The sequence below is a fragment of the Vidua chalybeata genome, chromosome 16, assembly GCF_026979565.1.
Source record: "Vidua chalybeata isolate OUT-0048 chromosome 16, bVidCha1 merged haplotype, whole genome shotgun sequence".
NCBI classification, from domain to species: Eukaryota; Metazoa; Chordata; class Aves; order Passeriformes; family Viduidae; genus Vidua; species Vidua chalybeata.
In genome coordinates this window covers 9027518-9311237 of record NC_071545.1, presented here as the reverse complement: position 1 = coordinate 9311237, position 283720 = coordinate 9027518, and the positions used below count along the sequence as shown (strand labels likewise).

General features: G+C 40.8%; 14 protein-coding genes, 1 long non-coding RNA gene and 2 other non-coding genes across 27 annotated transcripts in view; 6 read left to right on the top strand and 11 right to left on the bottom strand.

The window, feature by feature from the left end:
• LOC128796428 (transmembrane protein 180-like) overlaps positions 1-3865 on the bottom strand; it is a 16066-nt gene extending 12201 nt beyond the window's left edge. For 2 of the 3 annotated variants that reach the window (XM_053958021.1, XM_053958023.1), the window contains exons 1-3: positions 3807-3865; positions 1150-1328; positions 1-364 (exon numbers count right to left, since the gene is read on the bottom strand). The exon at positions 1-364 is cut by the window's left edge and continues 371 nt beyond it. In XM_053958021.1, the coding sequence (XP_053813996.1) occupies positions 1-364; positions 1150-1302 (517 nt within the window). In that variant the 5' untranslated portion in view covers positions 1303-1328; positions 3807-3865. Of the gene's footprint in view, positions 365-1149; positions 1388-3806 lie in introns of those variants that run through there. The other variant, XM_053958022.1, reaches the window with a different exon arrangement.
• Positions 3866-4965: 1100 nt separating this feature from the next.
• CDR2 (cerebellar degeneration related protein 2) lies at positions 4966-19059 on the top strand. The gene is made up of 5 exons (XM_053957628.1): positions 4966-5145; positions 10330-10442; positions 15088-15236; positions 15399-15563; positions 16738-19059. The coding sequence occupies exons 1-5, from the start codon at positions 5067-5069 to the stop codon at positions 17603-17605; spliced, it is 1374 nt and encodes a 457-aa protein (XP_053813603.1). The 5' UTR covers positions 4966-5066; the 3' UTR covers positions 17606-19059.
• Positions 19060-20360: 1301 nt separating this feature from the next.
• POLR3E (RNA polymerase III subunit E) lies at positions 20361-49456 on the bottom strand. Of its 2 annotated transcripts, none has more exons than XM_053957626.1 (21): positions 49349-49456; positions 45295-45376; positions 44147-44197; positions 43384-43461; positions 41754-41869; positions 41377-41459; positions 40544-40651; positions 40041-40090; positions 39632-39751; positions 38994-39079; positions 37941-37985; positions 37769-37860; positions 36940-37060; positions 35241-35322; positions 32966-33025; positions 31867-32024; positions 31520-31584; positions 29561-30057; positions 24432-24509; positions 23475-23600; positions 20361-21208 (listed from the first exon to the last, which is right to left on the bottom strand). In XM_053957626.1, exons 2-21 carry the CDS (start codon positions 45328-45330, stop codon positions 21152-21154), a joined length of 2109 nt encoding a protein of 702 aa, XP_053813601.1. In that variant the 5' UTR covers positions 45331-45376; positions 49349-49456; the 3' UTR covers positions 20361-21151. The 2 variants fall into 2 exon arrangements, with proteins under 2 accessions (XP_053813601.1, XP_053813602.1); XM_053957627.1 differs by lacking the exon at positions 49349-49456 and adding an exon at positions 46235-46254.
• A 92-nt stretch (positions 49457-49548) lies between these two features.
• On the bottom strand, positions 49549-49630 carry TRNAL-AAG (transfer RNA leucine (anticodon AAG)). The gene has a single exon. It is a non-coding gene; the product is annotated as a tRNA-Leu (tRNA).
• A 3558-nt stretch (positions 49631-53188) lies between these two features.
• On the bottom strand, positions 53189-80689 carry EEF2K (eukaryotic elongation factor 2 kinase). 4 transcript variants are annotated; one of them, XM_053957385.1, is made up of 19 exons: positions 80069-80689; positions 75464-75789; positions 73632-73682; positions 71827-71927; positions 70215-70275; positions 69360-69397; positions 67022-67193; positions 65754-65903; positions 64090-64222; positions 63285-63412; positions 62666-62867; positions 62331-62383; positions 61512-61589; positions 60647-60709; positions 59223-59357; positions 58073-58261; positions 57583-57707; positions 56831-57009; positions 53189-56181 (listed from the first exon to the last, which is right to left on the bottom strand). In XM_053957385.1, exons 2-19 carry the CDS (start codon positions 75704-75706, stop codon positions 56072-56074), a joined length of 2211 nt encoding a protein of 736 aa, XP_053813360.1. In that variant the 5' UTR covers positions 75707-75789; positions 80069-80689; the 3' UTR covers positions 53189-56071. The 4 variants fall into 4 exon arrangements, with proteins under 4 accessions (XP_053813360.1, XP_053813362.1, XP_053813361.1 ...); XM_053957387.1 differs by lacking the exon at positions 60647-60709; XM_053957386.1 differs by lacking the exon at positions 73632-73682.
• Positions 80690-84330: 3641 nt separating this feature from the next.
• TRNAL-UAG (transfer RNA leucine (anticodon UAG)) lies at positions 84331-84412 on the top strand. Its single transcript has one exon. It is a non-coding gene; the product is annotated as a tRNA-Leu (tRNA).
• A 1009-nt stretch (positions 84413-85421) lies between these two features.
• LOC128796083 (putative short-chain dehydrogenase/reductase family 42E member 2) lies at positions 85422-96623 on the bottom strand. The gene is made up of 12 exons (XM_053957390.1): positions 96530-96623; positions 95634-96025; positions 95029-95124; positions 94017-94074; positions 93293-93411; positions 92130-92205; positions 90604-90686; positions 89239-89376; positions 88180-88245; positions 87473-87536; positions 86733-86806; positions 85422-86176 (listed from the first exon to the last, which is right to left on the bottom strand). The coding sequence occupies exons 2-12, from the start codon at positions 95853-95855 to the stop codon at positions 85928-85930; spliced, it is 1245 nt and encodes a 414-aa protein (XP_053813365.1). The 5' UTR covers positions 95856-96025; positions 96530-96623; the 3' UTR covers positions 85422-85927.
• LOC128796085 (uncharacterized) lies at positions 96624-99302 on the top strand. The gene is made up of 2 exons (XR_008433721.1): positions 96624-97030; positions 99071-99302. It is a non-coding gene; the product is annotated as an uncharacterized LOC128796085 (long non-coding RNA).
• On the bottom strand, positions 98594-109035 carry LOC128796084 (putative short-chain dehydrogenase/reductase family 42E member 2). The gene is made up of 11 exons (XM_053957391.1): positions 108805-109035; positions 106637-106732; positions 105814-105874; positions 103946-104064; positions 103518-103593; positions 103029-103111; positions 102372-102509; positions 101222-101287; positions 100353-100416; positions 99956-100029; positions 98594-99752 (listed from the first exon to the last, which is right to left on the bottom strand). Exons 1-11 carry the CDS (start codon positions 109033-109035, stop codon positions 99549-99551), a joined length of 1212 nt encoding a protein of 403 aa, XP_053813366.1. The 3' UTR covers positions 98594-99548.
• An 8235-nt stretch (positions 109036-117270) lies between these two features.
• On the bottom strand, positions 117271-143020 carry VWA3A (von Willebrand factor A domain containing 3A). The gene is made up of 34 exons (XM_053958013.1): positions 142927-143020; positions 142275-142357; positions 141927-142044; positions 141204-141305; positions 141028-141110; positions 140042-140096; positions 139182-139280; positions 138065-138171; positions 137675-137800; positions 136305-136413; positions 135864-135929; positions 135276-135401; positions 134391-134529; positions 134193-134300; positions 133880-133956; positions 132728-132822; positions 131665-131784; positions 130762-130836; positions 129942-130086; positions 128828-129026; positions 128324-128394; positions 127771-127911; positions 126283-126382; positions 125129-125239; positions 124651-124748; positions 124349-124501; positions 123749-123857; positions 122927-123071; positions 122327-122471; positions 121120-121271; positions 120717-120843; positions 120000-120097; positions 119571-119634; positions 117271-118110 (listed from the first exon to the last, which is right to left on the bottom strand). The coding sequence occupies exons 2-34, from the start codon at positions 142337-142339 to the stop codon at positions 118024-118026; spliced, it is 3615 nt and encodes a 1204-aa protein (XP_053813988.1). The 5' UTR covers positions 142340-142357; positions 142927-143020; the 3' UTR covers positions 117271-118023.
• Positions 143021-143591: 571 nt separating this feature from the next.
• MOSMO (modulator of smoothened) lies at positions 143592-174852 on the bottom strand. 2 transcript variants are annotated; one of them, XM_053957960.1, is made up of 4 exons: positions 169433-169531; positions 167122-167191; positions 154120-154332; positions 143592-147456 (listed from the first exon to the last, which is right to left on the bottom strand). In XM_053957960.1, exons 1-4 carry the CDS (start codon positions 169451-169453, stop codon positions 147272-147274), a joined length of 489 nt encoding a protein of 162 aa, XP_053813935.1. In that variant the 5' UTR covers positions 169454-169531; the 3' UTR covers positions 143592-147271. The 2 variants fall into 2 exon arrangements, with proteins under 2 accessions (XP_053813935.1, XP_053813934.1); XM_053957959.1 differs by lacking the exons at positions 167122-167191; positions 169433-169531 and adding an exon at positions 174666-174852.
• A 3296-nt stretch (positions 174853-178148) lies between these two features.
• LOC128796036 (cytochrome b-c1 complex subunit 2, mitochondrial) lies at positions 178149-192046 on the bottom strand. Of its 2 annotated transcripts, none has more exons than XM_053957278.1 (14): positions 191932-192046; positions 189958-190050; positions 189678-189827; positions 189158-189222; positions 188145-188201; positions 187686-187810; positions 186248-186345; positions 185775-185832; positions 185518-185613; positions 184485-184684; positions 184132-184212; positions 183488-183564; positions 181727-181880; positions 178149-180888 (listed from the first exon to the last, which is right to left on the bottom strand). In XM_053957278.1, exons 1-14 carry the CDS (start codon positions 191965-191967, stop codon positions 180805-180807), a joined length of 1374 nt encoding a protein of 457 aa, XP_053813253.1. In that variant the 5' UTR covers positions 191968-192046; the 3' UTR covers positions 178149-180804. The 2 variants fall into 2 exon arrangements, with proteins under 2 accessions (XP_053813253.1, XP_053813254.1); XM_053957279.1 differs by having other exon boundaries at positions 189958-190047.
• Positions 192047-192636: 590 nt separating this feature from the next.
• On the top strand, positions 192637-202676 carry CRYM (crystallin mu). Its single transcript, XM_053957280.1, has 8 exons — positions 192637-192906; positions 193127-193277; positions 194286-194348; positions 196243-196344; positions 197115-197298; positions 198742-198863; positions 199726-199810; positions 200480-202676. The coding sequence occupies exons 1-8, from the start codon at positions 192734-192736 to the stop codon at positions 200542-200544; spliced, it is 945 nt and encodes a 314-aa protein (XP_053813255.1). The 5' UTR covers positions 192637-192733; the 3' UTR covers positions 200545-202676.
• Positions 202677-204478: 1802 nt separating this feature from the next.
• Positions 204479-209050, bottom strand: ANKS4B (ankyrin repeat and sterile alpha motif domain containing 4B). Its single transcript, XM_053957882.1, has 2 exons — positions 208887-209050; positions 204479-205553 (listed from the first exon to the last, which is right to left on the bottom strand). Exons 1-2 carry the CDS (start codon positions 209048-209050, stop codon positions 204479-204481), a joined length of 1239 nt encoding a protein of 412 aa, XP_053813857.1.
• Positions 209051-212703: 3653 nt separating this feature from the next.
• On the top strand, positions 212704-218542 carry ZP2 (zona pellucida glycoprotein 2). Its single transcript, XM_053957729.1, has 18 exons — positions 212704-212744; positions 212822-212895; positions 213070-213153; positions 213230-213324; positions 214151-214309; positions 214637-214681; positions 214934-215098; positions 215531-215627; positions 215710-215891; positions 216291-216420; positions 216568-216749; positions 216829-216920; positions 217006-217130; positions 217373-217562; positions 217818-217953; positions 218040-218136; positions 218223-218309; positions 218400-218542. Exons 1-18 carry the CDS (start codon positions 212704-212706, stop codon positions 218540-218542), a joined length of 2124 nt encoding a protein of 707 aa, XP_053813704.1.
• A 3702-nt stretch (positions 218543-222244) lies between these two features.
• On the bottom strand, positions 222245-227435 carry LDAF1 (lipid droplet assembly factor 1). 3 transcript variants are annotated; one of them, XM_053957736.1, is made up of 5 exons: positions 227197-227435; positions 225802-225936; positions 224742-224910; positions 224216-224354; positions 222245-223086 (listed from the first exon to the last, which is right to left on the bottom strand). In XM_053957736.1, the coding sequence occupies exons 2-5, from the start codon at positions 225871-225873 to the stop codon at positions 222996-222998; spliced, it is 471 nt and encodes a 156-aa protein (XP_053813711.1). In that variant the 5' UTR covers positions 225874-225936; positions 227197-227435; the 3' UTR covers positions 222245-222995. The 3 variants fall into 3 exon arrangements, with proteins under 3 accessions (XP_053813711.1, XP_053813710.1, XP_053813712.1); XM_053957735.1 differs by lacking the exon at positions 227197-227435 and adding an exon at positions 226925-227029; XM_053957737.1 differs by lacking the exon at positions 227197-227435 and adding an exon at positions 226470-226551.
• On the top strand, positions 226674-283404 carry DNAH3 (dynein axonemal heavy chain 3). Its single transcript, XM_053957730.1, has 62 exons — positions 226674-226798; positions 230080-230186; positions 231723-231842; positions 232642-232846; positions 233216-233249; positions 233749-233929; positions 234444-234633; positions 235116-235311; positions 236227-236352; positions 237070-237265; positions 238539-238718; positions 239096-239232; positions 239390-239495; positions 240058-240236; positions 240525-240709; positions 241884-242007; positions 242562-242718; positions 244470-244614; positions 244895-245106; positions 245367-245458; positions 245886-246000; positions 246497-246613; positions 246790-246969; positions 248072-248208; positions 248860-249061; positions 249651-249743; positions 250063-250173; positions 251807-251921; positions 252317-252515; positions 253507-253615; positions 253950-254063; positions 255167-255343; positions 256349-256440; positions 256859-257078; positions 257915-258049; positions 259252-259363; positions 259872-260113; positions 260703-260803; positions 260882-260987; positions 262040-262169; positions 262638-262874; positions 263245-263348; positions 264324-264618; positions 265081-265260; positions 266275-266398; positions 266490-266646; positions 267093-267236; positions 267846-268512; positions 268623-268788; positions 269119-269335; positions 270259-270441; positions 271324-271522; positions 272442-274583; positions 275565-275790; positions 276178-276422; positions 277773-277889; positions 278679-278833; positions 279577-279744; positions 280557-280699; positions 281253-281457; positions 282687-282824; positions 283008-283404. Exons 3-62 carry the CDS (start codon positions 231747-231749, stop codon positions 283359-283361), a joined length of 12114 nt encoding a protein of 4037 aa, XP_053813705.1. The 5' UTR covers positions 226674-226798; positions 230080-230186; positions 231723-231746; the 3' UTR covers positions 283362-283404.
• The last annotated feature ends 316 nt before the right edge of the window (positions 283405-283720 follow it).

Genomic DNA, 283720 nt, shown 5'->3' with positions numbered 1-283720 from the left:
ATAGGAGCCCACAAAAGAGAACGCTCGTGGAGCCGATCAGCGTTGCCACTTGGTTGTACTTGATGAGCTGGAGCCTGCTCTCGTGCCTGGTGGAGCTCTCGGCGAAGAGCGCGCACTGCGCCAGCAGCACGAAGGTCAGCAGGCCGTCGAAGGCGCAGAGCGCGACGACGAGGTGGAGGCCGCTCACCCAGTCGCCCTCCTCGTAGTGCCTCCAGGGGAACCACGGCAGCAGGAAGGCCAGGCCGTACAAAGGGGCTCCGTATAAAATGGAGAACTGGCGCCTCGCGCAGCACTTCAGCCTGGAGTTGTCTTGAATGTACCCAAAAAGGGGATCGTTGATGGCATTCCAGATCATAAACACAACCTGCCACGGACAAGGGAATTTGTCACTGCTGTCATTTGTCTACAGAGGTTACTCAAACACAGCATATTTATTTAAAATAAATCTCTATTCAGGCAATAAATAAATACATAGAAAAGCTACTCTGAGTAGAACAAGTCTTACTGCAGCTACTTATGTCTTAGTAACAGCTACTTAGAGTCAAAACAGACTCTGAAACAAATTCTTATTGGTATTCATAGGTTTATAGAAATTTTGAAAAAATGAGTAAGTAGGTAGGTGACCAACTACATGTGAAATAAACTGTCTCTAAGACTCCAGTCTTTCAAAACCTTATATATCTGGGCTTTCATCCTGCAAAGCTCAGATATTATTCTCACAGTAAGTTAATTCAAAACATGCGCTGGCCCATTACTTTCAGGAGACCATTTACAACGTGAGTTACTCACATGGATAATAACTTCCAGGATAAATGCAGTATTTAAGTACTTAAACAGTTCATAGGAAAGCACTAATGTCAAACTTATCTATGCAGCTGAGGTGCAAAATCAGTTTAGAAAATTACTTCAAGCTATGAAATGTAAAAATCTTTTCAGCAATTAACTCTGGAGATTTTTACTCTATGGACTGTAAATGATGTGCTTTATGTATAAGTTCCGTTGCTTATGGATTAACTAAAGTCAAAGATAATTTACTGTTAATTAATTGCAATGATTCCAAAATTAATCTGTCATTAAAAGAATCACTTTGTTGTAATAACACTGACGCACAGCACAACATGGTAATCAAAATATTCCACTGTACAGTACCTGTGCTACATGAAATGCTGTTTCTGAAATTTTGTATCGGTTTAGGAAAAGCTTAACGTAGTAGAAATTAAAAATGCTGTTCATCATTCCAGCACCTAAGGTAGTCATAGAATATGCCAGTGCATTAGCATGAATTCCCCACAGAATCTTCATCTTCCAAGAGTACAGCTCTCTTCTTCCTCAAGTTACAAAAGAGAATTACAACAATTAGTAGAATAATTTTCCAAATTAAAATAACATGGGGGATTTGCTTGTTTCAGAGGTGCAGAAATGTACTATTGGAGGAAAATGTTCCCATTCTTCCTTTTTTTTACAATCAGAAACACATTTTACTGAGTTACAAGACACTGAGCCCTAAATAAGTTATTAGGTGGCATTTCTAAGTATAATCAGTACATAAAAGTTAATGGAACAAGTAGACAAAAATTTGAAAGAAACCCTTCCTAACTGATGTATAGACTCCACTTAAAAACTTGCTATTGCGAACACTCATCTTGGTGTAGAGTTCAAAGTAATTGCTTACATTTGAGATCTTTCTTGCTAGCTATATATTCTTAAAATTATGGACTGTGTTGGAATGAAGTGACTCAACTCCTTATGTATTCCAATGCTATGAATGTCAAGTGCAGCATGCACGTAGGTGAATATTTCTTTCAAAACAAATACCAAGTTTTGCCCTTCCATTTTAAAATACTAATTGTTAAGAAGCCATGGAAGCAATATTTTCACCTAATAAACCATAAAACAATTAAAAGAAAACACCTTTAAATTAACATTTTCAGGGTATGGAAGAGTGCATGTAAATAAAATGTAGCAAGTAGCATACACACCATTTTATGTATGCCCAAATAGCAGAGATTCAGCCCAAGAGTACAGATTTCTTTAATCTACCATTCAGATATTCAGCCAACAAATTTTTAAAATGCTGATCTTTTCCATCAATTAGCATGTTTGGTGTAAACTGTGCCATGAAAGGAGCCAGCTCCAGGGAACCTCTACCTTTTAAAACTGTTTAATAGCTACCTAAAAGTAGCCCTTGACCATACTTGATTCTATAAGCCCAATACATAATTACTCCCAGGTATCTGTTTTTTAACTGAGGCTTTATTCATTTTTGCATCTGTTGAAGGAAGTTGTCTGCTATTAATTTTGATACCTCAAGTTCAAATTCCAGCCTTACTATGCAGAGCTTTACAATCTGCTTTATGTCAATAGTTCACACTTTGCTCCTCTGCATATCAACAATTTTACTGTAAATGCAATTTTCACATATCCATCAAAACACCCACTTTGAATATCTGCTTGATCAGCAGCTCTACAAGCAGCTCCCTGAACTCCTCATAAAAATAACCATGGAAGAAACAGGAAATGAAAGCCAAGGCTCTTTCCAGCCTTCCTGTGGTTTACAAGGCGGCTGAAGAGAGGCTGCTGTGCAGGAAGGGAGGAACTTCCGAATCACCGGGCAAGGACCACACCAAAGCCACAAATCAGGCAGGGAAGATGGAACAGGCAGTTTTTCCATCCCCCCACCATGGGAAATGAGCTCTTGAAGAGCAAATAAAGTGTGGATGCACTTTTGCATATATAAGGTGCTGTGATATGAAACATGATGCAAGGAGTAGGTAACTTCATTTTATAGCTAAGAAAAAAGTCAAGCTGACAAAAAACTGGAACCCTAGGATTCATTTTATTAAAGCAAATTTGTTTCTAAGAATATGTCTGATTTTTTTAAAATATTTGAGAATGACCATGATGTACATCTTCAAACTTATTTTTCTACACCTGTAAAGACAATACATTTTCAGGTGACAAAATTTTGCATTTTTGTAGTAAGTTTGGTTTCACTGTCTTTTACTGAGAAACCTAAAATGCAGGAAGAGGTTATTGAAAAGATGTACAATTGAAATGTTTACTTTTAAAAATAAGTTTGATATTCATATGAAAGTAATTACAATGAGTATGTTATTGGCAAGTGTCACATTTGCTTTTTCAAGCCTTCACAAATATATTTAATGAAATTATTTATATAGTGGATATTAGGGCTTTTGGAAAGGTAGTAATTTCACATCTACTTCTACCTGGAGCACCTTGCACAGGTCTTCAAAATGGAGAACTGGGAAACTTTACTTTCCTTCAAATTCCACAAGCACCAAGAATAAAATTGCTTCACACTAACATTACCAGCAGTGATTTCTATATTGTTTGACTCGATTCCTTCTAACCAAATAAAAAATGGTCCCCTCCGTTTCAGAAAAATTGAAAGATACTTGATATTTCTTCAACAAAAAATTTCTTACTATGCACAAACCCTAGTACCATGACTAATTGTAATATGCAGGATCTGACACAACTCTACCCTAATTGGTACATCTGGTCATGCACCTTGTTTATGAAATAGGTTCAATTAGAAGTTGAGGTACCACACTTCCTTTCCCAGATGTTCCCTTTAATAGCACTACAATGAAATCATGCATGAGCATCCCCTCCCTCTTCTTAATAGTCAGCCTTTATATTCAGCAGGTTAAAGCACTGGTGAACATTTTGTGACTCATAGAAGGCAAATCGGTTTCAGAAATTTCTAGTGGTTACAACCGTGTTAATACTCAGAGGCCGAAAGAACAGGCTGTTCAGGCCAGTGAGATGCAGTGTGACATTACCTGCGTTTCTCCCACAGCAGGATGACAACTGCTAAAAGAAATTAGAGCAAGAGTCTAAAGAAGAAAAGTGGATTCCGAGAGATAATAGCAAACGTTGCCTGAGGCGCACTAGCAGCCATCCTGCTCTGCCGCTCTGGGTCCCAAACCGCTGTGCAATGCTCACAGCCCTGACAGACTGGTCGGACACACGGGTCTCCCTCATCCTTCTGACGTGACTGGCACCACATTAAGACGGAAACCAGAATAAACGCGCTGCGTTCCCGAGGGGTAGCACGGAGGGGAGACGCTCAGGAGGTGCCCACAGAGGCAGCCGGGCGGCAGCGGCCGGTGCCCGCTCCGCCGAGCCCGCGCTGCGGGGCTGCGCTCCTGCCAGGCGCGGGGCGCTCGCAGGACTGCACCTTTGGAAGGGCTGGTCTGTTAAAAATAGGGAAGTTACGCTCGTCATTCTCAGCAGGTCCCGGGAGAGGAAACACGGCTCCCTCCGCTTTGTGCGGTAAAGAGGCGAGAACGAGCGGCGGCCGCTCGACGGAGGAGCGGGGATGGAGCCAGCCCTTTTCGGACTGCAGGCTCCCCGTTCTGCCCTTCCCTCCTGCACTCCGGTGGAGAGGCAGCCCGCACCTGGACGCCACACCAGGCCCCTACTCACGGGCTCTTCCCTCAGCGCTCCCAACAAGGAGCAACCACGAGTCCTGGTTTTCCCTACGCCAAGTCGCACTGTCCCACCCCGGCCTGTGTCAGCTCTGCTCCGCCACAAGCCGCAGCCGACATCCCTCAATAGCTGCGCCCCACCATCCACGTCCCTGAGCGCCGCCGACCACCGCCCCTTCCAGAGGGCGACCCACCTCTTCTGACGGGAGGCTGCGTACCGCGGGGCGGGGCGGGGCGCGGCTGCCCCGGGCCCACCCTCTCGTCGCTCTCATTGGTCGTTTGATATGAATTCGCCTTATGATTGGTGTAGCCTCCTTTCGATCTGCGCGGCGCGCGGCTCCCCATTGGCTGCCCGCCGGCGAGGCGAGGCGAGGATGCTGTGTTTGAATCGCGGGAGGCGGGGGGCGGGCGGCGGCAGCAGCTGCCACGTTGCCGCCGGCGCAGCCCGGCCAGAAGGGGGAGAGGTTCGGCAAAGTCCGGAACCACTCGGCAATGGCCGGAGGCGGCTGCTGAGGCGGGGAGCGGCTGCCGGCTCGCTCTGCCCCGCTCGGCGCAAGGGGCATCGTGGGTTGGGCGCCGCCGGCTCAGCCGCCCTTGAGCGAGAGGGGCGCGATGCTGGCCGACAGCCTGGTGGAGGAGTTCGAAATCCGAGAGGATGAGCCCTGGTACGACCAGCAGGACCTGCAGCAAGGTGAGCCGGGGCGGCGGCGGGGGGCGTGTGAGGGAGGGTGTGCGAGGGCAGGGGCCGCGTTGAGCGGGGCGGGTGAGGCAAGGGGCTGTGGGGAACCGCCGGGCGCAGGGTGTGTGAGGGCAGGGGCTGCGGCGTGGGAGGGAAGGGGCCGCGGCGGGCGGCGAGGAGGCAGCGGCACCGCGGCGGTGCGGGGCGCCGAGGGGCGCCGGGCGGGGCGGCGGGAAGGGCGCTCGGGGGCCGGGGGTGGCGGGGCGGCGGCGGGCGCGTCGGTCGTGCCGGGCTCGGAGCGTCGGAGTTCGGGATCCCCGCGCGGCCGCGCTTCCCGCCGCGGAATCGCTGTCACCGGGAACGACTGCGGCCGTCTTTGTCTGAGGAAAGGAGGTGCGGCAGCCGAGCTGAATGGTGCCGGGGTCCCTCTCCGCCCGGAGGGAGGGAAGCGGCTCTCCGAAAAGTTGCACCTTGCACTGAATGTGAAGGTGCCCTGTTCGGAGCTGGTGCTGGAAGCACCGGGGTCGGATGCGCTATTGCGCCCTGTTGAGCTCTTTGTAAGGGCTTCCAGTCGATGAAGTTGTAGTCGTAGCAATGCTCGATTAGTTGCAGGCTCCTTATTAGAAACTCTTTAGGTTTTCTTATTAAAATATCAAATAACTCCGCTGCGCCTCAGGAAGACACATGTATAGCTTCTGTATGTAATTCCACCAGTAGGTCTTAAAACACTACGTGCAAGGGATAAATGCTGTTCATTTCACAAATGGGAAAGGAACCGTAGGAATACAAGTATAATTGCACTAAAAGTCTTTTAACAGGCACGATACAGAAAGAATGTGCAATTTCCTTAAGAGCTTAGTGGCATTTATGACTGGTATTTACTTAAGTCACTTAATTCTACTTTTTGTTCATAATCCCGAGTTTGTTTTGAAAGGCGAGTTCAAAGCTGTGGCTTCCTGGAAACCTGCTCCAGTCTTACACGTTTTGCTTTTGTATTGAAATACATTAATTCTTGGGATGGGTGCTGCTGTACTGTAAACCATAGAGAAAGCTAAGCAGCATTCACACTGAGACCAGGTATCTGACCGCAGAAACTCTTTTTTGAGACGGGGCCAGGTCTCTCTAATTGTATGCTATAAAAAATAGCTAACTGAAAGCTGTATTTAGGTACTCTTCACCCAAAATTGATGTTTTCCTGGCTCTAGGATACAAACAAATCAGTTGAAATAAGATCCTGAAACTACAGTTTGCTGTCAAAGGGGAGAGAGTGAAAAGTTTGAGGACATGATTCTGTAATGTTTTTACTATGTCAGTGTTTATGGAGTTGAAGACCTGCAAAGAAACTTCACAGTGTATAACAACTGACTTCTTGCCTTCTTGATGTTTCTCTCCTTTCATCTTTTAATTAAAATGAATGAAATAATCACCAGTTGACTCTGCTGTCAGCTTTTAAGAAACAGTATTCCATTCTAGAGGTTTAGTGCATTTTGGGGGTTTGGTTAATGTACCCTTAACACATGGACACAATCTTTCTGGGGATTCTTTCTTTTTCCTAAATGGAAGCCACTAATAGCCTTGCCAAAAGGAAAAGGAGGAAAATAAAGTGATGGGCAAGTTGAAATGCAAAGAAGAAATTCCTTACAGGAATGTTTTTAAATGTTGTGCTGTACTTTATTGCTGGACTCTGAAGGATACTACTCCTCCTGCTGCTAAGGCTAAGAGACACGGATGTGTGTAAACAGGGTAGTAAGTGCTTATCAAGGTCTCGTGAAACTCTTCACAACCCAAACAATCAGTGTATGTTTAAAAACTGATGAGTATGGTTATGAGAACCTAGGTTATAAAACATTAGAAAGCACCCTGAAATAAGTTTAAAGTCCTTGTCAGTTGGTCTTTGAAACTTAAAATTAGGGTAGGGGTTTTGGAAAACCTTGATGGTCTTCCTATGTACCAAAGATGTTTGCCTTGACAATGGAGATGGGCTTTTCTGGCATACTGCTCATGCATTAAAGTGCCCATGGAATTCTTGGAAGGATGGGAACAGACATCCTTCTGCAATGTTTTGCTGAAGTATGCTGACCTTTAAAAAAGAATTTTTTTATATGGACTGCTCTTTTTGCATGTTGCTGTTACTCACTTCTGTAGAACAGAGGGTATGCCAAATACAGAACAGGAAATAGGAAACTAAGTAGATTAAAAAAATGCATTTTACAATTAAGTAAATTTACACTAGGCTTACTTTTACATCTTGCACAATTAGTGCCTGTTGCTGTTTAAAAGAATAGGCTAATTTTAGATTGAAAATTGTCTTTATAATATTGTTAGGTGGGTTATGAAAAAGTAGAAGAGAAGGATTTTGGTACTGTTTTTATCTTTTTTTCAATGATGGTTATGCAGTGAGAAGAGATAATGAAGCACTGGTAAGTGAGGGCTGTTCAACATCACAGAAGACATCCTTGAAGTCTTGTCTTGGAGATTTCTGATGGAGCTGTTAAACACCAGTACAACTAATCAGATTTACTAAAACAAAGATCTAAAGATCTGCACATACGCATTTTGCATTATTAAAAACCTCTCTGCTTCCAAGTTTATGGTGAAAAGGAAAAAGGCATGTCTGTCAGAATTTAGCTTTGCTTTGCATAAATTTACAACAGAAAATGCAGTTCTGCTTCTAGTGTTCTACCATAACTCTCTCCAGAGAAATGTAAATTAATACTTCCCATTTTGTATCTGGAAAACATACATGGCACATCTCTCTTGTAAAATTTGCTCTTTATAGGGCTTCCAGGTACTTGACAATGTAGAAAAATGGATGCAAAAAAATCCTGAATTTTAGAAGAGATGAAATTATTTCAGTACTTGCTTTCTCTGGAGTTAGGTTTTATGGTATGTTCCTGTGCACTCTCACCTGTATTTTCCCCCTCAGAAACAAACTACCTTAATTATAAAAGTGTTTCTCCCATAGTAACCCATTTGTGCTTCTGCCAGTCTAGCAAACAGAATGGGTGTGAAGTATGACATGAATTCCATTATTCACCTTGTATTCCAAGTACTGTATGCTATGTGCCATTTGATTAGTAGATGAGGGGGCATTTAAGAATGAAGCTGTAAACTCCTAAATGTACTCAAACATGAAAACAAACTTTCACTTTGGGAAGGGAAATGGTAGTAATTCCATTATGCATTATGTCTTTAACATAATCCTAAATCCTCTCTAAAGCTCTTTTTCTACTCTATTAATATAAAAGAATAGACTATTTAGTCTTTGCCTTGAATGATGCCAGTGTTGTTTTAAAGATGGTGGCTCCTAGTAAAGATCTGTGCAGTACAAGAACTTGTGAAGCAGGACTCCATTTTCTATAGGATAATGAATTCACTGAATTTGAAGACTACAGTATTCTGTAACGAGATAGAACAAACAGCTTGGTGTTTGACTGGGAGTTATTCTGTCCATGGGTAAACAATGTGCAATCTGTTTACCAAATGGGAAAAATTTAAGCAGGATGCCTTAAGGTTTTCTTATCCAAATACTTTAAATCCTGCTTCATAATGAGTGGTGCTTCAGTGAAAAAGCGCTGTGAGGATAAACTCCTAAGTAGAGAGCAATAAGCCTTGTGCCTTCTAATTGTACATCTTTTGAAACTGAAGAACTCCCATGCAGTGGGATTTCTTTTAAATAATTTTTATGGCATTTAAGCTAAGAATCTGACCTTAAGGTAGAAAACAATGCATTGTGACTGTAAAGAATGTGTAAAGAATAGCACAGCTGTTGTTTTGCCAGAATTGGACATCTACAGCTTCGTAGACAAATGTTTGTACTGACTTGTCCTTGTAAGTCTGAATTTGGTCTTTGGTTTATGTATGGAGATGGAGTAATCATTTTGGACAAGCTGCTAAGCTGAAGGTTAGCACAAAACAATCTTGGAGCAGTATTGTCTGTCTTACAGTTCCTAGCTGATAAGATAACTGAGAGGGAGCAGGAAAGAGGTAGCATAACATGTTAAAAAAGGGCATCGCAATCAAATGAAAATGGAATTAATGTGTTTGCTTCTCTGGCTGTAACTACTGATGATGCAATACATGCCTCCTGTTTATTTATATAAGGCTTCTTGATGTGACTCAAAGTTTTTCTTGACTTTTCTTCTCTTTCTGATTAAGGATACAAGTTCTATGTGAGAACTAACTAGGTGGTATTGCATGCATGCAGGTCATGGGTCATGTGATGGGAAGGAGGTAGAAAATAAGATATTTCTAGAAATCTGTTGGATCCTTGACATGTAGTACCCTCCACAGAGTAACCACAATTTTAGCATTAATACCAAGATTTATTACTTTGTCACAATATGTTAGCTTTTAAATGACACTTGTCTTTCAACATAATAATACAGAATATCTAGCATTTCTGATGCTGTTGAGCAAATATCAAGCTTCCCTCTAGAATGGAGCTGAGTGTTCAGATGACTTATTTCTTAATTTGCAACAGCTACAGTCACTGCACCCTGGAGGTGATTGAAGATGACTGAAGTGAAATTGAGATTAAGTGCCTGAGAACAAATGACATTTTAAGTGCTGTTTTGGAGCACATGAAAGAGTTCTTGTCACCTGAGTTTATGATCTTGAAAAGCAGAATAGCTGCAAGTCTCCATTAGTTTTATGTGTTTTGTGTTTTATTATTGTTTCACCATGAAAAGCATCTGAAACCTTCATTTAGCACTTCGATCCTGAGCGACCTGAACTCTGGTAGAGGGGTAATGGGGAGGAACAGTCAAGTCAATAAAGAGTTCATCAGCTTTGGCCTGGGTCTAGACTGATGAGCATTTATAGGATCTGCTGTGTTTATTCTCCTGAGTGCTGTGAAGAGGGTGAAGCCCAAGAGACCTTGGGCAGAGCTGGTGCAGACTGGGCACAGTGTGGGAGGTGAACATGGCTGGGTGTGTCTGAAGGGCCACGGAGGAACTGAGGAAGCTTCATGACATAAGAGTGTCCCTGGGTCTCAGGGCTGACTTAGTCTTGCATTAGTGATGGTAGAGGAATGTTCTACTTAGGTGTAAGCTAACTTCATGTCGGGTACTGGAGATAACTTGAAGCAGTTGTAACAGCAATAAGAAAATACCTCAAATATGTGGTAACAGGCTTTAGAATTAGATTACATCATTGTTTCTCTCACTTATATGCAAACATGATGTCTTTGTTTAGATCTTCACCTTGCTGCTGAGCTTGGGAAGACACTACTGGACCGTAACACTGAACTAGAAGAATCCTTACAGCAAATGTATGCAACAAATCAAGAGCAATTGCAGGAGATAGAGGTAAAATATCTAAAGGATCCCCAAGTGAAAGCATCTAGACCTGCAACATACAGTGTATAAATTAAGATCTGAATTTCTTGAGATCTAATGGAAAATACTGAACAGTCTTTCACCAATTCTGCTATTTTGAGAACCAGTATAGGTGGCTCATACTTAGAACTGCTTCTCTGATTACCAGAAGCTTTGTTGCCCTAAACATTGGATTTGGTTTGTTTAATGACAAATGACTGGTATTTTTTGGTTTTGTACAGAAAAGATACTTCAGTTATTTTTATTGCTAAATTTTCTGATCTCGCCAGGTAAAATAACATTAAATGATATGATGATAAAGACATTAATAATTTAAAATATTACATGACAATTAATGATTGCAGCATTGAAATGTAAATACCAATATGTGCAGAAGTGAGATTTAAGTAAAATCTGAAGATATGTACTTCCAGTAAACTGATCTGTGATAAAGGGAGCAAAAGTCTATTTCAATGTAAAAGAAACCCTGCAATGACCAAAAAAACAAAAAACAAAAAAAACAAAAAAAAACCAAAACAAAAACAAAAAAAAAAAAACAAAACAAAAAAACAACCCCCCCAAAAAACAAACAAGAAAACAACCAAAAAAAAAAAAAAAACCCACAACAAACAAACAACAAAAAAACCCCAGAAAAAAATTCCCATTTGAGTAGTGTTTAATTATAGGATATAGTTGATATATTGTTCCATATTTTCCAGAGGAAAAACCCAACAAACATAACCATCCTTTCAAAACCAGTCATCTTTAGGTAACAGAGTGGAAAAACCTGGCTATTTTTGGCAATTTCTCTTTTTTTAAATATTGCCTGTGTTCTTGCAGACCTAGCACTTGTCAGCATAATGAGATTTTTTTCAGCTATTAGAGGGCAATGCATGGTCTCTAATAATTAAATTATTAAATATTCAGGACTTCGCTGACTGACAACATATTGAAAATGTAGTCAGCATTTCCATTTGGTTCTGGTGTGAATCACAGGGAACAGTCTGTGACTGGTATGTACCAGATTTTTACAAAATCTGAGTTCCTTTGTGCTAGCAGTACTGCAGTTAGAGATGTGCATTTTGTGCAGCTGCAACTTCAGACAAATGCTCACTATTGTAGTGGAAACAGATAACTGAAAGAATCCTAACCTTAATAATTACAAAATTATAGGTGTCTTTAAAGTAGTTGAAACAAATGCAGCATTTTTAGTAAGTGATGAGGAATTTCTGAGTGCAGGTTTGATTTATTTTCTGAGTGCAAGTGTGTTTTTAGAAGTTACTTTTGTTTTGTACCTCATCTACTGGCTCTTTCTTCTATTATGTGCTAACTGTAATCTTTGTTATCCTATTCATTCTGAGATATAGTGCTTGGAATGGCTGATATTTATATTACTGCCACAGTGTTAGAAGATTTATTTACTTCTGTATAGACTGAAAATACCTCATTGCCATGAATAGTTTTTATAAAAAGATCAATTCTTAAGGTGTAGAGAAGACAAACATTTCCAAGGTGCTAAACAAATATGTACACAAGGTACTAGTATGAACAACCGTATTTAAGAAAGTGTTTAGCAGAGTTACAACATACATTTTGAAATAACACACCAGAACTTTGTGATAGGCAACTCACCTGGCTGATGGAGTGTAGCTACTTAATAAGCAGCATCTTCACACTATTTAGAAATGTGGAAAACACATTATTGCTAGGCTACATTGATTTACAAACAGTCTAGTGCAGTTAAGAATGCAATATCCTATTGGTTTAAGCTAGTTTACTTGCTTAAGCTGTTCTGGTGGTTCAGTGTTTATAGAGGACATAAGAGAGCTGCAGCTCTAGGAAGTGTCACCAGTGTCCTTCCAGCAGTGATCTGTAGTTGGTGTGTTGCAGGGTCAAGTACACATGCAGTCAGACAAACTCAGACATGACAGATTCATTTTTTCTCTCAATGTCTTGCTCTACCAAGACTTGGGCAATGCTACTTTGAAGGCTTTATCTGATACCTCTTCAATCTCTTTCCTCCTCTCCCTCAAGGAGAGCAGATGTGCATTAGATTGTCCTATTAGCCCCCTCCAAGAGGAGAGGGAGAGAGTGGGAGAACAGTTTTTGTGATGCTTCTGATGTATAAATAGTGCCTACACCTTTTCTTTATCCAGCTTCTTGAGCCAAAGGCTGTATTTGTATCTGCTGTAGTAACATGCTGTCTTCTCAGTCCTATCTCCTGTCTTAATATTTTCTCTTTCCCCAGTGCATTTTAAAGTGTAATAGCAGCACAAAACTTTTCTTCCTGCAAAGAAGTTTCTCTTGTATTTGGATTTCTGGCAGAAAAGGAAAAAATGAACCCCTTGTTCAAATACCCAGAGAGACCCTCCAATTGAGGACCTGAATATATTAGCTTACTGGCACAAGGAATTGTTACAGGATTTCACTGAAACAAATGGGAATAAAATTTGCATATGCAAGGTATAAAGCAGTTCAGTCTATTATTTTCATATCAGCATTTCTGGCTCTTGTGGGATCACAGGATACCCTGTTGCACAGCATACATGTGCAAATGGCATATTCAGTCTCTGTGCTTGATTTTTCCCAATTTTCAAGTGCTTGTCTCTGTAACCTACATGTGATCTTTCAGCTGTTTGTGTAGCTACTCCACTGAATTTCTGTACTAGATTTTTCAGTGCAGTATATCCATGTAAATCTTTGGGACTTTTTTCCTATTAATTTGGATCTTACGGGTAGCAAAGTCTAGAGCTGGCTGAGAAATCATTCCGAAATAGAGCATTGCCTTGTCTGTACTGCAGGGGAAGGGTCAAAGACTGTGGTGTGCTTAAGATTACATCTCATCTATTAAATACTAACACATTAAGCATTTTACAGCTTTGGATCATTATAGCTGACCTTTGTGCTGACACGTGTGCCAATAACTAATCACTGTAGATGTAATAAAGGCTGCATGGAAACAGCAACTTTATGCCTGCCTCAATCTGTTCTCAGCACTCAGATGTTGGAAATCCCGACTCTCCCCAGTTTTCACATTCTAGAATGCAAGGTGCTGCTTCATGTTAGGTGCTCAGTTGTAGGGGACATAGATGAAACGTGAACTTATAAAGTATTTATTACATCATCTTTGGTGGTCTGGTTATATCAGGCCAACTGGACACCAGCCCTGAAGATACTGGAGATGGAAGGTGGAGGAAGTGGTGCTTCATCCCTTCCATTCATCTCAAAGGTCTGCAAAAGCCCATTGTAGTAAGTGGCAACATCTCTTCAGGCACCAAAGCCTTGGCTCCTGTGCTTAGCCACACTTGTATTACAGAAGTCTGAGGACCTCCAGCTCCTTCCTGCAGCTATAACCAATAGGGAAAGTTAATCTGAAATGGGTCACATTGAGATTCTACTGCTAATCTACGTTCTATTTTTGTATAAATCCTCTGTCATGTGCACACAGGCTACAAAAGGATCTAGCCAACAGCTATCATGTTGATCTTCTAGAAGTCTGTATGGAGCAGTTACTAGTCCTAGATTAACTTATTATCTGTTCTTAAATTGCCTAAAATGTAAACTCACCAATCTTTTAATGAGGTAAAAGGTTAAGTAGAACATTAGAAGTTTTGAGTATGTAACAGGCCTATGTAAAGAGAAGTAATTCTGCCTACGAGTTTGCTGCATGTTCCTATTTGAAGCTTAGTTTTAAGAAAGTAACATGTAGCAATACAGAATATATTGTAAAATACAGATTCTATATAAGAACAAAATATTTCAGATTTAGGGGGTTAGACTCAAACAGAAAAGAACTGTCTCATGTAAATGCTTATGTCCTGGGTGGGAGAATATAAGATACTTTTTAAAAGAGCTTTAGGTGATTGTGAACCGCTTAGACTAAGAATTCCAAGCTTTCTGACGTTATTCAGGAAACTAAACTCTCTGTGTAGTTAATTGTAAAACCCAAGAGGATTAAATTGAGAATACTTCATGTGAGATTTTATTTTTTAAAAAAGATCAGGAAACCTTTGTTTGGGATTACAGTAACTGCCATAATTCCCTGTGAGTAATTAAAGATTTGAATTCAATAATTTATACTTTCTGACACATCATAGCCACATACTGTCCTAAGAGTGACCACAACCTAAATTCTGCCATGCTGAACCTAATGCTGCTTCAGACTGGAAGAACTTGGGTCTGCTGAAAATATGTTGAGCTATAGATGGTGCTACCCAATATTTCAGTTTTAATGTTGAGAAAATTGTTGGGTCAACACAGGTAAGAAATTTCTGTTGGAGCAGACTGCAGCCTTTAGAACACAGTGGACAGGTAAGGGCTGTGTTGGAGCCTGAAGGCTCTATCAGTGCTGACTGCAGCACAGCCCCATACAGAAGGTGCAGGCACAGATAAAGACAGCTGGCACCACCAAACCCATCTCCTGCAGGTAAGGGCTGCTTCATGAGCCTGGGGTGACCTCCCTGACAAAGGCAAGCTGCCTAGTTACTGATAGTGTATCTTCAGCTTAACAAAGCAAACACAGGAATTTACATTTGGAAAACTCAGGAGTTTCTCTCCGAATGTGAGCAAAAATGCAGCATAGGTGCTGTAGCTTGTGTTTCAAGAGTAAACCAGTAACAGCAGAACTGTCTTGCAGTACCTCACAAAGCAAGTGGAGCTCTTGCGGCAGATGAATGACCAGCATGCAAAAGTCTATGAACAGCTGGATGTGACAGCAAGAGAACTGGAAGACACTAATCAAAAACTGGTTGCAGAGAGTAGAGCTTCACAACAGAAGATAATAAGGTAACAAACTTTTAGAGATTCCCTCCCCCCAGCTGTTAATATCAATAAGAGCAGTCCAGGTGTATTTGTGTAGTTACTGGGTGTCTGTCTCTGCCTAGTGGTGCTCTACAATAGTGGCAAATTGAAAGGTTAGTTTTATTTAAAGGTCTTTTTACCTTTTAGCTTGACAGAGACTATTGAAAGTCTACAAACACACATAGATGACCTGCAGCGACAAGTGGAAGAACTGAAAAAGCCTGGACAAGGCCGGATGAGCCAGGAGAGATCTGAGCAGCCAAGATCAATGCACAGTTTCTCATGTTTGAAGGAGCTGTATGACCTCCGCCAGTAAGACTTTTTACCTTACATAGTAAAGGACACTGAAACTATTTTAAGCAAAACTTTAAAACCTAAGACATGAGCACAAATACCAGACAAGCTGGAAAAAAAATTACCTGATGTTCACAACTAGCAAAGTATCTCTGCTGTATGGTACTGTCATTACTTCTGGCCTGCTTCTAGACCATACCAGTATTGGTGCTCCACTTTGTCCCCAGAGCCAGACCATACCAGTATTGGTGCTCCACTTTGTCCCCAGAGCCAGCCATATCAAATGGTAGCCTAGAAAGCTTACAACAATTTGCACCCCAGTGTTTTCAGTCAGATAAAAGCAAGCACACAGATAATCTGAAAAACAAACTCACTAAATGCAAAATATGTCCTGTAACTTACTCTTTCCTTGGATGTCCACAGATATTTCCTTAGCTTTTTCAAGCTTAAGCTGATGAAAATAACACCTAAACTGGGAAGATGGTGCCTGGGCTGCTGGGCTGCCTTTTAAATGTAGAGCCATTTGACCCAGCTGAACTGCATTACTGGGGCCATCGGGACAATCACCTGGTAAAAGCTCAGACTAACTCCAAGCCTAGAGGGCAATTTTGTAAAGAAAGCACCTCCATAGACAGAACAGGCTCTTGTGTCTAAATGGAGGTAATACTCTAGAATAAATTATAAATCCAAAAAGAAGTTTTCTTTTTCTCGACAATTCAAAAGATAACTGGATCCTTCTAGCTGCCAAAGGCTTGTGAAAATACCAGCCTCCAGCATTACTTTGTCAATTATGAAGCTTGTTTCTACATCAATAATGACAAAAGTTACAAGAGCGGAGTGCTGTAGAAAAAAATAGTGTCAGAAAGTACTGCATGGTACAGAGAGGCAATGTGTATTTAAACTTAAATTATAATTTAAACTTACATTATTCAATCAGCTTGCCTGTAACATGAAACTGTTAACAAGCTGCCATTCTGCCTAGGCTGTGAGCATGGTTTGATGGCATGTAAGTCCTTACAAACCCTGTTCTGATTACTAAATCAACGGATTGGTTAGTGCAGTGGCCCCTGTTAGTGCTCTGAAGTGTGTTAGCACACAGTTTAAATATATCATTAGTTACCCAGGACAGGAAAACTTTAGGTGTGGGCAGCTGTACTTCCTACATTTTATAATCCTTATTTTGTTTCTGCAGGTATTTTGTTTATGATCACGTCTTTGCAGAAAAGATTACTTCAATGGATAGTCAGCTAAGTCCTTTAGAAGAAGAAAATGAAAAGTTAAAGAAGGCAGTGACAGTTCTGCAAGCCCAGCTGAATGTAGAGAAAGAGAAGAGAGTAACTATGGAAGAGGAATACAGTCTTATGGTGAAAGAAAACTGTGACCTGGAGCAGAGGCTGGTTGACACAGACTTGTATCGGGCTCGTGCGGAGGAGCTGGAAGCAGAAGTAGCTGAAATGCGACAGATAATTCAGTCTGAAAACACACTCCATAATGCAGAGAAATTGGTGCCAGAGTCCTTTTTCATTTCATTCAGGGAATCTCTAGACAGGGAGCTTGGTCAGAGCCTGGCAGATGATGGACTTCTGACAGTATCGGAGCTTGAGAAGAAGGCACTAAAACGGAGCAGCAGCGAAAGCCTCCTGAGCAGCGCTGCCGGGGCAGACATTCTCAGGGGCCATGAAGAAACATGTATTAGGAGAGCTGAAGCTGTGAAGCAGCGAGGGATCTCTGTACTCAATGAAGTTGATGCTCAGTACAATGCTCTGAAAGTGAAGTATGAGGAACTTTTGAAGAAGTGTCAAATGGATGAAGATTCTTTGAAACACAAGGCTGTACAAACACTGAAGCAGTATTCCAAAGACCTAAATGTGGGGAACACCCAGTATGATCTTTCAGCTAGCACTCAAGAATTCACAATTGCTGAGCTAAGTGACTCTTCCACAAATGCTCCCCCTGAATATAAAGCACTATTCAAGGAGATTTTTAGCTGTATCAGAAAAACAAAAGAAGAAATAGATGAACACAGAGCAAAGTACAAGACTCTCTCCTCTCAGCCATAACCTTATCTGTTAGTCAAGAACACACTTCATATGAATGTCAGAAGACCCCTTAAACTGATGTGTTTCTTGAGCACTCAAAATGAATGTTTTAGATAGGCTGGTAGCCCTGTAGTTATTAAGCTAGTTAGTTATCAGCTAGATTTCCTGTTCCTGTGTAGCAGTAGATTTAATGTTTAGCACTGTCACACAAACCAGTGGTTGTAAAGCAAACAGACATCATAGCTTTATGCTACACTACTACTTCATATTACACTTCATCTCTGGCCAGAGCAGTGACTGACACTTGTTTCCTTAGTCCGCTTCAGAAATAACAGAGCTAAGAACTGTGAATCTCTCACAAGAACCAGACTAAAGCTCTCCTTTGGTTCACAGGGATGATCTAGCCCTTTGACTACACTGATGTAGAAAATGAACAAAAGCAAAGCCCCGACGTGTCCCAGGGGCAGCATCTCCTCAGCTCCAGGAGGGGAGCAGTCCAGCTGATCTTGCTTTGACAGGGTGGTGGAAAGCTGTGCTTGCTTTAAGCCAATACCACGTTTTCACAACCACTAAGCTTTCCCACAGATTAGTGTAAATGTCTTTCTACCAAGAAAGGATTTGATGTAAAGTTTGTGTGGCTTTCTAGATACTGTTTCCTTTGTAGGGCACTTTGTCTTAAGGCAAGATACTGTGAATTGACTCTATGTGTTACTTGGGTCCTACGGTCCTCTGGTGGAATGTCTGCAAAGTACATTTTTATGTGTATTTGGTGAGTTAGAGAGTTGTTATTTAGCTATTTAACTTTAGAAGTAGCATTGACATAGTGGAGTACCTTTTAATGTTGCATACCACAAACTCCAAGTGCTTGAGGAGACAGGCCAGGTGAAACCTTACATTGTTTTGTCTGTTGCTTCCAGTGTTGGCCTCTCTTGACCTATTCCATGCTGCCTGGGAGGTGGGAGGATGGACACAACAGTAGGCCAGCACATACCCTACTGAAAATGGGACCACACTCTTGTTCTCCTCCTCCTTTTCCACTCCCTAATAGTAATTCATACACTACTTAATTTCATTGTTAAAAAAACAATGAACATGGAGAAGGTTTTCCTTTGGAACATAGAGAAATTAGGAGGAAGGAAAAAAGGCACAAGGAAAGGTGACATCCTTCTCCTTGTAAAGGGTCTCATAGCTTAATGTGGCCAGCAGTTCTTGGGAAGCAGCTTCCTGCTGAGTTGCTGCAAGGTACCAAACCCTTGACCCAGAATGTTGACCATTTCTCAGCTTTAGTCCAGCTGCTGCTGCTGCAGCTCTGCTGCCTTATGCTGTTCTCTATTCAGCTCGTCCTTCAGGTGCAGTATTAACACTTCATGTTGTGGGAGTTTCTCTAAAACATGTATTGCAGTCTGAAAATTATTTAAAAATGGGAATCTGAATCTTCTGAATATTTTTCTAAGCAAATAAATAATCCAGTCAAGCTACATGTGTAAGTAGTAATTATATCCATCTGTGCCAATCAGGAAACTGAACTTGGTGCAGCTGGCACCTGCATTATCTTGTCTTGCCATCTTTCCTACAGAGCTCAGATGGAGTTCCCACAAAATTTGTATTTTAGAACAGGCCTGTCTAGGACAGAAACATAGAACAGGCCTGTCTAGGACAGAAATCCAGATGGAAGTAAGTAGTTTCTCCTCATTGCTGTGGTTTTTGTCAGTGCTGTTCAAAAAAAAAGGTGAGGGCAGGGAGAGCAGAAAAGGTGCTCTGCCATGAGGTTACTGACTTGTCGTTGTGTCCCTGCCACCTGCACCCATCTCACCTCAGTTTGGAGGCTGGAAAGCAGTAAACCTGAGAACAGACACAAAGTGGTTCATTACCAGTGTTCCTTACCACTTCAGGGACAGGGGCAAACCACACCTGCTGGGCAGAAGACATGTAAAAGCAATTCCAGATTTTTGGTTGAATAGGTGATCTTCAGCAGTTTATTACTTTTGGCTAATTTAAAGCACTTTGATAGAAACCATTTCTCTGCTTTAAAAATACCAAAAATATTTCCTCAGAACTTCTTGATTCTTCTGTACTGTACTCCCCCCTTGGCTGCCTGTTCCATTGCTGAGCTCTGGCTGTCCTGCAGCACTTACCTGTGCAGGCTGTGCAATAAATCCATCCAGGCTGGGCTCTTAGAGGTTCTCCTGGAGTGTGGCTTTCCCAGAGATCTTTCCAGCCACAGCCACTGGGTCAGTGCTAGTCAGGGCTACCTGAACATAAAACACATCCCAGTTTTACTGATGCAGTTAATAAACTACACTAACCTATTAAATAAGGTAGAGTTTTAGCAGTTCAGAAATAGCCATTTTCCACTGAAATGTGAAATGCTGTAAGTATGGGGACAATATTCTTAGCCAATCTTATCTGGATTAACTACCTTAATCTTCTTATTTTGGTCAACAACTCAACTCAGCCTTTTCTGAGTATAAGTGGATGAAATCAATAGAATCCCCTTTAGCTTCTCATGTGATGGAAGCTGCAGCAGAGAACAGGAGCAGCAGTGACTGTGCTGTGCAGTGCCCACAGCAGACACTCCTGCTGGTACTGCAGGTAAGGCCAGTTCAGGACGAGCCACCAGGGCTGGGTCCCTGTCCCTGCTGCTGGGCAGCCCCAGGGAGCTCTGGGACTGCACTGCACTTTGCTCTCCACCTCTGTCCTTCTTCCCCAAGCCTTCAGGATGTAAAAGAAGCAGGTGCAGCTTCTGTTTCTTGGACAAATACAAGGCAGGGTAGAATTGACCTTTGAGATAAAATTTTATTTAAAAATTACACAAAATAGAGGTTTTACATGGTTGCCGTGTGGTAACTACAGCTGGATGCCTTCCAGAGGGTGCCCTAGATTACTTACCTTGCTCTGTCACATACAGTAATACACAAAGTCCCTCAAACCAACCCCATACCAGTAGAAGAAATCCAGTAGCTGTTCCCCATGTCTCAGATGTAGGTACTTCTCCAAATAACTCATTTCACAGACAACAGGTGAGAACAATGGTTATGTAGTACAGAGTTCACAGACAGTGATTTTGTTCCCCCCTCCCAGGCCTGACATTCCCATGAACATGACTACCTGCTCTCTATGAAGAGGGCTGCAAGGGCTATGACAGTGCTCACACTAAAGTATGAGCATCCAGGGATTTAACAAAAACTGGGATGTTTGTAAACAAATTTAATTTATTGGCATTACTTACAAAATAAAGTTTTAGACCATGATTTTCCATCATGTCTGTGTCACTATATGGTTTTATTTTTTCATAACGAAACAGAAGGAGAATTGCAATACACTAGAAATCCCAGATTAATCAAGCTGCAGAGAGGGTCCCATGGTGCCTTCCCGGCGGCTCCCGCGCCTCGGAGGCCATGCAAACTCTGAGTCTGGGGATGTCAGTGGCTGCCCGCAATGCCCACGGGCCCCAGGGCAGCTCAGATCCTGCCCTGGCTGCCGAGGCCACGGCATTGCTCCAGCTGTGCCACCCGCTGCGGGTTCCTCCTGCGTCCCCGAGATCACCCGACACCTCTGCCACCGCTGTCAGGACTGCACCGTCCCCTTAAGATACCACATTCCACCGTAGCTCACGCAGCAGTCCTGGGGAGACAGGGAAAGGCTCTGTTAGGCTGCTCAGGCCTTGGGAGGGGCTGGAGGCACCATCCCTAGAGGCCTGTAAGGGGTGTCTGCATCTGGTGCTGAGTGATGTTTCCTGGTTACAGTGGGAGTGCTGTGTTGACTGGATGATCTCAAAGGTCTCTTCCAACCTTGATGATTCTATGATTCTAAAGTCCATAAAGTCTTGGGAATGACTGGCTGGCTCTGGGACAATAAACATGATCAGTAACAAGCCCTTCTCCAGTGCAGAGGAGAGGGCATGAACCCAGGGCACAGGGTATCCCCACCCTGAAGGACAGATGGCTTCAATGGAGGGGACACATGACAGGGGGGAAGGCTGAGAGCCACAAAGGGACAAATGATGCCAAGGCAGTGAGGAACAGCAGTGGCTCCTGGGGGAGAACCTGGGGCTCATGCAGAAGCCAGCTGAGGGAGGGAAGGACGTGTGAGGGCTGGAGGAGCAGAGCAATGGAGGGGTAAAGAGGGGCTGAAGCTCAGAGGAAGAGCCTGAGGGGAGCAGCGGGAGAGAACAGGAGAGTGAGGACAGTCACAGGATATGAAGCCTTTTAAGAAACCCTTTCTATGATAATGAAGTGTCAAACCTCAGCCCTGCTGTGACCACACGTGTGCTATGCTTACAGCACCTCAGCAAGGGAGCACAGGAATTGGGTTGTCCTGGGGCTCATGTCCTTGTTTCCATTAGGTGAGCACAAAGTCTCTCGAGTTCTGAGCTAACGGCTTCTCTTTCTTTTGCTCCAACCTCCCTCTTAGGTAATTCAACACAGGCTCAAGTACTACTGCAGAACTGAGGCTGTGGAGCTTAAATGTATCTTTGTTTCTGAAGTCTTGGGGCTTGTCCATAACAAAAAAACCCCAGAGGTTAGAAAGAGGGTTTGCAGACTGATCTATAAATGCAAAAATACAAACCCTGTCAGTCTGTTCCTCTGTGTATAAAAATGAGCACAGGCAGATGGGGAAATAAGAGTCAACAAAACCAATTTCACTCAAAGTGGAATCCAATCTCTTGTGACTTAAAGAAGCCAGAAAATCTTCCCATTTCATTAAATGATACTTCTAAATTTTATTTCAGAAACAAAGGTAATTTCCCCTAGTCCTGTGACAAATGTATTCAAGGCAATAAAGCCTGTCACAACACAAGGCTGGTCACCCAATGACTTACTGATTTACATAAAAACAGTGCCTGATGACTTAGGGGCAAGTATTTTTTCTAGAAATAGGTTATCTATTAAATAGCAACAGCATCATGAAAAACTAATGCCAGTACAGTGTCTAGATGTTCCAGGAGAGCTGATACTTGAGCTCATGTAGTCGCTGACAAATTCCCCGGCACTGGGAGCCAAAGGAAATATTGTCTAGCAGGCAGAAATGTCTGAGCTTATTTTACAGCTAAGACGACCAGGTTCTTTCAAGCAAGACCAGTTTGCTTATTATCACAGCAACAGATCTGTAGTTCTTCAAAGATGCTATTATTCATTTGCAGATCACAATGTAATAAAGTACTTAAGCACTTGTCTTATTGAAGTGGGTGACAGTGAGCAAAGGCCCAGCCACAATGATTAAAGTATTACATTAGTTGGCAACTTTCTGCTTGGCCATCCTGCATCTCTTTTAAAGTCATGGCCTGTGTGGTCTGTACTTTATACCTTAAACTTCTTGAGCAAGTAAATGTTGCATCTTCAAAGAGAGATGAAAGTATTTAAATAAACATTTACAATGAGATGTGTTAACTACTATTCTGCCAGCTGGTTTTGGCCAGGGTTTTGCTCTGTGCAAAGCTGCACATCCTGCTAGAGAATAAAATCCACTTCCTTCTGAACATATGGCACTTGTGCTCTTCAGCACTAACCAGCAGCAGTCAGTTGGTAACTCAAAGCACTGGGCAGAGCCCTCCCACCTCCTTAATGTTTAATTCTGCATTATTTAAAAAGAACTCAAGTATGACATTTACTACACTCTATTCTCTGCTGCTCCAAGATGACAGAGAGATTTGTTGCAATAATACAAAATAATGCGTGAGCCATTGCTCCTTGGACAGAAAGAAGATAGAGTGAGACAAGTGCATTTTTAAGAAAACAAGCTGAAACACAGGCTTTGTCCATATTCCAACAACAACTGTTAAATCATCCTAATCATTTGTCACTTCAAGGTAAAATATAATCCTTTGCTCAAATCAAGCATTAAAACTCATGTATTAATTGGATCAAAACCAAAGTGAACAGAAGCTTACCTTTAACACTCTATCCACCTCCTGCTTGTTGAGATCCTCCCCACACTCCTGACTCAGCTGGTTCTGGATGACATTCCTGCGCACTCGGTAGTTTTTCGAAAAGATTTCAAGCAAAACTTGGCGATGCTTTAAAAGAAAATGTATTTTAAGTACACAGAGAACAATTATTCCTGTCCTTCTATCAAAACTGCACGTGCCTTAGTCTGTACAAAACATTCCCTGAACTACATCAGAGGATTCTTGCTTCATAATACTGAAACCATCCCATATATTCCTGCTCTCTGGCAGTGCCTTATCCTCCAAGGGCTCTACAGGGGTCCCTCCAGACCCTGTGGCCACACCTGCACCTGTTCTGTGACCTGGGGCACCCCAAAGGTACAAAAACACACTGAAGAAGGCATTGCAATGTATTCCTCTCAAATGCTTGCATGGGAGTTCACATCACTCCAGGCAAGAGGTTGGCTAATTCTTGCCTCTTTCCTATAAAAATGTATTCAGTTCATGGAGCTAGGAATTGCACTGCCCATCCACAGGTCATTAGGCACCTGCCCTTTCACCTCATTTACTCTGACAGCAGTTAGAACTCAGCAGATGCTCACAAATGCTGCAATCATTTCCTACTCTTAAGTATAAACAGATACAACAGATACACCTGGTAATCTCTGGTTAATGTTGCATTACCATCAAAAGGAAAAAACCCTTGCACTGGATCCTGGTCTGAAGCTTGCATTGGAGAATCCATTATTCTCACAGGTTCAGAAATAGCCACTGAGATGGTTACTGACATGATTACCAACATGTGATGAGCTTCCTTTCAGCTGGAAACAGGTTGGTGTTAAAAACACCAATAGAGAAAGAGGAAAACTATCTCCTGTACCAGTACCAGAAACACGGATGCAAACAATGCCAAACACTTAATAAAAATATAGTGGGGAATATCACTTATTTTATCTTTACCTGATCATAAGTGTCACCAGCTTCCCAAAGTGCATAGACCTTTAGTTCATCTGGTGAGGCAGCAGTCTGTGGAGGAAACTGAGAACAAGAGGCTGTTAAAAATAACCAGCTATTTAATGAGTTCTGCTTAATGATTCCATGATACTGTATCCCAGGACACCCATTACTGAATCAAAACCCTGGCTGCCATGGAATAATAACTGCTGAAAAAACCCAGTTGCTGTCCCACCCTACACTGGAAGGGGTGCCTTGGCTCTGGCAGCCCTGTGCCTGCTCAGCACCTTCTCACAGCCCCACTGACAGAGCAGAAACGTGGTCTGTGTCACACCTGTGACCCAGGGAATGGGATGAGCACCATGGCACCCTGAGGTTGTCTCGATGTGCTCAGGTTTGACTGATGGCTCTGGTCAGGGTGGGACAACCTGCACGGGGCACTGGTGCCACATCTGTCACACACCAACCACAGCTGGGCTTTCAAGGGAACTGCTGGACATACTGGAATCCCATGAACTGTGCATGGGAACAGTTTCCCAGTGGTGGAGAGTTGACCACCACGTACCAGAACAATCCCAGGGCTTGGACCTTGATGGTACCCATGGCAAGATATCTGTGGATTTTTCCTATCAGCAGTGTTTGCTTCCAGACTATTCAAAACAGCTGAGAGCATCCAAGTGCATTGCAGTGTCCTTCTGGTGGTTTTTACCTTTACAGTGTCAGGTTTTACAGATTCAGACTCCATCCTGCAGTTACCTACTTCACTAACCCCCAGTCAGCATTACTGACAAGCAGGTGCTTCTGCTGTATTGCTATTGTTTTGGGGCAGGCTACAGGACTCAGAAGACTGAACACTGAGGGACAGTGAACCAGACATTTGCTCATTTCAGGCTCCAGAAGTGACAGTGGTTTTGTTTTTCCCCCATATGCCAAGCTAGAGAAACACATTCAGGTTTTCTGAGGCAGAAGCCTCACACCCCTGCAGACAGGAAGGAGCACAACTGCCTCTCCCCCTAAAAAAATAAAATACCATCCATTTGCCTTAACATTTCCCCTTGGAGCAGTGACTAATGAGCACTGCTGGAATATGCCTTCACTCCTGACATGTCTCTTCCTGTCTGTCACTAACAATTTATTCCTTGCTAACCGCCCAGATGACCTAAATCAATCATCTATGAAAAGCTAACAAGCCAGTCCCAATTGTTCCAGCATCCCTCAATCCTGGCTGCTGGTACAAACCAAACCTTTCTTCCCAACCTCCCTCACCAGCCAAAAGACTTGTGCATTGCAGAGTGAAAAGATCAGCATTTCCTTTCATGCTCTGCCTCTGATCTTATTGCAGAGGGGAAGGGTTTTGTCCAGTGGGAGCTGCCTAGTGGGATTAGCAGCTTTGACTTTCAGGTTAGTCCAAATGGCTGGGATATAACAAGGTTTTACACTTGGTTTTGAGCCAGGATTCAGGTTGACTAGGCTCACAGCACCTGACATAATTCTCCTCCCATAAGGACACTTGCTTTTGAGGAATAATCTCTCTTGTAGGTTTTCAGCGGAGATAAAATCAAATACTCCAGGTTCCCTCCATACAACAGCTGCAGCAGGAATGGCAAAGAGCAGCAGGGCACTGGGAGCACCCAGGCACAACCTGCTGGGCTCAACAAGTGAGCCAGCACAGCCCAGAGTGCAAACTCCTCCTGCCTCAGCCACAGGGCTGAAACACAGCTGTGTTTATCCAGCCATTCTGTGAGGAAACAGCTTCCAAACAAACACAGTACTTGGGGAGAAAAATGCACAGAATCTCCTCCTCCCAGCCAGCCTTCCTTGCAAACTGCTGCAAGCCAACAGCTCCCTGCTTGCTTGCTCCTGTCACACAGCCTGGCCTGGGAGTGGGAAATGCCATCAGGGATTCTTCAGAGAGAAACACAGCACAAACAGCTTCACTGCCTTGCCATCTGCTGTCCCTTTGCTGGTTTATGTCACCTTGATCTCCCCAGCCTCGCCTTGATACAGTTCTCTGCTACCTTAAAATCCTTTTTAAAATATTTGCCCTGTGCTCTTTCCTGCTCTAAGCTCCTGGAGCAAGTGCAGGGCTCTTGAGAGATGAACCCCATGCTGCCCCAGGTCCCAGGGCTGCCACGTTCAAAGGGAACCTCTCAGGGAGGAGCCCCGGCCTCTGGGAAGTGCCTCACTCAAGCACTGAGCCACTGCCAGGCGGCCTCACGCTATAGCTACACCAGATGGAAGGGGCTGAGAGTGCCAGAAAAAAACTTATCAGCTGGAGAAATCCTAAAGGTAAACTGCTGATCTCACCTCTCAGGGAGCCTGGCATTGGCACCAGCCTGCAGGGCTCTCTGTGAGTGCAGGGCTGCACTCCCCTCCTGGCAGCACAGCCAGGCAGGACGCACACAACAGTTACATCATTTCCTGAGGCCTCAAAAATATCCTCAAGTTTTGGGCAGAACCTTGCCACTCCAGGGGCCATGGGAAGGGAGCCATGGCAGGAGCCAGCCACCCCCCAGTCTGCAGGAAATGGCTGTAGATCCTCAGGAGCCAGAGTCCTGCACAGACACCTCCCATGGGATGGGAGAGTGGCTCGGCACAGGCACCAAATCCTGCCTGCCCCACATTCCTCTCCTCTCCTCTCCTCTCCTCTCCTCTCCTCTCCTCTCCTCTCCTCTCCTCTCCTCTCCTCTCCTCTCCTCTCCTCTCCTCTCCTCTCCTCTCCTCTCCTCTCCTCTCCTCTCCTCTCCTCTCCTCTCCTCTCCTCTCCTCTCCTCTCCTCTCCTCTCCTCTCCTCTCCTCTCCTCTCCTCTCCTCTCCTCTCCTCTCCTCTCCTCTCCTCTCCTCTCCTCTCCTCTCCTCTCCTCTCCTCTCCTCTCCTCTCCTCTCCTCTCCTCTCCTCTCCTCTCCTCTCCTCTCCTCTCCTCTCCTCTCCTCTCCTCTCCTCTCCTCTCCTCTCCTCTCCTCTCCTCTCCTCTCCTCTCCTCTCCTCTCCTCTCCTCTCCTCTCCTCTCCTCTCCTCTCCTCTCCTCTCCTCTCCTCTCCTCTCCTCTCCTCTCCTCTCCTCTCCTCTCCTCTCCTCTCCTCTCCTCTCCTCTCCTCTCCTCTCCTCTCCTCTCCTCTCCTCTCCTCTCCTCTCCTCTCCTCTCCTCTCCTCTCCTCTCCTCTCCTCTCCTCTCCTCTCCTCTCCTCTCCTCTCCTCTCCTCTCCTCTCCTCTCCTCTCCTCTCCTCTCCTCCTCTATCCCCTCTCCTCACCCTCTCCCATGGCAGCACCAGCTCAGGATTTGCTCTTTCCTGACCTGTGCTTTCCCCTCACACTTGATGAGGGACAGCAAGCACAGCACCCTGCAGGCATCCCCACGGCCTCAGCTGCAGCTGGAGTGGCCTCTCCTGGCTCCCCACAAATACTGTGTATCTCACACCCCGGGTGCTGTTGATCAGCTCTGTAATAGATCCTGCATTCCCCTGGTAAGGTTTCAATTGCCATTTTCAGCCACATGTTTTCTCTAATAGGTAAGCAGTCAAGCCAAAAGTGTCTTCACCCGCCAAAGAACATCATTTTAATTACCTCAGATCATTGATTTTTATCACCAAAGCACTTCAAATTACAGAAAACTAATGAGTAACTATGAAATCCCATGCTGAACAACCCTCCAGGCTTTCCCTGAGCTCAGGCGCCCTTGTTGGGTTCTGACAAAATTGTCCAGGGGAACAATCAAGAAACACCAAAGTGTCTGAGCCCATGCAAAGAGCAAACCCAGCCCCAGCACCTTTGCCATCTGCACAGAGCATCAGGGGAGGCTCAGGGGCAATGATTTACATTGCTGACAGCAGTACAGGCTCATCCACAAGAGCTCACATCTTGCAGTAAATGCTGAGTCAGCAGAACTAAAACGTGAAACAGTCTCTTGAAGAGACATTCCAGGGACCACTTCTGCACCTCTTCAGGTCTCCTGTGACAGGGTTTTCCACACAGAGGAAGTTCCTGGCCGCCTCTCTTCAGCAGGATTTTATTTTGCTTTTTGAAAAGATAAACAACCTCTCTTTCACTTCTTGCGTGGATTTTCAAAATCCCCAAATTTCCAAAGCAAACAAGCCCCAGTCCCAAGCAACAGAGCAGGAATGACCTCAGCTGTTTACCATCAGCATGGCAGAGGCACACATTACACCAGGTGCAGGGGAGAGCCTGGCCAGCACTGAGACAGTTCCAGGCAAGCACCACCCCAGGACTTGGAAACTGCCAGGAGAGGAAGCAGAAAGCACCACAATTGGTGCTCTCCCTAGTGACATTTCCAGGCTGTTACTCGGTTCCCAGGTGCCACAACATGTACTTTGCACACGACTGAACACGTTCCTGCTGCCCCCAGCAGCTCCCATGCTCCAGGCTCTCCCAGCCCTCCTGCTTCCTGCTCTTTTGAGCAGTTCATGTGTTCCTTCTCCTCTCTCCCCAAAGGCAGCTGCTCCCAAGCTCCTTCTGGTTGTAACCCAATCAGCAGTGCCAGATGTCTTGTAAAATTAATTTCCTTTTAGGCTCTTTCCCATGATGCCAGATTCCCTTTGCTCTCCTAAGCAATCCACTGTCTCCCAGCCCTGCTCTGTCTCACGCAATCACACCCGTCCTTTCCATACAGACAAAGAAACAGACACCTCTGCACAGCCTAGGAGGAAACAGAGAGGCCAAGGAAACCTGCTGCAGATGGGCTTTGTCGCTTCCCAGAGGCTCTGCTGGGTGTGCCCTGCTGCTCCCAGGCAGTCAATGTCACCTTTCCTCTCCCAGCTGGGTCCCCGTCCCCAAGGGAAGGAGCTTGTGCAATTCCAGGAGAGCTGATGGGAATCTGGGACTGCCTTAGATCATGTTAACAGGAGCAAGCTGGGACAGCAAATCACTATGGCACACCTTGGATGTGGAAATGGAGCCCCAAGGACAACAGGGCAGAGTGCAGAGCCTGCCAGAAGCAGGACCCCAGACAGAATTCCAGCAGCTTCAATACATCCAATATCGAGACAGGTACTCTGAGCACATCTGTCCTTCTGGTCCATCAGCACAGGACACAAATATTTCACATCTCAGATGTTTAACTGCCCCCCCCAGCCCCCATCCCGCCCCCAAAGCACACCAAGGGAAAACCATACTTACAGGCACCAAAATCTGTTTGCAGCCAGTGTCCAACACCATGTCCTGTAACATTTTGTCTGAAATGCCACTGAACAAGGTATGTCCTGGAGGCAGACTGGCTAAGTGGAGGTTAAATAACCGTTTAAGCTCACTCAGGGTGAGTACAAATTGTTTCTTAAATGTGGACGACACAAAGGCCTTCAGTTCCTGGGCGACCCTGTCGATGCAGCCCCCGGGCAGGTGGCCATTCACGGGGTCTGTGGAGCCCTGGGCTGGGTGCAGGCCGTTGACCAGGCCGTTGTTCAGGCCCTCGTGGGCTGAGGTATCCATGGGCTCCTCCACACTCACAGGCTCCTCTTTAATGCGGATATTGGGAACATCCGTCTTGGCCGAGCTCTCGTTTGATTTCATCTCTGCCTTCTGCTTCTGGAACTCCTTCTCCAGCTGCCCATAGTTCTGCTTGACTTTTGCTTTAGCCATGTTGACCCTTTGCTCCCCAGAAACCAGCAACGGATGAGCTGGTAAGAAACAAAAGGTACCATAAATCTCAGCAGGGCTCATAGTGAAATAAAACCAGGAAACATAATATGCTTATGAAATCTAAGGCATAAACCCAGTCTGTTGATTAGCTTTTACATTGGAGGGTTCTGCTGGTTTTTTGAGGGCAGTGTGTGTTTATTTTTCTAAAGCCAAGTGCTTGGGGAAGGGTGTTCCAGTCAAGGAATCCAAAGCAAAGTGTGTTTGTTCAATCACCAGGACCTTTTCCACATTTCAGGAAACCAGGATATAGTCTGCTTACACATCTCTGCTTGTGACCCAAATACATCTTTGTCCAACAACTCTTCTTTTTGTCTTTTAGATTCTCTAGTGGCTGGTGGGCAGCACCAGGATGTCACCAGGTACAGGGAGGAGTGTGGAAGGTTAACAGTGAACCTGAACAGCCCTGCAGCATGAGGTGCACAGCACAAGAGGCTGAGACCCTCTGCTTAGTGTTATTACCCAGTAATGGGGAGAAAGGGACAGGAAGGAGTTCTTTCCCATGGAATCCTGCACTTCTTCCCCTCTCCACACCCAGCCACCCAAAGGTGAAAGGGAGGGGCATGTTGGCAGCAGAGGAATCCAGTCCTTGCCAAAGCAAGGAGTGCAGTGTTTGAGGCAAAGGCAGGTCCAGCACACATGCTGTTACCTTCTCTGCTGCTAGGCTCACTAATCCTCTCCAAATAACCCAACACCTAATCCTTCTGAGCAGATAAGACACAGGGTATTGAAATGGATTCATATACTCCTTTGTCAGTTCTGCTTACACTCCTCAATTGCTCCAGTGTCTGGCACTGAGCCAAATGTCCAGTTAAAACTCTGGAATCTCAAGTTTTCACAATCTTTTAGGATTTTGGAGCAGCTACTTCAATACTCTCACTGCCAGCCATAGTGGAGAAGGATGTCAAAACCAGACAGCTTCACATCTCCTTACAGCCTCCTGCCATTACATTCTCCAGTAATTGCTTGGCCCTCAAGCACACCAGAGAGCCTAGTGCAAATCAGAGAAATAAAAACTCACCTCATTCACATTAAGTTGCATTAATATTAAATTGAGAGGTGAGAATTATCTGTGCCCTGGCTCTGTCTGTCCTCCCTTCAGGAACTGGTTACACCCCACAAACTGCCTTAAATGAGCAAATGGGTAAGAGAACCAGCTGATTTTACAGTGTCACACAGCGAGTCCCCAGGGCCACAGACTCCTCCTGGCTCTGCTACAGGGATGCCACAGGAGCTGGTGTCACCCCAACTTCAGTGACATTAGTACAGACCAAGACATGTCTTAAATATTCCAGAGGAAACAGTAAGAAAGAAAATACATTAAACAAAACCAGTCTCCACATTCAAAACCAGAGATGAACTCCAAAACATCACTCAGGAATATGGATGGGCAGATGAATACATGCAAGTGCTTCAACATGATCCAAGCACAATTCCATTTACCTGATTGTGCCTCTTGTTTCTTTGGTGTCAAGTGCTCCTTTAAGAGATTATAGACCTTTTCTAATCTGAAAAACAAAGACACAATATTCCAGAACAGTTTCAGTTGTTCTGTCTGCATGCAGCCATGCCAGCTTTAGCCATTAGCTAGAACATTCCATCTCTCCAGGGAGCCAAGAACCAGGAGTGACTTGAGTGATGCAGTAACACCTCCCACCACACCTCTGCCTGGGCACTGTGAGGGAGAAACTTGGAGGCAATACAGATCAGATTATCTCTAAGTGTCTACAGTACCTTTGTACTAAAGAGTTGTTTTTAGCTTATTCCCCAAAATACAGTAAACTATTTACTTGGCCTGAATGCCCATCCACAGCATCTGTTGCCTCTGAACTATATCTGGATGCTTCTTAACAAAATCTTCATCATAAGGGAGCATGAACTCCCAACCTTTGTTTATTCTTGCCACAGACATGTGCTCTAGGAAGTCTTTCACATCTTCTGGGCAAAGCTAAAAGAAAAAGAAAAAAAGCATAAATAACATGGAAGTCAGTTTACACAGGACAGATGCAGCAGTGAGCATTGTGCATGAGACAGGAGAGCTGGGCTGATTTGGTGTGTATGGAGCACCTCTGTGGGCACACACCCAGCTAAGTCAGAAATACTCATCCTGCTCTGCAGCACAACACTTTCACACACTGTTAAAAGCCCAGGACTTGAGAGAGCCGTGGTGATTAATCACCTCAGAGTCAAATAGCTCATGGCATGTTTTGCAAAGAAAAGGGAGTTTCCAAACTGAGATGAAAAGGCTCTATGGAAAAGAGAAGCATATTCTACAATGTTAATCTTATTTTAGAGCTGCAGGCCAGACATGCTGCACTTACACATGCCCAGCTTTTATGTAGCAGTGGTTCTTACATTCCAAAAATAGATGGTCTGTGCATAAACTGACTCGTGTTTTATAATTTTAGTGCATTTAAAGAATTTGGGGTTTGTCCTTTTGACTTAATATTTCTCATTCATTTGCCACTTTTAACAGAATGTTCAGTTGCTTTAAAGGTTTTACTCAATATTGTAGCTGGCAAATGCCAACAGAAGAGTTGCTCTTAAGACACCCAAAGCAGAGCAGCCACTGTGGGCTGTGTAAGCACCTTCAGTCAGCTCAATTCAAACTGGGCCCAGCTTTCCACTGAAACACAGGAGAGGACGTGATGCATTCCAGTGGCTCAGCTACAAGGCCAGTCTTGGAGCTGTGGAAACTTGGGGGAGCTGCTCAGAATGTTTTTCTCTAGAAAGAGTATTAGCTATACCTGTCCCAAATGGAGAGCAAAGCAGGCACTGTGAGAGGAAAGGTGTGCAGCAGCATCCACTATCTACACCCACACAATGCCCAGCAACATTTGGCCAACTTATCAACACCTTTGGATTTAGGAAGAAAAGGAATCCACTCACTTTTGTAACCGCTGCTACTTCCTTTCTCACAACCCAGCGGTCCTGTGTGAACTTCCACATCTAGGAAGGGAACAAAAGAGGAAAATCTAATAACTGCATGTAGCAGTAGCTTTACAGAAGTAGCAATGACCCTGTTTACGATGTTACCACAAAAATAGAACCCCCATTCCTTTCAAGAATATAGAAGTAAGTGATTCTCAGCTAGCTAGAGGAAAAACATCTCCTGGCTCCTTCTGTCCTCAAACGGCCATGAACACAGGCCCAAAAGCTTTGAGAGTCCATGGTGTGCCTTGGCAAACCTATGACTACAAAAGCTATGAGGAATCTCTTGAACTCAAACTCCATTTAGTTTCAAAACTAAAAAAAAACAAAAAAAAACCAAAAAAACAAACAAAAAAAAACCAAAACAAACAAACAAACAAAAAAAACCAACAAAAAAAACCAAACAAACCACTGCTACTTCTCCCATTCCTCATCAACAGCCTAGAGACCTAGAGACACTCTCCATGCACTCTTACACAGGGGCCTGTGGAGGCTGACAACTGCTGCCCTTCAGCAGCACAGAGCCCTACAAAGTGCCTGTTCCCTTCTTCCACCCCCATCACAGGCACTTACAGTTATGCCAAGATGTTCTGTCACTCACACACTTGTCCCCAGGTAGGGGACAGCCAGGTGCTCTGCACAGCAGCTCCTGAGGTCCAAATCCTGAGAGGCAGCTGCTGAGGGCAGGCTGACAGGACTTAGGCAGAACACTGAACATGACCTTTCATTTCTTCCTGTCTCCATTTAAACAAGCTACAGCCTCTTTTACTCTGATGTTGTTAAGAACCCAGAATCTCATTACTGACAATTTCTTCCTGGCCCACAACGTAATCCATGCCTCCTTCTCTCTGCCCACAAGCAAACAAACCCAATCCACTAACTCTAGGGCACAGGGCATTTCTGTTTTAAAGCACAGGAAGTCCATAAATGTTTTTTGAAATTATTAATTACTTTACACAAATATATCCAGGGAAATAAAGTTTACTTTTTAAGCTAGAACACATCTTTTCCACAGATGCCATACACCATTACATACTATTTCTGAGTCTTAAAACCATACATTTCTCTTTGTCTGAAAGCAAGAAATATTGATCCTTTCTATTTTCTAACATTTAAACTTTTTCCTTCTTGTAGTATTAATCAGGAAATTATTTGCCTTTAAGATCAACACTAATCAATTTTTCATGGAAGGTATATTTGACATAATCCAAATAAAAATAATGTATCTTTTCATCCTGAATATTAAAACAGTATCCCTTACTTAACTGAGCACAATAATTCTGGTCCCTGAACTTTACACACGACGTGTCACCTAATCTGCTGTGTCCTAAACACTTGTGTCACTGGGTCACACCTGAATCCAGGTCTCCATATGGCAGTGTCTTGGGCAGACATCAAGAGACAAGGAAAAGTCAGTTTCAATCACCATCAGTTTGATCTTACAGTAGTACTGTAATACCCTTAAAGTCTCTTGCAGAGCATTCTCCTGTTCAGAGCTAAACCTCATGAACAAATTCTGCAAAAACAGTCAGGTCTAACTGAAACAAATGAGAGCTGTGCACTCATCAGATTTGCTCTGGTGGGGTGGAAGTCATAAACTGATTATGAACTTAGGAACCACTTAGGAACTTAATTCTTTCCATGGTTAGTGAAAATAAACACAAAGCAGAGGTTGTTCCTTTTTGCTGTGGTTATGTGTGTGTGTTTAAAACACCCATATTCATTTCAACTTCCATGTGCAGCTACTGCTCACAAAAGGTGCCTGGGAACAAAGTCCTTTCACTGATTAGCAGCCCTAGGGAATAAAGTCCTTTTTAAAGATCAACAGTGCATGCTCAGGGAGCACAGGGCTTACCCACACTGCCCTCCTGAGCCCTCACTCCTGAGCCCATGGAAATAGAGCTGGAGAAACAAGCACTTCATTATCCAGTCCTGGCTGTTCTGCAAGCCCCACATTGTGGGGGCAATGTGATAGTGCTCTACAGCATGTGTTAGAAAGGGATGAATGCTGCTAATGACAGATGATCTGAACCTGCCAGGCAGACACAAAGTGAGCCTACACCAACACTCCCACGGCAGACTTGTAACAACACCTTCAGGATTAAAGCACAAACAACTTCCTTGCAGGAAACACCTCACTGCAGTACAGCAGAAGAGTTTTGCAATGCCGTGGCCTCCCAGGCAAGCTCCACCTGTGTTTTCCTTTAAAAGCAACAAACACTTTTATACTTACAACAAAATCTCTCCCTCTACAGAGCACTTCTGCAGGAACTCCACTATGGGGACTAGAAGTATCTTTCGGGTACAGAACATCACTGTTAATTAAAAAGGAAGAGAAATTAGTTACTAGGTACTCCAGAAAAATGGCATTAGTGAAGATTAACATAACAAACATGCCCTCCCTGTTCTGCAGTTAAATTATACCTTTATCCAAAGCGTGGTTTTCATTAAAGGCATTAACATTGGTGTAATTACACCACTGCAATTACACTAGTGCAGAAAGGCTTAGACCAGCAAAGCACAGCCTTGTGGCAAGCAGGTGTGTGCAACACAGCTACAAGCTCTGCTTTGTTCTTGCAAAGCCTACCCTCCCTTGGATCTATGTAAACAAGACCAGAATGATCCTAAGAAGAGCTTAGGCTAACCTGGTATGCAGCCTTGAAGGCAGCATTTAGCCAAAATGCTGATGTATGGGCAAGACAGTTTTTTATTTCCTTCTCAGCAATCAAGGGTTTAACAGAACAATATTACAAAATGCCATCCTTGAATCAACAGCCCCAAGACCAACATTACTCTGTGTCTGTGTCCTTGTCTGCTTGCAGGGCCAGTTGTGTTACCAGGCTCTCCAAAGCCCCAGAGCAACTCAGGTTCATGATCTTGATCCTACCCAGGCCAAAGAAATGGGTGCCCACTCTGTTCAAAGCTCTGATGTGTGCTGCTCTGTGCCTAAACACCTCATCCACTACAGATCCACACATCCTCCTCAGACTAATAGCAAAGAATCAGTTATAACCTGATTACCTGATTATCAGTTACGACCTAAGAATAATCTGAATGCTAACATACTGTCTTTTAACTTGCTCCCAGCTTCCTCCTGTGACAGCTGGAGGGACAGCAGGGTTGCTGTAAAAGCTGGTCACACTGCTAATACAGGCCTGTACCACAATAGCTGAAACATACTTGGACTGGCAGCTGATGCCATTCATCTTAACACAGCTATTCCAGAGACTGTAAATCTCTGCATGCAGGGCTCCACCCAGGTAAAAAAAAAAAATCATACTGCATTTTAGATTTCAATTCCCAATAGGATGCTCTATCCTAATACACAGGAAGATGATACAGGCTCCAGCTCATGTGGTACACTCAATAACCCCCATGCTTGATTTGTTGAGGGTAGTTTTCAGCTGACAAGAGCAGCACCACTGATGAACAACAACAGGACACCACAGAGATCCTTACATGACTGAATTTTGCTAAGAGATACTATAGCTGACACTGTTTTAATTTTCTGTGTTTCTACTTGATGCTAATCTCTGGAAGAACTCAGAACACCTTTCTCACAAAAGAACATGAGTGCAGACATCAAAAACCTGTCACAACTCAGATGCAAACACAGATTACATCACTGCTCAGCCACAATCCCACCTGGGACCGGTACTAAGGCATTATCCTTTCACAGCAACCCTTTGGATACGGAATAGCTGTCTGCACTGAGACACAGACAGCATGAAACCAAAGGTTCCACCCGCGAGTTGGGAGCGCGGGTGTTTTGGGCCACGAGGGCGGGAACACAAAGCCCGCCCGGAGCGATCCCGGGGCGGTCCAGGGGCAGTGCCGGGCGGTCCCGGGGCGGTCCCGGAGCGGTCCCGGAGCGGTCCCGGGGCAGTCCCGGGCGGTCCCGGGGCGGTGCCGGGGACAAAGCCGGGCCGTACCTCTTCACCACCCAGTTTCCCTGGACCAGCAGCGCCACCTGCTGCACGCAGCGCAGCACGGCCGTGGGGTCGGTGCCCGAGCCCAGCAGACCCAGCAGGTTGGAGAACGGCATCACCTTCACTGCAAGGCAAACACAGAGTCAAACACCGCTCACACACCCAGGAACGGGGATTCAGAGTGTGCACGGGCAAAGATTTGTCTTGGGGAAAGAAATAAAGCCTTAGTTTTAACCCCCTGTGCTGTAGGCATCATGTGTTCTCAAAGTATCTGCTAGTGTTACAGCAGAGTTGACTGGCTTAACTGGTCACAAATTAATGTATTAATAAAATAACATTTTTTTTAAAAAAGATGTCTTTGGCAATATCTATAAGCAGAGATACCTCACAAGGCAGGACGCTCCTAAGGCATAATCCTCAGGATTTGCTCTCATCAGAGAGTAATCCTGAAGAGACAAAATAAAATTCCTAGGTGACACTCATGAAGTGTGTAACATTAAAAACTTCACAGAAAATGCCAAAGTACAGGCTGTACATGCTCAGACCCCAGCATTCCAGGAGATACTTGCTGAATGTGTATCCAGAAAGCTATCATCAAATTAGAAATTTTTCTAAGAGTAAATTGATGGCAAATGTATCAAGAGTCAGATCAGCTGTCACTGCTCTTTTTAGGGAAAGGCTTAGGATTTAGATTCTTCAGACAATCAGAGAGCCAGACAGTCTGTCAGACAGCCAGTGGGGTGACAGAACTGGTAATACAGGGAAAGGCACTTTATCTGAGGCAACCAGAAGTCACAAAGTGAAGTGCAAATGTATTACAAAAGCTACAAACCATTCTTCATCAGGATCTTGATCTGATCAGCAAGGGGTAAAGTTCTCAGCTGGGCCATAGAAAGCACATTGCTTGGAGCCATTGGTTTCTCACTGCAGATAAACAGATTTGCAGACCATGAAAAGGAGAATCCAGCCAACGTGGACTTTGAACATTATGTACAAACACTTACTTCTCTTCCTCTACGCTTGGAGGCATCAGCATCATTAAATATTCACTAGAAGAAAAGAAAACACATTCTTTAAAATGCTTGTCTTGGGACTTGCCAGGTTTAAGTACAGTAATTTCTCACTTAGAGTAAACCTGCTTGTGTGAATCTACAAAACAAACATCTGTCTGAAAAGAGCTCTCCCTTCCACTCCCACCTCCTCAGAACTAGTAAAAGCTACTGACATCTGCTCAAAGTGAGAGTATGAAGTAAATGTGAGTCAGAATCCCAGCTCTTTTGTACAGCAGAGGTGTCCAAACAGAGGAGTTGCACAAGGAAATACATTAAACACAGGTGCTCTGACAGCCATCAACAGGGTCATACGAAACCCCACAGACAGAGCGCATCAGGCCAGCAAAAAGCAAAATTTCTGTCCCATCCAAGCAATTACCAATGTCTGTGAGAAAGAATCAGATCCAAAAGACTCTTCAGAACACCTATCGCTGATTTACTGATTTACAAGAAAAACATGCCAACACCTTTACCAGAGCCAGATTCTGCCACTTCACTATTACATGGGCCATGGGTGTCCCAGGTGACAGGCAAGCACTGACTGCATTATGGAAGGCTCCTGCAGAGCTGCAGTCACCAAGAAACAGACACAAACATCTTTCAAGTAGTTTCAGTTGTCCCCACAAATCACAAAGGGAAGTTTAATAACATTTGCTAACAATAGAAGTTATTGGCTTCAGAGTATTAATTTACATTACCCAGAAAAAGCTTTTGTTTTAATTTTCCTTTGTGGTATTCACAGTCCAAATAATGTAGGGCTGTGATAATGTACAACAAGCTACAACCCTGAGTAAAAACAAGAGGTTTTAATCTCAAGGGTACAGGGAAACAAAGCAACCTCAGTAAGATGAAAGCTAGTTTGTTTCTGTGTTTTTTAAACAATTCAACTTTTGTCATGAACAGGATTTTCAAAGAGCAGATTTTTAAAGAATATACCTGCTTATTACTCTGAAAACAATCCCAACTAATTAATGCCATTTCTGTAGGAAATCACCAAACCATTACCTGGGAGATTTAATTAATTCTGTGTTTTCAGCAAGGCCATGACCTTGACTAAATAAATACTGGCGCTCGTGTTCAGAACGGCTGTCCTGGAAATAGGGAAAAAACAAGAGTCATTATCACATACTGAAAATATACAAAATGCCAGAGAGCTGGATTTCTCATTTCAAACCATGACCACCCTGTCATCATTCCACCACTCAAGTGTTCCACCTCACTACCTGATGTTCTGGTTTCACTTCCTTGTATGATGCTCATGTGATGTGGGAACATTTCCCTTTTTATGCCTTTAAAACCTCCTGACAGACATGGACAAGTCAGCCAAACAGGATTTCTCACACCTGACTGAATGGCTTTCCCAAGTCTTTCACAAAATCCACTTTATAATCCAAGGCCCAAGTGATTCTTACACTCAGAGCCCCCCTTTATATTTGTCCAGCTCTCGGTTTTGAAGTGTGGAGACCCCAAAGCATTATCCAGCAGGAGATCCAGAGCACTTCAGGGTCTGTTCCAGCCTACAGACCTCCTCTTCATTCTTTTGATGACTCCCTGATTCCCATGGGCCCAGATTTAAAAACATTTCTGGACTTGGCTGAGCCTTCAGGCCCAGTCAGCCTCTTCAGGAGCCAGCACACACCTACCTTCAAGCCATAATAATGTAGGGGAACCCAGTGCTCTTCTGCCTGTCTCTTCTGCAGGAACTCATAGGACTGAACACGTCGCTGCCGAGCTTGCTCGGTCTCAGGCCGGGAGAATCGGACCTAGAAGATTTGGGCACCATTCAAAACATCCCTAAACCCTTGGAAAAAACCCATTTGCATTACTGATTTGGTGTATCAGTACCAAACTAGGGACCCTAGCTCCAACAAATCACCCCTTGCTCTCAGTGTCATCTTTATGCCTGGGACTGCACCTGGCCTCCCCCACCCAAGCCCAGGTCAGCAGGACTAGCTGGGGTTTGCTGTCCTTTCATTTCACTCTGAAGTGAAATGTCAGGCTTTCTTGTGAACTGTTGCCTGAACCAGCATAAAAAGGAAAATGTGGACATACAGTAATTTGCTTAACATCATCTTCAGCTTCATCCTGGGATGAATCACCACCTGCCAGAACACACAAAAATAAACATACCACTGTAGTGAAAGAGCCAAAGCCAGTCTGGGGGCCCATGCAGGAAAGCACACTGACAACTCCATATGCAGGGGTTCAACCCCAGTCTGCCAAACTATGCCATGTATGACAGCACCACACTGCTCCTGTGACAGGACATCCTGTTGCCATGACCTTCCCAGTGGCAGTGGAGACACAGTCCCCACCACCACCCTTTGTCACTACTCAGCACCTCCTATCCCTCTGCTAATTCCCCACACTGTGCTCATAAAAGCATTTAGGTAAAAAAAGCCCCACAAATTCAGTGAAACAATCTAAGAAATGGCCTAATAACGACTGAGTTGTTAGAATAAACACCTTCAAAACAGAATTACTCTTATCAGTCACATTATAGAGAGAACTCGTATCTCACCTCCCCTAAGAAAACACAGTTGTGGAGAATTTACCTTCATTAGCAGCTTCTCTTTCTCGGTGTTTTGCATCAGCCTTGTCCAAGTACGTGAAGCTTGGCCTCAGCTGAAGAATTCCATGTAGTGGAGTCAAGTGAAGTTCACCTGAAAAAGAGAATTAATGTTGGTTAAAATTGATTTTTTCCACTGCACAAGGACACAAGTTTTCATTATTTTCCTGCCTCCATAAAGCCACAGCTTCAATTGAGCATAAATATTTAATACAGCAAAACGTAAAAAAGGATTGAAGTGAAAAATTCATCCAGTGCTCAGGATTTCAAGGGAATATGAAAGACCAAGACCTGTTTCTGTTATTTTGCCTTTTGTGTTGAAACCAGATCTTGTAGAGAGCCACATTCTGGCACAGGCCTGACCCATTGTCCAGAAGACCCCTAGTAAAATAGTCATCACTGAAAACAATCTACATATTGCCATCTCAAATGACCACCAGGCCAAAACTCTGTGATGGCCTGTGCAGTCAAGAGAGGGACAAAAAGTGCAGAACAGGAAAATGAGACAGACAAAATTAGATTAAGAAAGCAATATAAATAATAATGATAATTTCATGCTACAAGTGTGTATTATTTCAGGCCACCATGAACTGTTAAGATTATGGAGGCATCTACAAACCCAGGGTGCTCTTAAATGATATTTACAATTTTGCTAGACCTACTCAAGGACTCTTCGGACATTGATAAGAGAAATTTTTTCTTTCTTTAAAGACCCACCAGACAATTAAACTTAGGCCAAAAAAAAGATCAAATAGGTCTTATCTTAACACTGAAATGAGTGTTTTGCCCTGATGGGAGGGTTAAGCAAGAGAAACCTACCTTTTTTATAAACAGCAGCTGCATAGCGGGAAACATTACTGGCAGCTTGGGAAGAGCAGAAAGTTTGCTTGTCCATCAGCTTCCTGCAGACAGAGGGCAGTGAGATGGCATTCCACAGGCAATGTGGCATGCAGGTGCCAGAAGTCTGAAAGCACCAAATCTCAAAATGGACTCTCAACAACTGTACCAGAAAAATATCCATCACTTCTGTCTGCAAATCTGAAGTCATGATCCACCCCAAAAAATGTAGGTTACTCTCAAGAATACTTGCTACAGAACAGTGTCCAAAGCAGCCCCTGTTAATGTACAGCCACTGGTGGACACACAGATATCTGTGCTCACCCCAAAAAGGAAAGGCAGGTAAAGAGGACACCTACGAGGAATAGGTGCTTGTTTCATCTGTACACGTGCCATCCACGTTGAGAGCGATCTGCTCTCCCTTGCTGCGACAATAGTTAGGATTCAAAGTATCAATGGCCATTTCGAGTTCAACCTAAAGAACATCAGGGAAAGACAGCTAATTACCATGGCACAACCCCAAACATATCAATTAAAACCCAACCCCACACTTTCTAACATTTTCACAGGTTTACAGCATATTTAAGTACCTAAGCAGCATCATTCAAATCCACAGGACAAATCTCACACAGAGCTGAACAGCACATGGGTGATGATGGGCTTGGTACAGTGAGGTCATTTAAACAACAACCTGGAGATAAATCAACTCCCATGTACACAAATGGGATCAGAAAAAGCAGAGTTCTTTAGGCAGCCCTGAAATACACACTCACTTTTCTGGATTCCTTCCATGACACTATCAGGCTAATTTACTTATCAGCACAGATCAGGTGCACAAGCAACCTCATTCAAGCCTCCCCATCACCAAGGAACCATTCAGAATCCCTCATAAAATGATTTCCTTCTAGTTTGGCCACCAAGAATACAAAGTAACTCTCTCCTCTTCAGAAGCAAAGGCCTCGATTCTGCTAACTCGAGACTGCAGCACTCAGCACTGACTTCAGTTTCTCCTGACTTTCATTTGTCAGAGCACTGTAACAAACTCCAAATCTTTAATTATAAGAAGAACTATTCCCTCCCACTTCAACTTTAAATTTCAGACCAATGTCCAAAAATAAGCATCCTCCTGCATAATGTTTCTATTTATGTACTATGACAATACAGAGCATAGTCTTCTTCAGGGTGTGTCAAAGCCCTTGTAAATTTGTGTATCACAGTTACCATCTTATTTTTTCTTTCCCTTTATGTTATTCATAAACTGAACTAGTTTCAAGTCCTGGATGAGACAGCATATTTACAAAGGTTTGCACAGGACTTACAGTGCAAATGTTTGCTGAATTTAATAAAAGACTTCATGAACACAACATGCATTCAATCTCCAAAGTTCACCAAAGCACTTCCCTTAACCATTTCCCAGAACGAAATTCTAGTAACACAGACATCTACTGCTGCAGTTTTAAAGTAAGATACTGTAAAATAATAGCCAGAGTTCTGGGATACATTTGCAAGCAAGTGCAATGATTATGGTTTTGGCTATACTTTACCTGTACTGCCCCCATGATTTCAAAAGGACTCCTGATGATTCACTGCCAGGCAAGAGAGAAATCAAGACTTGCACTGACACTGAAACAGAAGATGGCTCCAAGGCTCAATCCTTCTTCAACCCTTCTCTGAATACTGTAAAGACCTTTTCATTCAAGCTCTTTTCACACAAGCATCCACAGACTGAATTGCTATTAGTAACTACGTTTCCCTGAGTGATTCTGTTTTCTGTTAAAATAGTGGCTTTCCCACCATGATTTAAAAACCTTTATTCCAAACTCTACCTTACAGACACAGTAAAAGACTCTTCATACCTTCAAGCACACAGATCTGGTCCTGCAAGTAGCTGCATGGCTAGAACAGCTCAACAGTATAATGTGCTTTTCTTAAGTATATTCTGCACATCATAAAAAAACTTTTACAGACTGGACTCAAATGATGACCAACCTTTTGCTGCTTTGGTTTTATCTTCGCTGACAAATGTGTAACATCATCGTAGGTCATGGAAGCTGGGCGAATGGGATACTGGAAAACAGATCCTTTCATACACCCTCTTCTTTTAAAGATCAAAGAATTTCACAGAAATCAACTCAATTTCCCCTGTCCCCTCACATGCAGATCCACTTGCCAGATCTCAGAGACAAGACACCATGAAAAGACATTAATTGACATATTTGTGAGTCATCAGGGGATTTAGGAGCATGACCTAGAAAGTCTGTTGTTTTCCTCCCAGCCCTCTGCTTTTGTCACTTCACAGCCCCCTTCCTGCCCCTCACACACCACAATAACCTGTAACATATTAGTCCAGCAGGAAAAGAAAACCTTATCCCTCAGCATTAACTCTCAGTAGAGTTATTAGAAGTAAAATATCTGTGGGTATACAAGTAAATGTTACCTTAGAAAGTACAGGTCACATTGCTGATCAGGAGAGCAGACCCAGGTTTAACTACATGGGTCTCTCTTCTAACCTCTGGGAATGCTGAGAGGACAGTGTGGTATCCCAGTGAGATCTCCCAGCCACAGCAGCACCCTGCTAAAGCTGCCAGGATAACACCCACAGACCCCACCACCAACCAGCCTCACTCCTGCCTCCAAACTGAGACCCAAACAGGTTCTCTATATCCCAAACCTTGGCAGACTGAAACATTAAGTTATGCTCTTTGCATTTATTTTAAACAAATTATCACTGCATAAAAGTTAACTGAAATACCTGAAACAGATAGAGCTTCTCCAGTAGACTTCTGGCCAGGAACACGTCAATCTAAAAAGGAAAATAAATAACCTTCATCAGATGCCAACTGTAATAAAAGTATAACCCTTAGAGCTCAAATACTGACAATATTAGCTTTTCATTATGGACTCTAATATAAAATAGATTTGTGACTCTCCTGTCAAAAGTTTCCTCTCTGCTGACTTTGACATGAAATTCTGCAGCTGGCCTTTTTAAAAACCAAACCTAAAAATCCCACTACAAAGAGGCAGCAGAGAATGGCTCTAACTGTGTTTTTCCTCTCTAAGGAAACTTGGCAAACGAATGCGAAAGAGGAATTTTTTTCCTCCAAGGATCTGAAGCAAATCTGTTATCACAATTATAGAAAGAGGAGGAAGTTCTCAGTTTGGCAGCACGACTGAAAGGTAAGTTCCTTACTGGTATTTTGACATCAAAATCTTCCTAAATTAGACAAGAGACACCCACATGCTCAAGCTGGTTCAATACTTGTATTTGGCCATCAGAACGGAAAATGCACAGATGTTTCATCAATAAGACATATGGAAGCTGCCATTTCAGATACACTCCTGACAATTGCCACTCATTTTCTCATGGCTTTTCACCTCTATGGATTTGCCCTTCCTTGTGCTTCTGGTGTGTAAACTCACATATCAAGTGACAAGACACTGTGGCTATTTCTTGGGACACAACAGTCCTTTAAAGAAGTCCCAGACTCAGAACACAACTCCTTACTTCAGCAGAAGGCATGTACACTGTAGATTCATCTTTAACAGATCCTCAAAGCCATTCCAATTTTTTCAGCTCACATGCAATGGAGTTCACTGGAAGGACACAATGGTAGAAGCAAATTCCCCACTTTCTCTTCTGCCATGGACAGATTACAAAGGGTGAAAAACCTGAGCTGCATCTGCCAACATGGACAAGACTATTCTGACAAAACAGATACCATGAGCCATACACTTGGCCCACACGACATAATTCTTTGTACAACCCCAGCCACTGGTTATAAGACAGCCACTGATGTTGATGACACATTGTTTCAGTAATGTAGGAATACTGGGAATAGTAGTAATAAAAATAATAAAAAATTCTCATGTACAATCACTGTTGCCACAATGCACTTTTACCTCTTGTATAATTGGATCATCTTCTTCATTTGCCATGCTAGGATAAAACAAAGCTTTTTCTTGGTTTATTCCTTGGCACAATCTGAAAGAAAACAGGAATGTCATATGAATCATTTCATCTGTGTCACATACCACATGCAGCCTAGAGTATTGTTCAAGTTAACTTGGCTCCTTTCAGTGCTAGTCTGTTTAGTCTGTATTTTGAAGGAATGTGTTTGCATGAACAGGTCCCTGATACTCAACAACCTTGACCAAAGGTGACAAAATTGTAGAGACAGGCAAATGTCTCAAAAACAGGTAAACTGCTATAACTTCTATGAAAGCTACAGTTACTAAGAAAGCCCTGAACTAGTACCCTAAGGAGGGAAAGAGCCTTTTGCACTTGCATAAAGTGTATCTTTTTTACACTGTGTAACAGTACCACACAGCAGCAGTTTTCCAGCCACAACTGGCCCTGCAGGGTCACTGTCTTGGATATTCCAGTCTGGGAATACCATGACTTTGATTTCATGTCCCTGACAAGCTGCAGCCTTGTCTCCTGACCTGCCACTCTTCAGACTGTACTGCTAAATGAGAGCTCCAGAACACACTGCTCAGCCTTTCCTGGAGTCCTCTGAAACCAGCAGAACAGCAGAACAGCAGATTTTTCTTCATAACTACACCAACTCCAATGAAAATAAGACTCTGATATTAACTGAGGACTGGATACTCTGGAACAAAAGGTCATTAAGTTCAATCCAGTGCTGGAGTCAGTGTCGTGCTTGGTTCAGACCTCTGAATAAAAAATGATCTCTCAGCTGAATCAACAATAGTTTTTCCCTGCTGAAATCAAACAAAAGGATTTACAAATTATTCAGGATGCCACTGCAACAATGTTATGTTAATCAGCCAGTACAGGTCATGATAAGCACAAAAAAAATAAGACCTCTCGCAAACTGACCAAGGAAAGTTTTAGCAACAAAGATGATCAGGCAAAGAAACAAGATCTGTGTTCAGGAACTCTCCCTCATTGTCCTTACTCCTTGAGGACACCTTGCTTCTTTGCTGGACCTCCTATGGAGGAAGAGAAGGAGAAACAAGCAGCATCCAAGATCAGCTGGGAACCAGTAGGGAAAGAAGGAACCCAGCATCCATGTTACATCTAGAACAACGGCATTTTTTTCAAATACTCAAGCCACCACACAATTTAGGCAGCTCAGTATATTTCAGTTGACATACAGGCTTCTCAAATATCACACTAATGTACACACAGGTATCTAAGAAACCTTTCAGAGAGGCTAAACATTCTGGATACAAATGTTATTAACATCCATTCAGGCTTATAGTGTTTCTGCCATTCTGCCAAGAAATATAATTCCGTATTTTTCACTTACAGACTCTCTGCTACCAAAAAAGTGCCCCTCCCAATACTGAGCTGGCATTTTCCATTTCTTTATGCACCAGCATGTCCCAGGGTCTTTGTACCATACATATGTATTTAAAAAATTATGTCTCAGTATTTCAGATTCCTATCTGAAGCAATTTTGTAGAAATGCAAAACACCTTCACAGCAAAAAGCCAGTACCTTAACCACAGGCTGGACTGTGAGCAAAACCCTGAGTGTGTGATACCTGACTGAAATCAGTGTTTTCTGTGATCAGGCACCCAGTTCCTCCCAGAAATACACACTAATATGTTTTAAAGAAATAAGGTTTGCCAATTCCATTTTTGCTTTCCCCGCTCACGTCCCCGGGTGGCCCAACACCTGACAGCTCTGCAGACATGGAACAACTGCAGTTTGCTCTCAGCTCAGAGCTGATGGTGGGAGGATGCCCAAGATGTGTGAGGACATGTGGTAACACCCAAAAGGTGGGACACTTGGGTCTAAACCCTCCTTCCTCACACCCCTGAGAGAACTGGGAACCACCCTTCCCTTCCTGACAGCCTGCATGCCAAGCATCTGCTAGGCTTGTTCTCTTCTGAGAAAGTTGTTTCACTTCTGAGAAGAGAAAACCCTCCTGGGCTAAGGAGGGACAGAGAAACTCAGCCTGAAGGACTTGGTCTCTGGCCCCTCACTGAACACTGCCTATGCAATTATACACAAAATCTCCTTGGGAATGCACCTGTCACTACTCAGGGGAAATGCTGTATTACAAAAACTACATTTTTTTCTTAGTCCTGTCAAGACAAAGCATGACTACAGATCCTTTTACTGGAAAGTGAGACTGACACATCTATAAATAGGAAGCAGTGTGTCCCAGTACAACTTATAATACTCATGCAACCAGAAGAAATCCTCTGAATCAGAATGAAGGCATGCAGACACAATCTTATGTCTGATACATACATACGTAGTGTTAATTTCCACACTTCTCATATACATATATTTATGATACCACAAGAGTTACAGAATGGAATCAAACATTAAGAGACAGCAAACATGGTCAGCAGGTTCAAACTTCTTTTGGTAGAACCTTTTTGTTTTAAGGACTTTCCTTTAAGGTGCAAATCAAAGTATAACGTGAGTTATCAGCTAGCAGGAGGGCAAGAGATATAAATCTTCTCATTTCTCCTGCGAAGTGACCAATGCAAGGACCAATCCATGAAATTGCTCTTTAGCTGCCCATAACACCATCAATGTAGAACCAACGAAGAAAAATGTTGTGGTTAAAGAACTGTAAAAATCAGTGATGAAGCAACTGAATCCTGCATCTCCCTCTGAGCTTAGAAGGGCATTTGAGTATTAGAGATTTAATTCTATTTTACTACCAAAGACTTATATGTAACTGCAAGAAGGTAAATTGCAAACCTGTACATCATTTGACAGACTTTTAGTTAGGCCTGCAAGAAATGCTCCAGTATTTCATTTTTACCTAAATTGGTCAGTAATAATGGACCCCCAAAGTGCTAACACTGAAACCTAAAATATTCTTCATATAATCGTGCAGTGCCAAAGAAAGGCCAAGAACTCCTTCTGGATCAGTGCCTGAAAGTATAAATGCTGAAACAGCACCGTGGGAAAAGTGCCATCTCCTGAATCACTACCACAACTACCTCTGGCACCCGGGCTCCTCTAGAAGGGGCTCTGAGCAACCCTCTAGCTCAGGGTGGCCCATGGCACACAGTAAAATGGAATCTGCAAAAAGAAGCTAAAGCACCTTCCATACATTTATCGCAATTACCATTTTGACCCAATTACTTGCTTCATTTTCTCCTCGCCTGCAAGCATCTTTGCACAGTCATCTTCTGGCAGTGAACCCAAGAGGGCTCCTCTGCACCAGGACCTCTCTCTGGAGGTGATGTCACCGAGGCAAACCTTTGGGGTTTAACAGATTATGCATCAAGCATAAACCTTTCTTTACCACCTCACCCCGTGTGTAGCACAGGACGTGCCAGGCCCGTGCTGCCAGGGGCTGTGTGACACTCCCGGGGCAGGTCGCGGTGCCCGTGCCGTGCTCCCCGCGGGCAGCGCTCCCCGCCGGACGCGGCTCCGCGCCCCTGCCGCCCGCTCTCTCCTGACACAGCAGCCAGGCAGGGCAGGGGAGCGGGGAAGGAGGGCCCCGCGGAGAGGCCACAGCGAGCCGCCCGAGCCGAGCCGAGCCGCCCTGACCGCGGGGACGCAGCGAATCCCCCCAGGCGGGACGGCTGGGCTGGGCTGCGGCCCCGCAGAGCCGGTGCCACGCAGGGGCAGCCGCTGCACTTCGGGGCGGGTGCGCCGAGTCCTTCCCGGCGGAAAGCGCGGGGCTGCGGGCCCCGGTAGGACCGGCGGGGCCGCCGCTCACAGCCCCCAGAGGACCGGCCGGCAACCCCCGGTGCTGCTGCGGGAGGCGAGGGGCCGCGGCTGCGGTCGGACCCGGCCCGGCCTCCAAGCGCCCCGGCCCGTGCCGGGTCCTGTCAGGGCGCTACGGCCCCGCGCCCCCGCGGTGCCGAATCCTCGCAGTGTCGGCTTCGCCGTCCTCCCCAGACAGGCAGAGCCCACCCCAGCCCAGGCCGCGCTCCTCCCCCGCCACCACCCGCAGGGTCTCTGGCGCCGGGGCGGCCCCGGGAGGCGCAAAAGCAGCGCGGCCCCGCGTACCTGTGTGCGGGCCGGGCGGCGGCGGCGGCGCCGCTCCCCCGCTCCCCGTGTCGGTGGGGCAGCGGTCAGGCAGCCGCCATGTTGGTGGCCCCCGGGCCGGCACGTGGGGACGCGGCGCCTCCTCCTACCCACAATGCTCTCCCGGCCGCTGCTACCGCCAGAGGGCGATGGCGCCAGCCTGCGGCGCAAAAAAACAATGCTGGCAGCGGTGGGATTCGAACCCACGCCCCCGAAGAGACTGGAGCCTTAATCCAGCGCCTTAGACCGCTCGGCCACGCTACCGCCCTGGTATTTTAGTGTTTTGGCAACGTATTTACTCCGTACCAGCTTTTTCCCCGTCTCTCCCACATTTTTCCATCTCCAGCAACCGCTCTGCCCACACACCCCCTCTACCCGAAAAATAAAATGCGGGAGGGTCCTTTTCAGCCCGTTCCCAAGCAGCGGCACTTGGAGGTGCGCGATGCACCCAGGGACGGACGGACGGACGGACGGACGGGCGGGAGTAGCTGTGCCCGGGCCCTCCGCGCCGCGCCCGCTGCCACGTGGATGCCACGGAGCAGCACAGCCGCCAGCCCCATACGTGTGGCACCGCCCGGGCACCCCCTCTGAAAGCCTAACAAAAGTTCTAGATTCTAATTGTCCGTTGCAAAGCCAGAGCTCCCTGAATTTGCAAAGTCAAAAGTCAGCAGTTTATGGCTGGAGGGTTGTTCTTCTGCGTATAGCACAGGGATCAGCACGGCAGTACACTTGTGCAAACGGGTGGTAGCACACCTCAGCTGCTGGTGCTCCATGAACGTGCCTCTGGAAGTCTCTGGCCGCATTTTGCCTGAAAGTCTGGTGAGTTTTCTTAAAGAATTAATGTTATTTTCACCACTTAATTACAACTGGAGGGTTGTATTTTGAGGAAAAATTCCAGCTTCTCTATGGTAAGGCCACAAAGCCCTAATGCAGCTTGATTTAATTCTGTCCTTGTGGCAACTCATTTAAATAGGATAGAGAAAATAAACCTGCTGGAGCCCTGCTGACAGCATCATTCAACCCTTTCCCCTGGCACCTCCCACAGCCTGTCCCTGCAGCACCCGGTGGTGCCAGCTCTCTTTCCAAGGAGCTGCTGAAATGGAAGCCAAGAATGGTTTGGTTGGGGTTGGAAGTGTCTAAAAAAGGTCTGATATTCCAACCCCCTGCAGTGAACAGGTGTTGGAATATAAAAAGGTAAAAGACTTTAGAAAGTAGACATAAAGCTCAGAAAGGCTGGGAAATTTCAAAACCTTCTCATGGGAAGCTAGGAAGTTAAGAACCAAGTGAATACATTTATATTTATCATAAGGAACAAGAAAGAACAAGAACTTATTGATAGTTCAAGATGTGAAAAGTCCTAGATATATGCTTTGCAAAGATAGAAAAAGTTTCAATCTTAAATAATGAATTATTGTGTATTGCTTGAGGTTCATAGAAGTCCTTTTGTTAATGTTAAACCCACGTGGGTCCTTTTCTTAATGGTTAGAGTATAATGACTTTATACCTTTTCTTTTACACTATTGGTTCAAAGAATATGTAGAAAAAGGCTTTGCATAAGCTGCCATCTTGTCTCTGCTCTGGATTTGCATGGATGTTGTTATTTCCCTGTGTCTCTTGTTTTTTTGCTCGTATGATACGGCCAGATAAGAAATCCTAAGTCTGCAACCAGTCAGGGTCCCATCCTGTTTGTGAGACACGGAGCCATCCGGCAGAAACAGGGACATCTTCAACCAGATCAGGTAGCTCAGAGCCCTGTCCGACCTGACCTTGAATGTTTACAGGAATAAGGCACCCACCACCTCTCAGGGCAACCTGTGCCAGCCTTTCAGCACTCTTATTGTGGGAGGCTGCAGCACTGCACAATCTTGCTAAAAATTTCATTCACTGCCTACAAGTACTGAGGAATAACAGCATACACATGTAAACATGAATAAACTCCTCTAGTGCTGCTCAAGTTTCACACCCTCAGTTCAGTGCCTTTGCAGGATGTGGGGCTTTTTGAGAACAGAGGGAGCTGACTGCAGAGCAGCAGAAGAGGTTCAGGGAGGAGAGAAGGTAGGCAGACCTGAACGGGCTTCACACAGCACATCACCTGTAACCTGCTGAGGCAGAAAAGTTTTGGCAAAGAGTCAGTTTAAACAGTCTCCAAGCCTCTGTGTGTGCGTGTGCAGGAGGCTGCACGGAACACTCATTACAAACTGCTCCTTACTGTGTGGGCTGCTCAGTCCCACAGGCCCTTTTGCCCAGGCAGTGCAAGGTACTAACACCCCTCTGAAAAGTGCATTTCTGCCCTGTCACAGCTGAGCTCAGCCTCTGTCCCTGAAATGTTTCTGTGCCTGGCCACAGAGACATTTCTCCTGAGCACCAAAGGAAGCCTGTGTACCCAAGATTATTCACATCAGCCATGTGTGACACAGACGGGCTGAGCACAGGCTGTCCCTAGGGGGTGGCAGTCGGGTCACCAGTTTTTTTTAATTTCACCTGTGCAACATCACTTATAATGACAAGACCTTTTCCAAATTAAAAACTAATTAACACTGAGGAAAACTCAAACTATAACACAAGCTACCAGCCTCATTACCTTGTTATCCTGGCACAGGAAAGAGCAAGGACCCAACACTTGTATCAAACACTCCCACACTAAGGGCCAGGCCCAATGGTTACAAAGCCCTGAGCTGTCCCCACACAGGAGTTAGGTCCATCAGCAGGAGTAACAGAGATATCCTTGGACTTAAACCTGAAAATACCCTGACTCACCCCTGGCAGCACTGCCTTGCATCCATCCTGAGAGGTTCAAATGAAATTCTGTCTGTCCAAATTCAGATGAGAAGTCGTGACTTGACCCATCGTAACTACACCTGGCTCTGTCAGCACTCGTTCTAATCTGAGTGAAATTTTATCTGTGGGGAAGAGAATGAGATTCTAATAAATCCCACAGACCAGTAATTAAGAAACAGGCTATATAATTATTTATACTTTATAAGCTGTAAGAGTTCACTGTCTCCATGGTTTCTGAAGAATGCTATTCTTACTTTGTTACATTTGCCAAAAACTCCCTCTCTCTCTGTGACAGCAGCTATATCTAAAAACTCCAAAGGCTATAAAGCAAGAGCACTGCCAAATTTCACCATTTTTCATCTTAGTGATTCTACAGTGCAGAGGCCCAGATGGTGCTTTTTTGATAGGAAATTCTGCTATTTCACAGTGCCTTTGCTAGAGGATAATTTCACATTGTTTAAACTACACAGGTATAAGGAGTTCCACCTGTCTAAATAAAATAATAGAAAGGCAACACTAAGAGCTCCCTTTTTAACAGTTTGAAAAAACCTGTATCAAACAGATTATTCTGGCACAAAAAGGGAAATAAATCATAGCAAAATGACAGTGTATCATTAGATGTTGTATCTCACCTCAAATCATAGAGCCCAGGAATTTCCAGTCCATTCTCAGGACTAAACAAAAGCTAAAGGCATAGGGAGGCCTCTGTAGCACCCTGCAAATGAGCCTTCCCTTCCTGTCCTTATATTTTATCCTCCATTGGCTACAGACACTACATGTGTAATCAAATGCAAATCAGAGAGCACATCAACCATTTTGTTTTCTGGAGGACAACAGATTTTGTTGTTACACATCTAATAATTTCCTCCCAGTTAGTTACTTCTGACTGTTGAAAGGGAATGAAATTGGGAGTGGAATAATACAAACAACAGAGGATTTCTGGTAGTTTGCAATAGTAGGATCAAATTTTGGCAATTTATAAAGAAAAAAAAAAAACCAAAAGCAAATACCCACAAGCAATGAGTAACACTCTACTGAGAAAAGTGACAAAAAGAACAATTTTATTTACTAGCCAGAATGAACCCAGACAAAGTAAAGGAGAGGACTAAGTGATGCAGGCAAGCAGTATTTGCTTGTCTGACATACAAACAAAGTCTTCCATCTCACTGTCCTTACCCAAGAAATATTCCCACTGACATCTACTGAACCCACATAAGTTCTGGCAGGCTGAGCCTCAGATTTATTTTCACATTTTTAAAAAATACAGATTTTTATTTATTCATTGTGACTAGATTAAAAATACAGCATAAAGCAATATAATTACAAAATCTTTTAAAATATACAGTTTTTCCCTTCAAAAGAATGTCACAGAGTAAGTTGCGTATATTTCTGTAAACAATTTCCATTTTCATATTATTGACAGTCCTATTCATTGTATGGCTAAATCATCTGATACATCTTAGGACAGAAGGTAGTCTTCATCACCAAAAAGTAGTATTTGCAAATAAAAAATTTAATTAACTTTGCACTGAGTTGTGTGTACATTTACATACCGGATCTACACAGAGCTGTCAGCAACTTTAGCAACTACTAAATTTAGCAAATTAAACTACCCCAAAAAGTGTCAATAATTACACTCTACATCTTTTGCATGCACATTTTGGACACTTTCAATCTCCTCCCTACATGGTTAGTGGTGTTGTAACACATGCTTCCTTCTCAAGGAAAATCTCAAAGATTTGGCATCACCACCTTTTGAGGGAAACACAAACCCTTTTGTCTGATTTATGGTCCCTCCACTGTATAGGTTCTGCACAAAACAGACTATTCAACTGTCTTCAGAGGTGAGGGGCTTCACCTTTCATTGACAGCTGATACTTCAATGCTATGAGAAATAGCAAAAAAGGCCACATCTCAGAGAGGCTTTAGGCATCTAAAGCAGAACTTTGGATAGGCACTGAAAAACATTCATCTGAACTGCAGTCCTCTGGTTCTATTTCAGCATGTACAAAAAAAATTAGGTCCAAAAATCTGGTCATTTTAGTACCTCACTAACTAAGACCAGCTGAGATCTAGAAATGAGACATTCTTCTATTAATGGGTGAAGAGCTTCGCCCTCACTCTCGAAACAAAACAAAAAAGAAAGAGGCCATGGGCACTACTTTCCCACAACCCTTGCAATCTACAGCAAAAAGATGTTGCCATGTGTTCCAAGGCTGCTCACAGCTACAACTGCCTGGTGGTTACAGCACCAGCCAGAAGCACCACATCCAAGGGTAACTTTCCCTTCCCTCCTAGAAAGGATTCAAATTCTCCCTTAACCACCAGGAGTTCAGACAGTGGCAGATGTTACTGACATCTCTCTTTGATAATGTCTAAACAGCAATTCAAGATACACTTGCCATAAAAAAGAGAAACTGGGAGCATAATTTGATTCCAGTGACAGGCACTTGGACAGGAAAGGAAGAACTGATTTCTGTTCCCTGAACAGTTTCTGCAATTTACAAGAAATTAATATTCCTTGGCTATGCATGTGAGAAATCCTGATCAATCCTGCATCATCTCATGGCCTGCTTAGCTTTACACCTGCTTTTAAGAGCTTGACTGAAGTGTTGAGCATTACAGGTCATTCAGCACTTCACACCTTGTGCACATCAATTTACACCTCAGGAGACTGCCAGGCCAAGGAGGCAGAAGCTTCCATCTTAAATCTCCTGCAAAATGACTGTTAACCACAACCAAGGAACTATCCACATAGATGGCACAGCAGCTTTGGAATAAAAGACTGGATTTGAAGAAACTTACCTCTGTGCAATAATTCAACCACCACCATGTATTTGTCCTCCCCTCACTGATTAGGATTAGGCAAAGAGGACACAAATTCAAGTGTTTGGGGGTAATACCGTTTTCCCTTTCTTCTCTAAACAGTATTTGCAGATAAAATACCATTTAAAATATACTTAAACCATGTAAATTGTTTTCTGTACATAGAAAAGGTGAATCAACATCTCCTAACCTCTTCAAACATCCATCTGGAAATGGTGGAAAATGTGTTCTCATCTTAAGTGAGATGATCTAGCTTCACTGAGATTTGAGATGCCACTGTAAAACTAACTTCAAATTACCCATATATTACAAATCTTGCTACTGTACATCATTGGACAAATACAAGATCAGTAGACTTTTATACAAATATAATTTTATATGGTGCAAAATGTGAAAATGAGAGAGGTAGCTGGATGCCTCACCTCATCAAGAACATGAATGATTTTCTAATAGTATAATATGCAATGTTGGTAATGAATAAAACATTCTACCCTGAATATCCTCACTGCCAATCTGAATCATCTTCCCTACCCCTCCCAAACTAAGGATTCCATCTGAAATTCATTTGAGGGTAAGTGTCCAATAGTGTCAGCAAAATAGAATGGGACTACTTATTAACATCAGTAGCTGCATTCATAAACTGAAAATTTACATTCATGTGCAAGTTTGGTGAGATACACCAAAAATGATGAAGAAATGCTGAGAGTTTAGGAAAATGTTTTTCTGTATGTGGGGAGGAGAAGAAAAATGTAAACACACTGATCATTTGCTGTGTAAAAAACAGGACATGTAAAACCTAAACAATAAGGCCTGGTTTTCTTTTGTCAAAAAAACTAGGCCTCTCAGTTCTAACAGTAAAAAAAGTACAAAAAGGTTCAAGTGTGTGTGTATTACAACTTTGAAACACAAACAGAAGTATGCTATGGCACCCTACATAATCCTTACACTGAGATTTCTACCCTCAAAAAAAAAAATTATAAAACTAAAATACAAAGAAAAACCAACCTGTTAACATCACATAAAACTACTTGCTGCAAATGCAAGTAGCAAATGCAGCAAGTCTATAACAAATTTATATACAAGAATTGCTTAATTTCAGTGTCATTCTTCCATCATCGCCCAAGCCTCTTCTGCTTTTTGGTAATACTGATTTGCCAGTCTGCCCTTCATGGCTTCCATGGCTGCTTCTGCTGCTTCTGTGTAAAGCTCACCTAGAGAGGAAACAGCATCAGTTATGTTGACAGAGTAAAGAAAGAATATGGCTTTAGCCTGGAGCAAATAAAGGACAAAGGGAGAAACTGAGGTCAAACTGCAGGGCCGGATGCATGGGTGTGTTTTAACAGTGTCAGAGTTACATCAGCTGGGAACGCAGCCTCTGCTCTTCAAGTTGAAAGTTATACAACTGGCTGCTGATGGCTCCCCAATGTATCTGGAAGGACTGCAAACAGGAACAGCCTGTAGGAGCCCCCCAGGACAGACATCTAGCATGTAGGTTACATAGCAACTAAGAGAATGTTGTGTAGGGCCTCGGGAGTCATGGATGTAGCTCAAACTACAAGCAGCAACCTGCAGCTCAGGGGAACAACCCAGAAGAGCAACCTCAGAGGGAGTGAAGGTTGCCTGGCAGTGACTCAGTGTGCCACAGATTTGACCTGGCACCACCCACTACCCTGTCGCTGCCAAGATCTCTTCTTTCACTGTTACTAGCCTTGTTACACCCAGCATCATTAAATCTGAAGGTACTGACCCTCTCTATGTTTTGTAACAGCTGAAACAAGAAATCTACTTTTGGGGCACATGCTGGGGGAGAAGGGATAGAAAAGCAAGATTATAGATAATGGAAATAAAATGAGGCCTCACCTGATCTCTGTGGATCCTTATCCAGGTTGAACCCTCCCATCATTAACATCTCTGCTTCCCTGGCCAGGAGAAGATACCGGGGCTCATCCTGAGTGCCATCATATTCACCTCCCTCATCACAGTCAGTCCTGTTCAGCGCGGCGTTGTACCAGTGAAGTGCCTCCTTCCAATCCTGGGCTCTGAAGTCAAAAATAATTTCTGAAGATGGTTCCCTTAGGAAAGAAATGTACTTTGCATTGGAGATTCAGCATCCCATTTCATACTGGCTTCTCAGAGCCTTGATGCTCCCCAGGAAAGCAAATGTTCTCATGGAGACTCACTAACTGCACTGCGACATTAGGTCACCACAGCAAAATGAGGCTGGGGTCACTTTATGCAGGAATTACAGGAGAAAGTATCAGACTGAAGTGTTTTGCTGAACTCCAGAGTCTGAGCTTCATTCACAGTTGCAAGGTTTGGGCATTTATATTTGTGAGAGTAACCAATTTAGAAAAAAACCTGAAGTTGCAGAGTCTTGTTTCATAAATACTTTGGAATCAGTTATTTTACACACTGAGAATGCTCAGTGAACTTCAATTTTAAGTTTAATGTTATTTGACAGTGGGAAATTTGAAGAGTATCACTGTTGTGCGAAACAGAAAACTCACATAAATAACAAAGACATGCCTAAAATATAAAAGCAGAAAAATCACTGCCTCAGCCTTGCCTCAGTGAAGTACCACCAAGTTAACTTACTCAGCCATGCACAGTACCTGTCTGCACCAAGATTTACACCTGTATCATATGCTCTTGCTACCAGAATCATGGAAGGCCGGTCTCCAGCTTCTGCTGCTCTCAACAAGTAATTAAATCCTTTATTTCTGTTCTCCTTTGTATCCTAGTGAAGAAAACAAAACCTTTAAAATGCATGCTTCTAAAACCTTTACCATTAAATGCAGTTTCTTAAAGTCAGCAAGTATTTAGTATGCCTGAGAAACTGGCACAGCCACAAGAAACAAAGCGGCTGAACAGTAAAGGTGGCTTCAAAAGCTTCCCAAAGGCATGCAGTAATTTGCTGGCAAAACCAGAAAGAGGCAGCATTTTTTTTGCTGTTTTGTCCAAATCCTTAATTACAAAGTAATCTGTTTTCACTGAAGAGGCTACAGAACACCTAACTACGGTTTTCGTTTAATCTCCACTTCCTGCTATTCTTATGTTATTTTTACAATGGACCACAAATCTGCTTTTTGGCATCTTCCATACCTCGAGAGTGACCTCGGAAAGAATGTGATGTGGCAGCTGAGAGCACATGAGGCCTAACCCAACGATGGCTTCCAGCTCCCCGCAGTCTGCAGCATGCTCCAGGTGGAACAGGGCTGACTCCTGATCCCATTCCTTGTCCTTCTCACAGAAGCGCCCGGCTTCATGATAGCGAACCATGGCCAGGTGAACCTGGACACAATTGCACAGGAGAGACACAGCATGATGTTGGGATCTGATCCTTCAAAAGCCCTCTGCTCATATTTTACCAGGTCTTAGAGCTAAGTCCTGGAGTAAGAGGAGGCTCAGGGGAAACCTTAGCACTGTCTACAATTATCTGAAAGGAAGTTCTAGCAAGATGGGGGTCAGCAACTTCTCCCAAGCAACTGGTGACAGGATGAGAGGACATAGCCTCAACTTGCACCAGGGGAGATTCAAGTTGGACATCAAGAAGAATTTCTTCATGGGAAGGGCTGTTAAACATTGGAATGGACTGCCCAGGGAAGTGGTGGAATCACTGTTCCAGAACGTGTTCAAGAAACAACTTGAACTGGACATGGCACTTAGTGTTACGGTCTGGTTGACAAGGTGGTGATTGGTCAGAGGTCGGACTTGATGACATTAGAGGTCTTTTCCAACCTAAAAGATTCCCTGAAAAATAGGCTTCTTCCCACATCAAAAAGTTTTCCAGGATGTTCAGTAAGATTTACATCATGTTTTAGGAGTGGGCTTAAGGCCATACATAACCCCAAACTTAATTCACATTTGCATTATCTGGAATAGTCTGGAGTAAAAAGGGTCAGTCCATGCTACCAGTTTTCAGGAGCTCAGCTTTGCCTATGTGCAAGGTATGTGGGTCAGGCACAGCACACCCATCCCACTGTATCCTCCCTGTGTGATGCCTCTGGAAATGCAGGTTAACAACAGCAGGGTTCTTCCCAAAGGAGCACAGATGTTGCAAGGCCAAAAGCAGATGGAATTCACGGGTTTCTGAACTCAGATGTCCCTTATACAACACAGGTAGGTGACAGAAAGGTATAGATATGTTATTTTCAACTGCACAAATAAATGCAAGCAGGGCAACACTTCTATGTAAGTAATAAATACAAGACATTTCTTGTTGGATAAAACAGTATCAGCAGACCCATCCCACCTTTCCAAGGACTGACTTCCCAATTTTCTTTTCAAGTTCTAGTGCATTGAGCCTCTGAATTTCTTGGGCAACACAGGACGGTCTATGGATGTGGACTCTGGAAGAGTTGTAAAGATTCCACTTCTCCACGCTGATCTGAAATACAAAATACACTACTATTTATATTCAAAATTAAAATTCTGATCCAGATGGATTACCATCCAGGAATCAAAGCCTCTATTAATATTGTTATGTAGTAGTAAATACTGTATTTTAAAACACAGCTTTCAAAAGTCAAGTTAGTAGCTGAATAATTGGTTATTACTCTTCATTAAAGAAATTGAGTAAATCCTTCTATTTCTAATCCATACATCATCACTTTGAAGAATCATCTCAAAGTTCTGAATCAGAAAAAGTTACTTACACAAATAAGCAACTGAATAGTCACACTGCAAGCACTGAAGTTATCCATGCACAAAACAAAACAACAACAACAACAAAAAAACCAAAAACAAACAAACAAACAAAAGCCCCATACTTTTCTGCCCAGAATTTCAGTTCCCAACACTTTAAGTGCAGCTTGCATTCTGGAACTCTAGAAAAATGATACGTAACCATGCAGAAGATTACAGGCAGATGCATGCATTGGCATTTCTCAGGAGGAACGACCCAAATGAAGAAATTATTGAACATAATGGATCAGTGGGAAACAGTAGCTGAAAATAATCCTATCACAATTAATGCCTTTGCAGATACACAGAGAAAACACAACAGGAAAGGCTACTGGAACAGAACTTCAGTCTGTTAAAGCTGTTTCAATTTTCTGAAACAGGAATATATAATAATTAAAAGGAAATTCTGAAAATTGTATCTAAATAAATTACTAATTGTTGTCAAAGTTCTGTTTTTTTTCTTTCCTTTCACAGTAGTTATTTGTTTAAGCTTATATCCAAGACCAATTATCACATAAGTTATATTTTGTAAAAAGCATACAAGGTCTGGTCTTTCCTAACTCAGGTGACAGGAGCTCTCTTCACTGTGTATCTGTTTCAAACACTGCAAGTTTTTAAGAAATCATACAGCTACAATACAGGATAGAATTCCAAATTTAAAGTGCAAAAAGGAAATATAATTTAGTTAAGCAGAAAATAAATCCACAGAGCTGTAATTTTTTTAAGTGGGAAACCCATGCATAAACACTAATTTATGACAGAGGTCAGCTACGGAGGTGACAATTTGTTTCACAGTACTTTTTTAATGAGGAAACAAAGACAAAACATAAAAGGAAATAACAGAGTGGTAAATTAATAATAATAAACATTTTCTGTAGCTGAAAAGGAAGGGAAACCAACATCTGGTTTAGTGATATGGTTAGGTGGCAGAGGAGTGAACAAAGGACAAGCAGAGCAGCAAACTCAGTCTGTGAACATTTCTGCTTTATTTACCCTTGCAGAGCTTCCCAAACTGTCTTCATCAGACTCCTGCTTCTGGTTGTTGTTTGAATGGCCCTACGTTAATGTAAAGATTTGCATCATTCAATTTGCAGCAACTGATGTGTGCCAGTTATGCCTCTAGACTATTCCTACCCTGCAGAATTAATACTGACAAGGACCAAAACTGTTTCCATTGGATCATTCTCTTTCAGTGATATCACAATAAATTAAGACACACACCAAAATGACAAAGAACTTGGCACACATGGGCTTTAATCCTGTAAGCTGGAGATGCCATGACAAATACCTTGCCAAAGGAGGTGACAAAAGGAGTGGTATCTCTGGAAGCAGTATTCTCTTTCCTGTCTTCTAATTAAGTATCTTGTTAAGATCTTCAGGTCAAAAAGCATTTATTTAAACATTTGTATTTTAGAGGAGTAACCAACTAATTCCCAGGAATTCTAAAGTTTCATATTATTGTTTGACAACATTAAGTTCTGTAATATTTCAAGCCATACAAAGTAGAGAAGGTAAACTAGTCTGAAAGCAGATCATATTCATGGAATTCACATGACATGAAGATGGCTACACATCCTAAATGCAATATGTAATACTTAAAAAACCCACACAACAACATCTAATCAAATATGATATTTGAAATTAAGCTACTCATTACAAATCATCTTTTTCCTGTAAGACTGTCATTCCCAATATGAGTAAGTAACTTTGCAACATGGGGGAATTTCTTTGTTTCCTCTGTTTTCAAAGTCCAAATCAAGATCAGCTCTAGATCAGGAAGGATACATAAGAAGATTCTTCTACAAAAACAGCTTAAATATGAGCAGGCCCAACTCTGCTACACCAGTCAGGTTCTTACCCTCTCTCTATGATCCAGATCTTCTGTCTCACTTCTCTTTTCACTGGGATATCCACTGTCTCCACCATTTTCAAAATCCTACAGAAGTCAAGAACAGAACAGCATTAGCATTATACTTTGTAAGGACCTCAGCTTGATATTTCTCACAGGGCAAACAGTTTGCTCTTTCAGTGAAAAATACTGGATGGTTATATTGGATGAAAATGATCGTGCTACCTCTGTCAAGAGGGAGCAGGACTTAATGATACATAAAGTAGTCTAAGATTGTCTTCTCCCTTACATACATTAAAACAAATCAAGGACTTTCATATTTTATCAAATCAAGAATCCACTAAATATAGTTTTCAGCTTCAGTGATAAACCACTAACTGACAGCCCCTGGCACTAAGGCCCAGCACTGGAAAATGTCCATTGCAAACTTCCTGCACCTCCTCAGGCAAGGTTCTCTAACATTCCATGCTACCAGTATTTGCAGGGACCTAATCCATAGGGATTCTTTAGTTTTAATACCACAGCAGCTGGGACAAGCACCCAAGACACAATATGCAGGCAGAGGAAAGGCACATGCTTTAACTACCTGTTAAAATTCACCAGATGCAAATAAATTTCTGGTGGCAAAATAATGAATACTAAAATATTAAGATAAAATGTTTTTCCTTTACTAGAAACAGCAAATGCAGAGAGGTAACATGATCTGCAACAGAAGAAATAGGCAGAGCACCATTATGTGCTTTTACTGAATGAAACCTCTGGGAAGTTCTATAAAGACACATTTTATTAGGCAACTGCAGCCTCATTTTCTGTTGGAAAGACCCTCACCCTTTTGTTGTCAAGGTGATCCAAGTTATCCACTTCATTGAACACAGGCCAATCTAGGAGAAAAAAATATTTGCTGTTACTATAAGGATAACATGCTTGAGGAAAAAGCTCTAGATATCATTTTATTGCAGTTTTTTTCACAGAAACATCTGTGCATTAATTATCTACACAGAAGTACATTCAGTCTTATTTCTACTCAAAGAAGAGCACTAGAAACAACTGTTCTGGACTAAATCAATGCTGTTCTGCTTAAAAACAAAGTAAGACAAAACCAAAGTAAGACAAGTCCAATGTTCAGGAACCCCCCCCAGAGGTGATGTTTGAGGCTTACTCACTAAGCATGTCCACCTTGTGGCTGTGAGGGGTTGCAGAGGAGGGAGAGCAGGGCAGGGAGTCAAATGCCACATCACTCATGCTCTCATCCCCAGAGTTTTCAGACAGGCGGAAGAGCAGGGGGGGCCGGCTCCCGGACACCGTCCTCACCCGGCTGCTGCCGCATTTCTCCTCTGTGCCACGGAGAATTGTTTGAGCAGATTCCTTGGCAAATCAATGAGAAAATCCTGTCAATAATCCTTCTGTGTATTCTAAGCATTCCATGCAAGCCAATGTGAATGTTTATTAGGAGTCCTCTATAAATGTACACATGTATACAGAAGTATTTGCTTTGAAAAGCTCTACACTGCAACAAAATATCAAGCCCAGACATTTTTACTCTCAGAGAGTTTTTGTTTGGGACTGAGTTTCATTCCAAGTGTTACATCAAGTCCCACTGCCACCAAAATCAGCTGAAACTGAGATCAGTTTGCAACAAGCATCAAATCAGGTTTGTGAGATCCAAAACTTATAAATTATTTCAGCATTCTAAGATCTACTTGGTCCCAAATAAACACTGGTTACAAGGTTCCTTGTTAATTAAAGCTACAGCTTAATTACACTTTTTCATCAAACACTTACAAGCATTTTTTTATTATAATCCAAGGCATCTTTCTCTTTGGATGAGAGATCAAATGGTGCAAGTCCCATGCTTTTGCAGATGTTGTTGCAGAAATGAGAATGAAAGAACAAGGCCATACCTCGAACACCTAAGGCATTAAAAAAAAAGTTAAGAAAGTATTTACTTTCTTAAATTTATATTACAATTTACTTAGTAAAAGCTGAAAGTCCCAAAGCTTTTCCTAAAAAGCCAAGAGAGAAAATGCTTTGTAGCACACAGCCTAACCCACTTCCATTTCAACACCTGTAAGTGCTTTTCACTCTCTCTGCATGAGAGTGAAAGAAGTGAGAAAAATCTTGGAAAGCTATGTATGAACAAGATATAACACAAACCTAATCCAACTGCTTCACTGAGAATTGTGCCTAAATTTGATCCTGCTTATAAAACTTGCAGTGTCCCATGAACAACTTCATATATAGACACTTGGAACTTCAAAAATACATGGTGCCTATCTCTCTGCCTTCAGCTATATCCATTCCTGCAACATGGCAAGGAAATCAAAGGTCATGATTATTGTTCTCACAATGTAGAAACTACTTAATTACACTACTTGTTTAGGAGTAGGCCAGGAGATATAAGCCAGCTCTCATCTTAAAACTGCCCTTATATGATAGATAACCTGTACAGGACTCCTTACAACAGGACTTCCCCAGCTGTTTGCAAGACCCTCAGAAATGTGTCAGCTCACACAGTGCAGTGGCTACTCTGCAGAGCTGGGAAGAAAAGAGAAGCACCCTTTAGTGAAACAGAATAATTTGTTTTTACCTAGGTTGCCATCTCCAAAATCTGTACCACTCTCTGTATGGATCTGAGGGTCTGTGTAAAGATCTCCAACTCCCTGGATATCAACAACAATGAGCTGGTGTCCTGAACGCTCAAAGGTGAAGTGACTGAAAGCCTGGAAAGAACCATAGAAGATGTCTGAGAACACTCTCCATCTACTGAAAACAGCAACACATATTCCCCTGTTATAAACGGGAAAAGAAGTCTGATAACCCTATCAGTGAAATATAACTGGTATAAACATAATGATGAAAGCAGCAAGAGAGACCAAAAGCAGGTTGTATGGTGTCTCTCCAACCTGCTCCAACTCGCAGAGAGGCTAAAAAAGGCAGAGTGAAAAGCAGCAGTGTGCACGGGCAGGGGAAAGGAGATTACTTAATTCCTCATTTTTGTACTAGAGATTATTTTCCACTATAGTCTTCACCTTAGGTAGTGGGGAGCTGGCTGGCAGAAAAGAAAAACAGTGGGCTCTGAAGCCAGTGCTGAATAAATTCTGTATAAACATTCTGGCTGTGCCTGTGAATCTGCAAGCTCTGCATCTCTGGGACACTGCTTCCTTCTGCCAACAAGCATTAGCACTGCCACAGTTTGGAGAAAGAACCCATAAATAAATGTGAGCATCCCGACAAATTCTTCTTCCCCTTTGAGTGATCCCCCTGAGCAACTGCTATGTGTCTACATTTGTGTATCAAATAATTAAATGTGCATTTGTGCTCTTGAAAAAACACATTTCAAGAATCAGGTATAAAAAGCCCTTCTCTTTAGAATAAAGTTGAGATATTAGGAATCTTCTGGGAAGGCCTCCAAAAAAGCATTGCCAGGCCTGGGGGAGGTGACTGGTGGTGATAGACAAACATTTTAACTGCAGCAAATACCAGGGAACATTTTGTTCCCAACCTGTGAAAGCACAGCAGTGATTCAGTGCACAAATGACAGCCCAGAACACAAGTTCTCTGCTTACATTAAGCCTCATGACAAATACTTTAAAAACAGTGGAAAAAAATGTAAAGAACAAAACTCTCAAGGCCCAGTAAAATACCTCTTTGTTACACTGACCACTTTGCATTTTTCAATAGTATTTTAAATTTATTTTACAAGATTCAAGAATCACTTGAAATCTGTCCTTGTATTTCTATATGCAATCTCAGATTCAGCTATTCAGAGGCTGCAGCTGGAAAAATCAACATTTTTATATGCAAATGGACTAGATTTATTTACATGAATTGGATACCAGCCACCTCTTGTGTATTACGGGAGGAACCAAAAGACTATTCAGTACATAGTACATGAGAGATCTCTTCACTGCCTCAATGTGAAGAAAGTTTGAAACATTCTGATGCCTGCAGAAATAATCAGAGTCAAAGGGCTTATGTTTTCCAAAGAGTATTAACCCTGTTCAACTCAACTGTAACCAACTGAAATCCAATAAAGAAGCACTCAGCGCTTGAAAGAGCAGGCCCCAAGTAAGGGGTAGACAAACTGCAAATAGAGAAATTAATCTGGCATTGTACTGCAGAGCCTGCAGTTTCCTTTCTTGGCAGTAATGCAAGACCTCTGGAGAAAGCCCAGGAATTCTATGCAGCAGAGAATTAATGGAAAGCATGGAAAGCATTAAACAAAATGGAAAACACTAAACAAAGCCTCACTTGTGGAGTTAGACGAATGTTGTCGTCTCGGACAAATCCAGAATTTGAGTTGTATTTGATGTATTTGCCCTCAATGTAATGTTCCAGATGAAAGAGAGGCTTTCCAGGCCTGTTCTTCATTTCGATAATACAGGTCTGCACTATATCCACCTGGGGAGGGAAAGAAGATAAACAATGACTAACAGAATACTGCCTTCAGATCAAAGTGTATGTGAATCCTCCAGCTGTGAAAACTTTCCCAATGCAAGAATCTGAACAATTGCAAAGATCCTTCTGTTTAACAAGGGGGTGGGGGAAGAGTCATGTGCTTCTTGAGTTATTGGAAGAATTCCATAAATTTTTAAAAGCAGTCACTTCAGAACAGCTCACTTCTGCAACAAACACCTCTGAAAAAATTCTTAGCAAGTGCTGGCTTTCTATTTTATTTTGTGGGTACCTCTGCAAAGAATCTGCACCCAGAGAACAAAACATACAGTCACTACTGCACAACTTGAAGAAATGCATTTTCAGAGAAGGGCTGAGGCTATCTACTGTTCAGGTATCTCTGTATCCTGCCTCACCTTCTCCCTCTGTCCCATACATATTGCTAAAGCAGAAACGATCACAACTCTCACTCCACTTATAGATTTTCTCCAACATGGCATTTAAAACTTCTAGATTTGTAGATTTCTCTGTGTGTTTCACTGTAGACCTCACCTTGCTACTTTGAGCCAAGGTAGTCATTAACTAACCCTCATAGGGGAGGCAATGCAAATATCCCACATATCAAAACCACTCATTTTGGCCATTAAAATTGCTTCCAGCAGGTTTCCAGCTCTTCTCAAAAATCAATGCTAGTTACATGTTTGGATGGGTGTAGAAGATTTAAGCATCTACCTTCCTGGAGCAATAACAGTTAAGTGCTTGCTGAGACTGCTGCTGGCAATAAATTTTGTGACTTCTCTAGTTATCACAAAAGCAGCTGGGCATACATCAAAGAGAGCAATACAAACATAATTTTATTTTGGTTTTCAGTCAACAGCTAAGGTCAGTCAGACATTTACAAACATACAGCGCCTAGTCCTGGAAATATAAAGCAATTTCTGTATTTACTCCACTCAAAATCAGCTATCATTTAACAAAAAACACAGAAGGGCAAAAGAATCTATCCAAGCATTTAAATGTGATGGAATGTGAACGAATAATTAATTCCCTCTAAATTATGTCTGAAAACTAACCCAACAGAAGAACAGTATTGCATTTTTGCTTAGCAAGGTCTTTGAATGCACCTGTTTTGGTGGCTTGTGCCGGTTGTACTCTTCTCCCCAGAGTTTTGCTTCCATCTGCAGTCGAACATCCTCAAAATAAACATCTCTGCTCACACTCTCTATGTATTGCTTGGCAACATAATTATAGGCACCTTTCCAGTTCTGAGTGTGTAAGAAGTTGGACAGCTTTTTTCTGAAAGATAAATCAATCATTGGTGAAAGGAAACCCAAGGATTTTAATTCAATCTTTCCCATTTCCTTGCCTGCATGGATAGAGCCAGGCTCCAAGATGAGCATTAACCTCAGTCATTACCAGGTATTTTACCTGAAATGTGAAGCACAGGAAAGGGACAAGGGAAAATGAAACATCCCATGAGAATGGCTGAGATGTGCCAAACTGGTTTAGCTGCAGCTACTTGTGCTCTGAACTTTCTCCTTTTCTCAATCCCTTTCCCTTCCTGTTCCTCTCAAATCTGGAGTATGAAGGGTTGGTGCCTTGTCAACAACCCGTTCTAATGTCCACAATTATTTTCTGCAGAAATTAAAAGGGAGCGGCCTTTCAAACATGAACCAAGAAACCTCTCCTGGGATAAAAGCAATCTGCTGCTTCTCAGCATACAGCAGTGACTGCTCAGTAACCCACATACTCCCAGAAGGAAAACTGCACCTGACAGTTCTCATGATGCAGCTTTTCCCTTTAGTTGATGTGCAAATCTTTAATCCACAGATCCCTCCGAAGGCAGGGGGGCTGAGGCAGGGGGGGTGGTAGTGTGTAGCATAGGAAAACTTTGATAAGAAAGGATCTGCTGGCTGCCAACAAATGCATTAAGCAGGTGCTTTAATTAGTAGCAGCACTCAAACTCTCAACCCTTCCCCCTCCTCCTTTTTCCTCTCCCTGCCAAGAACTTGATGCAGACATCTTGGTACAGGGGACACTCTACAGGGAAAGCAACTTCATGCTGCCTGTCCTCCTGCAGGGATGGGCACACAGTCACAGCAACAGAGGCCTTGGAAAGAATGAACAAGGAAATGAGGAAAGAAATTCTAGCCAGATCCCAAACCTTCCTAGTTCTTCAAGGAACACACTCCTCTGCATAAAACAAGCCAGCTCATGTTTTTCTAAAGGCAATATCCTCAACATTGATTCATTGGGCCATGGCGAGCTAATGCTGTCACTGTGTTTACCTTGCAGAGTTACAAAAATCCAGGAGAGAGCTCCAGATGGGAAATATCCCTGTACCACTGACACATATGGGAAACCCAGCAGTATGAAGCTGACGTTCAAGTTATGCTTTTTTAGTACCAGAGGTTAATGCAAAATTGCCAAGAAATTTCTGTTTATGGCATTACTCAAAATATTGTGTAATGGAGAGTTTGGTAAGTAACAAGAACTAAAAGCAATGTCAGCAGGCTGAGATTTGTTACTTCCTAGGCTTCATTCACTACTGTATCCAGCTGGCTTTGCAGGAACAGAGCCACCAGCATGAACTGATACTGAAATGCCAATGCCAGACTGGAGCACTCTGGGGTTACTTTTCTTCCTTTTTGCTCAAGTTCAAAACATCATATTTCCATCTTTTAGGAGTGTCTATCTATCTAGAGCTGAAACCACACATGAAGTGTAATTTCTCTGGATTCCACATATGGGAAGAAGGGGGAATGTTTTTAAACACACACTCTCCAACATTTTCCAGGAAACATTTATCTCCATAGCCTGGAAGGGGTGGGGTAATCTCTTAGCACACACCAATTTATAGCTGGATGCTGATCCCCACAATAACAGTCGATAACACTCTCCAAGGAAGGAAAAGTTCCTCCTCAGTCTTCCCTCATACTTTATCTTTCTGGGAAGCACAACTGTTAGTGTTCAAGTTCTGCCTTACTCAGAACATGATACTGTTATATGTGATCCAAAGCAAACTCTAGGAGGATAACCTTCTTCACCAATGGAGGCTCTTCTAGTTGAGACTGCATCATGCAAATATTCTTTCTTTCTCTTTTCTCTGCCTAACTATAGGCCTCAAGTTGGTCTCCAGGCTGCACACACCTATGACCACATATCAACTTTTAAGATATTTTAGCACACCAGGAATACAGAAATTAAGTGGCTGTTACTATACTTTCATGCATATTTTGCCTCCCAACGACAGCTGAAGTACAACATTCAGCGAACATTCTCCTTTCTGATCCCCGCTCCCTGCAGGTAGAGTCACACAAACTGGGATAAACCCCTCAGCAAAGCCTTTTAGAAAGGAGTCAAGTTTTACACAATTTCAACTACATCTAAGTGAAATTCCAGTCACCACAGAAAAAAAATACTGCAAGGAGGCCAACAAAGATGAAGTGGGCAGATACTCACGTTCTGAAACACTCTCGCATTGCTCCACGGCCGAAAGGCTGGGAAAAAGAAAAAACCAGAAACTCAGCATTACAATTTCCACAAAGTTGATTTCTAACCAGTAAGAAACACAACCATGACTTCCCCTTTATACCATGCAGAAAGCAGTTTTCAAACAGGGTCTATAGAAATATTTCCTCAAGGAAAAGTGAAAACCCCTGGTAACATAAGCAGGTATCTGGGGAAAAGGCATTTGGATAAACTCCCCCTACCAATATCCTATGGAGAAGAAATGGTATGTATTTTAAATAAGCTATTTAAATTCTCTCCCCAGTTGGGAGTCAGCTCTGTCTGTTTTCACAGACTTCATGCTCTCTGCATTTAGGCTTCCACAGAGGATGTGCCAAAGAGAGCATCATCTCCCCAGATGCCAGATACTCGGCCAGCAGCACAGAGCAAGGCAACCCCAACACACAACCAACCCCAGGACTTAACTGGGAAATGACAGTGCCTTCTACCCTCACATACAGAAAATTCAGTTGGTTGTCATTCTAACAACAGAAATTATTTGGGAGGACACAAAATAGTAGGACTACTGCCAGGCAGGGAAATTATGCCAGAAAGAAATGGGAGGGGTGACATGGAAGGGAAATCACTGGGAATGGAACAAATGCCTCATGTTGCTCACAGGGAAGGTCTGACTCCATTTTCTACTCTGTTCTGGAGAGAAGGATACAAAGAAAAAGAGGTAGGTGAAAAGAATTACACTGAGACATCAAAATTTCCGTAAGGAAAACATATTGATGCCACTATTCAGGAACAGAAAGGAAATGACACACTTGCTGTTAGCAAACATGAAGGACAGTGTGATCTTACTTGAGAAGCCATCTTTATAAGGACTTCATCTTCAACCCAGTCCCCAGTAACTGCATTGTACCTGCAAAGTCAGGAGATACGTCTCAGAAAAGAGGGAACCCAAATCCTCCCATTTCCAGCACTTATCCTTCCTTATCTGTAACTGACTCTGGAAAGTGCTGCTGCCACTCCCATACAAAAGCTTCCAGTCTTCCCATTACACTCCGGCCCTCCTCATTTTGGGCAGGCAAGGAGAAACACATTTAGCTCTTTGAAGAGACACTAAACCCTCCAGTCAGTGAGCAGATTCTAAAGCAGAATCTGAACTTCTGTAACACTACAGATGAGACTTTATCTGCTTTGAAGTTAAACCTCCTCTGTGATGCCTGGGCAGCACACTGGAGGCAGAAAGGGCTTCACCAAGCTCTACACACTGAACAGGTTGTCTCCCCCAATCCTGAGCTTGCATAAGCCTGGTTCTGGCTGGGTATTTGCCTTGGGGCTGTGGAGAATGTGAGAAGCACCAGCTGTGAGACACAGTGGGGCCAGGAACTGCCCAACACTGCACTGAGAGAGGAGCGAATCCCTGCACAACCCTGTGATAATACAAAGAGTACGTCTGTGGTTTCTCCCCACCCCTTTAACTCCCAACACAGTGAAAGCCAAATTGGGAACCACAGCAGCTGAGTCATCAACACATGATTGTTTCCAGCCTGGTTCCCCCAACCTGCACAGAGTAATTCATGCACGCAGACACCTCATATTCTCACTTATATATTATGTATCACCCCAGTTTGCAGCAAATAAAGAGGTAAAAACAGCACTATCAGAGCCATCTCTTCTTAACAGGATATTGAGTAGCCCTAAACTAAAATTATCACTTATTTGTATTTTAAAATATGCAAATATTTCAGGACTGTGTGGCTGACCAGAGACAGATGTAGTCTATAGGGAAGAGCAGCACTGCATGACTGGTATGGGATTGGAAGGAAGGGCTCCCCAAACACTGATGCTAAGTGGTGATTAACTGGCCTCTAACCCCTAACCCTTCCTCCCAGAAACCTGTGTCAATAGAGTAAGTATTTTGGCAAAGCTTGTCTTAAAGCACTGAAACCAGTTTCAGGGCCAAACTCCCTTTTAGCACGTAGACCACACTGAGCTATTCTGGGCTTTATAAGGATTTAAATTCCAGCCACATGCAACAATACTGCATGGACTAGCAAAATTGAAACTGCTATTTTGGGAAAGTCGTGGAGGGTTATGTTGCTTTCTTTTCCAAACTATATAAACTTAGTATGCTTCCTCTTAGTTGGGATTAATTCCCTTATTAGATTAGATTTATGGCATTAATAAATCAACTAGAAAATACTTTTCAGCCTTGCTTCTTGTCTACACAGTGAAAGTCCTAGATAGTGCTTAGGTGGGAGAGAAAGTGTGACAATGGTTTGCTGAAAGGTTTATTTTTTGATGATGTGCAGTATTTACATATTCCTGGGAGACTGAGTTAAGAGACACTCACTTTGGGCATTATGAAAGCTCTTCAGCCAGATATTCTGCACTACACAAACTCAGCCCTTGCACAAACCAGCAGTCCTACTGAATATCAGCACCCAAAGCAGGAAGACCCACAGACCTGTAACGAGTGGCATGCTCCGTCTCAATGTCCTCCAAGTGAAATTCTGCCCAGGGATCAGGCATGTGCTTGGCTTTCTCAATAGCATGTCTCCAGGTTTCCTGAAGAAGTTACAAATTGGCACTTTATTTATAATCAGCAGTAGCTCACAAAACCAGCACTTTGTAGAGCACATCAGGATCTCAAAGCTATGGAGATGTGCAAATACACAAGCCTCCAAAGCACTACTCAGAGCAGGGACCAAGTAGTACCAAAGACCACTCTGACCTTTTTTAAATTTCAATTATAATAAAACCCAGCTCAGATATAGATTTCAGTTCAATTTCCACCACTGTAAAGTTACTGAGAACGGAATGTGGCACAGTATATACCAGACACAACTTACAACACCTGTAGTAATTTGCAGATATCTCTAACATGCTCTGCAAATGGCAATAAGGCACACCCAGATGATATTAATTCGCTTTTTCTGTTTTGATTTTTAGCTTTTCATATAAAACCAGCAGCATATGCTGGTTTTGCATGCATAAGTATAAAAATGTCCATTAAAGATACAATTAATATAGATAAAGTAAGAAGTTCTGTGAACCCCAGGGTCCCCGACTGTGCTCAGCATGAGAGAAAAAATTAGAATGTTGTAAAAATTGATTATTATAACAATTTCACACAAGTAGCTATTTCAATGTTCACCAAGTCAAGAGTAAAATATCAAAGCAATTTTCTGGAGTACAAACAGTCTCTCTCTACCAGCCAGTTTGGATGCTTTACTCTTAACATTTTGTTCTCTCTCTCTTACATTGTATATTTCCAAGAAAACTGGAGTTATGATCCTGTGATGTGCCAAATGCCTTCTGCAAAGTGAGCAGGAGAAAAAGCACTCTGCACCCTGCCAATAAAGAAGTATTGAGCTCTGAGATACTATTACTGCCTCTGACTGAACTCCTAGTGTGCAGAAACAGTAACTTTTAAAATTTTGTGATGATTTTGTTTTTTATCTTCAGGAATTAAAGTCAGTCCTTTTTTATGAAAAAAAAATACACTATACATTTGTGTCAGCAATGGCATCAAGGAAGTTTTTGAAGCAGCTAAGCTTTAAATGGTTGTGTTTATTTTGAATTTCAGCTTTAACTATGCAAACAATTTAAATGCTCCTCTATCTGACAATAATACAAAATGAAAACAATACTACATTAAATAAAACTATTTAAAGGGCATGTTGAGAAAGATTTCCTACGTTTCATAAGAAAATGAAGCTGCCTCACGTCATGCAATGACAGGTCATATGGACCTGAAAATTTCCGTACTTACATATCTATGACAGAAATAATGAGAGAGAGCAACAAGAACTGCTTGGTTGATCAGCTGAATCAAATAGTTCTTGAGTAGATTCCCTCTCCAAAAGGTGATTTGTGTTCGTGTTAGATGATAATTTAAATAAGTTAATTACTTGTGCTTGATCTCTTGAGGTGCTTTGTACAAAAGCTGTATCCTAATCTTCAAAAAAACACTAGTTGGATTTAATGGAAATGGTGCTAACAGTGCAATTTTTCTCCTGCTGGAGGCATATGGCTGCCACACAGTGAAATTTCAGGGTAGAGAACACAGGATGGGTATTATTCCATTTAACAGGTACCTCTTTCAGTTTTGACTTGATGACTCTTATGGGCTGAGGCAATCAGTCCTCCCAAACAATAAAATAATGAACACAAAGAATTCCATAAAAGGAAAAAAAACCCAACAAAACCAAACCAAAAAATCAGAATGCATCTATTAGATATGCTGTTGACATTTTCTTTTTAACCTACCCGACCATGGTCAACCACAGAGCCATGCTTAGAACGATGTTGTGTGTCATTCTAAAGGATCCATGAGAGACATGAAAGTAGGAAAATACATGTGATAAGACAAATGATTGTCAAAGAGTCTTGGTTCTCTTTGTTAGTAAAAAAACCCCAAAAAACGTCCAGTTAAAAGCCACTCTTCAATTTATATTCCAAATTTAAGTTCATTCTTAGAACACCTGCAAAGAAACCTATTGAGGTAAGTTGGTAATTTTTTTTTTATTGGCAAGTATTTATTAAAAGGGTTTTGCCTATTAACTAGCTAATTAAACATTGCTGAGTCCTGTTAACTTCTCTGTCTGGCTCTGCCTTTCATTACCAATGGCCCTCACTGCTTTGCTTTAGCTTTGAGGTCTGACAGGCAGACTCTCATAGGCCAGGCTGTGGGGTTTAGGATGTCACCAGCCCTGGCTGTCTGCTTCATTGCTGGAAATCACCATTCCTGCAGCTTAAACAGGAGATGGAGACTGGCTTGCTCCACATCTCAACATAAAGCAATTTATCTGTGATAGGACCTATAATTCCAAACTAGATATTATAGAGACCAAAACATGGGAACAAACATTCTGCAGAAGCAAAATGACAGCTCAGGAAGGAGGAAATAATTGCAATTTCTGAAGTCCTTATCCGTTTTATCTCATACCACATGACTCAGAAATTGCACTGCAGACCCAGAGGCAAGTGTTTAGTACATGTTAAAATGTACACACAAATAAAGACTAAGCTCCCTATCAGGTCTTAACTTGCTTAGTTTAACATACACCAACATCTGTCCCATTTCTATACTAAGCTTTTGCTCCTCACCTTCCTTAGGCATATGTACCTTTTAATGTTTCTATTAACTAGCTTTGGCAAAAATGATCCTGCAGACAAGCCAGCTTCACTTTCAATGTGTTATTCACTATGTTATCTGACTGAAATAAACCCCAGTATTTTTTCACAATTAAAGCATGCATTAGGCATAAACCGAGATTTTAGAGTATCTATTAAATAAATGTTAATATCTATAATAAGAAATGTGTTAATAAAACACATTAAATATAGGAAAATCTAAGAGACATGCCAGTTTAGCATGTAAACACAAATAACGAAACACAAACTGTGTTTATTTAGGATATCTAAGTTACAGAGTGGATGTCACTTGAAGCTCCATTGCCTGGCCTGATCTGTGTGAAGAGAGCTGAGTGAAAAAGGACACACTGCCAAGGAAGCACCAGCTACATCCCCTCTGACCTCCATGCAACGCTGTAGCTGCTGTTCATCCCAAAAAGGTCAGATACTGCTTGTGTACACTGTCAGGAACTACTGCCAGTGTGATGCTTCAGGCCCAAGCATGAAAGTCAACATGTCAAAAGCTCCCTGAGAAGGAACTATAACATAAAAACTTACCCTTACAATTTTATAATTACAATTTTATTTGTCCAATTAAAAATATCACAGACTAGCAAAATTCATAATAGATTATCTTCTGACAGGCCTCAATTTTTCTTACACCAATTGTATTATCTTTTGAATCTCCCAATCAACATACTGCATTGCAAATGGTTTGATACTAATGGCAGTGAATTTTCTCCTGGACTGCATGGAGGAAGATTCCCCCCTGAACTGAAAGGGATAGTAAGCAATTCCATGGCAGTGTCAAACTATTGGCTTAATGGAATTAACTGCAGGTCTGGAAAAAACAGATGTTTATCTTCATTGAAAAGTGTTAGTTACAAGAGATGAAGCAGTTAGAAAATGTCTCATGCCAACTAAATAAAACCAAAACCTTAATGAAGACTGGAGCCAACACTTACCTTAAAGCTAAAGCTTCTGGGAGAAGAGCTTGAACTGTACTGCTCAGTTTTTGCTAAGCTGCTGTAATAATTGTCTACTTTGGTATTGGCAGACTTGTTAGAAACTGGATCATCAGTTATTGGACAGATGAAATAATTGTCTTCATCATCACTATCAGCATCAAGATAATTCCCAGAGTCCAGTGGAGTAGTTCTGGCATTATCAATCCCTTCCATACGAAAAATAAGGTCCTCGTCTGCCATGTTTGCAGGAGGTTGGTTTAACTCCTGCAAGGACTGGAACACCCACTACTCCAATGCACATGCAAACAGGGGGAAGAAGCTGGCTGAGAGAGCAAAAAAGGAAAAGGTTGTTATTAAAAGAACAAATAATGCATGATGTTACCCTGTTTTTTGAAAGTTTTAGAGTTCTTCTAAAAGTTTCTATACCTTCTGATATTTACATATTTCAACTGAGTCTTCTCATGCATGTTCATGTAAATAATAATTGGTTTACAGTCTTCTTTGTGAGTAGAAAGAATTGATAGACTGTTCGTTTAACCAGTGTGGTTGGAGAGGTGGCAGTTTCACCCTCCAATCCACTGTCATTTTTACTATTGTATATACAGTAGAGTCAGAAAATAAAATTAGCTTTTTAAAGTTCTTTTTCTTTCCTTTTACTTCTAACCTACTTCTGTAAGTTATTTCATGTCACAGTGTGACAGCATGACACTGATGTCAGCACACTGGCAGAAAAGAAATATATTTGCATCTGGCTCTGTAAAAGTAATCCTCAAGTACCTACATGTAGTTTTGAACACCTCTGCCACAGCTGCTGAGAAGCAGCATTCTGGTTTTAAACTGCTACAGGACTGAGAAGATAGGAGCTTAGTATCCTTGGTCATCTCCTCTTCCAAATGTCTTTATTCTTCCTTATATGAAATGCTGAGTTTCACAACACTAGTCTTAGAAACTTGAGAGAGTTTTACCTCAACCACCACAGTCACATTTCCAAATTTTTTCAGGACAAGTCTTCTCAAGGATATTCTGTACAAATTATAATACTCTCTAATTCATTTGACTGATAAGAACAACACAGAAAAAAATTTCACCATCCACAAGACTTAAATGGGCTTTTAGCTTACATACAGCCAATGGCCCACAGGTTGCTGAAAGTGTAGCACACTGCAGAAAAATGAGGTGGAGGAATGATTAAAGCCCTTGGAAGAGGTGGAAGTTTACACAGATACTCTGGCAATACTGGCATGTACAAAATAGAGGATCAGTGAGATTATTCAAAATTTGGCCCTGATGCTGGCTGAGCAATGGGATTTAATTTAAAACAGACACTTCTAAGTATCACATTGTTTAGTTCTTCACCCACCCAGCAAAATCAGGGATTTTCACACAGCTAGTCTAATAAAACAACCACACATCAAGGTTTTCAGTTTTGCTTTACAGTTATTTGTCAGCCCTTTGCATTTTTTAGTCTTCTTTCTGCATGAAACAGGAAGATGAATACACTCCTACAGAAGTCTTCATAGCTGCTGACCTCACTCCCCAGTGAGAAAGTGGTCACCACAGAAACAGTGCCTTAACATGAGGCAGCTTTCACCAGCAGCATTATCTTCCTGGTTACTGCTCTTCTGACGGGGGCAGCATTCCCACACTTCAGCCAGCAACACAGCTAACTCCAGCACTCCATCAGGCAGCAGCTGCTCTGGAACACCACTGCTGGAAGAGGTCTCAGCCAGCTCACCTCCCTTTGCACTGGAGCAGCTCTGGAGTGCTCACCTGCTCCTCCAGCAGGAGCTGTCCATTCTGGGAAGGTGTCACTGCACACACACCTGGCTGGGGAAGGTGTCACTGCACACACACCTGGCTGGGGAAGGTGTCCTCAGCTGCCACTGCCATTTTTACCGTGATTGTCTTAGCAGTGTGCACTGAGTGCTGGAGAACCCCTACTGCCTGTCATGCACACAGCCAGCAGCTGTCAAATGATGCTTCGAGGACGTGACTGTGACTAATCCAGGACATACCACAGCACTGGACAGCCCCATTACACCCAAGTGCTGTCCTGCACTCCCTTCTGCTCCTGCTGTCACACACATCAGCAGATCCATGGGGTTCAGGACAGTTTGAGAAGCAGCAGCAATGCAGGAATGCGGGTTTGTGCAGCAGAGACTGCAAACATTCTGATTTCTGTGACTTGTGTAAATGAAATATCACCACACAAATCAGTTTCTATTTAAAGCTAATGGTGTTTATGGAAGTCTCTTGGTTTTTCTTGGAACCATAGTTCTTGTAAAGTACTTGTGATGTTTACTTTGGAAGTGTATGTACCAAGAATCATACTCACATAAAATGCTCTTCAAAACAGAATTCAATAACCACACTTTGAACTACACAAACACTGCTTTAAACCTCACAGTTTGCTTGACAAAAGCCTTCATCCCAAGGGTTATATTCTGTGCTTTTGCATTATAGCACAGAAGTTGTATTATATAGGAATTTCTGTTACTACTGCTGTTGTGTTTTGATCATTTAATCTTTAATATCCATTACAGAAGCGTTCCTAAGGCTAAGCAACAAGGAGAGTGAGACTGCACTAAACCAAGCCTGCCAGCCTGCATTATCACACACAACCTATAATTTTAACTACCCACTCCAACCCACTTTGAAAATTTATTCAATTTTTTTATCAACCTTGTACTATGTGATTCAAAATGCAGATAATTTAAAATACAGTTCTTAATCTGTTCTAGTCTGTATTTATTTTTGTTTTTTCAATGCCTGTTACAAGTATTTTTCCTTCTCTTGCCTTTATATCCAAGAGACACGTGGCCAGGAGGGGCAGGCGAGTCGCAAGGACAACATGCAAATATGTGAATACAGATAAACAGCAGGGAAAATTCACATCACAGGGCTGTTAAAGCATGACTTTTTTCTTGGTGTCTGTTGTTACAAAGCACTGCTGGGTTTAGTGAGACTCTTGGCCAAACTTCTACAGTGGCCTCAGCATCTAAACCTGCCTAAGGGCTGAGTGATAGAAATAGTAAAGTCAACAAAAGAGGGAACAACTGGAGCATCTTCATTTCCTTCTAATTCACTGTTTCAGCTCAGACACAGCCCCCTGCAACTCCTTAACACAGGACAAGGGGGCAGGAACTGTCCTGTAACAGAAGTCCCAGCTTGTCTTGTGGAGAAGCATTAAAGCAAGCATGACCCAGCTTTCCCTGGTATAATACTAAATCCCCTTTTGGTTTAATACCACATCAGTCAAAGCCATTTAACAGGATACGTGCAAGGGTAACAGACAGGTTTTTTTCTTAAAAGATAGAAGTCACCTTTCAGATTAACATTCTTTTAAAGTCCAGATTCAAAATTTAACCTAAGCAACTATACAGACTATGCACCTTAAAAAGTATTATCACCTTCATGAGCTACAGACCCAAAGCTACATAAACTTGTCCAGAACAATCCCACTAGCTATGTTAATGTCCTGTAGCATATTACAGAGCTACTGTGCTCTCCAAACACCCAACTGACTCCTGCAAATAAATGTCTGTTCTCATCTGCACCACACACTGCAAGAAAACAGGTTCAGTGAGTCCAGGTAAGAGCGGTGATAAAAAAGCAAGATAAAAAACCCCAGAGATATCTCAACTCGCTGTCCATCTTTGAAAACCTTGTCTTACCGAAGACAGATTTCTAATGAGAAGCCTTTAACACAGGTCCCTTCCAGTGTATCACTACGGCCAACACCATGGCACAAATCCCATTCAGTTTGCCTGCAAGCATAGCTGGGATAATAATTTTATGAGTCTGAGTGCTAGAGAGCAACAATGCAAAATTCATGAAGCAAAAGGCTGAGTTCAACTGCACCAGATCAGAATACGAAGCATTTGAGACAAAACCCTGCGCAAGGAAACACAGCACGGCTTCAGACACACCAATGGCTTTTAGAGCTGCAGGCACAAGAACAGCCAAGTCCACCCTGCTGCCAAACACGAAATAAACACTATGTTAAGAGGATCCAAAACACGCGGGTCGGAAAGGACAGAAAAGGAACTTCAAAGATAACTTTAAAATATCCTTCCATTGCCATTAATAGACCTGTCATTTCAACTGGCTTTAAATACTCTGCACAATTACCTATCGCTGACTTTTTGTAGGCATTTGCTCAGTACCCCACGCTATTAATTAACTCAATGCGTTTATGCGCATTGAGGTATTTGAACAATTCTCCGAACACGAACCTCCCTGGAGCAGTCCCAAGCTGTCAGAACAGACTCAGCCGCTGTCAGCCCCGCACACAGCAGCTGTTCCACGGTCACAGACAGCACTTGGCACTTTTAAACAGCCTAAGCACCAAATTATGCGCACTGTCGTGGAAACATAAATGGACGAAACGCCAACCTTCAGGTGTGAGCGCAGCACTGCTGCCCAATGCCACAAATCAGGTTATTTCTGGGCCCGCGCAGAAGCTTGCCCGCCGGCCTTTCGCAGGCTCTGATCGTCATTTTCCGCAATTAAAAACGCCCTTCCCGCGCTTCCCGCCGCGGGCGGCGCTGAGGCGGCTTCCCACCGCCGCCGGGCCAGGCCCCGCACCACGACAGCACCTACCGGCTTAGGAGAGCCCAGATCGGCCGCGCAGCCCGGTACGGAGCGATCCCACAACCCCCGCACCCCGCTCCGGCTGCCGCCCTGCTAAGAGAAGGCAGGCGGTGGGAGGAGAAGCCGAGCCGCTGAGGGGAGGGAGGAGGCGGGAGCTGGGCAGCGGGGCCGCCCCTCACCGCCCGCGCCCTGGCAAGGCACCGCCTTCCACTCCTTCAGCGGCCCGGCGAGCGCCTGCCATTCCTCTTCGCACCAGCACCGCGCCGGGACCCCGCCGGATACTTTATTCCAGTGAGAAAACCGAGAAAAATCTGAGCAGAACCCCCTACTAACGCCGTTAGCGATGGGGAATCCCGGGGCGAGTGCGGACAGGAAGGAGAGCGGCTGTGCAGGTCTCACACGATAGGTCTGACGGGTGCCTGCTGCTCACGGGAGGGCCACCCAAATTTGCTTTCATTTCTGTTCCTGTTGGGCACAGAGCTGAAAGGAGGGGGTGTCCTGGGGCAGGTGCTCCCATGGGAAGCACCGGCTGCACGGCAGCCCCCCGAAGATTGCAGCCCCACGAAGATCGCAGCCCCGAGGGAAAGCACAGGGAGCAGACGGGGGCAGCGACCACGGGGCCTGCCTGCGCTTCAGGTTGGTCTTTTCAGCTAAATTAAATTGCGCTACTGCACATTTCCCTATGAGAAATGGCAGTATTATGCACCAGATTTCACGTTCTAAAGACCATGTTTTCTCAAAGCACTCACATTTGCATTTGTTCCCAAACACTGGCTTTCTGGGTTGAAAATGCCCATGTTTAAGCTTTTCCTCAAGCTAGAATTTGTGGAAAATTTAAACAAAACTCCTTATTCTTTCATGAGTTACATGGAAATTAATGTAAATAGGTTCTGGCTTAATTGTATTACTTGGCAGCCTACGAAGAGTCTGCCTTTTTTACTGCTGTTCAATCCCTTACTCATGTAAATAATCCTCATTAGTGCATTTTACCATGAATAGGGGTTACAGAACCGAGACTGGAAGATGTGAGTCCGTCCTTCATTCGCGACAGATGGATGGTCTCTTGCAGCATCACAGACAGAAAAATGCACAATCCCAGTGCTCTCTAAAGAGAGCAGAAAAACACTGCTGCTGAGATAATCTTCAGGAGGAAGATTACCAATATTTAATTAAAAACACACAGAGCAGATGCTCTGACTCTCTGCCAGGAAAACCCACCATTACTTACATAAATTAAACTGTGTCTCAGCATGGGGACTGGAGGGAGCAGCACACATGCAGGAACACCACTTGCAATTTGACTGTACCTGTAATTTTGTCACCAATTTCCAGCACCATGCTGAGGCTGCAAGCCCTGGTTTGAGAATGTCAAGTAGACACTTGACTAAGCCCCTGTTTAATGCTGCTTCCTAAGGGCACATTTTTTCTCAAATTCATGCAGAGTTTAAACAAACACATGTGCAACATTAGTGATTGTGCAGAAAATCTCTTGAGGTCCTAGTCATCTCCCAGCTGCAAACCACTGTGGTAAATATTAGCAGTTATCAATAACTGAGCACTTTTGCCCCATGAGCACAGAACCTGCATTTCTTCATTTTTCACTCTGCTCTCAGTCCAGCTGAGCACCCCAAGGAGAGCAGCACCCGGCAGGGCTGATGTTGGGATGATTCATGGCAGGGCCTGGGAGAACACAGACTCATCAAAAGAATTCTGAAAGCCTAGAAGAAGCCAGATGTCTGGTTCCCACTGTGTGAAATTGTGTTGATAATGATTAAAAAATCACCACCTGCCGTGGTAGGCTACTGATAATGGTGAATACTGTAACTGGTGTGACACATGAGCACAACTGAACACGTCATGAGAGTAGCTTGTTTTAAACTCTGGCAAATCACGGAGTCATTAAGGTTGCAAAAGACCTCCAAGGTCAAGACCAACCTTTTACTGAATCCCACCACAGCCACTAGACTGTATCACAAAGTGCCACGTCGACTTGTTTTTTGAACACTTCCAGGGATGGTGGCTCCACCACTTCCCTAGGCAGCCTGTTCCAATGTTTAACCCACTCTTTCAGTGAAGAAATTTTTCCTAATATCCAAGCTGAACCCCCCCCCCCATACAGCTTGGGGCCATTTCCTTTTGTCTTGTTACTTGGGAGGAGAGACTGGTCCCCATGTTGCCACAACCTCCTTTCAGGGAGTTGCAGAGAGCCTCCTTTTCTCTGAACACCCCCAGCTCCCTCAGTTGCTCCCCATAGGATCTACCCTCTAGACCCTTCACCAGCTCTGTTGCCCTTCTCTGAACACAAAATACTTGGCATTATTTTGGACTAAAAGGAACCCCACGGCTGCCTTCTGCCATAAATCCTCATGGAGAATGTTCTGCTCTATTAGGAACATAGGTTATGCCTTGTCAAGCTACACATCTCTCATGCTTTTAAATAAGCCAGCTCTGCGACCCCGGTGCAAGGGTGTACTTATTCCCAGGTTTAAGCCTGAAGCTTTGCTTCTGTTCTCTGTAACATTTTCTTAAAAGAATAATCAGTGATGATGGAAAAACTAAAGATGCTGAAATCAGGCATTGGCCCAGACATGCTGTATCTTCTAGTTTTAGTTTTCTATTTATACATTATGTGTTACATCCTTTACATTTAAAGAGTTTGATTCACTTTTTTTGTTGTTTGAAAATACTAAAAATTAAATTTCAAATGGCAACCTAGGGAATCAGTGACCTGCCGGTCTAGTATGTTATTCTTCCATTGAGTATGTTCAGCACTGAATGTATTTTTTTTTCCAAGAGCACTATAGCTTGTAAAGTTTCAGTAAGCTCATTTTAAACAAGGTTTCCTTTAGAAATCATTGTTCTAAGAAACTGTGGTTTTTGAAAGGAAAAAGGAAAGGACACCCCATATGATACTAACTTTCAGAGCAATTTTATTCTACATTCGTTTAAATCTGCATATTTTAAAACTGCCTTTAAATCAATTTCCTGACAATTTTTGCCCTCATACTCCTATGGCGATCTGGTTTTACAAGGTAGATCAAGTTGGTCATAAGCCTCACCTCCAGTCATATGGGAGGTGCATGTAACACACGTACCTAAAACTTCCTGGAGCATCAATGCATGACTTTCTATGGGAAGGAGGGCAGTGGTGGACATAATTTCTCCATATTGTTTTAATTGCATGCATTTAGTCTTGATATTTTTAGCTCTGTCCACAAAATAATTATACAAATTTCTCCTGCAGGCCTCCCAGAACATGAGAATTCATCTTTCTAATCACCAGTGACCGAATCTGGCTCTGGTTGCCAAAGCCAGCTCTCTCATTGAGGTGGACAGGGAAAGCACCTGCCCACACCCTGAGCCCAGCTGCAGGTAAGAGAGGCGCCGTCGTGGCAGGACAACGACCTGTGCACGGGCAGCTGCCAGCGAGGTGAAGGCGGTGGGGCCTCCCGTGTTGGGTGGGAATGGTTCAGCTGAGGACACACTGCAATGCCAAGTGAGCAGCTGCCTGGGAAGGTCACTGGCCTCGCAGCGAGCTGGCAGCTCTTGGGCAGCACGTGTGCTCTGGTGGGCCAGAGGCAACTGCAGCGGGCAGAGAAGGCGGTGGGTGCCTGATACGGGGCAGGACGGACCCTCTTCCTGGCCGGGAGCTGCGTGCACACCCGCTATCGCGGCTGCGAAGGCACCAGCCAGGGGCTGCCCTCTACCCTGCGTGGCCACGGCACGGGCAAAGCCCTCCCGAGGACCAGCTGGAGCTGATCCACCACAGCCGCGGCTGCTGTGGGGCTCAGACCGCACGGCAGCGCCATGCCGAGGTGCAGGCCTGGGCCTGCCGCGGACAAAGTGCCCCGAAGCGCAGCCCGATGGCCCCAAAGCCCCTGGGGAGGAAGGGGCCAAGGCTCAAGGTGGGGCCGAGGCTCAAGGTCCCGCCGAGTCCGGCAGAGCGGGCCGGAGCCCCGCTGCGAGCCCTGGCCGCTCGTCCGGCTGAGCGCGGGGCCACGTGCGCAGGAGCGCCGGCCGCGGGGCGGCGGCGCCACCTGCCGGGCGGGGACGGGGACTGCGCCGGGCCGGGCCCGGCGGCGCCGCCGCATGCGCGGGCACGGAGAGTGCGGGGCCGGGGCCGGCGGCAGAAGCGGCGTTCACGGGGCGCGGCGGGCGCTGCAGGCGGTGTGGTGCCGCGATCACAGATGGGCAACGTACACAGGATGGAAGGAAAGAACGGCGGCGCTGCCCCCGTCAAAGAGGCCTGGCGGGCGCTTCAACAGCCAGGTGGTAGCGTGGCCGAGTGGTCTAAGGCGCTGGATTTAGGCTCCAGTCATTTCGATGGCGTGGGTTCGAATCCCACCGCTGCCAAGTTGTTTTGCTCCCTCCGGAGCGGCTCCTTTTCGCCACCCGCACAGCGGGAGCTGCCGGTGGGGGCGGCCCGGGGCCGGCACGGTACGAGCGGCACTGCCCGGGCCGGGCACGGCGCCCCGCGGGGCCGTGGGTGCTCGGGGGTTGTCGGTCATAGTCGTTAAAACCAATATTCTAGAAAGTTGTGATATGAACTAGAGAAAAGGGATTATCCACTGTGTGAGTTTCTTGCTTTAAGAATAAAACTAGAAACACCGTAATTTTCAGGGGTTCTGCCTTTCCACGCTGCTTTTGGGTTACAGCACCCTGACCCATGGGCCTGGCACCTGGGTTTTGTGGCCTGCCCTGGACTCTCCAGTGTTCGCACCCTCTCCAGAATTCTCAAACCCATCCATGATTACTCCCCTCCAGATCATGATTTCTCAAGCTGTCATCCCTAGTCCTTTCCCAAACTCTCTACTGTTCGCATGTTGCTCTTGGTTGTTCTCTCTCCAAGTTACAGGTTGGAAAGATGCAGATGGGAAGGAGATTTCTCTGATAAATTCCCACCGTGAGTGGTGGATGGGAAGGAGCTGGAGCCTCCCTGACCATGCTTTAGGTCAATTTTAGCTGAACAGTAATGTGAAAACCACATTGTTCACTTTAGCTGCTGCAGGGATTTGCTCAGTACAACTGCTGTACTTCAGAAATTTAGTGCCAAAACAGACTTCTGCTTTAAGTTCAACTTAAAGCAACTTAAGGAGCAACTCAACTGTGTTAGTTGTTGCCCTTAACTATAGGAGGTGAAGGAAACTGTACAAAGATCTGTGCAACCCATAGTGTCAGATATCCTCTACTGTGACATAAATACACTTAACTAATGTAACTTACTTAGTAACTTCCAATTTAACTAAAATACCCGGTTTTGACCTGTGAAAAACCCTACCAGCACATACCCACAGCTCTGCACCAGGGGTAGGGCAGGGAGCAGTTCTGGGAAATTGTGCAGAAGCACAGCATGGACTTCAGCAATGTTTCAAGTACACTTTTATTTTCTCTCAGATGTGCTAGAGGTAATTCATGAAATCACACAATATGAAGTCTCTGTAGGCCTGGTGTGTGTTATTTGCAGTAATCTGTCTGTGCCTTTGCTTGTTCCTCTGTTCCCCAAGGCAGTGAGCCATGACAGAAACTGTGGTCTGTCTTCTTATTTCAGCCATTTTTCTTCACTGGTGAAGCACTGCAGGCTATCTGCAGCACTTGTTTTTTCTTCAGGTTCTCATTTACTTCAGCAATCAAATTGGAAAGTTGTTGTTTTGGTTTGAAATAGACGCAACAATCTTGACTCTGGTTGTGTTTCAGTGATTTGGCAATTATTGTTTACTATATTTTAATTTCTCAGGTCCAGCCACTCATCTGCTATGTTTTTGTTTGTAAATTCAAAAGTAGCTGCCTGTTTGTTGCACTGAGCCAGTAACTATTGTAGAAGTTAGAATGATCTGGGTAGCAAGACTGTGACCGTGCAGTTTATGCAGGTCAGTGTCGTCTTCCTTTAAAAAAATGCAAAACTGAAAGGTTATCAAGTTTTAAAGAAAGAAAAACCAAAATTAAAGTAACAATTAAAGTAAGCAAAATATTGAGGAAAAGTTGATAATTTGAGGGTTGTGGCCTGGATTCAATGTAGTGGTCCACAGAGTCAGCAAAGTCAAACTTCCGTGGGCGGTACCCCAGCTGAGCCCGTGCCTTGTCTATTCGAAATGTGTGAGTTACAGAAATGTTCTGTACCTGCAGGGCAAAAGAGTCAACATACAAAGGTGGAACACACTGTCAATAGCAGCAAAGACACAGTTAAAGGAAATGTAGAATACAAAAAACCCCACAACATTATATCAATGTCCTATGAGTATTGCACACATTATTTTTAAAATTGTCCACTAAAAAGGAGATTCATGAAAGCACAAAGAGACATTAAAAGATGCAAAGTAGAATCTGTAAATGTCCACAAAAAATGTTCTGCAAGTGTTCTCTTGCTTAGGTACTGAAATAGTCACATCAAAGCCATCTCATAGGTTCCTAAAGGCCCAGCCAAGTCATACAGGACACCGACCCTTGGAAGAGGGGAGCTGAAGAAGCCTCTCCCAGATTGCAAGCATAAGCTCTTTTCAAAAATCATGGCAACCAAGCACAATATATTACCTAAGCTGTACACAATGCATGTATTTGCCCTGGAGGCTGAAGTAGCACTGGGTGGATTTTACTTTCTACTGACTGAAAGTCTCCCTCAGATTAACATGTGTGGATCCCATGGGAATTAAGGAAAGTTTACAAACACAGACTTTACCTCATTTCTAGTCAGCAGCGGGGGTAGGTCAACAACTGGTCTCAGAATGGCATGAAGGTGTTCCATTAATGTGGCTGCATAACAAAATATTTCGACTTGAGGAAAGAACAGTGAATTGCTTTGCCATTGTGATTGTGACATATCTCACACTGTAAATGCTCACAAAGGATAATCACAGACCTGAGAGCTCAGGGCTCCATTACTAACACCATCTAACTACTTGCTCACAAGGGGCTGGATTTAATCTTAATTATTGTACTTGTGGAAAAAGGATTTGGAAAAGGGAAAAAAAGTTGGGCACAGATCTAGTGAAAAGGTCATGAGGCTTCATACAAAATATGGCAACAGAGAACTCAGTTGGATTCTGTCTGAGCTGCCCTCCAGTGATTCTGGAGAGAGCAAGACATTTCTCTGTGCAGCAAAGCAGATACTCTTCAGCATATTTCATAAAGTCATGGAGTTTTACACTTAACTTTTTGTATCATTAACTCCACAAAGTTGTACCTCTGTTAGGTCCTACATAAAACCTGTTTTAGTGGGACTTGAATAGAGATCATTCTGGTTTCAACATACTGCACAGAGGTGAGTTTTACATTGCTGAACACTAGGTGAGCACACAGCATATTATTTTTATACATGAAAAGGAGCATTGTGGGGAAATAAAATAAAACAATATTATATTACAGTTAGGAATGAGAGTAGCATGAACAGGAAAGAGAAAAGTTGATAAAATATTTTACCTGATGCATAGACTAAGCAAGTAGGAATACGTATCCATGGCTTACTGCAACCTAATCTTTCAAACTGAAAAAGATTTAAAAAACAATGAAAAACCCCAGAAACTTCAAACAAGTTTTAAAATTTCAATATAGAAGATATTTATGGAAATATTTACTGTTAAAACAGAAAAATTCATCCTAGTTCTTAGTATCTACTATTTTTTATTTTTAAGGAGATGCCAGTTAAATGTCACCCACAGACACTATGTCATTTTAATGTCTTAAAAGAAGGAAAGAAATTACAATAATTAATTAAAATGTCATGGTGTGCTGATACCTAATTTAACATCATGACATGTTTATGATTTTGAGCCTATCATGAACAACAACATGGTATTTTGAAAAGAATGAACATTTGTATTTTTTGCCCACCCAAAATGTCCCTTTTTCCCATCTGCATGCCCCATAAATGAAGACAGGTACAGCTCAGGACAGGGTGCTGGTGGTCCTTTGGTCTTAGAGAGGACAGTTGCTTTAATGTAGTGTTTTGGGTGGGCTTTGTTACAGTGCTAATCACACTGAAATTCAAGCAGGAATTAAACCCACATTCAGTTCCACATGGAACTCTCACACGCAAAGCAAACATACAAAATGTAGCTTGCACACAAAAGCTGGAGTTGCATACAGTTAAAGGAATTAATGTACTTGGAGATCAGTATCGCACGTACAAGTGGAGTTAGCCATTCAAAAAGGTTGGATTTTTCGCCATCATGAATGAAATACACCTGGCCACTCTGTTAAAGAGGTAGAGAAGAGACAAGTCAGTAAAAATAATACTGCATATGTATTGACTTCTTTTTCTTTATCTCACCCCTTATGAACAGCTTAAAAATAATACAGCAATATCAAGTATGAGTGGGTGCACACCCAAGTCACAAACCCTCTGCTTGTGTTTCACTCAGGTGCACTGTTGTGTGCAACAGAATTGGTGAACAGGTGGTTTGTGTGGTTAACATGCCTTGGGATAAATGGTGTATTACAGATGTGCCTGTTCAGAGTGGCTGTACTGACTGTGCAGAGACACCACTGGAGCTGGTGCTGGATCTCGCTGGTGCTGCTGGCACGTGTCCATCAAAGGGTGGGACACCTTCTACTCTGGGTCTAATTAAGGCTCACTGGAGTCCTGAAGACTCCTGTGTAGCCATGGTCTGCATTCCTGCTTTCCTTTTGCTTTCAGGGTTTTTTAAAAAATTGTTTAATCTACTTTGAACCCCTTTCTAATATACCCTCAAGACAATGCTTCTAGGTGATTAAAAACCTATACTTACAAGGAGGATAACAGTTGTGACTGTTTTTGAAAGCAATGAACCCAAATGAAATGTGCCTCTGTTAGCACATGGCATGGGAAGAACTGACCATCACAGTTCAGAACATTAAATCTGGACCTGTACAGGGGAACAGGATGAATCTGCCTGAACTTCCACTTTCATTTCCAACATAGCAAACATTCTTTGCTCATCTTCCAGAAATTACAAATATTGCATTTTAAAAATGCAAAGATGGAGACATTCTTACAGAACTGAATGTTCCATCTCTTAACCAACACCAACAGCCAACACTGTGCCACATCCCACATTGCTCACAGCACATTGATCAGGTGAAAACACAGACAGCAACATAAGCTGAAGGACAATAACTCTAATTACTGCAGTGGTTGTTATAGCACAGGATACAGTGGCAGGATCCACTGTCAAATGTGATCTTTGGTGATTTTACTGTGTACTTACAGCTATGTAGCTCTTTTCAAGTGTGAGAGCTTCAGCAGCTAGAATATGAGCTTGTACAAAATTCTCTACATGTATCCAGTTCATTTTAACAGTAGGGTCCCCAAACTTGAAGCTAAGTAGCCTTCTCTCAATAATCTTCTGTAGATATAAACAAACATGAAACCATAACAAAATGGGTTTTAGAATGAGGTAAAGTGTACTTTCTTGTCCAGCTAAATGTAGGTTTAGCTCTACTTTAAAAAAAATGAAATACATGAATAAATTAAAAATATTCAAGGGAACTGCTCCTGAGAAAATGTCAAAAGGTATATTGCAATATGTCCTGAATTTACAAAAAATACAAGTCTATTCTAGGGATAAGTAAAATACTGTATGGAAAGGTAATTTACAGTTCTGAGTGGATCAAAAGTATTCACTAAATTGAATCAAATTTAACAACTAGCTTTGGCTAGGAAAAGCTGGAAGATACACTTTGGCTGGAAGGAAAGTGTCCCAGTTTTCATTGAACAGGTAAATTTTAGAAACTGCAAGACATGACATTTGCGTAATGCCTTAAAATTGGCTCAAAACAATAAAGCTCAAAGTCAAATAGAAATTTTATAATATTATATTTTAAAGGGGCTAAAATATCAGATTTAACTAAAATTATATTTTCCATTCTTAAAATTATTTACAAGATGATAACATATAATTTGGCTGACTGCAATGTAATTTCCTACATCAGCCACGAACCAAAAATATCTGTTATGTGGTCATCTTGAATCTATTATTTCCTGAAAACTGTGTATAACTTTATATTACACTAATTCTTTTAAAATAACTGGCTCACAGAATTCTACAGGGATCACGTTCTAAACGTCATCTGTTGGCCCTGCAGTTTAAAAGCAAGTGAAAAGGAGTAAAATGTGAACACCTCAGCTGCTGCCATTTGATAACCTGTTGTACCAGAGGGTGCTTCCAACTCTGGAACCTGCTTCATTGGACAGAGAAAGCTGTTAATAGTTGAGACTGGAAATAAGATATTTTGCTGTATCTCTTTTCATTAATATTTAAAACCATTTGGTGTAAGTTGCATGTAAACAGACATTTGAAATGTCATGGATTGGCCTGAATCTTACAGCAATCACTAAATTATAAAGCTGGATTTTCATGTGTTTGTATTTAAAAAAAAAAGGTTTTTTAAATCTACACTTTACAGATATAATGCTTGTTAAAAAAGTTATAATATCCTCAACAGACAATTGAATTGTTGAATTGCTACCCAATAAGATCAGTCAATTTATAATACAAAAAAGTGATGCTCTTTCCAGCTTTTTTACCCATATCATAGAAAACCCTGCTGGTTAAAAAATTCAGGTTACATACTGCTAGCCTTGGCAAGTGTCTCTGCTCTTCTGGACCATAGATTCCTGGTGGGCGAAGAACACATGTATGGAGTATTCCACCTCCTAGAACATGGGAGAAGATCATTCTTAAGAGACCTTCACATCACTACACTGGATCTTTGTTTGCATGAACCAAAGGCTGAGGCAGCAGAACTTACTCTAAATTAATTTCGCTACCTTAAAATACAATATATACCAAAAGGTGCTGCATTAGGAGTTAGATAATAAGATGGGAGAATCAGAGCATGCAAAATAGCAAGAAAAGATTCAGAGAAGTCCTGCAAGCATAGTTGTGTTCCTAGAAAATGCCAGATATTTAAAAATCTCTTTCTAATCAGTCCCTTGTCCCTGTGCCAGAGCAAGGTGTTGATTGTGGTGATGAGTTCACTGAAGTGAGCAGGTTGTTCAAAAATACACTGGATAGTGGAATGAAACCAACTAATCCCCCACAAAATTACTGATGGGATGCAGTGACCTGTTAGCAGTACAAGGTAGAGCAGAAAGATTCCCTCAACAGCAGGTGCAGCTCTCACTGGAATGAGGTAGAAGCTCTTGACAATTTCAGTGGGATCATAAAAATCAAATCTTCCCATGTACATCAGTTGGCTATTTCATCGTCTGCTAATAACTGTTCTTAATAGTACTTGTAAACATAGAAAATATTCAGTCCTGCTATGGCACAGAATCAAAATGGGATGTTTGGCTCTATTTCATTGACAAATGCAGAACTGTTTATTGGTCCTGTAATTAGGAGAGGCTTTGATGTGAGGAGCTGCTAAGGAAATAAAGGGGAAAAAAACCCTTTTCTTATTTTCAACAAAATAATTTTGATGGGATGGAGCTCCCATCAAGGACTTTCTATCTGTTATAGCCCTTTGCAAGTATCAAGTGAAGAGTCTTTTCTGTAAGTTGTCCACAGCTAAATTTAGCTCAGTATCACTTGGTCACATAGAATCATGTTGCACTTTACATTAATTTGTTTTGCACTGGCAGTTATAGTATTTCACAGGTGAGCTTAAGTATTCAAGTGTATAACTGGCTTCCTCAACATGGAAAACTTTGGGAAGCACTAATAAATAATTCCAGGCCCTAGGCTCAGGTACCTACTTCAGATTTTAATATATAACTTGAGGGGGTGTGTGGATGTAACAATTTAATCAGCATTTGTGTTTTACTTATGTTGCATGAGACAGTGACATTAAACACTTGTTTTTGTTTCATTTATAGCTGTCTTAATATTTTTCATTGACATACTGAACTTACTGCTACCATGCTAAAACCTTTTACAGACATTGTAGGAACTTAGAACCAATTAAAAATTATTTTTAAATGAAAATACTTTAATTTATGAGAGGGGGTTGGTAACTTAATTTCATAACTGGTGGGCAATCTTGTCCACTAAGGACTGATACAGGACACAGGACTTTGGGGAGGAACAAGAAGAGGAGGAGTAAATTCTGAATTTATGAATTCATAAATTATGAATTTATGCTCAGACAAAAGTACCTTCTAGTGAAGATCCATTAGCTGCTAGTACCATTTGTTCTGCAATCGATTTGGTTCTGGAATAGTGGTCAACGAGCTACAGAGGAAAAGCAAATACATTTGTATCTGTTCCTGAAATGATGGGACAGAGACACATCTCTTCTTCACTAGTTTTCACTTAGCAGATGGCAACAAATACCTCAAAATACAGAAGTTGAGAGGTATTCGGTTTGGAATAAAACACATTAATATTTCTAGGGTAAGGAAGCATTTCTGTATATGCAAATCTGGTTAATTAATTTCAGCACATTTGAGAAGCAATAAATATATGTATGCTTTGAATGCTGCCAGGAATGTAATTGATCACTACTTTGTAATCTGGATTTCTTCTTCAGGTAATGGAAAAGTCAAAAGCCAACTTTTGAAGTCATTACACTTAGTCTGAAGTATCCTGCTCACTTCCATGTGGCACTGTCCCAGAGAAAGTGTTATTTAAAATGTTATTAAAAATATTCATATTTTATCTCCATCTCTATTTCTTGAAAGATTGTGAAGTACTTGATGGAGAGAGGAGGGACACAAAAAACATCTGTGTGTGCAAAGCAGCCAGAAGTACTTTCTTTTTTTTTAATTAAATGCAATAAAACCATATAAAAATAGGCTGCTTTTCCAGATCAGCTCTTGACCTTGAATATATGTCATCCTCTAAGGGAAAACCAGAAAAATCATGTGGATAATAAATAGCTAAAGAGGCACCAAGCCATATAACAGAATCCTCATGTCCAGGTGTAATATCCCTGATGTTAATGCAGCATTGTGGGAGTTATTTTCCAAAATCAAGGCCATAATAGGAAAACAAAGAAATATATACTTTGATGTATATAAAATGATGTGCCAATGTTGTAAATAGCATTTTCAAAGAGTGTAAACAGTTTTCTTTTTTCTTTCATAGAATGACAAAATGGTTTGGGTTGAAGGGGACTTCAGCGATCATCTCATTCCAACCCCCTCTTCCAATGGCAGGGTCACCTCCCACTAGACCAGGTTGCTCAAACTCTCATCCCACCTGGCCTTTCTTGTGCCTGGATGCTTGCATCAGGCTAAACACTGTCATAAAAACTCCAGGCTTTTTCAGAGACATGGAAGTCAACAGAGAAATTCGAGAATACAATACAATGAAATACCTTGTCAATTGGGAAATACGGCAAAGATTCTTCGTCCCCATCTTCAATAGGAAGCCCTCCAAACACCACATTCACTGAGCTGGTGTAGACCAGACGAGGGATGTTTTGTTGTTTGCAGGCTGCAGCAATGAATAATTAATTACTTTAGTGAAAAATTATTTGGGAAAAAAAGTTTGAGAAAGTGTCAAATCTTCAAAGAGAAAATCCTCCCATTCTGTGACTGGGTGCATTGAAATGCAGAGCATATTTAAAGGGAAGATATCAGTGTAGGAGCAAGTGATTTACTCGCTGGCACATCCTAAGCTGGGTGCCAGCACTGTGCCTCAGGAGAGCTCCTCCAGCCTGCTGGGCATCAGGACAGAAGTCTTTCTGCCTACAAGGGCTGCCCACTGCCTGTGCACAAGTTGTTAGCAAGCAGGTTAACTGCTACAAAACACACAGGGAATTGGTTAACTCCGTACATGGATACAGATTCTGACATCAGTCAAACAAGGTGTTGAAAAGCTGAAGTAGTTGAACTACAGTGCTGGCTCTCATATCACACCTTGTAGCAGAATTGAGCATAACCCTCCCTGCCCTGTGACATGTTTGCTCATTTTCTGCCAACAGTGTAAAGTACTTGGTGACAGACAGAGTGTGCCAAAAAGGCCAGCTGGCTTTCTCTAAATGGGATTTGATGTTTGATATGCTGTACTAACACCCGATGGCACAGTTAGATACATACCATTAAGGATGAATCTTGTTCCATTAATGTTGACAGTTTCAATCTCTTTTTTATGCAACTAGGAAAAGAAAAAAAATTGTGCATTTTATAGTAATAATACATATTCAATTCAATAGGGGGATGAATGTCCCCGAATAAACATAATTTAGTGCTTTGATTATTAAAAATGTCATTTAGACTGCTGTTTCAGACTAATCATTATTTTAAAATTATACCTGTATTTTTCATGTATTTTTACAGACTAGTCTGCTTGAAGCAAAGAAAATTGTAGTGCTTCTAAAAATATATGTCCAGTTATTACATACCTTGCAGCAGTATGCTAAATATCTGTGTTTCAGTAGCATTTTAGTGACCAGTTGCCTCTAAACAGAGCAATTCAAATTATGCATTGCTCAGTGGCAAACAACTTCGAGTGAGCTGTTCTATCCAGACAGGGTAATTACTGAAGTTCCTCTTATTAAATAAAGTGAGAAAGAGGTGTGTTTGTGTGTGGATGTGTGTGTGTGTGTGCTTGTAACTCTAATTATAAAATTGTGACTCAGAGTCCTACATCAAGTGCATTTGTACAGCTTTTTACCCAATAGTGAACAATTAAAGACTTCAAATATTGTTATAATTCAGATATATGAAATAATTTATAATTCAGTTAAGGTTTTATTCCTCCTAATGACCTTACACCTAGGAGATCCATGTGAAGGTTTAGGGAAGAATCAGGATTTTGGAGGGAACCAGCCTCCCTTGTCCTTCATTTTGTCTTCACAATATTTCAGAACTTTCCAATGCCATTTCCATCTCAAACACCTTCCCAGGCTGCTGGTGGAACCTCTAATGGAGAGGAGATCACTGCAAGCAGCCTGCTTGCAGGTGGCACTCCAGTTTGCACAGAGCAATTTATCAAAAGACCAGGGCAATATGAAGAGATGAAATCTGTCATGCAGTGTTACAGCATCAAAGTCTCTCACCCTCCGTGTGGGCAGTCACACAGAATAAAACCAAAACTATGTGGACTCACCTGCTCTGTTCCTGACATTCCATATGAAGCTACGTGAAACACACAGTCAGCCCCTTCACAGACTGCCAATATGGCACTGTAATCCCTGATATCTGTCTGTAATACATAAGAAAAAATATTTGGACATGAGAGCAAAGCTAAGTATTTGTCATACCGTGGGTTAGCACAGAGGGAAACCATTTACAGAATGCATATATAGAACTGTACTTGCTGTGCACATATCTTGGGACTCAAAACTGGGTACTCCTCCCTACTTGCTGATAATTATACTTTTCTTCCATAGAACCCAAAGAACTTTAAAGACATTCATTAATAGTCCTGTGTTTATTCTACAGGTGGTTAAACTAAGGCCTAGATGAAGGCAGGAACCTGAGGAGTCAGGGTTGAAACTGTTCCATGTCTTATAGGTTTCGCTGGTTTCCTCATTTCAGATATACTAAAATCCATTCACCAAAACTCATGTGGGATGTTCACACAGTTAAAAAGGTTACTGAAATTTGAAATAATCAGCAATTAGGTATTTGGATTCTGTGAAAACTAGGAAGACATTATGGAAAAGGCAAATGAACTAACTTTGACTGTTGGGAAGATATTATTTATCATACCTGGATCCACACCACTCCATTGGGAATCACCCACAAAGGCTTGTGTATGTCACACAGAACAACAGAAGCTCCTATGTTGGCAAGAGCACATCCCAGCTTGTATCCACAATAGCCACCGCCTCCTGTCACCACGGCTCTCATACTGATTCTATTGAGTGTGCCAGCATGTTTGCTCTCTTTGCAGTCAGAGATTTGGCGATAGGGTGTTGCTACTTCACTCATTTTTGGTTTTGTGTCAATGAAATTCTGCCCAGCACTACCATATACAAGTAAAAATTCCTTCTACATGGTGAAAATTGCTCCATAGCACTCCTGGATGCAGACAATTTCAGGGAGTTTCATGTTGACAAGATCTAGTCACAGCAGCAAAATCTGGCTTTAATGCAGCCTACCTAAGAGAGATAAAGACAAAAGCAAACCAAAATTTACAGTCCCCAGTTTACTGCCAAGACAAACATCTGAGAGAAGTGGTATTTCCAGCTCCTAAGTATCAGCAACTAAACATAAATTAAGAATACACTGAGTTGTTATCATTTGCAGTGCTGGAGTTGAGATAGATGAGGATTTCAGGAGGGAAGAAGGATGCCTGATCCTTATAACTTTAGAAGGTGTATCAGAGAACAAGGCTATCAAATCCCTTGCTTTCAAGGGGAACTCGAATAAAATAGCTGCTATACTATAGAAAGGGTTAATAACTGCATTAAGAAAAAAGTAATAGTGAATCACTTATTTTCTGAACATGGGGGTTCTTGCCCTTCTAGGGGTTCCTAGATGGTCGGCAGTCAGGACATTTCAGCGGCTGTGGCTACCCACTCCCTCCGACACCCAGTCCCTGCCCCGGCCGCAATTAAACATTCAAAGCCACCCGAGCCCCGCCGGGGCTCTCCGCATCTCACTTGCAAATCGGCCGGGCAGCAGCGCAGGGACTCGTGCTCGGGCCGGGCCCCCGCCCGACCCCCGGCCTCGGGCGGCTCCCGCGGGCGGCGCCGTTGGGGCCGTTGGGGCCGGGCGCGGGCGGCGGCCGCGGGAGCGGCTCCGGGCAGGGGCGTCCGGCCGGGTCCCCGCGGGGTCCCGCAGCATCCCCGGCGCCCTTTCATCCCGCAGCATCTCTGACATCCCACCGCATCCCCAGGCTCCCACAGAACCCCGGAGTCCCACTCATCTGGCAGCAGCTTTGGGATTGCACAGCTTTCCTGGGATTCTGCTCGTCACACGGCATCCATGTAGCCCACAGCACCCTGGGGATCCTACAGCATGTCACGGTATTCCTGGGTTGCCAGAACATCCCTGGGATCCCAGAGCATCGTACGGCAGTTCTTACCTCCAAGTGTCTTCACACAGCTGTGACTGCTGCACAAAAGCATCCTGTCAGTAGTGAGGGCTCCGGTCACACTGAGGTACCTGTTGAACAGGTTGTTCAGGAAAAAAACACCACCTCCTGCCTACTGGTTGGACAGTCAGGGGCAGGACATGGCTCATAGAGATGCAGAACTTCTGAGACACCTGCAAAACAGCAGGACTTCCCAAAGAGGCACAAATAAACAAATAGGCACTAAGGTCCCTTTCCACCTGAGCCTCCTTATGGTCATTTGAGCCTGAGAGGGTGTGAAATGGGTCAGGAGCTGCAGAATTTCAGTTACCCATTCCAGGCAAAAGTTAAGCTTTGAACACGTTTACCTCTTTTGTTACAGCTGTGCTATGGCTGAACGTTCATATTAAATTTTAATCATTTAAAGACACATTGCAGTTACATTAGAGTAGGAGTAACTCAAACAAGAGCCAGCTTAAACTGAGACTCAGTAAAGACCCACAGAAATAAGAGAGCTGGCTATTCCCAGCTGGTACTGAGGATTGTTTTAAAATCTCAAATATTGCATTTGTAAGAAAGATAAACAAATGTACTGAAGCCAATTATTGTTAATCAGTGCTGTTATAACAGTGATGTAAAAAGCATTCTACCCAAAATAACCAATCACAGGTTTGGTGTTATAGGACTGAAATGATGGGACTCCATAGGGACTTACAAGCACAAAGCCAGTGAATTCCTTGGTTAGTCCTTACTGAGGAGCATCCAAGCAAGGTCAGAGCCTGCACTCCTGTGAAAAGTGGTGGTGTAATCCAGGATGCATCCTGAGTTATTGGTCCAATAAAAGTGATATGAAAAATTTATAAATAACTAATTTAGAACCAAATTGAATGTTTGCATGCAACTAAAATGCTCTCAGTGGGAAGTAACTTTACACTTGTGGTTTTCTATTTTGCATTTCTAGGGAATAAAGGCTTACATGGTACTGCCTGCCTGCAGCACTTGCTGGCTCAGCTGCAGCTCTGTAGTGATAAATTGTGAATTTAACTGGTTTTAATCAAACCTGGATAAAGATCTCATATAGAGAGAGCTTCTTTAAGCTTCCTGTCAATTGCCAGGAATAGCAGACAGGGCTGAGCAGTGCCCCTGCTAAATGAAGAACAGTGGGAGCTCACTTTGTATGGACAAGGACAATCTCCAAATGCAAATCCATAATCAAGCAGACTCTACTGCTTTCACTGCACACAGAAATATTTTAGTGAAGAGAAAAAAAAAACCAGAGTAAAACCAATCTTTGCTTACACAAGCTGCAGTGATAATTGTGGTTGCTCACGCATTTTCCTCTCACTGTGTATTGTCTTTTACCTGTAACCTTTATTCTTCTAGCATTACTGTTGGCTCTCCTGCATATTCTATAGATTTAGAGTGAGAGAATCTCTATAAACATACTGGTCTTAAAAAAATCCTGTAAAATGCTAAGAAAATGCAAAATGAATACAGAGTGGAGATAATCAGATGGCAGAGCTGTTCCATCGTTGTCTTCCATGATCCACCGTGGCAAATCCAGCTCTCCTGATTCACATGGGGTGCAAGAGAGGGAGCAGCTGCTCCCTGATCAGAGCAAAGCTGCTTCCTAAGGAAAAACTCCTAACATCTTTAAGGTTTATCTGGGCTACACCTGGTGTGTACATGTAGCACAGGTGGCTCACATAGTGCAATTCACCCAAGAAGCAACTGATGTGAGACTTAAGAAAGGGGAAAAGAGAGAGGTTGGATTCTCTCTCCTGTCTTGGTGCTTGGCTTCTCTGCTCACCCCAAAATGCAATTCCCTGAACACACAGTGTGTGCCAGCATTGCTACAGGGTTGTGGAGAATGTGACTCCAGAGAGCAGTAACAGCTGGCTGAATTCCACCTTCCCACAAGCTCCTTAAAAACAGGAGATTCAGTTATTTGGTTCAGTTATTATTTATTATTGCATTGAATGGATATTATTTGGTTTACAAACACACATAATGATATTTATTACATTTTTACAAAGCTTTAGATATTTTACATAAATATGATTTTCATTCCTCCAATCACCTATTATTTATAAATATTTACTTTCCATATTTTTCCACTGTTTCCCAGGTCTCTGTAATTCCTCAGGCTAACTGACAGTTGCTGTAGCCATGGCTTCATCAGAAGAGTTGTTTAGTCACCCTTTTCTTCACTGGAGCTACTGGACTTGTTATAGCACTGTTGTCCTGTGACAGTTCCTCTTCTTCCACCTTCTCACCTTCCTGAATTATCATTTTTAGAAAACGTTTCCCAGCATGAAATATCACTTAATGAAGATCCATTAAAACTATTCCTGCACACATTTGCGGTGACCTCCTTTGCTGTAACACTGTGTTGCTCTTGGGGAACATTTCCTAATACATCCTATGTTTTCACTTTTCTAGTTGTTTTTTCTTTGGTTTTTTTCTTTCTTAATGAGGTCAGAGAGGTGTCATCATAGTAATATGAATAACAAAGTCCAGAGTGGCTGAGGAATGTATTATGACCAGATAATTAATACTCAGAAACATAATGAAGTTTTCTGGAACAGGTGAGTGGTTATTTGATTTTAGAAGAAAGAAAGAATGATCAAGCTTAACAAAATGCCAAAAACAAACACCATTTTAAGGAACGTGTGATCTTCTTGGCAGGTAGGTCTTGTTTTTAGGTAATGATCCACAGAATCAGCGAATGAGAATTTCTTTGGTTTGTAACCAAGTTGATTTCGTGCCTTGTCTATTCGGAAAGTGTGAGTTACTGTGACATTCCACACCTAAAAGCCAAAAGGACAGTTATGGCAGTGACTTTAATATCCAGTTTTCTAGAACTTGGATGAAAATATATCAACAATGATATTACAATGGAAACAGAACAGAAAACAGAGCTGCAATGCAGACAATCCAAAGGGTGTATCACGTCCTTAATGAGAATTTGAGTCAGAAATATATAAACATTATCTTTTTTTTATTTATTTACCTCATTCCTTGTCAAGAAAGGTGTAAAGCTAAAAACTGGCTTTAGTATCAGGTGCAGATATTCCATCACAGTGGCTGTGAAACAGAAATTAGTTAATGAGACATCTGGTTAACAATAAACTGAGACAATGCTGAGATTATACATCCTGTAATTCCTACTGGTAGAAGGCACAGTTTAATTTATAAAGTACGTGATGAGTTTATGAATAGCCTTTAAACTTTATCTGCTACAATTAATACCACATGGCACAAGTGATTATTCTCAATTAAAATAATTTTAATTTAAATAATTCCTGCAGTGTGGGCCCCTGCATTTTATAAAACTACTATGTAGCTTCATAGGAATAAAAAAAATCAAACAACCCACAATAATTAAGAATGTGTTTTATTTTTTTTACCTGCTATATGAACCAGGAGAACAGGAATATGTATCCAAGGTTTCCGGTAGCCTAATTTTTCAAACTAAAAAGGATATAAAAAGAAAGAATAACAGAGAACTTATACCAAATTGAAAGTCTCAATGAGGCATGACAATGGGAAAAAAATTAAAGAATGTTGATAAAACTTGTATGTCTAAACTTTTTTTTCCAGCTAGTCTTCCTGTCAATACAGGTAGTAAAAAATTTAATTGAAACCCACTACTCATTCTTTGGTGCCCACCTCCCACCCTTCATCTGCAATTGGACAGTAAAGGAGAATAAAAGGCCATTTCCAAGGGGGCAGTGACCCAGACTGGAATACTGAACTACAGTCAAATACAGGCCCAATTTTCTGCTGCAGTCATTTTCTGTGATGGCATTGCAGGATCAAAACTTAGGCGTGCTCCTAGATTCCCAACATGATATTTCTGAAAATACAGTGTTGTCTCTTTTTAGCTTCTAAGATAAGATTCTGAATGGGCTTCCCCTCTGTGCTGCAGCTGATGCCAGGACAAAGGGATGAGCAATGGCTGTAAGAGTCCTGCCAGATGCCAGTGGCAGAGCTTGTGGGTTTGCTTCATGAAATGCTCTGTCCTGCAGCAGGTTCTGGACCTCCCAGCTAAATCCTCTCAAAGCAATAAGGCCATACTCCACAGTTACACGTATCCAAAACTTCCCTTAACACCAGTGGAATTTGGGATATGCAGGTAAGACGGGACCGAGTTTAATGTTAAGTAATTCAGTAATTTCTGTGCACTGAACTTCATTTAGTTGGTCTGGTGTGTCAGGCAGTGACAGGGCTCATGCCCACGTGGTGCTGGGAGCTGCAGGGCTGTGCCAGTACCTACCAAAGGCACAATCCACTCAGAGAAGATGACATTTTCACCATCGTGGATGTAGTAAGCCTGGCCACTCTGGTAGAGAAACAGAGAAAAACAGTGACAAAGCTGTGCCCAGGATGGCATTTTCTGTCTCTGTCATACCTACCTACCTGTCATGATTTTGTGAGCATCACAGCAGCATGCACAAGGTGAATGTACACAGAGGAAACTGCCTTCACTGGGCTTCACTGTGGTAACCCCACAGCGGTGGCAGGGCTCATGGTGATTAACCATGGTGTAGGGTAGATCAGAGCTCAGTTTCCTCATGTAGTAGCCCAGCTGTTGGAGCATTATGTTCTTCATGATGTGCTGGGCACAGAATGACCTTTGTGAGTCCAACAGAAGGGGCAGCACTGATGACATTTAACAAACAGAGCTCTGAGGTCGAGTTCCAGCTGTGCTCTGGATGAGGATTCTGCCCAGCTGAGTGCCAGGAACACCTGAGCACCAAGCAAACCTGGGACTCTGGGTTGGCATCAGTCTAAAACAGCTGTGTGGCTTCCAAGTGCTGAACTAACTGAGAACACATGGAGAGGTGTTCACCTGTGTCAGTACCTGTTGTCTGTATGTTCCTACCAATCTAAATGAATCTGGGACCTTCAAGAACTGTGAATGAAGCAGCTGCTGCAACACTGTCAGTTCTGTAATGCTTCACAGTCCTCAGATTGGTGTTGCAATTATGACCAGTAGAACAAGAATAAAATCCTTTAAAAATTGTCCATTAAAAATGGTCCAATCTCTTTCTGGAATTTTCAGCTCTGAAAATTCAACTGGAATGCCTCAGAATGGTTGCTCTAAATTTTGTGCACTTAGGTCAGAACCGATTTTCAAGAGAATAACAGGATCTATAGATTTGTGTGATGGTGAATATATTAAGGTAGTTAAAAATACAGTTTCCTCCAGTATCCCAGGAAATTATGTATTTTCAAACCAAACAAAAACATCATCAAATTATGAATGAAATGTATCTGCATTTACACTGTCTGTGTGCTTGTGGAGCAACACAAAGTTTTAGAGAATTTAGCATATGACTTTTTGGACACTCTTTGATCTCAAAACATCAAAAATTAAACCTGTTTGAAAACTCAAGCTAGTGGTGATTATACTGTTTACTTACAGCTACATAGCTCTTCTCAGGGGTGAGAGCCTCAGCAGCCAGTAAATGAGCTTGCACTAGATTTCCTATGTGAACCCAGTTCATCTGAACTTTGTGATTCCCAAACTTGAAGTTAAAAAGTCTCCGCTGGATATTTATCTAGAAATAGAAAACACAAGATAACTACATAATTCCTTTATTATGCACTATAATATCATTTTCTCTCAACACAAATACTTGGAATGTGCTGTATTTGTGTACAATTACAGCACAAGAAACCTGCCACAAGGAAAAATCCAACTAATGGGTGGTTTTGGAAATCAAAGATGGTTGCACTGACAGGCAGTGGCAAAATACAATGACATTATATTTTTTGGCGGAAATTAAAGTGCACATTTAAAAGACAATTTCCATTAAATGATAAGGATGCAAACCTAGTTCCTTTACCATGGCATTTTAGCATTCCACTTCTCCTTTTCACTGAGAAGCCCAGCTTAGTCCTGGCCCACAGTGCTGGTTTCCTAGTATTTGTTACCCTGCACCCCATCACCTGTCCCCAAGCTTTCACCACATTCCTGCAGGAATGGTTAAGAACTGCAATCAAGGTACTACTACCACTTGTGTTATGCCCTTACAACTACTTGTGGTGTCCTCCAGAGCTGACTACAAAACACATACGGCTACTCGAGGCAGGTGCCGCTGCTCTTCTGGTCCGTAGATGCCCGGCGGGCGAAGCACACACGTGTGGAGCTTGTCCCCTCCTTGGAGAGAGAGCAACAGGTGACTGTCAGACAGCTGTGACAGCAGCAAAGGGCTGACACATATTGTCTGAATTTTACACTGTCAAAATTAAGGCTCATTTTTACTATTCTGAGGGGTTCAGCTTCCTGGGAACTTGATTTCATTTCTGTGTGAAATTGAATTCAATAGCTGTGACAGACCTGAGCTTAGCAGCCTGAAAAACCTTCGTGGGGTTACAAGAAGAACCCATTGGACAGTGTTTGCAAATTGGTATTATCAGAACAGCTAATTATCCACTGAAGAAAGGAATAGAAACAAATAAATCCTTATTTCAGTAAAATATACTATTGATAAATGAGTAACCAAAGAAAGGAATGCCCATTAGCACTCCCAATGATAGAAAAGCCCCAAATGCTTTATATATACCTTTGAGTAAAGTTCCATTAGCAGCAAGAACCATTTGGTCTGCAATTGCCTTGGTTCTGGAATAATGATTAAATTGCTATAAGGAAGCAGAATAAGGTAATTACTCAATCTGTAAAGGCAAACTTATTGTTTATGACTGACAACTTTTCAATCTAGCCAGCTCAGATATCAGCTGAGCAAAACAAAACTAGAAATAGTAAGATTTAGTAAATATATAGTTTGTTTATGACAAAAAACAGACTTACACTTTAGTGGCACAAGTTTAGCTTCAGAGTGAATTTGAGTCCATTCGTATTTACTTAACTCACTTTTTGTGCTGAATGTACTGAGAACATCTACAGTAAAACAACTTCTGCTCTCAGAACAGCCTTCACACAATCTACCCTTTGGAGCACAGTAAATGCCACACCATCCCATGGACAAAGTACCTTTTCCAGTGGAAAATACGGTACAGTTTCTTCATCTCCTTCTTCAATAGGATTCCCTCCAAACACCACATTCACTGTACTGGTATATATCAGTCTAGGGATATTTCTTTGTTTGCAGACTACAGTGATACACAAAATAAATTATTTTAAAACAAAAACAAAGTGGGAGAAATAGCTGAACTGGCAGATTTTATTTTTGGAAACAAACATTACAATTATAGAAAAAAAGGTAATAGTTTAATTTTAATGTTACCTTATCATTTAATATAGTATTGCCTTCCATTCAGTTGGAATTTTTCATTAAATATGCAAATATTACACATTGTGGTCACCAAATGTTTCATGATGAGATACCTGTAACTGTCATATAATGGATTGCAGTCACTGGGGAGAGGAATTATCTTGGTGGGGGGGAAAACTCCTCCTTGAGAAACTTTTCTTAAAATATGTTCATTTTACAAATTGAATACTAGGGAGATGAGTAAGAACATTTGTTGTGGTACAGCCCTTGGGGCAGTGCTGTGGGGAGCAGCCACTCCAAGGCCACTGGGTTATTACCCTTGGTTCCATGAGCTGCCTCTTGCACCCCACTTTGATGGAACATGAAGTCACACAGGAGCACGGGCCAGCTGTGCCCACATGCCACAAAACTGCCTTGGTCTCAGTCTGTTCATCAGTGACAAATCATGTGTTAACAGGAAAACATACTCTGCTAGTGTATAATCAGTCATGCTTTAAATACAAAGGAAATTAATGTTATTTGCAAAACAAAGACTTAATTATGGATTCCAGTCCTGTGTAGCCAAGACACTGTAGCAATCTGTTGCATATCTGTCATTGCAAACTTGAATAATGTAAATTTCCTTTTCATTTAACAATATTCCTAAAGTTGAAGAGAATTCAAATGCAAACTCAGGAATTTTTAGAATTTACAGATCAGTCTGTCCTGCTGGTTCATTGGCTGATTTTGAAAATAGTAAATGTTAATTATTGTAAATGTTTGGGAAAAAATACAATAATAAGGTGTATTATTAAAATGTAGATGAGCAGGTTCATGCTCCTCCCAGTGTCTTGGTTTCCTGGGAGCCTATGGGAATTTGACATGACATGTTTCTCTGGGGTTGGAGGTTGGGGAAGGAAGAAGGCAATATGGGGCAACTCTTCCTTCTAACTCGTTTAGAGTTTTACTTGCCTGCTATTCCATTTCTGCATTTTTTCAGTAATAACACACAGGCCGCATGAAAATTAATCTAAATAAAAACTGATTTTGCTACTTTGCTCCCTTTTTTTCCCCCATCTTGATTTTTGAAGGAAAAACAAAGAGAAGGTAGCTTTGGTATTCACAGTACACTCGGAAAACTTTCTTTCTGGAATTCAATATACTGAAAGAGATCTACTGGCATTGTCCAGAGACAGTAGTTAAGAATTTGTGTATAGTAAAAAGGGGTCACAGTAAGCAGAAAGGATGGAAGGTTTTCTGTATTAATGTGATAAAATAATAGCTAAATATACATTTGTGGTGCCTGTTACCAATTTTTTGTGACACAACAAACAGTACAACAGCTCTCTTGTTATTTCTATGAGGAAAGAGGATAACACTTCTCCATTACATAGAGTAAAGGCAAAAAATAACCAGTACATGGAGGAGAGCTTTAGCTGGACTGCCAAGGAATGAAGTCCAGGTTGAAAACCTATCCCCAGTTCAAACCAGTGGCAAATCTACCAGCTTTAATGGGACCTGCATATTCTGACAGGAGGGAGAGAAGAGCCTCATTTTACTGCCTGATCTCCACAGGAAACACCCAGCTATAAAGTGTTTTAATTCATTATTTGGATCAGATGCAGAGAAAGAAAATCTAGGTACCTACCATCAATTATTATTTTTGTGCCTCCAACATTTATGGATTCAATCTGTTCTTTCTTTTGAAGCTAGAAATAGAATTTGCACAAGATTTAATTAATCAAACACATCACACTTACAATATGATGGTTACAATTGCCAGATCTAGAATAGCTGTGGTCTTTTTGTGATACATGTCACAGTTCTGACATACGTGATTTCTGACAATTCTCATTTTTATTGTCTTATTCAGTGTATGAGCAAAGAAAGTTGAAAAATGAAAGATAAATACATCTAAAAAGAAATAATAATACTTCAGTATTTTGTCACACCCCAGATAATCCATGATATAGAAACAAAAATTATGGGCAGGGGTTATGCTCCCTGAAAGCTTTCACGAGTTCTTGTTCCAGTGGCAATCTGCCCTGTTCCTAGAAATAAATTCGTAGGTTCATGATTATTTTTTTTGATAACACCTTCTGTGACTATCACTGTAATTCAGCATAACATATAGACTGTGGTCTGTTTCCTCATGACTGAGTTCACAAGAAGAAAATGCATCAGTATTAGTTTTAGAGCAATGCTGTCACTCTTCTTCAGAGAAAAAGGCTGCACCTTCTTATCCAAGATCTTAAAACTATGATCTCATTTTTCTAGAATATTTGGTAGTACATTACTTTCACACTTTGACTTTATTATTTAAGGAATACCTCCCTTATTTCCTGTATGGATGACTTGGCCTTTATAACAACTTCTGACATTAATATTGTAAAATTACATTCTTTGTTACATGCACAGTTTTTTTCTTTCTCAAAAGTAACCAAAGAAAACTTTAGGAAAACGGTACTTGCTTGTTCCAATCCTGACATTCCACATGCAGCTACATGGAAAACACAGTCAACCCCTTCACATGCTTTGAACACTGCTTCGTAATCCCTCACATCACCCTGTAAAACGAGAGAAGAATGGATTTTTGATAGGTAGAGCTCCTTACATTCTCTATAGAACTGTATTAACTACGCCTAGTAAGGAAAATCTAAAGGTACTCTGGTCTGTTTTTCACAGTATTTAACAACGATTAAATAAAATATTATGAACGGGCAGAAAAAGCAGTGACTAAGAATTTTGCCAGTATTTTGTTGCAAAACAAAGATGACTCTTGTTGGCTTCAATTATAATGCGTATTTTCACACTTAGTTCTGCAGCCTCCAGGCTGGCAAAACTTGTTTGACTTGAATGGGAGCAGCAAGTGCTCGAGGGCTGGAGAATCCAGCCCCAGGGACAATAAATCACAGCAGGAAGGGTTCAGCTGTCTGCCTTGGAATCACCAAATATTTCAAAATATTAGGTATTATTTCCTGCAATTAAATTGATAGAATAACATAGAATAATTGATAGAATAATATTAAGAGTTAATCTAACCAGTCTTTAACTCTCAACCTTTTTTTCCTAAGGTTGCCAAAGTATTTCACAAATACAGTTGACATACACCTCCCACCCTCAGTGCAATGCTACAGGAGCTAACCAGTATAAACAATATTAGCCATCTCCAAATCACTGCTCAAACCTCTGAAGTCACTTATTAATTCATTTACTAGGACTCCATAGTTCAATTTTCCGGTAACTCTCCTACACCTTGTAATATTTATTCCTTCTAAATTGATTTATAAAAAACCTCTGTTCTAGAAGATAATTTGTGAGACCTCGAGTCCCCTTTAGAAGATGTAAATTGCCACCAGTCCACAAACTTAAATTATGTAGACTTCTAGCATCAACAAATCAAGCTTATGTTGTTTGAATGGTTCTTCAAAAATACTTTATGCCTCTTCCATATTCTGTAAAAGTTGTTTATGAAATTGAACTTAAAAACATCCTGGGTCAGACAAGATCTGCTTGGCTTGGTATTCTGCTCTCCCCAGAATAATTCGTCTCCCTCTGCCTCCCTTCCACCTGCCCCAGAGGGTGATGTAGCCCAAAGGAGAAAACCTGGCATCACAATGACAGCCCGCAGGACCAAAGTCCTGTGATCCTTTCCAGCTTTGCCATAAACTTCCCAGTTCTAGAGGGGGTGGCAAACGCTCTTACAGTAACTGCTCAGAAAAGATCAGCTGAGCAATAGACCTGGGTTTAGCCAGAATTTGTGTGACATGACAGGAGCACCCAGAAAGTGCCCCCAGAGTCCAAACCTGGAGCAGCTGTGAGAGGTACTGGGGAATGTGTTCTCCACACATGGCAGTGAGCTGTCAAATACTGGAGACCTCTTGTGTTCCCCCTTTTTTCAGACACAGTAATTCCTTGAATTGTTCAAAATAAAAAATAATCAGTGCTCATAAATGGGTCCTGCAGGAAGAGTGTGAACAGGGCAAGCAAATGTGGTGCTTTCCCTTGAATGCTCTTCTAGTCTGGAAGCATTTTCATTCAGAAGATTTCTTGAGCATAATTTATTTATCTATTCAGCAGTTTCCAATGGAGGTAAATTTTTCTTGAGGCTTTGTACATGCCTTGTAACCCCTGCATGAAAAGTCACATCATTTTGTTTGTACTGAACTGACTCCTCATTCCTGATGGCCTTTCCTTCTGGTACTGGAAGGACAGTGAACAATGCCACTGGCAGCCTGTAGAGCTCTCCTGCTCCTGAGTCACCTCTTTCCCAGCCTGGAAATCCCAGAAATCCCAGTTTCCTCAATCATTCTCTGCATGGCAGTCGTTTGGCATTTGTGATCCCCGTTATTGCCCTGTCTTGGCTCTCCCCTTTTCACTTGAAATAATTCCTGTGAGCAGGAACCTTTGTCCCTTCGTTGGTCACTGTTTCCCTGGGGCGCTGAATGGCACCTCCCAGCAGAGCATCACTGGTGACACTGGGACCCTGTTTGCCATCCCTTAATCAGGTACTTATGCATGCAAGGACCTTTTACCACGGCCTCTTCTTGTCCTGAAAGGCTTTTCCATAAATGTTTTAATCAAAGGTCCTTAAGAGGATGCCTTGATAATGAGCATTAGACATGTAACTCCAACCAACCTTGAAAAAATCCGCTCCGTTTGGAATTTCCCATTTAGGTTTCCGAACATCAAACAGCACAACAGCAATTCCCGAGTTAACAAGGGCACATCCCAGATTGTATCCCAGGTAGCCTCCACCTCCTGTCACCATTGTCCTGCTGCTGCTGGCAGCCAGCAGCCCAGCAGGCTCCGTCACTTGGCTCTCGCAGGGTGGGCTGCTGTGGAGCTCTTCCGTGGATCCCTCTGGCATCACGACTGCAACAGAGAAGATCTCTTGAAAATTCCTGCATGATGCTTTGAGGTCTGGGTTATTTCAATTACTTTCACATTACAATGCTCCCATACTAGTTTTATTATCTTATTATGCTTAAAATGTATAAATTCATAATTTTGGTGGTGGGTTTTCTATGTATAATGTTTAATGAGTCTGAATACGTTTATATTCCAAGATTTAGTATTTTCCTCATATCCCTAAATTTCATATAATATAGAAATTAAGAGAAATTACAGGATTTTAGAGCCATTATAGTTACCTAACCTTAACAGCTATGATGGCATTTTTAAATACTTGGTTTAATCAAATATTTTATCCTTGAAAACTCATTAACTTCTGAGATATTAATGTCAAATTGATGTTATCCTACTAGTCAGGAAAATAAACCAAGACATTAGATAAGCAATATAAGAAAGGATACATTCTAGTTTTAAAATCAACTTTATTTCACATTTGGGTCTTTAGCAATGATAAAAGTTTGTTGCCATTTTAAGCTTTTCTGGTTATACATTAAATATATTTAGTTTTCTGTCCAGTTCTCACTAACTTTTGACCATATTGTTCTCAGTAGGGCATTCATAGACAGCTAAACCAGCAAGGGGCAGAAGAGATAAGGCATCTGCCCTGTGGGTTCATCCAGCTGGAAAACTAGAATATCATTCTAGGATAACAACTCCATGGGAGTTACCCATATGTACACCTTATTCTGTATTGCAAATTAGTTTATTCAACATTAATCACTTGTCCACAAAATTTAATTTTCCCACACAGAGAGCCCCTGTTGTCCTGATTCCATGCTTGGCCTTTGCACATTGGGATCTAGGCTCTTATACCCCAAACAAAAATCCAGAAGAAATCTGCAATCATTCATGTCACCATGAAGTGGGAGCCCAGCTGGGTGCCTGCAGTCTAGTACAGGAATATGGACCCAATCTCTGCAGATTATTTTGGTTTTCTCATTGTTGGAGACCTTCTCATGTGAGAGGAGCCTCAGAGTTAAGTACAGTTTGCTCTCAGCCACTTACACCAGGCTTCAGCAGAGCTCAGGCAGAAATGGGGCAGAGCTGGGAGCTGGCAGCTCTGTCACTTCCAGGTGACAAAAAAATTCTAGAAAAGTAACACAAAATGCAGCCACAGCACATAAAATTATGGACTGCTTTAGCCATTACTTAGTATTTTATATTTTTGTTTGTGATATTGTTCTCATTTTATATGTTGGGTTCTAGATTTCAGACACAGGAAAGGACTATATTCTCCATGCTGTTACATGGTTTTAACACCAATGTCAGCTCACTCAATTCAGTAAACTGAGTGGCATAACAGTGTAAAACACAAGCTCCTTATGTTGAAAAACATCCTGACATTTCAAAAATGAAAAATAATTCATGTTTCCAAACGAATTTTAAATTACAACTAACGTAATACAACTAAAACACGTGTGCTGTCCTGTTCAAGCAAGGAAACATAAATTTGTATCTCTAGAGTATGCTATGCAGGAGTCTTAAGCCACATAAAATTCTTTTGCCTTCTCTTCTGAGAAAAAGCATCTTTTTATACCCTGTAAGGAGAAGTAAAGTCAAGTTTATCACATGCATTACAAAAAGACATTGGAGAAACTGTATATATTTAAATACTTGTCATTAATATCTCCTTAAGGTTTTAGTAAGCTGGAGGGTGCATAAAAAAGTATAAAGTTTTCTAGAAATCTCTTTCTTAAAAAGCACTAATAGCATTAGTATATTAATCTGCTTCATGGATTTAGAAAATTGTTTTCAAATGTTGAACATAAGCAATTTTCTTTTTGAAAATGCTTCTTTTCTGAATCAGTAACTTTCTATTTTTCTCTGAATTTATAGGAGCTATTCTTATCTATTAAGGTATTCTGCATGATGAGCATAGTCACATCTCATGCAGCACATGTACTGTGAGTTCCTCTTAGCTCCCCTACTGTCACTTCAAATATCAGAAATGTTCTAATTGCTTCCCATAAGAGGTTAAAGTCAAACACATCAGGTTTTTAGAAATAGCTAAAGAAGTAGTAAGTACCCTTGGTAGAATCCTGCTGTCAGCGCTCTCCCAGGCCTTCCTGTCCAGGTAGGAGGGTGAGATGTCTGTGCTGGACAATTCGTGACTCAAGGGCATCAGGTGCTCTCAGGCAGACAGAGAAGTTCACGTGTGCTCAGGCCTTTTGCTGTTCCTGCTCGTTTGTAGCTGGTGGTTGGCTGGGACCCAAAAAAGGGCAGGGCTTAATTTGTACATAATTTATGTTCCTTTTTAGGAAAAAAAATTAAAAATTCTCCACATCAGACCATTCTTAACAGGATGGTAGCTCTCACTTGTCTGATAAAAGTATAAGATACTGCACAACACAAATATACTGTTGGTACCATCATTCTGTAGATAAACTACTAGGAAGGAAGAAAAATCCTGTTTGGCAGTGCTACTCAGCACTTTCATTCTGACTTTTACACCTCCATCGCCAACCCAATTTTGTATTTGCAGAGAGGCTTAACTGTTGGCACATGGGTTGTTCTCTGGCTTCCAAGATGAATATGAAGGTAATAAACTACCTTGTACATAACAGAGCAGGAAAAGGTGATGTGCTGTTAAATAATGCATTTTAAATAATGATGAATTAATGAAATTATTAATAATTATATATGTGCTGTGTCCTCAGATTTTAAAGCACTTTTAAAATATATATGCTTTTGCGAGTTAAACAATGAGAAATCAAAGCCAACATTTTTAAATGGGTGTGTCTAAAATTAAGTCTCAAAACAGTAGTTAAGATGCTAAAGAAACACTCCCACATCTAAATATAAATTACTACAATTTTCAATGTTAGCATGTTAGAAATAGCTCAAGTTCATAGGTAACCAGATGCAATTTAAATATAATTTAATGTTCATATGCTGACAAGAACTCAAACTGACACCTAGGTAAATGTATTTTTCACATGACATGTATGTTCTGAAGTCCCAGAATTTAGAACCAGAATATTGAACCTGTCAAATTAATCTGCACTTCTTGGATTGCTGAGTGAGTGACAAGCTCAGCTCATAGGAAAACCCCCAAGAACACCAAACTGTCTGTTTTGAGCTGTCCACAGCCCTGACAGCTTTTACCATTTACTGCATTAAATAAAGTGCCCATTCTATCCCTGAACTATTCCAAAACTCCTTCAGTCAAAGCAGCTTGTCAGCTTATTCAAAGGATATCAATCCCTCACTCTTCAGTGAAATTTAACAAAGAGCATTTTAAATTGACTTTGGTTTCCACCTTAGCAAGAAGGGGACACCTCAGAGGAATTTTCAGAACTGGTATTTTGTACCTATGCTTATTCTCTTACCTTTAATAAAGAAGGATGGTCATATTTTATTCAATACATCCTGCTAAGTATTTCTGAAAGAAACAGAAGCTGAAGTTACAAGGAGAAAGCTGCTGCATAAAGATTGGAGCTTGCTTTTGGTCTTGAATCACAACTCTGTACTGCCTTTTTCTACTTTTTCTCCTATGACCATTCATAGTTCATGTAGGCACATAGAAACAAACAAAACATCCAGTACTTATAGCAGATGACTGTAAAATACAACAGGAAGGTGTCAGGGAGTTTGTCCATTTATTTACATGGGGGAGGTCCACATTTCTGAAATGTTTGGCTTATCAAAATGTTACTCACATCCAGTCTGTAAAGCAATGTTGAAATGTAATTGCACTGTTTCATAGAGGAACCCAGTAGGCTTACACAAGTTCATTTCAAATCACATGCTGCTGGAGCCAAGCCTGAATTGAGTAAGGAGGATTTGGCATAAGACAGACAAGACAATCTCTGGTCCCTGAGCATACAAAGCCTGGTCCCTGTGCTGGTTCTGAACACTGCTGGGTACTGGACCCCAGAGGTGTTTCAAACCATGGCCCAGAAGGCAGAAGTGTGAGACCAGGTCTATGTCCTGGTCACTAACAGGTCCTGTGACCTTCACAGCTCTGCACTCCCAGGCCACAGAACAGGAGCTGTGCTCCAGCTGTGGGGTAACCTGAAGAATGGTTTTCAAGTGTGAAAGATCTTATGCCGAAAGGAGCCTTTAACAGAATAACCAGAGTGTGAAGAGCTCAGGAGAGGTGTGAGTTAAGATGACAGCCGGATATTTGGTGTGAGTCACAGGCAGGATGGGATGTTCTGGAGTGCCCAAGGGCAGAAGAACAGCAGAAAATCAGAAGAGACTAAGCTCTCTCTTAAACCTACTTAAGGACAGGGTTTTGCTGAAATACCTGCCATACAAAAGATACCCTCTCTTCAGTTGACTTATTAAAAATTTCTGCATCTAAGCCCTAAATTAGTAGAGTTGTTCAAGCTTGCTGTGTTTTTGAGCACCTGCTCGTGCAGTTGTTCAGATGCAGATGCCCCATCAGAGGTACTGACACAGCCTGTGAACTCAGAGTGGTGAGACTCGTTTGGACAGGGCACAGAGTGCTGATTCCCTCTGCAGCCCCCGAGAAGTCTGGGCAGAGCTGTTGTAGGGTGTAAGTACTTTTGACTAAGGGAACTTATCTCTTTGTGACTACAAAAACAACCACCCTCATAACAAGGACGTCTGAAACAGCAGAGAGCTGAGAAAAGGGCAGTGACAACAGTAAGATATTCACCCTTTATGTGAGAGAGGACAGAAAATGTTAAAAAGCATCTACATCAGGTCTTGCAATGTTAATGGAAGAGAAAAATAATAGAGCTCTCCTCTAATTATGTCTCACTGTGCTTAGAATTTTTAGTCAAAAAGATAAATCATAGGACCTGAATTTGGGAAAGGAATCTTCAGAATATTTTTCATATAACCAAATGCTAAACATTGGTACATATCAAACATTTCTAAGGCATGAAGTCACCCTTTAAAAAGTTTACCAACACAATATTGATACAACAACAACAAATGCAATGTAAGACCCAAATTGTTATGATAACACAACATTCTTCACATTCCTTGCTAAGTTAGAAGAGTAAGACACAGAGGCAAAGCAACTTACCCATGTCATGCTCCAAGTCCAGGCCAGAAGGGAAAGGAAGATGCAGATCCTTATTCCTCGCTGCAAAGCTAAGAGATCAGGTTCTTCTTAAATCCCTCCATTCTTCATTAACATACATAAATATTCTCACTCTATCCTTCTTTTTTCCCATTTCTTTGTGTATTTTTGTTACAGTTCTGCATATTTCACTGTTTCCTCATGGAAGGAATAAAGTACACATAAATACAGCCTTGGAATGTGCCCCATAAAATGCTTTTCAAATGACTTTGTTCTCATTTCCTTTGCATTCGTGGTTACTTTGCATGTTACACAGATTGATTTACAGGTCAAATGAAATGATAACTCTGAGCCTGCATTGCCAAGTCAGGATGGAATTACAGGAAGAAACAAAGCAACATCTCACAGCAGCAACGAACATCCCTGTATCAGCCCTTGGGTCTTGTTAAAGAAGAGGACAATTTATGCAATATTTGAAGGGAAGGAATACAAATGCGTCATAAATAAAAATACTGTGTTACATTGTACTGAATAAAGGCACGTTTCTGTACAATTAGCAGGGATCACAGCTTGGCTTGCTGCACACGAGAATCACAGAGACAACAAAAGTGTTGAACAAACGTAACAAATGCATGTTTGAAAGAAATTAGAACAGCAATTCCAACAGGTTTGTTATTTGCTAGATTTTACTCTATTTAGAAAAGCCTTGGTACCACATTACGAGCGGCCATGGTGGCAGAGGCAGCCCATGTCACTCAAAGGAGATAAACTTATGGCTTACAAGGTCTGCCTAAGCTACTTATCAAATTCTGGGTAGAATTTAAGATTCTAACTGATGAACTCTCATGTGATGTAAGTTAGAGATTATCAGACTCCTTATAAATTACTTCTGCCAGCACATTCACTACCTCAAACCTAAATTATCATTATTGTAACAGAGACAGGGAAGAAAAAGGGTATTTTCTGATGCTGGCAAATTTCTGGAATGGCATTTTCCCTTCTTCCCCTCTCTTCCTATTACTTATTTATTTAAACTAATCAGCAAGCAAACATCTCATCTCATCTGTTTGAGATGGTTTCACAAAGGACCAAAGTTCAATGGAACGAAATATACATCTGATTTAGATGCATTAAAGTGATTCCATGAAAATTCCAGGGACTTAGTTGCATTAACACTTTTGGGTGCCTAAAGTCTTGGAAGTTTGTAGTTACAAATCTAGATACATGCTGACAGTAGCAACATGCTTATACGGCACAGAGAAATTCTTGCTGAACACGATTCTAAAGGACACAACACACACTGCCATTACCTTCCTTTGAAGCAGCATGAACTGCTGGACGTGACTCAAATTCAGGCATATTTGGATGGAGGAATTTGTCACTATGCCAAGCTGTCCCACCCTTCTCCTGGAAGCTGTCCCCTGAAGCAGCTATGGCTGAACCATGCACAAAGGAGTTCCTGAACTGCCAGTCCTTGCTAAGGGTTATGAACATCTGCACCAGTGAAACCTAGTTCAGCAGCTGGAAACTGGAAATTATGGCAGCACATGAGCTGCTCCACACAGAAGTTCCCAACTCCTGCTGTGAAAGCAGCACTCTCCTGAAGGGGCTTGCACACACACGTGGAGGTAGCAACTGGTTCAGCCATTTGTCTTTAATTCACTGCTCACAAATCAGCATATTCAGTGAGTCACAGCAATGACACGACTTACAAACAAGCTGGCAGAAAAATATGCATTTGGTCAATTATAAATCTCCTCTTGTATTATGTCTTGAATACAGTGGGTTGCATTCCAGCAAGCACAAACCAGGAAAGCAAATGACACAGAGCTGACAGATCGACACTGAAGTCACTAACCGAGTATTACTCAGGTCAGCCCCACTGAGGCATCTCCTGAAAACGCCTTCCTGGATGAGCAGCCCTCAGCCTGATGGGAGCAGGCAGGATGGGAGTTTCCAGGTAGGTGGTAAGGAGATGGAATCTGTATTCTAGAGGAAGGAGCTGCTCTGAGGAGGCAGCAGGGCAGCCAGCCTGTGAGACCACAAGGCTTCGGCTGCACAGACTGAACACACTTGCAAAAGAACAGACCTTGGATGGGGTCTAATGGCACACTGCTGTCATACCTGGCTATTTTACAGCTTCTGTGCTTACACAGATTCTAACAACAACATTTGCTCCTTACTTTTCATTGCATTTTCTTGAACAGGAGGCTTAGAAGCCCTTAGCTCATACCACCAACAAAGAGAAGGCTCCTGAGTTGCCAACACCTACTTGGAGTGTGAGATCATGCTCAGGAGAACCAGAGAAACGTGCTGTGCTCTGCCCACAGAAACAAACGCCCAGTCCAAGCCAAAACAAACAGCTCAGTGATGAGTATTAATGTAGGCTGCCCCAAATTTGGGTTACAGATCCACTGACAATCAGCCAATGGAGACACTGTGTAAACACAATTGTTTTGATAGAGTAAAACCTCTGAACACCAAATATTGTAGGGGGGAAAGGCTCTAAATGAGAGCTTTGACAATTGCAGTCTGACACAACAGACTGAAATATTCTGACGCTTATCCACATTTGCAAAATCCAACATGCTCATTATGATCTTACTTCGCAAAGAGCCTCTGATACCATTTAGCACATCTGCATGAGTGTGTTTCATTTTAAGTTCTTTTAAAATACTTTTATAGGAATGTAAGAATCTATGCTACAGAACTGTGACATTTCTTAAATCATCCAAGAAACAAATAAGAAACCCTTTTTGGCAATACAGAAAGCTCATCCTTTCTACCTGGATTTACTGGTTTAACATTTCTGTTAGTACAAATCCTCATCTATACCCCAAACAGAAACGTAACCAATCCTATTAATTTACAATTAACATTTTCATAGCAAATAATCTCAGCAGTTACACACAGCCACAAATAAAATCACAGAAAGTGACACATAGCACAAAGTACCAGTTTAACTGCAGCATTCTAGTAAGGCTGGCACTAACATGGAAGGCAGGAGTCACCTGATTCAGAGCATACAACACAAAATAGATACTTTTATGATAGAAGTAATTTTTAACTCTTTATAGAGACAAAAGAGATAAAGGGACAGAAAAGACACAATCCCCCATATCACAGCATATCCAGTGGCACACAAGAGAGGCAAATGGCTCCGGAATAAATGCAGATCAGGTATCTTAATTTTGAAGTATGAATCCACTTTTATTATATTACATATATCAAATACATGAATGAGATGAATTTCTAACCCTCTAAAAGCAGTGAACATCTACAAAATACTAGTGAGCTGTCATTACAGAAATGAGTAAAAAACAAGTATATTTCACAAATCAACTGATTCTGGAAAACATATTTTTAATCTTCCTAGACAGGAAATATGTAAGAACTGCTCAGAAGACAGGCAGTGTCTGGTTATACAAGCACAACCAGGCTACATCAGCAACAGGGTATTACTTTCTTGCATGTCTAATCATTTCTGAATCATCAGCTCTAAATTTTTCTTTCCTGCCAAAAAGCAAAGAGTTGAAATAATTATTAACAAAACTTCTCTGCGTAAAAACATGAATTAGAAACTTTGTTTTCTGCACTAAGGTAATTTCTTGGACTTTCTATGCAAAACTGGCATAAAGAATTCTCTTCCTAACATCACAGCCATATGTCCCATCTGTTAGGGATAATAAGCACCAGTAAAGAATTCTCAAACCAAAAGACAAAAAAGGCAATTTAGACAGACCAGCAACTAATTGAAGGAATTATTAATGCAATGTAGTAAAAGAAACAAAAGTTGTGATCCTGTATCACTACTGATACATACACTTTTAAAATTTGTATTAGCTATATGGAAAACTATCCTCTACTTATATTTAAACTTCATAGAGTTCAGGGCTTGATTTACTTTGAATCTTGCAAAATCTGCAAGTGGAGTCAGTGCAGAACGTATCATCTGCAACTTCTTGTCTTGCCAGCTGTTGTGACAACAAAGAAAAAAATCTTTCTTTCTGCTTGAAGCTGGAAGGTTAGAGCAAACTTTGAAAAGAAGCAGGTGAATGGTATGATTCCAAACCTCTTCAGCATCTTTTCTTCATCTAAAATTTAATCCTACAAGTGAAGCACACGAATACTTTTAAAAATACAACTCAAAATATATAAAATGCATGGGCTCAGTGTCAGTGTTGACAAAATAGTAACAGAAAAACAATATAACTTAAACTGAAAGTAAGCAAGTTTCCTTACTTATATGTTTAATGGGGCTACAGTGCTATGCCCTTTCTGGAGGATTTTAACAGGAATGCCTTCCTATGCACTTCACCAGTGTGGCAAGCACATTTCTCTCTCTCTCAGGATTTTTTATTGAGGTGCACAGAGAGAAATGAAAGAGAAAACAATTTCTATTTTTGCTCTATGTTTTTCTCTTTCATTTCTCTCTGTGCACCTCAATAAAAAATCCTGAGAGAGAGAGAAATGTGCTTGCCACACACCAGCAATACAGTTTTCCTTGGAACGCTGAGATACAGAGATAGCTGTGGAACACAGCCTTTATCTCTGCATGCCTGTAACAACTTCTTTGCTCCTATAGGATGGTTTTATATCTGCTTCCTCTCCAAGCATCTCTCGTGAGTGATCAGCCCTTAAATGCTGAATTCTGCACTCAGACACACTCACACACACTCTTGCACACCAGGCTCCAGATTCCACTCTCCATGAACCAGGTGTTCTTAACCAGCAGGTGAGACTGGATTTTTTTTTTTATTCCTATTGGAATAACTGGGCAATGTTTTTGAACCAAAATACAAAATACAGCTATAGAAACAAGGATTTTTAAAAACCCAGTCTTGCTCTGTATCTGCCTTACCCAATTCCTTGATGAATATCTTGGCAGGCCAATATTCTCTAGTGTAACTCTGCAGTTGTCTGTGACCATTGTTTTCCCTCAAACAGCTCTGTGACAAATGCTTTTGCCTTGTTTAACCCTGAGAAAGTACTTCCACCCCGCAATTTCTCTTTTCCTGTGGTTTTTACTTTGCCAATTTAAAGCAGCAGGTTGGCTCTGTGAGAGGTTCAGTCTGCCCAGCTGCCTCTCCCACCACCCTGTAATGACAGTCCTGTGTTTGCTGAGGATGTCTTTGCTGTTAGTGGGGTCCTTTGTCAGCCAGCCTTGTTCATTTAACAGATAAATCATGCAGCCCATGCAGCAATTACAGTTATTACAGCCATTACATCTGGTTCTAACTCCCTAATGTGCTTAACTGCTTGCTAGACCATTACTAACTACAAATACACATCTGCCTTGCTCTTTTCACCCCAAACAGTTCTCTCTGAACTCTTCTTTGGTTATAAGGGGTTTTACTGTGGACTATCTCAGCTAAGAACTAAAATCACTACAAATGCTTCCAACTTTGGAAAAAGTGACTGCTAGAAATGAATATATTTACTAAAAAATTACCCTTCTACTGAAATACTATGATGTAAATGTGGTGACTGTTTACCTGAACACTTTTTTGAAAGCTAGAGTCATCTTTTTGGTTTGTGTTCCACTTTTCAAGCAATAATCTGTTTGAAAGAAAAACAAACTCCAAAGAATTACAGCAGTTTTTCACAGAGGCACAGAAGACCTTGGAGTCTTTGTTTAGCCCTGTCTTTAGGTGACTTTTCACTGAGGAGGTATAATGCATTTTAAAGTTCTTTGCAGGAACTTTTCCTACTATCCTATTGAATTGGTGCTTTCTGGTTCTGGATTGACAGTTAGGAAGGGTAATAATGAAGAAACATAAGAATCAATACAATCTAATTGTCCTTCATGCCTATTCTAGACAATTCTCCAGGTCTATTTTTTTATATAACAGACATTGGGAGTCAGATATTCTTGTCTTCATTCTATGAAATAATAAATACAAAAATTCTTGATAAATACTCACCTCCAAGATTTTGCCTGCTTTAAGAAATTTCTAGCTTTTGCTACTTCTTCAGTAAGTTTCTTTAGATCATCTCCTTCAAAGTAAGGGAAAACTGGATTCTGAAAACACAGTTAAAATGTTTTAACTTGCACCTATTTATTATTTTCTGTTTCCCCAACTAATTAACTGATCTAGTTATGTTAGATCTAGATAACTGATCTAGTTATCTAGATAAATTTAACTGCTCTAAATTTCCCTACTTGCAGAGAAGGTCTTGGTCTTACAAGGGGAGAGCAGAGCAAGCCTAGGTTGAACCTGGGTCTGTTCAGTAACATTTTTCTGCTGTGGCAATGCCTGAGGTCTCATGCAGGAGGAATTAATATGCTAAGCGCCATAAAAAGATTTTACAATTAAATGAAACACAAGATGGGAAAGATCAGGAGATAGTAAAAGCTGAATTTAGCTTAAAAACCACATGCAGACATGATATATTTTTTACTTCTCTTTCAAAACCTATATTGCACTGTGTATTCTTTTCATGGGCTTGGGCACCTCACCAAGGCAGTCAGCAGAAAGGCAAAAACAGATACTAAGATTTCTCTTTTTGGCTTTAATCTGAAACATCTTAGAAGTTTTGTATTATTTTTTCCTCATTGTTTTTCTTTTTTAAGTAAAGTTTCTCTACTGATGAAGAACTAAGCTGCAAAGAAACAAAACAAACCGATTTATTTAACATACATCTTCATCATCCAGCCCCTCTGTCAATATTCTGTGTGCTGCTAATTGTCCATCTTCACCTCCAGAACTGCAGTGGAAGCGCCCTCCTGTTTGGGCAGCAAGCTTCTTCAGGAATTCAACAGCTCCTCTGTTAGCACAAAGTAGAAAGCTACTTATGAGAATTATTTTCTGAAAGCAACAACAGAAGATTTTCTAAGAACTCCTTAAAAAATATGACATCAAAACAAATAGACAGGAGGACATGACTATAAATTCCTGTATGAAATGTAGGCCATGTGGCAAGTACCACATTGCTTGTCAGAACAACCTTCCCCATTACCATCTTGGTTGCACAGACTTCTGACAATAAATAAAGTAGTCATTTCAAGAGATTTTTGTTTTCTTCTTGCAAAGTATCACATACCTGTCTGCACAGCTAAAACAAATGGTGTGGATTTTAATATCTTGTTTCTTTATCAATCTTTCAATTTCTTTCAAAACCAGACTGCAACTGGTGTCTGGTTTTCCATCAGTTAATAGATACAGTGCCTCTACACCTTGGAAACTGAAAGCTTTCTGAAAAGCAGAAATAAGCTTAAATAATTTGTACATTTACATGAAATGCTATACTTCAGAACAAAAACACCATTCCAATGATTTAAGATAGTTTCTATTTGCCAATATATTTATATTTGATCATTAATCAACTTAGTTATGTCTTTTCATTTTCACTTCTTAGGGAGGGAGATCAAGGATATAAATTTGAAAATTTAAGTTGATAATTTGTAGCATAAGACAAAATATTTGTAAGCAGGGCTTTGCCAAAAACTGACTCATTGAAATAAGAAAATTAACTGGTTTTGGAGAACTACAGACAAAAGATTTTTACATCAAATTTTATGGGAGTTAAAGTTGTTTAATGTCTGAAAATCAGGCTCATTAGGACTTGAATTAATATTATGAAAATTTTCTACAGTAATTGACTCAGTGGACATCATTGTAATACACACATCTTGCAGCTCTACTGGACTTCATTCATGATGAATACCATAACATTTATTTAGAGATTGTGCAAGGATGTCTGGAAGAAGAATCATTCATTAAAGGCAACTTTTTTTTTTTATTCCAATTTAAAATCTCATGAAATTGCAAGTTCAGTTTTAAGTTATTATTACTAGTTGATTTCTACACTGAGAATTTTAACATGAGAAAAGCTTCTCCACCTGTTATAAAAGTTCAAGAATTGTACTCAAAACCCATGAGATTCCAACAAACACTGCTTATTTAAAGCCCTGTTTGGGTCAGACCAACATATCACAGCCACAGTTGTACATAAACATCAGTTTGAGCAACTGGCTATTTTCCCTCTCCAGTATTCTTTGAGCATAAATATTAATAAAACTATTGATATTTGACTCTTTTTTTTTTTTTAACTTAGTATGAGCAATTACTTTGAGTATCTATGAGCCCTGGGGCCAGAAACAGTGACTTGGTTTCTAAACTGTTCAGTGATTTGCATATGAAGATGTTGTACACTTTGACATCATAATTTTCCTAGAATGTCACCAGTCAGGTGGAAGTGTTTTGCCAGCACAGGACAGGATGTGTTCTCCAAGCTGTGGCACACCGACCTGTAAAGCTGCAAGGATGCAGGAGTTCCCATGAGCATGGCACGTGGAAGCCCACTGCACAGCATCATGGCAGCTTTCATCAGTTGCCTCTACAAGATTCTCTTTCCAACTCTCTGTACTTTCTGCAAATCTCAGCAGGTTAAACCTGAGGAGAAAGATGACCCACAACATTTAACCCTAACCAATACAATGAGTCACTTTGGATAAGACAGTTTTGAAATAAGTAAATACGTAAAATTAAAAAAAAAGAAAACCAAACCCAACCAAGCCCCCTATCAAAGAGTCTAGTGTTGGATTAGATCCTCAGCCTTGGAAGAGTCAAAAAGCATATCTTACTTTGCATGAACAGAAAATCTATGGGAATGCTGAGCCTAAAAGGGTAAACAGCATCAGCCTACAGCAGAGGCTCAGATTTTAGAAAGTTTAGAACTTAAAACTGGTAAAAGCAACAGAAAAAGCAGTTCTTGTCACATGCACATTATAATTAACATACAATAACTAATTGAATTGTGTTTCAGTGCTGTATTACTGTAATTATTAAGCAATCTGATTGCATAACAATGAGTGCAGATTTCAGTCTTTATCAGTAATTCACCATACCTGACTTCATTTTTTCTCAGCTGTTCCCAGATAAGGGAGGTAAGTTCTTTTGTGACAGGTGACAAATACGGGCCCATGGAACCAGATGTATCAATCAAAACACAGACATTTGCTTCTAAAATGGTACCAAACAATCTTCGGCTTCCTGGGCCAGAACATTAATTAAGAGTTATTATACAGGCTTATTTTATTGAGCATAATGTAAATCTTCATTCTTTAGGGGTAATTCTGGGTACATTTCTACATAATTAAGTCAAATCTATGTGGCAATTAGGTAGTTAAAAGGTTAACAATATAAAAGTGTTTGGCCATTTCAAAACTAACACTATCAAGCATTAATTACTAGCTAGTTGTAGCAACTTGCATTAAATAATTTGTCCTTTACAATCCAGCAAAAAATTAAACTATTTCCCAACAAAGATCTTTATGAGCAACAGAGAAATAAAAACAGTCTTCACCAGTAGTGATGCTGAACTTCTAAGGAGGACACATTCTAAGCAAAACATGCAGAAAAGCTAATTTTGCTTGTGTATGTTACTGTATATGTTCTGTTGATAGAAAGCTTCTACTCTGTATTCACAAACACACAAAGACCAAAACCTAATTATTTGTCAGCAAGCAAGATGTTTGTCAGCTGCACAGATGCTGCATTCTCTTGTATTCACAAAAATAAGTTTTAAACTTTCAATGAAATGCAAGACAGAGAACCTTTATTCACATTGGAGGTTCAGAGTTACATTCAGATCCATTCTACCAGAAAGAGCAGACAAGAAGGTTTTGTACATACTTGAGCTTTACAGAAAACCAGAGGCACACCAATACCTGAGAGAAGCCACTGCACTCTCTGGATATAGCGCTGCAGCACCTTCTCCAGCTGCTCTGTGTAGGTTTCCAGTTCTTTAGGCTGAAACTGCAGATGTTTCACAACCCCCTGGAAAAATTCAGTTTGTACAAGAGCATCTTACTTCAGGAAATCTGAGCTGACCTGCTATATATGCATTGGACATCAGGCTTTTTATCTACAAAGTATGATAAGAAAAATTCTGTGACTCTGTTGCTTGCACTTAACTTTCTGGGCTTCTCTCCAGTCATTACACAATCTGAAACAATCAAGATCCAACATTTTCCCAGTTTCAACTCACACATGATTTTGAAAAGTTTTACTTAAATTTTAAAAATTATTTTTCATACTGTATGAATGGAGGAGATGCTACACATTCTAAAGAACATGCAATTTGGACTTCAAATATGCTAAATGGTTTCTTGTGGTGAATAAAAGACCTTCTCTAGCTTGCTAATGGAAGTATGATTTAGAAAGAACAGGGAAGAGTGGAGAGAAAAACCAGAGCCATCAGTCAACATTCACTAAACATATACAAAGCCTTTCAATGATGTGGGTATCCAACATCTGCAAAAACCTACATTGATTTCTGCACTGGGGAAGATAGAACAGTATTTTGCTGATACTTTCTTGTGCAGAGACTCCACCGTTGTCTTCTGGTGGGTACAGCTTGGACCAAACATCAGTCTGGGCAATTCCAGTTTAAGCTTTTTAATACTGTACTTGGTCAGCCACTAGTAAGACAAACAAATAGAGCAATTGATTGTTGGCAAATATTAGAACAGTTGAAGTAATAACACATTGTATAGAATCACAATTAACATTTACATTCATTCAGATGGATAGTTCCAAAATGGCAATTTATTAGCAAGGAGAAAAATACCTCTTTGCTTGAACAAATTTCCTCTTCCTCTGGCAATTTGACAGAGCAAACAGATTTTCTTACACATATTGCCTTTGGATACTTCCGATATATTATACCTATTTAAGAAATGAACAAAGTACCAAAAACAAATCACTTATTTTAAAAAATTGTCACCTACAAAAAATTCCAAACCAAATCTTCTGTAATCAACTAAACCATATTCACAGCACTTTTCCTCGGAGCACCTCTGACCAAAAAATCTCAAGGGACTTAACAAAAGAAAAACCCAATTAAAAAAAATCAGTGGCAACAGTGGCAAAAAGTGCCACCCACCTGCATCCAAACTAAAAATCCTTACTACTATTTGGTAAGTGAAACTCTCTCCCACTCACTGTTCAAAGCACCCTGGTTATCAGTGACTTACCATCCTGCCAGTTTTATAATGGAAGTGCTGATAAGAAAAGGGCTTCACCCATCCCATTCTGATAACACATACCCACATTTCTTCCTTCTTCAGTGTAAAATACAGACACAGAAAGCTCTGGCTGCTTCCTGGGTTTGTGCTTTCCTTTATTCTCAGTCTGAGGCCATTCTTTAATTGTTTGTGCTACAAGCAATAAGAGATAAAAAATCCCATTAATTTAGCTCAGCTGGATAAAACTCTTACATGAGGAGAACTCAACCCTGTTCTTCTCTTCATATATTCCTATTACCACAATTATAAATGCTTCATTTTCTTTGATACTGATTAAGAAAAATCTTACTACAGCACTACTTCAGCAGCTTTCATAGAAATTAAACTTTAACAAATAAGAAATTACCATCAGGAAGAATGTCACAGGAGTTAGTTTGAAAAAAATTAGAGGTTTGAACAAGCATATTTGTTGGAGAGACCAGTTAACTTAGTACAGAGCACCTCAGATGCAAGTATGAATCTAGATTTGTAAACACTGCTACATATCAACATCAGGAGATTTGAAGATTAATGTAAAGAAAAATAAATTGCAAATGTTAGTGATGACAAAGAAAAACCACAAGAAAATGAAAAAATAAAAAGAAATGGAGGAGAAATGAATTGGGCTTTAAGGTACCAGCAGTAACTGGAATCAGTTTAAGAGCTTTTCAATATACCAGGAGCAGCTGGAAGAGTTAGCACTTCAGGCAACCTGACATTGGTGTTGTACTTTTCCTTCATAACTAGATCATAAATAAATCAAGTGGAACAGCATATTAATTAAAATGGGATCTAACAGATTTAGTGGCAATGTATACATTGAACCAGTAACATAATAAATGTCTGAACTGCTGAGCCTTATGGCTTCAGGTATGTGACACAGTGGGGTTCTACTGACCATCAGACACATCTGACATTTTCTGATAAGGGTCAGGTATTCAATCCTAGGACCTGGAAATCATTGCACAGCTGTGCAGAGCTCCTTCCTTGCACAGTGTAGAAGCAAATTAGGTAAATTATAGCTAAAACTCATCCCAAAGGAATCCCAAAACAAGCATGATCATTCCTATAAATCTGATTAAAGATCACAATTTCAGGAGTTTCTAAAATCTCAATTTAAATCTCTAATTTAAATACTGTCTTTTAAGCAAAACCCAAAGGAAACTGAAGACAAAAAGGCCCTAATCCATACAGACCTGGTGGAATTCCTGCTTTGGCACTAGGAGGACGCCATGCCAGTACTCTTACAGGAGTTTTTCTCTCTGCACCATGGCTGTCTTTAACATCCTTAAGCACCTTTAATAACAACAACAAAAGAAGTAAAAAGTGTTCCAGATCGATCGTAACTGCATTATTCTAACCTGGAACTATGCTTCTTTATTATGTAATTCCTGCTTTACTCTGGCTTTGACAAATCCACAGAATGCCATGACAACACATCAATTTGCAGTTTCTTGCTGGGTTAAGTAATTCTAATTGCTCTGTTTTAATTATCTTGCCAATATAATCTGCTACCATAAACCTAAAGACTAACATCTACAGGGAGAGGAGTTTGGACTATTTTTGCCACCTGAAGGAGCAGTCTAGTTTGGTAATGGCCTTGCTTTATAGAATACAGTATTTAATATCTTCCTCAGCATTTTAGTGACTATTGAAAATCTAGCTGACACCAGTAATTTCTCCTTTGGGTTTGGCTTATCCCTCTGAGGTCGAGCAGTCTGCTAAACAGCACAAGCACTTGTTGTAACCCTACTGTAGTATAAGACTTGCTGTGACACTGAGCCTTCAAGCAACTGACATCTACATTAATATACAGCTCTACTATAAATATCACCAAACGTCTAGGGACACCCTGTACTCATTTTCTACAAGTTTAACCCCTGCAAAACTATGCCCTATTGTCATTTCTGAGTAATTAGTTTCTCCTGCATTTGTGAAGAGGTGTTGAGAATATGTCACTTTTGATAAAACAGCCTGGAAGACCTACAAAGCCTTTGCAACATTCCCACACCTACATTCCCATTTCCTACATTCCCACACCTACAATGTCATTCCCGTTCCAAAGATGAGAACTGAAAGCTCCAGCAGACACTGGCCCTTTATGCATATTACAGATGTGCACACCTACTCAAAACACAGTTAAAATTAACAAACACTAGCAAAATCCCAGGGGATTCAGCAGTGCAGCTCCATGGAAATAAGCACAGCAGGCAGGAAAAAAATCCTGAATCCTGTTCTTGTTATATGCTGGCTCTCTGTGAGGCCAAAGGCATGCTACTGAGCTGCAGCTGTCTCATCTGTAAATGAGCAGAACATCATAATATTCAGTACCTTCTAGAAGGACTTGCAAAATAGATGTAATTTGGTAAAGCACATTTCTGCTTTGCCTTTGTTTGCATTAAACATTATTTTTAAGGTCAGAGGAAGGATTATTTAGACACCTTTTGACACTACAGTGTGGTTCCATGATAATTAATTACTTAGTATGATGCAGTGTTTGGTATAGGTAGCATTTTGAATGCAAACAAATTCAAAGTACTATCACAATGCTGCTCTTATTTCTTCAAATTTTCAGCTGAGCACTTCTCTGACCAAGAGGAGCATCTAATAGCTGGGTAGGATCTTTAATTAACACAGAGCATATTAAAAATGGGATCATTTCAAACCATTCCAGCCAGACTCACAGCTGTGGGTTTAGGAGATGGCACCTTCTGTGATTTTTTTTTCTCATTCCTCATAAGCACATTTGAGTGTCCTTCTGGTGTGAGGGATTTCACAGACTGATTTACTGAGCGTTGCTTTAAGGACTCCACTAGGAATGCACACTGAAATGGAAATCCACATTGTTTAGTACTTCAGATACATGGAATTTAAGGAAATGACACTTCAAAGTCAGGTATTGTGTATTTACTACTACCATAATAAATAAAATTATAATGAAGATTTACTTAAAAAGAATTCATCACAGGATTGGCTACAAAAAAGAGAATCACTTGACCTGTAAACTTGTATTTGGTATGGAATTATTGGTATGGTACTCCAACACCAGTCACTGCAGTGCTATTGTGCCTTCTAGTCCATATTTAGTCTGTGGGCACTATTCCCACACTCTAGAACGTTCCTGCTCATCATAAAAGGGTTTTGTCCAATTTCTCCTGAATTGTCAGCTGAACAAACACTGTTGATTTTTTTTTTAGGAAGAAACATGTAATTTACAAAGTTCTACGTAATTCATACCTTTTGGGAATAGTTCTTTGCTTTTTCCATTTCAGATATAATACTGGTAATATCATCACTTTCAAAAATACCTAATAATCAAATAAATGCTAATTAGCATGGGTTTCTTAAAGTGTACAAAACAAGCATTTTTTAAAATGCACAGCTATTTGTACCACATGTTAAATACCAATGCAGAGAATCAAAAAAACTTTGTTTCCTGCAAGCCTGATCCTCTGGACTTATAATATCAGTAACTCTATTTTAAAGCATCTTTAAAAAGGCTAACAGAATATGGTGAATTCAAGTAGAAAAAAAACCCAAATGAATTCCTTCATTAAGGCTGCATTATAATATTCTGCAATATGATTGAAAGTCTCAATAAAACTATGACCTATGTTTATGTCTCAGTGCTCTCAGCATATCTTAAAAAAAGTAAACTACTTGATTAGGAAGTTAAAAAGCAATAATAAATATTATTTCATTAATGAAAAAGAAGTATATGCTGACTTTCCTTTGTCATACCTGCTTCTCCAAACCAGTGAAACCTCCCATTGGCTGCCTGCACAATTTCTTTAAAAGCACTGGCAGTTTCCCTTGGGCTGGCATAGCGGGCTGGAATAATCCCACTGGAGTCAGTGCCCTGTGTTACACTGAACAGACAGACATGGAGCTGTAAATCCAAACCTTTGAAAGCCTCAGCCACGTAAGCACTGATTGTGTGCTGTAAGACAAAGGAGAAAGAAACATCAGGGGTGAGCCTCTACCTCAGACAAGCTTCCATCTACTCCACTGGTTCCTGACTGATGTGCAAATGCTCCCAGTTGGAGCAGCTCAGAACAGGAATGTTCCCTGAGCAGTGCAATGCCTCCTCAGTCCATGCAGATACACAATTGTCATTATTGCTGGTTACAGTGGCAACAGCTCTACTGCAGGCAAGAGGTGAGCTGGGGTTCGTTTGGGAACCAAAGACAGAGATTGCGGACATCAAGTTAGCTGTGCACTGAAGCAAAGTTGGGTTGAAACTGTCCATTTGCCCCTCATTTTCTTGTCAACCATATGGGCTTTAATGATTTCTTAAGTCTGCCCAGAATTTCCAGAGGTTTGGTAACAAAAGCAGGAGACACCTCACTGCACACATGTAGAAACTCATGGCTGTGCACAGGGCTTAATGGCCACGGAGCACATTCACTACAAACATGGATCCTAGCAAGGGATTACTGGGATAAAAACAGGAGTTGTCTCTACAGAGCGTGCTATGGAGTTCCACTGGAAAATTATTTGTTCCATGAGTTGTACAGAAATGATAAATTACAAAAAATCAGCTTGCTCCAATTCAGAAATCTGAAGCAAAATGATGCCCAGAGCTGAGTGGGCACGTCTTGAAGCATATCTTGAATTTTCTGTAAGTTACATATAATTAAAAATTGCTACCTCCTACACATGACTAACAATTGCAGAAATGGAGGTTTGGGATCCTGACAGATGTGCTTCCTTACATATGTAAAGAAGGAGTATTCTGCCAATGAACTGTGATGACTGGCTATAAGGGAAAAAGGGATGGGGAAAAAAGAGAAAAACAAAGTTGATATTTGTTTTGATAGGAACTTAAAGAAAAGTTGCCTATGATGACACTCACTGTTTCCTGATCAGGTATTCCAGTAGTCAGCAGGTAGAGTCCCTGTGATTTGTGTTTATCTTTGTCTTTGAAGTCAACTTCCACAGCTCTTCTGAGTGCACTCATGAAATTTCTACTGCCCTTGCACTCCAAGCCCAACACCCACCTAAACCAAGATGTTTAAAGTTCAAAGAATGAAGAAACAAAAGCTCTTGTTTCTGCTCAAAGCAATAAAAAAAAAAAAGTATCTTAAATAACACTGCACTGGAGTTTAAAAATTTTGAAAACGACAAAGGGCAAAACCAGATTATATAACAAATTATTTGTTCTGGTTTCTGTATTGCCAGCATGGCAAACTAGTTTTTAAATAAGATACAAAGCAAAAAGAGGAAAGAATTCTCTCTAATTTTATGTGGAAAAATATTAATATAGTAGAACTTACAGAAACAGAAATGAAACCAGAGGTATAATGAGAACACAGAAGATGTGACTCCACAAACAGAAACCTGGGATTTTTTTCCAAAGCATGTGTGAAAAACCCCATTGTTTAGCTCTCACATCCCAAGTGAACTTGAAGCAGTTTTCAATTCTTCATGTAACCTCTTCATTCCTTATACAGACACTTCTGTATCTGTGTACGTATGTATTATATATACATATGAAATATGAAGTCACTCTAAGCTTATTAATTTTTACAACACTATTTTCACAAGAAAACACTTTGAACAATCACTGTAGAACATGGCAGCCTATTTTTGTAACATGATAAACTTATACAATTTTTTAGTTTGCAATTTTTCTCTGTGAAATTCACAGATATGGGATAATTATTTGATCCTACCTCCAAGCCTTTTCTAAGTTGTCTGGTTGGGAAGGACACAGTTCCTGCTGCCAAGGCACAATGTCACTCCCAAATCTTTCACAGAAAGATAACAGCAATTAATTTTCAGATTATGGTTTAGAACAAGCAAAAATATAAAATAAATTCACTGAAGAAGAAAAATCTCATTTGGAGTATTACAGACATAAAACTGCCCGATGCCAATTACTTTCTATTTCAAACCATTTAATTATCCACATTTATCCATCACCCAAGGTTTATTTGATTTTCTTTCCTGAACAGTATCCCACATGAGCTGGGAAAAGCTCAAAGGAAGGATTGTGAAAAAGGAACTCCAACCCTCAGCTGCTGCCTGTATCTCTCTTGTGAGATAAGGGCTCTGTTCTCACACCATGTTAGGAACTCCATGAGCTGCTGGCTCTTAATTTTACCTGCCAGACACCTGCCCAGAGCTGCTTAGCAGTTGTGCCATGTTTCTGCCTGCCAGTGCTGAGTACAGAATTTTAACACTATAATATATTAACCAGTATTGGAGTTACTGTAAAATTTAAAGAGTGCTCTCAGTTATGGTACCTGAGACATCAAAATCCTCTTCTGGTAAGTTTTTGACAGGTGAATTAATACTGTTATGAACAATATAGCAGGATGAGTATTTGTTACAGGTATGATGCAATCAATTCCAGTGACCCTCACACAAAAAACTGATTTTTAATTAATAATCTGGTCTCCATACCTCTGATTCATGTACTCACCCAATAAGGACCAATCAGTGCTAGTCTTGCAAATACTTCACTAAAAACCATTCAATACTAAAATATGCCTATTAGTAATTACAGTCTCTCAGCATACTTCTTTCATTGCAATGCATCACAGTTATTTTAAGACTCTTAAATAGTTACTTACGCTATAATATTGAAGTAATCCTTATTTGACATTTGTTCCTCAAGTAAAAGTCGCAAACAATGTTGGATATGAGAGATGTAGGTAGAGTTTGTCACTGATATATCAACAAGCACAACTACCCTATAGAAAAAAATGCTATTCATTAAAAAAAAAAAAGAAAAAGCCTTGTTTAATTATGTAGTCTTATCTTCAGTGCACTCTAACTTGTCAGGGAAAGTATTTTCTATCTATGTATCAAAATGTGTAAACACAATCTATTTTTTAAAAAATTCTGCAAAACATCAGGTGACATTTAAAAATAAAAATAGGAACAGTAATGGAAACTTCTATCTTTCCTAAACTATGGAATAGTCAGGGTACTGGCTACTTAGTGCCATTAATGGCTCCTGAACCCCAAACAGCTCTTCCTCCTTCTCTGTACTTGAGTATCCAAAACCCTCATGGAATGTGCGGATGTTTGCCACAAGAAGAGCTATTGGATACTTTACTCTCCTTTCCCAGCCAACACTCTGGGAACATATGGAATATTACTCCAAAGACAAATGGTTAAGATTTCTCTCAGCTCATCAGTGCCAGAGTGTTGCTCAGGAATGGACTGACTGATGCTATTGAGCACGTTACCTGTTTAGAGCAAAGTGTTACTGATGAGCTGCTCAGCATGGTCAGTTTTAAGTCCTGCTTGCAGAGACAATGCAGGATGGTCACAGTTAATGGACACAGGATAATTTGGGAGCAGTAGTTTTGAAAAGACCCACAGATGTGAGACAGACAGATGTGAGATCCCAGACAGTCACTGGGATGTGAGTTCCTAGCACAACAGAGTGGCCAGATGGGCTAATTCAATCCTTAATCAATGAGCAAGAAACTCCCTAGTAACAGGGGCCTCAGCTACCTTCCTTTTGTCTGAAACTCCATATTCAAGGTTTGTAAACAGGAAAAAAAACAAATGTGCAATTCAGGTTGGGTAAGGCCTCAGATAAGATGTAAATAAACACCTTCCTCAAACACATTAAGACTACAAACCTCACAAAAAAAAAAAAAAAACCAAAATCAAATACAATACCTTCTTTCACAAACACTTCCCCATATTCTTCTGCTAGCAACAGATAGCCAGTCAATTCGTTTCTCATAGATTCTTACAATTTTAGCAAGAAGTTTCTATGCATAAATAAAGAAAATTTAAGTTAAAAATAGAAAGTTCAAGTCTTTTATTGCCAAACGCTTAATGCAGAAATAACATAACAGCATAGTAATGAAAAAAAATTTAATATTTAATGAAAAAAATATTTTCATTTAGATAGCGGCATTTCATTCTTAGTACAGATATGAGAACACAGTCCATGAAAAAAACATACAGTGATAAAAAAGCAACAAAGGATCTAAAGGTCTGTATCTCCACTTCACTTTTCCTCTTGCCACCATATTCCAAAACAATGCTCAGGCATATCAAGAAAAGAAAAGAAAGAATACAGTTAAAAATACAGTTTAAAAATACAGTTTTTGCAAGCTTACCCTTTTTTCAATAGCATTTTTAGGCAGTGTTCATAGCAAAACACATAATTTAACATAAACACAATGTTCTCAAACACATGTAATTCTTTAACAATATCAGTATGATATTAAGGTAATTTGTCCAAATTTTATACACCATGACCTTTCCAAGTCTATGTAGGTATTATATGAGGGCATACCAAGCTAGAAAAGGGCACTGAACTCACAAGAAAACATTATAATTTAACATGCACAAAACACAAGCATCTCCCAGTGAGCAAGAAGCCACAGAAGCTGCTTTTCATTTCAGCCACTTCACACTCTCCTTTTGGTCTGGCTGTAGAGTTCCACAGATTTCACATCACTCCCACTTGAATGAATTATTTGCCCTGCCTGGAAACATTCCCACAGCCCTTTGTCAAGACTGCCAGTGAAGTGGGAAAGCAAAAGGACTGACAGGCCACTATATAGCAAAGCCTGTTGCAAACATCCCAGACAGCTTCTCTTCCATTAAACTTGTCCCTCTCTCTGATGATCTGCATTCTGATCTAGGAGGAAATCCTCAACAATCACTACTGCCTGTAAGAATCCCAGTGGCTGCAGACTTACATGGACAGCTGTCTGCACATGAATCCCTGCAATACTTAGCTAACAAGACAATTAATGAGGAATAATTAGGTGGTAGTCTAGCCCTGACAAGGCCACATCATGTTAGACAACTCACCTGATAGTTGTACAATACTGGCAGGTCAACATGGATGTTTTTTACAGTTCCATCATACCACTCAAACTGCATCATCACTTTCTAGAAGGATAAGTAGAGTTAACTGTTTATAGAACCCAATATAAGATAGACTAACATGGAATTTTTTCTGGGTTATTCTTAAGAATGACATTAAGTATTTGAGTTGAATCTATGAATCAAATTTCAGCCTGTAGAATTTCAGCTAACTTATAATGTACTGATTTAAATAAGAAAGATGTAGCAATAGAAAGAAAAAAAACCCCACAATCCCAGGGAAAAAGCTCCTCATCACTTGCCTCATGTAGAGTTGATGATACTGTTTTTTTAAGAATAGGTACAAAATCTTCCACAGGAGAAAAAGCATTGGGAGCCAGAACTTGATAAAGATCTAACTTTTTAGCTATAGGAAGAAAAAAAATACATTAAATAAAACACATACTCTGTCTTTAATTCATGTTTCATACCTGTTAAGCTTTCCTTTCTGTGCTACCTTTCAATCCATATGTCTTTAACCAGTCTGCTGAGGTTTTGGACAGGATGCCTGGTGTTTGAATATCTAATGGTGCTTTGTGCTTTGGAGGCTTTGGGGAGAAGCTAGAAGGTGCTGTATTTGTAAATGCTGCGGTAACCTAAAACAGATTTCAAGAAAAGCTCTTGTAAGTTAACATAATTTATTTTTACCCTCAATTCAAAATATCCAGAATGGAATACTGGTAAACATAATTAAAACTAAAGTGCTGGGATTCCAACAAGCAAAACACTTGGAAAGTAGCTATCAGTGGTCCTCCTAAAAATGGGCTTTTACTGGGGATATAGAATCTACTAAGTCATTTCAGAATGACTTCTGTTCCATAGCTATTCTACACAGTCCTTAGTAACAATGAGGTTAGAAGAGAGAAAAAAAAGATATGTGTACAGCATAGGAAGGGTGAGGGGAAATATAATTAGAAATTTTATCCACAAAAGAATTCCTCCCAGACTTATTTAACAGTGCTACCAAGACAAGCCCTTATAAGTTTGCAATGGATTCAAATGTCCAACTAAATCACACAGGAGTAAGTATCTTTTCTCCAATTTAAAGGACTGCTGGAACCTCATTTATATGATCGTGCATAGAGTTAGGCTAATGCTCCTTAGATTCCCATTACAATGACAGGGCAATGTTCTTTTCATGCATTTTGGAGAATATTTAGTAAAATGTCTCCTTTACTGATTTTGTTCTTAATTTCCTCTAAACAATGGATTTTCAATAGAGAATACTCAAAGTTCACATATCAAAATACCTGATCAATCATACAATTTTTTCATATTGTGGACAGTTAAAATTTCTAACCCTAATTATTCAAAGTAGATCTGAAAATAAAAATATACATACATCTGCTCTTGTATTACCAAGCAAGCCACCAACTCTTCTTTGAAAACTCTGTTTGATGCTCTTGAGTAGGTCCTTAGCCTTCTGGGATTCCTGAAGTAGCAGATGAAAATCACTGCTATCAATATTCTGCAATTGTAAAAACAAATGGGGAAAAATAAGTCAACTATTGTTCAAACACCAACTGAAAACAGCTTTCTCACTTTACTGTGCAAATATCAATACAAGACTGCCTGGCAAGGCAGAATTGAGTGTGAATGTATCTAATGCTCTGCATATAAATTAGTAATAATTTATAAACAAGATATTATTTTATTACTTTGAATCACTCTACAGTAAGGCATTGCTTTTATCAGCCATAAGTCAGTAAACAATAACTGCAAAATTTATTGCACTTTTAGGAAATGTTTTCAGTTGCAGAAAGAACTAACCACAGGTTTATTGAGCACATCCTCAGCATTCCTATGACAGAGACTTTCAGCACCAATTCTTACTATCAACTCCTACTCAGGTGATAATTATTTTACCTTCTCAAAGTGAAGAATCATCAGCAAGAAAGAAAAATGCTTTGCCTCTCTCCCTGTCACCTACCTCTCCCTTGGAAGAGTAGCAATGATAACGGCCTCTTACTGCTTCTGCAAGGTTCTTTAGAACTGCCTTCATATAAAAATAGGAAGAGAAATAGTTACTTTGACTTGATAATAATGTGGGTTGTTGGTATTCAGTTCTCAGTAGAGACAGAAAAAGAATATTTGAGATATATATGTAGTGAGAAAGCCAAAAAATTATGTTTCCATCATTTGCTTGCCAGTCTTATTTTAATGTGGCTGAAAAACTGAGTAAAGCAAGTTACAAGATGATGCTCCAAACAATTTTTTCTGTGTTTGCAAATATGCTCTGAAGAGAATAGAACACTTATTCAAGAACTCTAATGATTAGGTTAGCTTCCCCACAAGTTTATGAGAGAAGGCATTTCAGCTGAATAGGAAAAAAATGCACTGCAGGAAGTTAAGTATTAACACAATTACTTACAAGAGAAGCAGGGTTGCTGCAATCATATGTAACAGTGTGAATCTGCACTTTTCTCCCCAGCGTACACTGCTGAGCATAATCACATAACATTTCACAAGACTGATCAGGGCTGATTGAAAAAAAGTAAAGAAAGAAGATATTAACAATGACAGTAATCAAATGGGAAAAAGGCCATACTGAAGAAGACATATAAGAAAACCTGGGAAAGAAATAATAAATAATGGGAATTATTTAGGTATTTAGCATTATCATGCTTTTGGACGGACCTCCTCTCCCTCATTCAACCATTACTGAGAAGTCACTACTGGAGCTTGGTTCTGTCCTGAAAATCTGGATGATATAAAACCCACTAGGATTCTATTCCCATTCATAACTGCTTGTGAATGAAATGTTCTGAAGTATTCCCTGCTAGCCCTGAAAGCTAAAGATCAGGAGTTGTGGCTTTGGCCACTGTGACAGAAAACCTTTCAGCTCCGGTATGTAAGAATGTCTTCTGTTTCCAAAGACACCAAAGTAAAACTTGGCCTTATGTTTAGAACTTAAGTGTCCCACACAGCTATCATTTCCTGAGCTCTGATGGCTAGTAAAAACCTTTCCTTGCAGCTACACTTCTGCCAGGGACTGAAATTAAGGAATTTTTCACATAGTAGGAACTTCTGTTTTCTGTTCATAGCAGATCTAAGCCTTGTAATCCATACTGTGCGTTCAATAAACAACCTGAAATTTAAGTTCAATTACTCTAAGTATCAATCTTGCCAAGCTTACACCATCCCCTTTTGCACATTTAAAATAAAATACAATTAGTAAACTAGGAGTAAGGTAAGACTCCTAGAATCCTTATTGTAGTCTTTTCCTTATAATCCCAACTCCAATATTGGAATTTTCAAATTATGACAGTAGAATTGCAGAATTTAAGTCTATAACTTATATAATCTCACCTGGTTTCATTTATTTAATCAGACATTTTAAGTTCTCCATCAGCACTACTAAGATCACAGAGAGAAGAATCTCTGAACACTTAATGCTATTTTAGAGCAAAATTTAACTTATCCTGTAACCTTCCCAGAGATGTGGACTCTTTCAGTGACATATTTAATGAACACTTAATTGATGTAAAATTAGAGCTAGCAGGCCCTCAACAGATTACTGTGATAAGTGATCTGCAAAGGAAGCACATAGGTTCATAACAGAAATGAGAAGATTTATAAATAGTAAAAAAAGGGAAGAAATAAAGGAATTCAAAGGTATAAACTAAAAATATGTAATATGCAGATATTGAATTCGCTATTTATTTTTGTATCAAGTTCAGTTTCTTGCACCAATCCTGTATCCACGTTAAATCTGGTTGTTAAGACAGATAATGAACTTACCAGCTTCCTACAATAAGAACCAAGGAATTCAGTTCTTTCATTGGAAGGACATGCCTTAAGGCTTTCAGCAAATTGCAGCCTCGACCAGGCTCCAGCTCTTGTACCCACTGTCTTGCTTCATGTAGCCTAGGAGATGGAAACAAGAAAAAGAAGATTTAGGTGCTAAATAATAGAGATCACAAAGATTACTACAAACCACAGGAGGAGCTAAAATATTTATATGTGAAAACCATCTTGAAACCACTGACCACATGTCAAATTCATTGCTTTTCTCCCCTCTTAAAATCACTGCAGGCACAAGATGAAAAACATTATTACCTACATGAGATTGCTCAAATTAAATAGAGACCTTGTCTGAAACACCTTGATTTTTCAGAGAAATTAACTTACACATGAATATTGATGGTTTTTGGACTCTCCCACAGTGGTGAAATTTCTGTACTGAATGAGAGGCAGTACAATTGCTTCTTATAACAAAGCTGCTCATCTATTAAGCACTAATAAATTTAAAAAAAATATTAATTACTATCTGTGCTGCTTCTGGCAGGGTTATTATGCAAAAGATTAAAAATAGTAATTTCCTAAAAATAGCAACAGCAATATTTTCAGTTACCACTAAAAAAGCTTCCAAGAAAAACTCATAGAGATTCAAATATTTGGTAAGGATAGAGACAAAACCTGCAAACTTATGGCATTCCAAGTAATTTGCTAATGGGGCACGAGGTAGGGATATTTGTTGTTCTGGTACCGGTTTTTCTCTTCAGCTGATGAACACATGAAACAGCAGTGATCTAGAATGCACATATTCACCTGCCAGGCAATTTCTAAAAAATTGTTAGCTCATAATCATGGATATGTCTAAACAATAGTTCAGATATTCAGGCTAAGCAAACCAGATTATGGAAACTGAGTTTTCTTGTGTGTTTATTTGAAACACACAAATGAAAAACACAAATAATATAAACTGACAGTAAGTAATTCCTGAATGTGGACAATTTAATTGTACCACGTGTTAAATATAGACATTATCTCTTCTTTCCTTACTACAAAAGTTTTCTAAAAACAAAGAGCACAATAAAGGACAAGTTTCTTCTGAGAAGACAGAAGATTATTAATTCACCAAGGTTCTGCCAAAAATTGTGAAGTGGGCCTTACTGTGACAAAACATTAACTTAAAGAAAACCATATTTACTATAAATATCTCCATGTGAAATTTGTCTCTACCTCTTACAGCTGCTTTTGTTAAGCAAGTTTATTCCATAATGCTGATAGAATTGAGAAACTTTAACAGTAACACTTCCCTTAATAATATTTTGAAATATACTGGATTTGTTTTGGACATTAACAAAGAAATTTGGAGCATACTTTTCTACAACAGAAAATTTCTATTCTATTGTATATTAGGATTTTAAGCAGACAATTTTTTCTATTTGGTTCCTGGTTTCTAGTTCCACAAAAGCTTGATTAGTATGTCAAAATAGACAAAATTTGCTTTACTGTTACTTACCAAAAGGTTCTTCTGAAAATCCAGTAGTCTAGGTCTATAACTCAAATGAGACACATCAACCAAAAGTCCGACTTTAGTTCCTTTTAGAACACCGAACACCTTAGAAAAGTCACTGTAAATATTAGCTTATCTACAGCTTAATAATTTTACTGTTTATTCTGTACAACACCATTTTTAGATCAAGTATTAGGTATTTATTTTAATTTTAAACTTTTTAGCATGAAGATAACACACTGACAAAGTCAAGGAGGAAAATAAGAAGAAAAAAAGAGAGTCCTACTGGCTCACAGTTAATCCTTACCAGTGAATCATATTACCTTCTTCCCAAGAAAACTTATTCATTACTTGAGAGGATAAATAAAAAATAACTTTGTCCCCTTCAGGCTAAATCAAGCGACTTTGTGGAAACCAGATTTTAGAGTGCTGCATTTTTCCCTATTCCCTTCAAGAGGGAGTTACATTCTGATCATTAGCACTGCCAGGCACAGTGTGATGAAGCAGCTGTGCAAGAGTGGGCAAAATGAGCTACAAGAAGCTCCACTCCAGGCAGAGGTTAAGCTCAGCATTGTCTGCTCCCATTGGAATTGTGCTGAGAGGACCTGATGACTAAGACTTCAAAGAGAAAGGAAAAGACTAAATCTAGAAAGCAGAAAACTGCATAGCAATGAAAGGTAAGGAAAATCAACCCACTGTCAACATCACTGCATATGATGTGGAACTTGTAGTAAATAATGAAAATACAAAGTATTTTCTGGAAGTGACTTTCTGGAAGCCACTTTTCACTAGTATTCAAAAGTTAATTTAGTCTTTAATGCCATATAGAGTTTCATTCTAAAAATATACTGCAAAGTTCAAGTTACCTTTCTGCTGTCCTGCAACAGCCACTGAATTCGGTGCTGATACAGGTCAATCACTCTGACAAAAGGCAGAGCACACATTTAGCTACAGCATTCTCTCACACTGGGTCTCAATGTAACAATCAACCACCTGTCTTCATCACATCCCCTTCTCACAGATGCAAAATCTGTGAGAAACAGGTATTTTAAAATATGTTAAATATTCCCTTACACAACTGCTGGTTGCAGGGCTAACCACTTAAATACTTCTTCCCCTAAAGCAGAACAACTTCCAACAGTTTAATATTAAAATAGTTATAACCTGAGATAAAACAAAATGCTTCATCTTCTCTAAAATTGTTTAACCAATGGATTTTTAATTCCATGTGCTACAAGTTGGCAAACAGAAGGTTTAAGCCAATATTTTAAAGGGGCCAATATTTTAAAGGGGCAAATCCATTTTGCTTTTTCAAAAGAGAAAAGCTGCTTCTGTTTTATAAAAGCCTGACACAGTGAGGTATGCTGAAATGGCAGCATTCTTATCAATGGTGAAGATTATTCTACAGCTTATTGAACCTATAAATTAAATTAAGTTTCTATAAATTAAATTAAATTTCTTGATTCTATAGATTTAAAACTCACTTAGAATACTTTCAACTTCCATGTCACAACTGCATCCATGACTTGAAGCTAATCCAAGTTACACCAAGTACAACCCCCAACTACACAGTGTTACCTATGGAAACCTGACCATGCACTGGCTGCCTTTCTAAAATGAGCAAACTGCTTCACATCAACACCTGGTTGATAAACATCTTCCTTAAAAAACCCCAAACCTCAGCTGTAGTGAGTGTAATTATCCCTTACTCTCAAATCTCAGGAGAAGAGATTTAATGTTGAGAAACTCTGAGGTGCCCAGAGATAACAAGTTAAGATTTAAGGTAGTGTCTACAGTAACGGAGATACAGAACCACTTATACATCAAAACAGTAAAGATGATGGACACTTACTCAGAAAGTCTGCATTCAAAATCAGTAACAGTCTCCTGTGTAAACTCCATCTCTTCACCAGCATCTCCTGAATTCCTGGAGCACTATGCATGGTTAACATCAGAGATGCACACAAGTTAAGACTGACTAGAGAAAAGGCAGCGTTGTACTTACAAAATAATATTGCCTTCATTTACCAGATACTCTAATGTTAATTGCAAGGATTCCAAACTGTAGTTTCTTATCCATTCTTCTGTTGTTTGCACCTTTTGAGATTGTGTTTTCTTCATTTGTCCTCTCTACAGATCAAGTGAGAAGAAATTACATGCAGTATGAGAAATTAAAGGTGCTATTTAAATGTGACAAAAATACAAGCCCTAAGGAGAGTTGCTGCTAGGCAGTGCATATCCAAGAACATAATTTTATGTACTGGAATACTCTTTTGAATGTGGGGTACAAAGGAAAAGAAGCTTTCACAATACTCCCAGATTGTGAGCTAAAGGAGGGGAAAAGAGAGCTTAGTTTAGAGCAGACAGGAATGAAGACAAGAAATAGGAGAGCTCAATAAAAGAATTATAATAAATATCCCAGTAATTTACCAGAGAGGAATAAAAATAAGCATCTCCCAAACACGACTCAGAGTTTGAACTTGGCTTCTGCCTTTTGGAGGAAAAACGCAATATCAACAGTTGATCTCATTTATTGTTTTGCCCAATTTGTTCTCAGATTCATCTCTGCAGAGAAGCTACATGCAGTTTCATGACATGAGTGATCACACCATCAAACTAACTGTGTATATATGCAAATATATGTAAGGAAGCATATTAGCTGTCTATCAGTTTATTTACTCCCCACTGTGAATTTATAATGGGTATGCATTACTGTAGTAGCTGCTCCATTTTGTAGGAAAACTCGCCTACCAGCTCATCTTGGGTCTTGCTACTATGTGTTCCCAGCAATCCATTATCTGGTCCTAGATGAGGCAAAGCAAAATCTTGCCATGGTGGATGATGACCCTGTGGGTGGAATTTTGTCAACCTACAAGACAATAATTTCATGAGAGCAATTCATTACCCATAATATTCCTGTATTGTCATAAAGTCATTTCAAGTTTTTTCTGTAGAAACTGTTCTATACTTTGTCAGTTGTTTAAGCATTAATTTAATATATGATATTTTGAAGGAATATAGTATATACTTCACATGAATTATAATTTAGTTTCTATCTACATATGAAGTCTCAATTAGATTTTGTAACGGTTTCCTCACCCATTTTTTTCCAAATATTGATCGTTGTCCAACAACCATGCCATTTTCCTGATGTGTGTATTCATTATATGAATAGACTTAGCCTTGTTAAAAATAGAAAGAAAGCATTAGAGCAAGAAAGTTAAAATCCTCAGGAATAAACACTATTAGAAAAGTATTAATATTGTCAGCAACTTAAATGATAATTTATATTGTATGTGGGACAACAGCAAACTAAAAAATAAAGAGAAGTTACAATTATCCCTTTATAGAAAACACATTTAGGAACTATTCTGCAGGAGTTGCTTGTTAATGGATTTTATGCAGTTAATTATATGCATGCAGAGCTGCTGGGAGACCGGCTACAGAGCTCAACCAGAAAAAGAGATTAACCACAGCAAACCCCAGAGCGGCGGCGGGAGCTGAGCCAGCCGGGCTGGCAGCGGGTGGGCGAGCTGCCCTCGGGTTTAGGCACGGAGCGAGTCATGCAAAAACCATTAAATCCCGGTTTTCTCTTGGCTGGGCTCCACTGCCTGCCCCGGGCCCAGGCCACCCGGGCCCTTCGGCTCAAAGTGGGTGTCAGCGCAGCCCTTGCCCTCCCCGGGACCCTGCTCACCTCACGGGGAAGAACCCTGGGTTCCCGACCCCGCGCTGTCCCGTGCCCGAGACTCACCTCACCCCAGCGGCGAGAGACCCCTCGGCTCCTCCGACCCCGCGCTGCCCGCTCCCGTCCGCTGAGACTCACCTGACGGGGCAAAGGCTCTGCCGTGCCCCGCCTCCCTCCCTGGCACCGCACCAGTGACAGCGACTCCCCAAACCCCTCGGCACCGCCCGGCACTGCCCCGACCCTTCGCTCGTGCGGGACCGGGAGCGGAGGGGCCCAGCCCGATCCCCGCCCGCTGTTGCGGCGTTGCCGGTGGAGACGGGGCCGGCCCCGGCGCGCCGCTTCCCGCCGCCTGAGGGCGCCGGTGGCCGGGAGGCGAGGGGCCCCGCCGGGCGTGGGGGGGCACCCCTGAGGGGGGGCACACCTGAGGGTGGGGCACACACCTGAGGGTGGGGCACACACCTGAGGGGGGGCACACCTGAGGGAGGGCACACCTGAGGGGGAGGGCACACCTGAGGGTGGGGCACACACCTGAGGGGGGGCACACCTGAGGGTGGGGCACACACCTGAGGGGGGGCACACCTGAGGGTGGGGCACACATCTGAGGGGGGGCACACCTGAGGGGGAGGGCACACCCCTGAGGGAGGGGCACACCTGAGGGTGGGGCACACACCTGAGGGAGGGGCACACCTGAGGGAGGCGGAGCCAGTTCCAGTCAGTGCAGCCGAAGCCAGTCGCTTTAGTAGACAATTTATTTTGATAAACTTGCTCAATAACAAAAATACAAGTGAAGAAAATTATGTTCATTTTATACAGTTTGTATTAACATTTGTTCGGAAATCATTAATTGAAAAAAATGCTCTAACCAATAGAAAACAACCCTCAGTAAAGCCCGGGGGGCGCAGGCGGCGGGCCCGGCTTCGAGCCCAGGCAGGACAGCCCGCCTGCAAACACCATTTCCTTCATTATGTTCATCCTTCACAAAGGTTTTAAAGGACAGCTTCCACTTTCCCGTGTGTGTGTGTCGGGGCAAACACGAACCTACAGTTGTGTTCTGGAGTGGTTAAACAGCGTGTCAGGAACGCAGGAACGCAGGGGGGCCTGGCTCCGGCGGCATCACCTCAGCCAGAGGCCGGGGCTCGGAGTGTGGCGCACTGCCCGTGCCTTCGGGACACCGGCATCGCTCTCCAGCCGGATTAACAGCGCAAAAACCACGTCAAATGGTCAGGATGGTGTGTTCTGGGAAGCACACCCTCCCCAGGTCTGACCAAACAGCTTCCAGGTGATTATTTCAGCTGAGCTTAATGGTAAGATTTACACAGACAAATTTACTAGCTTTTCCTTCTGAAAGTATTTTCAGTTTCCAATCTTACATTTTGTTAGCCAAATAAATGACAAAGTGTGCACAAATTACGTTATGATGGGGTATCAAACCTTAGGGAGGATTTAGAAGCAAAAGAATAAATGGAATTCTCTAGTGATGTATGAAATGAGCTGTCCTTCAAAAAGTTAAAAAATAATGGCAGAATCAGAAAAGTTTATGTAAACACTCAACACAAATATGGGATTACCTTTGGAGAAGATTCATATGGAAACATTTGCTTTTCATGAACTGAAAAGGCCTACAGATGTTTAGGCATGTTCAATACGAACTTCCTGGAGTTCAAAACAAAACCTTGTGCAAATAAAACCTATAAATAGTCTTCAGCAGATTTTACAGTGATGCTCTTAGGTATGAAAAGAATGCACACAACTTTAAAACAAAAGTAACAGACATAAGTTTGACAAATGATTGCACCATAAAACAGTGTTTTATATACAGTTTACAAGATATGATTTTTTGCTATAAATTAATACTGTACTATATAGTACTTAGTGACCTTATTAAAAGCAACTGTTGACAGCTGTCTCTTCAATTACTGGTTTGGGTTTTTTAAAATGCATTTGGCTGCATCTATTTCTGGATTTGAAATGCTCAAATATTTAATAAATCTATTTGCTAAACCTTTGCTAACATTTAATAATTCATAGCAATAGCACTGGCAGATCAGATCAATTTCCAGTCAGCCAGCCACAGTCTGGGTATGCTCCAAGTGTTTTTGTTTGGTTTCTTAAAAATTATTATTATGATCCATTTAATCAAAGCCTAAGATGATGTTACAATAACTGAAATAAGTAAGTTGGAGGGGCGGGAAGGGAAAGAAATTTTAGCAGCTTAGAAACTCTCCCCACCCCCCCAGCTGTGTTCCAGTCGCAAAAATCTCGAACTATTTACAAGTGTAACATTTCTGAAAATGTAATTTATAATCCAAGTTTTAGTGAATACTTTATCTTAGGACACAGTAGTGATAACACCAAAATTTTGAAAGATATCAAGCAGTTGAACCCTGCCTTTTCCCTCCACCACTATCACTAGGGGCCACAGACTGCCCATGCAGATGAAAGCTTAAATTAGGAACCAAATTATATCTAAACCATGACTTCCGAGTAAGTGCTTGGCTGTATTTACAGATTAGTATACTTTGGAAAAATTTAGTGATCCATAAACACTCCATTCTACCTGTGAATGAGCTGACTGGGAAAAAAAATACTTAGAAACCATTCCAGTGGCAAGTTGGTAAAATATTTCAAAAGAAAATATACATCAACAAATTACATTTTTGTATTAAAATACTTTGGGTGGGGGAGAGGGAAGAAATGGAGAAAGGCAGGGACCCACTATGGTCTGAATGGCACAGAGTTTAAAATAATTGTGCAAACTGTGTTAAACACTCCAGCTTATCTGGTAAGTGATTACTTTGGAAACTGCTGATTTTATTTTAACATAAATCTCATCCTGAAATGACTGTCTATTCATTAATGCAGTTCCTCTAGTAAGCTCAATGAAACAGTGCTCAAAACAGACAATTTTTTTGTTTTCAGTATTAATGTCAGGCAAACTATGTATTAACTGGAAAACAAATACTGATAGTGCAGGCAGCTTCCCTGGAACACCAACCTAGTAGTGAATTAAGATGTGGATTCAATGGTTTATTCTTGTGTTGAAAAATAAAACTACTTTTAGTGAGAAATATTTACTCCAAATTTTGGTGGCCATTAAATCTACATTTAAAATAACTTTAGTAAACAAGGCATGTATTTTTAACAATTATATTGCTCATTTTTTTTGGTAAAGAGGAATTAATACTCAGCTGAAAATAAGTTCATCCATCTTTGCAGTGGGATAGTGTTTGCATTACTTTACACTTTATATAACATTGCATTTTATATGTGCTAAAAGAAATGCTTACCTATGGTAAAATGCTGTGCTTGAACATGAATGAATGCTAATGTGACAATGAAGTAGAAAAAAGAGATTTTTCTGTACAACAGTTGCTAATAATTTAAATAGTGTCAGTTTCCCAAAATTAGGATTTTAAGGTATGACATGATCTCACCTTCTACCCTCATATACAAATAAATTACCATAAAAAGAATTTTAGCTTAACTTAAAATTGCACCTAGAAAGGCATGGGATCGTTTGTACCTATTACAAAAAACTGTTAAAATCAAGGGCTGCTACAAAGAATGAGGTAAACTGAAGACTCTCAGCTATGTGGCCTTCAGAAAAATGGCTTTTTTCTATTGAGTTCTAGTTTTGCACACCACAGTGTTTTGCTAGCAAAGCATTCTGAGTTCTTTTCCAGGAATCATTTGTGTGTATATACATATATATACATATGTGTATATACACACACACACACATACACACACACACTGTATACTGCATCAGCAAAATATATATATATTTATATATATATATATTTATATAAATATAAGGACGAAATCCCCCTCTAAAATGTTCCTTAGTGTTTCCTAGAGCTTATGGGGGAGCAGGGGATGTATGTCTTTTTGCTGTTACATACATTGAGAGAACATGTTTTGATCTATTGGCTTCTTGGTGCAGTAATGCAAGATTGATCCACATTGGTGCCAAAGGCTTTGCTCATCAGAAGGAAGATGTAAAACACTAATCTCCTAAACAGTGAGGCCAGCCTCACTTGAGTTCCTCCACAACCCTCTGGTCCACCACAAAGTTCATAAATACTTCGACTTCCAAATGGTTAGACGTTAAAAACAGGAACAGTCCAGTAATGTGGGGCGTTATGCTTGTCAGTGTAAAGCATTTTTCACTAGTTCCTATCACAGTGCAGACCTGACTGCATTGAAGTATGCTCAGGAGATTAGTCAACGTGGTCTGTATTTGGTTATGGGAAAGGCTCTCCTTTTTTTCATCCAAAGTGCATAGTGAGAACAAGTCAAAGCATTCCTCTTTTCAGTCAGTGTTTGATAGTCTGAATTAGGCATCCTCCTGAGAATGCAATTCCGATGTCTTGCTCTTTTCCAAAATAAAGTCCTGCAGTCCAGACATTCATCAGCCAGGTAAACAGACTTTGCCAGCAAATAGAAGTCCCACTATTGTAAAGAAAATGGATAAGACAAACAGTACATATGAAGATCCAACCACTGTGTTATTGGGTAATTTATATGGTTGACCTCCAACTTCATTGATGTAAAATCCTATTGGAAATATTAGGGCTGCCATACAGAATAGAATCACTGCAAAGAAAAGAAAAAGAAAAACAGTCATTGATGTGTTAAAGTGAAACTATTTACCTTTTCACAGAGCGCTCCAGAAAAACAAGCAAAATATCCTGACTGAACTGAAGAGCTGAGATCAGAGCTATCTGAGCTGATAACTTGCTTGAAATGACTGAGTAGGCTTTATGATGCTTTCAAAACATCCCTCATCTACTCCCAAGAAAGACTAGAAGTCCCCAATTTTGACTGTAATTTCAATTCTGCTCACTAGATCATGAACTCTCTTTACAGAAGAAAAAATTGGTAGATATACTTCTATCACCATCTCAAAGTTCAGTCATTTCTTCTCTAGTTATTTTAGAGTCATTTTGCCCAGTCAAGATAAAGTAACATTCAACATCGAAGAAACTTTTTCTATTATCAGTTGTCTTTTTCCAACTATAATTGCTCTCTCCCATTCTTCACATATTCATTTTCTGTAAAAGCTTTGCTAAAAAGAGAAAACATTCCGATTGTCATTATGGTTTAAGATTAAAAGATACCAGTTTCCTAACGTTATATGAATGTTTCCTTAGATAATGAAATATCCTTAGAATTTCTCATTGTAATACAATGAAATGAAAGTTTTCTGATTCAGTTTAGTTCAAGCTTCTTAGTGAAAAACTAAATTCAGACTGTGAACAAAGAGACCAAGCAAAGAGGGTTTTTATTTCACTTCAAACTCATGTATATGTTTTGTTCTTGCAACTGACTCTGTGTGAAAGTAGAAGAAATCCAGAACTCCTGTTAAAGAATTGCATTACAGATTTCACAGGCCTTCAAGTATCAATAGTAGCCAAGATTCCTCACAGCACATTTCAATACTCTGATCAAATCCAGGAGAGAACATCCAGTGTTGTTTCCCAGATGACAACTTCAGTGTTTCTGTAGCATACCTTTGGAAAAGTAACCCTGTTTAGTTTGGATGTAGCTGTGCAGGACTCTATTGTCAACCAAGGCAATGACTTCTAAATATGGCTCCTCTGAGAGGCAAGATATTCTTCACAATAAAAAGGATTAGCTTTTGAATTGATTTGATCGTATATGCAAGAATATACAATTGGGGTTTTTTAATCAGTATTAGAATAAAACAGAATTCTATCTCATTCTACCAGTTCAGTCAAGTATTAGTGCTTTACTGTTATTTCATTTCTGTGTATTTCAGCGTTGTTTCAGACATTATTTACTGTGAGTGGAACATGGCACCACAATACCTATTATACAACCAACTCCAATTAGATCTGAGGGGAGAGAGGAGCTGAACCTGCTCTGTTCTCTCACCAATCCCACAAATCCACACACCAACATCTTCTGACATGAAGCACAGCTCACACTGAAGCCCCTCCTAGTCCTCAAACTCTGCCTTATAACCTGGCCACACAGAAAAAAGAAAATTCAAGCCAAGTTACAATGCTCCTGCCTGAACAAAGTGCATCATATGCTGACTTTTTCAGTTTTCTCTAGTTAACACAGGCTGCTGCTTTTAGTTTGTTAGTAAGGGACACAGGTGCTGTCATTGTCTCCTCTTCCCTTCACCACTGCAAGACAGGGGAAACCCTGGGAATGCTGTTCCCTACTTGAGCCTCCTTAAAAGTCAAACAAGCAACATCAAAAACCACTGGTAACAGAAATAACCATCACCTTAATCACCACTCCACTGCAAGAAGTGCTGCAGCTGCTTTTGTTTCCAAAGGTATGTAAAATAAAATCAGGAGCTTGGCTGTCCCCTTTGGCCTCACCAGAACAACGTTTCTAGCCTTTACAAATGAGGAAATGATTGGCTGGAGCAGCATCAACATTTTTTAATGTAGCTCCACTACTGCTCTTCCTCACCAAACACGGATGCTCCAGTTTATCCAGCTACAGTGCCCACACTAAACCCATTTTTAAATTGACTCCGTGTATATCCAAGATGAACAGTTTGCCACATATTTTATATCTTAATGCTTATGATTTCCATAGCACAGGTCTCAGCTTTGAGGAAAAACCACTAACATTCTAGAAGATACTGGGCATGATGAATCTGAATTCAGAGAGTGTCCAAGTAAGATATGGGCATAAACAAAGAAGGATGCTTTCATAAACCATGATCCACATCAGAACATCAGCTGCTCCTTGCCTTCCAAAACACATTAAGCAGCTTTCACAACACCTTGAGCCAAGAGCAGCCAGCACCAGGATCATTCCTTCGGCTGCCAGTGCCGAGCAGGAAAACCCCGATGTTCCACTGGAGGGGGCTCGTGTCTCGCTCACACCGTGCCCGCACACCGGGTTATTCAAAGGGGAAGGGGAAAGAGCACAATCAGAAAACATCTGGAACTGCACAGTTGCCACATTCCTGCTCAGTGTCACCTCATTAGGCCATCTATTAGAACAGAACCAGACCCACACACCAGACCTTAAACATTAAACAATGAAGAAAGTTTTAATCAACACAATTATTGGTTTATGTAATTCCACATGACACAACCTAATCCTTAAAAAATGTTTCCTTTTGTTAATTGTATCTCAAACATCTGAGTCCATCTGCAGAAAGCATGGGTATGGGTATGTGTTTCTTGAGCAGACCTATGTAAGCACAGAAGAGCTTTCTAGTCTGCGTCTGAATGGTGGCTGTAAAAAACCCAATTAGTTCCTCTAATTCTTTAGTTTGAAATTGTTTTGAGCATCTAATGACAACTTCAAAAGAAATCTGGTCTTTAAAAAAGGTTTAGTCTTCAGAGGCTCACTGCAATATCTGCTTGCCTCTATACAGATACATAACCTAGAAAGCAACCTGCTACAAATCTTTAATAACTCAAGAAGCACTTTATTCACGGGGGAACACCAGAGACAGACATTCACAGGATAGCTACTGTTAGTTAAGGATGTGATTATCCTGCTCCATTTTTACTTGCATTCCAAAAAGCAGTCCATTATTGCTCATGAACTTTTAAATCCTCAGGGACAAAAACCAAACCAATTCCAGACTCTCTGGTAATTGCTGGAAAAATGGTAGAAAGAAGATTTTTCTGTCTAGCATCTTCTCCCTTGATACATCTCAGAGAAGCACCTCATTCAGTAGTAGCAGACACAGAATTCATCCCCTTTCTAGTTGCAGCAGATGTTGAGAGACCTGAATCTGTACGATGTAAAAAGATCTTGAGGGAGCTCTGTGAATTCCTGCAACAGCCAAAATTGTAATAACATACATGAGATCACCCATGTGGCCTCCATGGGAATGAGCTCTGGACATTGTTTCTATTTATGGAACTTAACAGTATCTGTCTGAAGGACCATGAAAATGACTAACATTTGAAATTTCCACACCTTCACCACATCCTATCTTATCAACTGGAAGATCGAAAACAAGCACCCTGAAAAGGCCAGAGATTTACATAAATCTGAAGCAGAGGTAGCAACATAGGAGCTGTGTCAGAGACATGTGGAAAAATACCAAAGCCAGGTCACTTTTTGGCTACCAACTTGTGTCACTATGTGCCAGGCCATAATTAATGATGAGATGGTATAGAAGCTGGGATGGCAAAAGGCTGTTCTGGTATACAAGCAAAGGAACAGCTGATCAGAGCTTTGCTTGCTACCTACACACGAGGCAGAGCTATGGGTTTGTAACACCCTGTTCACTGAAGAATCACATAAAAGCTGGGCAGTGCACAGATGAACACCACCAAGGAACCCACTCTCCATTACACTGTATGAATGTGGTACTACTGAAACACCAGTGATAGTTTTGATGGTATCTATGCCGGAGTGACAATACCGATCACATCAGTAGGAATACTAATTCCTGAAAGACACTTCTCTACAAAAAATTAAGGAAAGCCTTCACATTTACCTGTATAAGACTTTTGTCACTCATGCAGTATGACCTGGAGGACAGCAATAGCTCTCCTCTCCACAAAGCTGTTTGCAGAGACATCAGAAAGGATAGGTTTCTGTGCAGTAAACCCACCAACAATTGGGGAATGAGGCAAATGCTGTGCTTGTAAATACCCTCTGGGATGTATGCCCTCAGAAGTGTATAGAAGAAAGAGAACTGACAGGTTAAACTTCTGTCTTCTTCATGTCTCTTAGCTAAACAAGATAAACAGGACCGCTCTCAGCAACAATTCATATTTAAAGGTATGCAGATGAAAAAATTTAGCTACGGGTATTTACTTGAAAACACCTGGAGTCATCCCAAGATTACAAGGAAAAATTCCATGAAAAATATAAGTTATGCAACTATATATAAATTCCAGCACGAACTGGACCTCTTACCAGGCTTTCCCTGCCACTCTCAGAGTTGTAAGGAAAAGGCTGAGCAAAAGGATTCCTTTGCCTCAGATATTTACTCCAGACCCTCTTGCATTTGAAGGAACGGAGCTGCCAGTCCCAGAGCTTCCCTTGGAAGCCCCAGCAGACTTCCCTGCCTGCCCAGGATAGCATGTCCTGCACTGTGTTCAGAAAGTTCTGTGAGAAGATCTGCTAGCAGCCTGCACGAGGCCACTGTGTTTTGAAATCACTTGCAGATGAGATGTAATACAAATATGAATTCTTCCCTACCCCCTTCTAATGAGTTACACATTTTCATCTAAACAGCACTGGCACTTCACAGGAAGGATCTCTGCTCAGGGTATTCCAATGATTCCACATGGCTGCATGGTTCCTAATACTAACCTACAAATAGGTTACTAATTTGGGTTGTATCCAATGAACCGCAGAAGTCACTCTCAATAACTTTTTGAAAAATCTAGAATTCTTCCTTGCACTCATTTCTATTTTTCAAAATTAATTTTCCTAACAAGTAAGTTCAGAGATAAAATTTCCCATCATCTTTGTTAACAGGAATGCAAAGGTCACAGAGTTGTATGTATTGGAGATGAATACCAAAGACATTAAATTTTATAATTTCAGCAACACAGAGATCATATCTTAATAGAATTATGAATAATTCTGACTTGCAAAAGAACAAATTAGTGTTTTTCATTATTAAACATCTCATACCAAGAAGACAAGTGCTGAAATAAAAATGTCCTTCTATACTGAGACATCTAATAATGAACCTGTTGCAAGCCTGAAGAAATCTCTAGAGAAAAAAACCCAAAACAAAAAAAACCTTAGGGTATCACACTTTTTGGCTGAACTAATCATCACAGCTGTAGAAAACTAAAACTGTAGGCATGTGATGATTTCAGCTATTAAAGAAAAATATTGATATCTAGAACTCAAACTCCCCTCTTTACACAAGAGCTTTTACTCCAGCTCCCTGTAAGCATTTTAACTTTATACAACATTTTGACTTTAACCCCCACCACATATATTAGATACACATGAAATATGTTCAAATAATCAGGTGCACTGGAAAAGTTGGGATGGAATATTCAGTAATACTCAGGTCTGCTATTGTAATCATTCACTGGAAAATAAATGAAAGTCAATGACAATGGATACAGTATTTCAATAGCTCCATTGTCTGCAAGAGCAGCACTATTAATTTAATATGCTGTGTAGCAACGTTGTCAGAAAGATGGCTTTGATTGTACAAGTGCCTCAATGAAGTAGCTTTGTTGAAGCCAAGCACTTTTTAATATTATTCCCTTCCCAAAACCATGGTTAAATCTAACTCGTATTAGATATCATTACATGTCAGAGTTCCATTAAACTTTATTTATACCCGTGTAAACCACAAACTTGCATTTCTAGTTAAGTGTTCACACTACCTTTAGTGGTTTGTCATAATTCAAATCAATTTAAAAGCCCTCAGGTTTTGAGTTTTTTCATGCTGTCATCCCCACCATTAAGGCACCATTTCACAGTTGGGCTAAGCCTGTAACACACACCAAGAAAAGGAAGTTTTAAAGTTATTCCCCTTGCTCATTATAACTGTTTTTTTGCGCTGAAGTAGCTGTAGGATATGTTTCCCTGTGTGCAAACACAGGGCTGCTGGAGCAGGCTCAGCTGTGAGGAGTTACACTGGTGCTCATGCAGAGCACAGTGAAGGAGGCAGAAAAGCACTGCTACTCCTCCCTCTGGCTAAAGCACGGCTGCAGGTCACTTCTGGAAGCAGAAGTCTTGGTGCTGTGAAGCACAGCAGATGCTCTGCAGTGGGCAATCCTCCTGCATAGCCAATTAGGATGCAGACATTCTGAATAAAGCAGCTGCTGTGAGCATGAAGCAGAACTGAACCTCAACCCTGAACGAGGTATTCACAAGACACCTGAGTAAGGACAGGTTACCTCAAAAGTACCAACTGCCTCCTCGGCCTCAGAGAGGGAATTTTCAGTAATTGCAAGCTGCTAGGATTGTCCTGGATATATGGGAGTGGGGAAGTGTGAAATATTACAACCACTCAAGTCAGAACTGACCTCTTCTATCCCTGCTCATTTTCTTAGGTCAATTGATGGTACTGCCCAAGGAAGGTAAAGGGGTCAGTCCTTCCTTTCTTTCACACCATTATTCCCTCTCAATTACAGTCACTTAAGACACCAACCCCTTTATTTCTGAAGCCTTATTTTTCCCTCAGATGTGGTATTCAAAGAGAAGGAATGTTTTGCATAGCAGGAGCCCTAAGCAGTTGCTCCTTTCCAACACTATGGTGTTATTTCAGACTCCACCAGTTTATCCTGCATACAGGTCAACTGTGCAGTTGAGGTCACTTACTTCCAGTGAAAGCTATCCAGCGGGCATATTTAGTAGCTTCTCTTCGCCAGTGGGAAGCCACCAGCAAACCACATGTGACAGTTAGTGAAATGATTCCCATTATGATGAAAAATAACGTAGTGACCCACTCGGGAGGCAGCCGTGGAGGAATACAGGTCCTGTCACGTCCATGGATGGTTTGACACTGTCGCACAAGGCCAACTGTGAGAGCACCTGAAAATACATAGCAGAGAGGCAAGTAAACTTTCAAAATCCTCTCTGAGGGGCGCTCAATTGCAAACCACAGCTCAGAATTGCCCCAAAGTAAGGGATTCTTTCTTTGATGAACCTTAGTAAGCCTTTCAAACACGGAGGATGAGGGCATGCTATAAACATCTGCCTTCATGTTCCTTCATCACACGCTTGCACAAGCTGAAGTGAGATGGCTGCAAGCTGTATCTGGTTCCTGAGTGGCAATCAAGGTCTAATCAAAGGGATAAAGCACTCGTAATAAAGCCTGCCAATATCTGCTAACGTGGTAGCTGACTTGCATAGAGGATCACTCCCTCATCTGTGCAGGATGAAGTACTTTTATAGTCTAACAAAATGAGTTGCAGCCCCCCTAAAATGCATTTAATTGTCTAATATCTTTTTCCCTCATCTGTAAATACAGCTTTAAGCCTCTGACTCTTGCAGTGGAACTGCATTTAATTCATGTATGATTTTAAAAACATTTAAAAAACTCCACTCCTTGACAGTAACTCATTAAAAAGAGTCCCTCCATTCAAGACTTGATCAATCCTTTTGACTGCTAACAAGAGTTACTACATACTGAAACTGGGATAGCTACACAAAAGATCTATCAAAAAGATCCTAGGAAAAGGATAAGATTGGTACAGGAACCATAAAGATTTAACCAAAATTATATATTTTCTGTTAAATAATATATTTTTTTAAAATCCAAGTCAGTGCTTTTGAGACTCATAAATTAGCTTTTAGTGAGCTTTAATAATGAAGTTATCTTTCTAACCCAAATTTAACATGCAAAATTAAGACCCATTTCTTCCAGTGTCTCTTAAACATTAAGTTCTAGATTTCTCAATTTTTTCTTTTCTTCTGAACTGTTGTCCTAAATAATCACAATTATTCTTTATCTACATTAGCAGCAAAACCTAACAGTGGACAGCATTAGAGTCAACATCTTTCTCCACAAATTACTTCAAGTAAATATGGTTTCAGTTGACCTGTTTCAAATAAAAAGAGGACAACTTAGACACAATTACAGTAAGACTGAGAAGCTTAGGTTTAGCATGTCCTTTGGAGGGAGAAAGATCTATCATACTTTCTAGCCTCTTTCTGGGGGGAAAGAAAAAGTGTGAAACAAAGGAGAAAGCCAATAGTCAAAAGATTAACCAGTCCTAGCATGCACCTCCTGGCACCCTGGAGCTAATTTCTATAGATCCTTTCTGCTCACACCTGAGCAATGAGTACCAGCAGAATTAGCTTCTGAGCTTAGAATTGTTGGGTTAGGAGGCAGCATATTATGTTTTATTAGATGTTTAGAGTCTTATTAAATGTACTGCTTCATATCCCACGGGATGAGAAGAACCAAAAGTGAAACCATTACTGAACCTGTTCTGTTGAAGTATTCTTGCAACATTTGTTTAGACTACAAAATCTCAGTCTTATTCAAATATATCCTTTTAATTACACATCCATCAACTGAAAAATTCAGGGATGAATTTTCAGCCAAAACCTGAACAACTACAAAACCAATAAAGCTGGCATTTTCTACTGCAGCAATCACACCACTGCTGTGCACCAGGATCACACAAAACTGAGCCAGGGTTACACAAGCAATCCTGCCCAGCTCCATGCCTGCACAGTACAGTTTTACATGAACTGCTTCTCTTCCATAGCTTGCAATGTTTTCATTGCACATCAGCTGCTGGGGCAGAGGGGAGATGTGCCTGTGTCCTTAAATGTCAAGCTCCCTGGAGCACACACACTGCAGAACCTCATACAAAACACTGAGCAGTTTCCTGTAGTTTGGGGATAAAGAGGCTATTCACTGCAACATCACAGAACAGGAAATTAATCCCAATCACTGTGCAAGACCAGGATTTAACAACAATTTTACTATCCTTACAGCAGAAGTCAGTTTTTTCTAAACTGCAATTCTAATCAAAGAATGACTTCATAAAAATGACATCATACACTCAATAGATGTTTTCTGAGTTCAAAGACCTCTCCTGACTTAGGTAGCAATAATTTAGTGCATTTTTAACTTTGGAAAAAGTAGCAATGGTAAGAGTCACTCTGCTGAACATGGTTCCATTTTGTGTCTTAACTGAAACTGAAAAAAACAGCTGCTGTAGATTAGCATGTATAAGCAAGAGACAACTATTTCATTTTGTACATGCAATTTATACTAAAGATATTTTTCAACTAAGAAGAGCACACTTAACATATCAGACTCAGAGAGAACCAAAGCTAAGCCCAGAAGTACCATATCTAGAGGAAACAGAACTCCATCTTGAATTATTATTTTTAATGCAATTTCTCTTACTATCAATATCTACTACTCCAAAAGGTGATTAAAAAAAAAAACAAACACCCAAACAAAAAAAAAAAAAAAAAAAAAAAAAAAAAAAAAAAAAAAAACAAACCCAGAAATGAAAATGAATAAAACAAGAAAAAAAAAATCTCTGAATTGTGAGTACCACAGTAGCATTCCTTCTTAATACACAAGGATAGTTGGAAGAAACTATTCAGAGGATGGCTTCCTAAACATCACTTCTGGTGCCCAAGTGTATTATTTTACTCTGGTGAGTTTTTTTTGTTTTGTTTTGTTTGTTAGTTTTGGTTGGTTTTTTTTTTTTTTTTAATCAGAGTTTTAAAATGTCAGCAATTAAATTTCAAAATCTGACATTTTAGAGGAAATATACTGAGCTTTATGGTTAAGGTCTTTCTAGCCCACAGAGTATTTTTTCTTAACTCTGCTTTATGGATTACAAATCTGAAGTCGATATACTCCATATTTAAGGTTTTGAACCTTGAGTATGCAGCCTCCAGGGAGCCAAATGGAGAGCAAGAGGTCTGTGAACCATTTCTAAAGGTTTCACAAAGGTAACTGGAAAATCAACCTCATTATGTGCTCATAAATTCAGTTAAAGTTCAAGCTGACTACACAGGAATACCTCACTTGTGTGCATAAACTGGGCACAAGGAAATGACACCTCAGGGCTCATCCCATAGTGACAAATCTGTTGAATTCAGACTTCAAAAGAAGTCTCTAGTGTGGAAAAACAGAATTCATTTGCCATGAAATTCAAAAGAAGAGCGTGTTTATATGGCATTTTATTCTGTTGGTCCCATTCTGAAGCAATCAAGTAAACAGTTGCCAGGGAGTTGCAAACAAACTTGTTATAAAAAATCTTGTTTCCCCTTATCTAGTCTATCATTGAAAAGAGGAACAGAGATATGAAACTGCACAGAGTCCTTCTGCCTGTAGTTAGAGAACAGCTCAACAGCCCATCTCAAACCAATCACCAAGTTCCACCAAGATCTGTAAATAAAAGGTTTTTAAGTCATCCTCTCAGAACTACTTCAGCATAATTGCTGAAAATCCAAGCACCTAACACAGGTATGGAACAAAGAGCACAGCTAATGCCAGAAGATTAGGCAGCTGAAAGATGGATCCAGCCCTAAACATCTGCAGTAAACACAGCTGCCCACCCACCTCCCCCTGCCTGCACGGCTCAGCCCTCGGGAGCCACAGTGAGAACCCTGAGGTGCAGGGTTCACCTGCCTCTCCCTCCCCAGAGCTTCTGAGACTGGCATTATTCAGGTCAGTACAGCTAGAGCAGGAGGTGATTAGGATAGATATGCTAATTACTAAAAATGAAATTTGACCTTTATCAAATCAGAGAATGCTGCACTGGGTCTGGGTAAATGTTATTGAAGTGGTCCTTATTCTTTTCCAGTAAATCTATTCCCTGAAGTGCCAAAGCATTTCTAACACATTAAAAAACCTCTCAGTAGTGACAGTCTGTGTATAACCAGGGCTCCAGTTAATTTCAGAGAAAGATTTTTTGATCATCCAACTCCTCAAAATCACTAGTAATGCTCATTTTTCAACACTGCATATTTTTACTAGAATCAATAATTTGTCTTTAACAAATACACCAACACTGGGGAGCATCACCTATTTAACAATTAAATTTCACAAAACCATTGAGGAAAGGAGGGGGAAGGGCACCAAACCAAGGAAAGGCAAGCCCTTATTTTTCCCCCTGGTGCAGATGTGCAGCTGCCAGGGAGCCGACCCCCAAGTCCCACTCCAGCCCCGCGGTGCTCTGCCATCCCTCTCTTGTTTCCCTGGTAACTACAGAGCCACAAGGAGGAATCACACTCTACAGAGAGAAACAAAGATTGCTGCAGCCCTTTAACTCCCCCTCCTCTACATCACTTCTGAATTATTAAAAGCGGCTCAGCAATAGCACGGCTGGAAAGCAGCAGCATAATAATGGCCACTCAGATGTTCGGTGTTCATCTGTTATCTGAGTGCCAGGACATGTGGGACCAAGTGTGCCAGATGGACACAGGAGAGGTGCCAGTGCCATGAGGAGCTTACCACAGCACAAGAAACAACTAATATGGTAAAAGCAAGATGCAGTGAATGAGGCGGGGCTCAAATGTTAGGAGGTCCCAGAACTCAGAAGCTCTGCTGACACATGAACCTCCATGGCACAAACCCTCAGAACTGCTCTTGCTCAGCCTGGGGTACCTGCTCCTCCTCTGCACTCCCCTACTGTCCCAACTGGCAAATTTGTTTAGTCTTTACCATCATTTTAGATAAAATGCTATTCCTTGGGTTTAAATGCATCTGCAACTCCTTATATTCCTTGACAACTGCTTCCTTACTTCTACCTCCCATACATCAACCACATCCTTAGCAAAATGCTCAGTACTAACATTTAGGAAGTATTATGGCCAACATGCCTTGTGAGGGGGTTAAAACTGGAACTGCCCCCAGAGAGCCACCTGCTCTCCCTCCCTCCTTGTCCTGATGAGATGGGGTGGTGCTGCTGGAAATGCCAGTTGTGACTGGCAGACAGTTCCTGCTCAAAGGAGATACTTTTCTTTAGTGTACTGTGGACTTATTAAACCATCTCTGCTAAGTGAAAAGCACAGTTTAGAGGTTTCTTAATGAGGTGCTGGTGACATAAATCTTAAGAGCACTGCCAGTATGGCAAGGACACTGCTAAGTTTTATGTTTTAGTAATGAGCACAGTACATGGAGCTGTGTTATTTGGGCACACTAAAACATTCATTGCTGCTGGTTAGGTAACAGTCACATGCCAGGGAATGACAGATGTGAAGTTAAGAGCAGCTCAGTTAATCCATTCCTTGTAACTCTCACTGGGCCACAGGCAAGGACAGCTTGGTTTTGGAAACTTTCTAAGTTCAATTCAGCTGATAAACTTGAATGGGAAAAGGTGTAGGTCCACCTAAGGGGAACAGGATCCAGCAATGAGCAGAGCTGCAGCTTGTTGCCCATCCAAGTGGAAACTTGAAAGGTCTAAAGAAAACAGAGTGATTTGGTCATGGCAGACTAATTCTAGGCACCAGTGCTAAGGATAAGCATCAAGCTGGCATTGGCCAGCTTGCCTTTAAGATGCTGTCCCTTGCCTGCAACCAAGCTCTCTGACAAGACTGCTTTCAATGTGAGTGAAGTGTAGCCGAGGAATTTCTGAGAGGAACAAACAACACAGCACGGAAAGAATAGTTCCAATGCACCTACCCATATAGGAAACAAGGAGGAGGGACTTCCAAGAAGAAAATTTTCAAAGTCATCAAAGGAATTTGGCAGTTGAAGTGGGATGTTTGCCATTCTTACATATGGAATTTATTTTCCTGCAACAGGCACTTGAAGGGATGTTGCTGTACAGAGGGGGAAGAGAGAATCACTTCTTTAGGTTTATTTATATATATTTTGTTTTGGGCAAAATTTCTATGAATTCTATAGTCTAGGTAATAGTTTCTTGGAAACAAAGGGCTCTCCCTTCTGCCTTTCCCAAAATCCAGGGAACTACAGTACTGATCATTCCCTACCACAGTCTTGGAGGTACTCCATACAGTTAATTCTACTTTTCCAGTGCAAAACAGCATTAGAAATCAGGCCCTCTTATGAGATTAGCCACGCTCAGAATAAGCAATGCAGGGGTTAGGGAAAAAGTTATGCCTCTGTAGGATAAGCACCACCTCTGGTGTGAAGGGGAAAAAGATAACAGCATCCTGCTGGTTTGCAAAACCAAGGAGGAAAAAAGAATTAACAATGCTGGGGAAGACCACCAGAGCCTGTACAGGAAGACCTATGTTGTAAGAGTCAAACAGAATCATGGGGTCTCTGAATGTCAGGTCCCACTGAATGAGGCCCACAGGCACAGCTCACAGAATTGCTCTGTATCTACAACTGTTCACAGTTACAGCCTTGTAAATTATAGTCCTCATCTCAATTTTCAACCTTGACCCACTATATCAATTTTTAAAAGTTTACTGCCTCAAATAGCATCATATCAGGGCATTTTTAAAAACAGCATATACACATAATTAACTGCAACTAAGTAACTATATGCAAGTGGAACACCTTGTCTTCCACATTTGTGTTTCAGTCACTGTAGGACAACACAGTAACTAAGTTATATCTGGGTAGGTATAAAGGCTATATAAAAGAATAAAAAAATAAGATCAACTGCCAGTCTCTAATCAAGTATGAGAATACAATGTCTAGTACAGTTCTTACAAAAATAATTACTTCTTTTGTGAGGAATGGAGGTAGTTTGAGTAGATGCTCTTTAGCACTTATGCTGCTAAAATGACTTTGAGGTTACCATGCAAGTACAGTATTCAGGATGTAGCAGAACAGATTGATTCTTTCACTGCGGATGTTCCAGTACTTTGTTCAGGTAGCAGATTAACAGGAAACCAAGACTCACTAAAATAAGATTTATGAATGTTAAAGGATGATCTACAGGAAGGCTGAAAGATCAGCTGCAAAGATGCAGAACATAGAATAGTTCAAAACAAACAGACTATAAATTATCTTTCCAAATCTTATGCTTTTGGCCTTCACTCCAATTTGTCTCTCAAATCATCTAACAGGTATCATAACCCTGGGAAAAAAGCTTTGGAGTTTCTCACTTTAAAGAAGACCAGATGCAAGATCAATTCATATTCCCACTGGATTTCTATTGGTGTGAAGCAAACAGCTAAAAAATATTTCTACTATGTTAAAAAGTCAGTTTTAAATAAAGACCTAGATTTATTTGTCAAGTTCCTGATATATCTAGAGAGCCTCTTTTAAGAACCTTGTTGTAAGAGTCCTTGTTGTAAGAGTCCTTGTTGTAAAATTATGTTATACAACCTGTTATCTCTCTTCTACTCCATTTATCCCCTCTCTCAAATCTGATGCTCTCTTCCTTCCAAACCAACTTTGAAATGGATCATCCTTCTTGCTCTAGAGATGTAAAAGATATTTACTTGCTTCAGGAACAAAGTACTCTTAAAAATATTAATACAGGTGAGGTAATATCCCTGGATTCAAACACAGCTTATGTTAGCTATGAGCTACCAATTTATCTATATTTAACAATCTCATTTCCAGAGAACTGAACTTATTAGGTACCATTTTTGGTACTCCTTAGAAATCTTACTGACTTTTAAAGAGAAGAATTCCAAATTTTAAAGCCTAAAGCTAATGTCCAAAGAGTTGTGGTATATTAGCAGAAAAGCTTGCCTTGCTGCTGGAAGAACATCTGGTGCCAAGCTGCCTCAAAATTTTTCAATTCTGTGTTTGTATCATGCCTAATGCAAACCAAATCCCCCTTCCACAAAACCCACAGTCTTCACCCTCCCTCTTCCTTTCCCAAAGAGAAAAAAAAAATCAGGGCCCATGTATTGAGAAAGACTTACACATATTAGAAAAGTTTATTACTACAGATGACAATCATTATGATACATTAGTCTAAGAGATGCCTAAATTGCAGACATTTGAACTAATACAAATTAAGTTTATTTCTGAATTCTAGTAACTTTCAATGCCCTGCTGCTTGTGTATTAAGTCTACTTAATGTTTTTTTAATTTTGCAACCCCTCTCTTTTTTAGATTTTTTTTTTGTGATGAATCACCAGACTCTCTAAGAGCTACCCTCAGGCACTAATGCAGGAACAACTCTCCTGACACAACAAAGGCTGTGTGTTCTCACATATCAGAGCCAAGAAATCTGCCTGTGCTGAAGGTATTCTTTCTTCAGAAGAAGGTATCCATTCCTACTTCAGAAGGCAGCATTAATTAAATGTTGGTTAAAAGGACCTCTAATAAGCTGCATCCTTCTAGTTGTTTATTTTCTAGCACTATAAGCATTTTCACAATGGAACAGTTTTGTCAGTGACTAGAATCTTTACAGTTTCTGAAGTGACAAGGGCCTGGAAAAAAAAGAAAGAACTTTCCTAAAATAAGAAAGCAATGTTTTATTTAGTATAAAACACAAACAAAGAATCTAGTTATTTCCATTTTTCCTCCAACAAAAGTACAGCTACTCAAAATTGACAAAATTCACTGACTAAAAAAAGAAAGATCAAAGGCAGTGTCAATATTTAAAAGTGATTTTTTGAGTCAGCCACACCATTTTATGCCATATGTTCAGCTGAAAGCCACAAGCTATGACACCCACAGCTGTTCTGCCATTTAACATCTGATGAGCTTGTGTTCTTTTTAACAGTTAGTTATGTTTGGCTTCAGACAGAGTTGTAAAATGATACCTCTTTATCCAATACACCACACGACCCTGCCCCAGCCTTCTCAGAAGTGGTCTGCTCAGCATCTGCAAGTGTAAGGGTGATGTGCAAGTTTCTGAGGCTGCATCACCAACAGGAGCCAGTGACATGAGGTGGCCAGGCTGGCACAGTAATGGCAGCACCAGGGTTTGCCATGTGGTACAACACAACACAACCAGAACAACACAGAAATTCTGGATCTCACAGTACAGTAGATCACCTTCCACACAGGTGTCTTAAAAGATGGTCTGTTCACAGGCTGGCAACAACTGGAATTCAGAGCCCTCCATCTTTATCTCCTGCATATCCAAAAGCATAATTTCCCCAAGTTAGCCGAGTTATAAACTTATTAGATATGTTTAAGCAGATCAGGATGGATACACCAAAGTTCCCAAACCACACCAATTAAATTACCCTATTGCTCTCCCTCTTTTTATTCATGGAGCGAAAATAACTATCAACCCTCCTGGTTACAGCCTAAATCAACTTCTCTAACATAATAACAAAAGCATTCAATGTCGGGGGAGGATTCAGGTCCTGGCTCTGACTTCAAGATTGCTTGTGCATTTTAATAAATTAAATTCATGTCGAATAAGGGGTCCTCTGTCAGACATAACTGTTGTGCTTTGCACTGATCTCAGCTTGCATCAGACATGCTCCAAGGACACCCACTGATCTGGCTCCTCCATGGCCTCATGAATCACCCAGTGGTGAAGGTGAAAAGAGAAGTGTTGAAATGCATTTTGGCATTTATATGGTTAGAAACACATTTGCAAAGTTTTGGTGTCTGTTCTACAAACAGCCTAAATACACCTTATGTGCTTCAGTGTTTGCCTACACCTGAGCATAACCTTCTCTTGGTCCACTACTGACAGAGTATTTTAGGCCTAGACTACCTGAAAGTACAACAGACCATGCTAAATAAAGAACAGAATATTCAAACCCCAAATCAAATGTACTAACAATTGTGGCAGTTTCTTTACATCACATAACTGATGGCAGGATTGTATTTATAGCAATAAGGATGTGAGAAGGGGGGTTTGCAGGTAGAAGTAATCCTTCATTAAAACCACTAGAAAAATTGGAAAGATTAAGCACATTTCTGGTTTTGCAAGTCCTTCCTTGGACACACAGATTACCAACACTGTACTTGCTGGGGATATACAAGATCCTGTCTTTATCTACTAGTCTTGCTTTTTTCATAAGGCACTTGATAATCAACTGAAGAACAGCACATATTTGCCCAAAGAATGTATTTCATTGCAACTAGAACAGTATTTCAAGTAAAATAAAACTTTATTTCTAAAGGCGCTTTCTAACTGTTGCCAAATCTGTGTATGACATGCTTGTAACAACTGGGAATACAGGCTAAACTGCACTTCAGATAGGGATTAGGTACACGGCCAAGATTTTATTATCTACAAGTAACACTTCATGTGCTGAAAGACAGACTGAGATATAGCTTAACTACATACAAGTCGTCCTTCAGGACTGCTGGCACACAGTTTCCTGGCTAATTAACATTTTAAGCCCCCACCAATACAAAAGGCAAACAGGAAAATAAACAAAACCAAACTCCAACTTTCTGCGTAATAATTCTCAAATTTAGGCATTTACTTGCTGTTCACATCACAACAAAAATATTAAAAACAAAGATGAATAGGAATGCAGGAAGCATATTCAGGATTTATCCTGAAGTACATATTTTCTTATTGCTTTTGCTAGAGCAAGTCCTTGTTTTAGAAGCCTGCATAATTTAAGCCTGAATTATTTAGGCAATTAACAGGTGCTGTCTGTGTGGTGATAACACTTTCTCCCTTATCATAAATTGGCATCTACAAAAATAGACTGTTAAGAGTCTGGAGAGTTCTCTTTTATTTTTTTTTACTAGTTTAAGAGAAGACAGACCATTCCTGAACAGTTAAATTTGCACTTCACTGAAGTAAAATACCACTTTATTGAAAAAAAAAGGCTCAGTCCTTTGCAAGTAGGACTGTTCTTGAAAAGCAACCAAATGTTATATAGTGCTCCAAAGAATGCATCTGTTAACAGATGTTTATACAGTTGTTATACTGACATTCTGAAATAGATTGACTCTAATTTTACATTTTATATAAACAACCAAGAGATCCTCTGTTCTTATCACCAACTTCATCTTACTGAACATCTACTTACAGGGAACATTTACTTCAGATTACATTGGGCATAAGTCAACAGTCTTCTGTTTGTGAAACAGCAACTGCTACTTCTGGTCTTTACTCTCTTTATTTCACCATTTTTCATGTATTAAGCTTCAAGGTGCTTCTTGAAATTGCTGAGTGACCCAGCAATATTCCACTGAAAGAATTTATGGGACCACATTAGAAATTCCTGGCCTTTCAATCTCTTCAGGTTTCCTGTACAATCTCGTTGCATAGTTTTTAAATTGAATTAAGTGTGGGTTTAAAAAATAAAGTGAAACATGCTTCTTCCCACGAGTTTCTAGGATGGAGAGCACATCATTAACGCACAAATTTAGGTGCACAATTAGTTTCAGAATGCAATTCAGCCTAAGGAAAATAAAAAAGTTCTTTCTTCACCCTTGTGACTTCTCTTCCCCCACAGCATGAAACGCCTACAATGCTCCTCACATCAACAGGCATAGAGGAAGCAGCAGTGCCTTTTCTCCTCTACAAGAAAGGAAATCAGATTCTTCCACTGTTGCAGTTCTGGAGCTGACACTTCCACTGACCATGGGAATACTGCTGGATTACTGTCTATGATTGAGAAAAAAATCTCTCTTAATGCTCAATTTAGAGTATTTCTATTTTGTATAAGGAAGACCAAATATATCAAAGCAAATTTTCAAGTCAAACAAGTCACCCACTATACAGAAATCATTCTTCAGAAAACTTGAAACCCATGACAACCCTGTATGAATTTTCTTCACTTTACTTTGGTATAAAGACATTACAATTAGAGGTTGTTAATGTTTGATACATTAAGCTCACACTGATGAAGTCACAGACGAAACCATTCCCCCTTACTTGTACATTTGCCCTGCTTATCAACGAAGTCAGGATCCCTCTCATTTCTGTGTATACAAAGATTTTATTGCAGAACTTAGTATATATGTCATCAATTTGAGAAAAGTACAAAGAATCTAGGTTCAAAGCAGCCCTTCTGAAGTATTCACAGCAAAGCAGTTCTGAGGTACACTGAATGATCAGTTGTCCTGTTCTGATCCCACACATATTCCTTAAAATACAACTAAGTTACATTGCTGCCAATAGCAGAAAGTAGTCACAGCAAGAGAAGTGGAAACCACTCTAGAACATCCTGTGCAAAAGAAAGGAAAGCCCAGGAATGGGAACTGCAAGAATACAAAGTGGGAAGGTGGCTCCACGATGAGCACTACAGAAATAATCTACCTGACTTTACTGTCCACGAACACTTGTCATTTGATTATTAAATTCTCGGATGTACCAAGCTTAGAGACAGCCCAGCCCTTCTAATGCAGTGTGCAAACAATGGCACAAAGAATTGCTCACCATCAAGTAAGTTCAAGGCCAAATGTGAACTGTCTTCAACTGGACAAGTATTTAAACATCCAAGTGGGGTATTAATCACTACACCTTGAGAGACTGTCATCCTTAATGATCCCAAAGTGCTTTGTAATTTATGGCATAGAAGAGCAGCTACCATGAGGCTTTTGGGCAGCAGCCAACTGTTGCCTATTGCACTGGGCTGTGCTGGCTTTGAATACTGCAGTGAATCACTGGAAGGCTTTCCATGTCCTCATAAGGGAGCATTTTAGATCAGCCCAAGGACCCAGATGTAACAGACTATGTTTTGCTCAAAGACGGGAACCAGGCTCTACACACTCTGTGAATTTTGAACTCTTAGCAGCAAGTATTTCCGACTGGATTAGCCCATCCCACAGCAAACCACCACTATCAGACATTTCCTAGGGTACTTGAGAGACCAAACTCTTGTCATCAACTCTATTTACAAAATTTAAAATATGTATACAAGATATCAGACAGGAAATAAAATTATATCATAGGAAGAACCCAAAAGCTTCACACTGAGAACAGAGATAACCTATGACCATTGATTCCATACAGATCCCTACAGAATCAGGCCAATAGGAGTGCTATGCCAGTCTAGCTTGTTTCCCTTCTCCTTAAAATAGACACGTACCCTGCACAGATCCTCTTCTTGGCCATATCTCCAGTTTTTCAGATCTGTGTATATCTCCATCAGTCAGAGGCTTGGGGAAGAAAAGTGAAATTGAACAAAGCAGCTGGAGCATACATAAGGGGATTGCTGCAAAATTATCAAATAACTTTTTTCCTGCATATAGCCCTTACTAATAAAAAATTCTGTCAATTACTAAAATTTTAGGCACTGTGAATTACAATAATAACTTACAGTTAGATAATAGGAAAATTATTTTGAAATCTCAAATTGTATGACCTAAAATTTTAAAATAATTTTATAGTTTTCCCAAATTACTTTGTAGAAGAATAAAACAGCCTCCATATTGTATTTGTTCCACCATACAACAAACATAATTTTGTATCTGTTTCTAAAATAGATAGCAGCATTTATTCTCTGTGAAGTTCAATATACTTCCTCATCCATGAGTCACTTCAGTTACATTCTTCTGAAATACAAAGGTCCCATCCACTGCTGGAAAAGGATTCAAGAATGAGGTGAAGAACTCCTGCCTAAGATGAAAGTCCTACACACTGCACAGCATGAAAATAAATGGGGAAAAGTTGAGCTGTTGTGAAGTACCTATGAAAAAAAATAAGTAGGTCAAGCTTAAAAGTTTGACCTACTGATCTTCTTTGCTTTGGCAAAAGTACAAATGGAGTTTACATAATGCTGCTCAAATAAGTGCTGGCTGGAAACTAACAATACAAAAGTTTTTAATAAGCCCCAGCCATTAACAGGATTCCTTTTTTATCATTTCAGACAATTTTATATCTTTGTTTTGCAGTACACACTATTGAATCCTTACTTTTAAGACTCGTACATTTAAGTTACTCTTGTGTTGATTTTGGTATAAGTTTGTGGCAACAAATGTAATACACACACCTCCAATCAGGTCTAAGCTGATTTTAAAAACAGAGGAAAGTCAGGTAACTTGCTGAAGCCACAAAGCTGAAGTTTCAACAAGGCTCCTTTCCCACAGACAAGCCATCTTTGTATAAAGCAGCTTTACAGTTACATACTTCTTGAGTAAAGCACAGGATGGACAGAAAACAAATCTTTATCTGCACATACTGAATAGAATTTAGTTCTGTAGGAACTGTGCACTCTGCTGGTAAGTATATAAAAAGGTTATTCCAAATATCTGAAAGTCAAGTACCTTATCCAAAGTACCTACTATTAGAAAAGCCAAATGAAATGCCAGTTATTCTGTGATTGTTCCCCTTAGTTAAATAAAGTAAAACTGTGATAGGAAACAAAAGTTAAAGCCAAAATTAAATTAAAGCTTTGCTGCTAATGCTAATAGAAGTTACTGTGATAAAGATACCATCTCTGTTTTACAGAGGAAGAAACTGGGGTACTACCACAATAATTTGCCAAAATCCAAAGTCAGCCATGCCACGTGCTGGATTTGAAAGTTACTGGCTCCCAGATCTGTACTCTATAATCAGGTATTTATTACCTAACTCTAATTAGAGAATGAGGAATTTAACAGGATTTGGTGGAAGGCAAACTGACAGTTTTGTACCTTTTTGTATGCTAAAGAGAAAACAAAACATGCACCTAACAGGAGCAGCATGAGTTTGTATTTGTTAAAAAGCAGATGTAAAACATCAGTTCCTCTATGGACAAAAACAATTGGCTCTCTCATGTCTTCTCCGGCAGGCTCAAATAACCAGGCTGACACAGCTCTCTTTCATGAGATTCTTCCTACACATAAAATAGTTCCATATGTTTAAATGCTGAGTGGTTTAGTAAGCACAAAATTAATCCATTACAACAATGCCTTTCTATTGATTTTTTCTTGTGCCTTAAGGCCTGCTCGATTAAAGAACCCAAGCACAATTCAAACACTCTACTTTGTCACATTTTTACATCCACTTGAATGACGTCTACAGACACAAAGTAGAATGGAAACATTCCTTTTAAAGATGGCACTGACCCTCCCAGTTCAGGCAGACCCATTAACAGGCTACTCTTATTAGAGTATTCAGATTATGTGGGGTTCAGAATCTTGTTCTTGTTTGGGTTTGGTAGTGTTGTTTTTAAAGCATTGTCAAATTCTCTGAAATGCAGGTGCTGCTTGCAGGGACTGCATCTTAGGAGCAGGAGGTCTTCATCCCTCATTGTGGGGATCAGCAACACATCAAAACCCACCACCACCTTTCCCTCCTTCCTCACACACCTGGGAGCATCCATCAAAGAAATGTGTTTTCCTGAAAATTATGTCCTACAATCTAATTTTAACACTCTGATGTTCAGATGGCTTGGGAGATTGCTTTTCAGAACTCACCTCTAGGACCTGATGGTACATAAATCTTCATTCTCTGTATCATCCTCCTTTTATTTGTATTCTCAGCATGCAATCCAAACAGGTTCATGAAAGGGCAAATAACTTCTCCTGTCACAGTCACTACATGATAGCACAAAAAACATTAGGAAAAAGTAATTTTGTAGAATTGCTTCCTATCATGTCCTATCACTTTCTACTGAGAAAAGCTGGGAGATGCATACTGTGTTTTTTGAGTATATTGCAAGGTGCTTAACAAATGATCGCCAGAACCCTTTTACAGACAATTTTTGGAAAGCCAACTCTCCACATATCACAGAAACAACACTATCTCCTTCAGAGGACAGCACAATGGCTGCTCTATACCATGACTTGTTCTCAGGGGAGCACTGAACATGAACAGTTTCTCAGCACAGGCCCTAAAGGGCAGAAGTCACTGGTAATATGCCATACTGACTTTTACAAATCACTACTTTTTGAGCAGACAACTTCATTTAGAACAAAAATGCCGGCTGGAACGCAAGTTTAAACCCTCTTTAAGTTGTGGATACTTTATTTACTTTATCTGTTTTATTCTATTTAGAAGTACTGTTTCGTTTGAGCCCTTCATGTGGTCTTGGGTTTATTCCATGTATAGCCAGTGCTCCAATTAGAGAAAAATATTTCAGTGGTCTCAAGCTCAGCAGGAGCCAGGAATCACTGCTTGGTTGTACTACCTGTGTTGGGAAGCTGATCCCAACAAAGCTACAGTTTTCTGTTGGAACTGTGAAACAAAATTCCTCACGAAGAGCTATGACATGCAGAGGAATAACACTGAACATCAGTAATTTTCCACTAAGTACTAGACAACTTATTCACAGGAGCAGGGAGGTAACTGCCTCAGGAGGAATGGCCTGCTGTGCAGAGCCTGCTCTTCTGTAAGACCACTGATCTGAAGTCACCCTTCACAAATAAAAAAGTGAGTATGCAAACCCCAAGAACTACACATAACACTTCAGAAGATACATAGAAAGACAGCACTGGTAAACAGACAACTTTAAATAAATGTTAGAATAAATTCTAGACTTACAGTTCATTATCACACTGTTACTGCACAGCAAGATACAGAAGGCAGTTTAAATGAAAAGTATAATTCCTAACATAAGTGACCTTGATCTTTTTGTCCATAGATCAAGATGAAGTTGGAAGCTCTGCTGAACACAAGTATGTTGGGCATGTGCTGAGTGCCCTGGCCATAACATTCTGCTGTGTGTTCCCTGGTGACCTGTGGATCAGCACAGGAGGATGTGATATATCCTTGCTTTAGGAGTTACCCATCAGTTAAGCACCCCTAAATCCTGACATCCATGTTAACTTAATGACTGCTATAAAAAGGGTACACGTTGTTCTGGAAATTGGAATCAAATGAACAATCATGCTACATAGGAAGGGATGACTAAGCCACATAAACAAACTGATATCTTAGCTTTCTGAAGGGAGATTTTACTTGATTAAATTATTCCCTTGAATTACTTGACCTATCCTAAACCCCATAAAAGCATTTCAAACTGTCAATCCCCCCACGTGTACAGCTTTTAACATCTCTAATTTCAACTGTGCATACTATTCATACAATTTTTCCTATAAAAGAATAGAAGCCAGAGCTGCTTCTGTCCCCCTTCCTCCCCTACTGAAGACAAAATATCAAAATCATTAAAGACCCTCCCACACAAAAAAAAAGGAACATATGGAGACAAAACTATCAGCTTATGAAGTTCTTTGCAGAAATGTAGGGATACAGGAGCAGAATTCCTTCCTACTGAAATCAGTGGCCCTTTAGGCATTGGCTGAAATTAAAGCCAACTCTGTCCTTATTTCTCACAGAGAGTGTCAGTTTGATAAGAAAAGGCAGTCAGTGCAAGAATACTGAGCAGCCACTGGTTTCCAGATTGGAGTTATCAGTGTTCTGTACTTGCACAGCACGAATAACAAAACCTCACTGAGAACTCACTGTAAGAAAAATCCATTTAATTTTCATCTTTCCTTTACCATCTTAAAGACGTATGAAATATCTGAAACCAAGTTAATGAATGAATGATTCTTACAAAACTGCATAAAGAAAAAGTGCTCAACAGAGACTTGGACTCATGTTCACAAAGGTGTAGTTCCTCTGGCCTGAAGACAGATAAGCATCTGAGACCTTCAATAATCTCAGTTGCAATCCTTTGCTGATAATTGCTGGGGAGAAATTTTTATAGCCAACATTTTTCAAATGACTATAAAACTTATCTTTAAGAGTAAGATTTAGGAGACTAATCAGCCCTTCTATATTGATTTAAAAAAATATTGAAAACTATCTCCATTTTTCAGAGAAGCATTAAAGCCAGTGATTTATTTTGCTATCCAATTTAGCTAAAGCTCATCACTATCTCTGGAGTAAGAGGTACATATTGCTTAGCATTCAAATCAGATTTTTTTTTTTCTGAAACATAAGCTCAGGTGCCCAACCTTAGGGACTGTAAACAGCTCTGAATGAGCCTTCCCAGGTTTGCCAAGACCTCTGCTCTCTGCCATCCTCAAACAGCTGCAGTATTGAGGAGATCAGGCTGTTCCACACTGCCTTTCAGAACCCCCAGGACAGCAGCCAAGCAGAGACACACTCTTACTCCCCTTCCTCCTCAGTACCAGGCTGACTTGTAGAAGCAGAATCCAGAATAATTCCCACAGGAGATGAACCTAAGAACACAGAGATAAAGCGAAGAAATATTTTCTTTTACCAAACAGTTCCTTTCACCAGCTGAGTGCAGGATGCTCCAAAAAACCCTTCTTCTTAGTGGCACATATGGAAGCTGAATGCCTTGGATGTGCTCCAAGCACACTAGTCTGCTGAGAGTCCCTGAATGTCACCAGCAGCTGGGACAGGTTTTACCACCAGGGCTGTGCCCTCCTGTGCCATATCTCTCCCCAGCAGTCTCTGGGTAATGAATGGCACTCATAAAAGCATTCACCTCAGAATTCAATACTACAGGAAGTCCTTGGTTCAATGGGCATCTCCACATTCTATTTACAATTTGGGCAAATGGCTCATTTTAGACGGTCTAAGCACCTGAAATACACATTTGTGTTGCTTTTAAACACAACTCTTATAATAATGCATTGAATTCTCTATCAATAAAAATCTACAAAAGAGTCATTAAGGATGGCAGCTAGCTCTCCTTTATGGTTTTATCAAGACAACAATTTGTTTGGCTTCAAAACAGAGCAAAGAAAAAAAGGCTTAGGTCTGTCAAAACATTCTTTGACTGCTGAAGTCCTTCAGAAAAATCCAGATTTCGTGTTTGCCAGCCTAATTAAAACTGTTAGTTGCACCTCAGAAATGGCAAATGATTCTTAAGTAATCATCCACTAAGTAAAGAAATAATGACTGCTGCTTAAAATATTTTAGGAAACAATTTTTATATCACAAAGAGATAGAAAAGATTCTTCTTTACAAAAGAACGTAATGGACTGTGCTTAATTCCCAAAGGGCTGCTTCTTCCATGAGCACTTTTTTCAGAATACTTTTTGTTATCTTCTTCCTATACATGCAGAGAGAATCCAACAACTTACACATTGCACAAGATCTGCTAATGTGAGGCAGGACTTCAGAAAGACATATTTAAATATTTGAAATTAACACTATTTTATTTGACTTTAAACCACTGAAGAAGTGCTCATTACTACAGCACTGCTGTTAGGTGGAATTATAAGAGGAAAGAATCAGCTGTTTCATCTAGCCATAGGCAGTAAAATCATCACAATTAGCTACAGGAGGAACAGTGAAGTCACCCAGGGAGTTCCTAAAGGCTGCACTTTGGGAAGGGACTCGTTCCTTTCCTCTGAACCATGTAGGAAAGTCCGGGTTCTAGACTAGGTAATTAGAAGCAAATCAAATAAGCCATAAGTACAGTCACCAATCCCAAATAGTTTTTAATACTCTACTTCATTAGAATAAAGGAAATACGACACAACTTGAATCAGCTCAACCGTTCATATGCATGGAAGATACAAGCCAGATGAAGAAAATTTTTCAAGCCCTCTGCAAGAATTTATGACAAAAGTCTTTACAGCCAGATCAGTTTTCTCTGTACTAACCTGTGGTTTGCTTGGAAATTATAAGTTTAGGAAAAGTCACAGAATCTCCTGAGCTGAAAGGAACCTAGAAGGATCATCAAGTTCAAGTCCTGGTTCTGCACAGGACAGCCCCAAAAATCACACCATGTGCCTGAGAGCGTTGTCCAAACACTTCTTGAACACACAGAGGCGTAACGCCGTGACCACTGCCCTGGGGAGCCTGGTCAGTGCCTGAGCACTCTCTGATACCCTAAACCTCCCCTGACACAGCTTCATGCTGCTCCCTCGGGTCCTGTGACCGGTCAAAGTGGTTAAGTTAGTTTAATCTGTTGGCACTAAGGATGGCTTCCTTTCCCAAAGTGGAGCTTTGGGTTCCTCTGGGACATGAGATCAAAGAGCTGCCCTTCTCCTGCTCTCTCTCCCTGCTTCACTGATCACAACACGCAGGTCTTTATCAACGGACTGAAACACATTGTTTGTAGACAATTACATCATTAGTAAAAAGACAAACGCCCAAGCCCTTGTTCTTTTAAAGTAAACAATGTCACACTCTAAAATAAAAAACACATGGGATCTCGGCTTAAAAGCTGATAAAAATCAGCATGCAGGAAATATTCTGGGGGGAAAAAAAGATGTAGGGAAGCAAGAACTTCCTTGCAACAAAGGAAACGTCAGTGTAGTACGAAAGACTCCAAACCTGCCGCAAACTAAGCAGAGACAGATCTCAATTCCCTGTCCAAGGTGACGGCACCTGGCAGGCACAGGCAGGGATGCTGCCCTGGCCCTCAGCTTCGCGGAGTGAGAGCGGGCCGGGGGACTCTGCAGGACCCCTCGGGAGACCGGGCTCCGCCGAGGCGGCCGGGGGACTCTGCCGGGGGCTCTGCCCGGGGCTGGGGTCCACCAGCTCCCCCGGCCGCTTCACTCGCCGCCGCCCCGGGGGAGCAGCCCCGGGAGCCCCCCGGGACCCGGCCCAGCCGCTCTTCGGCAGCCCCCCAGGCTGGCCTCACTTCGGCGCCTCACGGCAGCCCCACGGCCGCCCCGGGCCCGCACCCCGCCCGCCCCCGAGCCCCCCGGGCGCTGCCGGAGCCCTCTCCCGGCCACCTGCCGCACGCCGCCGCCGGGTCCCGCCGCCGGCCGCCCTCACCCGCGGACTCGCCGGTGTTGATCCAGTCCGGGTTCGCCAGGCTGGCGATGGCGAAGATGTCGGCAGCCAGGAAGAGGCATCCTGAGATGATGGTCAGTTTGTCCATCTCCTCCGGCTCCGGCGGCACCCGGCTCCGGCCTCCGCCCGGCTCCCGCAGCGGGCCCGGGCCGGGGGCGCCTCACGGCCGCGGCTCCATGGGCCCCGCGCCGCGCTCGGCGGCGGCGGCAGGAACGGACCCCGGACGGCGCCGGAAGCGAACCCGGCGGGCGGGGGCGCGGCGGCCGCTCCGGAAGGGGAACCCGCGGTCCCCGGCGCGCGCCCCGGGCGGGGCGGGGCTTCCCCGGGGGGCGGGGCCAGGGCCGGGCGGGGCGGGGCAGCTCCGGGGCCGCGGCGGCTTTCCCTGGGCAGCGCGGGGTGAGGGGCGGGGCCTGTCTCTGATGGGCGGGGTCGACTGTGTGAGAAGGGCGGGGCTTGCGCTGGTGGGTGGTGTTTGCGCTTGTGGGCGGGGCAAAGGGCGGGGCTGGAGAGAAGGCGCGGAGCCGGCGGGCGGGGCCGAGCGCCGCCGGTGGGTGTGGCCTGGGCAGGGGGCGGGGCCTTGGTGAGGGTGGGGCGGGCGGTGCCCCAGGGCGGGTCTGCCGTGAGGGGCGCCGCTGCCCGCGGACCCTGCCGCGCCTGGTCCCCACCTGCCTCGGGCCCGGGGAGCCCCAACACCTGCCCTGCCGCCTGGTCCTTCGCGGCCCTCAGGCATCGCGATCCCCCGAGGTGTTTTGGAACGAGAGAATGGGCCTCTTGGTCAGTACCAAGGGCTGGGGAACGATCACAGGTCTGTGTTCACCACAGAAAACTGCTTTCTGTTTCTCGACTCCCTGCTCTTTATCCCTTCGCAACGCTGGGCATGAGCTGAAATTCCAGAGCTGCTTCTGTAGCACTGCTGGGAACAGGGGACGTGGAAGGACTGAGGTTTGGCGGCTGTGGAGCCCCTCAGAAGCGCTACACAGCGTTGTGTCTGTGCCCTGTCTTTGGAAGGAAATCTTAATTAATTGTGACTGGAAATCTCACCCAAATACAGCCATTTTTGATGGCATGCTTTTCCATGGATTCAGCTATACCGAACTGTGAGAATCTGTAGCCGGAAAATGAACAATGCACCAAATGTGCGAAACCAGCCCGGTTTGGGCCATGATAGCTCTGTGCCTTTGATACTGTCATTCTGGTATGGGAATGTTGAAGTAAATGAACCAAACAGTCCCCACATCTACAGGTACTTGGAAAATATCTAATAGTTTCCATTTTTTCCCTTCCAACAGTGAACACCCACCTGTTTTTTCCAGAGCAGCAAAACTGGTCTATAAGGAACATACCGGGAAGCCAAGTGGGCGATTGCCTGTGCTGTTTATTTTTATGTATTTTACGTAGATGGCAGACTGTACAAACAAAATGGAGATATCAGTAATTGTAAAGTGTTCAACAGCAATCAGTAGGATTTGTTCTTTGGAGGACAAGCCCTGTACTTAACTCCCATAGAAATCGCCTATACTTGACAAATTTTCTTAAGGGTGGAGAAAATTGTAAGGCTTTTCATGGAAACTAGCTGAAATTATTCCCTCTAAACCAGAAAAAATTGGTGCATGGAAGAAATAGTGATTTGAAAAATCAATTTGCTATAGGCATGCTGTATTTTCTTGAAGTCCTTAGTAGCTGGAAACTCCTCTGTTCTGTTATTTTGTGACCTGGTCTCTATCTTCCCTGAATATATTGCTGTTAGTATTGAATGCTTAAGTAACAGCACTGTTGCTCCTCCTCTTGGCAAAATGTGTGACTTTTTAAGAAATAAGTTTCTAACTACTTTCAGTGTATTTATTTGCAGAAACTACGTTTATGTAGTCTTTTGGCAGCAACTCAGCACACAATGCCAGTCTAAGGAAGTAACTAAGGATGAGAGGCTTAACTGTTTGGATACTTAAGAATGGGGACAGCACCTTCTCAAATGTCTCCTTAAACGTTTTATTGAAGAATGATATCACACTTTCAGCTAGTAAAGTTTTCCTCTCATTTTCAAAGGGCTGTTGGCAGCCCTGGGAAACTTCTCTCAGCACACCCAGGTTGCAGCATTGATGGCAGAGATTGGGAGGGATGAACAAGGACTAGCCCTCACAATGGTATGGGATGGGCCATATCTCCAGATAACAAGCCTTGATGAAAAAAGCTCCACAGTAATGATGGAAAGCTGAAACCAGGTAAAAAGAACCAATAGTGATATTAAAATTTAATTGCATTGAAGATATCCTTGTTCTGCATTTATGCTTTGAGCTTGTCTCTGATTTATTTACACTTACAGACATCAAAAGAAACTCAGTTCAAAATTACAGAGAAAAGAAACTAGCACAAACTGTGTAAAGCTCAGTGCCAGCATTCCACTGTGATGAAATACCTGTGATCTTAAAATAGCTGCTATGGTGACTGTTCCATAATCAGTTCAAGATTTAAGCCTATACATTGTTCTCCAGCAAAAACAGATATCCTACTCACCAGCAGATTTTTTTCCAAAAAATATTTTGACTATTTCCTTTATGTAGCAATTAGACTTGAATAATAACATTCTTTATTCAGTGCATTATTGCTCAAGTAATTTCATTCTACAAGTAACACAAATCTTCACAAGACTTGAAATTAATTTGCCTTATTGTTTGCTTTTTATTTCTCTTTATTACACAGAGCAGTTACAAAGTGGCAACAGACTAATCTCTGTGCTTTAACAATCCACACAGGTGTTCATTTGCTAAATGTTTTAAACCCGAAATGAACCGTATCAGAACTAGCAGACTATTACCAGTTATTAAAGGTTTCTTGTGGAACATCTGACACCTGTATTAAACTTGAAATTGAAAGCTCTGTAAATGTGAGTGCTTCACATGGGTCCCCAGCCCAATTACATTAAACTCATGAACTACAGTTCGGGGACGCGAGTGCGCTATGGTAATTCCCAGCATGAAATTGTCTCTTAACATTGAAATCTATGAAGCGAAGACTGGAGCGTAATGAAGTAATTGAGCAATTTACTGGCTGTACAGTGAAAATGCGTATCTTTAAATTAGAACAATTTTCCTAGCAGTGCCTTTATAGTTTGGGCAGTCCTTTCTTCAGAATTGCAAGTACCAGGAAGAAATATCTACTTGCTCGATGAAATAAAAACGATCAAGTGAAGTTCTTAGCCTTTTCTTAGGAAAAAGGCTTTGCACTTCAGATCTGAGTATAAAAATCAGTGGAAAAATCTGGAGCATAAATTTGAGCTAAACACTTTTTTATTATTATTTTCTTAGGATGCAATAGCATTCATCCATTCCCTGAAAAAACCCCTTTGATATACAGAAGTATATATATGATACTGATTTGGTTGTTGGTTTGTTTTGATGGGTTTTTTTGGTTTTTTTTCTCCACCTATAATTAGACTACTAATAATTGAATATTAAGAATATGCACCACTGAAAATAAGTAGTTTTATTTGCAACAATTTGAAGAAGGCAAGCATCAAAAGCACTTTCAATAAAGGCTACAAGGAATAAAATTATTTACAGCATGTGATGTGTTTGATTTACTGCAGCAAGTACAGAAGGGTATAAAGCGGGTTGGGGACTTGTAACAAACATTGTTCCTTTGTAGCTGATCTTAGTTTTTGGAACCAAAAGAAACAAGTCGAGCATGCTTCCTGGAGCACCTGGATCTAACTCAGCACATGCCATATGCAAAAAAAACCCCACACCAAACAGCTGAATCTGTTCAATTCATGTTTAGGATGAACTTACTTGTTTAGGACCAAACCTGTAAAATTTTGCAGAAAATGTAGTATTTTGTAGAAGCTCCATCTGTTAATAATAACACAAGCAGCACACTTATTTTGGCATTAGTATCAATGCACAGAGCATGGGGCTTGAGAAAAGTAAGGTGCACAAATGCACTATTTAGGAGCTTTTCTTGCAGTGAATTAGATTTTATCTTTATGGACTTTTTTCCTCATCTGATTAATATGAGTATAATCTGAAAAGTTTCAAATAGGAACCCAAAAAGACCAGTTCTATTACTGCTTGTAGTGTGAATGAGCCGGTGCCACTCTGCTGACTTTAGGAGGAGGCAGAAATTAACAAAACTAGTGGGAGGTACTAATGTCTTAAAATCCCACAGTGACTCACCAAACTGGCATGGAGGCATGCCTGTCCTTTCTCCATGCCAGCAAGAAGAAACAGGGCTGGATGATTTGTGCATCTCCTCAGAATACCTTCAATGGTGCAAGAAAGAGTTTTATCTCCATAAAAATCTTCAGTGGCTGCTTTCTGCTGGAATGCCTCAGCTCTTGCAGACACCTCCTGCTTAACCTCTGGCTGCTCCTGACAATGTCTTGTAAGGTCCTTTCCTGCCTCCTCTGTGAGCGTAAATTCTAGCTGGCAATAAAACCACTGAAGTCAAAGGCCATGGCCATTTGTAATGGACATTAGTATAAAAAACACATCAAGACATAATCAGCTGATGATACCAAGATGGAGCTCTTGCTACAATCCTGTACAAAGCTTATTTGTTTCTTAATCAATTGAACTCCCAACAGTGATTAAAGATCAGGACTTTTAAAATTAAACAGGAAAAAAAAAAAAAAAAAAAGCACTTTTTGTGAGAGCCATGGCAGACAGCTTTTAAGAATATCTTGCTCTCAGTGCTAAGGGTGGTCCACACAGGTAGTAGAATTAATCTAGATGGGTTACAAGGCAGTTCCAAGTTTTCCCGAGGCACAGAGTTTTAACAGAAATAAACCTCAGAGGTAGGCGAAGGAACACAAGTATTAAAATGAGATAATTAGGCTAGAAGAGCAGAAAGGAAGCTCACACAGCAAGGGGCTTTCCAAGAGATTAAACCTTTATGTTTAAATAAATCATTTACTATGCTGAAAGAGCAGAAATAGAAGAGCTTGCTTTTCTGTTGACTGAGCAAAGAGAAAGACCAAAGGAAAGAGTATACAAGGGATAATGAACAATAGAATGTTTGATACTACAGCACTTCAGAATTGAAGAACTTGTCTTTAGAACAAGCATTTGAAAAAAAAATGAAGATCCCATAATTAGCTAACTAAATGGCTTGGGAATTACTGCATGTTCAAGTACTAGCATGCTGTGTATTTCCAGTGTGAGTGAAAACACACTGGGCCCAGTAGTGATGATGATATAGACTTGGATGCTTTTCAGTATAAATCTTCACAGTTACAGTGTTGCAAGTTCACTCATGTTACCAGCAAGATCCAAAATTTGATGAATATCTGATACAGGCCAGACACTTGAGTAGGCACAGTGTGATGCTGTACTCCATAATGATGCTGGTGCACTGTGCAATCCTACATTCCAACCAGTGGTGTTTGACCTCCTTCATATTGAGACTCCTTCCTCTTCCTCCTGCCCTTCTGTATCACGTGCATCCTGTCTGTAAGTCTTAGCTTTGCTTCAGAACAGCTCAAGACTTGGCTTCTTCAAACCCTCAATTTCTTATGATGTATCTGTTTTCTTTTAATATATGCCTAGACTTCAAAAAATTGATGTCCTATGAGATTTCAAATTATGTATTAGCTATATATGGCTAATCCCCTCAAGGACTTCTTCCAGCACTACTTGTGGAGAAGTCATAGAGAAACAAAATCTCTTCTAGTCCCAGACAAGTAGGAATTGCAAGCTTTGTTTGAAGGCAAGTCTCTTTACTTAATTCATATGAGGAAAGTAGAGACAATCTATCAAGAACTTTTCCTGAATATACAAGAATATATGGCTAACCAGTGGTAATTACTGCATTTGCCTTCATTGTGGTGATAATTTTTTACATATTTATTTTACATTTACCAAAACTCATCTTGTTTTTGCACTGTGGTTTTTACCTCCACTGTACACAGCCAGATTTATCAGCTTTTTATATACCATTTCAGTGAAAAAAACTACATAAAATGTATGAACTCAGCACTTTATTTGATGAGTGAGAGCCCACAATTACTCCAGATTAACTTTCTGAGAAGAACTGAATTCATAAATAACAAGTTAGTAGTAATTCATTTAGAACATAGGTGACTTAGACCTCAGGTCCATCTTGAATCAAACCCATCCCAGATTTGTTTTTATAACTCATCAAGAAAAGGAGTATTTCCCAAATCACCAGAAGCTGCCATTGATTTCTTCCCACTGAGGAACTTCTTTGCAGCCTGAAAATAAATCAGGAAAGTGGATATGAGGAAATATTCACTACAATAGAGTTGATGCTACTCATAGCATCAGTTTCAAGTTACTAAACAAATAACAAATCCTGGCACTAATACACCATCATGTAAACAATCCTCCTTTTTCTTTTTAAATCTAATTGCTTCTAATGCAGATGCTCATTTTATAATCTAAACAGAAATGGCAGATAGATGGATATAAAAGGCATGAACTCTAGAAATGGTTATTCCTAAAATAATTATTGCACCATAAAATACAGTGTATCTCATTACTACTAAAGCTATTGCTAGTTGCTGCAATACAAATAAGCAATGACTATGAAAAACCAAATTTTGTATCTCAGAATTTCTCTTTATGATAGATTTTTAGAAATCAGCTTCACATATAAGCAACAAGATAATGAGCAGTAGCAACAAAGTTACATCAATTTATCACTGAAAGCTTAATTGTTTTTTTAAATACACCCATTATTCTAGACTCAGGAATCCTAAAAACCTTGACACAGAATCACCTGCACTGAAACTAATATGAAGTTTTCCATGAATATTAGTTGCCAGTTTTGGTAAATTTGAGTGAAGAAGATGAGAATTTTACATAATTCCCAGCTACACTAGTTTTACAGTGTATTAAAGAGTCTTCTGTTAATTAAGTAAGTGAAGACATCAAAAGATACCCAGCTGGTATTCATAAATGAGCTGCCTTTTCTATTTTTAAAGACAGTATACGTGTGTGTTTATAAACACACAGAAATGAGCATCAGTTTTCCATAAAAAACCTGACACAGTGATTAAGGAACACCTGTGGGTGCTGACACATACTTACATTCACAACATCAGCAGTGGCTACAGAGTCGATTTTCTGAGCAGCAGCAGATGGGGATGTGTGTGTGCCAGAAACCAGGGACTCAGAGCCAATTTCATTCAGCAACCCTTTTGAGGTCTCCACTGACATCAAATAGTTGGCTTTCAGCTGATTTCTGCCATCAAACAAAGCATTAACAATGAGCAAGCTTGTAAGCCCTGCTATTACCTTCCCTACCACCCCATAAATACAATGAGGTTTTGGTCCTTTTAAACTTCTCAAGATTCCATTTTGAAAGGTTTTCCTTTTCGATTAGGGAAGGATTCCATGGTTAGGAAAGAGGCACCATAAACAGTCAAAGCATGAAAATGACAGGTACTTGAACACCTACTGTCTCTCCACACAGTCAGAAGATCTCTAGCTCAGGATTTGTTTCTGTCTGAGGTAACTAATGCAGTTAGACAAACTATCAAGTTTAAATCTAATTTTCTCATCAAGAACAGATGCATGCAGAGCAATTTTGTCCTAAGTGACAAACAAGCACTGAATGTAAATGCTCAGGCTACTCCTGTAATAGTTCCATAGTTCCATGTTTCATTAAAAGAGTTTGTTTTTTTGTGTTTCATGTAGAATCACTGCTACATATGAAAACCTTATTTTTGTAAGCCTGTCCTTCTATTCTAAAGACAGAAAGATAGAAAATTATTTATTCCAATAGCTCATTATTAAGTAGCTTGGTATTTCTGATTGAATTGCCAGACTCTGCAAATAGAACTGACTGGGTTTGGGCTTGTTGTTCTGGTGTTGGTTCCTTTTTTTTTTTTTTTTGTTGCTCCCCCCGCCCCCCCCAAATAAAAGAAACAGAGGAATACAGGAAATGTATGAAGCCATTCCAGAAAGGAAACTCCAGAGAAAAAGAAGAAAACTAGCCACAGCAGCACTGCATGTAACTCTAACTCCCTAATGCCAGGCAGCTTTATTAAAAAAAAAGAACAAAACAAAAACCCACAAAACCCACAACACACAAAACAAATAATGCCCAGTAAAAAAGTCCAGAATCCACCATTTAGCTACTAGTGACCAAGGCAGAACCAATCATGTCTAGACTATCCTATTTTGTGTAACTATGCTTTACAAGAGTCTTGTATTTTATACATGCAACAGACAGTATTTTCATTTTGCTGCTTGAGTCTGTACTATATTGTTGTTTTGCACAACTGCAGCTCGAGAAGTTCAATGCAGTTTAACACTACTTGGAGACCCCCTCCCCCAAATATTCCTCGGGGCATGTATTTCCAGCACTTGGTGTACCATCATTAATTCGGTGCTTTACACTTGCAGACCCTCATTACTCTTTTTCTTTGAAGATGGCACAGATTGCTTATTGTAATTGTTTTGGGAATTGCTCAAGTAACTGTAAAGGGAATTAACTAAATAATGCAATTTAGGATTCTAATTAAAATACATCTTAATACTACAGAGTATGATTAAAATGACAGCACCTGCTGACACTTGCTAATTTCTTACACTGAAACAGTCTTCAGAAAATATTAACACCTCTCACTTCTGTGTTTTTATTAGGAAATAACACTACTGGAGAATCAGTACAGCTTTCAAAAAGAATATTGACAGGGTCTCAGTTTTAATGCAGGACTGAGAGTAGTTCTGCATGGAAATAATTACAGGGTTAGCTCTGCTGTACAGAATAGTCTGTGTGTTTCACAAGTAACTGTATGTTAAGAAAATTCTCTTTACACACATAAGAATTCTTTACACACTTACTTTGCTGTTTTGACATCAGCATCAGTGACACCGCCCTGAGCAACTGCCTTTACCTGGTTCAAAGCAGCTTTAATGACCTGAGGAAAACGAAATAATTTAAGGTTTCTTCCCACATCAAACTTCAACATGTTACTTCTATTATCTGCTATCTTGGAAACTTCAAGGGAAGAGCAGCTGACAATGTGCGGACTGTCTGCCTGAACACAATTCTGAGAAGTTTTGTAACAAAACTAAAAACACTGTAATGAATGCCCAAAAATGCACAAAAACCAGTGTGGATTTCAACTGCACCACAGCATTAATTTATATGGTGTCACCATTCTTCATGAAAGTGCTCAGTTCTGCCAGCTTAGAGACAGCATGCTTTTCATTATATACTTAGGCTTACAAATGTATATCAGCAATTACAGTCAGCAATTCAAGGCATAACTTCACTTCATATTATGTATCTGTCTTTCCCACAAAGCAAGTCTCATTCCCAGCTTACAGAGATAAGTCATAACTGAATGTGCAGCATTCTTATACAAGAAGTCATATGAATTTCCTTTTTTTTTTTTTTTTTTGATGAATCAGTCACTCTCTCAAATCAAAACACTACTTTGGAGATTATGTTGTTAATGCTTAAATTATAATCAGCAACTCACCTCCCCAGCATTTGGAGCCTGGGATATGGTATAAATCCCGAAGAGCCCAGAATCAGAGTAATTAACATTAAATGCAGAGACCTGCAAAATAAACATTATCATTAACTGTTTTAAGTATCAGAATAATTCAGCATCAAGCATTGGAAAATAATTACTATTAGGATCTAAAATACTGTAATTCAAGAAGCTAAACTCCATCTGTGCTGAAGAAAGATCAGAGTGGAAGCCCTTCCCTGATACACTGTAATGTGTGCAAGAATGAACCAATTAAGATTCTAGCTGAAGGTAGTAACCTCTCAAAGATAATACACATTTTACCTAGAAATCAGAATACAGTAATCCTTTGAACTTACATCAAATGGCTGGCTGGTTGCTTTAGCAACACCCTGGGCCAATTTGCTGGTAACACTGCTTCCCCTCTTGACAAGGGGCCCAGCACCTAGAACATACTGAAGGACACTGAAGGCATTTGCTTCTGGGCTCCCAACAACAGCTCCTTCTGCTACAATAGCAGCATGGACAAGGCTATCACCAGTCTGTTTCCTGATTTCTCCTAGAAATACAACAGAAAAAAGGTAATACAGTGTTCAATTAGAAACTACAGTACATTCACAGGCATAGAAAAGAAACATTTCCCTTTAACAAGAGAAGAGCAAGGCCTGAAGTTACTGCATGTCCCCTCAGGAAGGGAGCATAAGGCTGAAGGTAATTTTAAGTCTTTTACATTCAAATTTTTTCTTGCTAGCACAAAACCCAGTACCTTACTATGCCTTATTTGAAGCAGACTCTAAACCATACACAGTGTGAGATGATAAAACTCAAGCGTCTCCATATAACAAATACCCAGAGAATAGTGTACCTTCTGTTCATACTAATATTTATGCTGGCTTATAGAAACTGAAGTTATTCCAGTAAAATATTGAATGCTGGAAACTTTCTTTTTCCCCTTCATGTCTTTACAGAGACATCTAATACTCCAACTAAATAAGAGTTGTTGGCAGTGGTACAAACACTGCTCTGACAAAGCTAAGCATTACTTAGAACATTTAACACATCTTCCCTAAATAAAAATCCTACCTCCACTTCCTGACAGCCCTTAACCTACTCTTACAGAAATCTTACCAAAACAGCCAAGAGAAACCATTTGGCAGCTTACTTTTCACTTTATAGAAAAAATGATGTCTCAGGTAAAACTTTGTTGAAGAGCTGGGTTCAGTTTTGTCTCAGAACCTTCTGCTTATTTAAATGGGATATGCATCTGAACTGTCACTTCCAATGCCTAGCATTTAGTGCAACAGTAGAGTTTTCAGTTGTAACTTTGAATACTACTACTAATATATAAACAGAAAATCAGTCACTCAGAAAAGATTCAAGAAACATCCTCACCCCCTCGATAAACAGCCTTTGCACCAGGAGCACCAGATCCACTTCGGATATTTAGGAATTGCTCTGCAACTTGCTTTAAGGTAGAGTGCTTTATACCTGCAATACAACAGTTACTCCAAGTAATACAATGACATTGAAAAACTACAGCAGTTAAATAAAAGTGAAGCCTATGGTAACAGTTTACTTCTACAGAGAACTCCAATTTCTCCAGCAGTTTTCCCACATGACCTGCAGTGTTCATTCAGGAACATACATACCTATTCCTACGAGAGCCATTCTTGAACTTGTGAAATTGTTCTGTACAAAATGGTGAAGCTGCAACAGTAAATTAGCATTTTAGGATATTTTGTTTAAAGAACAAAAATTGTGTGTTTCTGACATAGCCCCTTATACTTCTTAAAGCAAATTCCAAAGCTTCCAAAAGGAACTGTCTATAGAATGTAATTTTATTGCATTTCCCAGTGACAACTACAAAACCCTTTTATACAAGAACACCTGCATTTCATTGACAGCCTTATTGCCAACAGAAAGCCACTGACAGTAACCATCTTTTTAAATGCAAGCATCAGTTCTATACCCATACTCAAAGTTGCATGGAAATAAATTATTTTAACACCAGATCAATAAGGTAGTAAATAGTGACTGTATATATACTAAATTAATTTTCTCTCACCACCTATTCCTGACAAAAAACTGAGACAGACATATAGCACAATACAAAGAACCCTACCTGCTCAGAAGTAATTTTTCCAACTCTGTAGTCTGGACAATACAAGGGGTTTGCCAGAGCATTTTTGTAAGCTGCAGCATGCAAGTTTTCCAGCACTCCTGAGAGGAACAAAGTTTCAGATGATTAACACAAGACCCACATGTAATGAAGGTTATGAAAGAAACTAAATGAAGGAGCTGTGGTCCACTTTAGGGACCAGACAATTTGCAAAAGCAGGTCTGGAATAATCCAATCCACAGGGAAGTTTTCAAATCCTTGGGCTGGAATAATCTGGCCTGAGGCCTCTATTCTTTAAATTATTAAAAAGTACCCAAACCAAACTTTTATATATAATAACTTTAATATATGGTCAACACTTTCTGGCTTCAACAGCAAGCTATAAATGCAATCCGTGTTTAGAAGAAGGGGAGCAGCATCCTATTAATTATCATCTTTGTAGGCATCCCTTGCTCTTGAGAAAGAACAGGCTCTCTAGAATAGTATTTGTAGCTTTGTGAGGTGTCACATCTCTCTCCCTGCTCAGATGAAGGATGCTAGTGTCTTCAATTCCCTTCTCAATATTTTTTTTTGCACTCCAATAGCATTCTAGTAATTCCTGTTCTGATATTTTCCTTGTATCTGCTCATACTTTTTCCTCAAGAGAAAGATTCCTTTCTTTATAGTTCTGTTTCTGAACATAACTGTAACTGAAAATATTACATTACTACAAAAACCAACCTGCAGTTGATGTAAGTTAAAAAAAAAGATTATCATTAGTTTTAAAAAATAGTAGCACTTCAGTATGAGCCAGAGATTTTTCCAACATTACACTGTCACCTTCAATGGGTTACAAAGGTAAATATGCTTCAGAGTGGTACAAATTTATGTTTATTGAGTAGAACTACCTGGGTGATCTTGGATGATGAGAGTTAATAACAGAAGATATCCTGAAATAGGCTTGATCTGAGACTTTGTGTTGTGTTTCCTCTTTGTTTTCCCTTAAGCACAGAAATCTAAATTTACAATCCTAAAGCTGGAACCCATTTTCAGTGTGATAAAAATACATATTGTTTTTATACCAAAATAACCATACAAATTCAAGAAGTCTTTTGCAGGATACTATTTTCACACCAATGAGTAATACCTAAATATGGTTTTCAGAACACAAGCTTCTGCAAATACATTGCAACCAACACTTATGATTTGCACATTCTTTGGTTGTATTTGAAAAGACTTGAAAATGTAAACTGGAAGCAGTCAAGGAGAATGGTGTAAGATATCTTCAGCATGTTACTTGCTAAATGTTACCATAGGCTGGAAAAACCTGTGTATTAAGAAAAGTTTCATATCAATAAGCTGAAAAATTCAATGTTCATGTGACAGAGCAAAATGGAAACTATTTTTTCATTTTGAAGGAACTCCTGCAGAGCCAATACAGTGGATCAAAAAATACACTTACCAACTTGAGGATTCTGACGTGCAATTGCTTTATCAACTTTTAATTGTGGCTGAAGAGCAGCTACTTCCCATGGTCTGAACTCGGGTGCTGTGGTAACATTCAGGAGATATTCCATTACTGTATCACTAGATAAAAAAAGTTACAAAGGCATTAAACACAAGTAACATGTGCTTCTTCTGCAGTTCAAATTAATCTGTAAGCAACATGTCAGCAACAAAACACATCACTCAAGCCAGAGCAATTATCAGCACTGCTGTACAAAGTAGGATAATTCAATTCTGTAGCATTTGTATGCTCAGTAACATAACACAGAAGTTGAATATTAATATAGTAATTTACTGATTTATTACAAAAGCATGAGAAGAGATATTCCTCCCACCCTGTAAAATGACAGGTCTTCACTACCAAAGAGTGTTAAAGAAGGCAGTAATTCCCTTTATAGCCCATCCAGATACCTACACATAGTCTCGCAGACACTGAACAGAGTAAGCCATTTGCTCTCTTGTTGCGTGCACACTACATGAGAAAAAAACCAAAATCCATTTCAGCAAAGAACACAAAAGTGAATTCTCACACATACTCCCCGTTGATCAAATTAATCAAGATACAGACTAAAGTAACTACTTAACCTAAAATCTGTCTGGGATGACTGTTTAAACACATACAGAGCAGAAACAGACTTAATTAAAACTCACATCTTCAGTATCCAAGCAATAATATTCAAGTAATAACTAATGTCCTGTGACCATGAGAATTTAAGATACCACAATAATTCAAGGTAAAACAGCAAGTAAGGCTGAATAGCAAAACATGAAAAAAAAAGTGTGTATGTATTAAACAAGGCATTTAGGAATTACTCTCTTTGGGCAGAAAACATAGTTCATCCTGTCCTTTTCCTTCAACATATTTGTTACTGATATGACCAGAAAAAGGGTAGAGTCATAAAACACTATTTTTAACCAAATTCTAGATAAAAAGATCTTACTGGATTATTTCCAGATACACTGAAAGAAAGCAGGTACAGTGAGATCCCTCTTTTATTCCTCTTAGTCTTGTTTTCTAGGCTTAAAACTCTCAAGTCACAAAAGCTAACTAATGTCTGTACTGTTCCCAAGGCTGCAATCTATTCACAAAAGATGGAAGAAGGAAAAAAAATCTGACTTTAGGAAGTTTATTCTCAAAGTCTGCAAAGACAGAAAGAAAATTAAGCTTCTAGACAAATTATATTTCTTCCATGTGCACAATATTTATATTTTGTTTACTGAAAGGTCTTTCTAAAATACAAATCATGAGCTCACACTTGAAGCTTAATAGAACAAAAAGTACAAGATCTTCCTTGACAACATTCACTATTCAAGTACCACGCTGAGCTTATCCACCTACACATTTTGTGCTTATTTTCTTATGGTCCCTTCAGTCCTAGAGCTCCTTTGCATCTCAGCAACAGATTATCTTTCTATGTGGGTACAAACCTCAGGCTGCCCCCAACAGCTTCAATGCCACGAGTGATCCGGAAGGAGGAAGCTCCTTTAGTAGTCTATTAAACAAAAAAAAAAAAAAAGGCAACTTACAATTCTAGCTACTTAAAAAACAGATACTGAGTTGATGGCATCAGTAAGAGAAACTACTCAGAAATATTCCACACATGCACAAGATTGAGTTTGTATCAACCACCTGAAGTAATTTTTACTGCAGCTTAAATAGAATTAGTTATGTGCATATTTGAATATAAATATACTATATATATCTAGTTTAAGACCCTAGAGAAAATAATACTCATTTATATACAATTATAAATGAGTATTACTTCCCATCTTCCAGGACGCAGTATCACTTCTGCACTGAACCACACAACCAAGTACCACTGTACAATGTTCTCCACTTCCTAAGATCTCTTACATTAAATTTTACCATACCATTTATTTTTGCAATAATAATCTTTTGACCATTTCACCTACTGTCAACATAATAACAAAGGCAATAAACACCTACCAAATTAGATGCAAGACGAAGCAGGTGAGCAGTTCCCAGGTTACTGGTGGTTTCATATCTGCTGCCTGTTTTAATAAACACACCAATTCTTGAAGATGGAGAAAAGTTTTCCAGAGATGCAATAACTAAGCCATTTGGTAATTTTGTGATCTGCATTAAAAAGAAAAAAAACTTTGTTTTCATTCAGTAGAAGTACTACCACAGCTCTGCTTTGACTGAGTTTTAAAAAATAAATTAAAAAGAGAGGGGGAGAAAAACCAACCTGCATTTTGATACTGACCTCAAGATCCTGAGACTCTGGAGTTAATTTCACTTTTGCTGCAGTTGCTGAGGATGAAACTTTAGGAGCTACTTTAAGTGAGTAAAATCTCTTCTAGAGGAGAAAGCATAAGAGAATTGATTTCCTAAATTAGTTCATCACATTTTCTTACATACTGAAAAAGAATCCGACTTTAAAGTAGAAATACAATGAAGGATTTCAAACACTGGAGTAAAAACAGTGATTGCCTTGTAATTCCTCTGATTATTTTTTACATCAGTCAGAACCTGTGCTATACAAGTTCTCTGGAATTTCAAGAAATAGCACTGTAAGCACTTCCTCCCCTCCTCTCTTTGCAGCTGTGCAGTGGGTATCCCTCTCCATCCCATACAGTTGTAGGACACCTGCAGAGCAATTCACTGAACCAAGAGGCACAACAATCCACATATGCACCACAACACCTTGGAGGTAACTTTAAATTCCTCAGGAGTAGGCAGTTCAGTTCCTGAAGAGTCACCTCAGAGTTCCAACCTGTCTGCACTGACTGCTGCATGCAAAGAGGACATGTAGGGAATTCCCCAGACTGCAGTTTGGACCAGAGGGGGCCATAAAAATCATCAAAGGAGCACCTCTGCTACACAGACAGGCTGAGAGAGCTGGGGAATCCAGCCTGGAGAAGAGAAGGCTCCAGGGAGACCTCACTCCAGCCTTGCAGTACCTTAAAGGGGCTCTTAAAAGAGATAAAGAGGGACTTTTTACACAGGCAGATAGTGACAGGACAAAGGGAAATAATTTTGAACTGTCAGAGAGTTGCATTAGATTTTAGGAAGAAATTCTTCCCTGTGAGGTGGTGAGGCACTGGAACATGTTGTCCAGAGAATATCTGGATGCTTCATCCCTTGAAGTCTTCAAAGACAGTTTGGATAGGGCCTAGAATAACCTGGTCCAGTGTAAGATGTCCCTACCCATGGCAGGGGGCTGGAATGACACGATCTCTAATGTCCCTTCCAACTCAAACCGTTCCATGATTCCAGGCTTTTACCAGAAGCAGTCCTTCACGTGAGAGGTGAATACCACAAGAGCCCTGCATTCAGCAGCTGGCAGCAGAAATGACAAGACTACTGATTTCAAATCTGAAATGCTATTACTTTCCACCCGCTTTAGAAGTTGCTTATACTAGCAAATTTACATATTACTTTTCTTTTCACATTAGAAGGTAACTTAATTCCTATGCATCTCAAGGTAAAAACCGAGTGACAGAAACACCACAGCACTCGGCTATACAGACGCCAGCGACGTAATTCTCACTGCTTTACCAGGGACCGTTCATTGTATGAATCTAGGAAAAACTCCTTTCCTCCCGCACCAAGGCTTTGGTAAGACGCCTGGTTTTAAACTCTAAGTCTACTTATTTACATCTAAAACTGACTCCCACGCTGTCACTCAGAAGTCATTCTCCATCCCGCTGGAGCGCATTTCCAGCGGACATCCAGCACAGGTTCCACCCAGCTGTCCGCCAGCTCCACGAGAGCCTTTGGGCAGGACAAGCCCTCTGCCCCCTCCCCGCCTCCAGGACACGGCAAGCGCCAATGCCAAGGGCACCACCTTGTCTCAAGCAGCTGAAGCTCCTCCAGCGCGGCGGGATCCCCTCACCTCCCTTCTCTCCGTGCCCCGCGGGCCGCTGCCGGGGCGGCTCTGGCAAAGCCCGGGGCGCCGCTGGCCGCGGGGCGCTCCGGGCCCGGCCCGCGGCCTGTCTGACCTTCAGCCGCCTTCCCGCCGCGCCGCCCGCCGGCCCGGCCCGGCCCGGCCCTGGCGCCCGCACCGACCCCGCGGGCAGCCCCGCTGCCACGACCGCCGCCCTCCGCCCCCTGCCCGGCTCATCGCCCCGGGCTGGCCGGGGTCAGGCTCGCCCGCAGTCCCCGGGCCCAGACAGCAGCTGTCACCACCAGTAGCGCCTCTCCCGCACCGCGCACGACGCGCTCGGATCCCGCTCACCGAGAGGGAGCGCGCGGCCACCGGGAACCCCTTCATCGTCCCGCGCCCCTCGGCTCGAACCCGGCCAGGACAAGATGGCTGTCCCGGAGGAAGACCCCACCTTCCCGGCACGCCCCGCGCCGCGCTGACCTTCCAGGGAGCGCACCCCGAACTCGACTGCTCCGGCGGGCGGCGCGCCGGGCGGCAACAGCGCCACCGCCCGGGCACCGGAGGCTGCGCACCTGCGCGGGGTGTCGCCCCCTCCCGGGCACTGCGGGCCGCGACACCCTGCGGCGCGCGGGGTCCCGCTGCCGACGGTCCCTCGGGGACGGTCCCTCGAGAACGTGTCCCGGGAATGTGGCCCAGGAATGGCCTTCGGCACCATGCCTCGGGGCGCGGGGTCCCGCTGGCGGCTGTCCTTCGGGCTGTCCCTCAGGACGCGGGGTGCCAGGGTGACTGTGCCCAACCTATGTCAGGGCCATTCCGTGGAGCTCGCAGCCGCCTTCCCCCGAGCGCTGCCGGGTGAGGCGGGACAGCGGCGGTGCCTGCGGGTACGGCAATGTCCGCAGCGCCGGAGCCGCCCTCGAGCACGATTTCAGCGCGGACATCGCGGCGTCCGCCGCGCCCGTGAGGGGCGTGGGGCGCGGAGGCGGAGCCGGGAGCGGCGGGGCGGTTTCGCGGGGCGGTTCCGCGGCGGGGCCGGCGGCAGCGGGGCCGCCCCGGCGAGTTCTTAGCGGCGGTGCGGGCGGTGCGCCGCGTCGCACTCTCGGAGTGCTGTCATCCCGTCCCATCCTATCCTGTCCCGTCCCGCCCGGCTCTCGCCATGGGCTCGACTCCTCCCGTGTTCATCGGCGCCGAGGAGGTGGAGAAGCACCTGCACCGTGCCAGCCTCCTGCTGCCGGCGCTGGAGGCCGCCCTGGCCAACTTCTCCGCGGGCGCGGCGGGCGGGGTGGTGCAGCCCGTGCGCACCGTGCTGCCCGTGCCCCGCCACGGCGGGTGAGGGCACGGCGGGGCTGCCGGGCGGGACGGCGAGCGGGGATAGCGGCAACGCGGGGCGGACTCGCGGCGGGGAAGGGTCCGGGTGGGCGGATTTGGAGCATCAGAAAAGGCCCTCGGTACCGATTACTGATTAACTAGCGGCGTGAGGGTCGCAGCCCGCTGGCTGTGAGCTCCCGTGATAACGGTGCGTGAGTAACGCAGGAAATTCTCCCCCGAGGTACCTCGGAGTCATGCCCGCGTACAGTGCTGCAGACGATGCGCTGACAACCAAGCTGGTGACTTTTTATGAGCACCTGAAGGACTCCTCTGTGCCTTCTCACCAGGCGACTGTTCTCCTATTTGACCCCAGCAATGGTACTTTGAAAGCTGTAAGTCTCGTGTGTCCTGCATTCTTCTCTGCTCATGCTGTCAGTTCTCACTTCTGCTTCTTGGAAGCTGGGGCTGGTGTAAATTGGCCTGAGTTTACCAACAGGATTTGGCCTAAAGCTGCCTATGTGTTGTTTCTGTTAAACTGTACTCACTGTGCTATTTACTGCTGCTTGTGATTTGAATCTGATAGCTCAGAGTGTAACTGGAAGAGAGAAATTCTTAGGAGAAGTTTACCTTGCATATGAAAGAAAAAGCACCCCCCACGTTGTTGGGTAAAGAATGGATCTTGAACCGTCTTAAGTCTCAAGTTGAAAGAAAGTTACAATTTGCATTGCTGGGAATAGTATTTAGAGTCTGATTACTTTATCTTTATTTAAAGAATTTAAGATTTTTTTTTAAGAATAGTGATGATTTGCATTGCACTTTAGTAATAATGATTTATTAAAGGGACAAAACTGGTCAAGAAAACTATCTTGTGTTCTTCTACCAAAGCTCTTGGGTTTTTGCCCCCATAATTAATAAGTATGCAGTAGCTAATGAACATTGAGGCAGGAGTATGCCATGTGTGATGCACATTTGAGGAATTCCATGGTTCCCTGTCACCTCTCTGTACAGACCAGGACAGTGCAGACTGGGGAACCACTGCTAGCTTGCAGTGCTCTTCCTGGAGCACAGAGTATTGGAGTATCCATGTATTCCCTGTGCTGGAGAGCCAGGGAAGTGCAGTGCATCAGGAGCTGGGTGAGTTAGAGGTGGCTCTTCTCTGACCATTTTCACTCCTTTTGTGCTGATGGAATGATATGGAAGAACTGGAGTAAACAGAGGATCTGCCCAGTTTAAATGGGACTTCGTATGGTTTGTGATTGCTCTGATAATAATTGCTTTCTTCTACATGTGTATATCTTTTATATCTGTAATATCGCATCATTTACAAATTGGATGAGAATGTTTGGTATTTATTTATTAATTTTTCAGTGTTCATTTCAGTCTGTTTGACTTTTTTAAAGGTCCTGGATGGCAGTGTCATTACAGCAAAACGAACAGCTGCAGTTTCTGCCATTGCTACCAAGGTGTGTCTTCTGTTCTCTAAGTGGGGCTTGGAGTTAAAAAACAACTGGAACAAATGATGCAGATGGCTTTTCATTCACTACAGCTTTAACTTAGATTTATAACAACATATGGCTTCTATTGCACCCTCTTCTAGGAATTTAGTAAGCTGTCTTTTGCTGTATTTTCTTTCTTTTGTGTTTGTGTTAACATGCCCCTTTATGGCTTTGGGTGATGTAGCTGTGGTGATACACTGAATTTTATTTAGATAGATGCCTTCTGCTGTTGGCACAGGACAGGTGGGCTGCACTGGACCTCTAAAGAGGGGGGGAAAAGCACATTTCCATTTCTCTTAAGATAGATGATACCCAGTATAGATGGATAACTTGTCCAGAGGTGCTGTCTCTTGTCACTGGAAGGTGTCCAGATGACTGTCCCTGACCATGGCCGTAAACTTCAGTGTCTAAAGACAGGTGAGGTGTATCTGGCTGTGCGTTGCTTTATATCACTGCAATTTCAGTTGGAAATTGTTGTGTTGGATTTCTTTTTTAAAAGCTATTTTTGGTTGGGCTGCTAACATCAGGAAGAGAGCAAGTGACCGTGCATTGCACAGCAGGTTTTTAGCCTTCACCTCAAAGGCTGAGGCAATAAGAAGAGGGCCAGAGCTGAAAAATAGTGTTGTTTGTCACTCCTCAGCTTTGCATCAGAATGAAGGCTGATGTCATGGTTTTGTGAGGGGCAGTCTTCATGCCAGGGTGACTCTTTCCATGGTAATGGAGCTACCCTGGCATAAAACTGAGTGAAGGACTTGTCCTCAGGAGCTTCTCCTGAACCAAAGGACAGAATGATTTACAGTGAACTCCTTGGACAGGAGCTTACAGGACCTCATTCATTTTGGCCATTCTGTATTTGGTCAGTTCTGTGGTTTTTATGCAGTCCATGCTGGCTTCAAAGGAGCTTGGCTGCTGAAGGTACTTCAAGATCAGATCCTTCACTGTCATCTGGTTTTTTGGAAATTTTCAGGAGTGTTTGACTTTAGCTCATTTTTGTCACCTTGTCTTCTTTATGGCATTTGTTTTTCAAAGACCCGTGCTCTTATGCAAAAGACCTTTGAAATCAGTGCTTCACAGTCTTTAAAAGGCACATTAAAACAAATTCTTACTACTGAAAAATGAGATCAATGAGATTTTTCTCCATTTGTTAGCAGCAGAATAAACCTTGAGAGCCTAGACAATTCTAAAGCTTTTTAGGCAGGAGTGAGTGGCCATAGCAAACGCGTAAACAAGACACAAAGATAGTTAGGGCTGGACTCCAGCAGCTCTGTCTTCCCCTTTGCCAAGTACTGGTGAATCACAGACTAGAACTAAACCAGAAAGCCAAAAGCAACTGTAGAGCTGAATTTTATTATTTGTTCCTCAGAACCATCCCTACTTTTACAATGTCTGTGTATTATGGCTCTTGCAATGCCAAGATCTGCTTGTGGTTTGATTTATGGCTTCAGTGAATTCAGAGGTGGATTAGTGTGGGGCTGCCAGGACCAGTTTACCTATGCAGAACACCAGCACTGTGGTTTTACACTTAATCAGCCACATGGCTGTGTTAATATTGGAGTGTGCTGAGGCCCCAGAACTTACTGTTCATGCTGCTGCATCTTAAATCTGAATTTCAAGTCAGACAATTCAACACTTGGTTTAAGCCAAGATGTGCTTTGGTGCTACTGATGCTTGCATTTGTATTAAAAAAAAAAAGGCCCAGTATATATAGTGATTGTTGAATACTTGTTTATATACTTTTTTGTTATTTAAAAGGACTAACAGTACTGCTTTCTTTTGTAGTATTTTGATATATATTTGTAATGCCTGTTAATATATCGTCCTTACATATTCTCTTTTATTGTTTATTTCTGATACTGTTCAGTTGTTAATGCCAGCTTTTGCAGAAGTGCTGTGCATTTTGGGAGCTGGTGTTCAAGCATACAGCCATTATGATATCTTCACAGAACTGTTCACATTTAAAGAGGTAACAGATACATTTATTTTTCTCTAGTATGTTGCAGGATTCATTGTAAAAAAGTACAGCCTGGAATGGAGTTCCTGTTCCCCAGAGCAGCCTTCACAGTTCTGTGCACTGGCAGCTCCAGTGGTCTGATAACACCCCAGTGTTCTGGCTACTTCTGAGCAGTGTTCACATCAAGGCTGTCTCTCCAACATTTCTGTTCCATTAAACTGCCACTAATATTTCCATTTTATTTTCTCTTCCCTCTCCCTGTGCTGCTGGGGAGGGGAGTGATGAAACAGTTTTGTGGGCACCTGGTATCCAGCCATGGTCAATCCACCATAAATGTTAAGATTAATCATATTTTGGTTCTGTTTCTGCAGAACCCAAGAATAGTCAGAGTAGCAAGAATTTCTTGCTCAAATGTTGGTATTTAAAAAGAAAAAAGGTTGGAATCAAAGTTGTTTCAGATAGTTTTTTGTCTGAGAAGATCCTACTATATATGCCATACTTGGATAAGTTTTTTATGACTTTCCCTTAAATGTAATTTTCAGAAATATTTGCATTTTATAAGAATAATCTCTTCTACAAGGAGATGTTATTCTGGCATCACAGAACAGGCATTCAAATGTAGCTGAACACTCACACAATTTTCTCATTAAACAGGGAAAAAACCCCAACCTTTAGGAAACGTTTAACTATCTACTGAAAACTTAAATTAAGTATTCTGTTTCAGCAAGGAGAAATTCTCCAAGTTAATCTGTGTTTGTTTTGTTTTGTTTTTCTCCCTGCAGGTGAGGATATGGAATCGCACCAAGGAGAGGGCGGTGAAGTTTGCCAGCTGTGTCAGCGGGCCCGTGCGGGTCTGCTCCTCCGCCCAGGAGGCGGTGACAGGGGCTGATGTGATTGTGACAGTCACTATGGCAACAGCTCCCATCTTGTTTGGAGACTGGGTGAAGCCAGGTGCCCACATCAATGGTACGTTCTGTTCCCGTGGTGTACAGCAGGTGTTCATTAGCACTTAGTTTAGCATCACCATCTGTTGAGAAGCAGTTCTCTGTGCTGCATGGAATGAATGTTCTTTACATTCTGACTTTTCCTCTTTAGTGAGGACCACTTTTCCCAGCCCTGTGCTCCTGGAGTCAGAATGCCTGCATAATCCAGCAGGGGATTTTTGCTAGAGCATGAAATTTGCTCTTTTCTCATAGTGGTGGATCATCTTTGCCCTCGTGTTGTTATTCTCACTTTGCTCTCCATTTAAGTAACCCATACAAATGTTCTTATTTCTAAGTAGTTACTGCTCATTGTTACATGGCCCTGGTGGTGTCATCTTTTCTTCCACCAATTTTGTAATCTTCTCTATTTGTTTCTTTTGGGGCTGATCACACCAATTTACTTTTTTACTTGAGTTATGAAGATGCAATAACTGAGTTAAGAACATCATAATTTAACCTCTAATTATAATGAGGTTTGGAGGGGTGCTTTTTTGTTGCCTGCCTTGTAATGATGTTGCCACACTATTGTTTGGAGTCTCTGGACATGCCTCTGTTTGTTTATTTTTATTAATTGTGGGTCCTGTTCAGATGACCTTGTGCACTTTCCAGATAGCCTGGTAATAAGACAAAAGCAAATTCTCAAAAGGAACAATTTAAAGAAAGGTCCCACATTCCAGCAGCATCCTACCAATTTTTCAGACTCGATTTAGTCCTTTGTCATTGAAAGTTGTTGTCTGTGTTGTGTCATGGCACGGAAGTCAAAATACAACAAAATCAATTAAGGTCCACAGTCACTGAGGCAACACAGACACAAAGACCTCTCTCCTTTCCTTGCCTTTTTTTACCCTTCATTGAGGCATTTGTACTGTTTGAAGAGGCATGTGAGCAGCAAATGCAAATGTAGCAAATGCAAATTTATTGTTCCTTAACAGTTGGACATGTAAAAAATATCTGAATAGAGTATAACTGGGTAGTCCTTTTAGTTTTTGTTGGGTTTCTTGTTTGCTTGTTTTTAAGCCCAAAACAAGTTGATAGTGATCTTGGTGCTGTGTATAAAAAAATAAGCTCCATGATTTGTTTTCAGTTTCTCTGAGTAAGTGATAATCTAATAAAGGTATGTAAAATTAATTTGGTAATGTTCTGATGAAAACAACAGTATAAGAGATAACAGACAAAGGGAGAGGATTTTCTTTGCCTCAGCTACTCAGACTCTTCTGACAAGGTTATTTTACTGATGTATCAAATCTTGAATGTTTTTTTTTTGTTGTCCTATCAATCAGTATTTCTCCAAGGCTAACACTGGATTTTTTGTACATTACATTTTCATAATAGTGTTGATTGTTACTTCACAGGTGTCTTTTGAACAAAATGTGGTTGGAATTTGTTTTAAATATTGCTCCTAAGTTCATCAGTTTTGTTGCTTTAGCTGTTGGAGCAAGCAGACCAGACTGGAGAGAACTGGATGATGAGCTGATGAAGAATTCTGTTCTGTTTGTGGATTCCAGAGAGGCTGCTCTTACAGAATCAGGAGATGTTATTTTATCAGGGGTAAGACTTTCTGAAACTATGAGCTTTATTTTTGTGGCGATTGGCTTGCATTTGAAATTAGCTGGTGTTGATGATGTCCTGCACTGAAACCTTTAGGGCATCAAATGTAGCTGTTAATACTTTCCAGGCAGGGATTGAAGGATAAACTGGTTTCAAACTGTGACTGCTCTGTCTGTGACCAAGCCATGCAACCTCTGTATCTACCATTATATGACACCATATTACAGTAGCATGTTTTCAGCATTGGCTTTTGATGATAACAGTGTGTTGCTGTTGAAAGACCTACATTTCCTGCAGTGTTTGGTTATCATAAATATTCTTCAAATCCATTTATTAAAACCTGTAACTTTCTTCCTATGAAACTTCAGTGTGATTGACACTGAATGGACCAGCCCAAAGAATGGACCACACAAGTCAAGCAGACAATGATCTGCACAGATTTGCCAGCAGGGACTCTTTGAGGTTCAATAGAGTTTTCTTTTTCTCTTTCAATGTGTCTGCAGAATAAATATGATTTACACTTTTGAGGTTTAACATAAGAGCTCCAGATATGGTAATGTGTGTGGAATCCCATGTGTTTTGTTGGACAAGTAACAAGCTATCCTCTGTAAAAAAACTTACTGGCTGAGGAAAGTCTGCCAGCTGTTTTTCTTTGAAAACCATTCTGCTCCTCTGATTTCTGTCCAGTTTCTATATAATTTGTCTGAATGTTGATCTGCTTCACCATGGAAAGTAATCAGTTTTGGGATGCAGCACTGGAGGAGTTCTTTCTTTTGAAGTCACTCAGAAGAAAAGGGTTTTTTCCCTCTTAATGTATGTATGGGCATTATGTTTTTGTATAAATATGTATTTTTTTTCACAGGCGGAGATTTTTGCTGAGCTGGGAGAGGTATTGAAGGGTACAAAACCAGCCCTGCCTGAGAAAACAACAGTGTTTAAATCGTTGGGTAAGAACAGCCCCTCCTGTGTCCAAGTCGGACAGAAAACAATGCCTTGTTCTTCATTAGGTCCCCCATGCGTGGGAAAGCTGCTGAGCATCTTCAGAACCGCTGTGGCAATGCACTGTCCACAAGAAAGTAGACTGTGATTTGCATTTTCCCTTTTTATTTCCCTTCTTATTTATCTAGCAGGATTGATGTAATGAAAAGTGATAGGAAAGCAGGCAAACAATAGAAGTCCATTTTCCATTTCACAGTTGTTCAAGACATGACTGCAGCATTTATTAACAGAGCTGCAGCCCGACTGCCCCGCTGTTCCACCCGTGGGGTCTGTCTGACCTGAGACAATGTGACAGTGTCCTGTGGGGCTGGGGTTTGGGAAAGGGTGGCACTGGGCATGAATTGCCATGCTCTGAGCTACATGACATCTCCAAAAGGGCCCAGTTGTGATAGGAACACTGAAAATTAGATTCCTACTGTTACATTAACTTCTTACAGCACACCCAACACTGCATGATGGTTATAAACTTTGAATATAACACTGTAGGTGTTTGGGATGGGAAATAATTCCTATGCCTGTCCAGTTAGATAATGTCCTGAGTCTTCCTGTTCCCCTCTCAAGCAAAATTATTTGTACAGCTGAATAACTCTTTGAAGGTAACTTCAATTCTTTTTCAGGGATGGCAGTTGAAGACACAGTAGCAGCAAAATTTGTTTATGATGCATGGTCAGCTGGTAACTAAAGAGAGAAGTTTACAACGCCAATGAGGCCAAGAAAATCATTTGCACTTAGTTTCCTTGAATCCTGTGTTAACAAGAAAGGCACCAATCCTATCTAAATGTGGCTCTTCTAGAACATTCAAGAAGGAAAAGTGAAATTTCAGCAATATACTAATTTCTAAAGTCTTCTAATTTCAAGTATTAGATACTTGCAGTATTGTTAATAAATGTCTCTCTTTTGTAACAGCAAGTATTAGATGTTTGCAGTGATACTAACAAGGATATCTTTCCATGTTTTGGTATCATTCTGGAATCAATGCCTTTCCTCTCTAATTATTTATGTAGCATAAGCCTTTGTGTAGATTTCATGGTTTTTAGAGGGATAATTCATTCTGGTGTAAAATAGATCAGTTTGTAGAATGGATTCTGGCATCATATTCACCTGTGATGGTACTTTAAATGCAGCTGTGGGTTTCAGTGCTCCAGTGACAGTGACCTTGTCTTCAGCCTCCTAGGCACACAGCCCACCTCTCCTGGACACACCTTCTCTTCCAACTCACTGGAAGTCACCAATTTTTTTACCCCTTGCAATCTACCTTCCTTTACCCTCAGACTTGGTGTTTTTTCACTAAGGGCACAGTTCTGAGTGGGGGTTTATGTAATAACAATACCTCCCTACAGCTGGGTTTCTGCTTAGTACTTCCCTTAGTACATGCCTGCTGGGATAGTGCCATTTTCAAATTGCAAGGAGTCACACAGAATGTGAGAACTAATATATCTTTTGATTTAACTTTTATCTCAATTCTGCAGGGAGATTTTGCTGTTAATCTATGGTGCCTCTAAGTTGTTTTTCTAAGCTTCTTGAAGGCTGGAACCACATAAACTGATTTCAAGTATACAGGCAAATATTTTCAGTTTGGCTGTACCATGCTTCAATTGCTAATTGTTCTATTATCACAGATATTAGCTGGGGCAGGAATTTTCATGATCCTTTCCTGGCAATAGAACCCAGTGACATAAGGAAAAGTTCCAGTTTTGTGCTATTATTCAACTGCCTTGCAAAAGAGTGAGCATCTGCTGAAAAACAGCTATTGCCCTGGAAACAAATTCCTGTCTCAGGCTTACAAGTTGTGCCTTGTGAAATTTAATTTCCATTTGCATATTATTTCATGCAGGCTATTAAGTGTTCATGCTATGGAAGAGTTGGATGACAGGGCATTTTATTACATGCCAGTAGAATAGAGCAGAGCAAAAGGAAGGAGGGTCAGGAGCAGCTGGCATTATAGCCCTGGATGGTGCATAGGTAAGTGTAGAAGAGGTTAATGAGTACAGTGCAGGTGTGATGTAAATAATACTCCCAGTTGTAAGCCTGGTGTAAGCTAGTTGGAAAATGTGCTAAGTGGTAGAGGTAGCATAGAAAGGTATCAGACCACTGATAGACCTGAAGGATGTTTCATGTGGATCCAAACTGAACTCCACTGATCCTGTTTATTCTATCAGAAAAAAACAACAGAAATGTCTCTGTGAGCTTCTGTGTTTTAATTGTAGCAAAATTACTCTTCTGTTTTTACATGTCTTGTTTCTTCTCTGTCATTTCTGAGGTGTTCAGAAGTTTATGTGTTGACTTAGTTTGTTGGTTCATTCATGCAGAACTACACTAACCTGAGGTAAACATGAAAGCAAACAATGCTCCATTATTCAAGAACTCTGTGGAAACTTGCAATAAATAATTATGACAGTATTATCCCAGTTCTGGGCCAGTGTTATACCAGATTTGAAATCTGAAGTGAGATGTAGTGTTTGGGAAGAAGACAAGTCCAGTTTATTTTCACATGTATCCCCTACAGACTATGCACTTTAAAAAAATAAATGGAGCCAGTCCAAAGACCTGGTTCTGAAAACCCACATTGTTCTCAGCTTCACTGGCAGTGGGAGATTTTGTGAACCTGGCTTCAGTGTTGTACCTCTGATGTCATGAAGAGGATTTGGTTCAGTCACAATGGGAATTGCTTGGATGCCACCTTTAGATTTTCTGAGGGGAAATAATAGCATGAATTTCTGTGTTTCCTTCTCTTACAAACTAATGGATCATGAAATTGTGTAACTTGCATTTATATTAAAATTAAATAGATACTGCTGGTTTTTTTGATGCTCATTTTGTTGTCCATTTCTTTTCTGGTTTGTGGTTGATTTATTTGATGACAAGAAAGAAAGTATTCAAGTTGTTGCAGCGACTGCTCTCTCAATAAACGTGATCACTGAATGTAAATGGAAGAAATAGGGAGTTCTCTGTTTCTCTGTGATACTCAGTTTTTCTTAATGTCTGTTCAGTGCAGAGTATTAAATCCTTAAGGAAGGAGAACCTTGTACTTGGCAGGGCTGTGCTTGTGTGCCTGGTTTTATGATTTGGGTTTGGCTTCTGCTCTAGGATTGCACATGTGATACATAAAGTCTCTCCAACTGAACTGAAAGGAATCACAGTGCTTCCAAACTCTAAAGGAAACAAAGGGGTTGATAAAATCTGAAAACAGCAAAGCACATGAGTGGAAAAAGCAATCATAGAAGGTTGCACAGAACAGGACTTTGATGTGATTGCTTAATATAAGAACATATCAACCTGCTGTGTACAGGAATCCAGGCAGGGAAGAATGCAGTATAAAGTCCATCCAAGAAAAGATAATATCCAAATCACAATCACAAGATGATATGGAAAGAAGAAACATGAAAAAACAGGTCATTAACCAGGATTAGCATCCACAAATGCAGCATACCCCTAAGGAAAAAATCATAACTGGCTAATGAAAGATATAAAAAGAGCTTTAGAGATAAATGTTCTGCTAATGAATGTGCATCTAAAATCTGTGATGTTAGCCAGAGCATGGCTCCTAAAAGCACTTCATTAGATTCACAAAACTCAACAGGAGTGATTAATTTATATCTCATAGTTCTGGCTTCCCAAGGGAGCAGGGGAACCCTGCTGTGAATGCCTCCAGATAGAGTGTGAAGAGCAGGAGCTTCCACAGCAGCACAGCTCATTTTCTTTTTTTGTTTTCATGAGCTGTGTGTGTGATACACAGCTCTCAGGCTAAAGCTGACAACAGCCCACAGAAAATGGTGTGTGATATGAATCCTCATTTCTGGGACTTTGCATGAAAAATGCAGCCTATAGGAACCGAGCTGGGGATATACCAAAATAGATCCAAAATTTTGAAAATGAAACCTCAGCTTCTTGTAATTAAAAGTATTGCAGCCTTGATGACATTTAGGACATGATGGGTGCTGGCAATTGGATCCAGTCTAATGAGACAAGAAAGGAATATACAACTCACACCGAACATCTCTTGGGAAGCTACTTCATGTATTTTTAAATTATTGTCAATACAGAAGCAAAAACTTTACTGACAAATATATGAAACTTGCTGTAAATTAATCTTATTTACATTAATTCAGAGGTGATTAGAGTCAATAAACCACAGCTAAAATCAAGATCCAGATTCCTTTCCTAACATTTCAGTCAGTACTAGGAAGAGTGGTTTTACTGATCTTACAGAAGCAAATTGAGAAAACCCAAAGCTCTCAAGCTCTGAGAATGCTCTTTGCATTGTGGTTTTGGAAAAGAAAGGAAGGGCTTTATTAAGGAATGCAGCAGGCCTGGCCTTCACTGATACTTGAAATTATCTGGACCTAAAAGAAATCCAATCCACATAAACAGTTCAGGGAGAAAAAGCTTTTTGGTTTTTACCTTCACATTCTTGCTTTTTGGCAGGATATACTTAATATCCTGTTCACCATAACTACCCATCCAGAGAGAAAAATTGTTACTCCTGCTGTACTTCCTAAAGCAATTGGTAACCTCTCTGCCTTTTGCTTTAGCAGACTTCTGAGTAGAGTTGAACACTCTTTGGAGAGAGGGAAAGGTAATATCAGTGTGTAGGTTACAACAACAGGTATGATAATTTATAAGCAAGTATCTACAGTTTTCCCAGGGTTCTCGAGTGCCTGTTTTCTTTTATTCACAGCATTCAGGACTTTCTTTCTTGGCCCAAGCTCCATCTGAATGCTCTGTAGATCTTCATCACAACACAGCATCAGGGCATCTAAATCAATTTTTTCCCTCATGAAGACTGGAAGAAACTCATCCAGCATCTGTGATGCCAGAAATACCTCAAGGGGCGTATTCTCTATTTCCTCATCATCCCAAACGACTTCTTCCTCATTCCAAGGGACATCAGCACTGTTTTCAGCATCATCTTCCCTGCCATTCTCTGTATTTTCATACTGAAAGAGCTCACTGGCTATTGTAACTCTTATACCTTCTTTCTCAGAAGACGCAGTTTCAGGATTTACCTCTGCAGCCAAATTTCTTCCAAACACAATCTTGCCAAGACCTGGCCGCTGAAAAATGGAGAGCTGACTGTCATTACCAGCAAGGTTTTTCTCTCCAAGGTCATTCAGTAATTCATCCTCCTCTTTCTCATCAAACAAATGCATCACACTTTTCCTGCCCATATCATCCTCTTGGTCATTTCTTTGAGTTTCCTGCCTTCTTGTGCTGTCTGCTGTCTTTTTCGTCTTGAGTTTCAAGGTATCTTTCAGGTTTTTGGTTAAAGTACTTGTGGTATTTGAAGCAAATAGACCGGGCAACTTTACCCTGGAGTGGGTTCCTTTGGAAGAATTCACTGTGCCAACCTTTTCTTTAATATAATTCCGGTTCATTTCATGTTGATGTTTCTCCTGGCGCTTCTCACATTCCTTGATTTGTCTCTCAACATTCCTCTGGGCCTGTGCCTTTTGTTTGGAGACCTTCTTTGGATTCAGCAAGTTCTGCTCAGTGGCAGCTTTGTCCAGGATCTGGACACACTCCTTGCGGTCCCTGCTGGCCGCTGCCTCCAGGGGAGTGCGCAGGTCGTTGTCCAGAGCAAAGATGTTGGCACCAAAGCTGATCAGAAAAGAGACGCAGTGGATGTGGCCATTGCAGGCAGCGTGGTGCAGGGGCGTGTTCCCCCAGATGTCACACTTGTCTGGGTCACCCCTGCCAGGAAAAAGAGCACACAGTGAGCTGGGCTGCCCACACTGAGCTCTGCAGTGGCACTGAACAGACACCACACGTGTCACTCTGCTCTGCTCTGAGGAGAACAGCCCAGGGACAAAGGCTCAGCTTGGCTCCAGCCACTAGAACTGGGCTGCACCCACTGACGCAAGCCCTGAGTGTGGCTGTGTGTGGCATGAGCTTTAATTCCTGCCCTGTGAGTTACACGAGTTCACAGGGCTGACTGTGACTGCATCTCCCCATAAGGGAGCCAGGGCACTTCCTTTGTTGTCCCAGGGTCTGGCAACTAAAAGTGGGCTCAGGCTTTGACTTATTCTCATTGGAATTACTGACAAAACTGTTACAAGAACATTTGCATGGAATATTTTAAAGTGCTCTTGGTGATTCTTTCCTTTTGCATGTCAAATAGAGGGCAATATTAGAAGGTTTCCTCGCTGGCCACAGTGATACACACTTAATGAGCTCCTGCAGTAATTTTTAGGTAGGTAATAGGTAAATGATCTGGAGTAAAGCCCTGATTACCCATTTGTCTCCATTGCTATTAGTTTAAGGCCAGAGAGATGCCATTGTTTTTCAACTCTTTTGTTCTCTGTAAGCTGCTTTTACTCATGGTAGTTTGAAAAGCAGAAGTTAATTTGAAAATAAAATGCCACATTTTTCAATTGAATTTAAAGCCAGTGAAAAGTATTGCTTGATTTTTAACTCTTGCACTGACTTCACACTGAACTGCTGCCTGCAGACAAGAATCAACTTGAATATTTAGATATACATTTGGCAAGGTCAGCCTTGGCAATGTTCAGAACAGAGCTTGTGTCCTCTTGTGACCAACCAACAAGGCAGCCACAGAAGCCCAAAATCTTTATTGACTTCAGAGACAGGGACCAAATTTACAAGAAGAATTTCTACTCTTGGGAGTTCAAGCATTTCAGTGACTTGGAGGTTGGTGCCATGGCAGCTGTACTGTGAAAGACATGGTACATCCTGCCACAAAATGTCCTTCAGGCACTGATCTCTGGCTTTGGGGCTCTGAAGAAAAGCACTACCAGGTTTGTTGAGGGCCACATCTGAACACACCCTTCAGCCTGAGCTGCCCCAGGCAGGGACGAGGCCAGGGGTCCGGCAGAGCCCACTGTGCCGGCCACGGGAGCTCAGGCTTTGCCACAAGGAGGTGGCAGCTGAGGATCAAAGTTTCTCCACCCAGACATGTGGAAGCCATGTGTACATATTTCTACTTTTGTGGCTGTGCCCTGGGGAGCTGCCTGGCTGTGGCTGGGCGTGCTGGGTTCCTGAATTCCCACATTAGTGAGCTGGCTGGGCACCCTGAGCCTGGGGAGTGCCGGGTCATCCGTCCCCCCCAGGGCCCTTCAGAGCTGTTTGTGGTCTCTTCTCCCCTGGAGAAGAGGCTGGAACCTGCCAACCTTTGAGTCTCAAACAATTGACAGACTCGAGTGGCTGCTCCCAGCTCAGCGGGACTTTGGACAAGGTTTGACATCTGCTCTGGGTTCTCACACTCCTCCTTTCCCTGCTTTCCCAAGGAAAAGGCTCACACAAAAGAGAGCAGATCCTGCTATTTGGTCTTGCCTTTATTCATGTACCTGCAAGGCAAGCAGAGAAAATGTCTCCTGATGCCTGGGAAGACAAATTATTTCAAGATGAAAGGGGTTTATTGCTAGCTTTCCAAGGGCCAAAGCTTAAGAGTCCTAAAAGCTGCAACCACTCTAAAGAAAATTGCCCTGTAGCTCAGAGCCTCTTTCAGGAAACCTCTTCAAGGAAAGGACAAATTTGTTGAAAATAATTAAAATACTTTCTCACAAGAAAACATTAACTGACTGGAGAACAGCTCAAACATCTTCTAAAACTCAGCTTCTCCCCAAAAACACAATGAGAATGCAGCCATACCTCTGATACACACATTGTCCTGATTGTCTCAAGAAATCTTAGATTAGGATAGAGGTAAACACATATGTTTGAGGATTTTGAGGTGATACTGTCCCAAAGCTGTCCTCTAGCAAGAAAAAGACTTAGAAATACATGAAATAACAAATATACAGAAATTTTGATCTTTGTGTCATCTGCTGTGATTTCTGTCAGCTTATGTGGTAGGAGATATATTTTTCACTCAAATTTAAAAAAAAAAATCTATTTGTTTCTTATCTAGTTGTTCTGGCTTGCAGGTGTTCAGGGACAAACATTATTGACAGGTATTTCCTGGGAACTGCCTTAATTGCACAAGTTGAAAAGCTGTCAATCTACTTTTGCTTCTCCTGAGGACACAGCAACAACCACGCAGTCCAAAGGTCTTTTTCATTTTGATACCACAGCCACACCTGAGCCCAAGCAGCTATAAAGCAAATCTATGAAAAAAAAAAAATTCAACTCCATTTTTTAATAAAAGAAAACTCAGATACATCCAAATAGTTATTCAACTATTCCCTGCAATCTGTTCACTGTTCTGCAAAAGAACATTTTATTAACTCTATCTCTACACAAGAGCAGAGTTTCTTTAATTAGGTGTTATTACAGAATCACAGCTTAAAAGGTAGGCTCTGAGCAATAGAGTACTTATGGTGGAGAGGTAATTACCACTTCAATAAGACAGTCTAACCATGTAAGACATTTAAATGACACAGACATTTTATTACTAGAAAATAAACCTGTAGAAAACATTCCTTTCATTTTTTCCTTTTTTTTTTCCTATTTTTCTTTATGGTTTACAAGGGTCCTATCATGGCTTCTGAATCAGTATTCTCTGTTTTAGCCTGATGATAGCTGTTAAAAAAGCACAGAAATAACCATTTTAGATGTTACTGCCTCAAGGCTATCTGTTGTGACTCGCCTCTGGACAGCATTAAATCTTCACAAGCGCCTACTAACTGCACTTTGGAAGCAAATGGGAGATCTTTTTTGCTAAAACTCTTTCAAATTAGGGATTTCTCTATGAAACCTGTCTCAAGATATCCTCAAAGGTTGTTGGCAACCTTCTCCAGTGAGGAAAGGAAAGGTGCCAGGGCCCTGCTTCTCTGAGCTGCTCTCTGAAGGCCACGGTGTGGTCCTGTGGATGCTGATGTGCTTTCACTGACAGACACTGACAGACCACCACTCTTCAACCCCTGGCTGAGAAAATATCAAAGAGACCTGCCTGCAGGCTCGGGACCTAAACCACTGCCACTAAAGAAACAGTTATTGGCAATGCATTAAGGAAATTACTGTGATTTTCAGCCTTTTGGGCCGGAGGTCATCGGGGCTGTAGAAACACGACACAGTAATTGTAGTTTTGAGGCCCAGGCTGTGAGCAGTGGATGCTGGCTGACTTACCCCCTCCGGCAAATGACTTCCAGAGCTTCCAGGTACCCGTGGTAGGCTGCCAGAAGGGTGGGAGTCATCCCATCTTCATCAGAAGTGTTGAGGTCTTTCCTGGTGGCCTCTTTCAACAGGTCCACATTGCCATCGGCCGCTGCTTTGTGATACCTGCTCGACATTTTCAGCAGCTCCTGGTTTCCAAAGCAGCTCTGAGCGATATCCGGGCTGCACAGTCACTCTTCCATCACAGGAGAGTTCATTAATGATTACAAGCTGAGACATCCCTGTGAGGAGGGGAATGGGGAGGCAAAGTTCATCCTTGCAGGCTCTTTGTCTGGAGATCTGCATAGGTAACGAGGCTGTGGTGTGGGGAATGCTTTCGTTTCCTGGAAGGTGGCTCTGCCATGTACAGTTTGTTGCATAATTGACTGCTTAGAGAGGGAATCCAGTCATCTTCTCCATGTCTTTGCCTGACTGTTCTGTGGGAATTGCAAAAGGACTTCAAAACAACCTTCAAAAGGCCATGAATGTCAGCATGCCCAGGTTTCACCACAAGTAATAAAGTATCCTGAGTTTGATGGGAGGAAAGGCACGAGCAGTTACCTTTACTGGTGAAGCTCTTTGTAACTCATCTTTTACTGGGATGCTGTATTTGAAAACAAGTCACTTCCCTGCCAAACCAGGCACTTCCATGGAACCATTTTGTGTACACAGACTGGAAATGATGAACTGGGTGATGTTTGGATAAAACCCCCAACAGGTCTGCAAGTCATAGCTGGCAAAACCACAGCTGTGTAAATTGCATTTCATCAGGAGGTCTTCAGGAAATTGGCAAAACTCCTCTGACAGGTATTGTTATCTCTGTTTAGACACAGAAAATATGTGCAGGATTCCCTCAGGATACCACAGGGAATTCCAGAAAAGGAAACATGATGGGCCTGCACCCACTGCCCCAGCTGGGCACTGTGGTCCTTGCCTGGGAACAGATGGGTCCATCCCCCATCACAAATAGTGATTTCTTGATTTAGAAATAATTTCCCCTGAGTTCAGTGGCACTTAGGGCTACCTCTACAACCAGAAACTTACAGAATTAGACTAATTCTAACTTAAAGTTCAAAAGAATTACAAAGAGCAAGCCATATAAAAAGCCAGTTTTCAGACAGCAGCTGAAAAGTTGGTAAGAGGCTACTGCAGCTTCCTGGAGTGCTGTGAGCTCAGGGTTCTTCTGGCCACATTCACAAGAGCTGCCACATAAACATTACTTTTTGCCAAGCTGTTTTCTGTGACTCACTGAATTAACCTGGATCTCAGAGGCTCTACCCTCAGCAATTAGCAGTGGGGTTTTGTTGCTTTTTGGCCCCCATTAGAAAATCACAAACCAACTCCTTGCTCAGCATTGGTGCAATCCCCAAATGGAATTCTGCCACCTCATTTACATCCCATAATTCTGCCCCTGTGACACACCAGAGACCTCTCAAAATGGGCTTTCTCTCTTCATTATTTTCTCAGACAGGCACTGAAGAGCTCTTCAGGAATGAACTTGTACCAACCTTTTCCTCCCCATGAGGACAAGGAGAGCCAGTCAGATCCTGTGACAGGTTTGAACCTTTGAATAAACAACTCCAGGTCAGAGCAAAGCAAAGCCCTGCTTGTCCCTCATGTCACCCCAGGCACAGCTGACCCTGGTGCCCTCTCAGGGCAGTCAGGATGGGCTGTGCCTCACCAGGCCAGCGTCCATCCCCACTTTAGAAGACAGTTTTGCATTCAGGTTCCCTGCACTTCATTAATACTTTTCTAATAAAAATGGAGCCATTTATTCTCTTTTCTATTCAACCAGGCTCAGCACAGAGCTAAATTTACAGCTACAAGAAAAACTAGCTGTTGCAGAACAAAGATAGGTAATACGTGTGTGTATATATATAAGATCAGCTGTTTATTGATGCTGTTGAATTTTATTTCTTTTACTTGGCCTTTTTTCAGGGGTAAAATGATCACCATTCACATACTGCAAATACCACCAGTGCATGGTAGGAGAGAGGAAACAGGACACACTCATGAAAAGTGATTTGGTGGCAGAAGGGTCCTTTTAATTTTCAAGATCCTTAGTTTTTACTACAGGAATACCTTAATCTGCTTTTCTCTTAATTAATGCAGCCCATAAAGTGTTCATCTCAGAGTGATTTTTACCATTAACATCGGAAAATATTGATTTTAAACTTACCTGGTATAATGCTAAGTGGGAAACTATTGCTCCAAGTTTTAATTAGAGGTAAAGAAAAATCCATGTCAGCTAGGGAGAAGCTTCAGACTTTGCAAGCTTTATTATTATTTCTGTCATAAAAGTGGGCATCACAAAAAAAGAAGAAAAAAGAAAAGACCAAACAAAATCTTCATCTGTTTCTAAACTCCTGGTACTTGTTCATTGTTGTCCCATCCAAAGACCTCAACTTGAAATGGAATAAATGATTCAACATCAAATGAGGAAAATTTCTCAGCCTGAATGGAGATTATTCTTTTGAGACTAAAGCTCAAAATTGTGAACTTTTTAAACTCCCTGGATAGTTAGAATTAAGCTTTTCTTTTTGTGTTTGAAAAGAACTTCAGAACCATTCCACTTCCAATTGAAATGTCTTACCAGGCTCATGAGAAACTCTGTTGTGATGGTACATGGTGTTGTAAACTAATGAATTATTTAACCAGCAGCTTTGATTTGTTATTGGATTTCACTGTGTATATGGGTATTATGCTATTAATTTGAGAATTGTCTCAAATAAAATATTGCCAGTTAAACAAACTATTTAGATTGAAAGGCTGCAGCATCACCAGTTAGGTTGTTGCAGATAATGTGGAGCATAAATCTGCGCAGTGATGGTGTGCCATCTGTTTTGCATGAGGTATTTTCCAGCACATTTCCTCATTGCAACTTTTATAAGCACCAAATGTGGTATGGTGAAGGCCATGCAAGGGGAGGCAAGTAAGTCTCTGCTTGCCTAATGAGATCTTTGGAACTAATGGGCTTAGAGAAGAATGAAATTAGTCACACTGGGTAATCGTGGCTACACCATTCAGAGATGATGACAACATTTAAAACAAAAATAAGAGCTTATTTCTTCACTTCTTAGGGAGGCCAAACTTCTGTGCCCCAGGATGCTGCTGCTGGATGTCCTGTTGAGCAGCCAGTCCCCACAGCCAGGCTGAGCCTGACCCACACCAGGCTGAGGGTCACCCGTGCCAGGCTCAGCGTGACCCCCAGCAGTGCAGCCTGACACCCACCTGATGTGATTGCTGTTCTGCTGTGGGCCCAAGGGCACAGCCTGCACACAGCAGGGCTGGCAGCAGTGACATTAGCTGCTCCATCATAGGGACTTCTGCAGTTCTTGCTGTGAGTGCTCAAATGTAGAAGTCCTGACCTGGCATTCAGACTCTTTGCTTTGTTAAAACATTTTCCTTGGTTTTGGGGATCTTTTCCCCCATTATATCTTCACCAGTGTTTCAAATAGTCCCAAGGAAAGTTCATTGGTGTCTCAAATGCTGTCATGCTGGCACAGAAAACTCCATTTAAAAAAATAACTGCCAAAACAGACATGCATTTTCCCATGAAATATCTAACATGGGAATAAAGGGAATACATTATCAAAGGAAGATAGAACAGCCCCTGTGAAAGACTTAGTATTACCTTAAGGTCTCCTGTGAGCCGCCCCACTCAAGGAGCAGCAGGTGCAAGTGCTCTGTTCCCTGGGCAGCAGAGAGGTGGCACCTGTGTGAGCCAGACCCAGGGCTTATAAAACCCTCTCTGGGCAGCCAAAGAGCAAGCTTGTGGTGCCCTGAAGAGATGGGGTTTGGGCAGCAGTGCTGGAGCACCTCAAGGATGTGGTGAGTGTGGTTTGGGGTACAAGGGGAGGTGGGGTCTTTCCCTGCTGCTCTCTCACGTGATTCTCTTTTCCTTGCAGGTTGCTGCTCCTGTTTGGATTTTTGCTGTGCTTAGCCCCTTGTGCTGATGGCCTGGGGGATCAGGATTTCTTGGGTAATGTGTCCTCTCTGGGCTGGCTGTGGTGGGCATGTAGGGTTTGGGTTTGCTTGGAGCCATTTTCCTCTGCCTTGGCATGGAAGGGCTCTGAAGGGTGCCTGGCTGGGGGGCTTGCAGGGTGTGTGCCTTCAGGAGGATTTGCTGGAGCTCATGGTGGCCTTCCCTCTGCAGAGAATGTGACCTGTCATGGGCATGGGATGGAAGTTGAGTTTTCCAGAGAGCTTAGCAACTACTCCTGGCACGTGTGGGTTGTTGGTATGTATTGCTGCTGCCCTGGCCCCTCCTGCTGAAACCTGCCTGCTGCAGGGCTAATCTTCCACATCCCTCCTAGATGTGAGTGGTGAGGAGATTGTGTCCTGTGACCACACTGTGGATTATGAGAGGCTGATACTCAGTGTCCTGTTTGTCAACTGCACCAGCCTGCAGGTAAAGGGGTCTTCATCCTGGGAAGCTGCTGTAATGGAGTTAGGAGATGTTTAATTTTTTTTCCCTGGACAGGACTGGGTTTAACAGGGTTTCTATTTCTAACTTTCTTCAAGACTGATGATACTTATACTTCTGCTAATCTAAAGTTCTTACAGAAGAACACTTCATGCCAAAAATTGAAAAAGAAAACCAAACCCAAAGCTACTGAAATTCTTATTCTTTCAACTATGCATTAAATCCTTCAGCCTGCCGTAAGTGTTATGCTCTCCTGTAGAGGACTCAAACTATGTGACAGGTTTTCTTGTAGGGAGGTGGGTCAGGCTCGAGAGTTTCAGAGCACCAGTCTGTTTAAATGTGTATTGAAGGCAATTAACACCATATGCTGACCATAGCAGTTGAAGTAGAGTAGTAAGTGGGAGGCCAAAATCAGGTGCTTTACTGGTATCTGTTGCTTTGAAGTATTTGAAATACCACAAGACTTTTGTGCTGTTTATTAGCTTAGTGTGTGGTTTTTTTGGTTTTTTTTTTTTTTTTTTTTGGCCAGCTGACTCTCTGGCACTAAAATCTGCTACTCCTCGAAGTTTTCTTGACTTCTGCAGTTATCTTGGTATCTTCTGCTCTTTAACCTAACCCTGTGCCCCCCTGCTTTCCTAAAGAGCTCATTGTTTTCCTTTGGGCTTTTAAGATAAGAAGTCATCTTGTCCTTGCACTGGTGCAATCACCTAAACCAACTCTGATGTTAAAGTTCAGTCCCAATGGCTTTTAGGTGCCCTCATGCTGTAGTGAGTACTGCTGCCTCTTTCTAATTAATGTCTCTTGTTTGCAGCATGGTCAGCACCAGCTCTGGTTGAGGCTGATGGTGAATGACACAGTGGGAGAGGAGACAAATATCACCTACAGCACTCACTGTGACAGCATTCCTGTAGATGAAGTCACTACTCCTGTGTTTGCTGGTGCAACAAACTGCACCAAAGACTTCATGGCAGTAAGTAGAGGAGTGGGAATGCTGTAGAGCCTGCCCTGAGGCTTGTAAGGCAGGGTGGGCTGTCTCCTGGGGTTGTGCCCAGGATGTGGGGAAAGCTCCAATGAACTGCAAGGAGGTCTCTTGGCTGCACATTCATTTTGGCTTGGCTGCTGGCTCTTTGGAGAGCTGGTTTGCAAATGGTCATTAATGATGCACCCAGTCTGGCTCTAGTCCTATTGCAGGGGAAGCTGATGCTGGCTGTCTACTTTGGGAAGCTGTAGTAGGGATTTTGCTGTGTGGCTGCTACCCTGCAAGTTCCTGCAGTCTAATTTTCATGATGTGTTTCAGGTTACCTTCCCAGGACTCATTTCAAGTCTCAGTGATGAGCATAAGGTATGTTCCTTCCACCTGGTGAAGGGAGCTGTGAGGGAGTGCCTGGGGTTTTGGCATAAGCTGAGCCTGATGTCTCCAAGTTTGGGCAGGGACCTCTCTGGACTTGCATCTTGTTGGAAAGCCTAGTTCTGCCCTGTCAACACAGGGAGCTGGAATGTAAAGCCTGGGAGGTGACAGCCCTGCAGAGTGAAAATCTAGTGCCTTGGTGCTTCTGTGCCTTCCTTCCCTAAACAGGGATTTCCTGCTTTGCAGGTTCCAGCCACTCCAATGTCCTGGAATCTGTCAGTTGATGATGGAACCAGAATACATCAGCTAAGCCTTGGGCAAGCAACGCAGCAAGGCTATAACTTTCTAGTTGATGGCCACAACCTGATCTTTCAGGTGGCCTTTGCTGCCACTGGAGTTGTGTCCTACAAGGTATGTGAATGGAGATTCAGCACTGAGGAGTTACCCAGCCCCTGTTTGGGCAGCACTGTCTCCCTCCTGTAGACCTGGGGGAAGCATTTTCAGGCCAGGGCCAGAGCTGATGTCAGGCTGATGCACTGCTGGGCTGAGTTGGTGTGTGCAAAGCTGTTTGGCTTTGCACAGCTGCCACTGAACTGCCTGGCACAAGGATCTGGGAAGGCACAGTGTGCACCTCAGACAGCAGCACAGTGAGTGGGAATCTCCAGAAGCAAAATTCTAGCTACAGCCAGTCCTGGGTACATCTGACTGTCAGTCTCATGATCAGCAACTCCTTTTAGAAAGGGTGAAACTACTGTTGCAAACCTGAACCTGATGCCTCTGGGATTGGTCTTGTGATGGATCAGAGCTGAGCACTGTCTAATAGAGCTCCATCTTCTTTGTCAGCACAATGACAAGGTGCTCTACACTGTGGCACTCAAGCTCATGTATGGCCCTCCTGAGCACAGACTGACTGTGGAGTCAAGAATGCTTTGTGCTCCAGGTAATGCATGGAAAAAGCCAGAACCTGTCCTGCTTTTGCCTCAGGGAAACTGGTCTTGTATTTATCAAAGATGTTGTTGCAGGTCCAGCAATCTGTAATGCAACACACATGACTGTTGCCATCCCAGCCTTTCCAGGGATCCTTGTGGATGTGGATGTAGAGAATAAGACCATCCCTATGGATCAGCTTCAGGAAAATGGAATCACTTTGGACACACAGAGAGGGATCAGGCTGTATATTAGCAGGGGAATCCTGAAGTCCAGGGTGAGTTCTGATCCTTGTCACAGGTGTTGGTGTGATCCTTGGTGTTTTGAGACCCTGAGGCACAGTAGCTTTGACCTTGACTGAACATCTGTCAAGTCAGTCACAGCCTGTGGCTGGCTGAGGGCAGGTGTGATTAAGATGAATGCAAACTGAATTTGTAATAGATAGGCATCATGCGAGGTAACTTGGGTTTCCTGGAGTCTTTTGGCAAAAACAGATGGAGGTGAAAATATTCCTCTTGGAGGGGGTAGGTATTTGGCATGCTGGAGCAATGCAAATGAGCTTCTCCTGTGGCCACTGTGATTTTCAGGCTGGACTGATTTGTTAATCAGCTCTAACAGGTGCATGTGTTAAAAAGAGCTCTTGTCACACTCCAAGTGAATAACTCTTGTCCTTCAGCTACGTGGGGAGAGCTGCTCAGGACTTCAGTATTACATGTCCTCTTTGAAACTGGCTTTTCACTTCCATGGGGAGACTGTGGCAATGGTGATGCACCCGGAGTGCCCCTGTGAGAAGCACACACCAATAGGTAAGTGACTCCTGCAGCTCCTCAGCTATGCTCCCTCAGCATGGCTCATGGTTACACTTTGTGTTGGATTAGCTCATCTCACCAACAGCTCCTGGCAGACAGAGCTATCACTGGCTCACATGACAACTTTGTGAACCTCTGTTACAGCTGCTGTATGCACCCAGGATGGCTACATGGATTTTGAAATCCTAGCTGAGAGTACCACACCACTGCTGGATTTGGATACGCTCAGGCTCAGGGATCCTGTGTGCCGGCCAGCCTACAAGTCACCTTTGAATGACAGGGTTCGGTTTCATGTGCCACTGAATGGGTGTGGGACCAGGCACTGGGTGAGTGTGTGGCCAGGGTTGGTGGGGGTGGGATTCAGGCACTGGCAGTGCCCTCACTAATGCTGTTATTTACCTGCAGTTTGATGGGGAGCAGATTCATTATGAGAATGAGGTGAGGGCATTATGGACAGACCTTCCCCTGGGCAGGATCTCAAGGGACAGTGAACTCAGGTGTGTCTGGAAACCTCTTTAGGCCATCCAGTACTATATTACCCACACAACAATATATGACTTACCTGCTCCTTCCCTGTTACAGGTTAACAGTCATATGCTCCTTCAGCAATGGTGATGCCTCCCTCACTGTAAAAGTAGATGACCTTTCTCCTCCACCTTCTTCTGTGAATCAAGGTTCCCTCTCCTTAGTTCTTCTAAGCTACCCAGGTAAAGTTGGCTGGGAAGTATCTGGAGCTTGTGGAGGGGAGGGTTGGATGAGTGAGCTGTTCTGGTATATGGATTTTTTTTCTGTCCTGATGTGCTTCCTTCCTGCTCATTCATGCTGCTTGAAGCAGGTACCCCAAATATGTGGCCCTCAGACAGCAGTTGTTCAACCAGCTGCTGTCCAAGAGCTTGAGACCCTCTTTGCACCCTGAGTTATTTAACATAAATGACTTTGGCACTTGCAGAGGACTCATACAGGCAGCCCTACCGTGAGGATCAGTATCCCATAGTGAGGTACCTGCGCCAGCCCATCTTCCTGGAAGTTCAGGTCCTGAACCGCAATGACCCCAACCTCCACCTGGTACTGGATGACTGCTGGGCAACAGCCTCCCAAGAGCCAAGATCGCTGCCCCAGTGGAATATTGTTGTAGATGGGTGAGTGCCCTGCCACACAAATGAAAGTGCCTTTTGCAGTGGTTGTGAGGAGTCCCTAACTCTCCCCTGCTCCCTCTCAAGTTAAGAGAGCCTTAAGTATGAGTGCCTTCTAAGTACTGCCCTGGGAGGCTGGAATTTTGTAGGAATAAGGTAGCACCTCAACATAGAACTTGATCTGCTGCTTAAAAGAGTCAAGGCTAACAACCCAAACCTTCTCTACCCTGATGTTCTGACTTGGTTTTTATTTATTGGCAGCTGTGAGTATGACCTAGACAGCTACAGGACTGTGTTTCACCCTGTGGGACGTGGTGTCAGCTATGCTAACTATCGCCAAAGGCTGGAAGTGAAGACTTTTGCTTTTGTTTCTGGTGACAAAGCCCTTCCTGGCCTGGTAGGTGACATTGGACTTGGAGCAGTAGTAGGAGCAGTTGCTGTTTCAAAATGAACAGATATCTCATTCTTCTCATTCTGTCCCAGGTGTATTTCCACTGCAGCGTTCTGATCTGCCACCGTTTTCACCCAGACTCCCCATTGTGCATACCAAGATGTCCGAGGCCATCTAGAAGCAAGCGAGGTAATGTTTGAGTTGATTTTAGATTGCACTGATCCAAGACAACCCACTGCACTGTAGGGGTCAACTGTGCTGTGTTTCTGTTGTAGAAAGTGGGATGGTAGCTGTGAACTCTGCTGTGGTGAGCCTGGGGGGCCCTGTCCTCCTTGTGCCAGAAGAGTGGTCTGCAGCCCGAGGTACTGAGCCAGTGTGGTGCTGGGGGGTGTTGCCTGGGCTTAGTGAGGCTCTGTCTCCACAAACAAACTGCCTTTCCCCTTGCTTTGCAGGGAGCACTCTCCTGAGCAAGGAGGCATGGGCTGGCATTGCAATGACTGCTGTCGGTGCTCTCTCTCTGGCCACAATGCTACTATTTTCGGCTTTTCTTAAATGCCTGAAGAGAAGAGCATACATGGTAAATGTGGTACATTAGTGTGTATTTCAAAATAAACTTGAAGTAGTCACTTTGAATTATGTCTGTCATGTATTCCTTCTCCTGCATCTTGTTATGCAAACAACACTGCTCATCCTCTGAATGCCTCCTTAATGTAGATTTGCCTTTAACAATTACTATAATACTGAATTTCCTGAGCATCTTTGTTCTGAAACAGACCCACTGCTATGTTAAATTCCTGTTGGACTTTGCAGCCAATTTCCTTTCTTGAATTGCTTATTGTTCACAATTGTGATTCCATTTAATTGGATTTTTAAAAATCTATATTGTGCCAGTATCTGTGGTATGAGTAGCTCCTCCAGCTGCTCTTGTCAACATGAGCCCTGCACTGTACCTAGAAATTCAAACCTGGCTTTATTGAAATTATTTAGCAAAACCCAGCACTTGTGTTAAAACTTTACTGTGTAAAAAGAAAAAAAACAAAACCAAAACCTTTGTCCTTATGGGAATCATAATTTCAAAAGGTTTTTATAGGAGATATACAGTAAAGCCTCCCTTCTCTGTGTAGAGCAGCCTAGAAGGACACTAGAAAAACTGAAGTGGAACAGACTTCCTGCTGCCAGAGCTGGTCTTCTGATGACTGAAAGTTCCATTGGCCACTTAATAGGGGCACTAGGAGTATGTCATTTGGGGTCTCAAACTGGGGGAAAAGTGTGTGAGTACAGCTAGAGCTGTCTTGTCTGCAATACCAGCTACAGCCAGTGCTGTCAGTAATGCTTGCCCATCTGAGGTGAGGCAGCTTTTTATGCAGTTCTTATTTTGTATTTTGTGCATGTTGCCTTGCATAGTCAAGGAAATGAGGCATGAAATATAATTGCATGTGACAGACTGAAAGGGCTTTGTTGCAGTAGGAGTGCAACAGCCTTAGGTTAAACATTGTCTGGCAACTTTGTGTGAGCAGGGAGAGTGATCATCACAAGTCCAGCTCTGTGGTCTCTGAGTGTGCAGGGTTTCAGATTGAATCAGTGGCCAGACCCTGACACTTGTCAAACATACTGAGCATAAACAGCACAGGCTGTGGGCCTGTCTGCCACAGCCCCTGCTTCACTTAGGCATTATTAGTGAGTTATTTTTAATGCAATAGGCCCCAGGCTGCATTTTCTAAGTATGAATGTGTATTTCAGTTAAAGAGAGTATGGAGTAGGAACCATGATTAGCATGATTATTAGGCCTTATTCTAGTATTTAATCAAAATTATAAACACAATGAGACTATGAATCTCACATTGGAACCACTTAATTACAAGTCAGTTACTGTCATTGGCCTGATGGAAGTTAGGGTTGAAAGGATTACTTAAGCTACTGTCCAGCAAACAATCTGCTATACTTAAGTCTTGTTGACTTAGCATTTGGCTGGAATATGAAGTATTTCTGCAAAAGCCAGGTAAGTGGTCCTTGATGAAGAGGGTTTATGTACTTAACTGTATGTTGTACTTAACTGTATGGGCTGTTTACCTCTTCTGCCCCAAATAAGACCAATCTTAATACTTGCTCTCTTTATCCTTGTTCTGAACTGTGGGGAAGATATCTTTGTGTATGTTCAGGTAGAGAAGTTTCCTTGTTTCTCATTAATAGACTTTGAACCTTTGGTTTAGGATGGTTGGAGCTTACGTGTCACTGTAACATTATTTACTAAATATGCTAGTTAACATCCAATTAGCTAAAATATTTCTCACATGTCTTGCATACATGAATCAGCAGACTTGCACAAGAGAAGGTATTTAAAATAACTCTAGTACCTTCAGTATGAGAAGCAGTGAGAGCTTTACTTTTGCTCTTTGACTTCTGTATTTTGTGCTATTTTTACTGCCTGAGGAGGTGAGACTAAGAGCTTGCAGATGGTGACAGGCATCTAGGTCAAAGAGAAGGTTGTTCTTGCCTGGTTTCTGTGCCTGGCTGATATTGTTTTTCCTAGGGTAAGACTTCAGATGTGGCATGTGAGAGGAGATCTGTCCCTCATTTCTGGGGGGGTTAACTATAGTTCTCTCAGGGTGGCTCATTTAATGCTCTTTAGGGACATTGCAGGGGTGCTTTGAATGAAGACCCTTAATTTAAATCAAGGAAAATGCAGGATTGTGTTCCTTATTTTGTACATAATTTACCCTAGAGCCCAGCAACATGCATTCTTTCCCTCCTCCTTTGTGTGTGCTGCTGCCTCTCTGTTCCCTGTTAAAGTGTATTATCTGGAAAGTTTAAGCTTGTCTTACAAAAAACCAATATTCCTTTCCTGCATTCAGGCAGAGGTCTCTCTCTTCTGACACGGGGCAGGGTGAGGTGGGGATGATGGTGCTGCAGGAAGGCAGAGGAATTAGGGAACCTGCTGCAGGTGGAGGCAGCATTGACTCTGCAGCCTGAGCTCAAGCAGCTGCTTCAGGAGCCATACCACAGTTGGTTGCTCCAGATCTCCTTAGACATGGGATGTTTGGGGTCCACGGGGGCTGTAGGGCCACAAGAGTGGCTGCCTATTAAGGCATGTTTATGCCTCAAGTGAACCAGATCTGTGAGAACTGAGTAGGCTGAGCTGGTTGGGAATGGGGCCATGGGGTGGGAGTCTCCTGCCAGCTTCTTGTGGGGTTGGTGGTGTTCTGCAGAAAGCTGAGAGCAACTGAGAAAAAGGGGACAGGGCAGGATGTCCCCAGCCTGTCTTGCTAAGGACTCAGTTCTACTGCAGTCTTTAATAATTCAAAGAAGAAAACAACCTCTGCCCTCCTTTTAAGGGATGCCTTACTGTCTCCAGTAAAACACCTACTCTATGCTGACCTAGTTTTTTTCTTCAGCATCTCTCAATTGAAACCCTTACTCTGGTGATGGCACTGCAGAAAAAGCAGCTCTTGGTGAAAGGACAAAGTGAGAAGCCTTGAAATGACAGGCTGATAATCATGCAAAGGTCAGGGCAGCAGGGGCAGAACTGTTTCATGTTACTGCAGGTAATTGAGAATTCAGTTTCAGCTCTTGCTAAGTGCTGATGAGAGCATGAATTATATAATGAAAAATAAACTTAAAATGCAGAGGGAAATGGTTCATGTTAGGTGAGACTGAGTGGGACTGGATTAACTTATTTTTGTGTCTGCTGATTTTATTAAGTAATGCCTCTTCCCTTCAGAAGAGGAGGGCATAAAGGAAAATGAGAGGAAAGGATTTAGCTGTGTAGTCATGTATGAGCTGTGCTACAAAGATTTGGAGTGTTGTAACTTCAGGCAGGTGTAAGGGCTTTATTGCTCTGTCTTTGGAGGTGCATCCTGGAAAGCTCTTGCAGGCTGGTTATGTGGCTTTGTACTGTCTGCTGAAATAATGTGCCATTAAAAGAAAGGGCTCCTGGAAATCTTCTGGGGATTATTTCACTCTACAGCTGAAGTGTGGGGCCAGCTTAGCCTAGGGGCTGAAACTATTACCACCACTACTGTGTGACTCACATTGCAGCTCAGGTAGGCTCTGTGTCCATGTTGCAGTCAAGTAGCAATTTGGTTTATGCAAAACTAAATAAAACTAATTTAGACCTTAGACATCTATGTTTCCTTTACAGGCATGAGAAGGGGAGTAATCTGCAGTTTGTGGGTCATCAGTGTTGGCCATATAAAATACTTTATTCAAGGAGAAAATCTCAGCTCCAATTGTAGCCTTCCTAAAACAAGGTGTGAAAATTTTGTTTTTTACTGTAGAATAAAACAGACTAACAAGACAATCTGGTTAAACAAACAGCACTTTATTAAACTAATGTAGTTAGATACTGTCTTAATGCTTAAAAATATAATAACATTTGCAAAAATGAAAAAAGTTTAAATAACATACATGAAGTTACAACTGAGAAGCAAACCAGGCAATTTAAATAATATCTAAAGAAGACCTAAGCATGCCCCTGATATGATGAAGCAAGGAAATCCCTTTGGAATAACACAACATCTAAAGGGAGAAAAAAAGCTTAGACCATGACATATGACAAACCCACTTTTCCCTTTATAATGAACATAAAGCAGTGGCCTGGTGTACTCATACTATTTTAACAAAGGTTGTTAAGGCTTACAAATATTTTTCCATGTTCAAAATGTGTTTCTACTGTTCTGAACTGTGATACTTCGGTATCAAAATGACCACTGCTATGTACTAAAGAGTGTGTTCAGAACTCCAGTATCTGGGAAGTCAAATATCTCCCTCCCCTTTCTGTCCACCTACTTGCCATTGACTTAACAGTATCCAGTATTACTATATCCCTTTACCAAATTCTATGGAACATTCCATCATGCCCATACTCTCACCACTGCACTGCTGCTTCTTCGTTATTCTTAAAATCCCTTTTACAGTGCCAGTGTAAGATGTATATTGATTTTCCTCGGTTTCCAGGAGTACACAATGACTGAATGCTTAATGAGTAAACAATTACATAGCAAATGCTGGGATTGTACAGCTAAGTGCTTATGAAGCAGGGAGAAACCTACTTATTCACTCTTTCCAGTACTGGCAGAAAGATCCAAGCCAGGCTGCTTCTGTGGTAAACTTCCATTAACATCTTGCTTCCTCATCTGACCCCTGTGTACATGAGAAAAGAATGGTTTTATTGGCTGTTCCTCCCTAAGATTGTCTTTTAACTTTTTGCTCAAAAAAGCTGAGCAATGTGAGCTGTCCCAGACAAGTTTATATCTGCTGCTAGTCTACCTAAGCTTCTGTCAAAAGACAGAGGAACACAAAAATAGATGGTATTATCTGTTTTAACATCAACATTGTAGCTCAACAGGACTGGTGTGTAAGATGGATTGTGCATTTGGATATGCTATGGAAAAGTCAAGTCTTCTGGAACTGGTGGGCAATGTTGTGGACATGGCAGCATGCCCTGGAACTGGGCCTTGCACCATGCTTTTGTCACCCTCAGGCAGCTTTGTGTGTCCTCAAGAGCTGTGCAAACACAGCTGTGCTGAAAGAGCTAACTGAGGAAGCCTACAAGAGAGCAGCTGTGATTTTTCTTCTTGCTCTTCCCCATGGCACAGTGATTACTGTGCTTCTTTTCCTGGCAGGTATTTCAGGGGGGCACAGGTGGCACTCCAGCACAGCCTGCTGCTGCCTCCTGCTCTCTGCTGCCTGGCTGAGGCAATGCTGACTGAAAAAGGCCTGCAAGCCTAAAGTCCTGAGAGGCACAACTGGCAACTTACACAGTGCAGTACCCTACAAAACCTGTTATTTTTATTTTGACCACACTGTCCTCTACCTAGCTCAAATCTACAATGAATTTTGTTCCCTTACTCTATAAATGCAAGTAAGCAGAGATAGCTGGGTCATCATGCAGGAAAAACTGCAAGGTTCATCTACACAAAATTCAACCTGGCAGTAGGTTTTAATGATGTTTAAAGCAACACATTAGAGTAAGACAAAGGTGTATTTTACTGCCTAGTGTCATGTTGTGTTAGCACGTTCACATTTAAAGACCATTTATGTTTCCCTGCCCCAAATAGGAAAAAAAGGCATGAATTAATGCTCATTAGAATACCTACTGATGATCAGACATCTGCATGCTGCACTTTAACCATGAGGGTAGCCCAAAATTCAAAGCATTCAAGAAACATTGATAAACTAAGCAACACTGGCTCATTTAGGAAAAACATGAAACAATGTATGCAATAGCACAATTGCAGAGTTTGAAACTGATCAAGACATCCATACTCACCTTGATGCACACCAGTAGTTGACCAGAGTTGAAAGTGCAACGTAGGAAACACTCAGCACTCCAGAAACTCCCAGGGACAGGGCTCCCAGGCCACACAGCACACACAGCAGGGCTATGCCACCTATGGCTATGACAACACCTAATAAAACATCACTCTGTTACTTTAACAAGTCTATGTACAAATAGAAGAGCTGACATTCTACCACAGCCCCAATTTCAAACAATTTGGGAAAACCATCTTCCTCACTCATCTGGCTAGCCTCTGTAAAAGCTATGCATGCTCAAGATAACTGGTTTAGGCATATCCTAATGGCTGAGATTAGAAAAGGAAAATAGGATTTCCCCTGTATAGACTATGCTTAATTAGATTACTATTCTTGTATTAAGAGTTTTACTACTGCTGAGACCTGAGGACTACACACAGAAATCCTCAATTGCTAGGACTCAGACTTCCAGAAGGAAAAATTAAAAAGATAACATGCCTTAAAAGGGAATAGGTAAGTACATCCATGCATGCATACAGTACCTTCCATGACTATCACACCGATACAGGCCATTACAGCTGTTGTAACAACAAAAACCAGGAAAAATCCAACAGGAATAGCTGACACTGCAATAAACATCAGGAGTGATAAGGCAACAAAAGGATGGTCATCTAAATATTGGCCAACGCGAGAATTCATAAAGGCAACAACCTGCAGATGAAAGAAAAACATTTCAGATTTTTTTAAATCTCTTGTCACAGATACCTTTCACAGATCACTGCTACCGTAGTGAACCACAGGTAGGATAGATCTTTTGTCAGTCTGTGGCTGGAATAGGGAGCACCTCTTGCCTCTTTGTTTCAAAAGTATGGGACCTTGCTGCAAATTTAGGAAACTTCAGGGCAAATATAATTCTACCAACAACAGACGTGTTTTTCTTGGACTTCCCGGTTCTATTCTGGCACATATTATGAAAAAAACCAAACGCACAAAAAAGCAACCAATCTGAAAACAAGTGAGAAAAAAAAAATCAGACTAGCTGTAGCTTTCACTGGGGTCTTGGCAACCATTATTTTCAACTAGAGACCTCTATTTGTTAATTTTAAAAATCTGCAACGTTTAAAAGTGCTCAACTTTTCTTTTATCCGTGGCTTAGTAATATCTGCAACCTGCTCATTTACTGAATCTAATTACAGTGCAGGCATGTCTGTATCAGAAAGTTGTTAAGAATTTAATAATATTACTGGTAAATAAAAAATCTTTTTATAGAGGCAGTCATAGCTATACACTAGAATTTTACTGTAGCAGTTTCCCTTCCCTTAAGGAAACATGTATTGTAGTTTTAGTTCTCTTTATAGCAGTGCAACCATTTCACTAAAATGCCACTCTACTATCTCAAAGGGTTATGCCAGTAAAACACAGAAATGCAGAACAGGCTTCCCTCTTTCCCACACACTGAAGGTGTGGGAGGACAGGCCTTCCCACAGGCCTCACAGTGTTCACTTAAAAAACAGGGAGTGCATTTAAATAAATCAGGGTGTGATATCCCGATAGTTACAAAATACAGCTTTATAAACATATAAAATTACAATCCAGACCCACATTTGCGTTGCTGTGGATGGTCTGCATCACGGAGTGCCATTGCTTCTGTAGTTCCTGCATTTCTTTAGACATGTTATTAATCCTCAGCCACAACCTCTTCTGAACAGCAAGTTCTCACTCTGCCATCCAATTTCCCTTAAAATTAAGGTACAATTAGTAACAGGCCCATACAAATGCTTTTTGAAAACAAAATGTTTCCTTTCTATAAAGAGAGAATGCAGATTCCAGCTGAAGTGATACACAGTCTAAAACATTACTTTTACAAAAAGCACATCTAATGTAGAGAGCTTATCCCTGCAAGCTCTTCTGAAACTCCCACAGGCAAGTAGCAAGATACAGGTGACTCTCCCCTTCTTCCTTTTTAACATTAACCCCTTCCTTACGCGTCAGGGTATTCACTTACCAGTAAAAACATCACTTCTAACCGCCTGCATTGACAATTTGTTGCTATGGGTTCTGGAAACCGGTAACACGCTAATGAGACTGATTTCAGTGAGTATCTTTGTACTCAGCATCGAGAGCATACCCCACATAGCTTCAAAACCCGGTGTATTAAGGCAAAATGCTTCCAGATGCTATGAACATATTGAATTGTGTCAATTTCAAGGAAACCTCAGCTCAGTAATCTCCCAGAAAATGTCCAGCTGTTGTTGCAGGGGGACACTTACAAGGGGCAGGTTAGAGGATGCATTTTCCTGTTTGCTACCCCGAGCAGCCAGGGCGGCAGTGTCCCTGCCGGGGGGACACACACGGGCCCTCCTGGGCACTCGGCACGGTCACACGCAGCGGGTGAGCCCCGGCTGCCGGCAGCGCCGGGCAGGAGCTGCCCGCGGGGCGCGCCCGAGCCCGGGCGTTACCTGCGCACCGCCCGCGGCCTGCACCGGGCACCAGAACCGCGGCCAGGGCACAGCAATCACCCCCCTCGTCACCGCTGAGGCCACCCCCACGAAGCAGCGCCCCGGGCGGACGGCGGGTCCCCGGCGTGTGTCCCCCGGAGGTAAGGGGGGGACACGGCCCCGCTCCCGCAGCGCTGCCGGGCCGCGGCCCTCCCGCCGAGCCGGGCAGTGCCGGAGCCCGGGCTGGCGGAGCGGGGCGGCGCCGGCCCCGGGAATGTCCCGCTCACCTGCGGCTGCCGCCCGCCGGGCCGCGGCCCCGCTCGGCCGCTCGCCCCCGGCTGCCGGGCCTGCGGGGCTGGGGCAGCGCCGCCGCCCTCCCGCCGCTGTCTCCTCCCCGCCGGGGCCGGGCAGGGCCCGCCTGTGGCGGCGCAGAGCGGCCGTGGGCGTGCGGCGCCCGCACCGGGCTGCAAAGGCCGCTGGTGCTTGGCGGCGGTGGCTGATGCCCCCCGGGCATCCTATCGTGTCCCCCTTGTTGTCCTGCCCTTCACCCCGGCCCTACCTCAGCCGCTCAGTCCGGGCACCCTCATGAGTGTCCTAGAGGTTTGTGTTGTTTTAGGACATGCAGCCTGAAGCTTTTTGGAATGGAGGACAGAAAATGAGGGTATCTGCGGTCTCCGTGCCGCTGTGGAGGCGTGCAGAGGCTCGCACGGCCCCGGTGCCAGCAGTGGCTCCGTGGGTGTCTGTAATGCCACCGGGCCCAGGCAGGCAGGCAGCGGAGGCAGCTCGCAGGGAGCTGGGAGCGTTCAGTCACGCCGTGAGGAGCGCTGGAGCAGCCGCTGTGGGACGCCTCACCTGGCTCCAACACCTTCCCCCGTCCCGGCGGTTGTTCCCACACGTCCCCACCTTGTCCTGATGCCTCCCGGTGTTTTGGTGCCCACGTGGCAAACCTGTTTGGGGAGATGTGCCATGTGAGGAGCGATTACGTTAAGAATTCAGCTGGGATTTCAGCAAGAGCAATGCGGCTACCGTGTCTCAGCGTTTGGCTGGGACCGTTCCCGGCAGTGATGCTCGGTGAGGTGTGCCGCACCATGGTTTGGCCTGGCTGTTCTCCAGAGCCATCGTGATGGTGTGAACAGGCAAGCGTGAGGCTTCAGTGAATTCCCAGCTTCTGCTGCACCGATTTTTTCATGCTGCAAATTGCAATCAGAAATGAGTTAAATAATCATGCTTTAATTGGTGCCACCTATGAGAGTATTACAAAATTGAATGTTAACGGTTTCATTATTATTGTTTTAAAGGCAAAAAAAAAAATAGCATGTTTCATTTGGAAATTAATGCAAAAAGAGGTTTTATGAAGTATGGGGGTTAGACTTATCAGACTGTTGGAGCTCTGTGTCTTTGAGGTGCTGATCTAAATGATCTCTGCAGATACCAGGATTTGTGTAGACAGAGGGAGTAGGATTTGCATATTAACACATATTTGCACTGTGGGGCCTAGCACAAGATACCTGCAAGAAAAGGATGGTCATGGCAAGTGTATTTTGCTTGAACTCTTAATGTGTTAATCTGTTGTATTATTAAAGTGCACAGTGGATTGATTTTCCTGGTACACTAGGGTATATTATAATAAATTTGTTGGTTTGTATACTTTTTTTAAAAAGTGAGCATAGGGAAAACTAGCTGGCAGAATTGCAGTGTGACATAACTCAGTGATAAAGGTTAATGGAGCTGAATTTAAAGTATACTGGAGATTTTAAGTTTCTGGCTGTTTTCAAGCATGCCATAGCTGCAGTTTTGAAGATAGTCTCATACTTCTTAGTAAATTATTTTCTTGCTATGCATAATTATATCTTCTGCTAAAAATTCATACATAATCTTCCTCTATACCAAACAACTGGTTTTAATGTTTTTAAAGCAGCAGAGATAAGTTATTCAACTTAGAAGAGCATGCATGTATAAGCATTCAAGTTGATGTGCACAGAGGAACAGTAGTTACTCTTAACTGCTGCTTAATTGAGCTTGTCTTCATGCCAGTGTCAGCTCCAATTAGCAGGAAAACACTCGTGTTGCAAACTAGCACTGAAATATTTGGAGAGTTACAGCATACATTAGCCAAGCAATTATCAGCACCAGCAGTGCTGATTTTGTACCCTGCACTGCTGGCCCATGTGTAAAGAACAATGGCCAACAACAATGTTCCACTTGTAGCTGGTATAAGGGCAAGACATAAGGAAAACTGTGCTGTTTACTCAGGGATATCAGCTATTCTCACAGCTCATGGAAAACTGGATGAAAATTAGCAAAGATTATGGGAAAAGGTTTAAAATTGAACTCATGTTGTGTTGGCAGAACATGTACAAGACCCTCTTGAGGGTAGCTATTAAGAAACTATGCTAGATTTCATGTTGGATGGTTGTAATTCCCATTTGTGGAGGAATGTGATGGAAGACTCTTTCAGGATGTAGTGATGACTGTGAGTGGGAGGCAAATGCGTACTGGCTTAGAGGAATTGAGACTGTCCCACCTGCTGTGTTCAGATCTTCAGGGAGTTAGATTCTGAATGGTGGAATAGTGGTAGAGGTGTTTGGATTCAAGATTTTGACTCTTGAATATTTTTTTTCCAATTCTTCTTAAGAAAATTTGGGTTTATAGAGCCTTTACTGCTCTGGAAGCTCTGTGCAGTGCTTTCATGCAAAAGTTAGAATATCTCAGGTATCTCAGGACTACATTTTTTCATAACTTTCAGAGGTAAAAGGAGCCTGTACCGTTCCTCATTGGTTCCACAACTGAATCTCCCTGACCACAGCTTGGCACAACACTAAAAAGGGCTGTTTCCTCTCTGCTGGGGGAGGAGGAATTCTGTCTCCAAGCACCAGCTATGCTGTAACTGGGGCAACTGAGCTGAGGACTGAAAGGCAGTGTCAGAGAAGTTCACCAAGCTGTGACAGGCAGAGGGACTGGTAACAAGGGCACCTGCAGGTAGTACCTGCCCTTACCCTGCTCACCTGTGCATCTTGTGGATGTGTGAGGCATGCAGGGTGTCTCTTTCTTTCTCTTTTCCCATTCTTTTTGACATGGGCTTATTCTTCTTGGCAATTAATGTGTGGTTCTGCTGTAAAACACAGCTGGGGGGCCCAGGGTCCCTGGGACATTGGAAGAAAACAGGCAGTGGGGAAGAACTGGTGTTGGAGAAAGTGGAAAGGGCAGGTTTTAAGAAAGTCTGGCTTGAAGGATATCTTGGGGGAGGGAGTTAAAAAGATTAAGGTGAAAAGTGAGCTTGAGAGGAATGGTGAAAAAAAGAGTATAGAAGTTTGGAGGAAGAGAGAGCTTATTGCTGTAAACAAGGAATGTGAGAGCTGATTTTTCTTCTTCCTGGCAACTGGCATAGAAGCTGATTGACACTTTGTGTAGTACCTGAAATGAGTCTCTTTTTCTTTTCCAGTGCATGTAACAACAGGATGTTCACACTGAAGGGGAGGACCAAAAAATTCTAAGCAAACGGAAAAGCCAAAGCAAAATAAAGCAACACAGAGCTCGAGTCTCCTGAGGGTAAGTTCCTTCTGCAGTGACTGTGAAAGATCAATAACTTTGTCAAAACTTCAGATGCAATTGGCCATTGCTGGTGGTTAGTGGTTTGATATTGGAAGATCTCTTGTCAAAAGACATACGTTCTTGTTAAATATTCTTTGGACTTAATCCTTTATAATGTACATTTTATTAAGGATTTTTTTTTTAAATATAAGGTGTTTGAAAGATTAGTTGGCATATAAGTCAGGAGTTTTTTTAAGATGAACGATGGCTTTTTTAATGACTCTTGTACTTTTAAGAGTGAATGAATGGATGAATGAATGAATATCCTAATGAACTGTATCATTTATTCATTTTTAAAGTACCCTAAGGCCCAATCCTTTAGTCATTAGTCAGAAGGAATTCATGCTCTCTTTAATGAGTTATGTCTGGCAGTGATAATGTCTTTATTTCTGTGTGTGTGCAGGCATGCTGAGGAATACCAAGGAGGTAAATCAAATCAGTGGTTTCTCAAATTTTATTTCTGAATGGGCTCTACTTTGATATTGAGGAGGGCACAATTTTGTCTTCTAGAAAAGCAGGTTCCAGCAGCCTCGTTTTTCAGTGATACATCAGAAAGCAATAACCATGTGCTAAAAGTGTGTTAAAATTATGTAAAAAAAAAGATTATATCTTATTCAAACACAATTGTATTAGGTAATAACTTCCTCTTCCATGGTGATTTAACTCACTGGTGTTCAGATACAACACACTTCTACTTCCTTTTTCTCATAGTGTCACTATGTATTCAGGAAATTGTTCCTTGTGAATCTCCTAAACAAGTTTCATTTAGGAAACTCAGAACAGACTATAGGTGAGGCTTTGGCCTATAGTAAGGAAGGTTGCCATTCAAAAGCATCTTAAAACATTGTGAGGTTTAATAGTTCTGTGAAAATATCCTGACAGAAGTTTGTATGGCATCCTGGAGGCCATCTCAAAGTATTGTCACCTTGAAGAGGTGAAACACAATCCTAAAACATGTCAGATAGCCTGACATTTGTAGTACAACACTTTGCAGAGTACTTGTGAGCAATTTGTTCTTCCAGCAGCATCCTGGTAATAGCTTCTTCTATAATTGGCTCCTTGTAGACATTAAAAAATTCGAGAGGGTTTTTTCCCCTCCCCAGTAATACAGTTCACACAACTTGACTGTTTCACTGTCAATTTGGCAGGTTGGTAGGATATTCTAATATCCAGAGTTTATACCATTACAAACTCCATGTGGAGTTTTAGTATAGCTTAAAGTATTTAACTAATTTTAAGTAGTTTTCAGGGATATAAAAATAAGAATTTTTTTAAACTGGTATTTACTGGTGTTTAGAAATCTCATAAAATGACTGCAAAAACCATGTTTTGCTGGGGAACCCACCACAAAGAACGGCTGTTCCCTTTAAATTTGAAAAGTTGCCATATGTAATTTTTGATGAACACTGAAGGACACTGTTCCTTCTTAATGAATCTTTTTTGAAACAGAGTATTTCATAAGTATCTTTGAAGTTGCTTTTCATTTCTATCTAGACACAAAACGATTCTGTGTGCGATATGAGTCGTCCAAAAGAGTCACCGAAATTATCATTCCTACGCAAGCCTGCAGCTGCTTCTGCTTCTGCTTCAGATGCACCTTCAGACTTGTATGAGGTATGTGGTCTCTCCCCTGCTGTCAGGGTATGCACACATTCCACGTGCTGGCAAATTCCCATTCTTTGCAGTGGGGTTTAGTGGGTGTGGTGGTACTGGGTCAAAGGTTGAACTTGATGCCCTCGGAGGTCTTTTCCAGCCTTAATGATCCAATGATTCAAAGTATATTCATGATTGTATCTCTTGTACATTTATCTCTGAGGGTATTTTGAGACATGCATCTCATGTGCCTGTGAGCTATCTTGGTAAAGTTCAGACATCAGGACTGATCAAAAGTTCATCAGTAAGTCACCTCAGAAAGCATGGAATGAACAGACAAAAGAAGTCTATTACAAATTCTTACTGATATGAGAGAAAGATGAGAGCTGAATTTGTTAACTTGTACTATTTTTCAACTATTACAAGGACTGAGTGTTCAAAGTAGATAGGTCATTAATGAAGGCCTAAGGAATAGGAATTTTATAAATCTAAGCAAATACAAAGAGAAGAAAAAAGCAAGATAGAGATGTGGGGGAGTAGAAAGAGCTAGATAATAAACGGTGTTCTCTTATTTATAAAAGGTACCTTGATTATGCAAAAAAAAAAAAAAGAAGCCTGAGTACGACCCAAGTGTTCTGTAAAATTATCCTTACACATGTGGAGAGCATAGTGATCTAAAAATAGATCGGTGGTCAAATGCATGGCTGACCTGTGTATTTGCTTTTTATACTAATTGATGTTTAATCCTGTTCTAGCCCTAAGAAGGCTTTTTAAATTACTGTGCTTTGTAAAACTTTTGCTTTTGTTTTTCCAATTTCAGGTTCTCCTTCAGAAAACCCGTTATCCTCCTTTGATGCAGGAGTCATCATGGACTTTGGCAGCTCCATTCAAGGAACAGCATCACTACCGAAACCCAAGTGATTCCATAGCTAATAACTACACTCCTACTGCACAGGATTTAAAAATGAAAAATATTAAAAAAATGAAGTCCTTTTCAATGGTAGAGCTATCACAGCCTTCACTGTGTATCCATATTTGAATGTGTTTATAAGTTTAGACTTGCTTGTTCTAAGCATTGTTATCTCTAATTCTTTATCTGCTAAAGCATCATCCCTGGAAAACATCACTTATCCCTAATGAACACTTACAAGCTTATCACCTCAGAGTCAGTATAGACAAATTTGCCAATGCATGTATAACTTGCAATAAGTGTTTCACATTTACTACTTAGGTTCATCCCTCCAAATAATCACATGCAGTGCTTCTCTGTGACATTGTATTTTTTTTCTTATTTCATTATGTGATTAATTATCTTAGCTCTGTTTTTCACCAATATGAAATACCTTATTTGAAAAACATGTCTGTATGTTATTTTTTTTAACTGAGATTTAAAGCTGCAAGGAAAAAGCGGCGCTGGAGTTCCGACAGGTAACATACTGTAATGTTATAAAGATACAGATTATCACAGTAAATCTGGTTTCAGCTGTGATTTAATATTTCTTTTTACTGAATGCTGTGTTAAGCATTCAAGCATAAGAATTTAAGGCCCTACAAAAAATGTATGTGCATCAAGATTGGCTTTTGAATCACAAGATTTTAGTAAGATAATCACATGAAAGTACCTTATGATCTTGGGCATACTAAATAACAATCCTAGTAGGTTTGACTCTGATAGAACTGCTCATAAAATACTGCCTCTCTGAGTGATACTGGGCAGTTGTAAGGTTTGCATGCTTGCATCCTTTATGTTAAAGTAGTATATTGTATTATGCAATTTTAATGAGAGTTTTTTAATTGAATAATTGAAATACTTCCATAGGTCATACTTGTCCTCAGTGTAGCACAAGTGCTTTATGTAATCCTTGTCATCTGTTCTTAAACATTACTGCTTCTTTATTCACTAAACTTGTATTCTTTTTTTCAAAAGTACTTTGTTAAAGAGTGTGAGTCGCATTTCACTGAGTGTACCTGCTCACACACCAGAACTGCATGTCATAAATTATACAAACAACCAGCCACTGACTCCAGAAGAACAATTTGCTCTCATGGATTTACATGAGAAGGAGATAAGTAAGCGAGAAAAGCTACCTTCAAGTGATGATTTAGAGGTATTTATATAATTTCTTTTTAAGGTGAAAGTAGTAGCAGTAATCATCTCCAAGATATTTAGAAACAGTTTACTAAAAGGTAGCTGAGAAAAGCAGGCAGTACATGAGGATTAGGAGATGTACATACTCAGTATAGCAAACTGCTGTTAAATATTGTCAACTCCTTTTTCATTTTTTGTAGCTACTCTGTTTTTTGTTGTGAAGGGTTTGCAAGTTAAGTATATTCCCAAATTCTTAACCTCTCATGTTGTTCTCTAGTACTTTTTTGATCAGTAATTTAATATGCTGAACTGAGTTCTAGTGGTCTATGTGCTTGCATCAACACCGGTGGGCGTATTGTAAAGATGTCAGTGCTTTAAAAGGAGCATAGATAGATGCCCAAAATCCATTATATTCAAACACCTTTCAATTACAAAAAAGGCTCAAGTGATAGAAAAGCTAAAAATACTTTGTAGTAATTAATTATCTGTCACAAAATTCATACAATAAGCATAATCTTTTAAACATTTTTTAGCGGTACTGTCACTACATATATAATGGAGTGCGAGAAGACATGCTGGCACCTCAGGATAAGGAAGTGGTGAATAAAATTTTAAAACATATTCCAACTCACATTCTTCCTAGCCCAGAGCTAGAGAAATTTGTGGCACGTTTAAAAGAAGAGATTAGGAAAGACTATTGTATCAGCCTGATGAAAGCCATTGGTAAGACTCACAATCTCTAAACAGTCCAACTGTGTAGACATTTACTGCACTTTGAAAGCAAATCTCTTTCTATTCTTAGCATCCATGGAGAATTCCCTTGAGGTCAGTAGAACTACAGTAGATCTCTGAGAGAAAATAACCTGTAAGCATGCTATATAGCATTCAGCAATTTCAACAAATATCTATTTATGAAACTTTACATCCCATCAGGTAGAGAGACATAAAGAAAAATTGTTTCTACTGTCTCCTATTTTTAGAATCAGGACCAATTATCTCTTTTTTTTTTTCCCCTTAATAATTTTAGGGTCAAATTTGTAATTTGGTTATTGTGCTGTCATTTATGCTAAAAACATACAAATAACTATATGATTATGTTAGTTTTAAATGTGTAGAATTCTACTTCTTCGTGAAGATATAGTGGTTCTGAATGTAGATTTTGGCTATATATGCTGTCTAACCATGGTATATATGATTTGTTCTAGTTGATTATATCTTGTTGGATCCAGCTGAGAGGAAGAGACTCTCTATTCGAAGCACCCCACGCCCTTTTCCCCGGAGAGTTATCTGTGCACCAGTCCCATGGCACAGCTCTTACAAAGAAACGAAAAGTTGGAATGAAAGCAATCTGTTCATAGTGAATTCAATGATGCCCACTTTGCAAGAGCTCTGGCTTTCTCAGTAAGATGGCTTGTTCATAGGACCTCAATGAAATGTAGCATGTTTTTATTTAATGATTTGGTTAGAGTGCATCTGCTGAGTTCTCTACATATGCTACAGAGATCCTGGGGGAGCCACTAGATAGAAAGTGGCAAAATATGTCCTTTTTTTTGAGCCTCTAAGAATTTCAGCATAAAATGATTGTTTCCTGCAATCACTGAAGGCACATGTGCTACATGATGTGAAATGATCATCCCCTTTGTTAAAAAGATGCTATGCCTAAATTAAAATCCAGTGCTCAAGTAAATGGTGATTTGGAATTTTCCTCCTGGTTGCTGTTATGAACAAAATTAACTCTTAAAACTTAATATCTTTCAAATGTTTGTAGTTGAAATTTGCCCTGGGGACACTTGAAAATTGAGATGTGTTATTTTAGGAGGATAATATGGTAATTAATAATTCTGAGAGCTGTTTTTGAATTTAAAAAACATCTGCAGGAATTTAAGTTTGTATGTTACAGACTGTGATATATGCCATGCTGCTGAAATTTCATTTTTTTCCCCATAGAGGAGTCAGGATAGCTACTTAATAATATGGAATAGAAGCAGTAGATTTCATTCTGTATATTCTTTAATGACTGGATACACTAATGAATCTAGGAAAAGGAGAAGGCAACTTTAGCAAAGAATTAAGAGTTTCAAATACAACAAGTACAACTAAAATTTGTGAAACCCTTTATGTTTGTTGATAGAAAAACCCAATCAGAAATGCACTTGTCGGACAGCTTGGCGATGGAATGATATTTATAAATGAAATTACATTTTTAGAGTTTGTTATACCCTTGAGGCCTTCCTGGCTATATTTCATGGATTTTTTTTTTTTTTTTAACAAATGTGATTTTTTTATAAGGATCTCCCATGTGTTTCCCTTCCCTAGGTACAGCCACCTCCGGTTTGTTCGTACTGCAGAGATGCTCTGTGGACACCTGCCCCTGCTGCCCGCGGAGTTCGAGGCCATCATTCGAAGGCACTGTGTGGAAGCTCGTGACATCCTTCAGCACAAGTCAGTGCCAGCTCTGGTAGCTGTAGATAAATAGAGTAGCTCAGGGTCTGACTTACAGCAAGGCCCATTTTTAAAACAGATCTTCGAGATGACAGCAGTCCCAGCCACAAGGCTGCCAAAACAAAGGGGGGAATAGCCCCCAGAGGAATAAACACTGGGACACTGTCAGAGCCTTTGGAACTGCAGGAGTGCTTGTGCAGGAATAAATGGTAATAAACTATGAATAAATGGAGACTGGAATTCAGAAAATTTCTAACCGTGAGAGGAGTGGAGTCTATATCTGTAAAAATGGTGATGGATTTTTTTTTTTTAATTAGGGAAATCAGTCAGTTTAAGAAAGAGGATATATGAGACACATGATGGAAAGTGTTTGCATTCTGCTGCCTGAGATATCTTCCAAACTTGTTTCTCATTTAATGCTAATAATTGAATATTGTTTCACAATAAATAAAACCATATAATTTACTATTGTTTTGTCTAGTACTATTAATTTAAACTAATCATGGTGGTCCATTATAACAAGCATCCTTAGCTTTAAAATTCAGGTTTCCTCTAAGTCCCAGAAGGTATAGTTGTGTTTGATATCTAATTATCAATTCTCTTCTAGCCTTTTTGGATTTTACTCATTCTTTGAGTAATATTGGAGTTTAGATTTTGTTGCAAGGAGCATAATTAAGACTAATGAGCCTTTAAAAACTTTGTATTATTTCATTGTAGGTGGATTCCAACTTGTGCATCTATTTTTATTGATCAGAGACATATGTGGCTTCATTTTGCTCCTAAAAGGGACTCTGATTCCTCTGAGAAAGTTGAAAGCTATTTTAGCTCTGTGGCAGCTCTAATGTCATTACAATTGCGTGAGATGGTTATTAACTCCTTAGAAGATCTTCTTGCATTTTTTATGATCCACAAGGTATGTACTGTCAGGTATATGTATAGCTTTCTGTCTTACATGGAGATAATTCATATAGCCATAAAATCTCGTGCTCTTTGAAGTCTAAAATGTTCCAGATGGCTCTTGCCTTCATAAAAAAATGGCTGTATCCTTCCAAGGCTTGTGTATACTCATTGGGTTTTTTGCACAGTCAAGAACCGCTGACCTGAACAATCACTTGGCAGGTCTAGGGTTACAAGTAAGGGTTTATAGCAGATTTCAACTCAGTCTTGAGTGAGTGTGCATTTAGTTTATTTTATTTTAGTTTTTTTTTTTAAATTTAATTTTCTTGGTCTTAACCAGTTAGAGTATTTCTCTGAAAGCACAGAAATAATCCCCTTAGAAGACAAAAGTGTGCATGTGTGTAATCCTTTGCAGAGGTGATTTATGGGTGTGGGGTCCCTGTCTATATCCAATGAGTGTCCTGTATAATTTCAAGTAATGCACAGAATTATAACAATAGCCATTACACCATGGGAGTTCTTACCACTGTTTTGGCTACCATAAAGTTGCTTCTTTGATGAAATGAGTTTTTTAAATATAGGATTACCCAGGACGTACCTTGCTAAGACAAAATGAGTAAATATGGTGGGTTAAATACTGCATTGCAGAGGATCAATTCAATCACTCTCTTGATGCAATTTACTATCAGACCTTGCACTAAGCCTTGCCACTAAGCTTTGCATCTGGATGATGATTGTGTGGCTGATGGTTAGGGTTTTAAATTTTTTTTTAATTTCATCTGGTGGGTTGGTTTGGGTGAGCTCTTCTATTTGTTTTGTTTTGTTGCTTGTTTTGTTATTTTTTTACTTATTATAACACCTACATTAAGAATCTAGTCTAGGATTAGGACTCCATTATTGTAAAGGCAATTTGGGGGTAGTGCACTTCTTACTGACCATACAATTAAAGGCAATTAAAACTAGATTCTACAATTTATTTCTGATAGATATTATAGATTACTTTTTAAAAATAAATTTTGTTCTGTATGATAATAGTTATGTACTTCTGTTACTTAAGAGAAAAGGCAATTAGACTTAAATCCAGTTTCTTAATTCTAGCTTTTATAGATTCATTTAGGAGTCAGCACCACAGGATCTTGTTTGAAACTTCAGGTTTTGTATAAATATCAGGGAAGATGATCCCATTGTTGTTGTGTAGTAAGGATATTTGGGGAGTCTGAGCAATTTAAAAATTTTTATTCCTATATATCACTTCCTTGTTCTGTAAATTTTTCCTTCTTTCCCCTAAGGATGGAAATGACTTTAAAGAACCATATCAAGGAGTGCAGTTCTTCCTGTCTCAGATACTCACAGTCAAACTCTGTGTGAAAGAGCCTGATATTGTCTTTGAGCCACCTTTGGGAGCATGTTGGGATTTAATCAGTCATTGCTTCAGGAAGATCCTGCAGAGTGCTGAGGAACTCCCAAAGGTGCTGGATAAGTTATAGCTGCATACAAAATACAATATTAATAAAAACTATCTATACTATAAAAAGTTATGAATGAGGCTGAAGACTGACAAATAGAAGATAAAGATGAGGATTGTGAATCATGAACTGTGCAAACTTTTTGGTTATAGAAGATATTTTTCAGATTCAAGTTATATTGAAGCACTGGTTAGATTTTCATATTATTTTCTCAAGCAAACTATGTGAGTAATCAAATGTTAATTAAGGATCAGAGCCTTTTCACATTGCACTGTTTTTACCAAATAATGATTTTTTAATGTGGTGGGTGAATGGGTAATAGAATACATTTTTCTTTGCTATTCTGTGTCTTGTTAAGTATTTGTAATGATTTCTTTTAGGTAGAGAAAATTCTATTTCCAGAATTACGAAGAGGTGATCTCACTCTTAATACAGTCAAACCACATGAGTCATTGTTTTTGGAGTATATAAACAAACTTGAAAAGATCTTTGAAAGCAACATTCTTGGTCCAAATAAGTAAGTTTTGGCTGGTAACTCCATTGCCCTTCCAAACCCTCAGTTTCATAGCACCGTCCATTTGACTAAATAGACAGTTAGAGTGTATTTGTTTCTTTCTACAGAGAAACTTTGCATCAGAAACTTATGTTTGTTTTTGTGGTCTTCTGTGTTTAAGGTATTTAAATGTGTACAGGAAGTACAGCAATCTTTTGAACAACGAATCACGGCAAGATGTCTCAAAATTTTTGGAAAAAGTTCCTTCTTTAGATGCTTTAACTGAGGTAATGTGTTCCTGACAAGTGCAGCATGTCCATACAGCTGCTAAAGCACCACACGTGACTTCCTAACTTATTGCCTCAAGAACAAATCACTTATTTTACCCTTGGGAATACTAGGGAGTGCTCAATTTACATAGCTCCTTACTTTAGAGCTACTGTGCAAATGTAGGAGGAGATTTCTTTATCACCTCCTTCTGTCAGTTTTGTTGTTCTTAGCAGAAAAGCTGCCCAGAGTATTTGGTCAATCTGCAGCTTGCTTGTCTTTTAAATGTCTTATCCTCAGTCAGCCCTGTCTACTGTTTCCTTTGCATCCCTGAGTTAGCATATGGCTAAATGCTTCCCTAGGCAGCTTGGGGTCTTCCCTACTATGGCAGATTACTGTGCAAAGCTTTCAGCCCTGGAATCTGTGGATAAGAGCAGGTCTCTGGAAAGATAAAAATGAGTTTTCCTTCTTCTATTTAGAATAAATGATCCAGTTTGTTGGATGGAAACTATTAGTTGTGTCAGATTTTTTGGCTATAGACTTTCAGGAAAAATAACAAGATTTATTATACTCTGTTCTTAGAAGATTGACAGCTTCACAAAACTGAAAGGAGATATTGCTTCTATGGATATCACTATTCCTCTGGCCATGTTCTGTCTGGATGCTTTACAACTGAATGAGGAACTCTGCAATCGGACCCAGAATCTCAAAGACACATTGATTGAATTTGAAGTGATGGAAAACAGACAGTTAAATCAAAGGTACCTGTTTGCATGGATGGTTCTTGGTGTCTGCCTGCATTGATGCTGTATATCTGTGGATGAGATACCTTTATTCATCTGCTGGGGTTTTTTGTGCTGACCAGACTAAAGTGCAAGATGGGCAGCCTGGCTGAACAGGGAACTTTGGATAGAACTTGCAGGGAAAAAAAAAGTTCAATGTATGAAGAAATGTAATTTATTTTTTTCAAAGACAAAATCATTTTACTAGATCTTGCCTCTCTCTTCATTTACAATCCCAGTGATATGTCTATTCTATTTTTGTTGAAGAATTTGCGAGGAGTTTAACTTTATTGCAAAGAGAATGAGTGAGGTGCCCCAGAACACTGAACAGCTAGTGGAATATGAAGCATTCTTAAAGAAATCCAGTGAAGTTACTGTTGTTAAACTGAAAAAGGATCTTGACAAAGCAGCACACAGGCTGCAAGTCCTCATGGATTATGCTGATCTCTCTGGTATGTCTAACTATAGAATATAAAATTTCCATATGAGAATATTTATATATTGATAATGGGCTTTGCATGCTTAAATGTTGTATCTTCTAGGGTGCTAATGGAAAGTTCCAAAAGAGACAGAAGGGAAATAAAAAGAATTCAATAGAGGCCAAAATGTACCAGTGCAGCAAGGAATGGTAGGGGAATGGGACACAGCATAGACAGAGCTTTTTAATGTGTTTTAGGTATTATCAGATAATGTTATATAATCTGGCCAAATGATGTTACACCTCTATGTTATTAAATAAAAATTCTCCACATAAAAGCCATCCAAAAAGCCATGTGCCAAAGGCTCTAAGACAGCATGTAGAAAGTGTGAGAACTTGCATCTCTGCAGCTGAGGATTAGATCAGAACAGGCCTTTAGTTGTTTTGCTGTCATGGTTTGCTGTTCTTAGTTAATATAAAGGCTGTTCTCTGAGACTGAAGATACATCTGTAGAAGTTACTTTTAGTTTGCATTTTAATTCAAAGCAAAAATGTAATTCACAGATGCAATCTTTTATTTGCTGCACCTAAAAAGGAAGGGCAGTTAAATGAATGCAAACCTATCTTAGTGTCAGGATTATACTGTTTCCTTAAGCAGAATACATTCTTGCATCAGACAGTGATAGAAATAACAAGGATATGTCATGTTCATTAGACTTCATTTATGATAAAAATTAGGATGCCTATGGAAGCCAGGACAATTTTCTGTTACATTTTGTACTGGTAACATCTTATTTAGATAATTTCACATTCTTAACTTTATTTTACAGTTTTGCTGTCAATCAGACTTTAAACATTTATTCATCTTATGTAGGTATAATATACATTTAGTTAGGAGTGGTCTCTCTGTGTGTAGTTAAATGGAATTGATATTCTGGAATACCTGTTCTTACTAACTGTCTCTGCCTAGCTAACATCTTATTTAGATAATTTCACATTCTTAACTTGATTTTAGAGTTTTGCTGTCAATCAGACTTCTTGTAGGGAAGAGTTTCTTTGCAGTATGGATAATCCAGCCACCAGTTTCTTCGCTTATTCCTAAACATAGTTTAACTATTTTGCTTGTTAGTAGCCATTCCATTATATAATAACCATTCTATTAAATTATTAAAGGCATTTTCTTAAAGGTGACTATATTTTTTATTTTAGATGAAGACATAAACCTGAACAGTGCAGTTTTCCATTGGCCTGATGAGATTAGGAAAATATTTGAAAGCAGTAAAAATGTATTGACTGAGAGGAGGATTCAGGTGGAGAGGGCATTGTTTGAAAGGTATGGTGATAAGTAATTTTTTTTCACTGGGTATTTTTAGAGAAAGGAAAAATCTCAGCATGAGTAGAAGGGAGATAATTTCAAAGAAGGAAAACTCAGAATGAACCTGAGAAAGTAAGGAAGAAATCTAACTTGTAGTATTATAGAGATTTCTGAAAAATACTATTGATGAGTATCCTTACACTTAAATAGATCTGAAAGGAAGAATGGAGAATTGGTCCAGAATATTCATAATTTTATGTTGTTATATTGATTAGTACAGCAGTACACATAGTTTTGTTAAATTGTTTTCACTCTTCCTTTATTTTCTCCAGGTAGTAGAGGTAGAAAATATAAGTAAATAAATTGTGAGGTTTGAAAATGAATCTTGAATTCTAATCCTGTGAACTGCATAGTATTGATATAAGTGATTAGTGAGCTTTCACTGGCATCTGTGTTTACACTAGTATTGAGATTAGATTTCATGTACAGTGCCTGTTGTAATTAATAAAATAATTGAAACCTGAAAAGGAATGAAACACAACATCACATTACCTTAATTATCTTTATCTTAGGTGTTCTCAGTTTAAGAAAATTCTTGAAGGTTATCATAAAGAAGTAGAAAGCTACAAGAAGCGGGGAGATATCGTGACCGCAGAAGAATTGAGGAAGAATACTGAGAATTTTGAAAAGTTAAATAAGAATATAGATAGTGCACTAGCAGAATTTGAGGTTAGTATTTATTAATTGAGTATGGAGTGGGTTACAATGTGCTGGATGAGCAAAAGTTTGGTTCGTGCCCTGATTTCTTTTTCAGGGTTCTGGCCATATATTGTTAAGAAGGCTTTAAAATTTCCAAATTCACCAAGATGTGGCAAACATCTTTGTGTGCCTATATGCTGATTTGTTCCAACTACTGAGTTGAAGAGCAAATTTTGGGAAAAAATATTTCAGGGAGTTTTTAAATTGAAATAATGAATTTCAGTGTTTCCAAGCAGTCAGTTGTACCAAGATGCTAGAAAACAGAAAACAATTCCTCTGGCAGAGTTGGCAGAGGCAGAATGTATGTGAGCTGGCATTTTCCCTGAATCATGGTTTGTGCACTGGAGCTGTGTTTTCAGTTCCTCTGCTTGTTCTCTAATTAAACCCAAATGTTTTTCAACTGTTTGTATAATTTCCATTTAATGCTGATAGGCATTAAATATACATTTTAACACATAACAGGAATTTCAAATGCTAAGGAACAAACTAAAGACCAAGATTTCTAGATTCTATTCAGGGCTCTCCATCCAATTTACTGTATCATCCTAAGCTGAACAGTTTGTCTCTGTCTGAACAGCTGTGACTCTGCTGGGAAATGAGAAGGGCTGTCTTTGAGAGATCTCACAAGCTTTGTGAGGCTTAATTAATCTTCTAAATAACAGTCAGACAATGAGATTTCTCCATATACGGAGCCATAAGGGTAAAGATTTTAATTAAGTCCCACTCAAAAGGAAAAATGGAACCAATTAATTGAGTTCAGAATTTAAATAAACTGGTAGTCCTACACATCAACACTATTTTAATGCATCTAGTAGATTTAATTAATGTGAGTTTACAGCATGGATATGCTGTTATAGGTAGATCAGAACAACTAATTAAGCCTAAGTTTCTTAATACATGATTGCAATGAGAGCTGTAGATACACAATTTAAATGTCATGACAATTAGCTTAGTGTATTTAAATATTATCTTGGAATATGGATCTTTATATTTTTTCTGCCTGCAGCTCATATTGAATGATTGCAAGTTTTATGAAAGGCCTGTTAGCATTATAAAAGCACAGATTCAGGACTCAATCTGAATTCCATGTCTAAATTTCAGACAGAATTTCTCTGTGCTTCACATCCCTACCTGTAAAATGAAGAAGACAATACTTTTTTAAAATCCAAATCTTTGCACATTGATTTTTACTGTAAAATCTTTTGGATGAAGACAATGGCTTACCATAAATAAATATAGCAATTAACATCTGTTTTGGTGGGAGCTCCCAGATAATTCTGTAAAAGAAAAAATCCTAATCATGAGTTTAAAAAAAATCCTACAAGTCTCTCTGAAGGGCTTACATTTAGATTTCACTGTGGATTGGAAACTTGTGAGCCTTGTTTTCACTGAATTCCATAGTACATTATCTTATTCTAAAATGGATTTGGTTTTTAAAATTTATTTGAGTAGTAAAAGATACCCACAAATGCTGGGTTATCCACTGGACTTGGTCTTAGAATGGTTTAGGTTGGAAAAGACCTCTATGATTCCATGAAAGAACCGGGGGAATTTTCAAGAACACCATCACTTTATGCACCTAAAATCCACAGGCCTATATCAACAGATCCATCTGGCTTTAAGGCATGTCAAATAATTGTGTTCAGTATTGTCTGTTTAGAAGTTAAACAACAATATGAATTTTTGATGGGAATAATATACTTTTCTTTTTCCCCTTAAAGGGTATTAATCATGAAGAAGATTTGCTTGGGCAGGAGAAGAGTCAATTTCCTCTCTTGCAATCTATAATTGCAACCAAAGAACCTTTTGAGCAGCTTTGGGTAACAGCATATGCTTTCCATACCAAATCTGAGGAATGGATGAATGGTGAGGCTTTGATGTTCATTTGAAGAAACATGTTATTTGCAGTTACTTAAGTAGAAGCTGAGAGGGTTGATTAGTCATGAGAAAACAATTTGAAGGAATAAATGCTGTTAAGCAGTGTGAAATAGAGTTACTGACTTGGATTTTGCATGAAGATAATTTTTTGTAACACAATTGATTTCCAGTTAGAGGACAATGATGAAAAATAGCTGTAATTAGGCCACCCTGGGAATCTCCTTGTGATGAAGTGCCTGCTGTCCTTTTTTTATGCTGTTGTATTCAGGACCTCTTCAGCAATTGAATGCTGATGAAATTAATGAAGAGGTTGGGAATATGTGGAGGACCATGTACAAGCTCAGTAAGAGCTTCCCAGATGTGCCAGTGCCCAGGCGCATGGCAGAATCCATGAAATTCAAGCTTGATAAATTTAAACAGCATCTTCCTGTCCTGTCCATTGCCTGCAATCGTGGAATGAAGGAGAGACACTGGGAGCAGGTACTTTAAACTCTGCTTTGACTGTGGAATTATTCTGCCATAGAAATTGACAGTCCAATATCTTTTATCCTGTGACATGATAGATCCAGATTTGAAATTTGTAATGCCACAGGCAGAAGCTTCTTTAAATTAATAATTTATGGCAGAAAAGCAAATTAGGGCGTTGCACTAATACTTCGTTGGAATTTGTTGCTTGTCGTTTGAAAGTATTTTACAAGAAGGCATTTTGATAATAGATTTATTTCTTACTTTATTTTCAGATTAGTGAAATTGTAGGATGTGAGATCAAACCAGATGAAAACACTAACCTTAAATACATGTTGGACTGTGGACTTTCAAAATTTATTGAACAGTAAGAAGTTTAATCTAGTCTCATTTTTAGACATTGTATTTTATAGTTCAGATACCAAATATTAGTTCTTTTGGGGTTTTGTGTGCTGTTAGAACATGCTGTAAAATCAGCTATATTTATCAAGGTGTGAACTGTCAGTTGTTCTTGTAGCACAGAGGCATAAAAATCCAGTTGTATTCCTAAATCACTTAATTTGCTCATTCAGAATTTTCTCTGTATTTGTTTTCCAATTAATGTCAATATCTCTAACTTGGTGAAACTGAAAGTGGAAAACTATTCCTTGAAGAAAGAGTCTATGATATTAAGAAATTATTATGAAAGGTAGTCTGATATGCAACTGCTTTTTCTACCTACAACTGCTTTTTTTTTTTTTGCTCTTCAGCTATGTTACAAAAACATTTCAAAGATATGTTTCATTTCAATTTAGAATAGAACCTGTTGGAGCAGCTGCAAGTAAGGAGTATTCCTTAGAGAAATCAATAGAGAAAATGAAATCAGAGTGGGTCAACGTGCACTTTGGTTTGGCCAAGTACAGGGATACTGTAAGTAAACACCAAATCAATATATATATATATGAACATGATTGCTTTGATTCTGAATACCAATTGAGAAATATTAGAGGGATGTTGCTAATGACTCATTGTGGTGCAATGGAAAGTTGTATCTTAGCCCACAGCTAAACAAATGTCTCCATTATTGTATCTCCTTTTATGTGGACTTTAGTATCTGGAGAGCTTGTGATCTCACATACTCATCCTAACAAATCTGTGAGCCTGAGGACTTCCCCGGTATTGTATGGAAAGCTGGACAGTAGTGAAATTTTGACTTGCCCAGAAGAAAGAAGAGTCACAGTGCAAAAGATGAAGTCAGAAGGCACCAGCTTCCTATCACAAAACAATCTCTGTCTGGACCTTTGAAACAGAGGTGTACAGAAGAGATTCCATTTGATGTCTTCACATGATAGAGTAGGGGGGAACAGGATGAGTGGTGAAATAAAGTGACTGCCATTTGACTTACCAAAATGTGATTTGTTTACAGGACACCAACATCCTGTCAGCAGTGGATGACATCCAGCTTTTGTTGGATGATCACATTGTTAAGACTCAGACAGTGTGTGGCTCTCCCTTCATCAAACCAATAGAAGCTGAATGTGTGGTAAGGAAAAGCCAGTTTGACAGAGCTTGCATGTCTCATTATAAGCTTTCCTCAAGTGCTTCAGGGTATTTTGACATGATAAGACATTAAAGAGTTATTAACTAAGAACACATATTCATATTTTCTGATTTTTTCTTGTTGTAATTTTGCTTAACTACTAAATGTTTTCATTGCAGGCTTGGAGAGATAAGCTGTGTTTAATGCAAGATATTATAGATAGCTGGTTAAAATGTCAGGCAACATGGTTGTATTTGGAACCAATTTTTAGTTCAGAAGACATTATAGCTCAAATGCCTGAAGAGGGCAGAAAGTTTAAGATTGTGGATTCATACTGGAAAAACATTATGACAGAAGTGGTAAGTGCTAACATGTCATGAATTGTGCATTTTTTTGCCTACCTGGTAACATGATTATTAACATCATGTGCATATACTGTTCCTTCCTGCAGTTGGGTATTGGTATCAATGAACTGGAAAATCCTTTACTAAAGTCCAACAAATTCTAGTCTTGCAGTAAAATTGTAGATTACATCATTATTGCATTGAGATTTTTACTATACAGTAAAGGCTGGATGTTGAATGTTGAATCATAGCTCAAGGAAAATGAATTCTAAATTTTTTAGCTTTCTTATGGCTAAATGGTCAAAATTAGGTAGAAAGATGAATGATTTGTGCTTTCAGGATGTGGTTATGACTTCACTGACAAGGTACAAAGCTTTGTCTGGATACAGTGAGAGTCTGCATTAGACTTACAGGTGTACACACTTTTGAAGCAACTAAATGGATTTCTTTTTCATGTGATTTTTCTCTAATATGTGGCAGCATGGTTATTTAAAAATTTAGTGAATATGGACTGTCACAGTAATGTGCCAGGATAAAATAATGGGGATAGGAAGTGCAGTTTGGTAACCTGTAAATAAGAAGTTTGAGTAAGAGGCCAGACAGTGGTGGTGTGAGCTGAGATGTTTGTCAAAAAAACTGGGAGTGCATGGTTGTATGGTAAAGGTGTTGAAATAATCAGTGTAACTAAGTAGGAGTTGAGACCTGTCCAACAGCTCAGACTCTCTGAATGATGAGGCCTCTACTGAAATAGAACCCTCTGAGGAGGACTGTTATCAGAAGAGAGGACAGGGACTAATTGTCGTGTGCTGTGTCTCTGATAGAACTTATTTGTGAGTGGAAAACAATGTAGCAAGCTCAAGACACAGGAGCAAGTGCCAAAGATCTTATTTGTTGATATTTCCTTCATTATGTCTATGAATTTCAAGTTGGTAAAATTGACAGTCTGAAAAGCAAAACTATCAAATAATGCAAATGTATTTCATACCATGAAAGCACACTACAGAGAAGAATTACAGCATTTTAGCCTCCTGCAGAATATGTGATTGATGCTAACAATTTTAATGTAAAACCTATTGCAGTTTTTAGCAGTTTCTGCCATGTGTTTGTTTTTACAAAGGTGAAGGACACAAAGGTACTTGTAGCAACTGAACAACCCAAGATGTTAGACAGACTTCAGGAAGCAAATATTCTCTTAGAGGACATTCAAAAGGGGCTGAATACTTACTTGGAGTCAAAAAGATTATTTTTCCCAAGGTAAATTAGTTAAACAGGCCTAAGTTAGAAACAAGAAGCTGTAAGCTCTTTCAAACCATTTCTACTGAACTTAAAAGTCTAATTTCAAAACATATGTGGGACACAGTCACATGCAGCAAAAAAATGGAAAGCTGTTCTTATCAACAGACATAACTCATTTTCCTCAGTTGTGAAATGCCAGAACAGGTGGGGATGGGGAGGCACAATCTGTCTATCCCAATGTAAACTTGGATTGGAAAGGCATTATTAATTACAGGGTATTTTTGAAGGAGCCTTCCCATGGCTGATATGCAATTATGTCCCTGCCCCACCCTCTTTAGAGGTGTGTGATGCGTGGGAGTCGTTCATGATCATGAGGAGCAGGATTCAGGGTTTTTACAGGGTACTTAATCTGGCTGGAGCCATCTGGTCTTCCCTGCCTGCATTTGAGAACCCTTATTCTTCCTTTGCATAAAAAGATGATCACATTGAAATTCTGAAAAAACAGATGTGATGAGTTTTATAGTGTTAAAAATTGCTTAAGGAAAGGGATATGAGATACTAATTTCCTCTCTGATACACTAGGATCTTAAGCAACAATAAAACCAATTGTATGAGTAGATTATTAATGGAAATTTTCATGATTGGAAAGTAATTGTGTTTTTCTGGCAGATTCTTTTTCCTGTCTAACGATGAGCTGCTTGAAATACTGTCTGAAACAAAGGATCCACTTCGAGTACAACCACATTTAAAGAAGTGTTTTGAAGGAATTGCTAAACTGGAGTTCACAGAAGATCTGGAGATCATAGGCATGATCAGTTCAGAGAAAGAAACAGTTCCTTTCATAGATAAAATCTATCCAATGAGAGCAAATGTAAATTGTTTTTTAATTTTACTATATGAAATTAGATTAATATATAATACATTGCATAAAGTGCATGTTTTTGAGGGAATTAGGTTTAAACCATTTAGGATCACATAATGAAAGGAGTTTAGGAAGTGAGAGTGTAGACTGGTATTCTGGAATAAAAAGGATTTCCTACAAAGAGGAGTAAGACATACCAGTTTTGCAGTAAATTCCTCTGAAAGGTGGGGCATGTTGTGAGTTACAGATACTCTTTTCTCTTAATCCTGCAGGAACAAAGCATGCCCTGGGTTAAAGTGAGCAGGCTTAGCTGATGATGCAATCTGTGTTTTTTGTTTCAGCTTATATGAAACATATCCAGCTGTTTCTTTAGCTGGGTTGTCTTTAGAGTTAGCTTTATAATACCTGCCTTCACACAGTGTAAACTACAGTATTACCAGTCATATTTTGGGTAATTTCAACCTTTATTCCTTTTATATACAACACCCAGATCTGAAGAAAGCATATTTAAGCCTAACACATTTCAAATAATTTGTCATTGAAGAAGAATACAATCAGGAAATATGTATTGACTCTTAACTGTTTTTCTTTCTTGAAGGGCATGGTAGAAAAATGGCTTCTGCAAGTAGAAGAAATGATGTTGGCCAGCGTAAGACAAGTTCTTCAAGATGGCATAAAAGGATATAGCCAGGTAATTATTCCTGAACTATGGTATAAGTTAGATTTCACAAACAAATATACATGAATAGGTTGCTCAAATTCTTAACCAAGGAAACATGTTTGAAGCTAAGTGGAATCCAACTTGGAATGAACTCTTCTTGTTCAACAGTACCAATCTGAAGTTTTAGTTCTGAAATTTCAGGAAGAAAAAGTAATAAAGCTTTAGATGCTGATTCTCATTTATTTGCAGCATGAGACAAAAGACATTTGAGGAAAGTAATTGTTCTCAGTACCATAATCTAATGTGTTTATATGACTTCTTGTGTCTGAAATTGATCTTTTGGTTTAAGGTTCCTCGGAAAGAGTGGGTACTTCAGTGGCCTGGACAGGCAGTTATTTGTGTTTCATCCATTTACTGGACAGAAGAAGTGTCTGAGGCTATAAGGAAAAAAGCTTTACAAGTAAGATTTTCTTCTAACTTTCTATTTCTAGGCACTGAACTCTGATTAATTAATTAAAAGCTCCTTCTAGCAAAGAAGATCCTCAACAAGATATTGCAATTTACTCATGCAGTGCTTTATTTTGTTTTTCCTTTTGCATTGGGTCTTAGCAGAGGTTTGTTCCCATTTGCTTTGGTGTGTATCAGGAGAAATCCTACTGAAGGAAATTGTATTACTTCATTTATGAGTGATACTGGTGTGAATTAAAGTACCAAAAAAAGTGACAGACCATTGTTAAGCACTATGTATTTTTATTTCTAATTCCTGTCTCTACGTGGGAAGCCTCAGAGAAACATGCAGGCAGAAATCTCTCTTTACAGATAGGTGCAGTTATTTCAGAGAATCACAGAATCAATGATGTTGTAAAAGACCTCTGACCATCGAGTCCAACCAATGACCCAACACCAGCTTGTCAACCAGACCATGGCACTGAATGCCATGTCCAGTCTCCTTAAACACCTCCAGGGACAGTGACTCCATCACCTTCCTGGGCAGCCCCTTCCAATGGCTAATCACTCTTTCTGTGCAGAAATTCTTCCTCATATTCAATCTAAACTTCCCCTGGCACAGCTTAAGACTACGTGTCCTTGTCCTGTCACTGGTACCTGGGAGCCCAGCCCTTACCTGGCTCCAACCTCCTTTCAGGGAGTTGTAGAGAGGGATAAGGTCACCAGTGCTTTCTCTGGTTATTGCTTGACTCTCCTGGTGTGAGGAAGGTGCAGCAGCCAAACTTGTTATTTCATGCAAGAAACTTTTCTTACTTGTTCATAGTGCCTCTGTCACTACAGCAGTTTTAACTATCAGTTCACTGAGGCTTTACTCAAACACATGCTCAAGTAGTTGAAATAATTTCTGTTTAATTCAATGGGCTTTTCTGTGATCCTATTTAAGCTAGGTGGATGAGGATTTATTTGGAGATTAATTCTGTCAACAGAATGTTTAGGCTGCTTTTTAAATGTTGAAATAGGAAAGTATTAATAAACTTTACATCAAATACTACATTTTAATAATGGCTTTTTGTTTCTGTATCCTTACTGAATATCTTAGCTTTATTGTTTAACAGCAGTTGAAGATCTTATTCAATATATCCAGACAGATCTAAAATGTTTATTACTTTCAGAGAAAGTATCCTGAATAATCCATAGCTGAAGAAAAATTAGAAGGAATCACAGAACAGTGAATGACAGAATATAAGGGACCTCTGGACATCATGTAGTCCAACACCTGTTTAAAGTAGAGCCAACTAAACCATGTTGCTAATGGACTTTGTCCTGTATGCCCATCCTTTCTTGAGTGGGGGAAGCTAAACAAAGAATATCTGCTCCTCTCCCATTGCAGAGTTTTGTCACTTCCATTAGGAAGAAAGATAAAGCCTTCTGCTAATAAGCCTTCTTTCAGGCCGTAAATATTTTTGAAGTGTTCATATTAAAATAAAATGCCAGTATACCAAAGAGAATTTGAAGTTTTTGTGTAGTGCCCAGACTACCATTAATATGTTTTGTTAGAGGGGCTCTCTCCAATGATTGCACCCACAGGATCTTAGGAACTGCTGGCTGCAGCATCCCATTAATGGCTGTGTTTGTTTCTGTGACAGGATTTCCTGGAGAAGAGCAATATACAGATCAGGGACATAGTTGAGTTGGTGAGAGGAAAGCTGTCCAGTGGAGCCCGGCTGACCCTTGGAGCTCTCATTGTCATCGACGTGCACGGTAATGTGCAGCTGCTGCTACCCCTGGGACATCTGCGGCAGTGCTGCTGTCAGTAGCTGGGTGGACTGTTGGAGAGAGGCACCTAAAATGCTTCCTCTCACTTGAATCAACCTTTACAGAGTTATTGCTGAGCTCTTTGGGCAAATGAGGATTGCTCACTACTGCACAAGGGTCTCCCATCTACTTAGAACAGACACTGGAATCTAGTTACAATTAAACTGATTCCCTATGCAAAACAATTGCAAATTCCTCTCTAACATGAAAACCAGCCTTTAAATGTTGAATTACTCTTACATAGCTCTAAGTAAATGTTACTTTAATTATAAGTTCTTTTAAGTAAACTACCACAGCAGAAGTGTCTAGATTTTTTAAACAATCTGTGTCTTACTCTGCAGCTCGTGATGTGGTCTCAAAATTGGTTGAAGACAAAGTCACAGATCTGAATGACTTCCAGTGGATTTCTCAGCTGAGATACTACTGGGCAGAGAATGATGTAATAGTGAGAATGATCACGACAGAAATGAAATATGGTTATGAGTATCTGGGTAATTCCCAACGTCTGGTTATAACCCCACTGACAGATCGATGTTATAGGTAAGGACATACTGTCTGGGAATAAGGTTTTCTTTTTTTTGATTGATCTGTGTTTACTTTCATTTGTTCTAGTTAATAATAGGAGGAACCTCAGCAGCTAACATTTTCTTGTAGATTTTGCCCAAATATGGTAAAAATATTTGCAATATATAGCCTTCTACAGCAGTAGAGTAATAGATTCTACTGTATCCAAGAAGGTGCTTCTGAAAAGAGGTGGCAGCATGTGGTATTGGAACTGCAAAGAATTCTACAGTAACACTGGTCAATTAATTTATCTGAAGTAAGACACAGAGTTTGGGTATGCCTGCCTGTAAGATAAATGAGGTAATTAAAAAGCCCTTCACAGATACTTGAATGCAGATAGCTTCCTGTTCCTCCACTGGCTTGCAAGAGGTTGTAATGGAAATACTTCAGTCCTCAAGGTTAAAATATTCATATTTCACTTCTGGTGAGCCCTCAATACATGAGTCAAAGCCTTTGAATGAGCCTTTTGTAAAATAATCCGATCACTCCAGTATTAACAGGGATCTCATTTTAGTAGGATGTTCACTTGAAAAGCAATGTGATTCTCAGGTTTTTGAAACAATCTTTATGCTTTCTCATCCATTTCTAAAGATTGACTGAATTTATAAAGCCGGCTTCGAGCTCTTGCCTGTTCAAGGGCCACTTGAGGGAAATGCATGCTTTTGCAGACTCTACCATTTTGCTCGTGGCACTGTTCATTTGCTTGTGTAATTGAAGGTGTACAAGGTGGATGCATGTAATAAAAGCCTTGACATCCCTTTTAGGCCAAGTGGCCGAATGTGACCTTCCACTATTAGGAATCACTTATGAGACAATACTGGGTTTTTAGAGCAAGCTGTGAGGTCAGTAGAGAAACAAGTGAATTGTTTTCAGGAGAGTCTGTAGAGGAAAATATGCATCAATCCATTCAGAAACAATCTGTCATTAAAAATTGTTGTATCTAATGCCTGTGTTCTTGATAATGTAGGACATTAATGGGTGCCTTGAAATTAAATCTTGGTGGTGCTCCAGAAGGGCCTGCTGGGACTGGCAAAACAGAAACAACAAAAGATCTAGCAAAAGCTATAGCTAAGCAGGTACCAAAACTCCCTTTTTTTACTTTCCACTATTTATGTTTGGATATCTAGATATTAAAATGCCATTCTTAAGCAAGTGCTGCTTATTTTGTAACTATTCATTTACAGTTGGACTTGAACATCTTAAAGGTCCTTCCCAGCCTAATGATTCTGTGATACCAACTATTCACAGGAATAGCTGTTAACAAACTCACATTTAGGACTGTGTCTATATGGCATCCTGATTTTCTGATCCAAAATTAGCAACTGTAATCCCTTCCCATTTTAGATGCTAAGAGTTTTATAGTGGACTTTGTGGTAATACTGAGAAATGTTCTCTGTGTTTTCGTTGTAGTGTGTTGTCTTTAATTGCTCCGATGGCCTCGATTACAAGGCAATGGGCAAGTTCTTTAAGGGGCTGGCACAAGCTGGGGCATGGGCCTGCTTTGATGAGTTCAATAGAATTGAGGTAATGTTTTAACTTGGACAAATAAAATGAGAAAGCTTCCATTTCAGACACAAGAAGTTTTAGATTTAGACATGACAGCATTATTGCCAATTTTCTGCTTTTACTTGTGGTGAGGCCTCTTTGTTTTGATAATTAGTGATGCAGAAATAGGCACTCAGCTGCCTGCTCTAGAAGCACATGTCTACCTGTGCTGTGTTGCAGAATTTTGTGTTCTGGGTCAATTTAACTGAAAAAAAATGTTCCTTTACAATTTTTTTCTTTTGTATGTGCCACTCATTTGTTGGGAAAGAAATGTTCTTGTCTTCTCCTTGAGAAATCAAGCTACAGGTGTGGAGTTGCATTTGTCTGAGTTCAGCACGGGACAGACAAATCCCAGTGGAGGGATTCCTGTAATGACTAGAGCTGAGTGTCACTAACTGGGTGACTTGATTATCAAGCTGTGTAAACTGACACATCTAATTCTCCCCTTTACCTTCCTCTGTTCTTTTTGGTTTTGTTTAATGTGATCACTAATGACTTTGGATAAGTTTTATTGTTACTTTGATGAAATTCCATTTAAGTACATACTAGTAAATGTGGAAATTTCATGAAATTCTATTTTGTATGTATTAGTATCTTTAACTTCTTAATTTTTCCATTTTTCAGCTGCAGCTTGTTTTCTAGTGAATTCAAGCATTAGCATTTCTTTTCCAATATTCTGTTACCTTGATACTTTCAAACAATCAGCAAGCCTTTTCTATTATTTACCCTCAATTTTGGACATTGAGTGAATCAGTTTTTCTGGAGAACCTAAGCTATGTGTCTGACTTGAAGGGAAAGTGCTTTTAGAGGCCTCCAGAGGGAGTTCCTGTCCAACTAACTTAGATGTCTACATTCAGGCACACGGTATTTCCCTGAGGAGGCTTTGAGAAGCCTCTGTTAGTTCAGTAGAGAATAGTGGCACTAACTTTCAGAGGATCCCCTCAATAGACAGCTAATACATAGGCTCAGGGCGATTTTTCCCTGGAGGAATGCAAATACAGCCATCAAAATATGTAAACAAAACCAGTTTATATTGGTTCTCCAAGTGTCTTATGTTTTCCAATCTGTTCTGTCTGTATTAGGTTGAAGTATTATCTGTAGTTGCCCAGCAAATACTTAGCATCCAGCAAGCTATAATTCGCAAACTCAAAAAATTCATCTTTGAAGGGACAGAGATCTCTCTTAATCCCACATGTGCTGTGTTTATTACGATGAATCCTGGCTATGCTGGACGGGCAGAGTTGCCTGATAATCTGAAGGTAATCTAAATCCTGCTTTCTTCTAGAAATTAAACTGACTTTGTGACTTCTTGTCTATAATAATAAAAAAGTCATCAATTAAATAATAAACTGATGTCTAATGCTTGCTTAGCTTAAGGAAGGAAAATGCCATCACTCTGAACACAGCCTCTCTTGCTACTTCAGCTGAGCATGACCCCATGTGCTCTGGAATATCCCTTGGGTCAGCTGTCCTGGCTGTGTCCCCTCCCAACTCCTCCTGCCCCCATTCTCCTGGCTGGTGTGTGGGGTGAGGAGCAGAAAATGCCTTGACTCTGTGTGAGCTCTGCTCAGCAATAACTAAAACATCCCCGAATTATCAACACTGTTTCCAGCACAAATCCAAAACACAGCCTCAGGCACTACTGTGGAACAATTTAACTCTTTCCCAGCCAAAACTAGCACTGATAACCTATTCAAATGTATCCTGCTGTGCTTTTCACCAAGCTTTAGTAAACAGAAGAAGGGTGTCAGTCTAATCATATCGATACCAGTTTAGAGCTTTAACTGTGCTCTTCCTAATTGGAAATTCTCTGGGTTTACAATGGTTTGGTGATCCAAATACCAATTTAAATTTATTATAACTTTGTGAGTTGCTGAGATACTATGGAGAGACTGGTATGGTCCTGTTTTTTTTTTTCTGACATTGCCACAATTCTCTGCATGATCTTGTACAAAGCATTAACCACAACATGTGCTGGATTGTCTGTTGTGAAAGTGAGATGAATGTCACCTCCCTTTTCCTCTATTTAGTTTAGAATTGACTCTTTCTAAGCATTTGTTACTGCAGTGCTTAGCACAGACCTCTTGAATCTCTTGACAAGATCAGAATTGAACAGTATTCTAAAGCAGTCTTATAGATTTCAGAAGATTCATGAATTCTCTGCATTCATGAATTTATGGAGAGATGCTATTCTTACAAAACAGGCACAATTTATTACAATATTCCACAGTCAAAAGTTGGTATCTTACTTTTTTTCCTTACAGGCATTGTTCCGAACAGTTGCCATGATGGTCCCAGATTATGCCTTGATTGGGGAAATTTCACTTTATTCAATGGGATTTCTGGACTCTAAGAGGTAAGACATGCTGAATTTTCTACCTTAGTTGAGTCTGATATATCTCATTCCTCTGTTGGGCATATATGTGTGTTTCAGGCATATATGGAAGAATGTCCATGTTTTGTTTCTTTAGAAAATACTTTTTAATTTCTTGCTTTCTTGTCAATTCTCATTTTCCACCTCATGTTGCCAGATGTGCACTTCTACACAGAATCATTTGGAAAATGTATCAAAATACCATACAGAATTCCTAGATGATGCACACATTCTGTAGCATGGCATCATCTACAGTGTTGCTTCCCAGGTGTCTTGAGCCATCTTGTCAGCTGCTGTGTCTTAGAATCACTGCAGATACTTTGTGTATATAGGAAGGTGAATTATTTTCCTTGCATGGTGAGATATTTTCACTCTACATGTTATATTTTATTATCCACAGTCTTGCCCAGAAAATTGTTGCCACTTACCGTTTGTGCTCGGAGCAGTTGTCATCTCAGCACCACTACGATTATGGGATGCGTGCGGTGAAATCTGTCCTGACAGCAGCAGGGAACCTAAAACTGAAGTACCCAACAGAAAATGAAAGTGTGTTGTTGCTTCGGGCTTTGATGGATGTTAATTTGGCCAAGTTCTTGTCCCAGGATGTGCCATTGTTTCAGGTAAGGTATCAGACCAGTGTGTTCTAGGTTTTATCAGGCCAGTGTGTTTTAGGGTTTATGATGATGAGATCTGTTATAAGAACTCACAGAAACAGGTCATTATCTTAATTTAGAACAGTTTGATCTAGATGATGCCATATTAGTGTAGAGTTATTTCAGTCCACTGATCTGGAGGAACTCTTTGGTTCTGTTAGGATTATTTTGAAAAGCAAATTTTCAGTGGTGCCTTTAAATTTATTCTATAAAATGTTTTAGATTATATTGTGTTAAAAATCATCTTGTGCTGTTTCATTCACAGAAATCATTCTTTGAGGTTTGTTTTCTGGCTTTATACTCCAGAAGAGATGTGGATAACTAAGTTAAGGTCATTTAGAAATCTGAATTCAGAATAAAAATTATGATGTTTATGTTTGCATGCTGCTTTAATAGCAAATAAATTAAAATACAAAGCACTCAATATTGGGGACTAAAAGCTAGGGTAGAAGCACGGCCAGAGTCAGTGCTCTGAAATTTTGGAACACATACCATTCTATTTAATCACTGAAATTCTTTCAACTGCTTCTACATAATTTTGTGTAATCCTGATGGGGGCAAATTTGCAAAGGTTTAGCTTCTTTTTACAATAGCAACGTGTTCATGAAAACTGCAAGCACAGGTTTCTGTTTCATGTGCACAGAATACTTCCATGGCTACAGTTTGCCTAGAAGTTAGTTTTGTCCAGCTGAGGACATCTGGTTTGAAGCTCTTGTTATCTGTATGAATATTGTTTTACTTGGGAATTTTCTCTTTTTGTAACCTGTGTTTAAATAGTGTTCTATTCTGTCTTTCCTTAATAGGGTATCATATCTGACCTGTTTCCTGGAGTGGTTCTTCCTACACCAGACTATGACCTATTTATCAAGGCATTAACTGAAAACATTGAAAAATTGAATCTTCAACCAGTGCCATGGTTCATTGGAAAAATTATTCAGGTTTATGTTCACATATTTCTGGGGAAGAAAAGCATGAGAGCAGAAACACTCTTCATTCACTGTCTGTGTCATGATGAATAACTAATACTTTCTTCAGCAATTAATGGAATATTACAAATGGGGTATTTTTACAGAGTACAAATCATGGAATAAAAGCCTGCTTTGGTCATAGTGATTTTTATAATTCAGACAGTCTGTGAAGCAGACAATGTGTGCAGCCACATTGTAAGGTTTGTGCTTCAGGATTGAAAATTAAACTGAATCTGGTACTAGCTGGGGCAGTGTAGTCTAGTGAACAGAATGCTGGACTGGGAGTCAGGCTCTGTTCCCAGTTCTGTACAGTCTCCTTGAGAAGTCTTGAAAGAGGTGACCTTGCTTATGCTTCACTTCCAGCCCTGTGTTCCCACTGTCTCCCATTTACTAGTATTGGGGACCTTTTAAACAATACTTAACCTTTTTTCTTGTGCAGCCTAGTGACAGGGTAATGGCAAGGGTAAAAGTGTGTGGTCAGGGGTCATCAGAGGCCTCTCCAACAGTAGTTCAGACTTCATGGCTTATGTTCAGACTTGCATTATGCTGCTTTCCAAACCATACTGTATCTTTCATTTACACATGGGTAGTGTTAACTGGTTAGAAAGCTGAAATATGAAATATCAGCCTTAACATGATTAAAAAAAAAATCTTCTTAGGGTTTATTAGAGGTCTGCTTGATAGTGGCTTCACTTTGACTTGAGCTTTGACAAGATCCTGTGGGGTGACTGAAGAAGTTACCACTCTTGCAGTCCAAAATCAGCCTCTATGGGACTGACCATATGCCACATGCTCCGAGCTGTAGTTCCAGTCCATTTTTGTCAGCTTCATTGGTAACCACTGATTTCAGTTCAGGGCTCTGATCTGCAGTGTCTGGTTAGTGCCCTCACACCCTGTATAGTGCTGCTGTTGCAGGTGAGGGATGACATTTAGCAAGGAGAAAGGGAGGATGCCTGGGGAAAGTGACTTCTTGAGTTGTTTCAGTGAGAATTGCCATAAAAGCATGACTGCCCTCTGATTTGGATTAAGGCTTTGGTCAGCCAGCAGAGTGCAGAAACCTGGTTGTGTCACATCTGAATGCAGGAGAGAGGCTTCTATTTTCATTCATATAACATGTAACACTTGCTTTTGTGCCATGCTAAGGAGTGGCTCTCCTGTCCCTGTCCTGGCAGGTGTACGAAATGATGCTGGTGCGCCATGGTTTCATGATTGTTGGAGATCCTATGAGTGGGAAGACCAGTTCATACAAAGTGCTGGCTGGAGCCCTGGCTGATTTGTGTGCAGGTAACGTTGTCCAGCCACAAGCTTCTCATTAAATGAAGTCAATTCTATGACTCTTATTTTTCCTTTGCTGAGGTATGCCCAGATTGTTAATTGTCCTATATTCTCCTTTCTTAATTAATTTAACTATTTTTGTCTGATAGTATTTTTCTCTACATCTACTGGAATAGTAAGCCATACTAACGTGTTCATGTTTTTCTACATTTTTTTAGGCATTTTATTTGTGCATAATACTCTTGAAAAAATTAGCTCTGATAGGATATTGTAAGTAGCTCCCATAAATATATGAAATCTATGCTGCTCTGCTTTTTCTTTTTCACATGTGTTTTTTTACAGCAGACTTCTTGCTTGCTTTGTACAAGTAAGGGAATTTCTTATTTACTGCTACCTAGATGCCACATATCTGGGCTTTTGCTTTGAGCAGCTGGAGTAGGATCCTCAGAAATCATCAGCTGTTGAATAAAACTAACCTATCAAATTCTCAAGCTCATGTATTTGCCTTTTTACACAGCAAACACCATGGATGAGTTTGCTGTTGAATACAAAGTTATCAATCCCAAAGCCATTACTATGGGGCAGTTGTATGGCAGTTTTGATCCTGTAAGTCATGAGTGGTCAGATGGAATTCTTGCAAAGGCCTTCAGGGAACAAGCATCTTCTACCACAGACGATCGCAAGTGGATTATTTTTGATGGCCCTGTGGATGCAGTTTGGATAGAGAACATGAACACTGTGCTGGATGATAATAAAAAGGTAGCCTAATTTTTGCCCCTGCCCTCGTCCTTGAATAAACACACTTCATTTTAGTAGCAGTAATATTGTTACTACATTAGCCAAAGGAGGTGTGAAATTCAGGAAAGGCTGATGTGCCTAAAAACACCGCTTTATTTCCCCAGTTGTATGAGTGGGTTTAGATGGTATTAGATAATACTAACCCATTGTCTTGCTCCTTCTTTATTGAAATAAGGCTGATCATTGAGGCTTTTTAATTGACCCTTTTAGGAAACTGAAATACATGTACTCGGTTCTGTGACTGAAAATTGAACTTGCTTAAATTACCTCAAGAATAAATGAATTTTAAAAAAGGTGCAGGTCATAACTGCTTTTTCTTGCAGAGTTATTTAAAGTTAGAGCATTGTTCTCTGTGTCTCTGCAAGCCTTACATTAAGACATGAAAAAGTTGAGACAAGGTCATAAAATATCATGTACTGTAAGGATACAAATGAATGAATGAGGAGTGACACTAAGTGGAATGTTCAGTGATTTTATGACAGACATTGCTTTGACTGTACAATCAGCACTAACATGACTAGACCATGTTTATATGATGCTCTTCTTCCAGTTATGCTTAATGAGTGGTGAAATAATTCAGATGAGCCCAAAAATGAGTTTAATCTTTGAGCCGGCGGACTTGGAGCAGGCATCTCCAGCAACTGTCAGCAGGTAAAGTGAGAGCATTCAAGCTTGAGCTGTCCCACCTTGCACATGTATTCCTCTACCATAGGTGTTTGTTCTTCCCAGGTGTGGTATGATCTATATGGACCCACAACAGTTAGGCTGGAAGCCACTGAAGGATTCCTACATGAAAACTCTGCCTCCAAACCTGCAGGAAGAACACCGAGAACTGGTGCGAGACTTCATTTTTTGCACAGGTCTAATTAGAAGATTAACTATAAGGTGACATTCACAGTTTGCCCACTTGAAGGCAGGCATGCAGAATCAAAACTTTTTTATTATTACCATTAATAGCTTAGTCTTCAAAGCCTTTTTCACCTCATTGCTTGTATGAAGGAGAGCTCTTTGTGCTATGTATTGTACTATGTTTTCTGTCGATGCAAATAAAAATAGGTGTTGGTGAGAATCAGCTTTTAATGAAAATTTAAAATCCCTATTATTGGGCATAAAAATCTAGTAAAATAATTGGAATACTATTATGATTGGAGCTGTAGAAAACTTATTTATGTGACTTGAGAAGACTCCCTTTGAGTTTTTGCAGGAAATTAGGATCAAATTACAAAGAAGTACCAAGACTAGAAGAGCTCTTTATTTATGGTTTTTTTAGTTCATCAGAGTAAAGTAATTATTCCTTAACCAACAGATAGCCTGACCCTTTAGTGGATCTCCTTGAGTACTAGTCCCTGGGAAAAGGGTAGGTCCTGATTTCTGTCCTGTTTTCCAATTAGAGTTCACAGAGCAGATACCACCAGCCATGGTCAGGATTTACCCACAGGTAACACCACTCCTGCAGGCACCAGTCAGCCTCAGCATGCTGGAATTTCTGCTGTGGCACAGTATCTGTGCTGGGCCCTCTGTAGGGGGCCTCTTTTTAAGGGACGATGAATAATGCCTTTATTTCTGTTGGAATAATTTTGTTGTTGCCTAAGCAAGATAGGAGTCTCTCTAGGCTGAGCTTCTGCTCTGCTGTCTGGATTAGTAACTGGGTAACAGAATTCCTGCTGAAAACTTCTTTGTGGTAAAAGCAACTTGTTTTCACCATCAGACAGTGATGGTGTGACTTTGTGAACATTTCAGTACTGCCTCACACGTGGCCTTTCCTGATCTCTCTGCCAACCTGGACAATTTCTGATGCCTAATGTTTGATTGAAGATGAATTGAGTGACAGTGGGGAATGTGGCAAGTCCTGCATTGTCACACAGCTGTTTCCTTTTCTCCTGGTAGGTCAATGACTTGTTTATGTGGCTAGTTGAGCCTTGTTTAGATTTTATTGACCATCATTGCAAATTCGTGGTAAAAACATCCTCTCTTCACCTGAGTTACAGCTTGATGAAACTCTATTCTTCTCTCCTTGGTAAGTACCCTAAGCCACCTGGTTTTTATTTCAATTTTTCTTTTTTTTCCTGCCATGTCCCAGGACAAAATGCAGCTTATAAGATGCAAGGAAATACCAAAGGAATTCCTTACTGTTGAGTTCATATAACACAGTCAGTGATCTCGCTGATCAGTATTATTAATAGTTCTTTGCACACAGAGCTTTCACATTTGGAAACTGGTATCATTACAAAACTAAACATGTTCTATGTTTTGCTTGCTGTTTGCTACCATCTTAAGAAAAGAGTTAGGACTATTTTTCTTCTAATTTTGTTTTTATTTGTAAACAGTATTTTACACAGACAAGATTCTCCATTTGTAGATTGGCTTCATTCCACTGAAGACAGTGCTCTACTTTTGTCTCAGGATGCTTATGTAAAAATGCATTTTGAATTGGGATTTATGGTTATTACTGGCTTTTAACTAAAATTCAAAATATGTGTTTTAGATGAAATAAAGGAATCTGATGAAGAGGACAGCGAAACCATGTCTGCTCAGCAGATCACCTCGTGGCTGCAGGCCCTTTTCCTTTTTGCTTTGGTGTGGACAATTGGAGGGGTCATTGATGCAAACAGCAGAAGAAAATTTGATTCGTTTTACCGCAACTTGCTCAATGGAATGAATGAGCAAAACCCACGCCCTAAAAATGTGAAGCTTAACAAAAACAATATCTTCCCAGAAAAAGGTGCTTCTTCATAACTGTGCTTGCTTGGCCTTTTATAAAGCAGTAAGAAAGCTTGGCACTTGGTGTGCCTGGCAGATGTTCAGTTTGCAGCAGAGCCACCATCTGCCAAGCCTTGGGCTGCACAGTTGGGTGCCCTTTCCTGGCTCTTTTAACCTGGAGTAGCATATGCCTCCAGTTATACTCAAACACTGTGGCTGAGTCTGACCTAAAATCATTTGGTGATGATAATGGCACTGGGGGGGTGGGGCTGGGGGTTGGGGGCGTATCTTGTGTACTAGAAAGCTTCCATCACCTCACAGTTTGGAAATCTCATGCTAAAATTAATGACTTTTTTTTATGATTTTCCTATATTGTATTTTTCAATTAACAGGGAGTGTTTATGACTTCTATTTTAACAAGCGTGGCCATGGGCAGTGGACTATGTGGACAGACTACATCACAAAGGAAGAGCAAGTTATCGCCCCAGGGGCTAAGGTGCACATTGGTATCTTTATTATGGAAAAGAATTATTTGACTAAATAATTTAGAGGTATAAATAACTATATTAGGCTGTTTGAAGATTGCTTTGCAACATTTCATTAGTCTCTGTGAGCTCTCTTTCATGCTTTTGTTTCAATTCTGGAAGTTCAGCACTGCAGATGCACATGGAGCCCTGAGGTTGCCTAGTGGTTAAAATTTGGGTTCTGCTTTGTTCTCTTAACAGCATTTGATATTGGGGAAACCGTGGTGTGAAAAAGACAAAGCCTGAATTTCCATTCCTTCATTTCTCTTTTCAGTGGTTGATCTAATGATATTGTAGTATGAGTTACTTAGAGAAAGCAAGCAAAGAGACTTTGGGATGTGGGGAACAGCACTGAGAGTCCTGGATCCCCTCCATTTCCAAATAGGGACACTCAGATTTTGATGGCAGCTGTGAACTGAATGCAAGGGAAGCACAGCAGAGATCTGCAGATGAAATTTCAAGATAACTTGAGCTTGTTCAACTTTTCATGCCACTGAGGTTGCAACTGTCTATTAAGTATATGAGAGATGTAAGATGACATTTCATTCTGCTGCCAAAAATGTTTTCTCAATATCAAATCCATAGCTGCTAATTATAAGTAAAAATTGAGGAAGAGAAAAAAATTTCCATACCAGTGTTCCTTTCCCTTTGCATAGTAGGGAAACAGAACTAGGCCATACTTAATTCTGTAGTTTTCCAGGCTTTATATAATGTCTGTGAACCATAATATAGTAATACTGGTTGTGCTATTGACTGTATAAGCCCTTGAACAAGAAGTGGGGCCATAGTATTTACTAGAACCTTGTTATAGCTTAGGTTTTCAGACAACAGGACTTTTTAAAATGCATATGTGCTACAGGGTTCCTGTAGTTGCTTGCAAATAGTCAAGTTGATTAAGGTATTAGATGTTTGATTTTCATCTTGTATTTTACTTTCCTGCATAACAGGTATCTGAGCTGATCATTCCAACAATGGAAACTGCCAGACAAATGTTTTTTCTTAAAACCTATGTGGACCATAGTGTCCCTTTGCTTTTTGTGGGTCCCACTGGCACTGGAAAAACAGCTATAACAAACAACTTTCTACTGAAACTTCCAAAGGAAAAATACATCCCAAGTTTCATCAACTTCTCTGCAAGAACCTCTGCTAACCAGACCCAGGATATTATTATGTCCAAGCTGGACAGAAGAAGAAAAGGATTATTTGGACCTCCAGCAGGGAAAGAAGCTATAATTTTTGTGGGTAAGACATATTTTTCATTTTTTAAAAATATTTTTTGTTCTAGCTTTAGGCAAAAGAAGTGGTTCACCAAGACTAGTAAATTTGGATTGCCTCAGTGCTTTTTTCAGGCATCCAGAGAATCCTAGAATCTCCTGAGTTGGAAGGGACCCACAGGGGTCACCAAAGGATTAGCACTGCCCTTGTTGAGAGGTTTAAGTGGTGGTTGTCTCCAGAATAGTTCTTAGAGTTGCAGTGGGACATGGAATGAAATAAAACAAAATAACCAGCCACACTAAGTTAAGCCATCACTCCTAATTATGCCTGTGAGGTGTAATGGTATTTGATTTTGGTTAGTTCAATGGGAAGCAGGAATAACAACACACAGCCTTTTTCTACCTCTAGTACAGTTATTTTACCTTCTTAGAAGAAAACTCAATTCCCAAACACTGAAGTTTTTTTATTCAATGTCTGTGTTCTCCATAGATGACCTAAACATGCCTGAAAAGGAAGTGTATGGAGCCCAGCCAGCTATTGAGCTTCTCAGGCAATGGATTGATCATGGGCACTGGTACGACAGGAAAGATGCATCCCACATCAGTATCATAGATGTCCTGCTTGTCACAGCTATGGGTCCCCCTGGGGGAGGCAGGAATGACATTACAGGTAGGAAATACATTACTATGGCAAGTGGTTATCTAGCAGACTGAAGTTAAAGGGTGGGTTCAGGTTTGCTGATGGCAAACTGGACATTTATCTACGACTGGTGGATTCACAGGTGCATTCACTGAGTGCGTCATTCCAAGTACAGATCTGTTATGCTCAAGTACAAATGTGTACCTTTACCAGAGGGAGATTAATCACCATTAGAAACAATTTTTAGAGTTGATTAAACTGTGAATGACAGAAGTTCTTCTAAAATTAGTGATGGAGATTATTTTCTGTTCTTTGGAAAAGAGAGGGAATACATCTGCTTGCCATGTCTCTGGCAAGTCACTTCTGAAGTTGTATCTCCTGCTGCTAGGGTAGGCTGCCTGCATTTATTTACAAGAATGTTACCTGCAAGTCCATGATTCCTGTCACAGCACCATAAGGGAGATTATATTTTCTAATGAAAAAATTACATAAATAAAAGCCCTAATGTAGCTGCAGCTACATTATTATAGGCTATATACAACTGCATTGTTATAAGGCACTTCATGCTGCTTTGCTTCTTATAAACACTGTGATAGAGATATAACTGTGTGTTCTGAGGAGGCTTTATGAAAGTAACTCTTCTGATATAGCTAAATTTCTAAAATTTACTTATGTATAGACTGATTCTTTTTAGGTGAAAACCAATAACAAGATGCTTGACTTTGTAAAGGTTTTACTGTGTCATATCATAATCAAAAGACTGATGTGAGCTGAAATTTTAAATTGGGTAATAGCTTTGTAATGTAGATTCATGTTTTACATATTCAAAACAGTTGTTTTAAGTTAAATACTTATAGAAAATGTAATCCAGTTACTATTTCTTTTGCTTCACTGCTAGGGCAAAACTTTGCCAGAAACAAAATCATGAAGCTGGTGCAGATTCAAATATTTTTTAATGACAGGCAAACCTAGAAGAAGATAGCTGAAAAGTGGAAAAATATTTGACCATTTAAATCTCTCTGCATCCTTCTGTGTGTGTTACAGGACGCTTCACACGGCACTTGAATATTGTCTCTATCTGTGCTTTCACTGATGACATTTTAACCAAGATTTTTACTGCAGTTACTGACTGGCACTTCAGCAAAGGCTTTGATTCTTCATTTCTGAGGTAATGGGATCTGTTTGCTGCAGCACCTTTGTTGTCTTTTCCCTATGATTTATCTGCAGGAGTTAAAATTGTGTTTCTTTTCCTTCTTAAGGCTGGGTAAGATGATGGTCCAAGCGACGTCGGTGCTTTATAAATTGGCAGTTGATAATTTTCTCCCAACTCCTTCAAAATCCCACTATGTCTTTAATCTACGGGATTTTTCCAGGGTTATTAAAGGAGTTCTGCTCTGTCCACACACTCATTTGCAAGTAAGTTGTAGTTTAATTATGTTGATGTAGGAGAGAGCAGTGAAAAATGTTAATTATTTTTACAGTACATGAACTATGATTTCAATAGATTTACAGGGTTTAAGATCAGAATAGTCCCTGAATTTCTTGTTATGTATTTTCTGTCTGTCTCTGAGGGAGAGAGCTGTCATTCTGTTAATACAATTTGATTTGATATAGTAGAGAAAAAATGCTTTGACATGAGAGTCCCAGTTTGTGTTGGCAGGAAGGACAAGATGGTAACTAGGTGAGGAATCCAGTTAAGTTAGCAGATGCTGGGCCATGTGCTGAATGGCTTGGGATTGAAAGATTCCCACTGAGTTTAGTACAAGGTGTAGCAGGGTCCAGATGGACATTTCTAACCTTTTCTTTTTGAACAAATCCTGCCTGAGCTATATTTACCCATTCTTTTGTATTTCTGTTTTCAGGATGGAGATAAACTGATCAGACTTTGGGTTCATGAGGTTTACAGAGTTTTCTATGATCGCTTGGTTGATGACGATGACAAGAATGTTTTCTTTCAGATGGTACAAGAGACAACATTAAATAGCTTCAAGCAGAACTTTAATAAGGTATTTTTGGGTAATGTGCTGGGACCAAGATGATACTGATGCATTTTTAGAAATACTTAAACATTGAGATTAAATCAGTATTGGACGCATTTTGCAATATTTTGATCAGTGAATTTAAAAAGTATGGACAATCTTCTATTCAGCATCAAATATTCATATCAGAATGATTCATAACTTCTGAGTTAGTAGAGAGGACCAGCTGGAATGGAATAAATGTCTTGCACAGTATTTATCTGTGCTTTTACCCAAGATAATGATTTGGATGATCCAATGGGTGTAGTGAGTACCTTTCTGAGAAGCCTTTTTAGAACTATCCTATATTTGACAGCAGTATCTCTCTGTGAGGTATGCATATGTGGAAACCTGCATGTCAACCTACAGTATTATTTTCCAGACCAAGGTTGTAACTAGAACAGTGAAAAACAGTGCTCTCTGTATTAAGTATTAATGTATTGTTATTGTTAATGTATTAATGTATTAAGTATTCTGTATTAAGTGCTTTCTTTCTGCCAGCAGTATTGATGCTATGTAGATAAGGATTATCACGACTTTAAGGAAAATAATTCTCTAATAGCTAGAATTATCTGTTGATTCTTGTCTTCTTCTTAGGTATTGAGTCATCTCTCACCTACTGGAAAAGTCACTGATGATAATATTCGCGCCCTGTTCTTTGGAGACTATTTAAAGCCGAGCAGTTCTGTCAAAATTTATGATGAAATCACAGACCTAAAGCAGCTGACAAGCGTGATGGAATTCTACCTTGAGGAATACAACAATATCAGCAAGGCCCCGATGTCCCTGGTCATGTTCCAGTTTGCTATTGAGCACATCTCCAGGATATGCAGGGTACTGAAACAGGATAATGGACACCTGTTGTTGGTGGGCGTTGGCGGGAGCGGCCGGCAAAGTGCGACCAAGCTCGCCACCTTCATGAATTCCTTTGAGCTCTTCCAGATCGAAATTACCAAGTCCTATGGCATCAGTGAATGGAAAGATGATATTAAACAAGTCATGCTGAAAGCAGGTGTTGGTAACAACAATGTGTCCTTTTTGTTCTGCGATAATCAAATAAAGGATGAATCATTTGTAGAAGATATCAACATGCTTTTAAATACTGGGGATGTGCCTAATATCTTTGCAGCGGATGAGAAAGCTGAAATTGTTGAGAAAATGCAAAGTGCAGCAAGGATGGAAAACAGGAAAATTGAAGCCACGCCCCTTGCTATGTACAGTTTCTTTATTGAAAGGGTGAAGAAAAATTTGCATATTGTCTTAGGTCTGTATACAATGCAGTGTTTCTTAGAATGCTTTTATTCAGCTTTATTTGTTTTTCTGCTTCCTAACTGCAAAGAAACTTAGGTAACGATCATATTTTTATTTTTGTAGCCATGAGTCCTATTGGAGATGCATTTCGGAATCGATTACGGATGTTCCCTTCACTGATAAACTGCTGCACCATTGATTGGTTCCAAACCTGGCCTACAGATGCTTTGGAAATGGTTGCTAACAAGTTTTTAGAGGATATTGAGCTCAAAGATGACATTAGAAAAGAGTATGAGTCTATTTGTCAAGAAACATGTGAAGCAAAAGTTTGTTCCTCTGCCCTTGTGTTCCCAATGTATTTGATCTGTCCTTATAAATGGACAAAGCTAAGCCAACTCTGGGTTTTCAGTGCAAGTCAAAGATACTGAGACAAATTTATCTGATGTTTCTCAAAATCACACCACTCTTTGCTCAGAGTCCAAAATATTTCTAATAATGGGGAAAATATATTTCTGCCTTCCCTAACACTAATATAACTTCATAAGCTTAGAGTAATTTTTTGAGAGTTGACATAAAGACAGACTGTGTTTTCAAAGTAATGTGGAAAATTTTTCCCTAGGGTTGTGTCAGTGTGCAAATATTTCCAAGAAAGTGTGAGAGAACTCTCTGTTGGCTACTACGCTACGCTGCGCAGACACAACTACGTGACGCCAACTTCCTACGTGGAACTGATTCTCACCTTCAAGACCCTGCTGAATAGAAAAAGGGAGGAAGTTGACATGATGAGGACTCGTTATCTTGTGGGACTTGAAAAACTTGAATTTGCATCTTCACAAGTAAGTTTCGGATGAAAAGGCTGCATATGTGCCATATGCATACTTCAGTGTGGGGTCTGTATGGCTGAAACTTATAAAAATGAAACTTATTAATTTGTTCTTCACTATATTCATGATACTATTGATTGTTTTCTGTAGAAAGCCAACAGGAAAAGTTAGATTTCTGCTTAGTAAGTTGAAGAAACTGTGATCTCTACATTTGGATTTTAGCTCTTAATAGAAAACAAAATTAAAATGAAGGTACTCATTAAATGTTGAAGGAATAAATATTATAAATTTCATTATTTTCTCAAAACCTTATATGGAGAATCCACCTCAGCGTTCTAGTACCTATTACCCTTTCCAAAACAGGGGAGAAATTGGAAAACATTGTAAGACAATATTGAGCATTAATTCCTGTGTAGATTCCAAGTAGGAAATTAATCAGGTTCAGATAAATAATTCCTTTTTCAACCCATGTGATCCAGGGATTGATCTTTCCAAGATACAAACTAAAGGGGCTTCTAGATACTTGCTGGATGAAGAAGATCCAGTTTGCAGCTGTTGCTGTCACAAATTCTGTGTTTCATTCCAAGTTTCTTTTGGATTTTGTTTTCCACCTGTGCACTAAAGCATTATTTCGACTTTCATTATCTGAAAGTGACTGTGAGGGAAAAATCAATATATTTCTCGTTATTTACATTAATGAATCTTAAAAAAGCAAGTGTATTGCATAGATCATGATAAATATACCTTTTAAAATCTAATCTAAATGAAACAGCTCTTAGCAAAAATAAACTAAAGAACCAATTATTTAGATCAAGTGTCCTTTTTTAGATTGTATTACTATAGGGTCTTCCAATCTTTATTCCTAAGACATCAAGATATGAAATGCAACCAATGTTTGCACAGATTTCTTCTTGATTTCCTGTTGTATTCATCAGGTTGCAGACATGCAGAAAGAACTGACTGACCTTCAGCCTGAACTGATTAAAACATCTGCAGAAACAGATAAAATGATGGTCAAGATTGAAAAGGAAACCGTTGAAGTAGATGCAAAAAAGGCAATAGTGTCAGCAGATGAAAAAGAGGCCAATGATGCAGCTGCTGTTGCCCAGGGTATTAAGGTAAAGCACAAGGGCTTGAGCCTGGAGCACGATGGGTTCCGTGTAAATGAGAGCTGTGATGATGTGTTAATGGGGTGAGCCAAGCTCTTAAAGTAACAAAATTGCAGTTGATGGATGACACGCTCCTAATAGAAACACAGAAAATTCAGGCTGTTTGGAGTCTGACTGCATCTCACAGTCCTGCTGCATAACTTCCCTTTCTAGTTCACGTTCCAAAAGCTGTATAGCTCTTACTTCTCTATTAATATATTCTCATTTTCAACAGATTGAATAATAAGTTTAACTGTTTCCAGGCCCAAAGACAGTTAATTTAGAGTTAGCTGAGGTAATTTGGCATATGCTGCATGTAGTCCTATTAGGCATAACTTTAGAGGTAATGCCATAGCCAGACGTCTGTAACACAGAATTTCCTGTGCGAAGATTCCTCAATTTTTTTTCTGTAACTAGCTGGAAATGTCAGTGATACTTAATATGGATAATTGCTGAGATCAGAGTATATGATAAAGAATTTAAGATACACAGTATCCATTTTTCACCTGATCTGCACTGTAAGATCTAAATAAGAACACCTGTATCTAATCTTTATTTTAATTCTCATTGCTAAACCAGAGAGACTTTGATCTTGAAAGCTTGTCTGACTTTTTCAACTATCAGTTCAGTTTATGGAAGTTACTAATTTATCTACAAACCTTCCCTCTTTAAACTGTGCAGTCAAATTTTGAAAGCAGTTTTCTCTCCTAGAAACACAATGTTGTGAAGAGTGTATTTAATGGGTATTGAACAAGAGAGAAGGTTCTGTGAGGCTGTGCTGTAGTGGGGTGATCAGGCTGCAGGCCTGGTACTGTGTGAAGATTTACAGCTTTCTGCCCCATGTCTTAACAGGATGAATGTGAAGCAGACCTTGCAGAGGCTCTGCCAGCTCTGGAGGCAGCAGAGGCAGCTCTTAACACCCTGAATCCTTCAGACATCACTCTTGTGAAATCCATGCAGAATCCACCTGGTCCTGTCAAGCTTGTCATGGAGAGTATCTGTATCATGAGGTCAATTAAACCAGAGAGGAAACCCGACCCCAGTGGCAGTGGTAATGACTTTTGTCATGAAAGCCTTTTTTATCCCTGCCCCAGGAATGTGTGGGTGCTGCTGTGGTGTGCGGGTGAGGTGCTTCTGGCACGAATGCAGCTGTGTGCTCTGGAGGTGCATTGTGCTGGCAGTGACAAGTCCACTGAGTAGTGAAGAGCTGCTTTTGCCATGCTAACATGCTGCCCTTGCCTGACACTGTTGTACAAGCTTTGTAAAGATGATCCCAGGCACCAGCATGAAGCCATCTCTTCAACTTGCTTTGACCCAGCCTTGAGCTTTGTGTTGCCTTGAGGAACTCTGTGTGCTGGAGGTGCGCTGGGCACCGTCTGCCTGTGTCTCCCCTTGTAATCCCTGCTTCCAAATTATCAGTTATGCTGGGAGAGGGAATTCTAGTTATATCTCTGCCATAGGGGATTATTCTAACAAGATTTTTCTGTGTGGTTTAATGTTGTTATTGTGGGATTGCACAGGATTTGCAAGGTAGAAAAGAGACCTTTTTCTTTTGCTTTTCTTCTGCTTTATACCTATACAGTTCAATCCTTCATAATTAAAAATAAGAATTATATAAATGCCTTTCATCCAAAATGATCTTGTCTAGATTAAGAAGGAATACTTCCACAATTACTGATTTATCTAATAGATGATACTAAGAAAGACTGTATAGTAATTTGTTTCCTGTAATGTGCTTGGTTGATTTAGAATTAATATACAGTTAATAAATATGACATTGGTTAGTGATGCTGAAGGTCCTTTATGAATTCCTTTAGGTAATGATTTTCCCAAACTACTTAATAGTCTTTGCATAATAAAAGTCCATTGCTATATCATTGATGTTAATTCTTCATACTATGTTTCAAAGTATTTTTTTCAGTTTAATCATGCATGTATTGAGCCTGATGTTAGTCTTATTTACAATACAGGTAAAATGATTGAAGACTTCTGGGGGCCAGCCAAAAAACTTCTTTCAGATATCAAGTTCCTTGACAGATTAAAGTCATTTGACAAGGATAGAATTCCCCCTGCTATAATGAAGAAAATTAGAGAGAAGTTTATGAATCATCCAGATTTTCAGCCAGAGGTTGTAAAAAACGTCTCATCTGCCTGTGAAGGCCTTTGCAAGTGGGTGCGAGCCATGGAGGTCTATGACCGTGTCCAGAAAGTGGTTGCCCCAAAGCGCGAGCGTTTGCAGGAGGCTGAAGCAATCCTGGACGTCCAAATGCAGAAGCTGCAAGTGAAACAAGCAGAACTTAAAGAGGTTGTTGATCGCCTTCAAGCTTTGCAAGATGAGTTTGATGAAATGAATACCAAGAAGATAGAGTTAGAGAATAATATTGAACGTTGCTCACAGAAGCTTGTGAGAGCTGAACAGCTGATCAGTGGTCTGGGTGGAGAGAAGGAGAGGTGGACAGAAGCTGCACGGTTATTAGGAATTCAGTACATAGACCTAGTAGGGGATGTGTTGTTGTCATCAGGAACTGTGGCTTATTTGGGAGCCTTTACTGTCGATTATCGCCTAAAATGTCAAAAGCAGTGGCAGGATCTGTGCATTGAAAAGAACATTCCCTGCTCCAGTGATTTTAGCTTAAGTAATACGTTAGGGGACCCAGTCAAAATCCGTGCATGGCAGATTGCTGGACTGCCAGTTGATTCTTTTTCCATTGACAATGGTGTAATTGTTTCTAACTCTAGAAGATGGGCTTTAATGATAGATCCTCAAAGGCAAGCTAACAAGTGGATAAAAAATATGGAGAAAACTAACAAGCTGTCAGTTATCAAATTATCTGACACACATTATGTGAGGACATTAGAAACTGCTCTTCAGCTTGGAACACCAGTCTTGCTAGAAAATATTGGTGAAGAATTAGATGCTTTCTTAGAACCTATTTTATTAAAGCAAACATTCAAACAACAAGGAGTAGAATACATGAAATTAGGGGAAAATATAATTGAATATTCAAGAGACTTCAGGTTTTACATGACAACCCACTTAAGAAATCCTCATTATTATCCTGAAGTGGCTGTGAAAGTTTGTCTACTCAATTTCATGATTACACCTTTGGGTCTTCAGGACCAGCTTCTTGGAATTGTAGCTGCAAAGGAAAAGCCTGAGCTAGAAGAAAAGAAAAACCAACTCATTCTAGAAAGTGCAGCCAATAAGAAACAACTAAAGGAATTAGAAGATAAAATCCTGGAGGTCCTTTCCCATTCAGAAGGAAACATCTTAGAGGATGAAACAGCAATTAATATTTTGTCTTCATCCAAAGAGTTATCTGCAGAAATCTCTGAAAAGCAAAAAATTGCCTCTGTAACTGAGAAGGAAATAGATTCTACTCGAATGGGGTATAAGCCAGTTGCTGTTCATTCAGCTGTTGTCTTCTTCTGCATCTCTGATCTGGCTAACATTGAACCTATGTACCAGTATTCATTGATTTGGTTCATTAACTTGTATGTTCAATCTATTGCTAAAAGCAGAAAGAGTGGACGTCTACAGGAGAGAATTAAAAATATAACTGACCATTTCACAGTAAGCATCTATAATAATGTCTGTCGTTCCCTGTTTGAAAAGGACAAGCTGTTATTCTCCTTCCTTCTAACAGTAGGCATTATGAAGGGAAAAGGGCAGATAGATGATGCAGTTTGGCGTTTCCTACTGACAGGAGGTGTTGCTCTTGATAATCCTCACCCCAATCCAGCTCCAGACTGGCTGTCTAACAAATCATGGGCCGAGCTCGTACGTGCATCTTGCCTGACCAACCTGCAGGGACTAATGGAACATGTAAGAGACAATTCTTCCAAGTGGAAGCTAATCTATGACTCTGTCAGGCCACATGAGGAAGCCTTCCCAGATGACTGGAGCTCACTGACAGGGTTAGATCGCATGGTTATTCTCAGGTGTTTGCGACCTGACAAAATTGTCCCGGCAGTGCAGATCTTCATTGTGGAAAACATGGGAAGAACATTTATTGAACCACCTACATTTGATCTTGGAAGAAGTTACAGTGACTCAAATTGTTGTGCCCCTTTGATTTTTATATTATCACCTGGTGCTGATCCTATGGCAGGTGAGATTGGTATTAGTAAAATCTTTTTTTGTCTGGTTAAATGTCACTGAGTCTGACTAAACTGTTAATAGTGTAGGCCCCCTCATTTGATCTTTAAACTGTCTTTAAAGTACAATACAGCAGTGTTGGAATATCAAACATTGGCATCTGCCCATATATAAACAATGACAGTAAAATTGTTAGAGGGTGGAATGAAAGAAATGGTGAAGAAATGTCCCGGTCTCTGAGCAGCAATTTGGGGATCTAACAGACTGAAGCATTCAGACCAGTTTATAATTTGTACTTGCATTACAATTCTTTCAGTGGGTGTTGGAGGTTTGCCTCAGTCTTTATTGCAACCCTTCCTCCAGTAAGTTTCCTCCCTCTTGGTTACTAATTAAATGGTGTATAGGCCACACTTAAAAACACATTTGTTGAATGTCCTTTAAAGTATAACCACACAGATTATTTTTAAATCTGGTTTTCTGCCAAAAGAATTGTGATATGGAGCCATACCATAAGGATATATTTCCAGAAAGTACTGATTTTGATAGCAAAGCTGGAAGTCTATTTTTAGCCAGATCTAAAGATCCAATTTGCAGCTCAACCCCCGTAAACAATTGTACCCATCCAATAGAGAGAGTCCAGGCAGTTCTGCAGCCTGGGACTGAACACTTGGGGCCAAAGAAGAGGTCACCCATTTAACCTGGCTAGTTTTTGGGTTGTTTGTTTTTTTTTTTTTTTTAAATTAATGCCTTATACCCCTAAATTTTAGTATATGCCTCAGAGACACAGTGACTGATACAGCATATGATACTACTTCTGGGTTGTTGAGGTGTGGTTTTTCTTTTGGTGTTTTCTTTTTTCTTTTTAATTGAATAACATATTTGTTGATTTTTCTCCCCTTAATTTCATTATAAAAACTATGAATATAACATATTCTACTTTCTAACAGACTTTGTAATTTTTTTTTTTTTGCATGCATAAAACTTGCCATCACAGGTTTGCTAAAATTTGCTGATGATGTTAGCATGGGAAGCTCAAGCATTCAAACAGTTTCACTGGGCCAGGGCCAGGGCCCAATAGCAGAAAAAATGATTTACCAGGCTATTACTGATGGAACCTGGGTAGTGTTGCAAAACTGCCATCTTGCAACCAGCTGGATGCCTGCCTTGGAAAAGATCTGTGAGGAAGTTATAGTGCCTGAGAATACCAATGATAAGTTCAGGTAGGAGTTTTAGTATTTTGCACTTTTTAATGTAAGCATTTTCTGTTTGCTGAAGACACTACTAAAAATAAATTAAAATACTTCTGTAAGAATGCTTGAGTATGACAATCATATGATAAAATAAAGATCCATAATTAAGAGGTCATCTTTTCTATCTGTCCAATATAATCTATTTTATGCCTGCATTTTAGACCAAATTTAGATGTTATTAGATGTTTAGAACAAATTTAGATGTTAGGTTTGTTAGTTAAGCAAGTAGTAAAACTTATTCTTCTAAAGATCAACATGTAGGATTATATTATTGATTTTTAAATTATTATTATTATTACTACTACTCTTACTATTATATGATTTTTTAAATAATGTGCTTGTCAAACTTCTTTTTAGGTTGTGGTTAACTAGTTATCCATCAGAAAAGTTTCCTGTTAGTATCCTCCAGAATGGCATCAAAATGACAAATGAGCCTCCAAAGGGCGTGAGAGTGAACCTCCTTCGCTCATACCTGAATGATCCCATCTCCGACCCTGTGTTTTTTAAAAGCTGCCAAAAGCCAAAAATGTGGCAAAAACTGCTTTTTGGTCTTTGCTTTTTTCATGCTGTTGTGCAGGAAAGGAGAAACTTCGGCCCACTGGGTAAGTTTTAGATTATTTTGCACTTCATTTCAAAAAAAGACTTGTGCTTTTGAAATGCATTGCTGGAGTCTCTCTGTAAAAAGGCAGTACTGTTAACTGGAATACTGTTACCAGTATTCCAAGAGTGCAATCTGCATTGCACAGAACATCACAAAGTGTAAAAGCTGTTAATTGCCGGGATTCTTATTCAGCAAAACCTACTTTTGAAGCTATTAAAAGTATTACCCTGGGGAAGACTAGAAAGTACTATTTTTCCAAATTTGTATATTATACAGTACTTACATGAAATTATAGCTTACTAAATTATTAACTTACTACTGTGGTTCTTAGTGACAATCAAATTCAGATCTGTTTTAAATTTTTTAAATTAAAAATATGCCACCTTCTATTCTGCTTTTGTTATTTACATGCATACTTTGTTTTATCAAACCTAGTGCATGTATTTACTTGGTGTGAAAAAAAAATCTATGTAGCTGCAGTGTGTTGTTTATAACATAGCAATGAAAAGATATGTATGCATGAGATTTGTGCTTCAGCTTTCTCTGTAATCTTCAAATATGTAGAAAACGATATAGAATTTCTGTATAGCATAGAAATGAATGGACTTAGAGAATCCATTTTTATAACCATATAAAGTTTATGCTCTGCACTTGTGTAAATGAAGTTCTCAATCTTCCATTCCAGCTGAGTCTCTCTTCCCTCATAACAGGTTGCTGTTAGGAAATATTTTGACTGAAAGCTACTGCCATTATTTTAATAGTCAGCTGTTTAAATAAGCACTGAACTTCCAGTATGAAGACACTCATTTATTGCTTTAGAGTAAAACTGAATTTTCTAGAGGCCATTTTCTAATGTAACATCTACTGCTAATGTGACCCACTGTCTGGGTGAAGAAGGATAGTTGCATCAATAGCCCTATTTTTGGTTTGCATTAGGGATTTAGGCTTTCTGAAGGATTCTTTTATGTGGAGTATGTTCCTGTTTGTTTGTCTGCTTGCTTGCTTATTTTGTTGTACTGTTACTGAGAATGTCATCTGCAAATGGTATTAATAGATGGGCAGATTAAAAATTGAAATCAATAAATTGATTAAAGCTCCTGTTCTCATTGTGTCCACATAGCAACAGATTAGCTTAAAGTACCAAGCAGGTAAAATATAATTTTCAGGAATATTGTGATGCCACAATGCCTATGCTTAATAAACAGCCTGGTATATTCCAGGCTGCTTCTAGACTATCTAGCAGTTGTATCTTCTGCTCTGTAGGAGCAGTGTAGTACCAACACCACCATTTCCTGAGCCCAGCTGTCAGTGCATTGCACCACTGCCCTGTGTATCTCTTTGAATTGAACAGGTTGGAATATTCCATACGAATTCAATGAGTCTGACCTCAGAATCAGTATGCAACAGATCCAGATGTTTCTGAATGAATATGAAGAAATCCCATTTGAAGCTCTGACCTATCTAACAGGTACAGACATTACATCCTCTCACATATGTTTGTTGACTTTGCTGGGCAGTTTCAGCTGATACACTGATAAACTGGTGAGTTCTTAAGAAATTGAGTGGATTCCACACTGGTTGGTTTTACTGACCTTCCACAAACAATGTGATTGTCATTGGATGGATATTGGAGTTGGACTGTAATTGGAGCTGGATCCCAAACCCTCAGATGTCATTGTTTTGACTTGTATATGGCTACAATTACTGGTGGCCCAGCAAACCTCCTGGTCTTTGCTTCATACTCATCAAATAAAACCATCAATGGCCTCTGGTTCACCTTTGCTGAGCAGTGTGAGTCTGACACAGGAAGCCTTGGGGTTTCACCAGAGAGTGTGGTAATACTCAGGGGTTTAAAGCAGGAGGTGTCAATGTGGGTAAATAAGTCAGCTGCTGTGGCTATTTTGTTCTCTTTCTTCAGGGAAGTAAGCTGCTTTTTGGCACCTTCTTTGTCAACCTTGTCATTCTTGATTTTTGTTAATATTATGATTAGCTTTATGAAAAAGAATTGTGGGACATGAGTAGCAGTTTCTCAGAGCAACTGATAGTGTTCCTTGAACCTTCCATCATCAAGACACATAAATTTGGCCCGTAGATGTCTAATTTCCATTGAATCAATTGAAGTATAAAACCTAAAAACTTTGGAAGATCTGGAGCTTTGGAGCTTCAACCTCATAGATTTTCACATTATTGCAAAACAATTTTTATTTGTTCATTAACTTTCAGTTTTTTTGTCCTGGTTTTCTTTGTCTTCTTCCAGGGGAGTGTAACTATGGAGGCAGAGTGACAGATGATAAAGACAGGCGTCTTCTCCTGTCCCTTCTTTCCATAGTCTACAACAAGGACATAGAGCAGGAGAAGTACATGCTTTCAGCTGGAAGTGACTACTACATACCACCACATGGCCCATATGAGGTGAGAAGACAACAAGTGTAAATTCTCTGAATTATTGGGAAAGAACTTACCTACATTATGAATACAACAAATAGAAAATACACCCCATCATATCATAAAGCCATGCCAGAATGTATCTTGTGTGAAGATGAAAATGAAGAAGAAATATGAATCTGGTACTTAATATCTGCCATACCCTAATGGGGATGTAGAGATCATCCTATACTCTGGCATTTGTTGATGAAGAGAGAAACCACCCCTGTGCAGGTTTCCAATACAGTTCTAGAAAGCCAGCAGGAGTCAGGCTGCAGGAATTTACATGGTACTTCTGCACTTCCTTGCAACCAGTCTGACACTGAAAGCAGCAATCAGGAGGCAGAGGTGGAATGGCATGTGTATACTCAATTTCCATTCTCTTTTTCCCTTCTAACAGCTGCAGAGAGATAATGAATGTGCTCAGATCCCACAGTTGTAGGGATGACACATCCAGCATCCTTCTTGACTCCTACCAGCACTCCTTGGATATTTCTAATGTACTTTCCTTTCTCTTGCCACTTACACGAGGGTGGTAATAACAACTCCTCCGTGCGTTTTTGAATCACTCAGAACTTTTATATTTATCTCTGTGGAGAGTCAGTCAATTCCTGGGTGTGTTTAACAGGGAACTACCATCTTTAGTTGTAAATGGGAAGGTTCTGTCCCAGCTGGATCATTTATGACTATCACATTGTATGGTGTCTGGTGTCTGAATGTTTGTTTTACAGTCTTATGTTGAGTACATACGAAGTTTGCCAATTACAACACACCCTGAAGTGTTTGGACTTCATGAAAATGCAGACATCACCAAGGATAACCAGGAGACCAACCAGCTTTTCCATGCAGTGCTCCTGACTTTGCCTAGAGAAGCAGGGGGAGCTGGCAAGTCCCCTCAGGTAACTGGGGAAGAAAGATCAATTTGCACTCTGGAAAGGTGCCCTTTCCTGGCATGTCCTAGGTCTCAGAGTAATCCAACACCTCTCCTCTCATGTCTGTAGCTCTGGGAGTAGATGTGAATGTCCCTGTAGAGAAGCAGATGGATTTGGCATAGCACCTTTAATGATGGAAGATACCTTCAAGACTTTGCATTCAAACAGATTAATACCACAGTCCTGGCAGCTCAGTTTACTCAGGCCAAATCCATGCCCCTTTGAGATATGGATAAATAACCTTTCAAACCTCTCAGATTTGACATCCTACATTTTATACACAAGTGGATTCTTGAAAAGTGGAATTGATGGAGCCTCATTTCCTGCAGGGTTGTCTAGTGATCATATTCTCTGATGTCTAATATTCTGTAAATAAAGCCTCTCTTGTGGCTGGGTTATTCATGGGGTCTCCCCCTTATTTTGCTCATGCTGCATGCTTTATCTTTTCCTTCATTGTGGCAGTAATAGGATTGTGCTTGTCTGCTCTCCTGCCTGCCTCCTTAGAATTTGCCTAAAACCTTGTTGCAAATTAAAAATTACTAACGAATTTTAAATTATTGAGAAGGAAGGAGCAAGCAAGGCACATGCAGAGACAGACAGGATGATGCTCAAAGCAAGTAAGAGCATAAAAGCACTGTATCTTTAGGAAAATGGACTAAAATACCTATGTGGTTATACAGAAAAAATATAAAATCTATAGTGGTTTGTGGAATTTATTCAATAAAAATAGGAAGGGAAAAAAGGAATATTTGTTATTCACTGCAAACTTGTGACTTCAGGAAGTTGTTGAAGATTTGGCACAGGACATCCTATCCAAACTACCAAGTAGCTTTGATATGGAAGAAGTGATGAAGGCATACCCAGTACTTTATGAAGAGTCCATGAACACAGTTCTGAGGCAAGAACTAATTCGATTTAACAGGTATGGCTCAGTGTTTTGTGTAGTACTTCTTAAACTGAAATATGCTTGTGTTCATTGGTGCTAGCTGCTCACAAACCTTAAACAAGCCTTTTACAATGCATTTTTCCTAACATGTTAGATTCTGCTTTGGATGAATCTTTTAAAAATACTTGAAAGCTGCATCTGAGTACCTGAATATAGCAATAGTACTTGTATTCTTGGCGTATGAACTTAAATCACTTTGAGTTTGTTGTGCTGAGGTAGAGCAGCCTACTTTAGTCTTTGTGATACCCAGGCCCCGATATTCACAGCACACTATGACAATGAGTGCTGCAAGCTTTAAAGCTCTTGTCACTTGATTTCCCTTGTCTAGAGTGAAAGTTTTCACTATCTTTTATTTGTGTGTGTGTGTCCCTCATTTGTTTGCTTTTCTAAAGTAAGAATTACAGGTGAGATAAGAAATTTCTGACAGGACATTTACCACCTCTATCAACCCTTCATTCAAGTCGGCCTGAGGGGTATTTAGCCAGGTAGTAAGAAGTAAATAATGGCAATTCCTTTGTTTTCTCTGAAGGCTTACTGAAGTTGTTCGGAGCAGCCTCATTAATATAGGCAAAGCCATTAAAGGCCAAGTGTTGATGTCTTCTGAGCTTGAAGATGTTTTCAACAGCATGCTAATGGGAAAAGTGCCATCAATGTGGGCTGCCAAATCCTATCCATCACTGAAGCCTCTGGGAAGTTACGTGTCCGATCTCCTCTGTCGTTTGGAGTTCTTCCAGGTCTGCTGAGCCGAGACTGAGGGGTCTGGGGAGCTGTAGTTGAAAGCTGGATGGGGAGAGTGTGTCAATGCTGTCCTTGCTCAGCAGTCCCTGGGTAGCTCCAGACTGTGAGCTGCTCATACACACTCGTGGCCAAATACACTCTGCAGTAGCAGCACTGCAGTTAGCTGGGCAATTGCTCAGGGTCCCTTGGTGCTAATCCAGTGCTGCTTTTGGTGGTTTCCATCTTTCTATTTCTAGAAGATTCATTTTAGTTTGAATTGGTGTAGCAATGACTTCCTTGCTGAAAGGACACTGAGCTGGGTGTGAGAATGCTATAGAACCACTGCATAACAGGCACTATGAAATTTCGTGTATGTGTCTGTAAATATCTTCCAAGTTTCATAAAATGTGACACCACTTTCAAACGCTTTTTGAACAGGCTATTTTATTTTTAACTCACCATTCCATTATTTCCTTTGCACTCTTAAAACTACTTAAAATTTTAGGTGTACCTTATATAGTGAGCTACTGAAATGTAGTGAAACCCCATAGAAGTCAGGAGAAGAGAAAGCTAGGAAGAAGTGTCTGAGATTTATAGAAATGGTAGAATTTCCTGTTTGCTGGATCAGAGCATTGTATAGGCTTCATTTGACTCCAAATAACTTACAGTAGTGTGAAGACACTGCTGTAACCTGCCCTTGTTTTGCTTTTTCCTACTGCATTGTGTGGACAAGGTCCAAGACCTTCTTATGTGGCATCTTTCTACAGGAATGATTTCCTCTGCTAGGATCTGATGTGTAGGCTGTAGTGAGTGCCCTCACAGTGATCAGTAAAGAATGTAAAAGATTTTGGCCTTTTAGGAGACTGGTGTTTACAAGACTGTAAAAGAAAGTATTTTGATAAAAGTGTCCAAATTCGATCACTTGTCTTGTTTTTAGAGGCCACTATCTAGACTTAACAAAACACGCTTATGCTGCTTTCTGAAATTTTTCTCAGTAGCAATGAGTTCTGGTTGTTTCAGAATGAGTGATTATTTTTGCTGCCATCCTAAAGAACTGACTTCTGTGATTTGTTGTCTCTGAAAAACAGAAAATTTATGGAAAGACGCAGAGGGTCCCATCAAGGCTTAGATCTCATTGTGCTGTTTGAGTGTATCTGAAATGATATCCTTTTCTGGTGAACTGGCACAGTGAAACCACAAATATACTGGATTTTTTCTTACATTTGTTTTCTCTCTCCTTATTCAGGATTGGGTTGACAAGGGGCCACCCACAGTCTTTTGGCTCTCAGGATTTTTCTTCACTCAGTCTTTTTTGACCGGTGTTTTACAAAACTTTGCCAGAAAATATACCATCCCAATTGACCACATTGGATTTGAGTTTGAGGTAAGAAAAATGCAGAAGAATTTTGTTTTTCTTGAGCAGCTTGAAACATGTTCTGGGGCAGCAAGAATTAGAGTTTTCAGATGAAAAGGTATTTTATTTAAAGGAGCAACTTCAGACTGTCACTTATAGGATTTAGTATACTCCAGACAAAAATAAAATCAAGCAATGGTTTAATCATTCTAGGTGATGAAACAGGAGCACACTATGGAGAAAATGCCAGAAGATGGGGCTTATGTGAGAGGCCTTTTTTTGGAAGGTGCACGATGGGATAGAGAATCATTGGTAATTGGAGAATCACTACCAAAAATCCTTTACGATCCTTTGCCCATAATATGGCTGAAACCTGGAGAAAGTTCCAAATTTCTTCATCTGAACATCTACTCATGCCCCGTATACAAGACAAGTGAAAGAAGAGGTGTCTTATCCACCACTGGGCACTCAACCAACTATGTTCTGTCGATTGAACTCCCTTCAGACAAGCCCCAGAAACACTGGATAAATCGAGGTGTGGCAGCCCTGTGCCAGTTGGATGACTGAGAGGGTGCAATATTAAGATTGTAAAGATTTCTTTATTCCTCAATGGCTGCATGGCTGTTTTTTTTTTGGTTTTTTTTTTTTTTTTTAAATGAAATCAGGCCTAAAGAGTTTTGATGCTGATTTTACTGGGAATCTACTTTACAACTCTTGCAAAAAGATTTTGGATTTGCCTACCACTTCTGTGTTTCAGGAGTATGTAGGACAAGGAAGGAGGAGATTAAAATATTCTGCTGTCAACATATGAAACCAATCCTCCAGTCCTCAGATAGAATGAACTACCCAAGCTGTATTATAAAACTGTAGTCATTCCTTGATGATGTGTCTCAGAATTTCCATGGGAAACTTCTCGACAGCACATG

What these genes read in the sequence shown, in the direction of transcription:
- CDR2 (XM_053957628.1), top strand. Translation starts at nt 5,067, where the DNA reads ATGCTGGCCGACAGCCTGGTGGAGGAGTTCGAAATCCGAGAGGATGAG. An exon ending in CCAGCAGGACCTGCAGCAAG is followed by an intron (nt 5,146 to 10,329) that starts GTGAGCCGGGGC and finishes GTCTTTGTTTAG; the next exon opens with ATCTTCACCTTGCTGCTGAG. An exon ending in GAGCTGTATGACCTCCGCCA is followed by an intron (nt 15,564 to 16,737) that starts GTAAGACTTTTT and finishes TTGTTTCTGCAG; the next exon opens with GTATTTTGTTTATGATCACG.
- POLR3E (XM_053957626.1), bottom strand. Translation starts at nt 45,330, where the DNA reads ATGGCAAATGAAGAAGATGATCCAATTATACAAGAG. An exon ending in GAATTAATTAAATCTCCCAG is followed by an intron (nt 37,986 to 38,993) that starts GTAATGGTTTGG and finishes CTTTTCTTCTAG; the next exon opens with TGAATATTTAATGATGCTGA. An exon ending in CTGGTGACACTTATGATCAG is followed by an intron (nt 23,601 to 24,431) that starts GTAAAGATAAAA and finishes TTTCTTTTAAAG; the next exon opens with CATCGCCAAGTTTTGCTTGA.
- EEF2K (XM_053957385.1), bottom strand. Translation starts at nt 75,706, where the DNA reads ATGGCAGACGAGGACCTTATTTTTCGTATGGAAGGGATTGATAATGCC. An exon ending in CTGTGGTTGACCATGGTCGG is followed by an intron (nt 71,928 to 73,631) that starts GTAGGTTAAAAA and finishes TAACTTCTTCAG; the next exon opens with GAAACCTGGAGACATGCTAT. An exon ending in TAAGGATCCACAGAGATCAG is followed by an intron (nt 56,182 to 56,830) that starts GTGAGGCCTCAT and finishes TTTCCTCTCTAG; the next exon opens with GTGAGCTTTACACAGAAGCA.
- LOC128796083 (XM_053957390.1), bottom strand. Translation starts at nt 95,855, where the DNA reads ATGAGTGAAGTAGCAACACCCTATCGCCAAATCTCTGACTGCAAAGAG. An exon ending in ATGGAGTGGTGTGGATCCAG is followed by an intron (nt 95,125 to 95,633) that starts GTATGATAAATA and finishes TATGTATTACAG; the next exon opens with ACAGATATCAGGGATTACAG. An exon ending in TTGCTTAGTCTATGCATCAG is followed by an intron (nt 86,807 to 87,472) that starts GTAAAATATTTT and finishes TTTGTTATGCAG; the next exon opens with CCACATTAATGGAACACCTT.
- LOC128796084 (XM_053957391.1), bottom strand. Translation starts at nt 109,035, where the DNA reads ATGCCAGAGGGATCCACGGAAGAGCTCCACAGCAGCCCACCCTGCGAG. An exon ending in ACGGAGCGGATTTTTTCAAG is followed by an intron (nt 106,733 to 108,804) that starts GTTGGTTGGAGT and finishes CTCGTTTTACAG; the next exon opens with GGTGATGTGAGGGATTACGA. An exon ending in CGTATTTTCCACTGGAAAAG is followed by an intron (nt 103,594 to 103,945) that starts GTACTTTGTCCA and finishes GCTTCCTTATAG; the next exon opens with CAATTTAATCATTATTCCAG.
- VWA3A (XM_053958013.1), bottom strand. Translation starts at nt 142,339, where the DNA reads ATGAATACACACATCAGGAAAATGGCATGGTTGTTGGACAACGATCAA. An exon ending in ATTTTCAGAAGAACCTTTTG is followed by an intron (nt 138,172 to 139,181) that starts GTAAGTAACAGT and finishes TAAATTTATTAG; the next exon opens with TGCTTAATAGATGAGCAGCT. An exon ending in GATTACTTCAATATTATAGC is followed by an intron (nt 130,837 to 131,664) that starts GTAAGTAACTAT and finishes TTTCTGTGAAAG; the next exon opens with ATTTGGGAGTGACATTGTGC.
- MOSMO (XM_053957959.1), bottom strand. Translation starts at nt 174,771, where the DNA reads ATGGACAAACTGACCATCATCTCAGGATGCCTCTTCCTGGCTGCCGAC. An exon ending in CAACACCGGCGAGTCCGCGG is followed by an intron (nt 154,333 to 174,665) that starts GTGAGGGCGGCC and finishes ATGTATTTTCAG; the next exon opens with GTGCTCTCACAGTTGGCCTT. An exon ending in CTGGATAGCTTTCACTGGAA is followed by an intron (nt 147,457 to 154,119) that starts GTAAGTGACCTC and finishes TTTTCTTTGCAG; the next exon opens with TGATTCTATTCTGTATGGCA.
- LOC128796036 (XM_053957278.1), bottom strand. Translation starts at nt 191,967, where the DNA reads ATGAAGGGGTTCCCGGTGGCCGCGCGCTCCCTCTCG. An exon ending in CAGTGTCTGCGAGACTATGT is followed by an intron (nt 187,811 to 188,144) that starts GTAGGTATCTGG and finishes TTTTTTATCTAG; the next exon opens with TGATACAGTAATGGAATATC. An exon ending in CAACCAGCCAGCCATTTGAT is followed by an intron (nt 184,213 to 184,484) that starts GTAAGTTCAAAG and finishes TTTATTTTGCAG; the next exon opens with GTCTCTGCATTTAATGTTAA.
- CRYM (XM_053957280.1), top strand. Translation starts at nt 192,734, where the DNA reads ATGGGCTCGACTCCTCCCGTGTTCATCGGCGCCGAGGAGGTGGAGAAG. An exon ending in CCCGTGCCCCGCCACGGCGG is followed by an intron (nt 192,907 to 193,126) that starts GTGAGGGCACGG and finishes TTCTCCCCCGAG; the next exon opens with GTACCTCGGAGTCATGCCCG. An exon ending in AACAGTGTTTAAATCGTTGG is followed by an intron (nt 199,811 to 200,479) that starts GTAAGAACAGCC and finishes ATTCTTTTTCAG; the next exon opens with GGATGGCAGTTGAAGACACA.
- ANKS4B (XM_053957882.1), bottom strand. Translation starts at nt 209,050, where the DNA reads ATGTCGAGCAGGTATCACAAAGCAGCGGCCGATGGCAATGTGGACCTG. An exon ending in GAAGTCATTTGCCGGAGGGG is followed by an intron (nt 205,554 to 208,886) that starts GTAAGTCAGCCA and finishes TTTTCCTGGCAG; the next exon opens with GGGTGACCCAGACAAGTGTG.
- ZP2 (XM_053957729.1), top strand. Translation starts at nt 212,704, where the DNA reads ATGGGGTTTGGGCAGCAGTGCTGGAGCACCTCAAGGATGTG. An exon ending in CTGGCACGTGTGGGTTGTTG is followed by an intron (nt 213,154 to 213,229) that starts GTATGTATTGCT and finishes CATCCCTCCTAG; the next exon opens with ATGTGAGTGGTGAGGAGATT. An exon ending in TCAAGGGACAGTGAACTCAG is followed by an intron (nt 216,921 to 217,005) that starts GTGTGTCTGGAA and finishes TCCCTGTTACAG; the next exon opens with GTTAACAGTCATATGCTCCT.
- LDAF1 (XM_053957736.1), bottom strand. Translation starts at nt 225,873, where the DNA reads ATGTCTAAAGAAATGCAGGAACTACAGAAGCAATGGCACTCCGTGATG. An exon ending in CCATCCACAGCAACGCAAAT is followed by an intron (nt 224,911 to 225,801) that starts GTGGGTCTGGAT and finishes TTTCATCTGCAG; the next exon opens with GTTGTTGCCTTTATGAATTC. An exon ending in CGGTGTGATAGTCATGGAAG is followed by an intron (nt 224,355 to 224,741) that starts GTACTGTATGCA and finishes ATGTTTTATTAG; the next exon opens with GTGTTGTCATAGCCATAGGT.
- DNAH3 (XM_053957730.1), top strand. Translation starts at nt 231,747, where the DNA reads ATGAGTCGTCCAAAAGAGTCACCGAAATTATCATTCCTACGCAAGCCT. An exon ending in TCTCCAGCAACTGTCAGCAG is followed by an intron (nt 260,804 to 260,881) that starts GTAAAGTGAGAG and finishes TGTTCTTCCCAG; the next exon opens with GTGTGGTATGATCTATATGG. An exon ending in GAACTAATTCGATTTAACAG is followed by an intron (nt 280,700 to 281,252) that starts GTATGGCTCAGT and finishes TTTTCTCTGAAG; the next exon opens with GCTTACTGAAGTTGTTCGGA.